The sequence below is a fragment of the Coregonus clupeaformis genome, chromosome 23 (genome assembly GCF_020615455.1).
Source record: "Coregonus clupeaformis isolate EN_2021a chromosome 23, ASM2061545v1, whole genome shotgun sequence".
Classification (NCBI taxonomy): Eukaryota; Metazoa; Chordata; class Actinopteri; order Salmoniformes; family Salmonidae; genus Coregonus; species Coregonus clupeaformis.
Genome location: NC_059214.1, coordinates 26,201,644 through 26,490,001, shown reverse-complemented (window position 1 = coordinate 26,490,001; position 288,358 = coordinate 26,201,644). Strand labels below are relative to the sequence as shown.

Here is a 288,358-nt window from a genome sequence, read left to right as displayed (position 1 = left end):
ATTTGAGTCCCTGGCGGCGTAGTGTGTTACTGATGGTAGGCTTTGTTACTTTGGTCCCAGCTCTCTGCAGGTCATTCACTAGGTCCCCCCCGTGTGGTTCTGGGATTTTTGCTCACCGTTCTTGTGATCATTTTGACCCCACGGGGTGAGATCTTGCGTGGAGCCCCAGATCGAGGGAGATTATCAGTGGTCTTGTATGTCTTCCATTTCCTAATAATTGCTCCCACAGTTGATTTCTTCAAACCAAGCTGCTTACCTATTGCAGTTTCAGTCTTCCCAGCCTGGTGCAGGTCTACAATTTTGTTTCTGGTGTCCTTTGACAGCTCTTTGGTCTTGGCCATAGTGGAGTTTGGAGTGTGACTGTTTGAGGTTGTGGACAGGTATCTTTTATACTGATAACAAGTTCAAACAGTTGCCATTAATACAGGTAACGAGTGGAGGACAGAGGAGCCTCTTAAAGAAGAAGTTACAGGTCTGTGAGAGCCAGAAATCTTGCTTGTTTGTAGGTGACCAAATACTTATTTTCCACCATAATTTGCAAATAAATTCATTAAAAATCCTACAATGTGATTTTCTGGATGTTTCTTTCTCAATTTGTCTGTCATAGTTGACGTGTACCTATGATGAAAATGACAGGCCTCTCTCATCTTTTTAAGTGGGAGAACTTGCACAATTGGTGGCTGACTAAATACTTTTTATCCCCACTGTATATATATATATACAGTACCAGTCAAAAGTTTGGACACACCTACTCATTCAAGGGTTTTTTAAATGTTGAATAATCGTGAAGACATCAAAATGATAATAATATGCCATTTTGCAGACGCTTTTATCCAAAGCGACTTACAGTCATGCGTGCATACATTTTTGTGTATGGGTGGTCCCGGGGATCGAACCCACTACCTTGGCGTTACAAGCGCCGTGCTCTACCAGCTGAGCTACAGAGGACCACACATATGGACTCATGTAGTCCCCTGTAGCTCAGTTTGTAGAGCATGGCGCTTGCAACGCCAGGGTTGTGGGTTAATTTCCCACGGGGGGCCAGTATGAAAATGTATGTACTCACTAACTGTAAGTCGCTCTGGATAAGAGTGTCTGCTAAATGACAAAAATGTAGTAACCAAAAAAGTGTGAAACAAATATAGCCACCCTTTGCCTTGATGACAGCTTTGCACACTTGGCATTCTCTCAACCAGCTTCATGAGGTAGCCACCTGGAATGCATTTCAATTAACAGGTGTGCTATCTTAAAAGTTAATTTGTGGAATTTCTTTCCTTCTTAATGCGTTTGAGCCAATCAGTTGTGTTGTGACAAGGTAGGGGGGTATACAGAAGATAGCCCTATTTTGTAAAAGACCAAGTCCATATTATGGCAAGAACAGCTCAAATAAGCAAAGAGAAACGACAGTCCTTCATTACTTTAAGACATGAAGGTCAGTCAATATGGAACATTTCAAGAACTTTGAAAGTTTCTTCAAGTGCAGTCGCAAAAACCATCAAGCGCTATGATGAAACTGGCTCTCATGAGAACCGCCAGAGGATAAATTCATTAGAGTTACCAGCCTCAGAAATTGCAGCCCAAATAAATGCTTCACAGAGGTCATGTAACAGACACATCTCAACATCAACTGTTCAGAGGGGAATGTGTGAATCAGGCATTCATGGTCGAATTGCTGCAAAGAAACCACTACTAAAGGACACCAATAAGAAGAAGAGACCTGCTTGGGCCAAGAAACACGAGCAATGGACATTAGACCAGTGGAAATGTGTCCTTTGGTCTGGAGTCCAAATTTGAGATTTTTGGTTCAAACTGCCTCTTTCTAGAGCTCCGACCTGAAGATCACTAACGTCATGATTCAACCTTGTTTTTTTCAGAGTTCCCAGTTGTCTTGAAAGCACCATAAATCCAGAGAATGCCAGACTTTGATGACAAAGTTTGATGATAAAATATGCCCACGAAGGACCGCCACGCCATCTTCCTGTTCAAGTGAGCACAGCACAACAAGGTGAGTCCAAAAATGTATTGTAAGCTGCTGCATAAATTATGTAATATGCCAGGGAGATATGTATACTGTAGCTAAGAAAGTAATACTAAGTGTATGTTGTGTAGTAAGCTGTTAGTAGCCCATGTGCCTCACCCTAATAATTTGGTCCCTTTTCCACTCATAATTTAGCCTACTGTTCTGACTTGGTGGTGTACATTTAGCCTGTTTTAGAGAAATGTCATCATTGAATATTGTAAGAGCTTTCAACTGTTCTGCCTGCGGCTAGGGAACCCTGACCTATTCACTGGACGTGTTACCTTGTCCCAGGTCTGCTGTTTTCGACTCTCTCTCTCTCTACCGCACCTGCTGTCTCGACCTCTGAATGCTCGGCTATGAAAAGCCAACTGACATTTACTCCTGAGGTACTGACCTGTTGCACCCTCTACAACCACTGTGATTATTATTTGACCCTGCTGGTCATCTATGAACATTTGATCATCTTGAAGAACAATCTGGCCTTAAATGTCCATGTACTCTTATAATCTCCACCCGGCACAGCCAGAAGAGGACTGGCCACCCCTCAGAGCCTGGGTCCACTCTAGGTTTCTTCCTAGGTTCCTGCCTTTCTAGGGAGTTTTTCCAAGCCACCGTGCTTCTACATCTGCATTGCTTGCTGTTTGGGGTTTTAGGCTGGGTTTCTGTATAGCACTTTGTGACATCTTCCCTAGTCATAGACTGTTCTCTCTTCTACCGCACGGCAAGCGGTACCGGAGCGCCAAGTCTAGGTCTAAAAGGTTTCTTAACAGCTTCTACCCCCAAGCCATAAAACTCCTGAACAGCTAATCATGGCTACCCGGACTATTTGCATTGCCCCCACACCCCCACCCCCCACCCCCTCTTTTACTCTGTTTATGATTTATGCATAGTCACTTTAACTCTACATACATGTACATATTACCTCAATTACCTCGACTAAACGGTGCCCGCCATATATAGCCTCCCTACTGTTATTTTATTTTACTGCTGCTCTTTAATTATTTGCTATTTTTTACTTATCAATTTTTTTCTTTAAAATGGCATTGGTAGTTAAGTAAGCATTTCACTGTTTTTGTTAAAAATTTTATTTCACCTTTATTTAACCAGGTAGGCCAGTTGAGAACAAGTTCTCATTTACAACTGCGACCTGGCCAAGATAAAGCAAAGCAGTGCGATAAAAACAACAACAACACTGAGTTACAGTGGGGGGAAAAAGTATTTAGTCAGCCACCAATTGTGCAAGTTCTCCCACTTAAAAAGATGAGAGAGGCCTGTAATTTTCATCATAGGTACACGTCAACTATGACAGACAAATTGAGGAAAAAAAATCCAGAACATCACATTGTAGGATTTTTAATGAATTTATTTGCAAATTATGGTGGAAAATAAGTATTTGGTCACCTACAAACAACAAGATTTCTGGCTCTCACAGACCTGTAACTTCTTCTTTAAGAGGCTCCTCTGTCCTCCACTCGTTACCTGTATTAATGGCACCTGTTTGAACTTGTTATCAGTATAAAAGACACCTGTCCACAACCTCAAACAGTCACACTCCAAACTCCACTATGGCCAAGACCAAAGAGCTGTCAAAGGACACCAGAAACAAAATTGTAGACCTGCACCAGGCTGTGAAGACTGAATCTGCAATAGGTAAGCAGCTTGGTTTGAAGAAATCAACTGTGGGAGCAATTATTAGGAAATGGAAGACATACAAGACCACTGATAATCTCCCTCGATCTGGGGATCCACGCAAGATCTCACCCCGTGGGGTCAAAATGATCACAAGAACAGTGAGCAAAAATCCCAGAACCACACGGGGGGACCTAGTGAATGACCTGCAGAGAGCTGGGACCAAAGTAACAAAGCCTACCATCAGTAACACACTACGCCGCCAGGGACTCAAATCCTGCAGTGCCAGACGTGTCCTCCTGCTTAAGCCAGTACATGTCCAGGCCCGTCTGAAGTTTGCTAGAGTGCATTTGGATGATCCAGAAGAGGATTGGGAGAATGACATATGGTCAGATGAAACCAAAATAGAACTTTTTGGTAAAAACTCAACTCGTCGTGTTTGGAGGACAAAGAATGCTGAGTTGCATCCAAAGAACACCATACCTACTGTGAAGCATGGGGGTGGAAACATCATGCTTTGGGGCTGTTTTTCTGCAAAGGGACCAGGACGACTGATCCGTGTAAAGGAAAGAATGAATGGGGCCATGTATCGTGAGATTTTGAGTGAAAACCTCCTTCCATCAGCAAGGGCATTGAAGATGAAACGTGGCTGGGTCTTTCAGCATGACAATGATCCCAAACACACTGCCCGGGCAACGAAGGAGTGGCTTCGTAAGAAGCATTTCAAGGTCCTGGAGTGGCCTAGCCAGTCTCCAGATCTCAACCCCATAGAAAATCTTTGGAGGGGGTTGAAAGTCCGTGTTGCCCAGCGACAGCCCCAAAACATCACTGCTCTAGAGGAGATCTGCATGGAGGAATGGGCCAAAATACCAGCAACAGTGTGTGAAAACCTTGTGAAGACTTACAGAAAACATTTGACCTGTGTCATTGCCAACAAAGGGTATATAACAAAGTATTGAGAAACTTTTGTTATTGACCAAATACTTATTTTCCACCATAATTTGCAAATAAATTCATTAAAAATCCTACAATGTGATTTTCTGGATTTTTTTTTCTCATTTTGTCTATCATAGTTGATGTGTACCTATGATGAAAATTACAGGCCTCTCTCATCTTTTGGGAGTGGGAGAACTTGCACAATTGGTGGCTGACTAAATACTTTTTTTCCCCACTGTACATATGGGATAAACAAAAACGTACAGTCAATAACACAATAGAAAAATAGAAAATCTATATACAGTGTGTGCAAATGTAGTACATTATGGAGGTAAGGCAATAAATAGGCCATAGTGCAAAATAATTACAATTTAGTATTAACACTGGAGTGATAGATGTGCAGAAGATGATGTGCAAATAGAGATACTGGGGTGCAAATGATCAAAATAAATAACAATATGGGGATGAGGTAGTTGGGTGGGCAAATTACAGATGGGCTGTGTACAGGTGCAGTGATCGGTAAGCTGCTCTGACAACTGATGCTTAAAGTTAGTGAGGGAGATAAGAGTCTCCAACTTCAGAGATTTTAGCAGTTCGTTCCAGTCATTGGCATTAGAGAACTGGAAGGAATGGCGGCCAAAGGAGGTGTTGGCTTTGGGGATGACCAGTGAGATACAGTGGGGAAAAAAAGTATTTAGTCAGCCACCAATTGTGCAAGTTCTCCCACTTAAAAAGATGAGAGAGGCCTGTAATTTTCATCATAGGTACACGTCAACTATGACAGACAAAATGAGAAAAAAAAATCCAGAAAATCACATTGTAGGATTTTTTATGAATTTATTTGCAAATTATGGTGGAAAATAAGTATTTGGTCAATAACAAAAGTTTCTCAATACTTTGTTATATACCCTTTGTTGGCAATGACACAGGTCAAACGTTTTCTGTAAGTCTTCACAAGGTTTTCACACACTGTTGCTGGTATTTTGGCCCATTCCTCCATGCAGATCTCCTCTAGAGCAGTGATGTTTTGGGGCTGTCGCTGGGCAACACGGACTTTCAACTCCCTCCAAAGATTTTCTATGGGGTTGAGATCTGGAGACTGGCTAGGCCACTCCAGGACCTTGAAATGCTTCTTACGAAGCCACTCCTTCGTTGCCCGGGCGGTGTGTTTGGGATCATTGTCATGCTGAAAGACCCAGCCATGTTTCATCTTCAATGCCCTTGCTGATGGAAGGAGGTTTTCACTCAAAATCTCACGATACATGGCCCCATTCATTCTTTCCTTTACACGGATCAGTCGTCCTGGTCCCTTTGCAGAAAAACAGCCCCAAAGCATGATGTTTCCACCCCCATGCTTCACAGTAGGTATGGTGTTCTTTGGATGCAACTCAGCATTCTTTGTCCTCCAAACACGACGAGTTGAGTTTTTACCAAAAAGTTATATTTTGGTTTCATCTGACCATATGACATTCTCCCAATCCTCTTCTGGATCACCCAAATGCACTCTAGCAAACTTCAGACGGGCCTGGACATGTACTGGCTGGCACTGCAGGATTTGAGTCCCTGGCGGCGTAGTGTGTTACTGATAGTAGGCTTTGTTACTTTGGTCCCAGCTCTCTGCAGGTCATTTACTAGGTCCCCCCCGTGTGGTTCTCTGATTTTTGCTCACCGTTCTTGTGATCATTTTGACCCCACGGGGTGAGATCTTGCGTGGAGCCCCAGATCGAGGGAGATTATCAGTGGTCTTGTGTGTCTTCCATTTCCTAATAATTGCTCCCAGAGTTGATTTCTTCAAACCAAGCTGCTTACCTATTGCAGATTCAGTCTTCCCAGCCTGGTGCAGGTCTACAATTTTGTTTCTGGTGTCCTTTGACAGCTCTTTGGTCTTGGCCATAGTGGAGTTTGGAGTGTGACTGTTTGAGGTTGTGGACAGGTGTCTTTTTATACTGATAACAAGTTCAAACAGGTGCCATTAATACAGGTAACGAGTGGAGGACAGAGGAGCCTCTTAAAGAAGAAGTTACAGGTCTGTGAGAGCCAGAAATCTTGCTTGTTTGTAGGTGACCAAATACTTATTTTCCACCATAATTTGCAAATAAATTCATTAAAAATCCTACAATGTGATTTTCTGGATTTTTTTTCCTCAATTTGTCTGTCATAGTTGACGTGTACCTATGATGCAAATTACAGGCCTCTCTCATCTTTTTAAGTGGGAGAACTTGCACAATTGGTTGCTGACTAAATACTTTTTTTCCCCACTGTATACCTGCTGGAGCGCATACTACGGGTGGGTGTTGCTATGGTGACCAATGAGCTAAGATAAGGCGGGGATTTGCCTAGCAGTGATTTATAGATGACCTGGAGCCAGTGGGTTTGGCGACGAATATGTAGTGAGGGCCAGCCAACGAGAGTGTACAGGTCACAATGGTGGGTAGTATATGGGGCTTTGGTGACAAAACAGATGGCACTGTGATAGACTACATCCAATTTGCTGAGTAGAGTGTTGGAGGCTATTTTGTAAATGACATCGCCGAAGTCAAGGATCGGTAGGATAGTCAGTTTTACGAGGGCATGTTTGGCAGCATGAGTGAAGGAGGCTTTGATGCGAAATAAGAAGGCGATTCTAGATTAAATGTAACTTTGGATTGGAGATGCGTAATGTGAGTCTGGAAGGAGAGTTTACGGTGTAACCAGACACCTAGGTATTTGTAGTTGTCCACATATTCTAAGTCAGACCCGCCGAGAGTAGTGATTCTAGTCGGGCGGGCGGGTGCAAGCAGCGTTCGATTGAAGAGCATGCATTTAGTTTTACTAGCGTTTAAGAGCAATTGGAGGCTACGGAAGGAGTGTTGTATGGCATTGTAAGGTCTACAACTGTTGTACTCGGCGCATGTGGCAAATATAATTTGATTTGATTTGATCTGCTGATGTAAAAAGGGCTTTATAAATACATTTGATTGATTGATGATTGATTGTCTGCTTATATGCCCCCTTTATTTATCCTACGGTACTGACTTGTTGTAGAGGTAGAATACTGTAAGAATGGCCCATGTTCTGAATTCGGTCGCTGTACATTTCAAAAGTGCTGAACAAATAGTTATATTGACTATGTCCGTCCTAGCTCGCTCATTCATGTCTTAATCGAAATTACGGATTGCCTCTTATTTGCTCGTCTTCCCCTTATGCCATAGTTTGTACATCTCAATTGTCAGTAGAAACCACATTTGTTTAAGCAAGTCAGCCATATCAGCTATGTTTTTTTAAAAGGCAGTAAATTAGGCTGAATGAACTGTTTCGCTGCCAGACAAGGCTCCACTGATAGCCAGGTGTAACAGTGGTAAGGTGTTGGGACTGCTGTTGGGACTCTGCTGTTGGGACAGCTTTATGTAGGCCCTAACAGTTTGTGGGCACCGTTTGTCACTGTTATAGTCCAATTAATGTATTGTTTAGTGTTGTGTTGTGTTGAGTAGTGGCTTTGCTGGCATGCACCTAAACAACATTTTTTTAGTTTGCCTCACCAAGATTTACATGCTAAAATCGCCACTGCGCTACACTACAGAAAGTCGACACTGAGCAATAACAGACCAACTGAGTAATAACAAACCAAAGACTCCTATATTGGTCATTTCATCATAGTTCAAACAGCTCAAACAACTTCACATCAAATCCCTCACCAATTTATCCACTGTGTGGAGAGCGCTGCTTTCCAATGGTATATTGGTTGGTACTATCTTTAACACATAACCTAGTTGTGATCAGTGGTTTTGACAGGCTCCTATTAAAATGCACATGCCGTGGGGAAACATCATGATAATCACATGGGCAATTAGATACAGTGGGGAAAAAAAGTATTTAGTCAGTCACCAATTGTGCAAGTTCTCCCACTTAAAAAGATGAGAGAGGCCTGTAATTTTCATCATAGGTACACGTCAACTATGACAGACAAAATGAGAAAAAAATTCCAGAAAATCACATTGTAGGATTTTTTATGAATTTATTTACAAAATATGGTGGAAAATAAGTATTTGGTCAATAACAAAAGTTTCTCAATACTTTGTTATATACCCTTTGTTGGCAATGACACAGGTCAAATGTTTTCTGTAAGTCTTCACAAGGTTTTCACACACTGTTGCTGGTATTTTGGCCCATTCCTCCATGCAGATCTCCTCTAGAGCAGTGATGTTTTGGGGCTGTCGCTGGGCAACACGGACTTTCAACTCCCTCCAAAGATTTTCTATGAGGTTGAGATCTGGAGACTGGCTAGGCCACTCCAGGACCTTGAAATGCTTCTTACGAAGCCACTCCTTCGTTGCCCGGGCGGTGTGTTTGGGATCATTGTCATGCTGAAAGACCCAGCCACGTTTCATCTTCAATGCCCTTGCTGATGGAAGGAGGTTTTCACTCAAAATCTCACGATACATGGCCCCATTCATTCTTTCCTTTACACGGATCAGTCGTCCTGGTCCCTTTGCAGAAAAACAGCCCCAAAGCATGATGTTTCCACCCCCATGCTTCACAGTAGGTATGGTGTTCTTTGGATGCAACTCAGCATTCTTTGTCCTCCAAACACGACGAGTTGAGTTTTTACCAAAAAGTTCTATTTTGGTTTCATCTGACCATATGACATTCTCCCAATCCTCTTCTGGATCATCCAAATGCACTCTAGCAAACTTCAGACGGGCCTGGACATGTACTGGCTTAAGCAGGGGGACATGTCTGGCACTGCAGGATTTGAGTCCCTGGCGGCGTAGTGTGTTACTGATGGTAGGCTTTGTTACTTTGGTCCCAGCTCTCTGCATGTCATTCACTAGGTCCCCCCCGTGTGGTTCTGGGATTTTTGCTCACCGTTCTTGTGATCATTTTGACCCCACAGGGTGAGATCTTGCATGGAGCCCCAGATCGAGGGAGATTATCAGTGGTCTTGTATGTCTTCCATTTCCTAATAATTGCTCCCACAGTTGATTTCTTCAAACCAAGCTGCTTACCTATTGCAGATTCAGTCTTCCCAGCCTGGTGCAGGTCTACAATTTTGTTTCTGGTGTCCTTTGACAGCTCTTTGGTGTTGGCCATAGTGGAGTTTGGAGTGTGACTGTTTGAGGTTGTGGACAGGTGTCTTTTATACTGATAACAAGTTCAAACAGGTGCCATTAATACAGGTAACGAGTGGAGGACAGAGGAGCCTCTTAAAGAAGAAGTTACAGGTCTGTGAGAGCCAGAAATCTTGCTTGTTTGTAGGTGACCAAATACTTATTTTCCACCATATTTTGCAAATAAATTCATTAAAAATCCTACAATGTGATTTTCTGGATTTTTTTTTCTCAATTTGTCTGTCATAGTTGACGTATACCTATGATGAAAATTACAGGCCTCTCTCATCTTTTTAAGTGGGAGAACTTGCACAATTGGTGGCTGACTAAATACTTTTTTTCCCCACTTTAAGTGGCAGGTGATTGTAGGAGAGGCGTGATTTTACTGTACTTGGTCCAATGGACAATTTAAGTGCAGTACATTTGACAAAGTGCATGTGTGGGTTACTAAAGTTCCAGCCTTATCTCTGAAATACAACAGTTTACTGTAGAATACTACAGTACTTACTGTGTAATTCTACAGTAAACTGTAGTATACTGTAGAATGATATTCTACACACTGTATCCCTCGATCATGTGTAGTACTTACTGTAGAATGTTGTAGTAAATAATACAGTATTATATGAGAAAAATAAACATTGTAGTAAATACTACAGTAATGTTCGCAAAAACACTACAGTCCGCAAAACACTACACTTGTTTAACTATATTAAATACTACAATATTTCATTCGCATATACCCTGCCCATTTCGCAATTTGTGCCACCCATAAGTCAGAGACCTACATGACAAGTATAGATCATATATTGTGTTCCTGTCACGGATCCCCCTGGAACTGCTGCTCATTCCGTTCACCAGCTCCGGAGGTCTACGTCGCCTTCTAGGCGTTACTGATCTGGTTCATTACCAACAACCCCAGACTGTCTTGTCTCATTACGCACACCTGGTTCCCATTCCCCCTGATTAGTGTATATATGTGCCCTCTGTTCCCCATTGTCAATTATTGTCCCATGGTCACGTGAGTACCGTGTACTTGTTGTTTACATTTAAGTCATTTAGCAGACGCTCTTATCCAGAGCAACTTACAGTTAGTGAGTGCATACATTTTTCATACTGGCCCCCCGTGGGAAACGAACCCACAACCCTGGTGTTGCAAGTGCCATGCTCTACCAACTGAGCTACGGGGGACTAAACATTCACATGTGTTTACGGGTCTCGTCCCGTGTATTGTGTGGAGGTTTCACCTCGCTCTTTTGTGTATATATACGTGTTTGTTTTGGGCTTCGTCCCCTTCATTTTCCATGACGTTCAGTGTGTTGGGTGGAGTAAATAAAACCCCTAATACATATTCCTGCGCCTGTCTTCTAATCATTATACAACGTGACAGTTCCCTACAGGTTATGGAAAGGAGCACAAGCTGAACTATCTGTTCAGACCCCAGTCCTACCTACCTACATGTACAAGTTATGGAAAATGTGCTATTTTAGTATTTCTCTAGTAGGTTTACTGAAGGAGAAAGCCTCCACTTCTATGTCAATATTTAATAAAACAAAATAACTACAGTGAGTACTACAGTAAAGTACGCAAAAACACTACAGTGAATACTATAGTATTTATACCATAGTATACTATGGTATTTTTTCATGTGGGTAACCACAGAACTAGAATGAGACTAGAACCACAACTATTTATATGGCTGTAACCACTGGAATGTAGGAAGAACTGTTTTGATAGATCACAGTTATTATGGTGCTGCCGGGTATGTCTTTCATAACTGAAAAGGTGTCAAATGTATTTGCATTCCTTGTAGAGATACTCTCCCTGTTGACTGTTCGCTTGTGATTGACTGGGTGTGGCATCAACCCTGAGTGTGTGACTTGAGTGCTACAGTGTCTTTGATTTGCATACAATCAAATCAGGATTTGCTCCAAAAAATTGATTTTACAGTATCAATACTTTGACATGCTTGATAAGTGCAGTTTAGACTGAATTACTGAATTGTAGCCATCCCTAGTGTCAGTTTATATTTATAAGTCATTATAAAATGTGCTAGGAACTCAGTCTTGACAAGCTGCAAGCTCTAGCTGAGATATGGATCTCCTATACGTCAGTCAGAGAGGTACCGGCTCTACTTTCACCTCCCTCAGCCTCCCACCCCCGCCTACAGATGTAGGATCTTAGTTTGAGCCAGTTTGCTACATCAGGAAAATAATCCTGCAGCAACAGGAAATGTGAATTATTATGTGGATTATAATTCATGTACATTTTTGTAGGGGTTGATACATTTTCTGTAAGGGAAAATCAAGTCTGACATTTCAAAGTGGAAATTACAAACTTCAGAAGCCTTTTTAAACATAAAAACACTGCAAATGTTAAATTGGGGGATCAAATTAAGATCCTACATCTGTAAGCCCCTGGGTCTATCTTTAGAGAGCAATGATTCAGGAAATGATAACTAAATACACAGGTCTGAACATGGTGTTCCAGCACAGTGTGCCACAGAAGAGCACTATCTGTGTCCCAAATGCCCCCCTATTTCCTATATAGTACACTACTTTTGACCAGGGCTCTGGTCAAAAGTAGTGCCCCCTGGTCAAAAGTAGTGCACTATATAGGGAATAGGGTGCCATTTGGGATGCACAGCAGTCTTCAGCTATCAGCTTCTGCCACTGTCAACCAGACACACACAGCTAAGCTTCTTATCATCAAGAGCTGACGGAAAGACACAATAGAGATCTGTGAATCCCATCTGGAGGGTAGCTCACACCTGGAAACAAAATGTTGACACTTATTGTAAAAAATTATTCTACACTGTGTGTCACCTTGGAATCCCTTTATGTGTTTCATAATCTTCTGGTCCCTTAACGCAGTGGTTCCCAACCTTTTTCTGTTACTGAACCACTGCCTTAAAGGACAAACTTTAACACCAATGTTTCAGCACCCTGTTTGTCTCATCTAAGTTCACACCAATGAAATTACAACGAATATAAAGAATACGTGATTGTCAGTTTGTTATTTTCTTGAGCACTGACTTGGATGCTGAGGGAACTAGCGATCAGCCGTGCTGCAATTTGTCTGCCAAGAGGATGTCAAGAAGATGCAGAAAAAAATTGCTGACAAAAAAGTGGGATGGGAGACTTCAAAGGAAGTCTGTATGGAGGAAAGTTGAACTGCTTTGTGAGAAACAGACCTGTTAGGAAAAGTAGAGGCTGAACAAGAAAACGGTTTTTACACTGCCTCAAGATAAATAAGGTTTTTCACCGACAAACATGAAACACACACAAACACCTTACAAAAAAAACATACAGTGGGGAGAACAAGTATTTGATACACTGCCGATTTTGCAGGTTTTCCTACTTACAAAGCATGTAGAGGTCTGTAATTTTTATCATAGGTACACTTCAACTGTGAGAGACGGAATCTAAAACAAAAATCCAGAAAATCACATTGTATGATTTTTAAGTAATTAATTTGCATTTTATTGCATGACATAAGTATTTGATCACCTACCAACCAGTAAGAATTCCGGCTCTCACAGACCTGTTAGTTTTTCTTTAACATTTACATTTACGTCATTTAGCAGACGCTCTTATCCAGAGCGACTTACAAGTTGGTGCATTCACCCTATAGCCAGTGGGATAACCACTTTACAATTATTTATTTTTTTATTTTTTTTAGGGGGTAGAAGGATTACTTTATCCTATCCCAGGTATTCCTTAAAGAGGTGGGGTTTCAAATGTCTCCGGAAGGTGGTGAGTGACTCCGCTGTCCTGGCGTCGTGAGGGAGCTTGTTCCACCATTGGGGTGCCAGAGCAGCGAACAGTTTTGACTGGGCTGAGCGGGAACTATGCTTCCGCAGAGGAAGGGGAGCCAGCAGGCCAGAGGTGGATGAACGCAATGCCCTCGTTTGGGTGTAGGGACTGATCAGAGCCTGAAGGTACAGAGGTGCCGTTCCCCTCACAGCTCCATAGGCAAGCACCATGGTCTTGTAACAGATGCGAGCTTCAACTGGAAGCCAGTGGAGTGTGCGGAGGAGCGGGGTGACGTGAGAGAACTTGGGAAGGTTGAACACCAGACGGGCTGCGGCATTCTGGATGAGTTGTAGGGGTTTAATGGCACAGGCAGGGAGCCCAGCCAACAGCGAGTTGCAGTAATCCAGACGGGAGATGACAATTGCCTGGATTAAGACCTGTGCCGCTTCCTGTGTAAGGCAGGGTCGTACTCTCCGAATGTTGTAGAGCATGAACCTGCAGGATCGGGTCACCGCCTTGATGTTAGCGGAGAACGACAGGGTGGTGTCCAGGGTCACGCCAAGGCTCTTCGCACTCTGGGAGGAGGACACAACGGAGTTGTCAACCGTGATGGCGAGATCATGGAACGGGCAGTCCTTCCCCGGGAGGAAGAGCAGCTCCGTCTTGCCAAGGTTCAGCTTGAGGTGGTGATCCGTCATCCATACTGATATGTCTGCCAGACATGCAGAGATGCGATTCGCCACCTGGTTATCAGAAGGGGGAAAGGAGAAGATTAGTTGTGTATTGTCAGCGTAGCAATGATAGGAGAGGCCATGTGAGGATATGACAGAGCCAAGTGACTTGGTGTATAGGGAGAATAGGAGAGGGCCTAGAACTGAGCCCTGGGGGACACCAGTGGTGAGAGCACGTGGTGCGGAGACAGCTTCTCGCCACGCCACTTGGTAGGAGCGACCGGTCAGGTAGGACGCAATCCAGGAGTGAGCCGCGCCGGAGATGCCCAGCTCGGAGAGGGTGGAGAGGAGGATCTGATGGTTCACAGTATCAAAGGCAGCAGACAGGTCTAGAAGGACAAGAGCAGAGGAGAGAGAGTTAGCTTTAGCAGTGCGGAGAGCCTCCGTGACACAGAGAAGAGCAGTCTCAGTTGAATGACCAGTCCTGAAACCTGACTGGTTTGGATTAAGAAGGTCATTCTGAGAGAGATAGCAAGAGAGTTGGCTAAAGACGGCACGCTCAATAGTTTTGGAAAGAAAAGAAAGAAGGGATACTGGTCTGTAGTTGTTGACATCAGTGGGATCGAGTGTTGGTTTTTTGAGAAGGGGTGCAACTCTCGCTCTCTTAAAGACGGAAGGGACATAGCCAGCGGTCAAGGATGAGTTGATCAGCGAGGTGAGGTAGGGGAGAAGGTCACCGGAGATGGTCTGGAGAAGAGAGGAGGGGATGGGGTCAAGTGGGCAGGTTGTTGGGCGGCCTGCAGTCACAAGTCGCAAGATTTTATCTGGAGAGAGAGGGGAGAAAGAAGTCAAAGCATAGGGTAGGGCAGTGTGAGCAGGACCAGCAGTGTCATTAGACTTAACAAACGAAAATCGGATGTCGTCAACCTTCTTTTCAAAGTGGTTGACGAAGTCATCCACAGAGAGAGGAGGGGGGGGGATTCAGCAGGGAGGAGAAGAAGCCCTCCTGTTCTCCAATCATTACCTGTATTAACTGCACCTGTTTGAACTCGTTACCTGTATAAAAGACACCTGTCCACACACTCAATCAAACAGACTCCAACCTCTCCACAATGGCCAAGACCAGAGAGCTGTGTAAGGACATCAGTGATAAAATTGTAGACCTGCACAAGGCTGGGATGGGCTACAGGACAATAGGCAAGCAGCTTGGTGAGATGGTAACAACTGTTGGCGCAATTATTAGAAAATGGAAGAAGTTCAAGATGACGGTCAATCACCCTCGGTCTGGGGCTCCATGCAAGATCTCACCTCGTGGGGCATCAATGATCATGAGGAAGGTGAGGGATCAGCCCAGAACTACACAGCAGGACCTGGTCAATGACCTGAAGAGAGCTGGCACCACAGTCTCAAAGAAAACCATTAGTAACACACTACGCCGTCATGGATTAAAATCCTGCAGCGCACGCAAGGTCCCCCTGCTCAAGCCAGCGCATGTCCAGGCCCGTCTGAAGTTTGCCAATGACCATCTGGATGATCCAGAGGAGGAATGGGAGAAGGTCATGTGGTCTGATGAGACAAAAATAGAGCTTTTTGGTCTAAACTCCACTCGCCGTGTTTGGAGGAAGAAGAAGGATGAGTACAACCCCAAGAACACCATCCCAACCGTGAAGCATGGAGGTGGAAACATCATTCTTTGGGGATGCTTTTCTGCAAAGGGGACAGGACGACTGCACCGTATTGAGGGGAGGATGGATGGGGCCATGTATTGCGAGATCTTGGCCAACAACCTCCTTCCCTCAGTAAGAGCATTGAAGATGGGTCGTGGCTGGGTCTTCCAGCATGACAACGACCCGAAACACACAGCCAGGGCAACTAAGGAGTGGCTCCGTAAGAAGCATCTCAAGGTCCTGGAGTGGCCTAGCCAGTCTCCAGACCTGAACCCAATAGAGAATCTTTGGAGGGAGCTGAAAGTCTGTATTGCCCAGCGACAACCCCCGAAACCTGAAGGATCTGGAGAAGGTCTGCATGGAGGAGTGGGCCAAAATCCCTGCTGCAGTGTGTGCAAACCTGGTCAAGACCTACAGGAAACGTATGATCTCTGTAATTGCAAACAAAGGTTTCTGTACCAAATATTAAGTTCTGCTTTTTTATGTATCAAATACTTATGTCATGCAATAAAATGCAAATTAATTACTTAAAAATCATACAATGTGATTTTCTGGATTTTTGTTTTAGATTCCGTCTCTCACAGTTGAAGTGTACCTATGATACAAATTACAGACCTCTACATACTTTGTAAGTAGGAAAACCTGCAAAATCGGCAGTGTATCAAATACTTGTTCTCCCCACTGTATGTCAAAATTACATTTGTGCTTGTGAAATAGCTGTTTTCACATGATGAGCATACATTTCACACATGAAACCACATTTTTAGGGGTCACATGCTAACACCACCTTTTCATGTGAGGAGAGTAACACCTTTTCAACACACATGTGAATTGCAGTTTCACGTGACATTTGCGGTTTCACATGCTAAAAACTTTCACATGTGAAAATTGGATATGCAGTTTCACATTTGAAAATCTCACTTTCAAATGTGGAATTATACTCCTGAGTGGCGCAGTGGTCTAAGGCACTGCATCGCAGTGCTAACTGTGCCACTAGAGATCCTGGTTCGAATCCAGGCTCTGTCGCAGCCGGCCGCGACCGGGAGACTCATGGGCGGCGCACAATTGGTCCAGGGTAGGGGAGGGAATGGCCGGCAGGTATGTAGCTCAGTTGATAGAGCATGGTGTTTGCAACGCCAGGGTTGTGGGTTCGATTCCCACGGGGGGCCAGTATAAAAAAAAATATATATATGTATTCACTAACTGTAAGTCGCTCTGGATAAGAGTGTCTGCTAAATGACGTAAATGTAAATGAATTGCAAATTCACAAGTATGTAAAAATCACATTTGCAGTTTCTATGTGCAAAACGTCCACATGTGAATTTGCAATTCCACATGTGAAAGTGAAAATCGAATTTACAGTCTCACATGTAAGAAAACTCCATAATGTGAAAATATGGTGTTAACATGTTGCAGTAGCAATACTTCCACTGGTGAAATTAGGTTGGCCACATCTAAAAAGCCCAAATGCGGGACAAGGGAACAATTTTGCGGGACATTTGCGGAACAGTGGACAAAATACATCTTTGGGGGGCCGGTTAATGGATCACGTTTAAATGGCGACATAGTTCTGCTGTATGAAGGTCACTGGGAAATTCTTAGTTGCAACATCAATTTTTGGACTTATAAATGAATGATACAGTGCATTCGGAAAGTATTCAGACCCCTTGACTTTTTCCACATTTTGTTATGTTACAGCCTTATTCTAAAATGTATTAAATTAATGTTTTTCCTCATTAATCTACGCACAATATCCTATAATTGTGCGCTCCCTAAAACACTTTAGCGAGCAGGCCTTCCTAATTGACCTGGCCCAGGTATCCTGGATGGATATCGATCTGATTCCGTCAGTAGAGGATGCCTGGTTGTTCTTTAAAAGTAATTTCCTCTCAATCTTAAATAAACATGCCCCATTCAAAAAATACAGAACTAAGAACAGATATAGCCCCTGGTTCTCCTCAGACTTGACTGCCCTTGACCAGCACAAAAACATCCTGTGGCGTACTGCATTAGCATCGAATAGCCCACGCGATATGCAACTTTTCAGGGAAGTTAGGAACCAATATACACAAGCAGTTAGGAAAGCAAAGGCTAGCTTTTTCAAACAGAAATGTGCATCCTGTAGCACTAACTCCAAAAAGTTTTCGAACACTGTAAAGTCCATGGAGAATAAGAGCACCTCCTCCCAGCTGCCCACTGCACTGAGGCTAGGAAACACTATCACCACGATAAATCTACAATGATCGAGAATTTCAACAAGCATTTTGCTACTGCTGGCCATGCTTTCCACCTGGCTACCACTACCCCGGCCACCAGCTCTGCACCCTCCGCTGCAACTTGCCCATGCCCCCCGCTTCTCCTTCACACAAATTCAGACAGCTGATGTTCTGAAAGAGCTGCAAAATCTGGATCCCTACAAATCATCTGGGCTAGACAATCTGGACCCTTTCTTTCTAAAACTAGCCGCCGAAATTGTCGCAACCCCTATTACTAGCCTGTTCAACCTCTCTTTCGTAACGTCTGAGATCCCCAGAGATTGGAAAGCTGCCGCGGTCATCCCCCTCTTCAAAAGGGGGTGACACTCTAGATCCAAACTGTTACAGACCTATATCCATCAAAGTTTTGAAAGCCAAGTTAACAAACAGATCACCGACCATTTCGAATCCCACCGTACCATGCAATCCAGTTTCCGAGCTGGTCATGGGTGCACCTCAGCCACGCTCAAGGTCCGAAACGATATTATAACCGCGATCGATAATAGACAGTACTGTGCAGCCATCTTCATCGACCTGGCCAAGGCTTTCGACTCTGTCAACCACCGCATTCTTATTGGCAGACTAAATAGCCTTGGTTTCTCAAATGACTGCCTCGCCTGGTTCACCAACTACTTCTCAGATAGAGTTCAATGTGTCAAATCGGAGGGCCTGTTGTCTGGACCTATGGCAGTCTCTATAGGGGTGACACAGGGTTCAATTCTTGGGCCGACTCTTTTCTCTGTGTATATCAATGATGTCACTCTTGCTGCTGGTGACTCTCAGATCCACCTCTACGCAGACGACACCATTTTGTATACATCTGGCACTTCATTGGACACTGTGTTAACAAACCTCCAAACGAGCTTCAATGCCATATAACACTCCTTCAGTAGCCTCCAACTGCTCTTAAACACTAGTAAAACTAAATGCATGCTCTTCAATCGAACGCTGCTGGCACCCACCCACCCGACTAGAATCACTACTCTCGACGGGTCTGACCTAGAGTATGTGGACAACTACAAATACCTAGGTGTCTGGTTAGACTGTAAACTCTCCTTCCAGACTCACATTAAGCATCTCCAATCCAAAGTTAAATCTAGAATCGGCTTCTTATTTCGCAACAAAGCCTCCTTCACTCATGCTGCCAAACATGCCCTCGTAAAACTGACTATCCTACCGATCCTTGACTTCGGCGATGCCATTTACAAAATAGCCTCCAACACTCTACTCAGCAAATTGGATGTAGTCTATCACAGTGCCATCCGTATACTACCCACCACTGTGACCTGTACTCTCTTGTTGGCTGGTCCTCACTACATATTCGTGGCCAAACCCACTGGATCCAGGCCATCTATAAATCACTGCTAGGCAAATCCCCGCCTTATCTTAGCTCATTGGTCACCATAGCAACACCCACCCGTAGTATGCGCTCCAGCAGGTATATCTCACTGGTCATCCCCAAAGCCAACACCTCCTTTGGCCGCCATTCCTTCCAGTTCTCTGCTGCCAATGACTGGAACAAATTGCAAAAATCTCTGAAGTTGGAGACCCTTATCTCCCTCACTAACTTTAAGCATCAGTTGTCAGAGCACCTTACCGATCACTGCACCTGTACACAGCCCATCTGAAATTATCCCACCCAACTACCTCATCCCCATATTGTTATTTATTTTGCACATTTGCACCCCAGTATCTCTATTTGCACATCATCTCTTGCACATCTATCATTCCAGTGTTAATACTAATTGTAATTATTTTGCACTATGGCCTATTTATTGCCTTACCTCCATAACTTGCTACATTTGAACACACTGTATATATATTTTATATTTTCTGTTGTATTTTTGACTTTATGTTTTGTTTTACCCCATATGTAACTCTGTGTTGTTGTTTTTATCGCACTGCTTTGCTTTATCTTGGCCAGGTCGCAGTTGTAAATGAGAACTTGTTCTCAACTGGCTCACCTGGTTAAATAAAGGTGAAATAAAAAAAAATAAAAAATAATAATAATGACAAAGTGAAAACAGGTTTTTAGAGATTTTTGCCAAAAAATAATAAATAATAAACAAAAATACCTCCGAGACAAGATTGTGTCGAGGCACAGATCTGGGGAAGGGTACCAAAACATTTCTGCAGCATCGAAGGTCCCCAAGAACACAGTGGCCATTCTTAAATGGAAGAAGTTTGGAACCACCAAGACTCTTCCTAGAACTGGTAGCCCGGCCAAACTGAGCAATCGAGAGAGAAGGGCCTTGGTCAGGGAGGTGACCAAGAACCTGATGGTCACTCTGACAGAGCTCCAGAGTTCCTCTGTGTAGATGGGAGAACCTTCCAGAAGGACAACCATCTCTGCAGCACTCCACCAATCAGGCCTTTATGGTAGAGTGGCCAGTCGGAAGCCACTCCTCAGTAAAAGGCACATGACAGCTTGCTTGGTGTTTGCCAAAAGACACCTAAAGGACTCTCAGACCATGAGAAACAAGATTCTCTGGTCTGATAAAACCAAGATTGAACTATTTGGTCTGAATGCCAAGCGTCAAGTCTGGAGGAAACCTGGCACCATACCAACGGTGAAGCATGGTGGTGGCAGCATCATGCTGTAGGGATATTTTTCAACGGCAGGGACTGAGGGAAAGATGAACGGAGCAGAGTACAGAGAGATCCTTGATGAAAACCTGCTCCAGAGCGCTCAGGACCAGAGAGCTGGGGCAAAGGTTCACCTTCCAACAGAACAATGACCCTAAGCACACAGCCAAGACAACGCAGGGGTGGCTTCGGGACAAGTCTCTGAATGTCCTTGAGTGGCCCAGCCAGAGCCCGGACTTGAACCCGTTCGAACATCTCTGGAGAGACCTGAAAATAGCTGTGCAGCGACTCTCCCCATCCAACCTGACAGAGCTTGAGAGGATCTGCAGAGAAGAATGTGCCCTTGAGCAAGGCACTTAACTCTAATTGCTCCTGTAAGTCGCTCTGGATAAGAGCGTCTGCTAAATGACTAAAATGTAATGTAAAATGTAAGAATGGGAGAAACTCCCCAAATACAGGTGTGCCAATCTTGTAGTGTCATACCCAAGAAGACTTGAGGCTGTAATCGCTGCCAAATGTGCTTCAACAAAGTACTGAGTAAAGGGTCTGAATACTTATGTAAATGCACTGTATATACCCATTGATTTTTGAAGAAAATAACGTATAAATTCCTCAAGAGCTTAGTTCAGCTGTCGAACCCCATCAGAACCCAAAACATTTTACTCCAATATGTGTGAGCAAATTAAGTGTAAACAACCACTATATAGCCTAAAAACATGGTTAAAACCATAATTTTGATTTCATGGATGGTCAGTCCTTGCATCTATAGCATAGTCAAATCAAATCAAGTTGTATTTGTCACATGCGCCGAATGCAACAGGTGAAATACTTACAGTGAAATGCTTACTTACAAGCCCTTAACCAACAATGCAATTTTAAGAAAGAATACCAAAAAAATACCAAAAAAACATTACATTAAATAAAGTATAAGAAATAAAAGTAACAAATAATTAAAGAGCAGCAGTAAAATAACAATAGCGAGGCTATATACAGGGGGTACCGGTACCGAGTCAATGTGCGGGGGCACTGGTTAGTCGAGGTAATTGAGGTAATATGTACATGTAGGTAGAGTTATTAAAGTGACTGTGCATAGATAATAAACAGAGAGTAGCAGCAGCGTAAAAGGGGGGGGTCAATGCAAATAGTCTGGGTAGCCATTTGATTAGATGTTCAGGAGTCATATGGCTTGGGGGTAGAAGCTGTTTAGAAGCCTATTGGAACCACTTGCCGTGCGGTAGCAGAGAGAACAGTCTATGACTAGGGTGGCTGGGGTTTTTGACAATTTTGAGGGCCTTCCTCTGACACCGCCTGGTATAGAGGTCCTGGATGGCAGGAAGCTTGGCCCCAGTGATGTACTGGGCCATATGCACTACCCTCTGTAGTGCCTTGCGGTCGGAGGCTGAGCAGTTGCCATACCAGGCAGTGATGCAACCAGTCAGGATGCTCTCGATGGTGCAGCTGTAGAACCTTTTGAGGATCTGAGGACCCATGCCAAATCTTTTCAGTCTCCATAGGGGGAATAGGTTTTGTCGTGCCCTCTTCACGACTGTCTTGGTGTGCTTGGACCATGTTATTTATTGGTGATGTGGACACCAAGGAACTTGAAGCTCTCAACCTGCTCCACTACAGCCCCGTCGATGAGAAAGGGGGTGTGCTCGGTCCTCTTCTTTTTCCTGTAGTCCACAATCATCTCCTTTGTCTTGATCACGTTGAGGGAGAGGTTGTTGTCCTGGCACCACACGGCCAGGTCTCTGACCTCCTCCCTATATGCTGTCTTGTCGGTGATCAGGCCTACCACTGTTGTGTCATCGGCAAACTTAATGATGGTGTTGGTGTCATGCCTGGCCATGCAGTCATGAGTGAACAGGGAGTACAGGAGGGGACTGAACATGCACCCCTGAGGGGCCCCCGTGTTGAGGATCAGCGTGGCGGATGTGTTGTTACTTACCCTTACCACCTAGGGGCGGCCTGTCAGGAAGTCCGAGATCCAGTTGCAGAAGGAGGTGTTTAGTCCCAGGGTTCTTAGCTTAGTGATGAGCTTTGAGGGCACTATGGTGTTGAACGCTGAGCTGTAGTCAATGAATAGCATTCTCACATATGTGTTCCTTTTGTCCAGGTGTGAAAGGGCAGTGTGGAGCGCAATAGAGATTGCATTATCTGTGGATCTGTTGGGACGGTATGCAAATTGGAGTGGGTCTAGGGTTTCTGGGATAATGGTGTTGATGTGAGCCATGACCAGCCTTTCAAAGCACTTCATGGCTACCGACGTGAGTGCTACGGGTCGGTAGTCATTTAGGCAGGTTACTTTAGTGTTCTTGTGCACAGGGACTATGGTGGTCTGCTTGAAACATTTTGGTATTACAGACTCAGACAGGGAGAGGTTGAAAATGTCAGTGAAGACGCTTGCCAGTTGGTCAGCGCATGCTCGGAGTACACGTCCTGGTAATCCGTCTGGCCCTGCGGCCTTGTGAATGTTGACCTGTTTAAAGGTCTTACTCACATCGGCTACGGAGAGCGTGATCACACAGTCGTCTGGAACAGCTGATGCTCTCATGCATGTTTCAGTGTTACTTGCCTCAAAGCAAGCATAGAAGTAATTTTGCTTGTCTGGTCGGCTTGTGTCACTGGACAGCTCGCGGCTGTGCGTCCCTTTGTAGTCTGTAATAGTTTGCAAGCCCTGCCACATCCGACGAGCGTCGGAGCTGGTGTAGTACGATTCAATCTTAGTCCTGTATTGACGCTTTTCCTGTTTGATGGTTTGTCGGAGTGCATAGCGGTATTTCTTCTAAGCTTCCGGGTTAGAGTCCCACTCCTTGAAAGTGGCAGCTCTACCCTTTAGCTCAGTGTGGATGTTGCCTGTAATCCATGGCTTCTGGTTGGGGTATGTACGTACAGTCACTGTGGGGACGACGTCATCGATGCACTTATTGATGAAGCCAGTGACTGATGTGGTGTACTCCTCAATGCCATAGGAAGAATCCCGTAACATATTCCAGTCTGTGCTTGCAAAACAGTCCTGTAGCTTAGCATCTGCTTCATCTGACCACTTTTGTATTGACCCGAGTCACTGGTTCTTCCTGCTTTAGTTTTTGCTTGTAAGCAGGAATCAGGAGGACAGAAGTATGGTCAGATTTGCCAAATGGAGGGCGAGGGAGAGCTTTGTACGCGTCTCTGTGTGTGGAGTAAAGGTGGTCTAGAGTTTTTTTCCCCCTCTGGTTTCACATTTAACATGCTGGTAGAAATTAGGTAAAACAGATTTAAGTTTCCCTGCATTAAAGTCCCCGGCCACTAGGAGCGCCGCCTCTGGATGAGCGTTTTCCTGTTTGCTTTTGGCCGTATACAGTTCATTAAGAGCGGTCTTAGTGCCAGCATCGGTTTGTGATGGTAAATAGACACCTTTGAAGAATATAGATGAAAACTCTCTTGGTAGATAGTGTGGTCTACAGCTTATCATGAAATACTCTACCTCAGGCGAGCAAAACCTCGAGACTTCCTTAGATATCATGCACCAGCTGTTGTTTACAAATATACATGGACCGCCACCCCTTGTCTTACCAGAGGCTGCTGTTCTATCCTGCCGATACAGTGTATAACCGGCCAGCTGTATGTTATTGATGTCGTCGTTCAGCCACGACTCGGTGAAACATAAGATATTATGTTACAGTCTATGGATTTGAGAGTGGTTGCATTTCTCCAGACCCATCCCTCAGCTGCTACTGAAACTGTGGCGGGGAGAACGCTTTGTTAATGTTTTAATTAAGGATTGCTGCTTTAAATGCCTTAAACAACTTTAATAGAGTAATAATGTTATTATATAGTGCAATCCTCTAGTGAGTGAGTTAAGTTAGTGCCATTAATATCAAGCAAAACCTCTGAAGTCGAGGACAACATTCTTAGTATTGCAAACAAAAATAATGATATTGAAGCAAAACATAAACCCCAAAGTACTGATAGCAAAACAAAATATTGCAAGGAAATGCAAAACATTTTTATTCGGTGATTTATTTTTATGTTTATGATAACACGGTTCAATAAAATGCCTTCCTCTTTCCTGCAATTTTCCCTACCTTTGGTTATGTTACCCTGGCTTTGCTTGTGCTGCCTTTTTTCCAGTTGCAAGTTTTAGCCCAATTCATTCCAGTGATATAGCACCCTGCATCCCACTGCTGGTTTGCCTCTGAAGCTAAGTGTGGTCGTCCTAGTCGGTTCCTGGAAGGGAGACCAGATGTAGCTGGAAGTGGTGAACCTGTGGGGGAAAGATTTTCACGTGGGGATTTTTTTTTTCACATGTGGGAAAAACACGGGAATATTTTGCATATGAAACGTTCGAATGTGAAGATTACTTTTTTCACGTGACATTTTTCACGTGATTTGTTCACACGTGTTCACATGTTTCCGAAAACCCTGTGTTTTCTTCACATATGATTTTTTCATGTGTTTTTTTTGTAAGGGCACACACACATGCACCAGCATACATACTCACGTGCATGCGCACACACACGCACGCACACCCACCTTGCCGAAGTCTCTCAAATCCTCCAATTTGTGAAACAGCTTCCTGAAGTTATCGGAATCCCTGGTAAGGTAAAAGGCTCAGCTGGTAGAGCACGGCGCTTGTAACGCCAAGGTAGTGGGTTCGATCCCCGGGACCACCCATACACAAAAATGTATGCACGCATGACTGTAAGTCGCTTTGGATAAAAGCGTCTGTTAAATGGCATATTATTATTAAAACATTTCCACTCCAGGTGGAATCTCCAGGTGCTCTCTCCCACTTTAATGGAATTGCATTAATGTAAGTAGGATGCATCCCTCAACGAAAGAGCTATCCTTATTTTGGAGTCATCCTGGGTCTGTGGTGTAAAAGCTCTCACCAACCATAACTTTCATGGGATTGCACTGACGTAAGGCACAGCCCTCATAGTCAACAGAGTCCCTTCAATTCAGAGTCTCTCATCACATGGTTTTACCACCTAAGGAGACCCAGCCACTGTTGAGTGACTTTTAACCCCCTAAAGTCGATGTCCACGCCCCCATGGAAATCGAATTAGCATTTTTTTAAAATCCACAAAAGAACCTGTCAGTTAAAGCTAGAGATATTGTCACGATCGTCAAAAGGAGTGGACCAATGCGCAGCGTGGAATGCGAACCTATTGCACTTCTGCATCTGCGGTGAAAGGTGACAGAGCTAGAGTGGTGTTTGTCAAACCATGAGACATCCCGAAAATCGGTCTTCTCACAAAATCGTCTCTAGCGTCCGGATGGTTTGGCCTACCAACTATTATGACCCCTCTATGTTCTCTGTTTTGCACTACGACCCCAACAAACGTCTTGGGACTCGTCTGAAGTCGATACAGCAGATCTGCCAACTTCTGTCTGTAGCGTCCGAACAGTTTTGGCTACACACTAATATGACCACTGGGACTCTCACATACATGTTGGTTGTTTTGCTCTAGGACGCCCACAGGCTTCACAAGACTCGTCTGAAGGTCCCCCGGTACCAGTTGAAAAAATGAATGGAAGTATACAGTATATGGAGACTGTTTAGTGCCAAAAATAAGGGATTGAATACATGTAAAAAATATATATGTTTCCTGATCTTTCTTATATCTCTAAGATTGTCAGAATGCGACGGTGAAATGCGGTAGGCGAAGTCAAACGCAGGACACAGAGCTTACTGGAAACGTACTTTACTCTAAAGTAACCAGAGTAGAAAAAACAATCTCCACATAAGGAGGAATAAACAACCCGCACACGAACACTGCCGATGACGAAATACAATAACACACAACACACAATGAACGACAGAGGGTTAAATAGGGAATACAATACAACATAATGGGGAACAGGTGTAGACAATCAGGACAAAACAAGTCAAACACCGAAACATAGATCGGTGGCAGCTAGTACTCCGGGGACGACGAACGCCGAAGCCTGCCCGAGCAAGGAGGAGGAGCAGCCTCGGCTGATTCCGTGACAGTACCCCCCCCTTGACGCGCGGCTCCAGCCGTGCGCCGACCCCGGCCTCGGGGACGGCCAGGAGGAAGCGGAGCAGGGCGAGTCGGATGACTCCGGTGGAAGTCCCTCAACATGGAGGGATCTAGAATGTCCCTCCTGGGGACCCAGCACCGTTCCTCCGGACCGTACCCCTCCCACTCCACGAGATACTGCAGGCCCCCCGTCCGACGCCTAGAATCCAAGATGGATTCCGGAGATGGAACGCCGGAGCCCCCTCGATGTCCAACGGGGGCGGAGGAGCCTCTCGTACCTCACTCTCCTGGAGTGGACCAGCCACCACCGGCCTGAGGAGAGACACATGGAACGAGGGGTTAATGCGGTAATTAACGGGCAGTTGTAACCTATAACATACCTCGTTCAATCTCCTCAGGACTTTAAAGGGCCCCACAAACCGCCGACCCAGCTTCCGGCAGGGCAGGCGAAGGGGCAGGTTTCGGGTCGAGAGCCAGACCCGGTCTCCCGGTGCATACACCGGAGCCTCACTGCGGTGGCGATCGGCGCTCGCCTTTTGCCGCCTGATGGCCCGCTGCAGATGGACATGCGCAGCGTTCCAAGTTTCTTCCGAGCGCCGAAACCACTCGTCCACCGCAGGGGCTTCGGTCTGGCTCTGATGCCAAGGTGCCAGAACCGGCTGATAACCTAACACACACTGGAAAGGCGTAAGGTTAGTGGACGAATGGCGGAGGGAGTTTTGGGCTATCTCTGCCCAGGGAATATATCCCGACCACTCCTCTTGCTTGTCCTGGCAATATGACCTCAGAAACCTACCCACATCCTGGTTAACTCTCTCCACCTGCCCATTACTCTCGGGGTGAAAACCTGAGGTAAGGCTAATCGAGACCCCCAGACGTTCCATAAATGCCCTCCAGACTCTAGAGGTGAACTGGGGACCCCGATCAGACACTATATCCTCAGGCACCCCATAGTGCCGGAAGACGTGTGTAAACAGGGCCTCAGCAGTTTGTAGGGCAGTAGGGAGACCTGGCAGGGGAATGAGACAGCAGGCTTTAGAAAACCGATCCACAACGACCAAGATCGTAGTGTTCCCCTGGGAGGGAGGAAGGTCCGTGACAAAATCCACCGATAGGTGAGACCACGGCCGTTGTGGAACGGGTAGGGGTTGTAACTTCCCCCTGGGCAGGTGTCTAGGTGCCTTACACTGGGCGCACACCGAGCAGGAGGAAACATAAACCCTCACATCCTTAGCTAAGGTTGGCCACCAGTACTTCTCACTAAGGCAGTGCACTGTCCGACCAATACCCGGATGACCAGAGGAGGGTGACGTGTGAGCCCAGTATATCAAACGGTCGCAAACCTCGAGCGGCACGTAACTCCGACCCTCCGGACACTGTGGAGGAGTAGGGTCGGAACGTAACGCCCGCTCGATTTCCGCATCCACCTCCCACACCACCGGTGCCACTAAGCAAGACTCCGGGAGTATGGGAGTGGGCTCAATGGACCTCTCCTCTGTGTCATATAGTCGGGACAGGGCGTCTGCCTTAGCGTTCTGGGACCCTGGTCTATAGGTGAGCTTAAATACAAAGCGGGAAAGAAACATTCACCACCTTGCCTGGCGAGGATTCAGCCTCCTCGCTGCCCGGATGTACTCCAGGTTACGATGGTCAGTCAGAATGAGAAAAGGGTGTTTAGCCCCCTCAAGCCAATATCTCCACACCTTCAGGGCTTGAACCACAGCCAGCAGCTCCCTATCCCCCACGTCATAATTGCGCTCCGCCGGACTGAGCTTCTTAGAATAGAAAGCACAGGGGCGGAGTTTAGGTGGCGTACCCGAGCGCTGAGACAGCACAGCGCCGATCCCACCCTCGGAAGCGTCCACCTCCACCTGAAATGCCAAAGAGGGATCCGGATGCGCCAGCACCGGAGCCGAGGTAAACAAGTCCTTCAGACGTTTAAACGCCCTGTCCGCCTCAGCTGACCACTGCAGGCGCACCGGACCCCCCTTTAGCAGAGAGGTAATGGGAGCTGCTACCTGTCCAAAGCCCTGGATAAACCTCCGGTAGTAATTGGCAAAACCCAAGAAGCGCTGCACCTCCTTTACCGTGGTGGGAGTCTGCCAATTACGCACGGCAGAAACGCGGTCAATCTCCATCTCTACCCCTGACGCGGACAACCGATGTCCCAGGAAGGAGATGGACTCCTGAAAGAACAGACATTTCTCCGCCTTCGCATACAGGTCATGCTCCAACAGTCTACCAAGCACTCGACGCACCAGGGACACATGCTCGGCTAGTGTAGCGGAGTATATTAGAATGTCATCAATATATACCACAACACCCTGTCCATGCAAGTCCCGGAAAATCTCGTCCACAAATGATTGGAAGACTGAAGGAGCATTCATTAACCCGTATGGCATGACGAGGTACTCATAGTGACCGAGGTGGTACTGAATGCTGTCTTCCACTCATCTCCCTCCCTAATGCGCACCAGGTTGTACGCGCTCCTGAGATCCAATTTTGTGAAGAATCGCGCCCCGTGTAATGACTCCGTCATACTAGCAATCAGAGGGAGAGGATAGCTGTATTTGATGGTGATCTGATTTTGACCACGGTAATCAATACACGGGCGTAAACCCCCATCCTTCTTCTTCACAAAAAAGAAACTCGAGGACGCAGGGGAAGTAGACGGCCGTATGTACCCCTGTCTCAAAGATTCGGTGACGTAGGTCTCCATAGAGGCTGTCTCGTCCTGAGACAGAGGATACACGTGACTACATGGAAGCGCAGCGCCTACCTGGAGGTCTATCGCACAATCCCCCTGTCGATGAGGTGGTAATTGAGTCGCCTTTATCTTACTGAAGGCGAGAGCCAAATCGGCATACTCAGTTGGAATGTGCAAGGTGGGAACTTGGTTCGGGCTTTCCACCGTCGTTGCCCCTACGGAAACGCCTACACACCGCCCAGTACACTGATCAGACCATCCCTGGAGAGTTCTCTGCTGCCATGAAATGTTGGGGTCATGAGCTGTTAACCAGGGAATCCCCAACACCACCGGAAACGCAGGAGAATCAATCAAATACAAACGTACTATCTCCTCATGACCCTCCTGCGTTTTCATCAGGAGAGGCACCGTGACCTCCCTAATCAATCCTGACCCCAACGGGCGGCTATCTAGGGCATGAATGGGGAAGGGCACATCAACAGGTACGATAGGAATCCCTAACTTATAGGTGAACTGGCGATCGATAAAATTCCCAGCTGCGCCTGAATCTACTAGCGCCTTATGCTGGGAGTGAGGAGAAACCTCGGGAAACACCACTTTAATACACATATGATCAGCAGAGAGCTCTGGGTGAGTTGGGTGCCTACTCACCTGGAATGACTCATCAGTGCGTCGCCCACTGCCTCGATTCCTAGGAGACCCTCCCCAGCACCGACCAGCAGTGTGTCCTCTGCGGCCACAGTTGGTGCAGGGGACGGCCTCCCTCCTGGTCTCCCTCCTGGTCTCCCTAGCACCAGAACCCCCGAGCTCCATAGGGGTCGGCTCGGAAGTGCTGGGGCATGGAATGGACGGCCCCGAATCCGTACGTCCGCGGATAGCCAACAGGGTATCCAGGCGAATCGACATGTCCACCAGTTGATCAAAGCTAAGGTAATTCCTGACGCACGTCCTCCCTCAGGCTGCATCTGTAGTGGTCGATGAGGGCCCTCTCATTCCATCCCGTGTTGGCAGCTAGTGTCCGGAAGTCCAGTGCGAACTCCTGCGCGCTCCTCCTCCCCTGTCTAAGGTGGAATAGACGCTCACCCGCCGCTTTACCCTCTGGGGGATGATCGAATACTGCCCGGAAGCGGCAGGTGAACTCCGCATAGCTGACCGTAGCGGCGTCTATCCCACCCCATTCGGCGTTGGCCCACTCCAGCGCCTTGTCGGACAGACAGGAGATGAGGGCGGACACACTCTCGTATCCCGAGGGCGCCGGGTGAATGGTTGCTAGGTAGAGTTCAACCTGGAGTAGGAAACCCTGACACCCGGCCGCGGTGCCATCATAAACCCTCGGGAGCGAGAGCCGAATCCCACTGGACTCCGGAGATGGAACGATGGGTATGGCTAATGGTGGTGGTATCGTAGGAGAAGGTGTGGGCAAACCTCCACTCTCCCATCGCCTCAAGGTGTCCATCACCCCTTGCATGGTAGTGCCCAGGTGCTGGATCATGGCCTCTTGGTGGATTACGCGCTCCTCCAGTGATCCACCTGGCACCGCCGATCCTGCTGACTCCATGAAGGTGTGTTATTCTGTCAGAATGCGACGGTGAAATGCGGTAGGCGAAGTCAAACGCAGGACACAGAGCTTACTGGAAACATACTTTACTCGAAAGTAAACAGAGTAGAAAAAAAAATCTCCACATAAGGAGGAATAAACAACCCTGCCGAACACTGCCGATGACGAAATACAACACACAACACACAATGAACGACAGAGGGTTAAATAGGGAATACAATACAACATATTGGGGAACAGGTGTACACAATCAGGACAAAACAAGTCAAACACCGAAACATAGATCGGTGGCAGCTAGTACTCCGGGGACGATGAACGCCGAAGCCTGCCCGAGCAAGGAGGAGGAGCAGCCTCGGCTGATTCCGTGACAAAGATATAGGACAGACACTTCAGAACAAACTTCCTAAAATTATTATTATTATATAATTTTCCTTGTTTCAGGTCAACATCATAAACAAATTGTAACATATGTGACTCGTTTCAGGAAACTAGGCGTATGTCGCGCGTCACTACTTCACAGGAGAGGCATTCGAACGTAAACTTTAAAAAAAAAATCTAAATGAGTTATTGGGCAGAAATGCCTTCTGGAACATGTGAAATTTCATGTGCCTTAATAACAAACTTGTATGCCATCTGTAAATACAAATACAATTGTTAAATTACGAGCCTAGTTGGTTTAGCCACAGAAAAAGACAGTAACCTTTCCGCTAGCCATGATTGGCTGAGATAATGAGTGGGCTGAACATGCCGAGAGATCGAGTTTTGAAATCAATGGAATTAGAGTATGATAGCTAAGGAGATGGAGAAAACACCTGTCTCCAACACCTGTCTCTTACATCTTCAAACTAAGGGCAATCATGGCATCCGTGACAGAGAAGGAGAAGCATCCATCCATGGATACAGGTAAGATAGTCTAGCTAGCTACATTTTCAGATATTACACGTTTCTAATTTTGTCAGAAAGTCGTTTTCATTTAAAGTTAACTGGCTGGCTCGCTAGCTAACGTTACATGTATGATCTGTGTAATCTCAGAGCCATTTGCTTTGCTAGTTATAGCCACAAATAAGAGGTTAAATACATGTCCAAATAATAACAAATGTTTACTGATCTTTCTTATACCTCTCAGAGATAGGACATTTCAGAACAAACTTCCTTTAAAAAAATGTTGGGGACTATCTGTTGTTCCATGTAGTGAATCTGTTATTCAATATGTTTGTATGGGCAAATAGCAGTAAGGCCAAATAAAATGTTTTATTAAATCGTTTTTTGAATGTTTGTTTTTGACATTTCAAGGGGTCTTAAAATTCAAAATGGAATAGCAAAGTGATCCTTGTTATGACGCTGCATGCGCGCTCTCTATGGAATTCTGTATAATGACTACTGTAGACGGTAGCATGTAGATGTACTATATTGAACACAGCAGTAGAGTCATGTCTTCTTTGTGGTTTTGCATCTGAATGAAGTATCGGGCATCCATTTAACCCGATGTACTAAGATATTATATCACACTTTAATTTGTTTGTTTTCATGTGAAACAGCCTACAGTTTACAATAGTCCAGCCTGGTCTCATAGACTAGACATAACATAGTAAATGTAAAATCAGTACACACAAATTAGTATGTGTTGTGTTTGGTATGGTTAGATAAGACAGAAGGTTACTTAAGGCTAAAACTACACTGCTCAAAAAAATTAAGGGAACACTGAAATAACACATCCTAGATCTGAATGAATGAAATAATCTTATTAAATACTTTTTTCTTTACATAGTTGAATGTGCTGACAACAAAATCACACAAAAATTATCAATTGGATTTGGAGTCACACTCAAAATTACAGTGGAAAACCACACTACAGGCTGATCCAACTTTGATGTAATGTCCTTAAAACAAGTCAAAATGAGGCTCATTAGTGTGTGTGGCCTCCACGTGCCTGTATGACCTCCCTACAACGCCTGGGCATGCTCCTGATGAGGTGGTGGATGGTCTCCTGAGGGATCTCCTCCCAGACCTGGACTAAAGCATCCGCCAACTCCTGGACAGTCTGTGGTGCAACGTGGCGTTGGTGGATGGAGCGAGACATGATGTCCCAGATGTGCTCAATTTGATTCAGGTCTGGGGAACAGGCGGGCCAGTCCATAGCATCAATGCCTTCCTCTTGCAGGAACTGCTGACACACTCCAGACACATGAGGTCTAGCATTGTCTTGCATTAGGAGGAACCCAGGGCCAACCGCACCAGCTTTTGGTCTCACAAGGGGTCTGAGGATCTCGCCTAGGTACCTAATGGCAGTCAGGCTACCTCTGGCAAGCACATGGAGGGCTGTGCGGACCCCCAAAGAAATGCCACCCCACACCATGACTGACCCACCGCCAAACCGGTCATGCTGGAGGATGTTGCAGGCAGCAGAACGTTCTCCACGGCGTCTCCAGACTCTGTCACGTCTGTCACATGTGCTCAGTGTGAACCTGCTTTCATCTGTGAAGAGCACAGGGCGCAAGTGGCGAATTTGCCAATCTTGGTGTTCTCTGGCAAATGCCAAACGTCCTGCACGGTGTTGGCCTGTAAGCACAACCCCCACCTGTGGACATCGGGCCCTCATACCACCCTCATGGAGTCTGTTTCTGACCGTTTGAGCAGACACATGCACATTTGTGGCCTGCTGGAGGTCATTTTGCAGGGCTCTGGCAGTGCTCCTCCTGCTCCTCCTTGCACAAAGGCGGAGGTAGCGGTCCTGCTGCTGGGTTGTTTCCCTCCTACGGCCTCCTCCACATCTCCTGATGTACTGGCCTGTCTCCTGGTAGCGCCTCCATGCTCTGGACACTACGCTGACAGACACAGCAAATCTTCTTGCCACAGCTCGCATTGATGTGCCATCCTGGATGAGCTGCACTACCTGAGCCACTTGTGTGGGTTGTAGACTCCGTCTCATGCTACCACTAGAATGAAAGCACCGCAAGCATTCAAAAGTGACCAAAACATCAACCAGGAAGCATAGGAACTGAGAAGTGGTCTGTGGTCACCACCTGCAGAACCACTTCTTTATTGGGGGTGTCTTGCTAATTGCCTATAATTTCCACCTGTTGTCTATTCCATTTGCACAACAGCATGTGAAATTTATTGTCAGTGTTGCTTCCTAAGTGGACAGTTTGATTTCACAGAAGTGTGATTGACATGGAGTTACATTGTGTTGTTTAAGTGTTCCCTTTATTTTTTTGAGCAGTGTAAATATGGGTGTTTGGTCGGGGTGGATGGGTAGGCGTATAATGCGAACGTCTAGCAACCCAAAGGTTGCGTGTTTGAATCTCATCACGGACAACTTTAGCATTTTAACTAATTAGCAACTTTTCACCTGCTTACTACTTTTTAGCTACTTTGCAACTACTTAGCATGGAAGCTAACCCTTTCCCTAACCCTAACCTTAACCCTTTTAGCTAACCATTCCCCTAACCCTAACCCTATAACCTAACTCCTAACCTTAACCCTAACCTTAGCCCCTAACCCAAACCCCTAGCATTAGCCACCTAGCTAACATTAGCAAAAAAAAAATCGTAACATATCATACATTTTGCAAATTCATAACATATTGTAAGTTTTGCAAATTCATAACATATCATACACATTTTTGTTCTTAAAATATAATACGAAATGGATGTTGTAAAACCACAAATGAATACATTCCATAGGAAACGTAACATATGGAGTGTCTAGGATTTACTTACAAAATAATACGAAATACTCTATGGTGTCTTAGTTAGCTAGCTGAATAAAGTGGGTTGAGTCTATTCCTTTAAACATTGAACCGCTGTGGTTCACAACAATTCTGATTTCTAAAGGTGGAAGTTGGTAGAGTTTTTGTTCGGGTGGTTCAGTGAAACAATTATAGTTGTTAGAAGTAGAAGTTTTTGGTGAGGGAGGCCCTGCTCTCTACTGTCCCAGATGTTTAGTTCATTTCATTCCGATCTCCTCTGCATTATTGTAGCCATTTGCTACAGCCTGTCAACTATGCCTCTGCCTATCCCTGTTCTCTCCTCTCTGCACAGGCTACACAAACGCCCCACACCGCGTGGCTGCTGCCTCTCTAACCTGGTGGTCCCTGCACGCACCCCACACCTGGAGTTCCAGGTCTCAGGCAGCCTCTGGAACTGCCGTTCTGCTGCCAACAAAGCTGACTTCATCCCAGCCTATGCTAATCTCCAGTCCCTCGACTTCCTGGCGCTGACGGAAACATGGATTACCACTGAAAACACTGCTACTCCTACTGCTCTCTCCTCGTCTGACCATGTGTTCTCGCATACCCCGAGAGCATCTGGTCAGAGGGGTGGTGGCACAGGAATCCTCATCTCTCCCAAGTGGACATTCTCAATTTTTCCCCTAACCCATCTGTCTATCTCCTCATTTGAATTCCATGCTGTCACAGTCACTAGCCCATTTAAGCTTAATATCCTTGTCATCTATCGCCCTCCAGGTTCCCTTGGAGAGTTCATCAATGAGCTTGACGCCTTGATAAGTTCCTTTCCTGAGGATGGCTCACCCCTCACAGTTTTGGGGGATTTCAACCTCCCTATGTCCACATTTGACTCATTTCTCTCTGCCTCCTTCTTTCCACTTCTCTCCTCTTTTGACCTCACCCTCTCACCGTCCCCCCTACTCACAAGGCAGGCAATACGCTTGACCTCATCTTTACTAGATGCTGCTCCTCTACTAATCTCACTGCAACTCCCCTCCATGTCTCCGACCACTACTTTGTTTCCTTTTCTCTCTCGCTCTCCTCCCACACTACTCACTCTGCCCCTACACAGATGGTAATGCGCCGCCGCAACCTTCGCTCTCTCTCTCCCACTACTCTCTCCTCTTCCATCCTATCATCTCTTCCCTCTGCTCAATCCTTCTCCCTCCAATCTCCTGATTCTGCCTCCTCAACCCTCCTCTCCTCCCTTTCTGCATCCTTTGACTCTCTGTGTCCCCTATCCTCCCGGCCGGCTCGGTCCTCCTCTCCAGCTCCGTGGCTTGATGACTCATTGCGAGCTCACAGAACAGAGCTCCGGGCAGCGGAGCGGAAATGGAAGAAAACTAAACTCCCTGCCGACCTGGCATCTTTTCACTCCCTCCTCTCTACATTTTCTTCATCTGTTTCTGCTGCTAAGGCCACTTTCTACCACTCTAAATTCCAAGCATCTGCCTCTAACCCTAGGAAGCTCTTTGCCACATTTTCCTCCCTCCTGAATCCTCCCCCCCCGCCCCCTCCTCTCTCTCTGTGGATGACTTCGTCAACCACTTTGAAAAGAAGGTTGACGACATTCGATCCTCGTTTGTTAAGTCTAATGACACTGCTGGTCCTACTCACACTGCCCTACCCTATGCTTTGACTTCTTTCTCCCCTCTCTCTCCAGATAAAATCCTGCGACTTGTGACTGCAGGCCGCCCAACAACCTGCCCGCTTGACCCCATCCCCTCCTCTCTTCTCCAGACCATCTCCGGTGACCTTCTCCCCTACCTCACCTCGCTGATCAACTCATCCTTGACCGCTGGCCATGTCCCTTCCGTCTTCAAGAGAGCGAGAGTTGCTCCCCTTCTCAAGAAACCAACACTCGATCCCACTGATGTCAACAACTACAGACCAGTATCCCTTCTTTCTTTTCTTTCCAAAACTATTGAGCGTGCCGTCTTTAGCCAACTCTCTTGCTATCTCTCTCAGAATGACCTTCTTGATCCAAACCAGTCAGGTTTCAGGACTGGTCATTCAACTGAGACTGCTCTTCTCTGTGTCACGGAGGCTCTCCGCACTGCTAAAGCTAACTCTCTCTCCTCTGCTCTTGTCCTTCTAGACCTGTCTGCTGCCTTTGATACTGTGAACCATCAGATCCTCCTCTCCACCCTCTCCGAGCTGGGCATCTCCGGCGCGGCTCACTCCTGGATTGCGTCCTACCTGACCGGTCGCTCCTACCAAGTGGCGTGGCGAGAAGCTGTCTCCGCACCACGTGCTCTCACCACTGGTGTCCCCCAGGGCTCAGTTCTAGGCCCTCTCCTTTTCTCCCTATACACCAAGTCACTTGGCTCTGTCATATCCTCACATGGCCTCTCCTATCATTGCTACGCTGACGATACACAACTAATCTTCTCCTTTCCCCCTTCTGATAACCAGGTGGCGAATCGCATCTCTGCATGTCTGGCAGACATATCAGTATGGATGACGGATCACCACCTCAAGCTGAACCCTGGCAAGACGGAGCTGCTCTTCCTCCCGGGGAAGGACTGCCCGTTCCATGATCTCGCCATCACGGTTGACAACTCCGCTGTGTCCTCCTCCCAGAGTGCGAAGAGCCTAGGCGTGACCCTGGACAACACCCTGTCGTTCTCCGCCAACATCAAGGCGGTGACCCGCTCCTGCAGGTTCATGCTCTACAACATTCGGAGAGTACGACCCTGCCTTACACAGGAAGCGGCACAGGTCCTAATCCAGGCACTTGTCATCTCCCGTCTGGACTACTGCAACTCGCTGTTGGCTGGCCTCCCTGCCTGTGCCATTAAACCCCTACAACTCATCCAGAATGCCGCAGCCCGTCTGGTGTTCAACCTTCCCAAGTTCTCTCACGTCACCCCCTCCTCCGCACACTCCACTGGCTTCCAGTTGAAGCTCGCATCCGCTACAAGACCATGGTGCTTGCCTATGGAGCAGTGAGGGGAACGGCACCTCTGTACCTTCGGGCTCTGATCAGTCCCTACACCCAAACGAGGGCATTGCGTTCATCCACCTCTGGCCTGCTGGCTCCCCTTCCTCTGCGGAAGCATAGTTCCCGCTCAGCCCAGTCAAAACTGTTCGCTGCTCTGGCACCCCAATGGTGGAACAAGCTCCCTCACGACGCCAGGACAGCGGAGTCACTCACCACCTTCCGGAGACATTTGAAACCCCACCTCTTTAAGGAATACCTGGGATAGGATAAAGTAATCCTTCTACCCCCCCCAAAAAAATTGTAAAGTGGTTATCCCACTGGCTATAGGGTGAACGCACCAATTGGTGAGTCGCTCTGGATAAGAGCGTCTGCTAAATGACGTAAATGTGCCCTTGAGCAAGGCACTTTACCCTAATTGCTCCTGTAAGTCGCTCTGGATAAGAGCGTCTGCTAAATGACTAAAATGTAAATGTATACTCTGAGACCAGATTTAATAGTCTAGTACATCCTGTGCAACTGTAATCATAATGTTTGTGAGTATTTGCTTGCACAATCTATCAGGTGTTTAATTATATTCTAGTATGTGCTCTCTCTCTCTCTCTGTCTCTCTCTCTCTCTCTCTCTCTCGCTCTCTCTCTCTCTTACAGTGCCTTCAAAAAGTATTCACACCCCTTGACTTTTTCCACATTTAGTTGTGTTACATCTTTGAATTCAAAATTGATTAAATTGTGATTTTTTTTTTGTCACTGGCCTACACACAATACTCCATAATGTCAAAGGGGAATTATGTTTTTCGTAATGTTTACAAATTAATAAAAACTGAAAAGCTGAAATGTCTTGAGTCAATAAGCATTCAACCCCTTTGTTATGGCAAGCTTAAATAAGATCAGGAGATTTTAAAAAAATTGAACAGTGAGAGACAGAATAACAACAAAAAAATCCAGAAAAACGCATGTCAAAAATATTATAAATTGATTTGCATTTTAATGAGGGAAATAAGTATTTGACCCCTCTGCAAAACATAACTTAGTACTTGGTGGCAAAACCCTTGATGGCAATCACAGAGGTCAGACATTTCTTGTAGTTGGCCACCAGGTTTGCACACATGTCAGTAGGGATTTTGTTCCACTCCTCTTTGCAGATCTTCTCCAAGTCATTAAGGTTTCTAGGCTGACGTTTGGCAACTCGAACCTTCAGCTCCCTCCACAGATTTTCTATGGGATTAAGGTCTGGAGACTGGCTAGGCCACTCCAGGACCTTAATGTGCTTCTTCTTGAGCCACACCTTTGTTGCCTTGGCTGTGTGTTTTGGGTCATTGTCATGCTGGAATACCCATCCAGGACCCATTTTCAATGCCCTGGCTGAGGGAAGTAGGTTCTCACCCAAGATTTGACGGTACATTGTCCCGTCCATCGTCCCTTTGATGCGGTGAAGTTGTTCTGTCCCCTTAGCAGAAAAACACCCCCAAAGCATAATGTTTCCACCTCCATGTTTGATGGTGGGGATGGTGTTTTGGGGGTCATAGGCAGCATTCCTCCTCCTCCAAACACGGCGAGTTGAGTTGATGCCAAAGAGCTCGATTTTGGTCTCATCTGACCACAACACATTCACCCAGTTCTCCTTTGAATCATTCAGATGTTCATTGGCAAACTTTAGACGGCCCTGTATATGTGCTTTCTTGAGCAGGGGGACCTTGCGGGCGTTGCAGGATTTCAGTCCTTCACGGCGTAGTGTGTTACCAATTGTTTTCTTGGTGACTATGGTCCCAGCTGCCTTGAGATCATTGGCAAGATCCTCCCGTGTAGTTCTGGGCTGATTCCTCACCATTCTTATGATCATTGCAACTCCATGAGGTGAGATCTTGCATGGAGCCCCAGGCTGAGGGAGATTGACAGTTATTTTGTGTTTCTTCCATTTGCGAATAATTGCACCAACTGTTGTCACCTTCTCACCAAGCTGCTTGGCGATGGTCTTGTAGCACATTCCAGCCTTGTGTAGGTCTACAATCTTGTCCCTGACATCCTTGGAGAGCTCTTTGGTCTTGGCCATGGTGGAGAGTTTGGAATCTGATTGATTGATTGCTTCTGTGGACAGGTGTCTTTTATACAGGTAACAAGTTGAGATCAGGAGCACTCCCTTTAAGAGTGTGCTCCTAATCTCAGCTCGTTACCTGTATAAAAGACACCTGGGAGCCAGAAATCTTTCTGATTGAGAGGGGGTCAAATACTTATTTCCCTCATTAAAATGCAAATCAATTTATAACATTTTTGACATGCGTTTTTCTGGATTTTTTTGTTGTTATTCTGTCTCTCACTGTTCAAATAAACCTACCATTAAAATTATAGACTGATAATTTCTTTGTCAGTGGGCAAACGTACAAAATCAGCAGGGGATCAAATACTTTTTTCCCTCACTGTACATTGGGAGATGAATTCCATAACCTAAAACACAAGGTCAAATCTACACTGGAGTTGCTTACCAAGAAGAAAGTTAATGTTCCTGAGTGGCCAAGTTACAGATTTGACTTAAATCTACTTGAAAATCTATGGCAAGACCTGAAAATGGTTGTCTTGTAATGATCAACAACCAATTTGACAGAACTTGACGGATTTTGAAAAGAATAATGGGCAAATGTTGCACAATCCAGGTGTGGAAAGCTCTTAGAGGCTTACCCAGAAAGACACAGCTGTAATCTGCCGACGAAATCGTCTGATGTGGTTACGACGTTAACCACGAAGATTCCATCCATCGGCTAGCCCTGGCCCGCTAGCACACGCTATCCGTGGCCTCTTACTCACTAAACTGAACTAGCTACTGAACTAGCTACTTGCTATTAGCCACAGCTAGCGGTGTTTCACCCAGAATTTTAGATTTTTTTCCGCGGGATTAATTTTAATCATTGGACATTGATCACCGGATATTCGGCCAGTCTGCACAGTGCGTTATCGACCCAGATCATATCAGTTTTTCCGCCGGAATCACTGAATCACTGGACCTTTAACTCCGGATTCATCGCTACCAGCTGGCTACAACAAAACGGACGCTGTGGTCTGGCTAATCATCCTGAGCTAGGCCCATCTCCCGGCTATCTACCTCTCTGTCAACCGGACGGGACCACCTAGTGTTGACACCGAAGCCCCGCCGATCCTACACGACTGGTCTGCCGACGAAATCGTCTGATGTGGTTACGACGTTAACCACGAAGATTCCATCCATCTGCTAGCCCTGGCCCCCTAGCACACGCTATCCGTGGCCTCTTACTCACAAGTGCTTCACCACCGGACCTTATGATAACTCAGCTATACAGCTGATATCTGCTGGACTGTTCCTTTTTACGGTACTACATCCTGTTTATGTTTAGCCTCAGCCCAAACATGGTTAGTTTATTGTTGTTTCGGTTATTTCTAATTGTACTATATCACTGTAGACCCCCAGCCTAGCTAAACCTGCCTTAGATAGCTCCTTTGTCCCTCCCCCATACACTCAGAGACCGACTCAATTGATGCCTCTAGAGATACTATCTCTTTCATTGTTACCCAACGCTTAGGTTTACCTCCACTTTACTCATATCCTTCCATATCCTTGTCTGTACATAATGCCCTGAATCTTTTCTATAACACCCGGAAATCTGCCCCCTTTATTCTATGTACCCAACGCACTAGAAGACCAGTTCTTAAAGCCTTTAGCCGTATCCTTATTCTAGTCCTCCTCTGTTCCTCTGGTGATGTAGAGGCTAACCCAGGCCCTCCAGCCCTCAGTATCACTCCTACTCCCCAGGCGCTATCATTTGATGACTTCTGTAATCGCAAAAGTCTTGGTTTCTTGCACATAAATATCAGAAGTCTACTTCCTAAGTTTGAGTTATTCACTGCGTTAGCACACTCTGCCAACCCTGATGTTCTAGCAGTGTCTGAATCCTGGCTCAGGAAGGCCACCAAAAATTCTGAAATTTCCATCCCCAACTATAACATTTTCCGTCTAGATAGAACTGCCAAAGGGGGTGGAGTTGCAATCTACTGTAGAGATAGCCTGCAGAGCTCCATCATACTATCCAGGTCTGTGCCCAAACAGTTTGAGCTTCTACTAAAAATCCACCTTTCCAGAAATAAGTCTCTCACTGTTGCCGCTTGCTACAGACCCCCCTCAGCCCCCAGCTGTGCCCTGGACACCATATGTGAATTGATTGCCCCCCATTTATCCTCAGAGTTTGTACTGCTTGGTGACCTAAATTGGGATATGCTTAATACCCCAGCCATCCTACAATCCAAGCTAGATGCCCTCAACCTCACGCAAATTATCAACGAACCTACCAGGTACAACCCTAAATCCGTAAACATGGGTACCCTCATAGATATCATCCTGACTAACATACCCTCTAAATACACCTCAGCTGTCTTCAACCAGGATCTCAGCGATCACTGCCTTATTGCCTGCGTCCGTAACGGGTCCGCGGTCAAACGACCACCCCTCATCACTGTCAAACGCTCCCTAAAACACTTTAGCGAGGAGGCCTTCCTAATTGACCTGGCCCAGGTATCCTGGATGGATATAGATCTCATTCCGTCAGTAGAGGATGCCTGGTTGTTCCTTAAAAGTAATTTCCTCTCAATCTTAAATAAACATGCCCCATTCAAAAAATACAGAACTAAGAACCGATATAGCCCCTGGTTCTCCTCAGACTTGACTGCCCTTGACCAGCACAAAAACATCCTGTGGCGTACAGCATTAGCATCAAATAGCCCCCGCGATATGCAACTTTTCAGGGAAGTTAGGAACCAATATACACAAGCAGTCAGGAAAGCAAAGGCTAACTTTTTCAAACAGAAATTTGCATCCTGTAGCACTAACTCCAAAAAGTTTTGGGACACTGTAAAGTCCATGGAGAATAAGAGCACTTCCTCCCAGCTGCCCACTGCACTGAGGCTAGGAAACACTATCACCACCGATAAATCTACAATAATCGAGAATTTCAACAAGCATTTTGCTACAGCTGGCCATGCTTTCCATCTGGCTACCACTAACCCGGCCACCAACTCTGCACCCTCTGCTGCAACTTGCCCATGCCCCCCCGCTTCTCCTTCACACAAATTCAGACAGCTGATGTTTTGAAAGCGCTGCAAAATCTGGACCCCTACAAATCAGCTGGGCTAGACAATCTGGACCCTTTCTTTCTAAAACTAGCCGCGAAATTGTCGCAACCCCTATTACTAGTCTGTTCAACCTCTCTTTCATAACGTCTGAGATCCCCAGAGATTGGAAAGCTGCCGCGGTCATCCCCCTCTTCAAAGGGGGTGACACTCCTAGATCCAAACTGCTACAGACCTATATCCATCCTGCCCTGCCTTTCGAAAGTATTCGAAAGCCAAGTTAACAAACAGATCATCGACCATTTCGAATACCACCGTACCTTCTCCGCTATGCAATCCGGTTTCGAGCTGGTCACGGGTGCACTTCAGCCACGCTCAAGGTCCTAAACGATATTATAACCGCGATTGATAATAGACAGTACTGTGCAGCCGTCTTCATCGACCTGGCCAAGGCTTTCGACTCTGTCAACCACCGCATTCTTATTGGCAGACTAAATAGCCTTGGTTTCTCAAATGACTGCCTCGCCTGGTTCACCAACTACTTCTCAGATAGAGTTCAGTGTGTCAAATCGGAGGGCCTGTTGTCTGGACCTATGGCAGTCTCTATGGGGGTGCCACAGGGTTCAATTCTTGGGCCGACACTTTTCTCTGTGTATATCAATGATGTCACTCTTGCTGCTGGTGACTCTCAGATCCACCTCTACGCAGACGACACCATTTTGTATACATCTGGCCCTTCATTGGACACTGTGTTAACAAACCTCCAAACGAGCTTCAATGCCATACAACAATCCTTCAGTAGCCTTCAACTGCTCTTAAACACTAGTAAAACTAAATGCATGCTTTTCAATCGAACGCTGCTAGCACCCGCCCACCCGACTAGAATCACCCCTCTCGACGGGTCTGACCTAGAGTATGTGGACAACTACAAATATCTAGGTGTCTGGTTAGACTGTAAACTCAACTTCCAGACTCACATAAAGAATCTCCAATCCAAAGTTAAATCTAGAATCGGCTTCCTATTTCGCAACAAAGCCTCCTTCACTCATGCTGCCAAACATGCCCTCGTAAAACTGACTATCCTACCGATCCTTGACTTCGGCGATGTCATTTACAAAATAGCCTCCAACACTCTACTCAGCAAATTGGATGTAGTCTATCACAGTGCCATCCGTTTTGTCTCCAAAGCCCCATACACTACCCACCACTGTGACCTGTACGCTCTTGTTGGCTGGTCCTCACTACATGTTCGTCGTCAAACCCACTGGCTCCAGGCCATCTATAAATCACTGCTAGGCAAATCCCCGCCTTATCTTAGCTCATTGGTCACCATAGCAGCACCCACCCGTAGTCTGCGCTCCAGCAGGTATATCTCTCTGGTCATTCCCAAAGCCAACACCTCCTTTGGCCGCCATTCCTTCCAGTTCTCTGCTGCCAATGACTGGAACGAATTGCAAAAATCTCTGAAGCTGGAGACTCTTATCTCCCTCAATAACTTTAAGCATCAGTTGTCAGAGCACCTTACCGATCACTGCACCTGTACACAGCCCATCTGAAATTAGCCCACCCAACTACCTCATCCCTATATTGTTATTTATTTTGCTCTTTTGCACCCCAGTATCTCTATTTGCACATAATCTCTTGCACATCTAGCATTCCAGTGTTAATACTATTGTAATTATTCTGCACTATAGCCTATTTATTGCCTTACCTCCATAACTTGCTACATTTGCACACACTGTATATATATTTTCTGTTGTATTTCTGACTTTATGTTTTTTTTTTTACCCCATATGTAACTCTGTGTTGTTTTTATTGCACTACTTTGCTTTATCTTGGCCAGGTCGCAGTTGTAAATGAGAACCTGTTCTCAACTGGCTTACCTGGTTAAATAAAGGTGAAATAAAAAAAAATAAAAAAAATCGCTGCCAAAGGTGATTCTAACATGTATTGACTCAGGGAGTTGAATACTTATCTAATCAAGATATTTTAGTGTTTTGTTTTTCATAAATGTTTTACAAATGTAATAATTTTTCTTCCACTTTGACATTACAGAGTATTTTGTGTAGCTCGTTGACAAAAAATGACAATTAAATCCATTTTAATCCCACATTGTATCAACAAAATGTTTAAAACAAAATGGTTCCATCTCTGTGTTCTCTCCTCCCCCCCTGAGCTGTACAGACACAGGGGGCAACTCATGGCATTCCTACCCCCCCATATAGCATGCCAGTGATACATACCCTTCCAGCAATTAGGGCTGAAAGGATGCAGATGGATATAAAAAGGGGAGGGAGCAGATACACAAATCACATGGAGAACAAGGTGATTGTGTGAGAAAACAAAGAAGCCACAGTACATATCCGGCAGTAAATGTTTAATTTAAGTGCTCTAAATGTGAATCATAGTCCTTCGGGGATAATTTCTTACCAATATACATTTTATGGCTTTGTCAAGTATACAGGAGGTATGACAGTAGACAACCAGTTTATGTAATTAAGTGATTTGCACACAGTCCAATATATTTTTAATGACAAAATGTTTTCCTTTGGGTAATAACTTGTATGAGTCAGATATTCCAGGTGTTTTATTCAAGAGTTTCGGAAGGTTAGTAAGTCCATAGACTGACGTCAGAAAAAGGGAATGGAATGGCCAGATTTGCGCAGTCAAAAGTGACACACTCATTCTGTTTGACTCTTAAAGTACTGTGCACTGTCTCCAACTTTAATCATTAAGTGGTATATGCTAAACTTTGAACAAAGTTTTAATGGGTGTTTGCTTTACTGGTTTTTAACCGTATGGCAAGAATCATTGGTTTCCATGAGAACACTGTATCAACATTGTGTGATGATGTGTTTGTTGTGAAGTCGAGTCACACCGTCGAATCTGCGGTTTGGGTTTTAATGTAATGCAAAACAGCAATTAAGCCAGAACAATGATGCTGTTCACAATCTGAATGTATTCTGGCTTTGTGTGAATAATTGGGTCTTGGGAGATACACTGCCTATCAGATAAGTATTCAACCCCATTGGACTCTTTCACAATTTGTTGCGTTACAAATTGTGATTGAAATGGATTTAACTGTAAAAGAAAATTGTCACTGATCTACACAAAACACTCCATAATGTCAATGTAAAAACAACGTTTTAATTTTTTTAACAAATTAATAAGAAATAAGTAACTAAAATGTCTTGGTTGCATAAGTATTCACCCCTTTGTTATGGCAAGTTCAGGAGTAAACGTTAGCTTAGTCCATGCAACTTATAATGTGACTAACTCTGTGTGCAATGAAGATCGTCCTAAAAGCAAACATTTCGGTAATGAGACAACTATCTCTGTAATGCTAAGTAAGTTAATACCACAATATTTAAAAATATCAATATTATTATGACTTTATTACACGTCACATCATATGAATGGTTTTCTAATCAAATAAAGAAGGCCGATATGGGAACTACACTACCGGTCAAAAGTTTTAGAACACCTACTCATTCAAGGGTTTTTCTTTAGTTTTACAATTTTCTACATTGTAGAATAATAGTGAAGACATCAAAACTATGAAATAGCACATATGGAATCATGTAGTAACCAAAAAAGTGTTAAACAATTCAAAATATATTTTATATATATACTTCAAATAGCCACCCTTTGCCTTTATGACAGCTTTGCACACTCTTGGCATTCTCTCAACAAGCTTCACCTGGAATGCTTTTCCAACAGTCTTGAAGGAGTTCCCACATATGCTGAGCAATTGTTGGCTACTTTTCCTTGACTCTACGGTCCGACTCATCCCAAACCATCTCAATTTGGTTGAGGTCAGGGGATTGTGGAGGCCAGGTCATCTGATGCAGCACTCCTTCTTGGTAAAATAGCCCTTACACAGCCTGGAGGTGTGTTTTGAGTCATTGTCCTGTTGAAAAACAAATGATAGTCCCACTAAGCACAAACCAGATGGAATGGCGTATCGCTGCAGAATGTTGTGGTAGCCATGCTGGTTAAGTGTGCCTTGAATTCTAAAGAAATCACAGACAGTGTCACCAGCAAAGCACCCCCACACCATAACACCTCCTCCTCCATGTTTTATGGTGGGAAATACACATGCAGAGATCATCCGTTCACCCACACCGTGTCTCACAAAGACACGGCGGTTGGAAGCAAAAATCTCTAATTTGGACTGCAGACCAAAGGACACATTTCCACCAGTCTAATGTCCATTGTGTCACGGTTTACTTAGCCAGAACCCAGAAGCAGACCAGGACAAGGTACGTTGAGACAAAGGTGAGTGTTTATTAATAGATTCCGAGTGAGGCTGAATAATCCAGGGAACAGAGCGGGTGGCGTGGATGGGTTGTTGAGGGTGCAGTGGTTGGTCCGGTACTGGCTCGGCAGCCGCCGACCATCAGGCAGAGGTTGGGTGAAGGTTCCGGGTGAGAGACTGCAGACAGAACAAAACGGAGGTCAGTACACAGCAAGTCAAAAAGGTGCAAAACAACAAAACTAACACTAATGGCTCAGAGACTGATACGCTGACAAACATACTGTTCATGGCTAACGATCCGGCAGGAACTGGATGTTGGGCCAGAGCCTAAGAAGGGTGATGATCAGGACCAGGTGTGCAGATTGCTGATGGGATGCAGGTGCGGGAAAACAAGAGCGCTCCCCGGAGCGTTCCCGAACCCTCGGGAAACTGGAGATTACGAACAGGAACACTAGTCACCAGACAGGACCCGACTCAGACAGCCGGGATCGTTACAGTACCCCCTCCGACGAACGCCACCGGGCGGACTCCCGGAGCGCCAGGATGGAGGCGGTAGAAGTCACTGATGAGGTCCGCATCTAGGACCTGTCGCCGCGGAATCCAACTCCTCTCCTCAGGGCCATACCCTCCCAGTCCACGAGATACTGGAAACCCCGGCCCCGCCGTCTGGAATCCATGATGCGACGCACCGTGTAGGCAGGACCACCTCCGATCATCCGAGGAGGAGGAGGAGGAGGCGGAGGAGGCAACAGAGGACTGAGGAAGACAGGCTTGAGGCAGGAGACATGAAAGGTGGGATGGACTCTGAGCGTCCTCGGTAGTTTGAGTCGAACTGCCACTGGATTGATCACCTTCTCCACCACAAACGGACCAATGAACTTCGGTAACAACTTCCTAGACTCAGTCCGTAACGGAAGATCCCGTGTGGCCAACCAAACCCTATCTCCGATGGTATAGGTGGGAGCGGGGATCCGGCGACGATTCGCCTGGAGCTGATACCGGTCCGAAACTCTAAGGAGTGCCTTTCTGGCCCGATGCCAGGTCCGGTGGCAACGACGAATATGGGCCTGAACAGAAGGCACTGAGAGCTCCTTCTCCTGAGAAGGAAACAGGGGAGGTTGGTAGCCATACAGGCACTGGAAGGGAGACATCCCAGTGGCAGATGTAGGAAGAGTATTGTGGGCATACTCAACCCAAGGCAACTGAGAGACCCAGGAGGTGGGGTTGGAAGAGACCAGACAGCGTAGCGTGGATTCCATCTTCTGGTTGGCTCTCTCCGCCTGACCATTGGATTGGGGGGTGAAAACCAGATGTGAGACTGACTGTAGCTCCAATGGCCAAACAGAAGGACTTCCAGACAGCAGAGGTAAACTGAGGGCCACGGTCAGAAACGATATCACTGGGCAAACCGTGGACCCTGAAAACCTCCCCTAACCAGGATCTCGGACGTCTCCGAGGCAGAGGGAAGCTTGGCAATAGGCACAAAGTGGGCGAACTTGCTGAATCTGTCCACGATAGTCAGAACGACCGTGTTCCCCTCAGAAGCGGGCAACCCAGTGACGAAGTCCAGGGCCAGATGCGACCATGGTCGGCGGGGAATAGGAAGGGGGGTGAAGTAGTCCAGAGCTGGGCCGATTGGTACTCTTATTCTGCGCACACACTGGACAGGCAGCAACAAAACCCCGAGTATCCTCGGCCATGGCAGGCCACCAAAAACGTCTGCGAAGAAACGCCATTGTCCGAGCCACGCCAGGGTGACAAGCCATCTTGCTGGCGTGGGACCATTTGAGGACAGCAGGACGAACCGACTCAGGCACAAACAACCGACCGGGTGGACCGTTACCGGGACCGGGCTGAGTCCGAAGGGCCGCCAGCACCTCCTCCTCAATCTTCCACATAACTGCTCCCACGACGCAGTTCCGGGGGAGGATTGTCTCGGTCTTGGACCCACTCTCCTCCGTCTTGGAGAACATCCGGGACAAGGCATCCGCCTTGCCGTTCTTAGATCCAGGTCGGAACGTCAGGGCAAACTTGAATCGTCCGAAAACAACGCCCACCTGGCCTGACGGGAGTTGAGACGTTTAGCCGATTGCACGTAAGCAAGATTCTTGTGGTCAGTCCAGACAATAAACGGTTGCTCCGCCCCCTCCAACCAGTGGCGACACTCCTCCAAGGCAAGTTTCACCGCGAGAAGCTCCCGGTTACCCACATCGTAATTCCTCTCCGCAGGCGAAAGGCGACGAGAGTAGTAGGCGCAGGGATGGAGTTTACTGTCCGTGGAGCATCGCTGCGACAGGATGGCGCCAACTCCCACATCAGACGCGTCCACTTCAACGACCGAACTGACGGGCCGTGTCCGGTTGAGAGAGAATCGGTGCGTTGGTGAATCGCCTCTTCAAATCCAGAAACGCTCGATCCGCCTCCGGATTCCACTTGAAGGTCCTGATACTGGAAGTCAAGGCAGTTAACGGAGCGGCCACACGGCTGTAATCCCGGATGAATCTGCGGTAGAAATTCGCAAACCCCAAAAATCTCTGGAGTTGCAATCTCGTACCGGGCTGGGCCCATTCCAGAACCGCTCTAACCTTCTCCTGGTCCATCCTAATCTCTCCCCTGGAGATGATGTACCCGAGAAAGGATGTCGTGTGGGCGTGAAACTCGCACTTCTCGGCCTTCACGAACAGGCGATTCTCCAACAATCGCTGCAGAACCTGCCGGACATGCTGGACGTGGTCGGAAGGTTCCTTCGAGAAGATCAGAATGTCATCCAGGTAAACAAACACAAAGAGACCGATCATATCTCTCAGGACGTCGTTCACCATACTCTGGAATACCGCTGGAGCATTGGTCAGTCCAAACGGCATCACCTGATACTCGAAGTGACCCATCGGTGTATTGAAACCCGTCAACCACTCGTCCCCCTCTCTGATCCGGACCAGGTGATACGCATTGCGTAGGTCTAGCTTGGTGAACACCGTAGCACCCTGTAAGGAGTCGAAGGCAGAACTCATCAAGGGCAGGGGATACTTGTTCTTGACCGTGATGTCATTCAACCCCCGATAATCAATACACGGTCGAAGAGAGCCATCCTTCTTCCCCACAAAGAAGAATCCTGCCCCCAGGGGTGATGACGAGGGACGAACGAGACCAGCAGCTAGGGACTCCTTGATGTAGGTCTCCAACGCCTCACGTTCAGGTCGGGAGATACTGTATAACCTTCCCTTGGGGTAGACAGCTCCAGGGACCAGGTTGATGGCACAATCATATGGTCGGTGGGGAGGGAGTGACAGAGCCTTCTGCTTACTGAAAACTTCCCCAAATCGTGATATGTCTCGGGAACCAGGGACAAATCTAGGGGTTTAGCCTCAATCACCTGACTGGGAACCGAATGGGGGCAGGCAGTCTTGAGACAGTTAGCATGACAATCAAGGCTCCAACTCGTTACCTTGCCCGTCACCCAATCGAACGTGGGATTGTGTTCCTTCAGCCAGGGGTATCCAAGGACCAGAGGAACATGGGAAGACGGCAGAATGAAGAATGAAATCATCTCAGAATGATTCCCCGACAACCGCATCTTAACCGGTTCAGTCCTCATCGTGATACGTGCCAGACTACTGCCGTTCAGAGTGGTCGCTTCAATGGCTTCCGGCAATTGCTCCTTGGAAAGCCCCAGCTGTTCCACCAACTCGGCATCAAGAAAGCTTCCATCGGCACCTGAATCGATAAAAGCGTTAAGCGCTAAGCTCTGATTCCTGTTCACAAGGGTAGCCGGGAAACGGGGTCTGACAGAGGTACTGAGAGGTTGAAACTGGCTCGCTAAAAGTCCTCCCAACTTTAGCGAGCCGGGCAGTTTGACGACCGCCGGGAACAAGTGGAGATGTAATGTCCCGAGCTACCACAGTAGAGGCAGCAGTTGGTCTTACGTCTATGTTGACGCTCCTCCTTGGTTAACCCGTGCCGCCCCACTTGCATGGGTTCAGAATCGGGATAGAGGACCTCTCCACTAATCCATTGTGGTGGAGAATGATCGACGTGTTCTGGTCCACCACCCGACCCGACTGGGAACTGAGAAGCTGATCGATTGGACGGACCCCATTGCTTCTCCCTCCTTCGCTCTCGGACTCGATTATCCACCCGAATAGACAAAGCTACCAAGCTGTCCAGGTCACTAGGCTCGGATAGGAGATCAACTCATCCTTGAGCTGCTCCGACAGACCCTGGTAAAAGGCCGCTTGCAGAGACTCCTCGTTCCACCCACTCTCCACAGCCAACGTCTTGAACTCGATCACGAAGTCGGCCACGCTGCGAGTTCCTTGGCGAAGCGAAAACAGGCGCCTAGCTGCGTCCCTCCCTCGGACGGAATGGTCGAAGAGCTTCCTCATCTCGGCCGTGAACCCCTGGTATGAAGCCATGCAGGGATCCTGTCGTTCCCAAACGGCTGAAGCCCACTCCAGCGCTCGACCACGCAGCAACTCAATCACAAAGGCTATCCTAGCCTTGTCTGTGGCATAAGAGTAGGGCTGTAGATCGAACACTAGTCCACACTGCATAAGGAAGGAACGGCATCTTCCCAGCTCCCCCTCATATTTATCCGGCGTCGGAACCTTGGGCTCACGGATGGACACAGCTTCAGAAGCGGCAGGCGAGATGGGTGAAACCGGTAGTGGATCCTCCACCGGACACTTGCGTTGGTTCTGGACCTCTGTCAGACCGGTAGAAAGGTTCCGAACTGACAACGCGATCTCCTGTAGTACCATGCTATGATGGCCCAACATCTTCTCCTGCTGGGTAATAGCATGGCGAACAGAGTCCAGGTCCGCTGGGTTCATTACTGGCCGGATCGTTCTGTCACGGTTTACTTAGCCAGAACCCAGAAGCAGACCAGGACAAGGTACGTTGAGACAAAGGTGAGTGTTTATTAATAGATTCCGAGTGAGGCTGAATAATCCAGGGAACAGAGCGGGTGGCGTGGATGGGTTGTTGAGGGTGCAGTGGTTGGTCCGGTACTGGCTCGGCAGCCGCCGACCATCAGGCAGAGGTTGGGTGAAGGTTCCGGGTGAGAGACTGCAGACAGAACAAAACGGAGGTCAGTACACAGCAAGTCAAAAAGGTGCAAAACAACAAAACTAACACTAATGGCTCAGAGACTGATACGCTGACAAACATACTGTTCATGGCTAACGATCCGGCAGGAACTGGATGTTGGGCCAGAGCCTAAGAAGGGTGATGATCAGGACCAGGTGTGCAGATTGCTGATGGGATGCAGGTGCGGAAAACAAGAGCGCTCCCCGGAGCGTTCCCGAACCCTCGGGAAACTGGAGATTACGAACAGGAACACTAGTCACCAGACAGGACCCGACTCAGACAGCCGGGATCGTTACACATTGCTTGTGTTTCTTGGCCCAAGCAAGTCTCTTCTTCTTATTGGTGTCCTTTAGTAGTGGTATTTTTGCAGCAATTCGACCATGAAGGCCAGATTCACACAGTCTCCTCTGAACAGTTGATGTTGAGATGTGTCTGTTACTTGAACTCTGTGAAGCATTTATTTGGGCTGCAATTTCAGAGGCTGGTAACTCTAATGAATTTATCCTCTGCAGTAGAGGTAACTCTGGGTCTTCCATTCCTGTGGCGGTCCTCATGGCGGTAGAGTTACCTCTACTGCAGAGGATAAATTCATTAGAGTTACCAGCCTCTGAAATTGCAGCCCAAATAAATGCTTCACAGAGTTCAAGTAACAGACACATCTCAACATCAACTGTTCAGAGGAGACTGTGTGAATCTGGCCTTCATGGTCGAATTGCTGCAAAAATACCACTACTAAAGGACACCAATAAGAAGAAGAGACTTGCTTGGGCCAAGAAACACAAGCAATGGACATTAGACTGGTGGAAATGTGTCCTTTGGTCTGCAGTCCAAATTAGAGATTTTTGCTTCCAACCGCCGTGTCTTTGTGAGACACGGTGTGGGTGAACGGATGATCTCTGCATGTGTATTTCCCACCATAAAACATGGAGGAGGAGGTGTTATGGTGTGGGGGTGCTTTGCTGGTGACACTGTCTGTGATTTCTTTAGAATTCAAGGCACACTTAACCAGCATGGCTACCACAACATTCTGCAGCGATACGCCATCCCATCTGGTTTGTGCTTAGTGGGACTATCATTTGTTTTTCAACAGGACAATGACTCAAAACACACCTCCAGGCTGTGTAAGGGCTATTTTACCAAGAAGGAGTGCTGCATCAGATGACCTGGCCTCCACAATCCCCTGACCTCAACCAAATTGAGATGGTTTGGGATGAGTCGGACCGCAGAGTCAAGGAAAAGTAGCCAACAATTGCTCAGCATATGTGGGAACTCCTTCAAGACTGTTGGAAAAGCATTCCAGGTGAAGCTTGTTGAGAGAATGCCAAGAGTGTGCAAAGCTGTCATAAAGGCAAAGGGTGGCTATTTGAAGTATATATATATATATAAAATATATATCGTCTCCTGAGTGGCGCAGTGGTCTAAGGCAATGCATCGCAGTGCTAACTGTGCCACTAGATCCTGGTTCGAATCCAGGCTCTGTCGCAGCCGGCCGTGACCGGGAGACTCATAGGCGGCGCACAATTGGCCCAGGGTAGGGGAGGGAATGGCCGGCAGGGATGTAGCTTAGTTGATAGAGCATGGCGTTTGCAACGCCAGGGTTGTGGGTTCGATTCCCACAGGGGCCAGTATAAAAAAAATATGTATTCACTAACTGTAAGTCGCTCTGGATAAGAGCGTATGCTAAATGACTAAAATGTCATGAAAACCAGTTTCATCATAGCGCTTGATGGTTTTTGTGACTGCACTTGAAGAAACTTTCAAAGTTCTTGAAATGTTCCGTATTGATTGACCTTCATGTCTTAAAGTAACGATGGACTGTCGTTTCTCTTTGCTTATTTGAGCTGTTCTTGCCATAATATGGACTTAATCTTTTACCAAATAGGGCTATCTTCTGTATACCCCCCGTACCTTGTCACAACACAACTGATTGGCTCAAACGCATTAAGAAGGAAAGACATTCCACAAATTAACTTTTAAGAAGGCACACCTGTTAATTGAAAAGCATTCCAGGTGACTACCTCATGAACCTGGTTGAGAGAATGCCAAGAGTGTGCAAAGCTGTCATCAAGTCAAAGGGTGGCTATTTGAAGAATCTCAAATATAAAATATATTTTGATTTGTTTAACACTTCTTTTGGTTACTACTTGATTCCATATGTGTTATTTCATAGTTTTGATGTCTTCACTGTTATTATACAATGTAAAAAATAGTAAAAAAATAAAGAAAACCCCTTTAATGAGTAGGTGTTCTAAAACTTTTGACCGGTAGTGTATATGCAGAGCAAAATTTGGTGAAAATGTTTTGCCTTCATGGGTGCAGTTCTCATCAGTATATCCAAAACTAACAGCTAAATCCTCACGGTAGTAGTTATACTATCCTTTCTGATATTCCAAAGAAATTAGGTATCAAGGTACCAAGGCATCATTCTGTGACTTCTGACTGTTCTCTAGTGGAGCATACAACTTGATTGCATACAGTAATCAAGTTTACATACAGTAATCCCCTGACCTCAACCCAATTGAGATGGTTTGGGATGAGTTGGACTGCAGAGTGAAGGAAAAGCAGCCAACAAGTGCTCAGCATATGTGGGACCTCCTTCAAGACTGTTGGAAAAGCATTCCTTATGAAGCTGGTTGAGAGAATGCCAAGAGTGTGCAAAGCTGTCATCAAGGCAATGGGTGGCTACTTTGAAGAATCTCAAATATTAAATATATATTGATTTGTTTAACACTTTTTTGGTTACTACATGATTCCATATGTGTTATTTCATAGTGTTGATGTCTTAACTATTATTCTACAATGTAGAAAATAGTAAAAAATTAAGAAATACCCTGGAATGAGTTGTTGTGTCCAAACTTTTGACTGATACTGAAGTACAATGAGCTGTGTGTCTTATGCACTGACCAGGCTGCTTCAAGCAAACTATGTGCTGGCCTATGCTCCCACCTAGTGTTTAGAAGTTGGAAACACAAAACATATTTGTATTAACCACCCTAACCCCAACTCTGGGTTTCCCAAACTCGGTCCTCAGGACCCAAGGGGTGCAAGTTTTGGTTTTTGCCCTAGCACTACACAGCTGACTCAAATAATCAACTAATCGTCAAGCTTTGATAATTTGAATCAGCTGTGTAGTGTTAGGGAAAAAAACTAAAAAAGTGCACCCCTTGGGGTCCCGAGCAGAGTTTGGGAAAAGCTGCCCTAACCCTAGCTTCATGTCCACACCCTAGTCCAATATTTAAGTTGCATTTTTACAGTGTAGCCCTAACCCTAACCCTTACAAGTATGGGTAACTGCATACTTGGAATGAGAATGAAATTGGGCGTTGCGAAAGTGTTTGGTTCAGCAGCGGTGGTTGTAACATCAGTGGGGGGATCAACAGCGATGGGTGTAACATCAGCGCTCCGTTATTGGTTAGACCAGCCATAGCCCAGTGCACCATGGGTCAGCTTAATGTTTACATAGTAGGTTAGGAAAACTAATATAGCAGGTTATGCAGCCCATTCAACCACATAAAACAGTATTGAGTGGCAACAAATCTGCCCAATTAGCTGATTCGCTTTCCATACACACACTTCTGTTGATCCACCCTCTTCTTCCGCCACTTTCAGACACACTCCACGTATGGAGTTACCATGACTCAACCCTTACCCTAAGCCTAACCCTAGCTTCGTGTCCACTTCCCAGTTTAACCCTAACCCTATCCTCAATCACAACCCTAAGGCTGACCAACTGGTGGCCTGGTGCAGTCGCAACAACCTGGAACTAAACACAGTCAAAACCGTGGAGATAGTGGTTGACTTCAGAAAACATCCCCCACCATCTCTCCCGTTAGCATGGCTGAATCATTCAAATTCCTGGGGATCATCATCTCCCACAACCTCAAGTGGGAGGACAACATCACAGCAGTCACATAGAAAGAACAGTAGTGGATGTACTCCACTGGGCACACACTGGTTGAATCAGCATTGTTTCCACATCATTTCAATGAAATTATGTTGAACCAACGTGGAATAGACATTGAATTGACATCTGTGTGCAGTGGGACTTCTTGTGCCAGCTGAAAAAACTCAACTTCTCCCAGTCAATCCTAGAGTCTATCCTCTATCATAGAGTCCATCCTCACCTATTCCATTACCGTCTGGTTCGAAATGCATCTGCCCGCTCCAAGGTTAATTTGCAACGCATTTTCTGGTCTGCAGAGAGGGTCATCAGCTGTCACCTGCCCTCCATCGAGGACCTGTATGATTCCCGGGCAAGGAAGTGTGCAGGAAAAACACTCCCTTTCCCTAAAACTCTGCTCTGGCAAACGGTTCAGGTCAATCATGACAAAACCACCCGCCACCTGAACAGTTTCTTTCACCGTGCTGTGGCCCTCACCAACTGGTCATCTGGACCATACACATTAAGATACTGTGCACTCTATGCTGCACACTGCATGAAGCCATCTTGAACTGCACATGCACTGAGTATACAAAACATTAAGAACAACTGCTCTTTCCATGACATAGACTGACCAGGTGAATCCAGGTAAAAACTATGATCCCTTATTGATGTCACTTGTTAAATCCACTTCAATCAGTGTAGATGAAGGGGAGGAGACAGGTTAAAGAAGGATTTTTAAGCCTAGAGACAATTGAGACATGGATTGTGTATGTGTGCCATTCAGAGGGTGAATGGGCAAAACAAAAGATTGAAGTGCCTTTGAACGGGATATGGTAGTAGGTGCCAGACGCACCGGTTTGTGTCAAGAACTGCAACGCTGCTGGGTTTTTCACGCTCAACATTATCAAGAATGGTCCACCACCCAAAGGACACCCAGCCAACTTGGCACAACTGTGAGAAGCATTGGAATCAACATGGCCAGCATCCCTGTGGAACGCTTTCGTCACCTTGTAGAGTCCATGCCCCAACGCATGCCCCAACGAATTGAGGCTGTTCTGAGGGTAAAGGCGTGGGGGGGGGGAGCACCCCTACCTCTGCATATACACTCACCCAGTTCACGAAAATGGTTCACTCCTACAGACAGTGAGTCACGTGGCTGTGGCTTGCTGTATATATTAGACAATGTTAGAATGGGAAAAACAAGTGACCTAAATCTCAGAAACGTCCGCATTCCCGGGCTTTTCACACACGACAGTGTCTATGGTTTACCGAGAATGGTGCGACAAACAAAAAACATCCAGTCAGCGGTAGTCTTCTGGGCAAAAACAGTTCGTTGATGAGTGAGGTTGAAAGAGAATGTCAAGAATCGTACAAGCTAACAAGCTGGCTACAAACAGAGAAATAACTGCACAGTACAACAGTATTGTGCAGAACGGCATATCGGAATGGACAACTCGTCGATGCTTGTCACGGATGGGCTATTGCAGTAGACGACCAGAACAGGTTCCACTCCTATCAGCTAAAAACAAGAAGAACAGTGGGCCCGCGATCACCAACACTGGACAATTGAGGAGTGGAAAAACTTTGCCTGGAACATGGCACAGCGAGTTCAGTATACTTGAGTGGCCTGCACAGTCCCCAGACCTCAACCCAAAAGACCATCTTTGGGATGAAATGGAACGGGCTGTTCGCAGCATGAATGTACTGCAGCAACTGCGTGATGTCATCACGTCAGCATGGACCAACATCCCTGTGGAACGTTTCCAACACCTTGTAGAATGCCCTGTAGAATTCAGGCTGTTCTGGAGCCAACAAGATGTAGTGTACCTAATAAACTGGCCGGCGAGTGTGGATATTGATATATTTATACTGTACATTTGTATATCAACTGTACATTTGTTCATTCTCTTACAGCTCTATGTTCACTATGTATTTTGTATATAATCTACTGTATATCCCTTTGTCTGTATTCTGTCTATCACTAGCAGCACCATATATCACCAAGTAAAATTCTGAGTATGTGTAAATGTACTTGGTGAATAAAGCTGATTCTGATTCCTAACCCTAACTTCATGTCCAGACCCCGCTTCAACCCTAAGCCTAGCCATGACCCTAACACCACCCTAGCTTCATGTCAGAGGAGGCTGGTGGAAGGAGCTATAGGATGGGCTCATTATAAAGACTGGAATGAAATAATGGAACGATATCAAACACATCAGACATATGGAAACCCCGTTTTAACGCTGTTCCATATTTTCCATTCGAGCCATTACAATAAGCCTTTCCTCCTATAGCTCCTCCCACCAGCCTCCTCTGCTTCATGTCCACAACCTGGTTCAACCCTTACCCTCAACCCCAACCCTAGCCCTAGCTTCACGTCCACACCCTGGTTCAACTCTAACCCAAGCCTCAACCCTAACCCTAGCTTCATGTCCACACCCAGGCTCAACCCTAACTCTAGACATAACTTAAATTTGAGCCATAACCTTAACCCTAACCTCAACACCAAAGACTGTATAGGTCAACACCCATCAAGGTTGTACAGAGCATGGGATGAGGCAACAATGTGAAATTCTACTACAGAAAAAGGTTACAAAGTGGAATTGTCAGGAGAAGCTACACTACAAAGAAACTGTGTGTACAGATGTCTTACTTTGATGGACTTGACCGTTGCCAGAAACATAAGGTTAAAAGAAAAAAGAAAATCTACAAAAGCTCCTCTTAAAAGACTTGCAGCCCAATAATTGTATCAGCATGTCTCTGCTGTCTGCTGTGTGGTTGACAATGGAAGTACAGGCAGCACAAAATCATCTGCACTATATCATGACCTCATTGACCGGAGTCTTCTCACTTGTCCATGGGGAGAAGAATTTGAATTATTATTAGACCCCAGGTAATGCTTTAGCTTTTTCTAACACCAGCGAGAATTTCCATATTTGTTTTGTATTATTTAATTATTTGTATATATTTTTTGTATGATTTAATTTGTATTATTGTATTATCTAATTAAAATTATGCAAAGGTGGAAAGAAAGGAGTGACTCAACATTTTAAATGAATGAACAGGATAAAACTTTATTTTTCAATCAAATGTTTCTTCTGTGACAAAGAGGTCCACATAGTCATATATACTGTATGTGTCCTACATAAATATACATAGTGTTTACATAATCTGTAATACCATTGAAATATCTACAATCAGACACATAATTCTATTCTCAAACTGTTCACAGGCGTATTTTGCATTAAGATGTGTCTAGAAGAGTGTGTGTTTGAGTGTGTGTGTGTCTTAGAAAAGCTGAAAAGCATGTTACTTTTAAAGTTTAGGGTTTGTGTCAGTCCATGCAAAGCTAAGCAGTGGAAAGGGCTAGTATTGCTATAATATATCTTCAGGAAATTATTAGTAGAAGGCATCACTATGGTTGCACACGTTGTCTGTGAGACTGTGCTTTTGTGTTTGTGTCCGCTTCCCTACCTTACCAGTGTGTTTCTATGTATACCTGTGTCTGTCTTATTAGTGCTTATGAAGTCAAACACATGGGCCAATTCATTCAAAGAGCATTGCTGCCATTTACATCCTTAAACACATATCTAGAAATTATTTAACAGCTTTGAATCGGGAATTACTGTAACAGAGATGATTAGCAAGAATTCAGCTTTACGAGACATCATCTGGCGACATTTTGGAGAAAACACATCCATACAGTAAAGTAATTACAAAATCAATATTGCTCCTATAGCATCAGTTAATCTATCACATCTACAGTATATTCACCTTACAATATACACAGCACAACTCAGTTGTATGACATCATACACTGGAATTAATTCACTGACTGGCATGAGAGTATATGTACCGTTTTGATTTCCATGGAAAATGACAACAGTGTCATCTTTTTCACCATTTCTAAATTCAGCTGCTGAGGCAGTTTGTCAGTGTTTTTGTGACTGTTATCCTACTCTTCTAAGCAGTGAACACGGACAACATTTTACAATGTAAGACTAGGAATGATAGTAGTATTATGACACATTACCAGAGCACACTCTAGCAAGTATACAATTTCTTTGTCTATTACAAATACTCCTAAACACCTATTTATGTGCTTCTTTGGATGGAATTTAACGATCTAAACTCTGTGCTTCTGTCATTTTGAGTCATTAAAGACTTATGCGATTGTCATCTTTGTGGTGGAAGGGACCATACAAATGCCTGTGCTGTTGGTGAGTTGAAAAGATGAGCTGTGAACAGATCACACCCTCAATCCTTGATATAGATATAACAAAGAAAACTCTAATTTTACAAGTTTACAGTGTATCAACTCAAAGCGGAGCAGAACTTACAGTGTAAATATAATCTAATAATAATATATCATTTAGAAAAAAACAAATAGCACTTGAACAATTCATCTGTCAAGTCTGGCTATTCCTATTGGTTTGCTACAGCTAGAAGCCTCTATTTAAACAGTGTATTAAACATTTGTACACATTTCATGTTTTGTATTTACAGTCATTTACGTACAGTATACACAAACCGTGCTGGCATTACTACTATGAGGTTTAAGCGAAGGTAAACAGTAAGAGAAAGGACATTGCCTTTAATGATGATCCAATATGCTGTGAAGCAGATCACTGATGTGTATAGGGATCTATGGCTTCACATAATATTGAATCTCTATGTTGGTTATTGTCCATACTGTCAGGACAGATAGATTAAGTGGGATGTGTACATTTTTGCCATAGAACTCAAATGTATCCCCATATAAATTAGTGTAATTGTAAACATGGCACATAATCACATATATTGGCTACTACATGACATGTTAAGAATTCTAATTTTGCTGAAAAAATTCTGAGTAACATTGTGCAATACAGTGTTCAGTACATACGTACACTACACTACCTGAACCAGTTACTTTTGTCTTACAAATAAGAGAAACACCTTGCCCTCAGTCTTTCTCTCACTTTCTACCGACATAGATACATATCTGTAATTGTAAACATAAATATGGCATGCCAAGCAAATAAGCTGGCTAATAATGTTGTCTTAGTTTAGGAATCTGAGCATGTATGGCACTGAAACATATGACTATCAATTATATAGTCATGGTGGTGGAGGGATATAGTCATTATTATGACAAGATTGAACACTGTTAGAACAAAACAGTGTGGTAAGCCTATCTGGGGCAAGAGTTCACTGTAGCTACCTAACCTTTCTCTAGTTTAGTTCACAGTGGAACAATAATTAGTGCTCCCATCTGGATAGGCTCCTACATGTCGGTCAAGGAGAAAGGTAGTGTGTCTGTACTTCTAGTGATTGATAAACATGTGCACTTTGTTTTCAGCTTTTCAGTGTGACATTGTAATGTCATGTATTTGTACTGATACTGTACCAACAGTTTGCTTTTTGCCCTCAACCCTGAAGTCAATGTTGATTGTGAACTAGTCACACCTTTGCTTGTCGGTCAAGGTCTGGTCTTTATTTTATTAATTTTTATTTAACCTTTATTTAACTAGGCAAGTCAGTTAAGAACAAATTCTCATTTACAATGACGGCCTACACCGGCCAAACCCAGACGACGCTGGGCCAATTGTGCGCCGCCCTATGGGACTCCCAATCACGGCCGGTTGTGAGCCAGGGGGTCTGTAGTGACGCCTCAAGCACTGAGATGCAGTGTCTTAGACCGCTGCGCCACTCGGGAGCCCAGGATGATGGTCTGCTCTGGTGTGCTTTGCTTTGTGCATGTATAGTACAGTACTCTCTATCTTACCACTGCTCTATGGGCAGCCACACTCTTCCAGATACTGGCCCTGCTGTTTGGGCCTCTCTCTCTTGTGTTTCTCTCTCAAGCCAGAGAGTTGAGGACTGCAGTGGACTGACTGGACATCGTCCTCTACCATAGGGATAGATACATGTTTGATTTATCTCTGTGCCCTCCACTCCCACTTGGGTTGTGTAAGTGGAGAAGCCAGGAGAAGCACTGCAGAGGGCACATTCATTTATAATATATGACTCCAGCTGTGTGACCTGCTCACAGACCTACCTAGACTCCCTCTCTGTATATCTCTCTTTATGTACTATAGCTACATAGCTTCTAATCTCAAAGAGCAATGGAGACTCACACACAGAACCAGAGAGGTCAGTGAAAACAGACAGGGGCAGAAAGTAGCGGCATGATTCCACTCCAACCCACACTCTGCACCTGCAGTGAGTCACCCAGACCCCATCATTAATTATTCAGATTCTAACAACGCGTAGGGATTTTAAAAGTCACAGAAGATTATGTGGATGGTTTACAACAGGCTTTTTCCTGTGAAATAGTTAGAGGGGGGTGGTTAGGTGGGAAAAGCTTGATTGAGAGGTTGGCTAAGATGCTAACAACATCATAATGTCTTTCACTATTTTGCCCTCTGAGTCTCTCCAGGCTAGGGACTGTGTGTGTGTGTGTGTGTGTGTGTGTGTGTGTGTGAGAGAGAGAGAGAGAGAGAGAGAGAGAGAGAGAGAGAGAGAGAGAGAGAGAGAGAGAGAGAGAGAGAGAGAGAGAGAGAGAGAGAGAGAGAGAGAGAGAGAGAGAGAGAGAGAGAGAGAGAGAGAGAGAGAGAGAGAGAGAGAGAAGGGGTAGGGGAGGGTGTGGGGGGTGCAGCCGGTGTAACCCTTGTCCTCGGAGCGTTCACTCAAAGCGTTCGTAGTTCCTGGTCTGTCTCACGCGGGGTACCATGTCCAGCAGCAGTCTGGAGGGAGAGAAGAGAGACACATTGTGGGATACAAGAACAGACAAGATGGGTCATAAGACATTAAATTATTGAATGTGTATAATGTAAGATAAGATAATTACTTTATTATCCCCATGGGGGAATGTGTGCGCATATGTGCATGTGTCAATATGTGTTCCTATTTATGGCTGATGGGTATGTATGTGTGTCTGTGCATAATATGAATGTGTGTGTAGGTGTGTCGTGACTGTCTGACGTGATTGTCTGTTTACATATGTGAGCGTGTCTGTGTGTCTGTTTGCATTTGTATGTGTGTGTTCGTAGGCTGCATGTCTCTTACTTGACCCCGTATGCGAGGATGATGAGTCCAATGATGACGCCGATGGATCCGTCCAGGTACCAAATGTCAGGGTGGTGTCTGAACACCTCAGCACTGATGAGGATGGAGAAACCCATGATGCCCCCCACCATGGAGTTAAACGCTACAGCCACATCAATAACCACAAGAGGTGAAACAGAACATGTTGATTAGGCCAAATAAAGGAGATGTGCTATAATAAATAAGAACATCTACCTTTTCATGTCTGATAAAACAGTCACAAACCAGGTTTGTTCTCATTCAGCGCTCTGAGTTTATGTGCATGTGCATTTACCTGACTATCATACAAATTTGTACAATGACGTTCCTTTTTCTTTCACTCTTTTAAAACTATATATTTGAAGCTCCTGTATTCTGAATATCTGGCATCCAGAGCCAGTCAGAGTCAAACCTCTTTGATTATTCCAATGCCTGTGGTAACAGTGCAGGTCAGCTCCCCTGCACCCCAGAAACAGAGTGATCGACAGAGACCCTTCTATCTAGCACCTGCCTCCATGTGTGTCTAGTGGGAGATAAGTGGAGGGTCTGAGAGCAGAACAGCAATATCAGGTTTATTGGTTTGTTGCTGTGTGCGATGTGAAGCCTGCAGGAGAGACGGGTGGGGAGCGGGAGAAAGGGACAGAGACAAAAAACAACAAAGACAGAGAGAAAGAGAGGAAGGGGTCTAGAGGGGGAGGGGAATGGAGGGAAGGGGTGGAGCGTCTACAGCTGAACCACGTACACCAGTCGCCCTCCAGCTCTTATTTATTACCATCATTTGTTTTTCTGCCTCTCTTCCATTTTTCTCACCTCTCTGGCACAAGGCCTTATAGCTCTGCTTTAATTGGCTTGAGTTCAATAAGGCATGCTGTGCAAGCCCATGGTATTAGTGAGTGTAAGTGTATGCACAGTGTGTATGTGTGTGTGCACAGTGTGTGTGTGTGTGTGTGTGTGCACAGTGTGAGTGTGTGTGCCTGTGAGTGTGCATGTGCGTGTTTATGTGCGTGTGTGTGCATGTGTGTGTGTATGTATGTGTGTGTATATGTGTGTGTGGGTATATGTGTGTGTATGTATGTGTGTGTGTGTGTATATGTGTGTGTGTGTATATGTGTGTGTGTGTGTGTGTGTGTGTGTGTGTATATGTTTGGAATTTGGACATGTGAGTCAGTCTTTCCAAGCCTACCGTCAGTGATGAGGGCTCTACTGGTCAGCACTCTCCCCAGCAGGAACTTGAACACAGCCAGGATGATACATACAATCCCACTGACAATAGACACACTGAAGAGGAAGTCATCCTGAGAGAGAGAAAGAGAGAGAGGTGAGAGAGAGGGGAGAGAGAGAGGGGAGAGAGAGGGGAGAGAGAGAGGGGAGAGAATAGAAAGGGGAAAAAATAGTAAATATATTGTGATGAGTCAAAGGGTTACAGAGTGCTCTTGTCCTCAGCAGTATCATTAATATTGCACAGCCAGGATTGCAGGCATGATCAGGTGCCTCTCCTCTCCACAAGGTCATGAAATTTGTGAGGAGCCTGGTAATAACACACTGCTTTACAAACACATGATACCTCCCCTATCCAGTATTAGTAAAACAAAGAGGTGACAATCAGCTTAGTGTAGACACGTTGTCTTGATACAATATGCCACATATCATGTTACTGTTAATAGGATGATCAATTTCAGTGCCGTGTACATGGAGTAGGATTTCTCTTTTATTAGATATAAATGTTTATTCTCTGTAAACCTCAATAGCCTCAATCTTGTTTTTTAGATTCTCATTTTGTTAAAGTGTCATTCTTTACATCACAAGCCTTTACAGTATAAGGTCAAACTGCAGTCTGGCATAAAAAATTATCACTGCTTTTTGTTCCTCCATCTAATATGGAGATTTCTTGTCTTCCCTTGATGTGTTCAGACTTACAGTTTTTCTCAATTGCTAAAACACTAAACCCTATTGTCTGAACCAAATGCTCAGTTGCCTGAACCCACTGATTGAATCAATCACTCTTTTGGCAAAACCATAAGCACTTTTCACCTGTTTAGACATAACTTGCCAACACATTTTCATTGTGATGCACCCGTGCTGCATAATGGTGAGCACAGGTGACAAAAGTCAAACACAATTAGAGCACAGGTGTCACCACTTGAACACAACAACTCAAAATTGATCACACTTGTGGCTAATGATGTGAGGGAACATATACAGTAAGCCAGTTCAGAGAGCACTGGTTTGTGAGGCCCTACAATGGATAGAAATCTGAGAGGAAGAGTTCGTATGAGACGAGGTCGAGGTGGTCGAGGTGGTCGAGGTGGTCAGCGAAGACAAAGAACAGTAATATCTGATGAAATCAGAGCTACTGTGATTGACCATGTTCTTGTCCATGGTATGAGCATGAGGGAGGCTGGACAAAGGGTACAACCAAACATCAGTAGATTCACTGTGTCCACCATAATCCGAAGATTTAGAGAAGAGAACAGGTAATTACCTTTTTTTGACATTATAGTACAGTATGTAAATGTTGACAGCAATTACTGTATGACATACTATATACTGTACCACAGTATACTGTAAGTAAATATATGTTTCAGTACATTACTGTACCAATGTACTGTAGTATTGTAATGGAGGGTTGGTCTAACTGTTTGTAGGCCTAATATTCCATGTATATTTTTTGTAACTCCATGTTCTCTTTTTGTAGAATTGAAAGACTGCCACATGGGGGTGGGAGGACAAGTATGTTCTCCCCACAGCAAGAGACCCTAATTGTTGATATGGTCCGTGAGAACAATGCCATTAAACTGAGCGAAATTCAGCAGAAGATCATTGAGGACCATTTAAATTTTGAGGGAATCAACAGTGTCAGCCTCTCTACTGTTGATCGTGTCCTCAAGCGCAACAGACTGCGCATGAAACAGCTATACAGAGTGCCCTTTGATCGCAACTCAGACAGAGTCAAAGAGCAAAGATTCCAGTATGTACAGGTTGGCATATATCCAGACACATTCAATGTTGATTACTCTAAGTAGTGATTTACTGTAGTGGCCTAAATCACTTTTTCCGTATCACTTACAAAACTATATCTATTTCTACAGAGGGTTTTTCAACTGGATGCAATGGAAAGACCCCATCAATACATCTACATGGATGAAGCTGGGTTTAATCTCACCAAAAGGAGAAGGAGAGGCCGTAATGTGATTGGCCATCGGGCCATTGTTGGTGTTCCTGGGCAGCGTGGTGGCAATGTCACATTATGTGCTGCCATCAGCAATCATGGGGTTGTCCACCATCATGCCAACCTGGGGCCCTGCAACACTCACCAGCTCCTCATTTTCCTCAATCACATGCGAGATGCTTTGTTAGGGCAGCAGGATGAGCATCCCATCTATGTTGTTGTTTGGGACAATGTGAGTTTTCACAGAGCCCTCCAGGTTAGAGAGTGGTACAATATGAACCAATGTTTTATCAATCTTTGCCTTCCACCGTACTCCCCTTTCCTAAACCCCATTGAGGAATTCTTCTCCTCATGGCAGTGGAAGGTATATGAACGCCAACCTTACACCAGGGTAAATCTCCTGCAAGCCATGGGACTTGCCTGTGGTGACATAGGTGTGGAGGCATGCCAAGCCTGGATACGGCATGCCAGGGTTTTTTTCCCCCATTGCCTGGCCAGACAAAATGTGGCCTGTGATGTGGATGAAGTCCTGTGGCCTGACCCAGTACGGAGACATGATGCTGTAGCTGAGTAATGCACTTATTTGTATATTTTTGTACTTTATTTTTACATGGGCTTACTGTACACAAGTGGCAAACGCATAAGATTTCTGTTTGTTTTTACAAGTGCTACATGTAAATGCACAAGATTTCTGTTTTGTCTTTTTGTACAAGTGCTAAATGCACAGTTTTTTTTTGTTTTGCAACATGCATTTAGCCTACAGTGAACAATAAACATTTATTTCTCCAGCTTCATGTCCTGAGCATTGTGTTTTCTATTTTTCTACGTAGTGTTTAGTGACTGTTCAGTAGTGTTTTTTATTTTGATTGACTCGGGGCACGATTTGACAACATAGTTCAGTTTTGAGCACAGATTGAACTGTTTTGAGGTGAAAGTTTGGTTTTGCAAGAAGAGTCTGAGGTTTTGTGAATGTAGCTTGAAAATTGGGTTTTGTGTTCACAGTTAAGAGAAAAGGAGAGCAGCTTTCAAGAAATGTGTCTTAGCAATCGAGAAAAACTGTTAACACCTTCTGGCTGTGAGACTGTGTGTGTGTGTGTGTGTGTGTGTGTGTGTGTGTGTGTGTGTGTGTGTGTGTGTGTGTGTGTGTGTGTGTGTGTGTGTGTGAGAGCGAGAGAGAGAGAGAGAGAGAGAGAGAGCGAGAGAGAGAGAGAGAGAGAGAGAGAGAGAGAGAGAGAGAAAATACAGAAGGTGTTTTTTGTTCTTTCTTTCTTTCTGTCATTTTCCCCTGGTTCAAATTAAAGGTCCTCTCCCACACAGCAGCTGGTAAACCAATATCCCTACTCCATTTTTAATGAGGCTTCAAACTCACTGGGCACTCTGAGGGAGCGGTAGGGTGGACATAATAGGAATCACATCCATACACTGCTACACACACACACACACACACACACACACACACACACACACACACACACACACACACACACACACACACACACACACACACACACACACACACACACACACACACACACACACACACACGCACACACACACACCAAATGAAGCCATTTGCCTGATCCCTCTCTCCCTCCCAGTCCTCCCCAGTCTGAATTGGGAGCAATGACCCCTATCCACCATATACTGTGTCTAACTAGGACCCAGGCCAGTTAATCCTGTCCGGTTGATGGATCACCTCTCACATACATTTCTTACAAAATTCTGGCGTACATGGAGATTGTAGGATTTGCATGTGCCAAATTATTAGGATTTATCAAACTGTCACACGCAACATATAGGCATGTTTTCATTGATAAGTCAGAGCCATGTTACAACCCTGCCTGGAAAACACCATCCATTCACCTTTTATGGTAATAAAAACTCCCTCATTTGCTGTATGATCTGGAAATGTTGGAACTGGGCCATGTCCATTTCTAATAGAAGCAGAATATCAGATTTGATCACATTTCTGTAGAGTTGTGGGCAGAATGTTTTAATCTTTTGCAGTGACTTTTTCTAACAAAAGATGCATGCCGCCTATAGTGAGTACCAAACACTACAAGATTGATTGTCTATTGAACAATTGCTGCCTGCAGCCCACACTTCTATGCAAAAGACGAATTGTTGCTCAATATTTTGTTTATCAATACATGATTGTGTTTCTATCTCCTGCCTTGGTATAGGCACTGAGATTAAATAGGCTATGATGTCACACTCTTATCGCACATCACTACTGTAGCTTACCCATACTGCCGTAGGCTACCGGTCTATTTACTTTCAAGCCTGGTTGGCTATTGAATGAGCAATGGATAAATGGTAGCCTAATATTTATTGTGTAGCAGGAATAAACCTGTCATGTCTGAAAAGGAGAGATATGCCCTGCAATATGATCATGATTTAGGCCTATATAATACAAGTAAAATAAATATATTAGGCAACATGCTCCTACGTGATCTTCTTACCAACGGCTAATGTATCTGTTTTATCATTAGGCCTACATGTTAATGTATCTGTTTTATCATTAGGCCTACGTTTTAATGTATCTGTTTTATCATTAGGCCTACGTTTTAATGTATCTGTTTTATCATTAGGCCTACGTTTTAATGTATCTGTTTTATCATTAGGCCTACGTTTTAATGTATCTGTTTTATCATTAGGCCTACGTTTTAATGTATCTGTTTTATCATCAGGCCTTCGTTTTAATGTATCTGTTTTATCATTAGGCCTACGTTTTAATGTATCTGTTTTATCATTAGGCCTACGTTTTAATGTATCTGTTTTATCATTAGGTCTACGTTTTAATGTATCTGTTTTATCATTAGGCCTACGTTTTAATGTATGTTTTATCATTAGGCCTATGTTTAAATGTTCTGTTTTATCATTAGGTCTACGTTTTAATGTATCTGTTTTATCATTAGGCCTACGTTTTAATGTATCTGTTTTATCATTAGGCCTACGTTTTAATGTATCTGTTTTATTATTAGGCCTACGTTTTAATGTATCTGTTTTATCATTAGGCCTACGTTTTAATGTATCTGTTTTATCATTAGGCCTACGTTTTAATGTATCTGTTTTATCATTAGGCCTACGTTTTAATGTATCTGTTTTATCATTAGGCCTACGTTTTAATGTATCTGTTTTATCATTAGGCCTACGTTTTAATGTATCTGTTTTATCATTAGGCCTACGTTTTAATGTATCTGTTTTATCATTAGGCCTACGTTTTAATGTATCTGTTTTATTATTAGGCCTACGTTTTAATGTATCTGTTTTATCATTAGGCCTACGTTTTAATGTTTTTTATTAGCCTCCCATTATTATAATTCCTGTGCATCAAACACCTCCATTTCCCCCAAAATAACAATATTTGCTTGCAATATTTGCTAGATCAACCACTAGAAGTTGAGTGTACGCATGGTCGGAGAGAGAGAGAGAGAGAGATATATTTGTTACCTGTTGCCACAAGAAAAGGGCAACCAGTGAAGAAAAAACACCATTGTACAGTGAGGGAAAAAAGTATTTGATCCCCTGCTGATTTTGTACATTTGCCCACTGACAAAGAAATGATCAGTCTATAATTTTAATGGTAGGTTTATTTGAACAGTGAGAGACAGAATAACAACAACAAAAATCCAGAATAACGCATGTCAAAAATTTTATGAATTGATTTGCATTTTAATGAGGGAAATAAGTATTTGACCCCCTCTCAATCAGAAAGATTTCTTGCTCCCAGGTGTCTTTTATACAGATAACGAGCTGAGATTAGGAGCACACTCTTAAAGGGAGTGCTCCTAATCTCAGTTTGTTACCTGTATAAAAGACACCTGTCCACAGAAGCAATCAGTCAATCAGATTCCAAACTCTCCACCATGGCCAAGACCAAAGAGCTCTCCAAGGATGTCAGGGACAATATTGTAGACCTACACAAGGCTGGAATGGGCTACAAGACCATCGCCAAGCAGCTTGGTGAGAAGGTGACAACGGTTGGTGTGATTATTCGCAAATGGAAGAAACACAAAAGAACTGTCAATCTCCCTCGGCCTGGGGCTCCATGCAAGATCTCACCTTGTGGAGTTGCAATGATCATGAGAATGGTGAGGAATCAGCCCAGAACTACACGGGAGGATCTTGTCAATGATCCCAAGGCAGCTGGGACCATAGTCACCAAGAAAACAATTGGTAACACACTACGCCATGAAGGACTGAAATCCTGCAGCGCCCGCAAGGTCCCCCTGCTCAAGAAAGCACTTATACAGGCCCGTCTGAAGTTTGCCAATGAAATGAACATCTGAATGATTCAGAGGAGAACTGGGTGAAAGTGTTGTGGTCAGACTAGACCAAAATCGAGCTCTTTGGCATCAACTCAACTCGCCGTGTTTGAAGGAGGAGGAATGCTGCCTATGACCCCAAGAACACCATCCCCACCGTCAAACATGGAGGTGGAAACATTATGCTTTGGGGGTGTTTTTCTGCTAAGGGGACAGAACAACTTCACCGCATCAAAGGGACGATGGACGGGGCCATGTACCGTCAAATCTTGGGTGAGAACCTCCTTCCCTCAGCCAGGGCATTGAACATGGGTTGTGGATGGGTATTCCAGCATGACAATGACCCAAAACACACAGCCAAGGCAACAAAGGAGTGGCTCAAGAAGAAGCACATTAAGGTCCTGGAGTGGCCTAGCCAGTCTCCAGACCTTAATCCCATAGAAAATCTGTGGAGGGAGCTGAAGGTTCGAGTTGCGAAACGTCAGCCTCGAAACCTTAATGACTTGGAGAAGATCTGCAAAGAGGAGTGCGACAAAATCCCTCCTGAGATGTATGCAAACCTGGTGGCCAACTACAAGAAACGTCTGACCTCTGTGATTGCCAACAAGGGTTTTGCCACCAAGTACTAAGTCATGTTTTGCAGAGGGGTCAAATACTTATTTCCCTAATTAAAATGCAAATCAATTTATAACATTTTTGACATGCGTTTTTCTGGATTTTTATTTATTTATTCTGTCTCTCACTGTTCAAATAAACCTACCATTAAAATTATAGACTGATCATGTCTTTGTCAGTGGGCAAACGTACAAAATCAGCAGGGGATCAAATACTTTTTTCCCTCACTGTAAATACAACCCATATTTATTTTCCCATTTGTACTTCAACTATTTGCACATCGTTACAACACTGTATATAGACATAATATGACATTTGAAATGTCTCTATTCCTTTGGAACTTTTGTGTCACGAGTTACAAAGCCAGAACCCAGAAGCAGACCAGGACAAGGTAAGTTGAAACGAAGGTGAGTGTTTATTTACAAAGTCAAGAGTGATGCTGAATAATCCAGGGAACAGAGCGGGCGGCGTTGATTAGTTGTTGGGGGTGCAGTGGTTGATCCAATCATGGCTCGGCAGCCGCCGACCACCAGGCAGAGGTTGGATGAAGGTTCCGGACGAGTGACTGCAGATGGAACAAAACGGAGGTAAGTAAACAACAAACCAACAAGGTGCAAAACAACAAAACTAACGCTAGACGCTCTAAGACTGATACTCTGGTAAACCTACTGTTCATGGCTAACGATCCGGCAGGGAATGGATGTTAGGCCAGAGCCTAAGAAGGGTGATGATCAGGACCAGGTGTGCAGATTGCTGATGGGATGCAGGTGCGGAAATCAAGAGAGCTCCCCGGAGCGTTCCAGAACCCTCGGGAAACTGGAGATCACGAGCAGAAAAACTAGTCCACAGACAGGACCCGACTCAGACTGCCGGGATCGTTACATTTTGTGAGTCTAATGTTTACTGTTAATTATTTATTGTTTATTTCACTTTTGTTTATTATCTATTTCACTTGCTTTGGCAATGTAAACATGTTTCCCATGCCAATAAAGCCCTTAAATTGAATTGAATTGAATTAAAAGAGAGAGAGAGAGAGCAGGAGATGGAGAGGGAGAGAGAGAGAGAGAGAGAGGGAGAGGGAGAGGGAGAGGGAGAGGGAGAGGGAGAGGGAGAGAGAGAGAGAGAGGGGGGGGGGTGAGAACTGAAATGGAAGACAGAGAGAGAGAGAACCAAAATACTGCAGATATTTTTAGATAGTGCTTGCATGCGCCAGAAGAAGAGCCAGTGTTAATGGGCCCTCCCCGGACTGACATATCCTCCTGAGCACAAGACTCACTGCCTTGATTAACATAGCAGGGCTGCTGGTTCAAACAGATATCCCCTCACCCGCACTCATCTCAATCTATCACTCCTCCCCTCGCTCTGATTCTGTCTCTCTCTACCTCTCATTTTCTCTCTCCATCTCACACTCTCTCTACCTACCTTCCTCACCCAATTTCCTCTATTCCCCAATTCACCCTCCCTCCCTCTATTCCTATCAACTCACTCTCTCTCGGCCCGTTTCCCTCTCTCCATCTCTGTTCTTACAACACGGATCAAGGCTGGACTCTGGGCTAGGCTGGGCTGTCGGTCTGTACTTCCTGCCGTGGTAATGTGCAGCTAATTGGTCGTTTTCAGACCAGTGGGTACATCGCACAGCAGCTGTTGCCGCTTCGTTGCCATGGAGCAGACTTAAAAGACTTAACAGCCCTTCTGCTCCACTGATTACAGGTGTCGGCTCCAAATCAGAGAGAGAAACCACTAATTTACAAACCGATACAGCAAATAAGGAAAGGAGAGCGAGAGAGAGAGCGAGGAGAGAGAGAGAGAGAGAGAGAGAGAGAGAGAGAGAGAGAGAGAGAGAGAGACTGTGAGGGTGGAAGTGTATTTTAATTCATTCAAACATTGTAGTATCACATTGGATATGTGCAGATTGTGGATTTAATATATAAAGAAAGAAATTGTAAGAAATGGTAAGGGCTAAGTCTGAAAAAGTGCTAATTCTGCTCTCATAGCTGCCAGTGCATACTTTATCTAGTTGTCTACCTAGAATGTTAATCTCTGAACAATTGTTTTGATTCTGCAACTTTTTTCCTGTTGATGTTTTTGATGTTTACCGCAGCATCAATCTACAGAGGTGTAGGAAAGGTTGCATTGCCTGGCAACAGCGAGATGAGACTATTCCGGGATTAGTGTCATAAACCTAGTCAGTCTTTTCTCTGCTTCCTTTTCCTCGCCTTAACCTCAGCAGCTCTTGCACTCCATCACATGGGCAGGTGAAACAGAGAGAGGAAGAGGCACAGAGTTCTTTGACGTCACAGGCACAAACTGGGGCTATAAAAAGACACCTGCCAGTACATACAGTATAAAACATGGTAAAGACTTTGAGAAAAGCTTCTGAAAATACCGGTTATATATTGCCGTATGAGTCTGTGTGTGTGTGTTAGTGTGTGTGTGTGAATGCGTGCACATGTGTGTGTGTGAGGGGGGTCACTCACCACTTCTGGAAGCAGCTTGGTGGCCAGGTCATGGATTGCTTTTCCCAGAATACACAGGGAGGACAAGATGAAGACCACCCCAAGGACCACGCACGCTCTGTGGACAGACGGAAACCAAGTCTTAGGGCTTCTTCCATTGTCATCCTCCAGTAAAATCGGAAGCAAAAATCGGAAGCAAAAACATATTTTTAAGTTAACAAATTGCCTTGCAGTTTTGTTTAGCTGCATCTCCCCATGGTACACTTAAATATATATATTGGTTCTCCAGGGAACCATAACTGTTTGTGAATGCTATTTTAACACAGGTGTAATCAGGCATAGAGAGGCAGGGGAGATCTGTTCCAATGAAATAAAAGTGAAAAGCGTTTGTTCTTTGGGATCCTGGCTACGGTTCCAGCAGCAGCTTCACAGTTCAGCACTTTGGCACCAGAGAAAGATGTTTGTGTCCTCCGCCATTACTTCTCCATTTATCTCTCGTTTGACACTTCCGCAAAATGTCTTTATCCATCCATCCATCCCTCCCTCCACCTCCATCCCCTCTACAGCAGGCAGGCATAAGATGGATGGTAGATGGGCGGTGTTGTCCTTTATCATTGTAGCACCTGCAGTGCTGAGGAAGTAGCTGTGACAAGCCAGAACAAGGCCGTCAACCAGGAACAAGATGTAAACTAGGACGAACCCCTGTATTACTGTGGAAGATATACCATATCATTGTACACTGGGAGAGATATACTGTACCTGGATGTGGCTGCCTGGGTTAAAAATACATTTAATATGTCTCAACAGCTCAATACTGTAATGTATGAGACACACTGATATAGATTCAAGGCAAAGGGAATTTATAAGGCAGGTTTCTGAAGATAATAACCCAGTAGGCTACTAGGGGAGAGAGAACTGTTGTTATGGTGGTATACAGGGAATGTTCTAATTGGGAACACCATGCAACCTGTATGTTCAATGAGATGAATATTAATTTTGTGGCAGTTTTACTCACATGTACTCCCTATGGGCAGAGTGGACAGCTGCGGCATTGCTATAGCGCCACAGCACGATAATTGAAGATAGCACGTCCAACGTGGCGTCAAACTGTAAAGGCAGACAATCTGCTATTAAGTCTCCAGTGGGGATACATCAAATAACAAAGTATGTAGTACAATACATTCAGGAAAACACTCAACTCTAGTCCCACCTCCCATTCCCCCCTATATAAACTCCATATACTCTACTAACAGACTAGGCTGGTTATTGAACAGTAAGGATAAACATCCCCATTAAAATCTGTAAGGTTTAAGCTAGAGATATCTGTTGTTTTTTGCATTGGATGCGTCTCAAATAACCGCATCTGCTGATGTCGCACTTACGCATCTGCAGTGAAAAGTAACAGAGCTAGAGCGGTGTTTGTCAGGCCATGAGACATCCCGAAAATCGGTCTTCTCACAAAATTGTCTGGAGTGTCCGAACGGTTTGGCCTACAAACTATTATTGCCTTAACAGCTCGTCATTGGTTAATTAACATCCATGTCTAATATGCTGACTCTCTCTAGTAACCTGTCCTCCTTTAGCTGACATGGTATGCTAGTGCTTTTATAGCATTCTAGAGCTTCCCACAGTATCTGTGGGGATATTTCTGTTATCACACAGTGTTCTGATGTGCTCTCATGCTTCCCTGGCTGTTACCAAGGAAACAATGGCAGACAACTTGTGTCTGATCCCAACCAGAGTTAATAAATTAACACCGTGACTTTATGACTAATTAATAAGTATAAATGGAACTCACTGCAAATCCAAAGGCTGATGCGCTATGTCTCATGAATGAAACAGCTAGAGAGAAGAAAGAGAGAGAGAGTGAGAGAGAGAGAGAGAGACACAGAGAGAAAGAGAGAGAGAGAGAGAGAGAGAGAGAGAGAGAGAGAGAGAGAGAGAGAGAGAGAGAGAGAGATAATACATTAATGTAAAAGTAAAGGATTCTGTCAGCAAAAGTAATGATAACAGCAACATCCAGGTAAATATTGCTCTCTCAAACACACACACACACACACACACACACACACACACACACACACACACACACACACACACAAATCATTTTTATTATGTAATAGTTTATGGTTTTTCAGGTTCAAAGATCAAAACACTGATAACCTATTCTGTTTGTACATAATTCATATTATCAGCACACCTTAAAGAGTAGCTTGAATTGGAGCAGAATTATTCAGAGATTAGCACTATACTGTATTAATCTCTGAGCAAAAATGGTTTGTATTTAAACAGCTATAATCCTACACAGGGAAGGTTTGAAAGGCATAGAGGATAAAGATCTGTTAACACATTCCATTTGATTTCTCCTCAATACGGGATTGTTAGAGTTGAGAATGTAATAGAAGATTATCCATCAAAGCATCTTATACATTAGTAGCATTTGACTCATCAGGCACTTAATGGTTATAATAACAAGCTTTATTAATCTGATTCTGGCCCACATTCTCCATATTCTCTCCATCCGTTTCTGTTCCTTCTGTCCTTGTGAAGCTAGGGGCTTTTACGTTTCCTCTGTGATGCGTTCGTTTTCAGGGTGGTAACAGTCCCATGGGGCGCCCGTCGCTAGGCAGATCACCATGGAGACGGGCAATCTGAGGGCGAGCTGAGCTGGAGGAGAGTTTCAACAGGGCTTTTATCTCAGTCTCTCTATCTTTGATCCACCACTCAATGGCTGCCATGGAGGCTATGATGTGACCTCTCTGGTCTAGGTCTTAAAAGGATTAAAAAGGGTCTGTGGCGTAGGGTACCATGGTGACAGACAGACCCATAATGCATGATGGTAAGACGCTCTGGCAGACTGGCACCACATTAGAACTACCAACTACCTCTTATCTCCTCAGTCAACACTGTAGACCGGGTCGATGCAAATAACACAAACAAACAAAAAGGGATCTGCAGGACAGTCTGACAGTCCAACAGTCGAGTGAGAGAGAGGAACAAACAGGCCCACTCCTGGTGACAGCTGGTCTGCTAGCTACGGCAGCGGTACAGCGTGAAGCAGGATGAGTGGATCTGCTAGCTGTACTGTCAGCATCCAGTCCTCTACAGGGAGCCCTTAGGTTGTTCTCTTCCCAGGCTGTCTGGAGGCTGGATCAAGGCATCAGGACGTCAGCCAACACAGCCTGCCAAGGCCTGCCAAAGCTCCGCACTCTCTTCTCCCAGACCAGGGATGCATCCCAAATGGCACCCTATTCCCTATATAGGGCCCATAATATTAGTCTGCCCTGCAAGCACAGCACCCACACTAGCAGACAGACTCACTACCATTGGCACTGAACCATGCTGCCACATACATAAAGGCACTCACTCACTGCAGATACAGAACCCAGAGCAAGGCGAGCAATATAGCAGGTCACTACAGGGATTCTTATCATTAGCCTTGCCACTGACTACTGAATTTCTGACCAGCACAGCAGTTAGCCTATAACAACAGCAATTGTATATTTGTTTCAGCACAAAGTGGGATCATTAATCCATGCATTCATTTCCACAGAGAACACACTGTGTGGGGTAATGAGGAGGGGCAATAGGGATACAGCGACAGGAGAGGCTTCCATGATGGTGAAATGGGTCAGGGACCAGGGTAAGCCTGTAAATGTGACTGTCTACATTCCAGAGCAATGACCATGGGTGAGGGGAGAGGAGGAGAGGGAGGGGTGGGGCTAGTGTGGTGGTTGATGGGGCGAAAAGGTATTGAATCCTTTTATCCAGCCAAGGAGACAAAGAAACATCCCTCAGTATTTACCGGAGGTATAAATGAAAACGTCAGTCTCGCTTGACAGACTCATGAAAACATAAGAGATCTCTATTCTCTGTTGTTGGTATTAATGCTAGTGATTAGTTTACCCAGCTTTGCTTTCAGAGGCGGTCGGCGTGTCAGAAAATAAACCCGTTCCGTGTTTAAACAGAGAGCGATGGCAGCGCTACAAAGCTTTGGTGTAGAAGATCTCTTTGTGATTTATGATAGGAGATGCATGGAGGAGCACTCAGCACTCGGCTGACACCACACATTTATCAGGGAGCCAACCATGCCTGACAAGCAGCCCTTTAGCTGGGGAGAACACAGATTGTATACAGATACAGATTAAGATGTTTTTATAGAAGATATAGGATGCTTCTGTTGTTGGCATGATAATCAACATATTCACATCTGATTAACTACTCCTACACACAATGTATACAGTGCATTCGGAAAGTATTCAGACCCCTTCACTTTTTCCACATTTTGTTACGTTACAGCCTTATTCTAAAATGGATTAAATAAATAAAAATTACTCATCAATCTACACACAGTACCCCATAATGACAAAGGAAAACAGGTTTTTAGAAAGTTTTGCAAATGTATTAAAAATAAAAAAACTGAAATACCTTATTTACATAAGTATTCAGACCCTTTGCTATGAGACTCGAAATTGAGCTCAGGTGTATCCTGTTTCCATTGATCATCCTTGAGATGTTTCTACAACTTGATTGGAGTCCACCTGTGGTAAATTCAATTGATTGGACATGATTTGGAAAGGCACACACCTGTCTATATAAGGTCCCACAATTATCAGTGCACGTCAGAGCAAAAACCAAGCCATGAGGTCAAAGGAATTCTCCGTAGAGCACCGAGACAGGATTGTGTCGAGGCACAGATCTGGGGAAGGGCACCAAAAATTTTTGGCAGCATTGAAGGTCCCCAAGAACACATTGGCCTCCATAATTCTTAAATGGAAGAACTTTGGAACTACCAAGACTCTTCCTAGAGCTGGCTGCCCGGCCAAACTGAGCAATCGAGGGAGAAGGGCCTTGGTCAGGGAGGTGGCCAAGAACCCGATGGTCACTCGGAAAGAGCTCCAGAGTTCCTCTGTGAAGATGGGAGAACCTTCCAGAAGGACAACCATCTCTGCAGCACTCCACCAATCAGGCCTTTATGGTAGAGTGTCCAGACAGAAGCCACTCCTCAGTAAAAGGCACATGACAGCCCGCTTGAAGTTTGCCAAAAAGGCACCTAAAGGACTCTCAGACAATGAGAAACAAAATTCTCTGGTCTGATGAAACCAAGATTGAACTCTTTGGCCTGAATGCCAAGCGTCACGTCTGGGGGAAACCTGGCACCATCCCTACAATGAACCATTGGTGGTGGCAGCATCATGCTGTGGGGATGTTTTTCAGCGGCAGGGAATGGGAGACTAGTCAGGATCGAGGGAAAGATGAACGCAGAGTACAGAGAGATCCTTGATGAAAACCTGCTCCAGAGCTCTCAGGACCTTAGATTGGGGCGAAGGTTCACCTTCCAACAGGACAACGACCCTAATCACACAGCCAAAACAACTCAGGAATGGCTTTGGGACAAGTCTCTGAATGTCCTTGAGTGGCCCAGCCAGAGCCCGGACTTGAACCCGATCGAACATCTCTGGAGAGACCTGACAATAGCCGTGCAGCGACGCTACCCATCCAACCTGACAGAGCTTAAGAGGATCTGCAGAGAAGAATGGGAGAAACACCCCAAATACAGGGCTTGTAGCGTCATACCCAAGAAGACTTGAGGCTGTAATCGCTGACAAAGGTGCTTCAACAAAGTACTGAGTAAAGGGTCTGAATACTTATGTAAATGTGATATTTCAGTTTTTCTTTAATTTTTTATGTCTAAAAACTTGTTTTTGCTTTGTCATCATGGGGTATTGTGTGTAGATTGATTAGGGGAAAAAACAATTTAATAATTTTTTGAATAAGGCTGTAACGTAACAAAATGTGGAAAAAGTCAAGGGGTCTGAATACTTTCCGAATGCACTATATATCATTTTGTGTGGAAAACAGAAGATGATGTACGGTATACAAGGTTCTGCATTTCATTTGCTCATTTGTTTTGTTCTCATTTTGTAGAATATTGTACCAACAGTATTTTCACAGGCCTAAGTTTAATTGGACTGTGACTCCTCACCTTTAATGTCCCTTTCTTCTCCATCTCCTCAGGATCAACTGTCCCCTCTCTAACTCACAGACAGCCTCTCTCTCTATCTTCAACACTGATCAGAAAAGTGAGACTGGGTATTTCCATAAGTAAGACAAATAGCAGCTGAGCTCTCAGCGGCAACTAAACACATCTAATTTTTCTGCTTAATTTCTCAACATGTCAGACACACATACAGTAATGTGCCATACCTAGAAATCTGGTGATATACTGCACACACACACACACACACACACACACACACACACACACACACACACACACACACACACACACACACACACACACACACACACACACACACACACACACACACACACACACACACACACAGACACACAGACACACAGACACACAGACACACTGACCGACAGACACACACACACACACACACACACACACAGAGCATACTCAAGAATCAGTCAGCTTTTTCAGATATATTACTGTATATTGAGTCTCATTTTAGTACTGTAATGACTACCTTTGCTAAGAAATTGATTTGGGACCCTAAACACCTGCAAAGATAACTACAGCAGTAATGTTCTAATTATGAGCCTGTTATGTAAGGACTGGGTGGACGCCAAACCAAAGCAGGGTCGTTTAGTTGGCAGGAGTGGCACTGCTGAGCCCAGGGTCGCAAGATGCTACACTACACTACAGCAACTGATCTCACATCAGTTCCCACTGCTTACTTCAAGACATTAAAGCACGGAGAGGACCTGTAAAACTGAGAGGAAGTGGCATGGTGGAAAGATACTGTGATGAAGGCAGCTTGCTGTCGAATGTATTGTATCTGAGCAACATAGTGTATAGCTACCCTCTTTCTTTCTTGGTGGAAAGATAACCATGCTCCTCCTATTAGACAGTGCTCTCCTTTCTAGAGAGTGCTTCTGGTTTGGAACCCAGTCCTAGTACTTTGAATTAACCCCAGGGTCTGGATAAATCCCTTCAGGGGATCAATACAAAATCTACTAGAACAAAATAAATTGCTGTCAGCCTTGTCACAGACCCCCCAGGGGACCAGCATTACGCCTCGCCATGAACTGTGATTCACGCCCCTTTAAACCCCAACTCCACTCCTCTTCATTCAAAACCCATCATTCACCCTGCTATGACAAATAGCTCTGACGGAGACGCAGGAATCATTTGCGGCTAATGAGAAATGTAATTACGTTCCCTCTTCCCTCTTCCCAGGGGCGAGACCCAGATTCCGGGGTGTGAAATTGAGTTCCGGGGCGGCGTGATGACAATAAGGAGGGGAGTAGAGGGGTGGGGCAGGGGTGATGACAATAAGGAGGGGAGTAGAGGGGGGGGCAGGGGTGATGACAATAAGGAGGGGAGTAGAGAGGAGGGGCAGGGGTGATGACAATAAAGTAGGGGAGTAGAGGGGAGGGGCAAGGGTGATGACAATAAGGAGGGGAGTAGAGGGGAGGGGCAGGGGTGATGACAGTAAGGAGGGGAGTAGAGGGGAGGGGCAGGGGTGATGACAATAAGGAGGGGAGTAGAGGGGAGGGGCAAGGGTGATGACAATAAGGAGGGGAGTAGAGGGGAGGGGCAGGGGTGATGACAATAAGGAGGGGAGTAGAGGGGAGGGGCAGGGGTGATGACAATAAGTAGGGGAGTAGAGGGGAGGGGCAGGGGTGATGACAATAAGGAGGGGAGTAGAGGGGAGGGGCAGGGGGTGATGACAATAAGTAGGGGAGTAGAGGGGAGGGGCAAGGGTGATGACAATAAGGAGGGGAGTAGAGGGAGGGGCAGGGGTGATGACAATAAGGAGGGGGAGTAGAGGGGAGGGGCAGGGGCAGGGGTGATGACAATAAGGAGGGGAGTAGAGGGGAGGGGCAAGGGTGATGACAATAAGGAGGGGAGTCGAGGGGAGGGGCAGGGGTGATGACAATAAGGAGGGGAGTAGAGGGGAGGGGGCAGGGGTGATGACAATAAGTAGGGGAGTAGAGGGGAGGGGCAGGGGGTGATGACAATAAGGAGGGGAGTAGAGGGGAGGGGCAGGGGTGATGACAATAAGTAGGGGGAGTAGAGGGGAGGGGCAGGGGTGATGACAATAAGGAGGGGAGTAGAGGGGAGGGGCAAGGGTGATGACAATAAGGAGGGGAGTAGAGGGGAGGGGCAAGGGTGATGACAATAAGGAGGGGAGTAGAGGGGAGGGGCAGGGGTGATGACAATAAGGAGGGGAGTAGAGGGGAGGGGCAGGGGTGATGACAATAAGGAGGGGAGTAGAGGGGAGGGGCAAGGGTGATGACAATAAGGAGGGGAGTAGAGGGGAGGGGCAGGGGTGATGACAATAAGGAGGGGAGTACAGGGGAGGGGCAGGGGTGATGACAATAAGTAGGGGAGTAGAGGGGGAGGGGCAGGGGTGATGACAATAAGGAGGGGAGTAGAGGGGAGGGGCAGGGGTGATGACAATAAGGAGGGGAGTAGAGGGGAGGGGTAAGGGTGATGACAATAAGGATGGGAGTAGAGGGGAGGGGCAGGGGTGATGACAATAAGGAGGGGAGTAGAGGGGAGGGGCAGGGGTGATGACAATAAGAAGGGGAGTAGAGGGGAGGGGCAGGGGTGATGACAATAAGGAGGGGAGTAGTGGGGAGGGGCAAGGGTGATCCACAAAGCCCTCCTGTAATGCCAGTCAATGATCTTGGGAGAGTCCAACTTAATTGAGGAGGGTAATCTGAAATCATATAGCATCTCTTTTCTAGGCAGTGTTGTCAGATACCAATACATAAACCCCTTCTGAGGGCAGAGAGAGAGGCTGAGCTTGAGAATACAGCAGTAATATGTTTTGTGAGGTGACTTTCAATGGCTATCAATTAATATGTGAAATAAAATAATCTGCTTGGCAAAAGACTCCATGAATTCATCCAATTTGCCATGCAGAGACTGTTAGCTAGCATGGTTGTTCCATCAGTCAGACTAATGAGGATGCTCTGAGGCTGATTACTATAGCATAGGCTTATTACACTGTATCTCACTGATGACATCCTACATCATTTTAATCTAGTTTAAATGGTCCACAGGTTGCAATTGATTAACTATGGAAATTCAAGGAATTTGAAGCCAGTCCTCTTGGCGGTTAAGAGAAAACGTTCAAAAGAGACTGGATATTAGAGTAATGCCACTCAGAATGTAACAAGCTTCACCACAGTGAGTGCCATTCTGATTCCAGGAAAACTCAGTGTGTTACCTGTCCTTTGAAATAATAAGGGAAACAGACGATCATCTTCCGCAGAGGCAGACTTTCAAACTTTCGTGGAAATGGGATGCTCTAGAAATCACTGGCAGTCAACTCCAAACAATGAATATTCAGATCCCTGCGGTGTGTGTGTGTGCATGCATGCTTCTGTCTGTACTAGTGCATGTCTGCATGTACTGTATATAAGAGGGAGGTTGAGAACAGTGTTGTTGAGAGAGGTTAGCTATGGTTTAGTCCTTTATCTTAGTTCGTTGGCTAATTGTCTCATGGTGCAGCAGTAGCTGGTTTAAACAAAGCCCTTGGCTCCCGGATCTTTTATTCTTAATTAACAGGCCCTTATAAGACCTCTGAGCCTCCCACTGCAAGACCATTCAGACCTCTCCCGTTTCTCCCAAATCACCCCCCTATGTCCTCCCCTTCCCCCCAAAACATCCCCCTCTGTCCTGCCCTTCACAGAACCTCAGAGCAGCAGCCCAGTTGAAAAGTAGGCACATCCAACATGGCTTTCCCCCGCTGCTCAACTGCAATATGTTGTGTTTAATAATTCAGGACCTACAGCACTGGGCCGCTTCGCTCTGGCTGAGAGGACCGCTCCAGTCCTGCAGAACCAGGAGAGGAACGCACCTCCCTCTCTCCCCCTGCCTCCCCCTCCCTCTCCCTCCTTCTGCCCTGCCTCCCTCTGCCCTTCTCTCACTCCCCCTGCTTCTCTCTCCCCATTTATCCTCTCTTCCTCCCTCTCCCTCCCTCTCGCTCCAGTCCACACTGGCTCCCCCAGCCTCCCCTTCGTCTACAGCACCTCTCAGGCCCTCCCACATCGATTTCAATGCAAACGATTGATTCCTTCAGTAAGGGAAGTGCCACCTGGGATTCGGCTGCCTGCCTGCCACTGAGGCTTCTGTTGTTATGATGAGTGTTTGTGTCAAGAAAAGTGGGGTGCAGGCACCTGGACTAAAGCATGGCACAAATAGACATTACAGGAGACAGTCCTTGGTGGTATCAAAATTGACCCACAACCACAAAACAGACATGGAAAGTGTTAACATTTTTATATTTAGAGGGAAAACGGTCTCCAGTGTGTCAGTATCCTCATTCTCTTCACAGCTCTGAGAGCCATCATGCTGTGTGTTGCTGAAGGACATCTCAGCACATTCTCTCACGAAACACCAGCTGAGTGAGCTGAGTGTGAAAACACAGCATAGCAGCACCAAACAACAGCATCACTTTTCAAGGTCCACCAGGCTGTTTTGTTCACTAATTGTCTGCAAAGGCTTACTGCACCAAAATTACAATAAATACAAACCCACTCACCGTTGATTGTAGTACTAATTAAATCCTGTGAGAATGCATCTGCCTACTGTAGTCTGCATACATTTTACAGTATTAGCTTTAGTTTTGGCTAACTGAAAATAACTGCTTTGTTTTCTCTTATTGCAAATCCATGGAGTAAGCTGGCAAATTATGGTTATTTCCCTTTGAAAAGCATATTTGCACTACTGAAGACTTGCTGGTGAAGAACTGAGGCCACTCTACAGAATCTGACTGATATGATTTACATTGAGCCGTGGGAGGGCGCAGCGAGACGCCAACAGAGGAACAGCTTAATTGGGAGAATTCAGGACAAATATGATGGAGATAAATAATTTATGTGTGTTTTCTCAGACTGGTTTTAACAGGGTTGGCGTGTTATGCTCGACCCATGCATTTTCCACCACAAAACACCAGAAAATGTCCCAAAATAGTAGAACCAGCTCACCTGCTATGATTTCACTATTTCACTATATATATATATGTTTTGGAAACATTGCACATCTAATAGTGAAATCATAGCAGGTGAGCTGGTTCTACTGGATTTTACATTATATATATATATATATATATATATATATATATATATATATATATATATATATATATATATACAGTACCAGTCAAAAGTTTGGACACACCTACTCATTCAAGGGTTTTTCTTAATTTTTACCATTTTCTACATTGTAGAATAATAGTGAAGACATCAAAACTATGAAATAACACATATGGAATCATGTAGTAACCAAAAAAGTGTTATACAAATCAAAATATATTTTATATTTGAGATTCTTCAAATAGCCACCCTTTTCTTTGATGACAGCTTTGCACACTCTTAGCATTCTCTCAACCAGCTTCACCTGGAATGCTTTTCCAACAGTCTTGAAGGAGTTCCCACATATGCTGAGCACTTGTTGGCTGCTTTTCCTTCACTCTGCGATCCGACTCATCCCAAACCATCTCAATTGGGTTGAGGTTGGAGAATTGTGGAGGCCAGGTCATCTGATGCAGCACTCCATCACTCTCCTTCTTGGTAAAATAGCCCTTACACAGCCTGGAGGTGTGTTGGGTCATTGTCCTGTTGAAAAGCAAACGATAGTCCCACTAAGCCCAAACCAGATTGGATGGCGTATCGCTGCAGAATGCTGTGGTAGCCATGCTGGTTAAGTGTGCCTTGAATTCTAAATAAATCACAGACAGTGTCACCAGCAAAGCACCCCCACACCATAACACCTCATCCTCCATGCTATACAGTGGGTAATACACATGCGGAGATAATCCGTTCACCCACAACGCGTCTCACAAAGCCACGGCGGTTGGAACCAAAAATCTCAAATTTGGACTCCAGACCAAAGGACACATTTCCACAGGTCTAATCTCCATTGCTCGTGTTTCTTGGCCCAAGCAAATCTCTTCTACTTATTAGTGTACTTTAGTAGTGGTTTCTTTGCAGCAATTCGACCATGAAGGCCTGATTCACACAGTCTCCTCTGAACAGTTGATGTTCGGCAGGTAGCTTAGTGGTTAAGAGCGTTGTGCCAGTAACTGAAAGGTTGCTGGTTCTAATCCCCGAGCCGACTAGGTGAAAAATCTGTCGATGTGCCCTTGAGCAAGGCACTTAACCCTAATTGCTCCTGTAAGTCGCTCTGGATAAGAGCGTCTGCTAAATGACTAAAATGTAAATGTAAAATGAGATGTGTCTGTTACTTGAACTCTGTGAAGCATTTATTTGGGCTGCAATTTCTGAGGCTGGTAACTCTAATGAACTTATCCTCTGCAGCAGAGGTAACACTGGGTCTTCCTTTCCTGTGGCGGTCCTCATAAGAGCCAGTTTCATTTTTGCAAGTGCACTTGAAGAAACTTTCAAAGTTCTTGAAATGTTCCGGATTGACTGACCTTCATGTCTTAAAGTAATGACGGACTGTTGTTATTTGAGCTGTTCTATAATATGGACTTGGTCTTTTACCAAATAGGGCTATCTTCTGTATACCCCCCGTACCTTGTCACAACACAACTGATTGGCTCAAACGCATTAAGAAGGAAAGAAATTCCACAAATTAACTTTTAAGAAGGAACACCTGTTAATTGAAATGGATTCCAGGTGACTAACTCACGAAGCTGGTTGAGATAATGCCAAGAGTGTGCAAAGCTGTCATCAAGGCAAAGAGTGGCTATTTGAAGAATCTCAAATATAAAATATATTTTGATTTGTTTAACACTTTTTTGGTTACTACATGATTCCATATGTGTTATTTCATAGTTTTGATGTATTCACTATTAGTCTACAATGTAAAAATTTTTACAAATAAAGAAAAACCCTGGAATGAGTAGGTGTGTCCAAACTTTTGACTGGTAGTGTATATATTTAAAGGAATAGTTTCACCATATTCAAATGAAGCAACGTCAATAACTGTTCGTCGGGAGCTTCAGGAAATGGGTTTCTGTGTCCGAGCAGCCGCACACAAGCCTAAGATCACCATGCGCAATGCCAAGCGTTGACTGGAGTGGTATAAAGTTTGCCGCCATTGGACTCTGGAGCAGTGGAAACACGTTCTCTGGAGTGATGAATCACGCTTCTCCATCTGGCAGTCCGACGGACAAATCTGGGTTTGGCGGATGCCAGGAGAACGCTACCTGCCCCAATTCATACAGCCAACTGTAAAGTTTGGTGGTGGAGGAATAATGGTATGGGGCTGTTTTTCATGGTTTGGTCTAGGCCCCTTAATTCCAGTGAAGGGAAATATTAACGCTACAGCGTTCAATGACATTCTAGACGATTCTGTGCTTCCAACTCTTTGGCAACAGTTTGGGGAAGGCCCTTTCCTTTTCAGCATGACAATGCCCCCGTGCACAAAGCGAGGTCCATACAGAAATGTTCTGTCGAGATCGGTAGTGGAAGAAGCCCTGACCTCAACCCCATCGAACACCTTTGAGATGAATTGGAACGCCGACTGCGAGCCAGGCCTACTTGCCCAACATCATTGCCCAACCTCACTAATGCTCTTGTGGCTGAATCGCAGCAATGTTCCAACATTTTATGGAAAGCCTTCCCAGAAGAGTGGAGGCTGTTATAGCAGCAAAGGGGGGACCAACTCCATATTAATGCACATGATTTTGGAATGAGATGATCGACGAGCAGGTGTCCATATACCTTTGGTCATCTAGTGTATTTGTGCCCAAAGCATAAATTGGATGAAAAAAAACACTTCAAACACCCCACCTCAAACTTTGATCTCAAATAGAAAATGTTTGCCATTTCCTCATAGAGGATGAGCTGGCCAATCAGTCTACTCACGTGAATATGTTTAATGACCGGTATACGCCCACACCATTCTGTTGTTGGGGTAACCCATGCCATTCCAACAGAAAAGCTGCTTTTTAACATAAGGAAAACTATTTCACTAATTCCGTAATTAATTATAGCTCATATTTCATACAAATCTTGAAACACTGCACAGTTACTTTAAAATATCAAAGGGGGCAAAATGCACTAATTTTGTGGAAGACCCAGTTGTTAAAGTGTTTTTTTAGAGGCTTACAGGGCCACAGAAAGTCTGTGACGTTGCTCTGCTGTTACTATATTAATCCCCCATGTGGAATTACTCACACACACACACACACACACACACACAAACACACACACACACACACACACACACACACACACACACACACACACACACACACACAAAGAAACACACCCACACAAAGAAACACATTCCCTTTGGGCTAACTCAACTTACCCACCAACATATTAAAGGCCAAACAACATTACAACAGTGTTTACTAAACCAATGTATTATTATCTTTCAAATCCTTAAGGACTCTTATTCGCCAATAGCAAGAACTGACACTGCCGCAGCCTGATATCAAACAGCTTATGATTCATTATTCTGGATAACTGTAGGGTAATTAAACATTCTGGAGATAGATAGAGAAAAGCATGAGTGATGTACACCTCTGAAGACTAGACAGTGTGAGAACAGGCTATATCTGTTTGGTTCCTATGTTAAGGCCATTGAGTGCAGAGCTGAGTCTGACAGCTGCCTGGTGCATGCCTTGTTGTGGCTGATGTGAAAAGGTACGCTTTGTATCCAGTGCTACCTTGGCATGTCTAATCTGGGTTGATCTATTGAGGTCACTACAGCAGCCTAGTGTCGTCTACTCCCAGCTCCATGTAGGTTCCATGGTTCCACAGTGCCTCTTGAGACCAGGCTAACTAACTGACCGGCTATAGATTCACCTGAACTTTTTCATGAACAACATGATTCATCTAGGCTCTGATTACACACCAGGGCCAGCAGTGGTCCTCCACACTGCACCTGCTCCATCCTAACCCTCCCTTTACAGCCACACAAACAAACACACACACACACAGTCACACACACACACACAAACGCACACACACAGTCATACGCACACACACACACACACACACACACAAATGCAAACACAAACCCACACATCTTTCCCTCTCAGCTCAGCTTCAGATTCATTAGGGCTACTAGCTAACTGACAATTGGTTGTTTATTTAATCAGGTAATGAGTCTGATGGAAAAGGATATGTTTGTAGCCAGTATCATTCCGCGCCTTTCTCTCCACAGGGTTTTTCAGACTGTCAGTAGGCACAAATGTGTCTTTCACCTTCTGCTGGGTTTGACTCCTCTCTGTCACTCACCCACTGAAGGGTCAATAGCAGCGTCTGGTTACCGGCTGGCTGACCGCCGCTGGCAGATACACGGAGTGCAGCGGCCCTTGAAGACGTTTAGACAGTTACTGTCTGCCAGCTCTCTGCAGTAATGCTCCCCTTCACACAGACACAGAGACTCTGGTGAGTTTGTTATTTTTATAACAACACATGTAGGTTGTGGAACATCTCACAGAGAGAGCCCAGTGTGTGCTGTGCAATCTCTCTCTCTCTCTCTCTCGCTCCCTTCTCTCACTTTCTCTCTGTTTCTCTTTCTCTCCCTCTCTTTGTCTCGCTCTCTCCTGCACAGAGAGCCCAGTCTGTGCCTTCTCTCTCTATCTACTGCACCCACAGACACATTGACTGCCTGTGTGTTCCAGCTCATTTGGCTTAACAAGAGTGAGTTGAACTGAGCAATGATTGTACTGATAAACAATAGAGGTGTTACGGAACCCTGTAGTGGCCAGCATGACCCATGGAGTAGTAGTGCGTAACATGCAGAAACCATGTGAGCTTTTCACATGGTCGTACAGAGGATTATAGTAGTTCACTGCATTCCTGGAAGGTTCATTGTGACTCTTGTTCATTCCCAGTGTAGCCTACATGTTGACCAGGAACATATCAGCTGAGTACAGCTGTATGAGTGACTCCAGTGGTCTGATGACCAGGGCTGTGCACACCTGTCTTTTTATCTGACCCTGGTTGATTTGACTGGGTCTTTGTGTGAGCAGGGATCAAAGGATGTGTCAGATACATACAGTGCCTTCAGAAAGTATTCAGACCCTTTGACTTTTTCCACATTTTGTTACGTTACAGCCTTATTCTAAAATGGATTAAATACTTTTTTTTTCTCAGCAATCTACACACAGTACCCCATAATGACAAAGCGAAAACAGGCTTTTAGAAATGTTCAGGTCTCTCCAGAGATGTTAGATCGGATTCAAGTCCGGGCTCTGGCTGGGCCACTCAAGGACATTCAGAGACTTGTCCCGAAGCCACTCCTGCGTTGTCTTGGCTCTGTGTTTAGGGTCATAGTCCTGTTGGAAGGTGAACCTTTGACCCAGTCTGAGGTCTTGAGCGCCCTTGCCCGATTGCTCAGTTTGGCCAGGCGGCCAGCTCTAGGAAGAGTCTTCGTGGTTCCAAACTTCTTCCATTTAAGAATGATGGAGGCCACTGTGTTTTTGGGGACCTTCAATGCTGCAGAAATGTTTTGGTACCCTTCCCCAGATCTGTGCCTCGACACAATACTATCTCGGATCTCTACGGACAATTCCTTCGACCTCATGGCTTGGTTTTTGCTCTGACATGCACTGTCAACTGTGGGACCTTATATAGACAGGTGTGTGCCAAATCATGTCCAAACAATTGAATTTACCACAGGTGGATTCCAATCAAGTTGTAGAAACATCTCAAGGATGATCAGTGGAAACAGGATGCACCTGAGCTCAATTTCGAGTCTCATCGCAAAGGGTCTGAATACTTATGTAAATAAGGTATTTCTGTTTTTTCGCTTTGTCATTATGGGGTATTGTGTGTAAATTGATGAGTGGAAAAAAATATTTAATCTATTTTAGAATAAGGCTGTAATGTAACAAAATGTGTCAAGGGGTCTGAAAACTTTTCGAATGCACTGTATGTGTGTTACATGCATGTTACGTCAGAGGCTTAGTGTTAATGAAGTTCAGGGAATTCTTTTGTTTAGAGATTAATGTAATTTCACAGTTGTTGTACAGTCAATACCACATCACCTGACACATACACGCATGTATGTGCTTAATGCACACACACCCTTCCCTCTAATTTATTTGTCTGTTATTACAAATCAATTGATGCTGCTTATACTAATTCATCTCCTCTATTTGCAGTGCTCCAGATGGCAAATTAGTGAAATAAAAAGACTATCTAAATCAGCACCAAGCAGCAGTACTTGTTCAGTACTGAATTGATAGAGATGCATCCTGCAAGCCAGGCTATCAACAAGATTTCTATAGCCTCGTCCAGCTCACTACATTCCGCACAGTGTTTATTGACACAGTGAATTCTCTGTCCAAGTCCCTAGAAAGTAGGGCGCGCCAATGGTGCTTCGCGATCCATCACCCTGGACCACTGAAAAGCAGAAAGCTGTTTACATTGTCTTTCCTTAGGACGATTAGGGAGATAAGAGCAGTCAGTCCAACCCGTTGGGGATAGGAGGGGTGGGGGAAGAGGGTTGTCTTTGATTTGCTGAAGAAAAGTATATTTTTGACAGGACACAGTCAGACTGACTGGTCCATGGTGGGAAGAGTAGATGCCCAAAGTGACTGTGTACTGATCAAACTTAGGTTCTAAAGTGATAGTTCACTCCAAGATCAAGGATTGGCAGATATTGGCAGACATTTTCGTTTTTAAAAAGAAGATAACTATTGGTCATCCTGAATAGTCCCCAGACAATGTAGTGGATCTCTCAGCAGAAACAATGTTTCGGTCAATAGAACTTTATCAGCATGCCAGTGTCGTGCCAGCCCCGGGAGCAGACAGTGCAGAGCCTCTCCTGAGAAGGGCTGTGTTTGGGTTGGCTCAGAAGAGGAGGAAGGCTGGGCTGGTCTAAACCTGCTGGTCTACATCATCCTTATATTTTTAGACTGAGGGGAGCTTTGGGGCCCGCTGCTGCTCTGGCTTTTAGTGGCAAGAAGCAGCGTTGGAATACATTAACTTGGTCAGTCACTGTGTTTCCATAGCAGCTAACCCAGCAGTGTTTCGCTACTGACGTGCATCAGGGCCTCGTTCTAAGATGTATCCTAAAATGGCCGCCGACATGTCGCTGTTACCCCACGACCAACGTTTTGAGGGAATATTGACGTAACATAGCTAAATCAACAGTATTTGATTTATTGAGATGTCATTCAATCAAAAGAGAGACACATGTCTAAGGGTGATAAAAGTAAACTGTATTAGGAGGCATGATTCTAAACTGTATTAGGATTGATTGATTGTTTGATTGATTGATTAATCGATATTAGGATGGTCTCTAATGGGGCAGAAGGGCAGGTAACTCTGTGGACAGCACTGGACAGCCCTGCTCAGGTTATTCTCTGGGCAGGCTGGTCTGTTGATGGGTAATGAAAAAAGCCAAGGTGCATATCTGCTGGGGCCATAAACAGTCATCCACCCAACCTATAAGCCTCATACAATTGTGAAAATACTGTGACTGGATGTCACAATTCTCACACAAAGGCAGAATCCATAGCACACATTATCTTTCTACAACCACCATCAAACCTCATTAATATCACATGTAGCAAAGTATGGTAAATGGACATCCTTGGTGGACATGTCTTAATGTAACCACACAAAAGGAGGCTTCTTGAATGGTGGGGTACATACAACCCACTGGGCACACACTGGTTGAATCAACGTTGTTTCCACATCATTTCAATGAAATGATGTGGAACCAACGTGGAATAGACGTTGAATTGGCGTCTGTGCCCAGTGGAAAGAGAGCTCTGTGTGTCTCTCATAGAATGATTGGAATGATACAAAGTGGGGGCCTCGTTGTTGTTGTCTTGCATTCTGATTGAGTCTGGCCGACCTTGTAGAGATACTGATTCAGAGTTACACTGGGTAATACATGGGATTAATTTCATGTGCAAATCGAAGATGGAGGTCTGCATTTTGTTTTGGGTTTCACTTTAAATCAATTCACACACACACATAACACACACACACCTCAGAGAGGCTGTATTTATCAGCTTTTAAGCAATGTGCAATTTTGACAACAAATTAGGTTTGAGTCAGACTAATGCACAATGAAATCGAAACACAGAGTCTAGTTGGGGAGATACGTAGAATATATTTCAGGCAACTTTTTCAAGGACATAAACCTATGTTTTTTAAGCAGTAATTAATTGTGAACATTTATTGAGGTAAATATACACTAAGTATACCAACACCTTCCTAACACTGAAGAGTTTTTACAACACACACTCCCTAGTCTCTACTTGAATAGAGGTACTAATATTCAGCATTGCTATTTATATCATCAACAAAATACAGTGACCTTCCCCATGGCTTTACGAGTATGATGTTGGCTGAATCTGCTCTTTTGAACCAGTTCATATCAACCAAACACAGGAGGGTGAGCATATCAGGAAGCCTTGATGAGCATATCAGGTGCTGCCATTTGAGTAGGCCTACCTCACAACATTACAACAAGTCAGGCTTCATTTTTATCAATATCATACAAATCATTTGGCCTACATGTAGTAAAAGCAAATTGCGACTGAAATGTGGGTATAATATACAGCTGCGGAGGAAATTAAGAGACCACTGCAAAATTTTCAGTTTCTCTGGTTTTACTATTTATAGGTACAGTGGGGAAAAAAATATTTAGTCAGCCACCAATTGTGCAAGTTCTCCCACTTATAAAGATGAGAGAGGCCTGTAATTTTCATCATAGGTACACGTCAACTATGACAGACAAAATGAGAAAAAAAAATCCAGAAAATCACATTGTAGGATTTTTTATGAATTTATTTGCAAATAATGTTGGAAAATAAGTATTTGTTCAATAACAAAAGTTTCTCAATACTTACTGTTTTGTACTGTTATATACCCTTTGTTGGCAATGACACAGGTCAAACGTTTTCTGTAAGTCTTCATAAGGTTTTCACACACTGTTGCTGGTATTTTGGCCCATTCCTCCATGCAGATCTCCTCTAGAGCAGTGATGTTTTTGGGCTGTCGCTGGGCAACACAGACTTTCAACTCCCTCCAAAGATGATCTATGGGGTTGAGATCTGGAGACTGGCTAGGCCACTCCAGGACCTTGAAATGCTTCTTACGAAGCCACTCCTTCGTTGCCCGGGCGGTGTGTTTGGGATCATTGTCATGTTGAAAGACCCAGCCACATTTAATCTTCAATGCCCTTGCTGATGGAAGGAGGTTTTCACTCAAAATCTCACGATACATGGCCCCATTCATTCTTTCCTTTACAGGGATCAGTCGTCCTGGTCCCTTTGCAGAAAAACAGCCCCAAAGCATGATGTTTCCACCCCCATGCTTCACAGTAGGTATGGTGTTCTTTGGATGCAACTCAGCATTATTTGTCCTCCAAACACGACGAGTTGAGTTTTTACCAAAAAGTTATATTTTGGTTTCATCTGACCATATGACATTCTCCCAATCCTCTTCTGGATCATCCAAATGCACTCTAGCAAACTTCAGACGGGCCTGGACATGTACTGGCTTAAGCAGGGGGACACGTCTGGCACTGCAGGATTTGAGTCCCTGGCGGCGTAGTGTGTTACTGATGGTAGGATTTTTTACTTTGGTCCCAGCTCTCTGCAGGTCATTCACTAGGTCCCCCCGTGTGGTTCTGGGATTTTTGCTCACCGTTCTTGTGATCATTTTTACCCCACGGGGTGAGATCTTGCGTGGAGCCCCAGATCGAGGGAGATTATCAGTGGTCTTGTATGTCTTCCATTTCCTAATAATTGCTCCCACAGTTGATTTCTTCAAACCAAGCTGCTTACCTATTGCAGATTCAGTCTTCCCAGCCTGGTGCAGGTCTACAATTTTGTTTCTGGGGTCCTTTGACAGCTCTTTGGTCTTGGCCATAGTGGAGTTTGGAGTGTGACTGTTTGAGGTTGTGGACAGGTGTCTTTTATACTGATAACAAGTTCAAACAGGTGCCATTAATACAGGTAACGAGTGGAGGACAGAGGAGCCTCTTAAAGAAGAAGTTACAGGTCTGTGAGAGCCAGAAATCTTGCTTGTTTGTAGGTGACCAAATACTTATTTTCCACCATAATTTGCAAATAAATTCATAAAAAATCCTACAATGTGATTTTCTGGAGAAAAAAAATCTCAATTTGTCTGTCATAGTTGACGTGTACCTATGATGAAAATTACAGGCCTCTCTCATCTTTTTAAGTGGGAGAACTTGCACAATTGGTGGCTGACTAAATACTTTTTTTCCCCACTCAATGTGTTTGGGTAAAAATATCATTTTTGTTTTATTCTATAAACTACTGACAACATTTCTCCCAAATTCCAAATAAAAATATTGTCATTTAGAGCATTTATTTGCAGAAAATGACAACTGGTCAAAATAACAAAAAAGATGTAGTGTTGTCAGACCTCGAATAATGAAAAGAAAATAAGTTCATGTTCATTTTTAAACAACACAATAGTAATGTTTTAACTTAGGAAGAGTTCAGAAATCAATATTTGGTGGAATAACCCTGATTTTCAATCACAGCTTTCATGCGTCTTGGCATGCTCTCCACCAGTCTTTCACATTGATGTTGGGTGACTTTATGCCACTCCTGGCGCAAAAATTCAAGCAGCTCGGCTTTGTTTGATGGCTTGTGACCATGGGGTTTTCAATGGGGTTCAGGTCTGGAGATTGGGCTGGCCATGACAGGGTCTTGATCTGGTGATCCCTCATCCACACATTGATTGACCTGGCTGTGTGGCATGGCACATTGTCCTGCTGGAAAAACCAATCCTCAGAGTTGGGGAACAATGTCAGAGCAAAAGGAAGCAAGTTTTCTTCCAGGACAACCTTGTACGTGGCTTGATTCATGCGTCCTTCACAAAGACAAATCTGCCCGATTCCAGCCTTGCTGAACCACCCCCAGATCATCACCGATCCTCCACCAAATTTCACAGTGGGTGCAAGACACTGTGGCTTGTAGGCCTCTCCAGGTCCCCGTCTAACCATTAGATGACCAGGTGTTGGGTAAAGCTGAAAATTGGACTCATCAGAGAAGATGACCTTACTCCAGTCCTCTACGGTCCAATCCTTATGGTCTTTTCAAAACCTCAGCCTGGCTCTTCTTTGCTTCTCATTGATGAAGGGCTTTTCTCTAGCTTTGCACGACTTCAGCCCTGCCCCTAGGAGCCTGTTTCGAACCGTCCTCGCCGTGCACTTCATCCCAGCTGCCGTTTGCCATTCTTTTTGTAGGTCACCTGATGTCATCCTACGGTTGTTGAGTGACATTCGAATGAGTTGGCGGTCATCCCGGTCAGTAGAGCTCAGACCCCTCCTGTACTAAATGAATATGCTGTTATGAAATACTTTTCAGTATCTTTAAATCAACTGACGAACGCTGAGGACTGGCTATGAAAATGCTAATATGCAAATGATAAGCGATGTTTCGTTGTTTCCGAAGTGAGCTCTGTCATTGAACATATCATATAGCCTGTCAAGAGAGTTACATTGAGTCCAAAATGTCTTCTCATATAGTTCTAGCTGTAAATATCAGATCTGCAATACATCATATGTGATCCAGTCATGTCAGAGAGCATAAAAGTGTCTGATATCCTAAACGGCTGAGTTTGAATTTGTCATTTTTCTGCTGCCAAAAAAACTGGGCTGAAGTGGTGAAAGTGAAAGATTACTGCAGTGGAGGATGGAGGATGGGACTGCCATTTTGATACCAGAGCCACACCTATCCTGTCAGCCCAGGGCAGTTTCATTACCTCCCTAGGCAACAGCAAAAAGTAGTGGCCCCCACTCCACACTGACTGGCTTTTCAACTCAATCACAGGTGTAAAGCAGCCATTCAGTCACTTCGGCAAATTTAAGAAATGTTTTCATCACAAACCCTTGTGATGAACAAACCTTAAGTTGCACATTCATCACTGAAAAATGCATGATGTCTAACTCATCATACCAATATCTATTTTTATTCTATTTTCACTTTTCAGTACTCTACCCTTCATTGGGGGTGGGTTGAAAACTGAGAGACAGAGGAAATGAAAGTAGCCTTTGCCATTTCTCGTCTTGTCTCTGCTGTCTAGCAGTCTCTGTCTCATCTCAGATCTGAACAAGGCCCAGATGAGGGAGGGATGAGAGTGAGAGTCAGAGAGAAAGAGAAGAAAGGGTCAGAGAAGTAAAAGCAATAACAAATCAATATTGTCAAATATCATCAACACAAGCCCTGCATTTCAAAGAATCTCAGTCAACCGCATGTGGTGAGCCATGGAGTAATCAGTAAGTATGGTCATTTAAAATTAACTGTACCACAGGGCAGATAAATCACACCACAACAATGTCCTCATAACAACAGACAGCCACATGATCATCTGCCTAGTCATCGTCTAACGTTGATCTGAAATCCATCTGATCATGGGCTTGTCATGATCAACATGCGTCACTAAAAAGATAGAGCTCCACTAATGCCATTTTCTGGAAAGGCTCTCTATGTAACATGCAAACCCAGTGGTTGACCCCATATGCCCACGATGAGAGTCAATAAAGCATATACAGTGCCTTCAGAAAGTATTGATACCCCTTGACTTATTAAACAGTTTGTTGTGTTACAGCCTGAATTGAAAATGGATTAAATATTATTTTTTTTACCCATCTACATAATGACAACATTACTTGTTTAAAAAAATTATACAAAATAAATAACGGAAAAGTGGTGCATGCATATGTATTCACCCCCTTTGCTATGAAGCCCCTAAATAAGATCTGGTGCAACCAATTACCTTCAGAGTCACATAATTAGTTAAATAAAGTCCACCTGTGTGCAATCTAAGTGCCACATGATCTCAGTATATATACACCTGTTCTGAAAGGCCCCAGAGTCTGCAACACAACTAAGCAAGGGGCACCACCAAGCAAGCAGCACCATGAAGACCAAGGAGCTCTCCAAACAGGTCAGGGACAACGTTGTGGAGAAGTACAGGTCAGGGTTGGGATCTAAAAAAATATCCGAAACTTTGAACATCCCACGGAGCACCATTAAATCCATTATTAAAAAATTTAAAGAATATGGCACCACAACAAATCTGCCAAGAGAGGGCCGCCCACCAAAAGTCACGGACCAGGCAAGGAGGGCATTAATCAGAGAGGCAACAAAGAGACCAAAGATAACCCTGAAGGAGCTGCAAAGCTCCACAGCGGAGATTGCAGGATCTGTCCATAGGACCACTTTAAGCCGTACACTCCACAGAGCTGGGCTTTACGGAAGAGTGGCCAGAAAAAAGACATTGCTTAAAGAAAAAAATAAGCAAACACGTTTGGTGTTCGCCAAAAGCCATGTGGGAGACTCCCCAAACATATGGAAGAAGGTACTCTGGTCAGATGAGACTAAAATTGAGCTTTTTGGCCATCAAGGAAAACGCTATGTCAGGCGCAAACCCAACACATTTACATTTACATTTTAGTCATTTAGCAGACGCTCTTATCCAGAGCGACTTACAGGAGCAATTAGGGTTAAGTGCCTTGCTTAAGGGCACAGCGACAGATTTTTCACCTAGTCGGCTCGGGGATTAGAACCAGCGACCTTTCGGTTACTGGCACAACGCTCTTACCCACTAAGCTACCTGCCGCCCCAACACCTCTCACCCCGAGAACACCATCCCCACAGTGAAGCATGGTGGTGGCAGCATCATGCTGTGGGGATGTTTTTCATCGGCAGGGACTGGGAAACTGGTCAGAATTGAAGGAATGATGGATGGCGCTAAATACAGGGAAATTCTTGAGGGAAACCTGTTTCAGTCTTCCAGAGAATTGAGACTGGGACGGAGGTTCACCTTCCAGCAGGACAATGACCCTAAGCATACTGCTAAAGCAACACTCAAGTGGTTTAAGGGGAAACATTTAAATGTCTTGGAATGGCCTAGTCAAAGCCCAGACCTCAATCCAATTGAGAATCTGTGGTATGACTTAAAGATTGCTGTACACCAGCGGAACCCATCCAACTTGAAGGAGCTAGAGAAGTTTTGCCTTGAAGAATGGGCAAAAATCCCAGTGGCTAGATGTGCCAAGCTTATAGAGACATACCCCAAGAGACTTGCAGCTGTAATTGCTGCAAAAGGTGGCTCTACAAAGTATTGACTTTGGGGGGTGTGAATAGTTATGCACGCTCAAGTTTTCTGTTATTTTTTGTCTTATTTCTTGTTTGTTTCACAAGAATACATATTTTACATCTTCAAAGTGGTAGGCATGTTGTGTAAATCAAATGATACAAACCCCCAAAAAATCAATTTTAATTCCAGGTTGTAAGGCAACAAAATAGGAAATATGCCAAGGTGGGTGAATTATTTCGCAAGCCACTGTATGTGTGTAAAGAAAAGAGGACATTTATTATTGAAAAGTGTGACATAGTGTGTCTGTGTAAAGGTGTTTCAGTGAGCTATATTTGTCCTCTGGATTTGATGGAGTAGGACATGCTTGTCTCGTGCTGATAGCATGATGCATGAGGTGGCTGCTCACTGAACGACAGCAGCACGGATGAACTTGACAGGTTTGGAGTGGGAGAGGTGAGAGGGTCACAGCCCTAGCTCAGTAATCGGGCCATCTAAAGTGGGTGTGAAATTCTGCACCTCCTCTTCGGGTACGTGGGTCATCACAACCATGCTTAAAGGCCTCACTAGCCCCACTTCCCATCCCCATCCTCCTCACGCCCTACCATTCCCTATGCCATATCTCTTTCCTCACACCATGAAGTCTCACTTTCTCCTTTCAGACAGCAGAGGGGTGGTATATTGTATATATAGACTGTGAAAGATAGGAGGAAACGATGCTTCGTTGATCCTATAATGTGTCAGACACATTATAACACTATTTATTATTACCTCCATTAGATGCACTGCCAAAAACATGGCAAAACTAGACTTTCCATCACCCATTAAATTGGTCTCGGAAGGTATAGGTCTTATGGTGGTCTCTATAGAACAGGGTTCCCCAACTGTCGGCCCGTGGGCCAAATCTGGCAATATGATTTGCCCCCCCAAAGCCCCCAAATTAATTATGAATATTTTTTATTTCTTTTATTTTATTTAAAAAAATGTTTTGTTGCAAAAAGTCCCAAATGCAATGTCCTAAGAAGGAAGTTGCCCCACCTAAATAATGCATAATAACTGCAGGAGACAGTCAACTAATAAAGCAGGCAGTGGACCATTTTGTGGTGCTGAAAAGTAAAGTTGCAACTGCAGCACAATCAATAGGAGGTGAACAGCACCTGGTGCTGAAAATATAACTAACTGTTTACGCAAGTGGCACACAGTAACAGATGGAGAAAAACTACACCAGTGGAGTAATTCATTTCAACAATAATCTCCATTTTAATTTGACTTTACAAACAACAAGAGGGCTTAATTGGAGTCTATTTCTTCCAAGCCTTTATAAAATAACTTAACTGGCTGAGAAAATATATGTGTCCTAATAGAAGTGGGATTTTTTAATTAGGCCTACTTACAGTGACAACTGACCAAAAATGTTGCATCCTACATAAAACAATAATTGAAAGAAAAATGCCGATGTCTGTAAATGTCTGTGTCTGAATGTCTGTACCGGTTCCTGTCGTGAGTCTTGATTGCGTTCATAGAGGAAAAGGGGAACTTGCAGGTGTAAGTCGATCCAAACATTGTTAGCACATAAAATGCAAGTTTCTTTATTGTGTTGTATTCAGTGCTTGACTTGGGCATGAGCTCACAGGAGCTGAGTACAGGCGCCTCACATTTCTACTACTTGAGCTCCTGTTCCTCTTATAGAATATTAGCTCAAAAGTATTGTGGAGCTCCTGCACCTAAATATAAACAGTACCCAACATGAGCACCAGCACCTATTTCAGTCCAAGTCAAGCATTGGCTGTATTCCTCTGAGCATGCCACCCAAAGCGCACACAGGGACTCGGCACTCCTGAATGCATCGCTGATTTGGCTCGATGTCTGGAATTCATTCAGCTCAGTTTGAATTGCAGCCTCATCCAGCGAGGGTATTGTTTTCTTAGCAAGGGAGGAGAATTCTCCACCTGGGTGGATTGTGAGAGGATCACGTACAAATGCTATGATATCCTTGGGCATGCTGTAGTCTTCAAATCTGGTGGAGAAGATGTCCCTCAGCTGCTTGATGAAACCTTCCATCACCTCTGTGACAATTTCCCAGAATACGAAGCTGGTCAATTGCTGCCGTCATTTAGCTTTTTCTGAGAAAATCCACAACCTGGTCATGCAGCTCACAGAACCACTCCAGCGTTTTCCTTTAGTCAGCCAACACACATTGTTGTGAAGCAGGAGATCATTGTGGGTTGCCTCCTCTGATTCTGTCACAAGCTTATGAAAAAGACGGTGTTGGGTGCTTGATGTCCCCCTGACTGATTATGCACATTACTTTATCCATCACATCTTTTAGCTCACTGTTTAGTCTGGCACACAGCACACTCTGATGGATGAGACAATGCAAGCCATTCATTTGGGGGGCGATTTCCTTCAACCTGCTGACCAGGTCCCTGTGTCGGCCCACCATAGCAGGTGCCCCGTCGGTGACATTTTACATTTTAGTCATTTAGCAGACGCTCTTCCGCTCTTCCAGTTTTATTTTTTCATACTGGCCCCCCGTGGTGACCACAAAGTTGACTTTTTTTAATGACAGGCCATGCTGCGTAAACAATTCTTCCAGCTTTGTGAATAAGATGTCTCACGGTCGTGTGTCATTCGAAGAGAATCAGTGGCAGTAGCTCTTCTTTAAATTAATTTCCATCAAAATAACGGACATATACACACAACTGTGCTACAGCGGTGTTGTCAGTACTCTCATCAATAGCCAGGGGGAAATGCTCAGCCTGATTGAGCCCTTCCAGAACAATCCTATGCACATCATACCCCAGTGCATGGATGCGGCCGCCGGCTGTTGACGCAGACAGGGGCACATGTTTGACAGACGCAATTATGCTGTCCATAGACTTGCCGGTAGCCAATTCCTCCAAAACTGTCACCATGCACTTTAAATACCTCCACATCTGTGAAGGGCATGTTTTGTTTGGTCAGAACCCAGGACGCTTTTAGGGAGGCACTTGTTACCTTCTGTTGTTGAGTCAGGCCACGAAGGATGATTCTGCTGCCGTTTGTAGCTTGCAGTTAATGTAAAAATTATTCTGCGTCGGGCCTCTGTCTGGGGCGGGAAGGCCACTTTGAAAGTACCATGCTTAGATTCATAATGACGTCTGCGATTGAATTATTTGAGAAAAAAAAACATTTTCATTGCAAATAAGACACACTGACATGGCATTGGAGAAAGACGGTAAGATTAATGCATGTCTCTCTGTCCATTCTTCCCTGAAACTTCGATTTTCATTATCCACCTTTCTTTTGATAATTTTTGAGAGCGACATTTTCTAGCAAACTGATTGTTCTGAATGAATGTTGACATAGAAAAAAGTAGTGTAGCCCACAGTAGGCTACGTAGGTAGACCTTTTATCCCCACCAATCAACGCACAGAGAAATAGACAAAAATAATAATTAAATAGAGACTTTGGTGATTTTATGAGTGTAATCAGATCGAAATTATTATTTATTGTCATTTAATTTATTATGCACTAATCAGATGTGTTAAAAATATTGTTGAATTTGAAGTGTAGGCCTATTAATTGTGCTATTATGCTAATTATGTTCTGGCCCGCCCAGAGGCCAAACCTAGTTGACCAACCCTGCTATAGAAGAGGGAACTCCTTCACTAAACAGGGAACTCCATAAGTGACAGTGACTGATGCTGCTGTTGTAAGAGTACTGCTCTTTCTGTTGATGGGAGCATTACCAGGGCCTAGCGGGATCGCAGAGCGCGCCACTCATAAAACCTAATTGGGCGGAACAAACAACATGCCAGATCAGAGGTAAATCTGGTGTAATGCTCAAACAGCTTCCATCCACTCAGACAGGAGAGAGACAAGGCCAATTCCTGATGCTGAGGGATAGATAGCCTATCATCTCCTTGACAACTCCCTTTAAACCCTGACTGCCCCTGGAGCTGCTATTAGAACAGGATGACCAGAGTACTCATCGATCGAGAGAGAGAGAGAGAGAGAGAGAGAGAGAGAGAGAGAGAGAGAGAGAGAGAGAGAGAGAGAGAGAGAGAGAGAGAGAGTATATCAGGATGGCCAGAATCCTGGACCAACTCACCTCACAGCAGCTGCCTGTAACTGTGATGTAAGAGGGGTTGGTCAACAACATGTACACCTGTGCCTTTGACTAAATGTACAGAACACAGTCTCTCTCATGCTCCAAGTGGTTGTACACAGATGAACTGGCATTAGCACACCAGTGAATATACCTTGTGTATGAACTACTGACTACACGGCACGCACAGACAGTCACATGTTGTAGGCCTATCTGAGGGAAATTCTAGTGAACATTTGTGCACTGATAATGACTGTCGTTTTGACAAGCCGAGAGAGAATACATCTATTTGTATCTGCTTTAAGCTCTGAATAAAACATATTATCAAGGAGTTATTTTTAGTGCCATGGGGAGATTATAATTATTTGGCAGGTTGGGAGGTCATAAAGAGGCACATTTTTGTTCTTTTAGAGGCCTTTTAGCTGGCTGGGTCGGACACTGGGCCAGTATGGATGTTTTCCCTTGGCATAACAGTCTGGCTGGATTAGTCCGATTTGTGGTGGAATTTTACACATAATCCCATGAGAAGTGTCTGTGATCAGGGTGTGGCAGTGAGCATTATGTGACCTTAATCTCTCTCTTGTGTGTCCATTACAGAGTCTCAGTGCCATTGAGGGATGTTTACAGTGGACTTGGAAACATTTGCGCAAGCTATACACACTATGGTGCAACACATCAGCGTTTGTATCTAACCACAGCGCAATAAGAATGTGACATACACTACCGGTCAAAAGTTTTAGAACACCTACTCATTCAAGGGATTTTTCTTATTTTTACTATTTTCTACAGTGTAGAATAATAGTGAAGACATCAAAACTATGAAATAACACATATGGAATCATGTAGTAACCGAAAAAGTGTTAAACAAATCAAAATATATTTTATATTTGAGATTCTTCAAATAGCCCCCTTTGCCTTGATGACAGCTTTGCACACTCTTGGTGTTCTCTCAACCAGCTTCACCTGGAATGCTTTTCCAACAGTCTTGAAGGAGTTCCCACATATGCTGAGCACTTGTTGGCTGCTTTTCCTTCACTCTGCGGTCCGACTCATCCCAAACCATCTCAATTTGGTTGAGGTCGGGGGATTGTGGAGGCCAGGTCATCTGATGCAGCACTCCATCACTCTCCTTATTGGTAGAATAGCCCTTACACAGCCTGGAGGTGTGTTGGGTCATTGTCCTGTTGAAAAACAAATGATAGTCCCACTAAGCCCAAACCAGATGGGATGGCGTACCGCTGCAGAATGCTGTGGTAGCCATGCTGGTTAAGTGTGCCTTGAATTCTAAATAAATCACAGACAGTATCACCAGCAAAGCACCCCCACACCATAACACCTCCTCCTCCATGCTTTACGGTGGGAAATACACATGCGGAGATCATCCGTTCACCCACACCACGTCTCACAAAGACACGGCGGTTGGAACCAAAAATCTCCAATTTGGACTCCAGACCAAAGGACACATTTCCACCGGTCTTATGTACATTGCTCGTGTTTCTTTGCCCAAGCAAGTCTCTTCTTATTATTGGTGTCCTTTAGTGGTGGTTTCTTTGCAGCAATTCGACCATGAAGGCCTAATTCACACAGTCTCCTCTGAACAGCTGATGTTGAGATATGTCTGTTACTTGAACACTGAGAAACATTTATTGGGCTGCATATTCTGAGGCTGGTAACTCTAATGAACTTATCCTCTGCAGCAGAGGTAACTCTGGGTCTTCCATTCCTGTGGCGGTCCTCATGAGAGCCAGTTTCATCATAGTGCTTGATTGTTTTTGCGACTCCACTTGAAGAAACCTTCAAAGTTCTTGACATTTTCCGGATTGACTGACCTTCATGTCTTAAAGTAATGATGGACTGTTGTTTCTCTTTGCTTATTTGAGCTGTTCTTGCCATAATATGGGCTTGGTCTTTTACCAAATAGGGCTATCTTCTGTATACCCCCACTACCTTGTCACAACACAACTGATTGGCTCAAACGTATTAAGAAGGAAATTAACTTTTTTAAGAAGGCACACTTGTTAACTGAAATGCATTCCAGGTGACTACCTCATGAAGCTGGTTGAGAGAATGTCAAGAGTGTGCAAAGCTGTCATCAAGGCAATGGGTGGCTATTTGAAGAATCTCAAATTGTTTAACACTTTTTTGGTTACTACATGATACATATGTGTTATTTCATAGTTTTGATGTCTTCACTATTATTCTACAATGTAGAAAATAGTACAAAATAAAGAAAAACCCTTGAATGAGTAGGTGTTCTAAAACTTTTGACCGTAGTGTATAGTATACTGGTTATTTATATACAGTATGTTGTATATTAATGCACAGTGTGAATAGGGTCTTTTAGACTCAGTGGTCAGACTGGTAAACAGAAACTCCCCCTTTCATTCTTTACATCCCTTTGGACTGGGATCAGTGAAGCACATATTGAAGCACACATCCCCTTTACATCCCCTCTGTATCCATAAACAGCTAAATCCCTCAAGCCCATAAACAAACTGCTGTATCTAGCCAGCACACTCAGTCCACTCAGTTGCCATGAGTGACCTTCGACTGCAGCGCAACATAAATACTTCAGTAGGCAGAGAGGGTCAAATGATGAGTTATATGACTTACAGAAACTAAAGGATTTATACAGATTCACCTGACCTGAACTTTACAGTCTTATAGATTGAATCTAGATCCCATTAGTTAGCCAACTGTCTCTATGAGCTGGTACCTAATAATTCCATGTTGCACTACAGTGAGCAGATGCTCTGTGTTGTATGTATGACATCAGTAATGTCTATGTCCTGATGTGATCCTATGAAGGAAACTGGGGTTGTGCCCTAGGGACAGGACCAATAATTGGAAGTGTTGTTTTGTATTTACTCACTGTAACTTTCTCTGAATATGGCTCTAATCATTTGCAAGGGATATATTCTAACACTGCTTTCTATTCAATAAAACTGCATACTGTATAAAAAAAACACATTTCTGCTGAAAACAATATATTTGAGTCTGGGTTTGACATAAATCGAAGCTCATTGAACAAAGTCTAACTGTGAACTATTGCAGCAGAATGACTGTGAATTTTAAAGGTAAAATGCTTTATTATCCAAATGTTGAAAGTGCGTGGGGGATGGAGAGAAACAAAATGGTGCCGTTTGAGGGCATGTGGCGGAGAGTGATGCGGGTGCTGGAGATGGGGGTGTGAGCAGGTGGGTCTAGGCAGGGGTGATGTTGTCGTTTAGTATGTGTATGTTTTGTATTGTAAAAATATATATACAAATAATAATAATAATGACTGAATTTTAAACAGATCATTAATAACCACAGCTAAAGCAAAATTGTCATAACCTCTAGCAGGATGCATAAAGAAAGCATTTAATAAACACATCATATGATAGGAACAAACACATAATAAGTGAGTTAAGGCAATATTTATCAAAGTAAAAAATGTAAAAGGGGAGAATGCCTCTCTGTGTTTGTGTTATCTAGAATCAGAAGGAGAGAGTCACAAGTCCACCACAGCCCAAGAAGCATGGAGAAGATAGTTCCCGTTATTTGATGATGACTAACAATGTTGTTTCAAGGTCTAAGGCCCCACCAGATCGATCACACTCATTGGTCAAACACTGTCACTTCAATCACCACCACAAATAATCTGCAGTGTGAGGATGACTAGACTTCTTGTAAACATTGTATCATTTGGCGTGAAGAGAGGAAAGGGGGAACTGTGAAATGTTACATCTGGCATGTGACCTCCTAAGAACTTCCTGTTGAGGGCTCAGTCACTGCTGTCTAATGATGACCAGCTGAGAGGGAGTCTGTCTGTCTAATAATGATACAGCATTCTCCTATAGCCTGGTTAAACCAGACTGCTCATTAATGATATAGCATACCCCAAGAATCAGTCCTGGATTGTTGAGCTACTAACAAGATTTTCATACCATACCTTGTTTGATTAACAGAGTTTAGCTATAGGTTTACTTAATTCAAACTTACTTACTACTTACTTACAAACCATTGTTGAGCTATTTTACCTATTAGGTTGCACTTTATCACTTTATTTTTATGGTAATGTTTCCATTGGTATTTACTAGGAAATGTTGTGGTATCAATGGGTACTTTCTGTTAGTTACTTCAACTAATTCAACATAATTGGGTTACCATCCCTGATGATTAACAGATCGACTCCCTATGGGTTTACTTACAACGGGCATTGTAAACGTTTACAATGCAGGCCTAATGGGAGCAAATATACATGCCAATGAATGTATCAGGAGACAGGGCCTGTTGTGTCATTAATTCCCTGATGATTGAAAAAGCTGTATTTCAGCATTGTTGGATGAACCTCACGGCACACTGTAGATTCCCAATTCAATGTAAATCTCAGCAATGTACATACCACCCCTCACATGAGATACTGTGCTTGTGTACTAAGTCATGCAGAAGCCAGAATCCAAGGCATTCAACACACCATAACCATTACATCCATGGCGAAAAACAGCTCCAGTCATCTGCCCATAGCACAGTCATCTACACACGTAACAAAGATTTATTCATACCACCAGACCTCAGGAGACAGCGGAGATGCACATTGCTACTTTTATTACAAAATTATTCTCTACCCTGTGGCAAGCGGCGGCCCAGATAATAAACAAGACAAATGTTCATTGATACATCCCGACATACACACATCCCACACAAAACACACACACTATTGCTGCCACCATCGTGCCTGTGATACAAAGGTATTGTCCTAACAGATAATAAAGTATCTATTATAACACACAAACACTTCCCTGTGAGGTCTTTCAGTCCACCACCCCAGACCAGACCCTAGCCATGGTTCAGGGACCAAAGATCCCAAGGCGGTGAGCCAAGAGACAGTCAGTGTAGTGTTCCAACTTTCTATTGAGCTGGCTGGGGGAGAGACATTAGCACAATCTTCGATCAGGGCTCACACTGTATCTGTGTCTCTCTCTCTTCCTGACTGCCTGCCGCAGTAAAGAGAGACTCAGAGAGATGCAGTCCACTCCAATGACTCCAAGACAAGAGATGGGTCAAATCCCTTAGCTCTAAGGTCAGGCAGCGTTTATGTCTCACATCCAGGGTCAACAAAGTGAAGTGGTTGTGACCATGTAGTCACGTGGGAAGCCTTTGTGGAAAAAAAACAGTGTTATAACACAATAATATAAAAGCTGTGTAGCCTTGAACTCACTGGTCCCTGCTTTTCCAGTAACACATTATTATTTTCCTAAAGCAATGCATTCCATAGATCACTGCTTTACTAAGTGTTTTAATCAATGTACTGTACCTGACAGTATATTGCCTTCACGTGAAGGAAGAAAACACAATTACAGAGAAGGAAAAAATGGTCAATTTCCCACTGTAAATGGGTCTTTCTATAAACTAGGGTACCAGTGAGCATTTATTGTAGTGGACAACTGTTTGGAGCTGTTAGAAAGTCATTAATAATAATGGACCTTTTTTTTTACGTGAATACATTAAGATATAAAGGGGGAAGGAACATAGATACATTCAATATAATTAATGAGTTGAATCAAAACCTAATGCTTAAACCCTTTCTCATGCTTGGAGTCTTCACAGATTTGGCAAAAATCATGTGACAAACAGTAAAACACTCCCTTTCTTTCCTTACATTTATGATGCTGCTGTTTGTCCTTGTCACATATTAATGACACAATGAGCTTGATCCTGTAAAATTCCTGGATATTGCTGTCCAGTAGCGGTGCGTGGGTAAAATCACTGGGGAAGCCAGCAAAACATTGCCATATTACAACATACTGTATGTGTTGTGATAATTGTATTATTTGCGCTTTAACCTGTTAGTTCATATGCCTTGCCACCGTGATATATAGGCCTAAGGCCGAGAGAATAAGAAGACAGTGGCAGAATAAATTCAACCACACCTGTGTTTCATCACAAAACCGGAGAGCAACATCTGTCTAGTGAAGTCCACAAAGCATAGTGCACGTAACAAACAGTTACATGACCTACAGCATGGTCAAGCAAGTTAATGTTTCCAACATATCCGAACTACTAAACAACTAACGTTATTGATTTAAAACCACGGAGAGTTAGGCTACCTAACGCAAGTCGCAAAGAAAACCGAAGCTGCCTCCACTATTCCAGCACCATTTCAACTTTAACATTTCAACATCATCAAATCACCTATGCTTAGCACTGGAGACCTCCGCTACCAGTGTCTCCGACCTAACTACCTCCCTGGAGGCTGACGTGAAACGCCTGGCTGCGGATCTGAAAAAGGTACAGGAGAGCTGTGTGAGTTTAGAGGGATTTTCTTGCCGCAATAACCTGAGACTGGTATCCATCCCAGTCAGCGGAAATGCCTCGCGCCACGGATTTCGTCTCTGGGCTGCTGAAGGATGTTTTTGCCATGGATGAGAAGCCCCTGATTGGTCGTGCCCACCGGTCTCTGCACCCAAAGCCCCGGGACAGTGAGAGGCCCCGAGACATCATTCTCCGACGAGCCCGCAATACCACTGAGCTTTCAAGGGCAGAGCTTCTTTATCTACCAGGACTACTCCCCCACTGTGTCCAGGCAGCACACAGTTTTTGGGCAGGCCAAACGATTACTATGGGACCATCCAGGTGTGAAGTACGGTCTGCGATTCCAGGCACGTCTATGGCTTTCTCAGGATGGTAAAGACTGCACCTTTGATTCTCCGCAGGAGGCTATGGCTCACATTCAACGCCACATTAAGAAGTCTTGAACTTGCTCATAGATCAGCAACTGTTGCTTGCAAACTGTGGATAGTAAGTAAGTAGCCCACCTGTGGTATAACTATGTTTAGTTATAACGTTAACTGTAGTATTCCTGTATAGTTCCCGAGTTGGCGAACCCACTCAGGGTTATTTGATGTGATCGAATGTTTTGATAATGCTCCTGAGTGGCGCAGTGGTCTAAGGCACTGCATCGCAGTGCTAACTGTGCTACTAGAGATCCTGGTTCGAATCCAGGCTCTGTCGCAGCCGGCCGCGACCGGGAGACTCATGGGCGGCGCACAATTGGCCCAGCGTCGTCCAGGGTAGGGGAGGGAATGGCCGGCAGGGATGTAGCTCAGTTGATAGAGCATGGCGTTTGCAACGCCAGGGTTGTGGGTTCGTTTCCCATGGGGGGCCAGTATAAAAAAAAAAAAAAAAAAAAAAAATGTATTCACTAACTGTAAGTCGCTCTGGATAAGAGCGTCTGCTAAATGACTAAAATGTAAATGTAAATGTAAATAATCTAGTGTGCTTGCCTTAAAAGCATTCAGTCATTTTAATTTCATTTTATTAAGGGTTCACATAATTCCTTTGTTTCCATGATGTCTCATTCACTTATTGAGTTTGTTTACATAGTGTCTCATTGACCCAAAACATTTTTGGTTATTTGTTTACCGCGTCCATTTGTCTCGACCCAGTAAACAGTAAATGTTCCGAGGCTACAAGTTTTTGGGGGTCTTCACTTCATTGTTAAAGGTTTTGAACGTAATTTATACCCAGCAAACTTTCAACATTGCACAGACGTAGTTTTGTGGTCTTGGCTGTACGTCCAACTAGACGATTGTTATGGATGTATGTATATATGTGTATGTATCTGTATGTATGTGTATATATATATGTATTTATTTTTGTCATCTTACTACGATTTGCTTACTTCAAATTAGAGTTTTTTTCTGAGAGCCTTGATACATTTTATTTATTTTCTTTCTCAATACCTGTTATAAGACTGGGAATATAATTATATACATCTACAAGTGGTGCTTTTCTAATTTCGATTGCACATGGGATTCACTTTAAATTTGTTCTCTATTTTTGCTGCTTGATCCACTAACACAAAACGCTACTTTAACAGTGGGTTTGGGTTTAATACCGCACTCTCACAGACATACTGTGCGAAGAGAACATGTTCTATTTAGGCTTGTACATCGTTTGGGAAGGTATTGTCTGGGATGGGAGGAGGTGGATGGGGGGAGGAAGGAGGTTGAATTGTTCAGTTCTAATGTTGTCGTTCTGTCTTCTTTTTAGTTTATTTTTCTGTACGTTTTCTTACACCGTACATTATTACTGTACAAGTTATCCTGGGGTTTTTGGGTATTCATTGCTTTTCCACTCTATGCTCTAATGACAGGGTTGTATAACAGGAGTGCTCAGGGTGGCCAAAATACTACCATCAAGTACATTTCGTGGAACATCAATGGGGCTAACAACCCTGTGAAACGTAAGAGGGTGCTGACACACTTAAAGGGTTTGAATGCAAATTTTGCATTTCTACAAGAGACTCACTTGAGGACTGGTGAGCACTTTAGGATGCGTAGGGACTGGGTTGGTCAACTGGTCCACTCTAACTTTCATAGTAAATCAAGAGGTGCTGCCATTTTGGTTGATAAATCTACTCCCTTTGTAGCTTTCTAAATGTGCCCTACCTATTCAATCTTTTCTTCAGAAATATGCTCTGTGTGAGGCCTGGCGTTTCCTACACCCTACAGATAGACAGTATTCCTTTTTTTCTCATGTTCTCATGACTACTTCTTTTTGGACAAACAACTTTTGCCTATCCTTCGGGGGTGTACTTATGAGAGTATTGTTATTTCTGACCATTCACCATTAGTGCTTGAGCTAGAGTTTCCCCAGCAACCTCCTATGTGTTATCAATGGCGTCTTAACTCCATTTTACTCTCAGATAATGAGTCTGTCTATTTCATTTCCTCTGAAATCACCTTATTCCTAGAAATTAACTCAACGCCAGGTATGTCCCTCAAAGCATACCTGCGTGGCCAAATTATTTCTTATACAGCCAACAAAAACAAAGCTCGCTCTCAGCGGCTTCGAGACCCGAACAAAGCCATAGCTTCATTGGATGAAAAGTATGCTACAGTTCCTTCCTCTGATCTATATAAAGAACGCCAGCTACTCCAATCTGAATTTGATGTGCTCTCTACCAGACAAGCTGAACAATTACTTTTACGAGCTCGATACAGAGTGTATGAACAACGGGACAAGCCAGTAAACCTCTTGCACATCAGATCCGTAAATCTGAGGCCTCACGTTTAATCCCACGAATAAGGACCCTGTCTGGTGCTACCACAGTTATACACCTCTGAATCAAGACCCTTTGCTGATTGATTCCTTCTTCGATGCTCTGAATATGCCTTCAATTGATACAGACTTCCATGACTGTTTAGAAGAAGAATGTACACCTGAGGAGATTGCAACAGCAGTGTCCGCAATGAAAAGTGGTAAATCACCGGGTCCGGAAGGTTTTCCAATTGAATTTTACAGGATGTTTTCCGGTCTGCTTATCCTAATTCCTGTCTCGATTGTTTGCAGAGTGCCTTAATACATCAAAGCTACCGCCTAGTCTTTCTCAGGCTTCAATTTCATTACTATTAAAGAAAAACTGATATGCAATATACTGTACTCCCCAGCGTTGGGGGACCCGAAGGTAGTGGTCTCGCTCAATGCGGAAAAAGCTTTTGACCGCGTTGAGTGGGACTACCTAACATCCGCCTTTTATAGATTTGGCTTTGGTCCCAAATTCAATTTGGCTTTGGTCCCAAACCCTGCATGGATAAAGATTCTTTATTTTTCTCCCATGGCTTCGGTACGAACTAACAACTTGTCCTCTGACTATTTTCTCTTGCACCGCGGATCCAGACAGGGTTGTCCACTCTCCCCCTTGTTGTTTGCTTTGGCAATCGAGCTCCTCACCGTTGCACTGCGCTCTAATTATGCTATTCAAGGTATAATCAGGACGGGCTTAGAGCAGAAAGTCTCGCTATATGCTGATGACCTCCTTTTGTTTATCTCCAACCCTGATACCTCATTACCACATGCCTTATCTATTCTTAAACAGTTTGGATCAATATCAGGGTACAAGCTGAATCTAGGCTAGAGTGAGCTTTTCCTGTAAATAAGGCTGCTTTAAAGTGCTCTTTTAAAAGCTTTCAGTTTAGGATTGTCCGGGATCAATTCACCTACTTGGAAGTTAAAGTGACAAGGAAATATTCAAATTTGTTTAAGGAAAACATTGTTGCTCTAGCAGACAGTTTGAAACAATATTTTACTTTTTGGAAGTCTCTACCTCTCTCTCTTATTGGAAGGGTTACTGTCATTAAAATGAATGTGTTGCCCAAATTTCTACATTTCAATGTTTACCCATTTTTATTCCAAAATCTTTTTTTTATTCACCGGATCAAACATTCAAGTATTTTATTTGGGATGGCAAGGTACCACGGATTGGTAGAAAACATTTACAGAAGCCTAAGGCATTGGGTGGTTTAGACCTATAACATTTTCAGACATACTATTGGGCTGCAAATTTCAGAGCCCTTTTGTACTGGCTATAGACTGATCCTACTGGCCCAAGACCACTCTGGGTCCAGATGGAGTCTGAATCATGTAAACCTGCTGCACTTTCCTCTGTGTTGTGCTCGTCTCTCCCAGTGTCCCTAGGCAAAAGGTGTGTCAACCCAATTGTAAAGCAGTCTCTTAAAATTTGGAATCAGTTCCATTTAGCCTTTAGCCTCCGAGACTTTTCTTTATCAGGCCCAATCAATCAGAAAATTGTATTTCCTCCATCTTTAAATGATGGGACTTTGGGCATCTGGCACTCACTGGGCCTCTCCTCACTATCCCAATTATTCTTTGATGATACATTTGCCTCTTTTGCTCAGCTACAGGAAAAGTTCAACCTTCTCCAATCCCATTCCGCTATCTCCAGGCTAGGAACTTTGTCAGAGCTAAAACACCTGAATTTCCCAATAGGCCTGCGAGTACAGCTATAGAGAGCATCTTTGAGCTAAACAAGCTTCATAAGGGTGCAATTTCAAATGTATATGCAATCATGAATGACTTACAGAACCCTTCTTTGCTGCCTTTAAAGACTTGATGGGAAAATGATTTTTGGGAGGAACTTGGGGAAGACACCTGGGAATCTGTGCTGTACAGGGTGCACTCGTCCTCTTTTAGCACTAGACACAGCCTCATTCAATTCAAGGTGGTTCACCGTATCCACTTGTCCGGGGCCAAACTCTGAAGAATATTCTCTGATTTTGATCCTACTTGTGTCTGATATAAAACGGAACCAGCCACAATGTTTCATATGTTTTGGAGCTGTCACAAATTGTCTGGTTTCTGGGAATTAATATTTAAATGTTTCTCTGATATATATGACACTGTTATAGATCCATCTCCCCTTACAGCCCTTTTTGGAGTACTGCCCATAGGTACCCCCTGTCAAGAATTCAGTCGAACACTGTTGCTTATACAACTCTCTTAGCTAGACGGTTAATACTCCAGAACTGGAAGATGGCAGTTCCCCCATCTTATAAATATTGGGTGGAAGATGTGTTGTGCTCTCTGAAATTAGAACAAATTCAATTCAATACACGTGGGAACTCCAAACTGTTACGATGCTTGGGCTCCATTCTGGTCTTACTTTGAACAGTCCACCTTCTGATGGCATTCTTCTTAAAACAAAAATAAGTCTGTTTTCGACGCCCCTGTGACTTACGGGTTGGAGGAGCATTTCTTTGTGGGTTTTTTTGGGGGGGACATTGAGATTGATGATGTGCCTATTGATTCTTATTGAATTTGACTTGCGGATGACTTATTCCTCTTGCCCTGTCAGAGACTAAGATGTGAGCTTGTTTTGCCCTGTTTTTTATTGTGTTTACACTTACATAATATTTAAAAATGCATTGTAAACTTAAATTTTGGTCCAGTGGATGGTCGGTCTGTGGCCATGACTGTCTATGAATGTGAGTGGTTGCATTTCTCCACCCCTATCCCTTGTCTGTTCACAGGAACAATGGCGAGGTGACCGCTCTGTCCCTGTATTAACTACAGATTGCCCTTTAACCTTTGTACCCTTCTGCCCAGTGTGTTTAACTTGTCTAAAGTACGGTATCTTTATAGCTATTATTTGATTTGATTTATTTAAATGTTATAGTTGAGTATATTATTTATATTGTTTTGTGTTGTCTTATGTGTGTAAAACTGAATAAACAGAGTTTTCAAAGGAGAGTTGTGGGGTCCAGAAGCAACCCATAGCCCATACCCCTAGACACTTGTGGAGAACTGAGAGGATTGGAGAGGTGTAAGCAATACCGCCAAAATTCCACCAAGCCTCTCAGAGGGTAAGGTGGAGCTCTCACCATGTCACCACCCATCAATCCCTCTGAGATCTCCACAAGTGTCTAGACTCTGGGCAGTAAGGTCTAGGGGTTGTTTCTGGACAGGCCATGGGTATTATGGTAGTGCAGTCAGTAAGTCAGTCTGGCACTGTCTAAAAATGTTAAAGGGGCAGTGCAGTTAAAAACTTGATTTACTGGTATCTTCCCGGCCCTACTATGAGGTCGAAATAACACTCTGAAGTTGTGAAAATGATGATAATGACCCTTTTGTGTAAGAACTGTTGTTTTTTTTATCGTGGAATTTCAGCCTGTTTCATAACACCCACACGATCAAACTGAGCATTTCAAGTGCCAAAGGAGGCTCAGGGAATTATTTTGGAGGGATTTATTAGACATACAGTGATGATTTTAAAATAAAATTACAAAGACTGCATGGGGGCTTTAATAGCTGTCAAATACTTACTTCCACTGTCCTTGGGATAATTTTGTATTATATTTCCTTGATCCTCTCTCCTCGTCTCCTTCTCAAAACCCATTGGATGAGAATGTCAGAGGTCCTTCCCCTTTCACCTTCTTATCCAATGGGTTTTGAGAAGGAGGCGAGGAGAGAGAATGTGAGGCAGCAAGGAAATGCAATTGAGATTCTCCCCTTTTTTCACCATTCCTCTCCTCCCTCTCAAAGCACTTTGGGGGAGAGGAGTGAAGGTCCTTCTCCTCAGGCTACAATGCACTTTCAAGGAGAGGCAAGGAATGGAGGAAGGACAGAGGAAGCAAGAATTTGACGGCTAGTTTTCAGACAGACTCACACTCACACAATGCTTGAAGAGTTAATTTATTATAATGATTTCATTATTGGTTATTATTGTTAATGATTTTGTTGACAGAACCCGTTGAATTATATTATTGTATTATATTACATTATTATATCAACTATTAAAACATATAGAAATGCTGTTATTTATATTTTTCATTCTTCAGGAATGTTTAGCATGGCTATAAATTATAGAGAAGTTGACTAAAGCACAAAAAGACCTGGCAACTAGGCATGACAAAGAAACATCCAGTGTCCATGTTTCTTGTGACATTTTGAATGACATGTAGATGTTTTGTTGTTGCTAGGTGGATTTATGGTCTCATTGTGCCTACCTATAATTGTATTCATGTAACTACACATGTGAAGTTGCAAGAAAATCATATTTAAATGTATATAAACCATTTTGACATTTTGACCCTGATGTCACATATTAGCCCCTCTATTTATAGACACAAATGGATTCCATTTTTATTCACCATGCCTTGTTGTCCATCACTCCCTGTTGTTTTGACATTTACCAACACAAATATGTTACAGGAAAGAAAAACTAATGAATAAATAATCATGTTTTCCACCCAGCAAAAGGTGACAAGATGAATGGCTGAGCAGGTGAGAATGTTTTCCTTTGCTGGGTGTTTTCAGAGCTAGAAATGATTTATTGTATTCCCTCCAGACTCCTGTCCATCTGTCTGTCTCTCAAAATAAATGGAGAGTGTGTCCCAATAGGGATTATATTCCCTATATAGTGCACTACTTTTGACCAGAGCAATATGGGAAAAGGGTGCCATTTGGGACACAGATATTCACCAACAGTTTAGGAGAGCTTTCAGACGGAATGGGGGTGGACTGCACTCTGTTGTAGTGTGGCTTTTCCACCAATCTGTCATGTTCAGCTGCCCAGCAACTATAGTGAGTAATGACCTCAGGTACATTTATGTTCTAACAAGGTGCCAGACGTGTCCCCCTGCTTAAGCCAGTACATGTCCAGGCCCGTCTGAAGTTTGCTAGAGTGCATTTGGATGATCCAGAAGAGGATTGGGAGAATGTCATATGGTCAGATGAAACCAAAATAGAACTTTTTGGTAAAAACTCAACTCGTCGTGTTTGGAGGACAAAGAATGCTGAGTTGCATCCAAAGAACACCATACCTACTGTGAAGCATGGGGGGTGGAAACATCATGCTTTGGGGCTGTTTTTCTGCAAAGGGACCAGGACGACTGATCCGTGTAAAGGAAAGAATGAATGGGGCCATGTATCGTGAGATTTTGAGTGAAAACCTCCTTCCATCAGCAAGGGCATTGAAGATGAAACGTGGCTGGGTCTTTCAGCATGACAATGATCCCAAACACACCGCCAGGGCAACGAAGGAGTGGCTTCGTAAGAAGCATTTCAAGGTCCTGGAGTGGCCTAGCCAGTCTCCAGATCTCAACCCCATAGAAAATCTTTGGAGGGGAGTTGAAAGTCCATGTTGCCCAGCGACAGCCCCAAAACATCACTGCTCTAGAGGAGATCTGCATGGAGGAATGGGCCAAAATACCAGCAACAGTGTGTGAAAACCTTGTGAAGACTTACAGAAAACGTTTGACCTGTGTCATTGCCAACAAAGGGTATATAACAAAGTATTGAGAAACTTTTGTTATTGACCAAATACTTATTTTCCACCATAATTTGCAAATAAATTCAAAAAAAAATCCTACAATGTGATTTTCTGGATTTTTTTTTCTCATTTTGTCTGTCATAGTTGACGTTTACTTATGATGAAAATTACAGGCATCTCTCATCTTTTTAAGTGGGAGAACTTGCACAATTGGTGGCTGACTAAATACTTTTTTTCCCCACTGTATGTATAAGCTGGAAGTAGAGGCCTAAGCATTGTTGTTTACTAGTTTACTCCAAATAGGGGAGGGGTGGTGGGGTATGTAAATATATGTATGTGCATGTATTTATATGTATGTATGTGTATTTGTATATATTTATATGTGTATGTATGTATGTATGTATGTATGTATGTAGGTGTATGTATGTATATGTCTATATATACACTACCAGTCAAAAGTTTGGACACACCTACTCATTCAAGGGTTTTTCTAAATTGTTAAAATTTTTTACATTGTTGAATAATAGTGAAGACATCAAAACTATGAAATAACACATATGGAATAATGTAGTAACAAAAAAATGTTGATCAAATCAAAATTGTTCTAGAAGCTTCTGATAGGCTAATTGACATCATTTGAGTCAATTGGAAGTGTACCTGTGGATGTATTTCAAGGCCTACCTTCAAACTCAGTGCCACTTTGCTTGACATCATGGGAAAATCAAAAGACCTCAGAATAAAAATTGTAGACCTTCACAAGTCTGGTTCATCCTTGGGAGCAATTTCCAAACACCTGAAGGTACCACGTTCATCTGTACAAACAATAGTACGCAAGTATAAACACCATGTGACCACGCAGCCATCATACCGCTCAGGAAGGAGACGCGTTCTGTCTCCTATGGATGAACATACTTTAGTGCGAAAAGTGCAAATCAATCCCAGAACAACAGCAAAGGACCTTGTGAAGATGCTGGAGGAAACAGGTACAAAAGTATCTATATCCACAGTAAAACAAGTCCTATATCAACATAACCTGAAAGGCAAGGAAGAACGCTCAGCAAGGAAGAAGCCACTGCTCCAAAACCGCCATAAAAAAAGCCAGACAACGGTTTGCAACTGCACATGGGGACAAAGATCGTACTTTTTGGAGAAATGTCCTCTGGTCTGATGAAACAAAAATAGAACTGTTTGGCCATAATGTCCATCGTTATGTTTGGAGGAAAAAGGGGGCGGCTTGCAAGCCGAAGAACCCCATCCCAACCGTGAACCACGGGGTGGCAGCATCATGCTGTGGGGGTGCTTTGCTGCAGGAGGGACTGGTGCACTTCACAAAATAGATGGCATCATGAGGAAGGAAAATTATGTGGATATATTGAAGCAACATCTCAAGACATCAGTCAGGAAGTTAAAGCTTGGTCGCAAATGGGTCTTCCAAAGTTCTGGCAAAATGGCTTAAGGACAACAAAGTCAAGGTATTGGAGTGGCCATCACAAAGCCCTTACCTCCATCCTATAGAAAATGTGTGGGAAGAACTGAAAAAGCGTGTGCGAGCAAGGAGGCCTACAAACCTGACTCAGTTACACCAGCTCTGTCAGGAGGAATGGGCCAAAATTCACCCAACTTATTGTCGGAAGATTGTGGAAGGCTACCCGAAACGTTTGACCCAAGTTAAACAATTTAAAGGCAATGCTACCAAATACTAATTGAGTGTATGTAAACTTCTGACCCACTGGGAATGTAATGAAATAAATAAAAGCTGAAATAAATCATTCTCTCTACTATTATTCTGACATTTCACATTCTTAAAATAAAGTGGTGATCCTAACTGACCTAAGACAGGGAATTTTTACTAGGATTAAATGTCAGGAATTGTGAAAAACTGAGTTTAAATGTATTTGGCTAAGGTGTATGTAAACTTCCGACTTCAACTGTAGAATTATCTGTAAGGTCCCTCAGTCGAGCAGTGAATTTCAAACACAGGTTCAATCACAAAGACCAGTGAGGTTTTCCAATGCCTCGCAAAGAAGGGCACCTATTGGTAGATGGGTAAAAAAATTCAAGCAGACATTGAATATCTCTTTGAGCATGGTGAAGTTAATAATTAAACTTTGGATGGTGTATCAATACACCCAGTCAATATAAAGATACAGGCGTCCTTCCTAACTCAGTTTTCGGACAGCAAGGACACCACACAGGGATTTCACCATGAGGCCAATGTTGACCTTAAAACAGTTACAGAGTTTAATGGCTGTAATAAGAGACAACTGATGGTGGATCAACAATATTGTAGATACTCCACAATAATAACCTAATTGACAGATTGAAAAGAAGGACGCCTGTACAGAATAAAAATATTCCAAAACATGCACTAAAGCAATTAACTTTTTGTTCTGAATACAAAGTGTTATGTTTGGGGCAAATCCAATACAACACATTACTGAGTACCACTCTCCATATTTTCAAGCATAGTGGTGGCTGCATCATGTCATGGGTATGCTTGTAATCGTCAAGGACTGGGGATAAAAAAGAAACGGAATGGAGCTAAGCACAGGCTAAATCCTAGAGGAAAACCTGGTTCAGTCTGCTTTTCACCAGACACTGGGAGATGAATTCACCTTTCATCAGGACAATAACCTAAAACACAAGGCCAAATCTACACTTGAGTTGCTTACCAAGAAGACATTGAATGTTCCTGAGTGGCCAATTTACAGTTTTGACTTAAACTTCTGCTTGAAAATCTATGGCAAGACCTGAAAATGGTTGACTAGCAATGATCAACAACCAATTTGACAGACCTTGAAGATTTTTGAAAATAATAATGGGCAAATGTTGAACAATCCAGGTGCGGAAAGCTCTTAGAGACTTACCCAGAAAGACTCACAGCTGTAATCGCTGCAAAAGGTGATTCTAACATGTATTGACTCAGGGGGTTAAATACTTATCTAATCAAGATATATGACTTTTATTTACAGTGGGGAGAACAAGTATTTGATACACTGCCGATTTTGCAGGTTTTCCTACTAACAAAGTATGTAGAGGTCTGTAATTTTTATCATAGGTACACTTCAACTGTGAGAGACGGAATCTAAAACAAAAATCCCGAAAATCACATTGTATGATTTTTAAGTAATTAATTTGCATTTTATTGCATGACATAAGAATTTGATCACCTACCAACCAGTAAGAATTCCAGCTCTCACAGACCTGTTAGTTTTTCTTTAAGAAGCCCTCCTGTTCTCCACTCATTACCTGTATTAACTGCACCTGTTTGAACTCGTTACCTGTACAAAAAACACCTGTCCACACACTCAATCAAACAGACTCCAACCTCTCCACAATGGCCAAGACCAGAGAGCTGTGTAAGGACATCAGGGATAAAATTGTAGACCTGCACAAGGCTGGGATGGGCTACAGGACAATAGGCAAGCAGCTTGGTGAGAAGGCAACAACTGTTGGCGCTTTATTAGAAAATGGAAGAAGTTCAAGATGACGGTCAATCACCCTCGGTCTGGGGCTCCATGCAAGATCTCACCTCGTGCGGCATCAATGATCATGAGGAAGGTGAGGAATCAGCCCAGAACTACACGGCAGGACCTGGTCAATGACCTGAAGAGAGGTGGGACCACAGTCTCAAAGAAAACCATTAGTAACACACTACGCCGTCATGGATTAAAATCCTGCACCGCACGCAAGGTCCCCCTGCTCAAGCCAGCGCATGTCCAGGCCCGTCTGAAGTTTGCCAATGACCATCTGGATGATCCAGAGGAGGAATGGGAGAAGGTCATGTGGTCTGATGAGACAAAAATATAGCTTTTTGGTCTAAACTCCACTCGCCGTGTTTGGAGGAAGAAGAAGGATGAGTACAACCCCAATAACACCATCCCAACCGTGAAGCATGGAGGTGGAAACATCATTCTTTGGGGATGCTTTTCTGCAAAGGGGACAGGACGACTGCACCGTATTGAGGGGAGGATGGATGGGGCCATGTATCGCGAGATCTTGGCCAACAACCTCCTTCCCTCAGTAAGAGCATTGAAGATGGGTCGTGGCTGGGTCTTCCAGCATGACAACGACCCGAAACACACAGCCAGGGCAACTAAGGAGTGGCTTCGTAAGAAGCATTTCAAGGTCCTGGAGTGGCCTAGCCAGTCTCCAGACCTGAACCCAATTGTAAATCTTTGGAGGGAGCTGAAAGTCCATATTGCCCAGCGACAGCCCCGAAACCTGAAGGATCTGGAGAAGGTCTGTATGGGGGAGTGGCCCAAAATCCCTGCTGCAGTGTGTGCAAACCTGGTCAAGACCTACAGGAAACGTATGTTCTCTGTAATTGCAAACAAAGGTTTCTGTACCAAATATTAAGTTCTGCTTTTCTGATGTATCAAATACTTATGTCATGCAATAAAATGCAAATTAATTACTTAAAAATCATACAATGTGATTTTCTGGATTTTTGTTTTAGATTCCGTCTCTCACAGTTGAAGTGTACCTATGATAAATATTACAGACCTCTACATGCTTTGTAATTAGGAAAACCTGCAAAATCAGCAGTGTATCAAATACTTGTTCTCCCCACTGTATATTACATATTTTTTAATAGAAATGTTAGAATTTTTGTGTAGATTTTGTGTAGATCGTTCACAAAGAAATGACAACTAAATCCATTTAATCCCACTTTGTAACACAACTAAATGTGAAAAAGTCAAGGGGTGTGAATACATTATGAAGGCACTGTATGCCTTATCCACTTCAAATAACAGAATATTATATGACAATATCATTTTATACGAATGGAATATGAACAGTATATTCTAAAGACGTGAAGGCATGTATTACCTTACATTCCTGTGCTCTAAAAGCACTTTTGATGCTGCACTTTGGCTGAAGTGATTGATTAGATTTGAAGTTGATTAGAAAACAGAGGGAACGGAGAACGAGGAGGCGAAGTGCACTAAGCTGTGGTTTGTGAAAGCCAGCTAATGTTTTATTTAAAACCAAGGGGAAAGCTGGAGGTCTAGGAGCAACATAGGAAACACAACACCAAGTTGAAGGCCAGTTAAAGGGGTACCTCTACGAGTAAGTGGTTTCAAATAAGATAATTAATTAATTATTTAGATCATCCATCACTTATGGATATTTTTTCTCTGATGTCCAATACACAATATATAGATTCCTGTGAACATTTGCCTGCACTAGCTACCACATTTAACTGTTTTAGTAAGTGCGAGAGAATGTCCCTTCTGTGCACAAAGTTATCTTAAAGATATGCTCTGGTATTTGGCAACTACTAAGTATTTTTTTAACCGCTTTGGTGTGGATGTGTCAATGTGTAGTTCATACATGCATAATCTATGAGCAGAATTACTGTCTTACCTCAATTAGCCATGACATCCCTAGTTTGAGAGCTGACTAGCACAATCAGTGTAGTCAGCTCAGCTATCCCCATTGAGACCGTGTCTGTGCCTCGATCTAGGTTGCGCAAAACTAAACATGGCGGTGTTCGCCTTAGCAATCTCACTGGAATAAAGACCTCCTCCATTCCTGTCATTATTGAATGAGATTGTGATATCTCGCATCTCAAAATAGGGCTACTTAATGTTAGATCCCTCACTTCCAAGGCAGTTATGGTAAATTAACTAATCACTGATCATAATCTTGATGTGATTGGCCTGACTGAAACATGGCTTAAGCCTGATGAATTTACTGTGTTAAATGAGGCCTCTCCTCCTGGTTACACTAGTGACCATATACCCCACGCATCCCGCAAAGGCGGAGGTGTTGCTAACATTTACGATAGCAAATGTCAATTTACCCCCCCCCCCCCACCCCTCCTAAATGTCGCCGTTTTCATCTTTTGAGCTTCTAGTCATGAAATCTATGCAGCCTACTCAATCACTTTTTATAGCTACTGTTTACAGCCTCCTGGGCCATATACAGAGTTCCTCACTGAATTCCTATCGGACCTTGTAGTCATGGCATATAATATTCAAATTTTTGGTGACTTTAATATTCACATGGAAAAGCCCACAGACCCACTCCAAAAGGCTTTCGGAGCCATCATCAACTCAATGGATTTTGTCCAACATGTCTACGGACCTACTCATTGCCACAGTCATTCCCTGGATCTAGTTTTGTCCCGTGGTATAAATACTGTGGATCTAAATTATTTTCCTCATAACCCTGGACTATCGGACCACCATTTTATTACGTTTGCAATCGCAACAAATAATCTGCTCAGACCCCAACCAAGGACCATCAAAAGCTGTGCTATGAATTCTCTGACAACCCAAAGATTCCTAGAGGCCCTTCCAGACTCCCTCAACCTACTCAAGGACGTCGGAGTACAAAAATCAGTTAACGACCTAATGAGGATCTAAATGTAACATTGCGTAATACCCTAGATGCAGTCGCACCCCTAAAAACAAAAAAACATTTGTCACAAGAAACTAGCTCCCTGGTATACAGAAAATACCCGAGCCCTGAAGCAAGCCTCCAGAAAATTGTAACGGAAATGGCACTCCACCAAACTGGAAGTCTTCCTACTAGCTTGGAAAGAAAGTACAGTGCAATATCGAAGAGCCCTCACTGCTGCTCGATCATCCTATTTTTCCAACCTAATTGAAGAGAATAAGAACAATCCAAAATTTCTATTTGATACTGTTGCAAAGCAAACTAAAAAGCAGCATTCCCCAAGAGAGAATGCCTTTCACTTCAGCAGTGATGAATTCATGAACTTCTTCGACTAAAAGATCATGATCATTAGAAAGCAAATTACAGACTCCTCATTGAATCTGCGTATTTCTCCAAAGCTCAGCTGTCCTGAGTCTGCATAAAACTGCCAGAACCTAGGATCAACGGAGACACTCAAGTTTTTTAATCCTATATCTCTTGACACATTCCTGAAAATAGTCATGGCCTCTAAACCTTCAAGCTGCATACTAGACCCTATTCCAATTAAACTACTGAAAGAGCTTCTTCCTAAGCTTGGCCCTCGTATGTTGAACATAATAAATGGCTCCCTATCCACTGGATGTGTACCAAACTCACTAAAAGTGGCAGTAATAAAGCCTCTCTTGAAAAAGCCAAACCTTGACCTAGAAAATGTAAAAATCTATCGGCCTATTTCGAATCTCCCATTCCTCTCAAAAATTTTAGAAAAAGCTGTTGTGCAGCAACTCACTGCCTTCCTGAAGACAAAAAACGCATACGAAATGCTTCAGTCTAGTTTTAGACCCCATCATAGCACTGAGACCGCACTCAGTAAATTACCTTTTAATGGCGTCAGACCAAGGCTCTGTATCTGTTCTCGTGCTCCTAGACCTTAGTGCTGCTTTTGACACCATCGATCACCACATTATTTTGGAGAGATTGGAAACCTTAATTGGTCTACACGGACAAGTTCTTGCCTGGTTTAGATCTTATCTGTCGGAAAGATATCAGTTCGTCTCTGTGGATGGTTTGTCCTCTGACAAATCAATTGTACGTTTCGGTGTTCCTCAAGGTTCCGTTTTAGGACCACTATTGTTTTCACTATATATTTTACCTCTTGGTGATGTCATTCGGAAACACAATGTTAACTTTCATTGCTATGCGGACGACACACAGCTTTACATTTCGATGAAACATGGTGAAGCCTCAAAATTGCCTACCCTGGAAGCATGTGTTTCAGACATGTGGATGGCGGCAAATGTTTTACTTTTAAACTCTGACAAAACAGAGATGCTAGTTCTAGGTCCCAAGAAAGAAAGAGATCTTCTGTTGGATCTGACAATTAATCTTGATGGTTGTACAGTCGTCTCAAAAAAACTGCGAAGGACCTCGACGTTACTCTGGACCCTGATCTCTCTTTTGACTAAAATATCAAGAATATTTCAAGGACAGCTTTTTTCCATCTTCGTAAAATTACAGGGCTCTGAGGGGTGGCCATGTACTGTTATAATCTCCACCCGGCACAGCCGGAAGGGGACTGGCCACCCCTCAGAGCCTGGTTCCTCTCTAGGTTTCTTCCTAGGTTTCTGCCTTTCTAGGGAGTTTTTCCAAGCCACCGTGCTTCTACATCTGCATTGCTTGCTGTTTGAAGTTTTATGCTGGGTTTCTGTATAGCAGTTTGTGACATCTGCTGATGTAAAAAGGGCTTTATAAATACATTTGATTGATTGATTGATTGATTTAACTGTTTTCTGGAAGCTGTGCTGCACCTTTTTCCCTACATTTCCCCCACATGGGCCAGCCCCCTAGCAATTAAAGTTCCAGCCAAGAATCACACACGACCGAGTGAGAGAGAGAGCAATGGCATGGTGCACATATCTGCACATATGTGATGTAGTACGCAATTTTAGGGGACCACTGTTGGCTTGTGGGTGCTACTTTCAGAACTACTGGCTAAAACGTATACAAAAGTACTGGAGAATCCATTTAATGTGAACTGGATAGACAATTTTATTTTACCCTTATTTTACCAGGTAAGTTGACTGAGAACACATTCTCATTTACAGCAACGACCTGGGGAATAGTTACAGGGGAGAGGAGAGGGGATGAATGAGACAGTTGGAAGCTGGGGATGATTAGGTGGCCATGATGGTATGAGGGCCAGATTGGGAATTTAGCCAGGACACCGGGGTTATTTTTTTAGACCAGAGGAAAGTGTGCTTCCTACTAGCTCTCCAACACCACTTCCAGCAGTATCTGGTTTCCCATCCAGGGGTGACCAGGACCATCCTTGCTTAGCTTCAGAGGAACGCCAGCAGTGGGATGCAGGGTGGTATGCTGCTGGCCCGATTCAATAACCAATCATTGAGTGTTAATTTTCAACTTGTATGCTTATTTTTAACTTGTGTTCAGACTTTAACTGGGTTAAAACCCAGCCAATTACTGCCGTGAGAGATGGTTAAGAGGAGAGAGCGACTGTTTTCTCAGCCAAATGAGCTCTCACAACATTCAGACGGGAATAATTTGGACCACCCATAACATCAGTCAAAATGAGATTGCACTGATGTGCATTATTCATCCTCCTCTCTCTCTCCCTCTCTCTCCAGCTTTCTCTCTCTATCTGTCTCGCCCTCTCTCTCAGTCTCTCCCTCTCTATCCATCTCTATATCCTTCTCTCTATCCCTCTTTCTATCTCACTCTCTATCCCAATCTCTCTCCTTCTCATCTACCCCTCCCTGCTTCTACCCTCTCTCTCTCCTTCCCTCCCTCTACCCCTCCCTCTCTCTCTCCCTCCCTCCTCACATAGCATCAAATGGAACCGGACAGAGGGACAGATTAATCGAGCAGCACACCATTTGTCAAAACCCGGAATCAACAGACAATCCCTAACATGGCTGTAGGCTATCTTAAATCAGCTTGTTGTGAAGAAACGCCTCTTTGAATGTTAAGCAGCTTTGCTATTATACGGTGCTCTCTCAACAGGCAGGCAGAACAGTAACACACCATATCTAACTTCGAAGGCATAGACTACTGTAGATAGAGCAAGCACAAGAATTAAAACACTTTCAATCATCATCAGGCATCACACACTCCCACAGATATATGATTATATATGCTGAACAAAAAAATCTATGCAACTAGTAAAGTGTTGGTCCCATGTTTCATGAGCTGAAATAAAAGATCACTTATTTCTCTAAAATGTTGTGCACAAATTTGTTTACATCCCTGTTACTGAGCATTTCTCATTTGCCAAGATAATCCATCCACCTGACAGGTGTGGCATATCAAGAAGCTGATTAAACAGCATGATCATTACACAGGTGCACCTTGTTCTGGGGACAATAAAAGGCCACTCTAAAATGTGCAGTTTTGTCACACAACAAAATGCCACAGATGTCTCAAGTTTTGAGGGAGAGTGCAATTGGAATGCTGACTGCAGGAATGTCCACCAGAGCTGTTGCCAGAGAATGTAATGTTCATTTCTCTACCATAAGCCACCTCCAACGTCGTTTTAGAGAATTTGGCAGTACGTCCAACTGGCCTCACAACCGCAGACCACGTGTATGGCATTGTGTGGGCAAGCAGTTTGCTTATGTCAATGTTCATTGGCAGAACTCTATGAGTTTCCACCTCTCTCAGATAGAGAGTACCAGAGGGCGTGGTCTCACTGGGACTTTGGTTTATTGTTCAAATGCACCTACGCTCCATATCTGCCCTGTGAATCTTAGAACAGGATGCTTTTCCTCTAACCACATTTCCTGTCAAATGTGTTATCTGTGTGAGAGAAGACATGATAGCGTCAAAGTGTTCAGTGGATTTAATTTCTCAGTCCAGGAAGACGATCACATTAACACCTGGGTGTTTTCTCCAAACCTGCACTGGCGCCGACAGTGAAGATGGCGCCGACAGACATGGCAGCTCTGCTTCTAGCTCCTAAGCAACTTTGCAGTATTTTGTTTTTGTGTGTGTTATTTCTTACATTATTAGCCCAGAACGTTTTTTGTGTTACTACATACAGCCGGAAATAACTTTTGGATATCAAAGCGGTGGTAACTCACCAGCATTACTACCAGGAATACGACTTTCCCGACTTGGATCCTTTGTTCATAACCCCCAGGGCAATTGAACTTATCCCAGAGGCTGCTCCAAGACGCCACCGGTGGAGAAGAGGTATTCGGAGTGGACTTCTAGTCCGACTCAGGAGGCGTGCACACCATCCACCGCTTCTGAGTATATTACTCACTAATGTTCAGTCTCTGGGCAATAAAGTAGACAAGCTCAGGGCGAGGATCTCCTTCCAAAGAGACATCAGGGACTGTAACATCCTCTGTTTCACGGAATCATGGCTCTCTCCGGATATACTGTCCCCGTCCATACAGCCAGCTGGGTTCTCAGTACACCGCGCAGACAGGAATAAAGAACTCTCCGGGAAGAAGAAAGGCGGTGATGTATGTTTCATGATTAACCACTCATGGTGTGAATGTGGTAACGTAAAGAAACTCAAGTCCTTTTGTTCACCCGACCTAGAATACCTCACAATAAAATGCTGACCGTATTACCTCCCAAGAGAATTCTCTTTGGTTATAGTCACAGCCGTGTATATTCCCCCTCAAGCCGATACCACAACAGCCCTCAAGAAACTACACTGGACTTTATGCAAACTGGAAACCACATATCCTGAGGGCGCATTTATTGTAGCTGGGGATTTTAACAAAGCAAATTTGAGGAAAACGCTACCGAAGTTCTATCAACACATTGACTATAGTACTCATGCTGGAAAAACACTCGACCACTGCTACTCCCCCTTCCGGGATGCCTACAAGGCCCTCCCCCGCCCTCCCTTCGGCAAATCAGATCACGACTCCATTTTGCTCCTCTCTTCCTATAGGTAGAAACTCAAACAGGAATTATCCTTGCTAAGGTATATTCAACGCTGGTCTGACCAATCGAAATCCATGCTTCAAGATTGTTTTGATCACGCGGACTGGGATATGTTCCAGGTAGCCTCTGAGAGTAACATTGACGTATACACGGACACGGTGACTGAGTTCATCAGGAAGTGTATAAGGGATGTTGTTCCCACTGTGACTATTAAAATCTACCCAAACCAGAAACCGTGGATAGATGGCAGCATTCGCGCAAAACTGAAAGTGCGAACCACTGCATTTAACCATGGCAAGGTCACTGGGAATATGGTTGAATACAAACAGTGTAGTTATTCCCTCCATAAGGAAATCAAACAGGCAAAACGTCAGTACAGAGACAAAGTGGAGTCACAATTCAACGGCTCAGACGCGAGACGTATGTGGCAGGGTCTACAGACAATCACGGATTACAAAGGGAAAACCAACCACGTCGCGGACACCGACGTATTGCTCCCGGACAAGCTAAACACCTTCTTCACCCACTTTGAGGATAACACAGTGCCACCGACGTGGCCCGCTCCCAAGGACTGTGGGCTCTCCTTCTCCATGGCCGACATGTGTAAGACATTTAACCCTCACAAGGCTGACCAGACGGCATCCCTAGCCGCATCCTCAGAGCATGCGCAGACCAGCTGGCTGGAGTGTTTACGGATATATTCAATCTCTCCCTATCCCAGTCTGCTGTCCCCACTTGCTTCAAGATGTCCATCATTGTTCCTGTACACAAGAAAGCAAAAGTAACTGAACTAAATGACTATCGCCCCGTAGCACTCACTTCTGTCATCATGAAGTGCTTTGAGAGGCTAGTTAAGGATCATATCACCTCTACCTTACCTGCCACCCTAGACCCACTTCAATTTGCTTACCGCCCCAATAGATCCACAGACTATGCAATCGCCATCGCACTGCACACTGGCTTATCCCATCTGGACAACAGGAATACCTATGTAAGAATGCTGTTCATTGAATATAGCTCAGCCTTCAACACCATAGTACCCTCCAAGCTCATCATTAAGCTTGGGGCCCTGGGTCTGAACCCCGCCCTGTGCAACTGGGTCCTGGACTTCCTGACGGGCCGCCCCCCCCAGGTGGTGAAGGTAGAAAACAACACCTCCACTTCGCTGATCCTCAACACAAGGGCCCCACAAGGGTGCGTGCTCAGCCCCCTCCTGTACTCCCTGTTCACCCATGAGTGCGTGGCCACGCACGCCTCCAACTCAATCCTCAAGTTTGCAGACGACACAACAGTAGTAGGCCTGATTACCAACAATGACGAGACAGCCTACAGGGAGGAGGAGACACTCCTGGTGGAGTGGTGCCAGGAAAATAACCTCTCCCTCAACGTCAAGAAAACGAAGGAGCTGATCGTGGACTTCAGGAAACAGCAGAGGGAGCACGCCCCTATCCACATCGACGGGACCGCAGTGGAGAAGGTGAAAAGCTTAATGTTCCTCTGCGTACACATCACTGACAATCTGAAATGGTCCACCCACACAGACAGTGTGGTGAAGAAGGTGCAAAAGCGCCTCTTCAACCTCAGGAGGCTGAAGGAATTAGGCTTGGCCCCTATGACCCTCACAAACATTTACAGATGCACAATTGAGAGCATTCTGTCGGGCTGTATCACCGCCTGGTACGGCAACTGCACTGCCCGCAACCGCAGGGCTCTCCAGAGGGCGGTGCGGTCTGCCCAACGCATCACCGGGGGCACAACTGTAATATAAAACACTTGAGATGAGAGACACACCTGAAAAGAGGACAAAAGACATCGTCCTAGGATTAAGCTTAAAAAGGTTACATGATGACACCGCTGCCTTTCACAGAGCCATTTAAAAGTAAATCCTGCCAAGTGAATGCACCACACCACAAAGACAACCCTGGCCCTTTTCATGGTGTCGAAGGTCACAGGAAGTTCAAGGGCCCTAGAGTGACTTATAACAGGAAGTTAGAATGGAATGCCCTAGTGTGCTTTGAACCTGAAGAGACTCTCTCTCTCTCTCTTCACTCTCTCTCCTTCTCCCTCTCCAACTCTCTCCCTCTTCCCTCCCTCTCTCTCTTTCTTCTCTCCCTCTCTCAGTTGGCAGAAGTGAGGAGTCCTCCCTTCACTTATTCATGGACTTATCCAGCCTCTCTCCTCCTGGGGCTCCAGGCCTACGGCAGCCATCACAGACAGAGGAAAACACTTCCTCACTCTCTCTCTTTCACTCACAAAACACACACACATAATGAGCCACTACAGAGGAAATGGGGTAAACTCGATATGGAAGTCAGCTTTTGGGGAAATGAACTCTACGAGTTGAGTTTGAGGACGTTCTTACAGCAGATGGCTTAGAGCAATTTAGGACATCAGAAGGTGGATTTGAACATTTACATTCAAGGAAAGGTCCCTGAAAACAAACTCTCTATCTCCATCTCCCAGATGGTGAACACAGACATCCCATAAACTCCCAGAATGCACAACAATTTTGCCTTGGCTTACCTGTCTATTCCCTGTTCCCTAGACTGGTGTGTAGCGAGGACAGAATAACAATTGTGCTGGTCGATAACAAACTAACAATGTGAATCACAAAGTGGTTCAAACTTACTACAGCCAGTCTGCCAGTCTACAGTCAAGCATCTATCAGTCTACAGTCTATAGTGTTTCAGTGAAAATAAATAGTTTTTCTACCCAAAGTTTTTCTCTTGAATCTAAACTCCAAAATACACCAAGGGGAATGAGTCATCGTGAAGTGAACTTTAAAAAATGACACAACTAGCAATGAATGGCAGCACTGCAAGAGTATTTTCACAAATTGTAGTTTAAATGCCTGCTTTCTTTTTTCACAGTGCATTGTGAAGGCTTCAAAATAACTATGTTTTACAATATTTATGAACAGGAGTTAGATTTGGTCTTCTGTTCTGTCTGATAGCAAAGTTCTCTTTCTGTTGTTTTGTACAGTAGCGCCAATCAGCCAGAAATTTAGCGGCAGGTTGGTTTTGTTACAAATGCTTCAAAAGACTGTCCAAGTTTTTTCCCCTCTCATTCTTTCTTTTGATCTTTTTATTGTTGGACTGAGTTATAATTGAGTGTAACAAACATACTGACAATTAAATATTACAGTATAGCCTAATTTTGGAGAAAAAAAACGATTTTCACTTTGCAATAAAAATATTCTGTTACACTTCACCATGAGCACAAAGTTAAAAACCTAATAGCAATGCTCATCAAGAAACATCCGGAACCACAGTCACTCAGTGACATACACTTAACAATATAAGACTGTTGAAGGACACCAGGGTACACTAAACAATACAGCACCATTGAAGGACACCATTGAATGGTATGTACTCACTGAAGGCTGCCACTGCCAGGATGAGTGTCACCACGATGGAGATCCAAGACACCCACAATGCCTTCTTCCTGTAGTTTTGAGCCTCGTGGGGCTTTAGTCGCATGCTGCTCTCCAGCAGGCCTGTAGAGAGGTGAGGAACTGGTGGTTAATGGCAGCACCCATGCATGTCTAACCAAGGCAGGAGAAGAATGCACTACAACAAGGGCTAATTAACACTGCTTCAAACCACAATGGAGTAGTTCTCCCTCTCCTCCTTTCCCAGCTAGCCAAGAAAGAACTGGGCCAGTGAAGATTTCATTTGCTGGGTGTTGTAGGGAGGTAAAGGTTGCATGACTCACTGAGAGCAAGGTACAACACAGCTACAGTTAATTAGCTTGACTAAATAGTTTCTCAGGACACGGCAGGGTTCACTAATTTGTTGTTCTCTCTGATAAAGAAGGTACAGTAAGTGCTGACAAGTGGTGGTGTGATCATGGACCCATGAAGACAGACTCCTGAGAAGAAAATGCACAGAGAGAGAGAGAGAGAGAGAGAGAGAGAGAGAGAGAGAGAGAGAGAGAGAGAGAGAGAGGGAGAGAGAGAGAGAGAGAGATAGAGAGAGCGAGAGAGCGAGAGAGAGAGAGACTTACTAGATATTCGGATTGTGAATCTGGCATGGCTTCCTTCTCCATTGCCATGTGGCTTCGTGTGAATGAGCACTGAGACTTAACATTTTATATACATTGACTGACAGGAGATTGCAAAGTTGTGTAGTGACATCATAAGGGTAGAAAACTACATGGGAACCCCTCTCATTTTATTCTCATCCTCACCTCTCTGAAGACCAATTGAGATGTTTGTGTCACAGTCCCATGCTAGAGGACAAGGGAGCTCTCTCTGAGAAATTGCCTGGGAGGACAATAGTGGTAGAATATTCACAGCTCTTCTCCCAGTCCCTTCACTCATTGATTTGTGTTCAGTGGGAGGCAGGAATGTCATCAGGATCCAACAGATCTGATCAGTTGTTGAGCACTGACCTGCAATCAGCTGTGTGTGTGTGTGTGCGTGTGTGTGTGTGCGTGCGTGCGTGCGTGTGTGTGTGTGTGTGTGTGTTTAGCAGAAGTGAGGGAGAGAGCAGCAGGGAAGGATGCAGCCTCGTTCAACTCAATATCTAAGATCAGCAGTGGAAGCATGTGCCCAACAACCCCCCTCTGCAGACACACACACACACACACACACACACACACACACACACACACCCACACTACATTTGCTGTCATGATGATAAACTGCATACATTGGATGATTCACACTTTCCCTTTCCCAGAACTACGGAAGGTAAAGATCACTGTATAGGTAGTGGTCCTCTGTAGCTCAATTGGTAGAGCATGGCGCTTGTAACGCCAGGGTAGTGGGTTCGATCCCCGGGACCACCCATTCGTAAAAATTAGGGGTGTAACGATCCATCTACTACATCGATGTATCGATTTATATTCCTATGATCCAACTACATCGATCTGTGCTCGGCGAGTTGGCCTTTTGGACAACATATATCAATCTAACATCGTTTTAAAATGTAATAAATCGATTGTATCGATACTAGGAAATAACCCATTGGATTTAAGCACGTCAGACTTTATATGGATGTTTTTTCTTAGCACTTTTAATGATAAAGGCTTTAAACATTACTCGATTCAGTCTGCCTATCCGTGACGTCATCGCCCGCGCCAGCAGCAGCGCAAAGGCGCAAAGACAACAAAACATAGCATGGCGGACGACAGAGGAGAAGCCGACGAGCGAGAAATTATCAAGCCACCATTGCGGTCCTTACAAGAAACAGGAATCTAGGAAACTTCACCTGCACTGTCCAGTATCCAGGTATTTATTTCAGTCACACTGGTTGAATTTTTGGCTAAAAGGTTACTGAATCGATTTCAAGTCACTGAATCGTTTCGGATCGTATCGTTCTAAATGAACCAATATCGTCCTTGAATCGAATCGACAACCACGAATCGTGATACAAATCGAATCGTTGTTAAAACGAATCGTTACACCCCTAGTAAAAATGTATGCACACATGACTGTAAGTCGCTTTGGATAAAAGCGTCTGCTAAATGGCATTATATATTATAGTGGCTGGTGTTTAATTAATCCCATAGAAATATATAGATTTTCAATCCATGTTGGTTTTGTGGGTTAACTAGATCCAGAATGTTCAACATCCTCATATTGGCAGTAATTCCAATTTTCTCCCTCTAATGAATAGGTGATTAGATTCCCATGGCACTCTAGGCAATGATTATAATCTATATCTGAATAAAACCCATGGAACCCTCCCTTTTAAAAGGTAGATCCAACAGAATGTCAATTCACTCTGACATTCCACTCCTCCCCACAGTCTCCCATATTGCCAGCTGTCAATTAAAAACAACGCACTGAATTGATTGGGGTGATTCCAGTTAACACATGGTATTACAGATGGGGGTCTGAAGGCTCAGCTTAAATCTATGAGGGGCAGAAAGGCACAGTTGTAGACACACAGACACAGACATGTTACATCTAACATGTATATCTGCAGTGAACAACAAGGACAGCTCTAACAATCTGTGCCATCAAGCTATAGTCTCCTGTCTAGCCCTACTTTGGAAACTATGCATTCAGCCTTCACAGGCATATTCAAATGACTGCAGGGATTCTGAAAGGCAGCAAGGCTACTGTTTGATGTAAATGTGGGAGAGATGGAGGCAGCTATGTGGAGGGAGGGAGTGGTGGTGGGGGGGGGTGGGGGGTGGGGGGGGATATGGGGCTCTACTGTTTTAATGCAAACCATTCAAAACCATTTCCTCCTTGATGTCCCTCTCTCTCATCTCTTTCCAGCCGGTATGGCTCAGACTCATCCATTGGGAAGCTCACCAAAGTCACTTATAGATGATTAGAACATGATGCGCGAAAAATGCTAATATCGGTCCCATGCCACAAATGCTAAAATGATAGCATTTGGAAACGGTGCCAGCCACTGCCAGGGAACTAAACCAAAGCATGGATTGCTGTCATACCTTGTACATAGACTGCTAAGGAAACCAATGTGTAATTTTCTAATTTGGGTGAACTATGCCTTTAAGGCTCTCTAATGCATTGACTGGGCCTCATTAGAGACCTGGGCTGGGTTTCCCAAAAGCATCCTAGCACTAAGATCATCTTTCATCCATTGAGTTTAAATGGAATTAAGATTATCTTAGTGCTGCGACGCTTTCTGGAAACCCAGCCCTGGCTAGCCAGAGCTTCAGCACCTACAGTACTGTTATCTCTATATGGAGTCTCTTTAGGTCTTTTTCAAATACTGGTTTCGGCGTATCACAATAGGGTTCGCTAAGGACCGCCTACTCTCAGAAGTACCTATCAAAAGTGTCTGTCGGAGACAGACAGGTAGAGTGGTAAATGAGGTGAGACCCTCACTTCCTTAAAGAGCGACTGCCCCTAAAAAGCAGCTTCTCATTTTGAAAATAGGCTATGCAGCATCGATATGAGTCAAAAACATTTATTCTAGTGTCAAAATGGTGCACAATATTAAGCACATTGCTTCGCTTAACAACAGGAGTATAGCCTACCTGGCTGGCATGAAAATTAACCATGGGAAAAGCGTCCTCCATTCGCTATTTAAGTGCATAGATGACATGTATTTTGTCCCATGCCCCTGCTCCGAGACAGGTGCATGATAATGGTCCATTATAAATCAAAACTAATTTCACACATATATTATTTAGTGTATGTAAAGACAAGATTAAATTAAGAATCGTCTGATGGGTGACAATATTAGCCTATCACTTGTGAATGAAGCCCAGCGTGTGCAGTATGGCAAGAAACAGCGCATGCCTTTTATTTGCGACTTTTTCAAATCATAGTTGCACACCTCATGTAGCCTAGCCCATAGGCCTATATGTTTTAATAAGGTTTGTATCACAACTAAAGTGGCCAAATAACTTCTTAAAATGAAGCACATGAATCCGCTTTACAACCGGTGTAGAGCATAACTGGCATACATAGACGGCGCGTGGGTTCCAAGTTTGGGGAAGATCATTTTCACCATAAAAATACACCTTTATAATAAAGCATTACATGCATAATCGCATTTGTTTTCCCGCTAATTGATTGCATTTTGGAACATTAGCGCTTATAGCCTACTGCCGTGTGCGCATTGCTGCGCTTATAATGTGAAGAAATAGCAATATAGTTGATCAACATTTTAAGCTAAACGTTCTGATCTGTTGCACAATTGGCCAGCATCGTCCAGGTTAGGGGAGGGTTTGGCCGGGGGGGGCTTTACTTGGCTCATCGTGCTCTAGCAACTCCTTGTGGTGAGCCGGGAGCCTGCAGGCTGACCTCGGTCGTCAGGTGAACAGTGTTTTGCCGACACATTGGTGCGGCTGGCTTCCGGGTTAAGCGGGCAGGTGTTAAGAAGCGTGGTTTGGCGGGTCATGTTTCGGAGGACGCATGACTCCACCTTCGCCTCCAAAGCCAGTTGGGGAGTTGCAGCGATGAGACAAGATTGAAATTGGATAGAAAATGGGTGTAAAAAAATCATCGTTTTTTTGATGCGGGTGGTTGTATTAATTTGGGATCTATCGCATCCCACAACTGTCCCAGAGTATGTTTGAAATATTGATTTATTGCACAGAAGGACAAGTTGACCAATAGAATAGGTCAACTTTTGTACTATGGGGTATAATAGATTGACATAGGCTAGTGCTTTTGCTGTTCGTTAGGCCTACTCATCTTGTTGGCTGACGAAAGGTAAATGGGGACAGTTCTTCTAACATCTTCAATATGCGCCTCGGAATTCGAATAAGAGGGACGCGCGCAGTTGCATCTCCAATGTGTCTTCACTTGTAGCTTACTTCAGAGCTGAGATGCCTGTGAGAAGGGCCCGATCACGTGATGGGCATTGGCTAATAAGAATTGAGATATCTGAGAGAGCCATGTGAGTGAGAGGTGCTTCGGAGCATTGCGATTGGCAGCCGGGAGAAGGGAATAATTATTATTAAATTCAGCCCAAGGGCACAACGGCCACTTTGGCTGCAAAAGGCATGGATTTTTTAGGGGGCATTACGGCCACACAAGGGGGATGCCACCGGGAAATTCGAGGCCTGGTGAGAATATTATCAAGTGCTTGTCAAATTGTGAATGAGAGACTGATGAGGTGTGTGTAGCCTGCACAAGAAACAAAGCTCATGCCTTTCATGCAACTTTTTTCAAATCATCATTAAAGTCACATCATGCAGCCTTAGAATGTATTAAAAATCCAAACATATAGCCCAATGTTTGTATCACAACTAAAGTTGCATAAATAACTCTAAATTAAGTATATAGGAAGACCTGTTTCTTTGTTAACCGCTCAAAATAGAATAACCGCATGTGAGCACTCCCTTGGAAATCATTTAGAGAAAATAGTCTTTCTATTTAATTCACTTATGTTCATGACTACATTTTCTTCATATCATGCTTCTTTAGACCTGTATAAAATAAATAATGGATTTATTGTGATGGTGTAGGCTATATTAAATAGATTTATTAGACTTTATAAAATGTAGATGTTCCAAAGGTCTGCATCACTGGCTTGTAGGCTATGCGTGGAAGCCAGGTGATGCTAAATGTGTTTATGTTAATTAATGGTCAATTACCGTGAGACCGCCAGTTATTTGCTTGACAATCACCGGCTGACAAAATGTCATGCCTGCCACAGCCCTAGTTGCGTTATTTTAATCCTGCCCACGTGCACACAGCTGGCAGCACCCAAGTAATCTTCAATTTGGAGCACCCAATGCCCATGGTAAATTTGGTTTGACATTTGATATCCCTATGGGGCTAGTTAGGGAGCATCAGTAAATTACACAATGTACATGGGACAATATTTTAAAAGGTCAATAGCTCCAAATTTCAATGACTCAAAAACCTCAAACCAACTATAAATTTTAGTAATTCATATACAAATATTGAAAGCATTTAATGAGACAACTAAAAGATGTGCAACATGAAAATATTGTCCCATTTACATTGCGTAATTTCTTGACAGTCCCTAACTATCACCAGAGATTGGCTCTCCAAAATCAAACCAACTTTGCCACGGTAGCACACCAGCCACCTGAAGCTAATTGCCGAAATAATTTGTCTAACTCTTCCCACCTGCGAACACACACAATAGACACCCACATCAAACCACACCCGAAACCAACTCACGCTTGACCGCTAGCATTTCTTAATGAACCAAATCAAAAACGAGGCCAAATCAGGAAGTGCATTCACCCTTTAAAAGGAGCCACTCTCCTGCCCTCTGGTTATTGTTGCTTATCTTCCTCACGAAGAGTGTCACCACTCTAGCGCTCCTCATATCAACTGGATAGCTGCTTAACTGCTCACAAGTGAACCGTGAAGGATATCGCTGACGAGTGTAGGTTATCACACCTTGTTGAGAGGTTGAGCACTAACCGGAAGGTTTTTGCTTTGTGTAGAAACCGAGTCTGGACAAGTAAATGTCAGTCACCATCAAGCACTGTCCCCACTCCGTGCCTACAGCACTTTACCTCCAGAAATACACTGAACAGAAATATGAATGCAACAATTTCAAAGATTTTACTGAGTTGAAGTTCATATAAGGAAATCAGTCAATTGAAATACATTAATTAGGCTGTAATCTATGGATTTCACATGACTGGGACTACAGATATGCATCTGTTGGTCACAGATACCTTTAAAAAGGGTAGGGAAGTGGATCAGAACAGTCAGTATCTGGAGTGACCAGCATTTCAGATCCACCTCATGCAGTGGAACACATCTCCTTCGCATATAGTTGATCAGGCTGTTGAATGTTGTCCCACTCCTCTTCAATGGCTGTGTGAAATTGCTGGATATTGGAGGGAACTGGAACACGCTGTCGTACATTTCGATCCAGAGCATCCCAAATATGCTCAATGGGTGACATGTCTGGTGAGTATGCAGGCCATGGAAAAACTGGGAAGAACTGGGCCAATTTCAGCTTCCAGGAATTGTATACAGATTCTTCCGACATGGGGCTGTGCATTATCACGCTGAAACATGAGGTGATGGCGGCGGATGAATGGCACGACAATGAGCCTCAGGATCTCGTCACGGTATCTCTGTGCATTCAAAATGCCATCGATAAAATGCAATTGTGTTCGTTTTCGTAGCTTCTGCCAGCCCGTAGCTATGCAATCCGGTTTCCGAGCTGGTCATGGGTGCACTTCAGCCACGCTCAAGGTCCTAAACGATATTATAACCGCGATCGATAATAGACAGTACTGTGCAGCCGTCTTCATCGACCTGGTCAAGGCTTTCGACTCTGTCAACCACCACATTCTTATTGGCAGACTAAATAGCCTTGGTTTCTCAAATGACTGCCTCGCCTGGTTCACCAACTACTTCTCAGATAGAGTTCAATGTGTGAAATCGGAGGGCCTGTTGTCTGGACCTATGGCAGTCTCTATGGGGGTGCCACAGGGTTAAATTCTTGGGCCGACTCTTTTCTCCGTGTATATCAATGATGTCGCTCTTGCTGCTGGTGACTCTCAGATCCACCTCTACGCAGACGACACCATTTTGTATACATCTGGCCCTTCATTGGACACTGTGTTAACAAACCTCCAAACAAGCTTCAATGCCATACAACACTCCTTCAGTAGCCTCCAACTGCTCTTAAACACTAGTAAAACTAAATGCATGCTCTTCAATCGAACGCTGCTGGCACCCGCCCACCCGACTAGAATCACCACTCTCGACGGGTCTGACCTAGAGTATGTGGACAACTACAAATACCTAGGTGTCTGGTTAGACTGTAAACTCTCCTTCCAGACTCACATTAAGAATCTCCAATCCAAAGTTAAATCTAGAATCGGCTTCCTATTTCGCAACAAAGCCTCCTTCACTCATGCTGCCAAACATGCCCTCGTAAAACGGACTATCCTACCGATCCTTGACTTCGGCGATGTCATTTACAAAATAGCCTCCAACACTCTACTCAGCTAATTGGATGTAGTCTATCACAGTGCCATCCGTTTTGTCTCCAAAGCCCCATACACTACCCACCACTGTGACCTGTACGCTCTTGTTGGCTGGTCCTCACTACATGTTCGTCGTCAAACCCACTGGCTCCAGGCCATCTATAAATCACTGCTAGGCAAATCCCCGCCTTATCTTAGCTCATTGGTCACCATAGCAGCACCCACCCGTAGTCTGCGCTCCAGCAGGTATATCTCACTGGTCATTCCCAAAGCCAACACCTCCTTTGGCCGCCATTCCTTCCAGTTCTCTGCTGCCAATGACTGGAACGAATTGCAAAAATCTCTGAAGCTGGAGACTCTTATCTCCCTCACTAACTTTAAGCATCAGTTGTCAGAGCACCTTACCGATCACTGCACATGTACACAGCCCATCTGAAATTAGCCCACCCAACTACCTCATCCCTATATTGTTATTTATTTTGCTCTTTTGCACCCCAGTATCTCTATTTGCACATAATCTCTTGCACATCTAGCATTCCAGTGTTAATACTAATTGTAATTATTTTGCACTATAGCCTATTTATTGCCTTACCTCCATAACTTGCTACATTTGCACACACTGTATACAGTGGGGGAAAAAAGTATTTAGTCAGCCACAAATTGTGCAAGTTCTCCCACTTAAAAAGATGAGAGAGGCCTGTAATTTTCATCATAGGTACACGTCAACTATGACAGACAAATTGAGGGAAAAAAATCTAGAAAATCACATTGTAGGATTTTTAATTAATTAATTTGCAAATTATGGTGGAAAATAAGTATTTGGTCACCTACAAACAAGCAAGATTTCTGGCTCTCACAGACCTGTAACTTCTTCTTTAAGAGGCTCCTCTGTCCTCCACTCGTTACCTGTATTAATGGCACCTGTTTGAACTTGTTATCAGTATAAAAGACACCTGTCCACAACCTCAAACAGTCACACTCCAAACTCCACTATGGCCAAGACCAAAGAGCTGTCAAAGGACACCAGAAACAAAATTGTAGACCTGCACCAGGCTGGGAAGACTGAATCTGCAATAGGTAAGCAGCTTGGTTTGAAGAAATCAACTGTGGGAGCAATTATTAGGAAATGGAAGACATACAAGACCACTGATAATCTCCCTCGATCTGGGGCTCCACGCAAGATCTCACCCCGTGGGGTCAAAATGATCACAAGAACGGTGAGCAAAAATCCAAGAACCACACGGGGGGACCTAGTGAATGACCTGCAGAGAGCTGGGACCAAAGTAACAAAGCCTACCATCAGTAACACACTACGCCGCCAGGGACTCAAATCCTGCAGTGCGAGACGTGTCTCCCTGCTTAAGCCAGTACATGTCCAGGCCCGTCTGAAGTTTGCTAGAGTGCATTTGGATGATCCAGAAGAGGATTGGGAGAATGTCATATGGTCAGATGAAACCAAAATATAACTTTTTGGTAAAAACTCAACTCGTCGTGTTTGGAGGACAAAGAATGCTGAGTTGCATCCAAAGAACACCATACCTACTGTGAAGCATGGGGGTGGAAACATCATGCTTTGGGGCTGTTTTTCTGCAAAGGGACCAGGACGACTGATCCGTGTAAAGGAAAAAATGAATGGGGCCATGTATCGTGAGATTTTGAGTGAAAACCTCCTTCCATCAGCAAGGGCATTGAAGATGAAACGTGGCTGGGTCTTTCAGCATGACAATGATCCCAAACACACCGCCCGGGCAACGAAGGAGTGGCTTCGTAAGAAGCATTTCAAGGTCCTGGAGTGGCCTAGCCAGTCTCCAGATCTCAACCCCATAGAAAATCTTTGGAGGGAGTTGAAAGTCCGTGTTGCCCAGCGACAGCCCCAAAACATCACTGCTCTAGAGGAGATCTGCATGGAGGAATCTGCCAAAATACCAGCAACAGTGTGTGAAAACCTTGTGAAGACTTACAGAAAATGTTTGACCTGTGTCATTGCCAACAAAGGGTATATAACAAAGTATTGAGAAACTTTTGTTATTGACCAAATACTTATTTTCCACCATAATTTGCAAATAAATTCATAAAAAATCCTACAATGTGATTTTCTGGATTTTTTTTCCTCATTTTGTCTGTCATCGTTGACGTGTACCTATGATGAAAATTACAGGCCTCTCTCATCTTTTTAAGTGGGAGAACTTGCACAATTGGTGGCTGACTAAATACTTTTTTTCCCCACTGTATATTTTATCTGTTGTATTTTTATTTTATTTTATTTTATTATTTTTTTTATTTTTTTATTATTTTTTTTATTTTTGTATTTTATGACCTTACGTTTTTTTTACCCCATATGTAACTCTGTGTTGTTGTTTTTATCGCACTGCTTTGCTTTATCTTGGCCAGGTCGCAGTTGTAAATGAGAACTTGTTCTCAACTGGCTTACCTGGTTAAATAAAGGTGAAATAAATAAAAATAAAAAATAAAAACATAACCCCCCGCCACTGTGGGGCACTGTGTTCACAATGTTGACATCAGCAAACCGCTCACCCACACGACGCAATACACGCAGTCTGCCATCTGCCCGGTGTCAGGTGGATAGATTATCTTGGCAAAGGAGAAATGCTCACTAACAGGGATGTAATCAAATTTGTGTACATAATTAGAGAGAAATAAGCTTTTGTGCGTATGGAAAATTCCTGGGATCTTTTATTTAAGCTCATGAAACATGGGACCAACACTTTACATGTTGCGTTTGTATTTTTGTTCAGTGCACAGTACCAGTCAAAATTTTGGACACACCTACTCATTCAAGGGGTTTTCTTAATTTTTACTATTTTCTACATTGCAGAATAATAGTGAAGACATCAAAACTATAAAGTAACCAAAAGAGTGATATATATATATATTTTATATTTGAGATTCTTCAAATAGCCACCCTTTGCCTTGATGACAGCTTTGCACACTCTTGGCATTCTCTCAACCAGCTTCATGAGGTAGTCACCTGGAATGCATTTCAATTAACAAGTGTGCCTTCTTAAAAGTTAATTTGTGGAATTTCTTTCCTTCTTAATGTGTTTGAGCCAATCAGTTGTTTTGTGACAAGGTACAGAAGATAGCCCTATTTCGTAAAAGACCAAGTCCATATTATGGCAAGAACAGCTCAAATAAGCAAAGAGAAACAACAGTCCATCATTACTTTAAGACATGAAGGTCAGTCAATACGGAACATTTCAAGACCTTTGAAAGTTTCTTCAAGTGCAGTCACAAAAACCATCCAGCGCTATGATGAAACTGGCACTCATGAGGACCGCCACAGGAAAGGAAGACCCAGAGTTACCTCTGCTGCAGAGGATAAGTTAATTAGAGTTACCAGCCTCAGAAATTGCAGCCCAAATAAATGCTTCACAGAGATCAAGTAACGGACACATCTCAACATCAACTGTTCAGAGGAGACTGTGTGAATCAGGCCTTCATGGTCGAATTGCTGCAAAGAAACCACTACTAAAGGACACCAATAAGAACAAGAGACTTGCTTGTGCAAAGAAACACGAGCAATGGACATTAGACCGGTGGAAATGTGTCCTTTGGTCTAGAGTCCAAATTTGAGATTTTTGGTTCCAACCGCCGTGTCTTTGTGAGACGCGGTGTGGGTGAACGCATTATCTCTGCATGTGTATTTCCCACCGTATAGCATGGAGGAGGAGGTGTTATGGTGTGGGGGTGCTTTGCTGGTGACACTGTCTGTGATTTATTTAGAATTCAAGGCACACTTAACCAGCATGGCTACCACAGCATTCTGCAGCGATACGCCATCACATCTGGTTTGGGCTTAGTGGGACTATCATTTGTTTTTCAACAGGACAATGACCCAACACATCTCCAGGCTGTGTAAGGGCTATTTTACCAAGAGGGAGAGTGATGGAGTGCTACATCAGATGACTTGGCCTCCACAATCCCCCGACCTCAACCCAATTGAGATGGTTTGGGATGAGTCGGACCACAGAGTGAAGGAAAAGCAGCCAACAAGTGCTCAGCGTATGTGGGAACTCTTTCAAGACTGTTGGAAAAGCATTCCAGGTGAAGCTGGTTGAAAGAATGCCAAGAGTGTGCAAAGCTGTCATCAATCTCAAATATAAAATATATTTTGATTTGTTTAACACTTTATTGTTTACTACATGATTCCATATGTGTTATTTCATAGTTTTGATGTCTTCACTATTATTCTACAATGTAGAAAATAGTAAAAATAAAGAAAAACCATTAAATTAGTAGGTGTTCTAAAACTTTTGACTGGTAGTGTTTACTGTATTTTTTTTGTTTTATGTATTATGCCCCTACCCCCCTCTCCCCTGGTTGGAGGACTAAGTGGAAAACATAAAAATGATATAGAACGTTTATTTCCTAATTGCACTGGACTCCAAGCACATCTGCCAATCAACCAATCACTCCAATCTTAATTCCAACCCTCAGATGTCCACAGACTAACCCATCTTTCCCATAACACTACCATTTAAAAAAAAAATTTGCAATGCATCCTCCTATTTTACTGTGATGTCTTATGAGGGTCTTGAACCTCTGTATTTGTAACATTTCTACCGAGATTGCCCTAAAAATAAATACTTTACTTATTCATTTTTAGGGTAAATATGTTATATTACCTTATGACCATCTCATTACAATGGCTCTGGTCATCCTATGACCCAATCGGTAATAGATTTCCATTAAACTTAAATAGAAATATTACAGCATAAAGCAACAAAAAAAGTGTTAATCATTTGGCATGGAAAGGGTCACGATGTGTAATCCCACACTATTACAAATTGGTTAGCTAAACTAGAAAGTATTTTTGTTTGGTTACCAATGCAACTACTGTCGCTATCTAGTAAACTTGCTAGCTACTTCAATGGATGTTGAAAACATTTCTACCTGCAAATGAATTATAGCCATGGTATAAAATGGATAATCAACTCGGGGCTCTATGTGTTCTCTGGAAAATAATGCAACTCCGTGGAAGGTGAGTTACACTCCGCTAGCGCGTTGTGGAACACACCTTCAAGTCATTCATTATTTTCAGAAAACACATAGCCCCTCATTGGTAGGTTATCCCTTACAACCCATGATAGTTGTTGCATAATTAAATTCCCCCTCTTTCTACATTCCTAACGGATATTTCCATCTCTGTCCATGAAACCGCTTGCATGTGCGGTGCACATTTTAGAAAGGCGTTTTCCCGCAAATTGCATTTTGGAACATTTAAGCGAAGGCCTACCGCCGTGCTGTGCCTAAAGGGTGAAGAAATAATAGTTTATTAACATTTTAAGCTAAACATTCTGATCTGTTCCATCAGCCTTAATAATTGAAACAGCTTATACCTCCACTACACTACTTTGGTACGTATCAGTAGGGATTAAGAAGTGAGTATACGCAATGCCCACTGAAAAATAAGTGGGTATACCTGCGTATACCCTCCACTACACCACTGGATGATTCGGACAGCAACATGTACACGATATTCTTATGGAGGCGTAGTGATCATTTTCAGATGGAACTGTTAGCAGGCATAGGTGTGTCTGTGACCACCAATACAGCACGGCTTGGAACGCTGCTTGTCCATTCAGCATCCAGGATCCAAACAACCAGTTTTATAAGAGTATATAACATAGGTTATGTATAGCACTTATGACAGTTATTGAGTTCAGAAGCTGAGTAGTATGATAAGCTATAGTAATCCTGTATGATTATGTTGCATGTGACCATAAAGTAAAGATTAATGATGCCCTCACCACCTTTCTGAGCACAATAGCACATTTTTTGGTTGTGAATACAATTATTTCAAACAGGGACTTAAAACAAGAGTATGTGCTAACCTGTGTGTGTGTCTGTGTGTCTGTGTGTGTGAGTGTGTGAGTGAGAGAGAGAGAGAGAGAGAGAGAGAGAGAGAGAGAGAGAGAGAGAGAGAGAGAGAGAGAGAGAGAGAGAGAGACACAACTTCTGAATATTGAGGGCATTTTCATAACGCTACATCTCCAAAGACTCTCTACTCTCTTGCAAGAGTGTTTTGTAAGCTGTATCTTATTATCTCTCTTAAATATATATATCTATCTATCTATCTATCTATCTATCTATCTATCTATCTATCTATCTATCTATCTATCTATCTATATATATATATATCTTACAGACTGAGTTAGGGCTCAGAATGTACATTAATTATTGTATTGTTTGATAACCTCCACAAATTCACATAAGGGTTTTTGTGATTCATCCGGGAAAAAAATAGATGCCAGACGCAATTAACACCTTCATAAATATAATGACAAGAAGAAGGGCTCTATAGAGACAGCGATGTTCGACTAATATTTGTCTCCCAAAGAAATGTGTGACATTTTGCCATGTATTTGATAGGCTATTATGCACGTTGTAAATTATTAGAACACATTAATAATTTACCAAATTCCTAATTTATAAAACCACTTTCTAGATGCTAGGCCTATAACTAAAGTTCAGAAGTGCTAATCAATCACATCGAAGTGGGGATTTACTTTTACAAAAATAAAGTTTGTAATCCCTGCATTACTTACTACCTTGTCCCTCAACACTGTCCGTGATTCTCATCTCTTGGTCCCGGTCCATACTGAAAGGATCGCCCTGACTCGGTCTTTTGGATAGGTTCGCCTCCGGAGCGCATCCGCCGTTTCTTACAGCTGAAGGATCCACGATTGTGGGATCCGGGACGGGGAAGGAATCTTGTGTCGTTGGGTCAGTCATGGTTAATTTATAGGTCAAAAGTCCTCAGGAAAATAATCTCACAAAAGAGTGCCAAGTGCAGCCATCTAGGTCGCGAATGCCGCCGGTGTTGACAAGCACGAAGTGGAGGCGGGGATGACTAGAAGAAAGATAAACGCAATATCTACACAACAGCATCAGCAGCAACAGACCCCACACCCCTCCCTCTCTACTGACGACAATAATTCTTAAGAAAGAAGGAACTGCAGTGAGCAGATTCCCACACTAAGGTTATTTTGTTTCACTTGTGTAGGAGAGATCTGATTATCAGCACATGCACTTGCTAGACATAAGACTGCCATGTGATGCTCAATTGTCGATTTGAGACGCAGCAACTTTTCCACCCCTCCCTCCAAATCCTTGCACGCAACCATGCGCAAAATGTAAGAACCCCGCTCAAAAAAACAACTGTCGATATTCAGTATCACTGGATTTCGATTCCATAAGCTATTTCTCTCATTTCTTTCTGGAAAATAATAGTCTTGAGTGTGATATTGATAGGCTACCTGGGCCAACTTGATTGACAATATTTACTTAAGCTATTGGTTTGTCAATATATTTTCTAGTTTGCTTATTAATTATTTTAATAGGTTACTTTTCAAGGTTGCCAACAGTTTATCTGGTTTTGCAAGTAATAGATTTAACTTCAGTAATGGATTGAATGGAATGAGTGAATGCAACTCAATCGATAGTGGGGGTTTTCAGCAACTTGAATGTATGAGTCCACAAGGTGGCGCAAAATGCACAGAGCAGAAAACATAAAACGTCTGATGCACAGTGTGTTGTTTTATTATAATAAACACAGTTATAAACATCAAATATGTGTGTATTATAGCTTAATCTCTGGTTCACATGACCAACCAAAACATCGTTTTCGATTTTGCAACATACACAATATATACAAATGTATGTGGACACCCATTCAAATTAGTGGATTCGACTATTTCAGCCACACCGGTTGCTGACAGGTGTATAAAATCGAGCACACAGCCATGAAATTTCCATAGACAAACATTGGCAGTAGAATGGCCTTACTGAAGAGCTCAGTGACTTTCAAAGTGGCACCGTCATAGGATGCCACCTTTCCAACAAGTCAGTTTGTCAAATTTCTGCCCTGCTAGAGCTGCCTTGGTCAACTGTAAGTGATTTTATTGTGAAGTGGAAACATCTAAGAGCAACAATAGCTCAGCTGTGAAGCTCACAGAACTGGACCGCAGAGTGCTGAAGTGCATAGGAACACTCACTACTGAGTTCCAAACTGCCTCTGGAAGCAACTTTAGCACAAGAACTGTTCATCGGGAGCTTAATGAAATGGGTTTCCATGGCTGAGCAGCCGCACAGAAGCCTAAAATCACCATGCACAATGCCAAGCGTCGGCTGGAGTGGTGTAAAGCTCGCCGCCATTGGACTCTGGAGCAGTGGAAACGTGTTCTCTGGAGTGATGAATCATGCTTCACCATCTGGGTGGACGAATCTGGGTTTGGTGGATGCCAGGAGAGCGCTACCTGCCCGAATGCATATTGCCAACTGTAAAGTTTGGTGGAGGAGGAATATTGGACTGGGGCTATTTTTCATGGTTCGGGCTAGTCCCCTTAGTTCCAGTGAAGTGAAATCTTAATGCTACAGCATACAATGACATTATAGACGATTCTGTGCTTCCAACTTCGTGGCAACAGTTTGGGGAAGGTCCTTTCCTGTTTCAGCATGATAATGCCCCTGTGCACAAAGCGAGGTTCATACAGAAATGGTTTGTCGAGATCGTTGTGGAAGAACTTGACTGGCCTGCACAGAGCCCTGACCTTAACCCCAATGAACACCTTTGGGATGAATTGGAACGCCAAATGCAAGCCAGGCCTAATCGCCCAACATCAGTGCCCGACCTCACTAATGCTCTTGGGGCTGAATGGAAGCAAGTCCCTGCAGCAATGTTCCAACATCTAGTGGAAAGCCTTCCCAGAAGAGTGGAGGCAGTTATAGCAGCAACGGGGGACCATTTCCATATCAATGCCCATGATTTTGGAATGAAATGTTCGACGAGCAGGTGTCCACATACTTTTGGTATTGTAGTATACAGTTGAAGTCGGAAGTTTACATACACCTTAGCCAAATACATTTAAACTCAGTTTTTCACAATTCCTGACATTTAATCCTAGTAAAAATTCCCTGTCTTAGGTCAGATAGGATCACCACTTTATTTTAAGAATGTGAAATGTCAGAATAATAGTAGAGAGAATGACTTATTTCAGCTTTTATTTCTTTCATTACATTCCCAGTGGGTCAGAAGTTTACATACACTCAATTAGTATTTGGTATCATTGCCAACTTGGGTCAAACGTTTCGGGTAGCCTTCCACAAGCTTCCCACAATAAGTTGGGTGAATTTTGGCCCATTCCTCCTGACAGAGCTGGTGTAACTGAATCAGGTTTGTAGACCTCCTTGCTCGCACACGCTTTTTCAGTTCTGCCCAAAAATGTTCTATAGGATTGAGGTCAGGGCTTTGTGATGGCCACTCCAATACCTTGACTTTGTCGTCCTTAAGCCATTTTGACAACTTTGGAAGTATGCTTGGGGTCATTGTCCATTTGGAAGACCCATTTGCGACCAAGCTTTAACTTCCTGACTGATGTCTTGAGATGTTGCTTCAATATATCCACATAATTTTCCTTCCTCATGATGCCATCTATTTTGTGAAGTGCACCAGTCCCTCCTGCAGCAAAGCACCCCCACAGCATGATGCTGCCACCCCCGTGCTTCACAGTTGGGATGGTGTTCTTCGGCTTGCAAGGTACCCCCTTTTTCCTCCAAACATAACGATGGTCATTATGGCCAAACAGTTCTATTTTTGTTTCATCAGACCAGAGGACATTTCTACAAAAAGTACGATCTTTGTCCCCATGTGCAGTTGCAAACCGTAGTCTGGCTTTTTTATGGCAGTTTTGGAGCAGTGGCTTCTTCCTTGCTGAGCGGCCTTTCAGGTTATGTCGATATAGGACTTGTTTTACTGTGGATATAGATAGTTTTGTACCTGTTTCCTCCAGCATCTTCACAAGGTCCTTTGCTGTTGTTCTTGTATTGATTTGCACTTTTCGCACCAAAGTACATTCATCTCTAAGAGACAGAACACGTCTCCTTCCTGAGCGGTATAACGGCTGCGTGGTCCCATGGTGTTAATACTTGCGTACTATTGTTTGTACAGATGAACGTGGTACCTTCAGGTGTTTGGAAATTGCTCCCAAGGATGAACCAGACTTCTGGAGGTCTACAATCTTTTTTCTGAGGTCTTGGCTGATTTCTTTTGATTTTCCAATGATGTCAAGCAAAGAGGCACTGAGTTTGAAGGAAGGCCTTGAAATACATCCACAGGTACACCTCCAATTGACTCAAATGATGTCAATTAGCCTATCAGAAGCTTCTAAAGCCATGACATCATTTTCTGGAATTTTCCTAGCTGTTTAAAGGCACAGTCAACTTCGTGTATGTAAACCTCTGACCCACTGGAATTGTGATACAGTGAATTATAAGTGAAATAGTCTGTCTGTAAACAATTGTTGGAAAAATTACTTGTGTCATGCACAAAGTAGATGTCCTAACCAACTTGCCAAAACTATAGTTTGTTAACAATACATTTGTGGAGTGGTTGAAAAACAAGTTTTAATGACTCCAACCTAAGTGTATGTAAACTTCCGACTTCAACTGTACATTCAATACCCTAACTCATCTGCTTCTTTTTTTTCTCTAACCAAGTTATGCCAAACCACGCCCCGCAGTTGCGATGAACTAGTACAGAAACTTCACTGAAATTAGTCGCGCCTGTAATGTAATATCTGTGACCATTACAGAATTTTTTTGGGCATGATGTCTCCCACTTCAGTTATTAGAATCATATACAACCACCGACTTTTTGCTTGTTTCTGTTTCTCAAAGATGGCAACTGATGACATGACATAGGCCTAGGTCTCTAAATACTTAATCTACAGATGGTGTGTCGACCAATACAATTTCGCAGATAATAACGTCACGTGCGTTGCAAAATAAATGTACACATACACGTTATTCAATCATTGTACCCACACTGCTCGCGCACGTCAACGAGCGTCTGCGTAGCCAGGCGCTAAAAGAGGAAGAAGCCTGAAGGAGGAGAGATTACTAGAAACAAACTCGATTTACCCTTTTATCTGTGGATTAATTGTCGAAGTAGAGGACCTTGTGAATTGCAGGTATAATAACAACCCAATGTTTATATCCCAGGACAAATTAGCTAGCAACAGCAAGCTAGCCAGCTAAATTGCAATAAATATGTAATGCTTTTCGACCTGTCGCCAATTTAATATAGTTGGTTCAGAGTTCGTTTTGATATTTCAACCTGCGTGTCCTGATCGCGTCTGGTGTGGGTAGACAAAATCAACATGCGCGCGATGGCGGACGCATTTGCGCGCGATGGCGGACGCATTTGCGCGTGCGGTCTGGTACTTTATTGACTTGGCACATTTTCTGAGTCATGGGTATGTGCATACGTGGAGTGTCTCTGAAAGTGAACGTTTCAACAGAAGTGGGCGGATCAACCGAAGTGGACGTATTTCAAGCGAATCAGCTAATTGGGCAGATTTGTTGGCACTCAAGACCGTTTTGCGTGGCTGCTTGTTATGCTGTGTTTCAAACTTTCAATGAGTCTTCGTCATGGTCTTGGTTAGCAGAGATGACGGTAAGGAGTTTCAGTTAGGCAAAACATTTTGCTATTCACTGTGAGCTATGTCTTTGGTGTATGTATACTAGCTTTATATTGTTGTCTAACATTAACATGGCAATAATCTACCAAGCTAACGTTAGCGAACCTAGCCTGTTAAAGTAACTTTTGTATTTGTATTTATTATGGATCCCCATTAGCTACTACCTTGGCTACTCTTCCTGGGGTCCAGCAAAATTAAGACAGTTATACATTTTTAAAAACATTACAATACATTCACAACAGATTTCACAACATATTAAGTGTGTGCCCTCAGGCCCCTACTCTACTACCACATATCTACAACCAGTGATGTAAAGTACTTAAGTAAAAATACTTTAAACTACTACTTAAGTAGTTTTTTGGGGGTCTCTGTACTTTTTTATATTATACTATTTATATTTTTGACAACTTTTACTTTTACTTCACTACATTCCTAATGAAAATAATGTACTTTTTACGCCATACATTTTACCTGACACCCAAAAGTACTTGTTACATTTTGAATGCTTAGCAGGACAGGAAAATGGTCCAATTCACACACTTATCAGGACAACACATGGTCATCCCTTCTGCCTCTGATCTGGCCAACAAACTAAACACAAATGCATCTTTTGTAAATGATGTCTGAGTGTTGGAGTGTGCCCCTGGCTATCCATACATTTTCAAAACAAGAAAATGGTGCCACCTGCTTTGCTTAATAGAAGGAATTTGAAATGATTTATACTTTAACTTTTGATACTTAAGTATATTTTAGCAATTACATTTACTTTTGATACTTACGTATATTTAGAACCAAATACTTTTAGACTTTTACTCAAGTAGTATTTTACTGGGTGACTTTTACTTGAGTAACTTTCTATTAAGGTAACTATACTTTTACCCAAGTATGACAATTGGGTACTTTTTCCACCACTGTCTTCAACACAAAATCCATGTGTACGTGTGTGTGTATAGTGCGTATGTTATCGTGTGTTGTATGCATGTGTCTGTGCCTATGTTTGTGTCGCTTCACAGTCCCATCTGTTCCATAAGGTGTATTTTTAAATCTAATTTTACTGCTTGCATGAGTTACTTGGTGTAGAATAGAGTTCCATGTAGTCATGGCTCTGTGTAGTACTGTGCACCTCCCATAGTCAGTCCTTGACTTGGGGCCTTGTGGGGTATGCATGGGTGTCTGACAATTCAACAATTTTTTTAAAAATTTAACCGGTCAAGTCATTTAAGAACAAATTCTTATTTACAATGACAGCCTGGCAAAAGGCCTCCAGCGAGGACGGGGGCTGGGATAAAAAAATAATATATACATATAGGACAAAACACACATCACAACAAGAGAGACCTAAGACAACAACGTAGCATGGCAGCAACACATGACAACACAGCATGGTAGCAACACAACATGGCAGCAGCACAACATGGTAGCAGCATAACATGGTACAAACATGATTGAGCACAGACAACAGCACAAAGGGCAAGAAGGGCAAAATGTCAATACCTCTCACAAATACAAGTAGTGATGAAGTCAATCTCTCCTCCACTTTAATGTTAGCACTCTGTTTAGGCGAACAGGACTCTGTAGAGGAGAACATGGTGAGGATTCAGAGGCAGAATCTAGTGAATGCTTTCAGCCTCCCCAGTGAGAGGAAGACCTCACACATAGATGATATCCCTCATGGAGCTCTAGACATCTGGCTGTTTAAAGACCGTCCGACTGAGACTTTTCTCACTGTTCTTTTTAATATCTTTATCTTTTAATGTCCTTTATGTTTGGATGGAATGTTTTCCCATTTGTGGAACAAAACATACACTCACACAACAATGGCCATCTTTTAGAGCAGTTGTATAAAACATTTTTTTATGTGGGAATAAAGTTTGTGACAAACCAGAAAAATAATATGGAAAAAGTCATGAATACTTTAAAATCATGAATATGGATTTCAGCAAGCTAAGAAAGGCACGCAACTACAGAGGATAAACATGGGTACAAGGGAGGCATTTCATGATTTAAATGTTTTGAAGTATTGACCTTGGGAAAATCGATGTAGTCAGACCTAGATTCAACAAAGGCTGGTTTCTGCTCCGCTTTGTTGGTGAAGGTCATCATAAACGTGGAGTTTTAGTCCGCTACAGTAATGGATGCTTCAAACACGGTAACGTTACTGTGAGGTAAGACAATTTTCCTAATCTTTTAGCTAATCTCTATAATATAATAGTTAGTTGGCTATTTTAGCTTGTTATTATGCATTCAAAATGTTCTGATTGGTGTTAGATTGCATTCTATTAATGTTTGACATAAGTGTTAATATTATGGAGAAGTGGAAGTGGAAATCATCTAGTGTAGTCAGTGACACTCATAGAGAATGATAGAGGCCTCTAGTGGCCAAAATCCTGTTTTAGCATGGGCAGCACCATTGAGAACTTTCACCATTTTGAAGTAGTCAACTGGGTGGGACTTCCTATGGGTTAAGGAAGGATCACATGATTCCACTTGGGTCATCAGGAGGGATCAGTGAATGAATTATACTCGTGAGCAAACATTCCAAAGCTGCAGGTGGCAGTAAATTACCAACCTTGGCTTTATACCTGTTCAAATAACAAACTACAGGTGGCAGTATGCAACCTTTTAGATTGTTTGCCAACTCATAGAAGTAGTAGAAGAAAATTCACTACTTCAAAATGGAGATGGCCTCAATGACACTGCCGCTGGATTGGAAGATGGCAGGCCGGCTGTCCACATGTCGCGGTTGCATGGAAGAGGCTTAGCCACAAAATGAAAAGCAAAAACATTTAATAGCCTGGACACAGGGGATGTAGAAAGGCAAGGGACACAGCTAAGAGACTGAGAGAGTTTTATGGTGTGGAGACTGATTGAGAGGAAGAGTTGAATTCCGAGGGAGACGGTAGGGTGAGTGGCGTCAAGTTCAAACGGGGTGAGCAGTACTCCAGTAGTTCTGGAGGTGAATTGGATGAAGCGGATGGTTCTGGTTCAGTAGGGGGGACATTTTTGGAGAAAGTGGACCCCTGCCTTTTGGCCGATCCATATGTGGTTTCAAGGTGTTTGAGAAAGGAGTTGGGTGCAGTTGAATCAGTGAAGGTAACCCATAGTGGACTTGTGTTATTTGTTTTGTGATGTCACGAGAGGCTGTGTCCTGGAGGGACGTTACATCCCCCTGAGGTGGCTGCAAACCCAGACAGCTATGGCTCCATCTGCTGGTATGGTCGGGAACTCCACCCCTCTATGGCCAATCTTCCCACGCAGCTGAAACAAATGAGGAGCTGATGAGCTGAAGGTTTGGGAAGGGAAGAGACACAGTCTCCAACCTGGGCTCTCTGGAGGACAAGAGTGCTGCACGTCCACTTCCATGAGGAATATAAGGATTTGGAGATACTTACCTTTGGGAAATACTCACCTTTGGATATATGCACCTGTGGAAATACGTGAGAGACATTTGGAAGGACTTTTTGCTGGGTTGGCCACTAGCTGCAACGTGGACTACAGTAAGGCTGGGGAAAAGTTATCTGAGCGAGTGAGAATTATGACTTTGGATGTGGAAGAGACATCCCTGAACTGTTAACCCTTAAAGAGCCACAAGAGAACAGAATTTTGTTATATTTTCGTTAATTTCCCAAGACCTATAATAAAATCCTTGTTTTGTTTGAACCTTGTCTCCTTGCACTACTTGAGCAATCCCGCTGAAAGCTGTGTAGCCTCTCGTGACGTCACAGATGGTGGAGAATACGGGCACGCTCAAGCGTTAATAGTGCATGTCAGAGGAGGATACCGAAGGTTTGATCACCCAGTTTTCCAAGTTGGCCGTAGGCTCCCCGCCGACTGAAATGGAGGACATATTGAAAGCCCTTGTTGCTGGCCAGCAAGCCCAGATGCAAGCAAACGTGGCTCTCTTGGAGGAGCAAAAGAAAGCCAACCTTCTGAAGGCAGAGGAATTGCAGTTGCAGAGACAGAGGGTGGTCCAAAATACCCGCCCAATAAAGGCAAGTGACTTTATATCTAAGATGGGAGCTACCGATGACATTGAGGCATACCTGCATGCATTTGAGGCCACGGCCACTAGGGAAGCCTGGCCCAAGCAACAGTGGGTTGGTCTGTTAGCCCCCTTTCTAACCGGGGAATCGCTGAATGCTGTCCGGGACCTGGGCCCTGACCAGGTTACTGACTATGATGCCCTGAAGTCTGAGATCCTCAGCAGATATGGACTCACAAAGTTTGGTATGGCCCAGCGCTTTCACAGCTGGACCTTCCAACCAGACCAACCTCCTCGGGCGCAGATGCATGAACTTGTCCGAATCGCAAGGAAATGGCTGGATCCGCAGAGGAATACAGCAGCGGCGGTGGTGGAGGCCGTTGTGGTGGATCGTTACCCTACGCGCCCTGCCTTATGAGGCAAAACGGTTCATCAGTCAACAGGCCTTGACCACGGCTGATCTGACCGTGGAAGCTGTGGAAAAGTACCAGGCCACAGCGGAGATGCTGAATGCTTCCCGAAAAAGACCCCAGGAGTGCGGCCCCACCACAAATGGGAAGAACCCGTCCAAAGGACCCCCAAGGTCTCGAACCCAGCCACGTCAGGACTTATCCCGGCTCCAGGGGGAGCCAGAAACCAGGCGGGTCCAAGAAGAGTACACCAGGAGGGGGAAACTCGACAGTGTTACCGGTGTGGGGAGATGGGACATATCTCCTGGCAGTGTGGGAAACCAGCCGATGAACCTATGCCCACTGCGGAGTCCTCCAGCTCAGCACCCACACACCGTTTTGCCTCGCTCTTGGGAGTCGTAGATGGCGGCCCAGATCGACCCCCCCACCTGCCCGGTAACTGTGAATCACCATGATGTGGAGGCCTTACTGGATTCTGGTAGCCGGGCCACCCTGGTGCGTAAGGATTTGGTGGGCCCAACGTGTCTGACCCCGGGGAAAGTCCTCCCAGTTTCCTGTGTCCATGGGGACACCAGAGAATACCCCATTACTGAACTTACAATGACCAGCACACGGGGAACCATACACACGACGGCGGGGGTGGTTGATTCCCTCCCCGTCCCTGTCCTAATTGGACGAGACTGCCCAGCCTTTTACCCACTCTGGAGAGAGTCTCAGGAGAGGATAACCCGAGTACCTCGGAAACGGAGAGGCAAGACTCATCCTGGGAAGGCTCCGGTGCAATCCTCCGAGTTACTCACTCCCGCCCGGGCTCTGATAGGGATGGCAGGTGCCCAGACCGACACAGAGACGGAGCTACAGAATCTGGACAAAGAACTGTCTGGTCTGAAGGGGACCGCTGAGAGGTATCGTTTGTTAAAGCAACAGTTAGACATGAAGACAGAAGAGTTAGATATCCTCCAGGCTAAACTCCAACAGAGCTCCTTCCATAAGCAACAGGAGGAGCTGGAGAGGCTGCGCAGGACCATCGAGGAGTGTGAGGAGACCCTGCGCAGTAGTAAGGAGGTCCAGAAGAAGGCAGAGGAGAAGTACAAGGTGTTGGAGAACAAGATGAAGAATGCGGAGGCAGAGAGAGAGAAGGAACTGAAAGCTGCTCAACAGAAGCTAAACTCTGCTAAAACCAAGGCTGATGCGTTCAGTAAGAAACTCAAGGAGAGACAACAGGAGGCTGAGTCCCTGGTCCTAGAGTTGGAGGAGTTGAAGAGAGAGCAGTCTGGCAAGCACCACGGCAATGCGGACGCCCTCTCCCGGCGTGATGCCTTCTTCGCTGCCTTTACCCCGACGAGGACGTCGGTCCCGAGGAGGGGGATGTGTGATGTCACGAGAGGCTGTGTCCTGGAGGGACGTTACATCCCCTGAGGTGGCTGCAAACCCAGACAGCTATGGCTCCATCTGCTGGTATGGTCGGGAACTCCACCCCTCTATGGCCAATCTTCCCACGCAGCTGAAACAAATGAGGAGCTGATGAGCTGAAGGTTTGGGAAGGGAAGAGACACAGTCTCCAACCTGGGCTCTCTGGAGGACAAGAGTGCTGCACGTCCACTTCCATGAGGAATATAAGGATTTGGAGATACTTACCTTTGGGAAATACTCACCTTTGGATATATGCACCTGTGGAAATACGTGAGAGACATTTGGAAGGACTTTTTGCTGGGTTGGCCACTAGCTGCAACGTGGACTACAGTAAGGCTGGGGAAAAGTTATCTGAGCGAGTGAGAATTATGACTTTGGATGTGGAAGAGACATCCCTGAACTGTTAACCCTTAAAGAGCCACAAGAGAACAGAATTTTGTTATATTTTCGTTAATTTCCCAAGACCTATAATAAAATCCTTGTTTTGTTTGAACCTTGTCTCCTTGCACTACTTGAGCAATCCCGCTGAAAGCTGTGTAGCCTCTCGTGACGTCACAGTTTGTATTTCTTCCGCCCAGAGGGTGCAGGCGCTCTGTGTCACGCAACTCGGGTCAAGTTCTGTTTCTTGCTTTGCTCTTAGGAACAGGGCACCATTGAAAGGAGTGATTTTTGGGGTAGCGTTAAATGTGGAGTTGGAGCAATTGAAGTTGGATATTCCCGGCGTTTGTGACCCTTGCCGTTTGGTGCGACGCAGACCCGGGGGTGAGCGTGGTGAAACAGAAGAATAATTGTGTCTGTTCTTTTTTAGTTTTGATGTTGAGTCTTTACCCGACAAAGTCATGTTATGATATTTCAGTTAACCCGTATGAGCTTTTGTGCCTAACCCATTAGTGTTTCAGGTGCCAAACTTATGGGCACCTGGCAACAGTATGTAGGAGGGAGGTTCCTAGTTGTGAGAATTGTGCAGAAGGGCATGAGACAAAGGAATGTGTAGAATCGGTGAAAGAAGCGGTATGTGTTAATTGTAGGGGTGCTCATGGTGCTGGGGATCAGAAGTGTCCAGTGCGAGAGAGGCAGGTTGAGGTTGCCAGGGTTAGTTGTGCTGAAGATGTAATATGCTGAGGCAGTGAAGAAAGTAGAGGAAGATGGGTCAAGTGGGAGGGATCTTGAGCCAAAACAGCAAAACAGTCCTGTAGCGTAGTATCCGTGTCATCTGACCACTTCCGTATTGAGCGAGTCACTGGTACTTCCTGCTTTAGTTTTTTTCTTGTAAGCCAAATGGAGGGCGAGGGAGAGCTTTGTATGCAGGGATGTAGCTCAGTTGGTAGAGCATGGCGTTTGCAACGCCAGGGTTGTGGGTTCGATTCCCACGGGGGGGCCAGTAAAAAATAATGTATGTACTCACTAACTGTAAGTCGCTCTGGATAAGAGCGTCTGCTAAATGACTAAAATGTAAATGTATGCGTCTTTGTGTGTGGAGTAGGTCAAATGGATTTAAGTTTGCCTGCTGTAGCTTAGTTGGTAGAGCATGGCGCTTGCAACGCCAGGGTTGTGGGTTCGATTCCCACGGGGGGCAGTATGAAAAATGTATGAACTCACTAACTGTAAGTCCACTTCTGGATGAGCATTTTCTTGTTTGCTTATGGCCTTATACAGCTAGTTGAGTCCGGTCTTAGTGCCAGCATCGGTTTGTGGTGGTAAATAGACTGCTACGAAAAATATAGATGACAATTATTGGTAGATAGTGTGGTCTACAGCTTATCATAAGGTACTCTATCTCAGGCGAGCAATACCTCGAGACTTCCTTAATATTAGACATCGTACACCAGCTGTTATTGACAAATAGACACACACCACCACCCCTCGTCTTACCGGACGTAGCTGTTCTGTCCTGCCGATGCATTGAAAACCCAGCCAACTGTATATTATCCGTGTTGTCGTTCAGCCACGACTCTGTGAAACATAAGATATGACAGTTTTTAATGTCCCGTTGGTAGGATAGTCTTGAACGGAGCTCATCCAGTTTATTCTCCAATGATTGCACTTTGGCCAATAGAACAGATGGTAGAGGCGGGTTACCCACTCCCCGACTAATTCTCACAAGGCACCCCGATCTCCGCCCCCTGTACCTCCGTCTTTTCTTCACGCGAATGATGGGGATTTGGGCCTGGTCTCGGAGAAACAGGATATCCTTCGCGTCGGACTCATTAAAGAAATGCAACATATTGGATGACAACCGCCATAAAACCTCATTGAAGAAAAATAACAAAGGCGCTGCTTGTGCGCTCACATACTTTTTCTATCATTCTCTATTGTGACACTTCCCTTGTGGCCCCATGTTCCCCACTGCATCCACACCACACATTGAAATAAGAGATATGCCTCAGGTAACATGGATGGCAAAACTGTAGTTTCCTCAAGACTGGATCCCCCTTTTCAATAAAGAGGTCTGATAAGCACAGACCACAGTAAGGATGACCAAGTTTGCTCAGTGTGTTCCACCTACCTACTCAAAGATGTGTGGAGATTGTGGAACAAATCATGTATATTCTAAATGATGTGATTGTCTAAATGATGTGATTGTTTATTCTCTGTTTTTCTTCCATGTGAATACCAGGCTGCTGTGGTGTAGGCCTATGGGTGTCTTTCTATCAACTTCCAGCAACACCAGATATGCGAGCCAAGCTTCTAAAAATCACATCAGGAGGTAAGACAGACATGTTTTCATGTTAACATTGTGCCATTGAGACGTCTGCTAATCAAATATAAGATAATCAATCATAACCAGTATGTTGCCTTCTTTTTAAACACTATTAAAGATCCATTCCACTGGAATTCCTAAAATCACTGCAGTAAGTACAACTCCAGTCAGTCAGTAAACGGTGACAAACAAACAAGGGGAACATCCTAATAGTCTAATTGGCTACGCGTCCTTGTCCTTCTCTTAATCAGGATAGTGTCGACAGCTAAATGCTAAATATGTACATGCAATCTGCACTAATAACTGGACAAGTAAAAGCATCATCTAAGAAAACATTCAGTGTAGATGGAGTCAGTCTACTGTACTTATTTATGCTAACAATATCTTGAATATGACTTTGTTTACTTTACAGACGACGCAGCGGATTCAAATAATCAAAGCTTGATGATGAGTTGGATATTTGAATCAGCTGTGTAGTGCTAGGACAAAAAACAAAACATGCACCCACGGGGACCCCAGGACCGAGTTTGGGAAACCCTGCCCGAGTGCATGACCCCATCGCCCTCAAGCCACTTATTGATGTGATCGGAAAGGTATGCAGTGATTTGTGTCTCATTTCTAAGTGGCAATGTAGTTACAGTAGATTCACTGATCTAGAAAAATACATTTCTCATTACTAGCTAAGTAGATTAAAAGTCTTGAAAGTTTGAAGTTAGTATGGCAGAGTTTACATGTGTGTATATTATTGTACCTATTGGCTCAGTTATTATTATTTTATCCCATAGGATAAGGTGATGTTAGGAACAGACTATTCATTCCCACTGGGTGAGCTGCAGCCCGAATCATAAAAGAGACCATGAAGGAGTTTGATGGTGGGAATAGATAAATTACCGATCGAGGAGACATTCAAAAACAGTCCACAGGTAATCTCAAACTATGCTATGTAGCCTGCTAGCTAAAGTACTGTAGCTCCCTCTCTTGTCTTGTCTTTGTGGCGTGCAAGAGCGCAGCGAATGCTAGCCAGCCCTGTTAACTCGCTCGAGCAAGCATCAAATAAAGAGCTGTCAAATGACTCAAAAGGTGATAGCTGGCTTCTTCAAATCAAATGTGTCTGTTCCCCAGGCAAACTGGCGTGCCTGCTTCATGATATTTGGCCAGCTGTCAATGGTAGTAGCTATTTTTGCATTATCGGCCTTTGCACCACCTGATAAAAGTAACGCAAGCTAAGGAATGGTTTTCTATTGAGACAATGGCACACATCACACCCTTTTATTGTTGATGATATTGAACACATAAATTAGTCGGTCAAGTGTAGTCCCCTGTAGCTCAGTTGGTAAAGCATGGCGCTTGCAACGCCAGGGTTGTGGGTTCGTTTCCCACGGGGGGCCAGTATGAAAATGTATGCACTCTGGATAAGAGTGTCTGCTAAATGACTAAAATGTAATGTAAATGTAAATGTCTAAAGGTAACCCACACGTGCTTGCTTTCCCTTGCAAACATTGTCTGTAGTAAAATAATAAGGAGGTCCTGGTTTAGGAATGTTCAGTTGTTTGCTTTTCCTTTTCAGGACAAACTGCTTGCATGGAATACACTGGACTTTTTAGGGCTTAAAAGAGAACAATTTGAATGACTTAAAGCATGAAGATCTTGTCAAAACAAAAGGGACAACAACATTTGAATTTCAAATTACTCTTAGTATTGGTACACGTGTTACAGATACAACCTATTGCGTGACTCAAACGTACCTATTTAATTATGAAGATACTTTTAATCTATTTAGCTAATTTCTCATTTTTGTTTACACTGTTGAAAGTCATCTGTGGTCAACACTATTTTTGCTGTTTATCGACTAATTAAAATGTAATGTTCATTTCAAAGAGAGCATTATTTACTCAATGGAAATATAAACTAGAGTAGGTTCAGAAATGGTGTGTGCTTGCTTCAGTTTATAGGCTAGTTGTTGTAGATAGTTCTATAGTTATAAAGCCTTTATAACTTAACAATGTATTTATATTATTTATAACAAAAAGTACTGGTTAATTCCTTTCTGTTCCTTTTTTAACCTGTGAAATCAACAGTTTTTTACATTTAGCTCATTAAATTACTTAAACAATCAGATGTGGATAGAGCAGGCAAGCTAGTTGTTTACATGCGTGATGGACAGACAAAGTATAGCCTATGGCTCAAGATGCAACTGACATTTTGCGGGTGGGGTGAGAGCTAGAGAGGGTTGAGGAGGAGGCTTGACGCACTGGGCATCTTGTTATGACATGCATTATCTAGCTAATTAAAAATCTATTTCATCTGAATCAAGCTTGTAAAGTCAGTACAGTAGCCTATGATTCGAAGGGGGGAGGGGCAGGTAGCATAAACACGCACAGGCAAAGATTTTCAGCTTTCAGGCAGACACTGGAATACGTTTCTGAGGGACAGAGTGAGGGCTTTGCATAGGCGTTTTGTTGTGGGACTAGAAAAAAATGCCTGGAACATAAAATAACGTTATTAATTGGTTCCCATGCATTTAAAATAACGGGTCTGTTCCGGAACAGTATGGATCACTTTTGTTCCAGGTTCTGTTTCTGTTCCTTGACAAATGTTATTTTTAGGTTCTGGAAAATTAGGTTAAGGTTAGGAAAAGGGTTAGCTCAAATGCTCTCTAAACCTGCTGGCTGTACGTCTAGTCACAACCATGAACTGCCATTGCTGGGCCTCCATCAGCAGAGATGGAAGAGGAAGCGAGACATATACATTCAATGAATTAAGCAGACCAGACCCAGTTGCTAATGCATTGGTGCCTATGGGAGAGCCACCCCTTAAGCAGACCGGGACTGTTAACAATTTTTGTTTTTGTTTTTAAATCTTCATTTATCCACTATCTTTGTCCATCAGGACACGTAGGTAGAGGGATCATTGGGCGTTGCTACCCCATATTGCCAAGATTCGCCTCTTCCTCTCTGATATTGCTTTTAGCAGGCTGTAACCGAATTAAGCCTACTAATACACATGTATGCACTGAGCTACACATTAAAACAGAATCGCTGCATTCTGTGAAGTTTACACTCCAGGACGAATGGTGGCGATAATGCACTACTAGTTGGTTTGGCAGTGTCAAAAAAAGCTATCGAAGAAAACAAACGATTGTGGTTTCCGGTACATGCCGCGCATGCGTCCATTCGGTCCTTGGTGTCCTGTGCGAATGCTGGAGAGCTATGGCGGCGTGCCGGGGATCCTCTTCGAAATGGTTTTTCAACCGGGAGCAGCTCGAAACCACGCCGTCCCGCCGTTCGGGAGTTGATCCGGACAGGGAGCTATCTTACCGACAGCAGGCGGCTAACCTCATTCAAGATATGGGCCAGAGACTCAACGTGTATCCTTTATAAACACGCTTGCAGTCATCAGACATGTCGAAGAAAGGAGGATAACGTTAGATATAGCGCTCTTTGTAGGCCCGTTTCCCCGGGTGGTGGGGCACGCGCTAGAGGCAGGATATGTTAATTATTTTGTCATAGTAGAAGATTTCAAATGTGCCAGTGTGGTGTGTCAGTGTTGTGTAGCAATGATACAACCAAGTTTAACTAGCAAACATCACCCACCAACATTCAACATGAAGAAGGGCATTTCTCTGGCGCTAGTTAGCGAGCTAGCCATGTTAGTAGCTAACGCACTACTTGTCAGTTACATAACTGAAATGTTAGCTAGCTAATGTAGATGTGTTTTGTTTTATGATGAATCATAGTTCCTTCGCTTAGCCAAGTGATAGCTCCCCAGCACGCCAACCCTAGCCAGCTAGCATTGAACTGTCCTGTCAAGACAGCTAGTTCGTTGTGACTAAGTTGCTTAGCTAGCTATCTCTAGTTAGCGCGAGCAAGTTCCATCATGTAAAGCAGAACGTGCATTGTTGTATTTGTCATTTTCATTTGCACGGTTGCCATGTTTGTATTTTTTGCTTACTGGATAAAATGTAAGATTGTATCTAGCTACTGTACCTTAACTAGGTAACTAGTACCTAGCCGGCATTGACAACCCAACGTGGATCAAATGATTAGGAGTTGCTACGTTTGTCACCCGTGTGTCGTGTCAATCTCATTCACTTGATTTAATCAAGTAGCTAATGGCTTAAACATGGTAATTGTGATCGTTTTTCTCACTGATTTATCTTTTGACCAAAAAATATCCGTTTTGGGCTGACTGTAAACACAGCTAATGTGATCTGTGGACTAAAATACGTTTTAGCTAATTGATGAAACAGCTTACATTGAAATATACATGAATTCCTTAACCCATTTTCTCCAGCTCACAACTTACAATAAATACAGCAATTGTTTATATGCATAGATTTTATATGTTCCACTCTTTCACCAAATTCCACAGAAATGTAAGTATTTACTTTTATTCATTATATATAGTCAGCCTGACTGACTGTTTCCTTTATACAGACAATTTGCAACATGTTTACATGTTAATATATTAAAATCAATTTATTTTGTTACAGATAATTTCTCCAACCACCTTATTCCTAGCTGCGAAAGTTGAAGAGCAACCTCGGAAACTTGAGCATGTTATTAAAGTTGCACATGCTTGTCTAAACCCTCAAGAGACCCCGCTTGATACAAAGAGTAATGTAAGTCTGAGTAGTATGGGTATTGTAGGTTTTGTTATTTTCCTTTCCCACCTCCCTGCTTGTCCCATTTTGTCAATGGCTTGGACACTTGCTTTTGTGTAATTGTATTGAGGTTTGAGTGTAAAGGTTTATGCAAAGTGTTAGTATACACTGAGTATACAAAACATTAAGAACATCTGCTTGTTCCATGACAGACTGACCAGGTGAATCTAGGTGAAAGGTATGGTCCCTTACTGATGTCACTTGTTAAGCCTTGAGACAATTGAGACATGGATTGTGTATGTGTGCCATTCAGAGGGTGAATGGGCAAGACAAGATTTAAGTGCCTTTGAACAGCGTATCATATTAGGTACCAGGCACACTGGTTGTGTCAAGAACTACAACACTCCTGGGTTTTTCACACTCAACAGTTTCCTGTGTGTATCAAGAATGGTCCACCACCCAAAGGACATCCAGCCAACATGGGAGGCAACATGGGCCCACATCCCTGTGGAACGCTTTCGACGCCTTGTAGAGTCCATGCCCGACGAATTGAGGCTGTTCTGAGCTCGGGGGGTGCACAACTCAATATTAGGAAGGTGTTTCTAATGTTTGGTATACTCAGTGTATGTTCTCCATTGTGTCACCAGAGGGTGTGTCGAGATTGACAATATTCAGGCTTTGTCAGACTTATGTCTCAGTCCAGTCTCAGCAAGATCTTAGTGCTGATATTATTCCTAGTAGCAAGACTCTGAATTGAAACCACTGACACAGAGAAAAAAAACATACTGTTACAGTTTGGAAATGGGCTTTGAAATAGGGGAATGGATAGACACATTACAAATGTCATGTAATGATTGTCTATTGAACTTCAGGCATACCTCCAGCAAGCTCAAGAGCTGGTGATACTTGAAACCATAGTGCTGCAGACTTTAGGTAAGTAAAGTCTGAGTGAGCGTATAGTGAGAGCATGATCTAGTCTACAAAGTATGTTTGAATATTCTGTTGGCTCATTGCTGCCAGGCTGTGGTGGATTGCCATTTTTCCGACTGTTTAAATGAGGTATGTTATGGTAACATGTTGCTCATTCTTCACTGCCATCATTCTATTGCACCCGCACAGGTCAAAATGTTCTTCTGTTATGATGAATCTCAGATCTTGGCAAACAGCAGTCCCATCCATGTTCCAATCTGTGGTCTCTATGACTATGAAATACTCTAATTATGTGGCCACCATCTGTGGCCATTTTGGTTATACAACACCAATATACTCACCCTTATTTGGATGGAAAGAAATTAGAACTCCCTTTCATAGTCCACATGTAATCCTGACTGTGCTCTTGTGATAAAGAATAGAGGGGAAGAACCATAGAACATTGCTTTAATGCAAACAATGACTGACTGTGTTACTGTTGAAACTCACCTGTCATATATTTTGTTCCAGGATTTGAAATAACTATTGAACATCCACACACTGATGTGGTGAAATGTTCCCAGCTAGTGAGAGGTAGAGGCTTCTTTCTTTGCTCTTTCATGTCCTCTATTCCACTCAACCTCTAATGTGGGTGGGAGGGAGGATAATGCTGACATAATGATTATGCAACAAATCATTGTTGACCTTAGAGTTCACAAAACATTATGTGAAATTTGTGAACTGCTAATGATAACCCTTATAATCAGAGCTCACTGGTCGGCCAAAACGTAACCCTCTTTTTCTTTCACTTGCAGCAAGCAAGGATCTGGCACAGACTTCCTATTTCATGGCTACCAACAGGTTGTTATCCTGACCCTCCTTTGTTGCACTGTGACTACTGCACACTATAGCTTCCTTTAATGCAGGGTACCCTTTCAGTGTCCAACGGCCCTCAATGCGCCGGTGGCTACTGGGACGCCTGCCCCCTCCTTGCCCCCCCGGGTTGGGGGCGTTTGGCGGTACCGGCCCCGGTTGCGGTGCGGTGTATTGTACAAGGGACCAGAGTTGGCACAGTGGGGTTGAATGCACAATGTGAAGTGTAGTGGTGCGCTAGAACCTCACGTTTGCTCGGTTACAAAAGTGCATATGTCTAAAAAGACACTTTGGTAGCCTGAATAGCAGCTAAAGATTACACAGATGTAAACATAACGTAGAAGTCATCCCGGTAAGTACCGCTAACCTCTTTTGTTTTTATTTATTTGTATTTTTCAAATTTCGCCAAATAGTTTTATTTAAGTATTTTCTTAAGTTTAACATTTTATCACATTAACATTTAATGTTCATGGAATTATATCATATGCAGTGCATTCAGAAAGTATTCAGACCCCTTGACTTTTTCCACATTTTGTTACGTTACAGCCTTATTCTAAAATTGATAAAATTGGTTTTTCCCTCATCAATCTACACACAATACCCCATAATGATGAAGACAAAACTGGTTTTTAGACATTTTTGCAAATGTACAGTGAGGGAAAAAAGTATTTGATCCCCTGCTGATTTTGTACATATGACCACTGACAAAGAAATGATCAGTCTATAATTTTAATTGTAGGTTTATTTGAACAGTTAGAGACAGAATAACAACAACAAAATCCAGAAAAACGCATGTTAAAAATGTTATAAATTGATTTGCATTTTAATGAAGGAAATAAGTATTTGACCCCCTCTCAATCAGAAAGATTTCTGGCTCCCAGGTGTCTTTTATACAGGTAACGAGCTGAGATTAGGAGCACACTCTTAAATGGAGTGCTCCTAATCTCAGTTTGTTACCTGTATAAAAGACACCTGTCCACAGAAGCAATCAATCAATCAGATTCCAAACTCTCCACCATGGCCAAGACCAAAGAGCTCTCCAAGGATGTCAGGGACAAGATTGTAGACCTACACAAGGCTGGAATGGGCTACAAGACCATCGCCAAGCAGCTTGGGGAGAAGGTGACAACAGTTGGTGCGATTATTCGCAAATGGAAGAAACACAAAATAACTGTCAATCTCCCTCAGCATGGGGCTCCATGCAAGATCTCATCTCGCGGAGTTGCAATGATCATGGGAACGGTGAGGAATCAGCCCAGAACTACATAGTCACCAAGAAATAGTCACCAAGAAAACAATTGGTAACACACTACGCCGTGAAGGACTGAAATCCTGCAGCGCCCGCAAGGTCCCCCTGCTCAAGAAAGCACATATACAGGGCCGTCTGAAGTTTGCCAATGAACATCTGAATGATTCAGAGGAGAACTGGGTGAAAGTGTTGTGGTCAGATGAGACCAAAATCGAGCTCTTTGGCATCAACTCAACTCGCCGTGTTTGGAGGAGGAGGAATGCTGCATATGACCCCAATAACACCATCCCCAACATCAAACATGGGTGTGGAAACATTATGCTTTGGGAGTATTTTTCTGCTAAGGGGACAGGACAACTTCACCGCATCAAAGGGACGATGGATGGGGCCATGTACCGTCAAATCTTGGGTGAGAACCTCCTTCCCTCAGCCAGGGCATTGAAAATGGGTCATGGATGGGTATTCCAGCATGACAATAACCCAAAACACACAGCCAAGGCAACAAAGGAGTGACTCAAGAAGAAGCACATTTAGGTCCTGGAGTGGCCTAGCCAGTCTCCAGACCTTAATCCCATTGAAAATCTGTGGAGGGAGCTGAAGGTTTGAGTTGCTAAACGTCAGCCTCGAAACCTTAATGACTTGGAGAAGATCTGCAAAGAGGAGTGGGACAAAATCCCTCCTGAGATGTGTGCAAACCTGGTGGCCAACTACAAGAAACGTCTGACCTCTGTGATTGCCAACAAGGGTTTTGCCACCAAGTACTAAGTAATGTTTTGCAGAGGGGTCATACTTATTTCCCTCATTAAAATGCAAATCAATTTATAACATTTTTGACATACGTTTTTCTTGATTTTTTTGTTATTCTGTCTCTCACTGTTCAAATAAACCTACCATTAAAATTATAGACTGATAATGTCTTTGTCAGTGGTCAAACGTACAAAATCAGCAGGGGATCAAATACTTTTTTCCACACTGTATTAAAAATAAAAAATGGAAATATGACATTTACATAAGTATTCAGACCCTTTACTCAGGACTTTTTTGAAGCACCTTTGGCAGCGATTACAGCCTCGTCTTCTTGAGTATGACGCTACAAGCTTGGCACACCTGTATTTGGGGAGTTTCTCCCATTCTTTTCTGCAGATCCTCTCAAGCGCTGTCAGGTTGGATGGGGAGCATCGCTGCTCATCTATTTTCAGGTCTCTCCAGAGATGTTCGATCGGGTTCAAGTCCGGGCTATGGCTGGTCCACTCAAGGACATTCAGAGACTTGTCACGAAGCCTCTCCTGTGTTGTCTTGGTTGCGTGCTTAGGGTCGTTGTCCTGTTGGAAGGTGAACCTTTGCCCCAGTCTGAAGTCCTGAGCGCTCTGGAGCAGGTTTTCATCAAGGATCTCTCTGTACTTTGCGCCGTTCATTTTTCCCTCGATCCTGACAAGTCTCCCAGTCCCTGCCGCTGAAAAACATCCCCCCATCATACTGCCACTACCATGCTTCGCCGTAGGGATGGTGCCAGGTTTCCTCCAGATGTGACGTTTTACATTCAGGCCAATGAGTTCAATCTTGGTTTCATCAGACCAGAGAATGTTGTTTCTCATGGTCTGAGAGTCTTTAGGTGCCTTTTGGCAAACTCCAAGTGGGCTGCCATGTGCCTTTTTACTGAGGAGTGGCTTCTGTCTGGCCACTCTACCATAAAGGCCTGATTGGTGGAGTGCTGCAGAGATGGTTGTCCTTCTGGAAGGTTCTCCCATCTCCACAGAGGAACTCTAGAGCTCTGTCAGAGTGACCATCAGGTTCTTGGTCACCTCCCTGACCAAGGCCCTTCTCCTCCGATTGCTCAGTTTGGCCAGGAGGCCAGCTCTAGGAATAGTCTTGGTGGTTCCAAACTTCTTCCATTTAAAAATGGAGGAGGCCACTCTGTTCTTGGGGACCTTCAATGCTGCAGACATTTTTTGGGAACCCTTCCCCAGATCTGTGCCTCGACACAATCCTGTCTAGGAGCTCTACGGACAATTCCTTTGACCTCATGGCTGTAGGACCTTTATATAGACAGGTGTGTGTCTTTCGAAATCATGTCCAATCTATCGAATTTACCACAGGTGGACTCCAATAAAGTTTTATAGAAACATCTCAAGGATGATCAATGGAAACAGGAAGCACCTGAGCTCAATTTCGAGTCTCATAGCAAAGGGTCTGAATACTTATGTAAATGTGTCTAAAAACCTGTTTTCGCTTTGTCACTATGTGGTATTGTGTCGATTTGATGAGGTAAAAAAAATGATTTAATACATTTTAGAATAAGGCTGTAATGTAACAAAATGTGTGAAAGGTCTGAATACTTTCTGAATGCACTGTATTTGTATATAGAACAGAAATGGAAGTGCTAATTTACATTTCTGATGTTAACCCATTAAGGACCTACTCAAATGGCAAGTTTTATTTAGATTTGAAGAGAAGAATTCATGTTTCAATACACCATTTCATTGTATTGTAAAATATTGATTTGGTGCCACATCTGCCTATTATCATACGTATTATTCTTGCTTTCTGGCTTTTCACGTACAAACAACCTTTCACAGTTCATGTTCTGCAAATTCTCGAGGAACTAGGTCCTTAAAGGGTTACTTTTAACATGACGTGTTGGGTTGATTTAAATATAGCCTTTTTGTTTCCAACTGTCAAATGCCCTCAAAACAAACTACAGTGTCTGGACGCAGATCTTGATAGTTGCTTTTCTGTTAGGCCTAGTCATAATTAAGGTGCCGTAATCCAGCAATCGTATGGAATTGTGTGTATTTAATTTGTTTATAGAAACAAATATCAAAGCGCCAAAGACATTGTCTTCCAAAAGCGGCCTGTTCGGCTGCATTTGACCCGTTAGAACTGGAGAGGCTTATAGATAACACTGAACAAGGAGAATAAGAGGTTGACGCTGTGCCGGAGACATCGCTGTAATTAGAGGATGAATGGCCTCTTAATGCCTGATCTGAACCCAATGACCAGCCACAGCAAGTAGGATCATAGAAATATAATTCACCATGGTTACTGACCATAACCTGTAGACAAAAAAATATAATTGACTTGAATGGGAATGCCTGTTTTAGTATTTCTAGGGTTTGGAGTCTATTAAGGTTAGTCACCATGGTAAATTCAGGAACTTCTAATCTATGTTTTTTTTCAGGATTGTGTGCGCACTAGTCTCAGGCAGCGCAGTCATACAGGAGATGGATAACATTTTCTCCATAATATGCGTTATGTCCAGCGTCCAGGCATTGTACTTGTTGTGACACAAGGTTACCATCCAGATTTTACCATGGTCTTTCAAATGGTAGGCTATCTAGCTCTCTGGCCTTTAAAATGTTGTAAGGTTCAGTATTGTAGCTCGATCTAGTTCCCCATTACTCTGGTTCTTTAGAACTCAAACAAACTTGGACTAGAGTTGACTAGAAGAAGGCATTTCTGTGCATGTCTCGCCATAACCAGTTAGTCATGAGTGAAGAATTCAGAGTCTGAATGAGCGTCTGTTTGAATTTACTTTGCCAGCAGATTTCCACATTACCATAAAATGTTGACCACGTGTGTTATTTATTGGTGGTTGATGTTTTAATAAAAGGTGAAATTCGGTCATTTTCCCCACAAAAAAACGTGCTAGTCATCTTTTTTATTTGAATTGAAGTTATTGCTATATCTGTCGCTCCTTGTGGTAAACACTAGGATGGTAGCCACAATGTGAAACTGACTCATGATCTATTCTGCATCTCAGTCATTGTTTGTTATTTTGATAAGTGTGCAACTGTGTCAATCTGGGTGTAACATTTCTGTTGCAATGATTCTTATTCTTCTCTGTTGTCCTCAATACTGTGTATACTATGTTTTACCTCAGCCCTAAGCACCTGTAACTAACGTTGTCGTCGTTCCCCCCCCTTTGTTTTCTCTTCCCTCTGGTCCATGTGACCCGTTGTGCTCCGGCCTCTCCTCACACAGCCTCCACCTCACCACCTTCTGCCTGCAACACAAGCCCACAGTAATCGCCTGCGTCTGCATCCACCTGGCCTGTAAATGGTCCAACTGGGAGATCCCGGTTTCCACTGACGGGAAACACTGGTGGGAGTACGTGGACAACTCTGTCACACTGGAGCTGCTCGATGGTGAGGCTTTGATTTTGGTTCATGCTCATAGTTTGAAAAGAAGGCACAGTTAAAATGTGGTTTAGTTTAGAATAATAGTTTGTTTTCGTCAATGAGAAATGTTTGCAATATGTCATTGCAATTAATTAGGTGTTAAAACCAAGTATGATCTTTCCTTGCCTTCAGAACTGACGCATGAGTTCCTTCAGATTCTGGAGAAGACACCGAGCAGGTTGAAGAGGATACGAAATTGGAGGGTAAGCTTCAGTTTTTCACCAGTTAATCATCATTAAGACCTCTTAATCATGTTAAACACTGTAGAGCGTCCTGTGTCTGCTGATTTGAATTCAGTGTAGTTTTATTGCTGTACAGTTTTATATAATGCCCTTCACAAAATCCCTCCTCACGCCATCATTCTCTCTTCTCCCCCTTGCCAGGCCACGCAAGCTGCCAAGAAGACCAAGGGAGATGGCTCTCAGGCAAATGACCCCTACCCAGGACCCTCCCTTGTCCACGAACATACCCTGGGAGATGCCATCCCTGGGGTCTCCAACTCAGCCTTTTCCAAAGCCGCCTCCTCGTTCCCTGTCCCTCTGCCGGGGCACGCCAGTGGACCCCTCTCCCTGGACTCTATCGCGTCCATGCAGGGCAGCTCCTACACCTTCACGGCCCCCAGCGACTGGCCCCAGGATACGGGGGGTCGCTTGGAGGGAGGAAGCTATTCCCTCAAAACAGATGCACTTGGCCTCCAACAGGGTGCTCCACTGAACCCACACAGACCAGATAAGACAGAGTTCAACCCTACTAAACATGAACACAAGGTCGGGGTAGGAGGGGGTGGGGGGAAGCAACAGCAGCCAGTTTTCCCTCCACCTCCCCCACCGGCTCAGAAAATGTCCCTGGACAAGTATAGAGAGAAGCACGCTGCTGAGCTGGTGGTGCAGCATAAACGCAGGGCAGAGCAGCAGAGTGTGGAGCCTGAGGGCAGGGACTCATATATACCCTCCTCTGTCCAATCAGACCACAGGAAACACATGCAGCCCCATCCTAACCCTGGGGGCAGCAGCAGCACCACTGCCTCCCCTCTTAAAATGAAGCTGGCCATGCCAGGCCAGGACAAGGTCCCCTCTGACAAACGGGACAAGGGGGGCTCACTCAAACTCCGCCTTCCAGTTCCTTCTCAGGGGGGTGTGGCCAGCAAAGAGGAGCTGAAGATGAAAATCAAGGTGTCCTCTGAGCGCCACAGCTCTTCTGACGAGGGCGGGGCCAAGAGCAAACATTCCAGCCCGCTAGTGAGCAAGGAGAAGCACCGGGAACACTCTACCCACCGCCACCACCACAAGCAGCACGGCCACTCTCACCTCCATGCAGCACAGCACAGTGGCAACGGCCGGGGGGGCCCCGAGGGGCCAGCAGGGGCCGGGCCAGCCCTCCTCCGGAGCCCCCTAGGGCTGGGGGGTGTTGAGGGGGTGGCGGGCACGGCCCTCGGTTCTGGTTCCAGCTCCTCCCGCAAGAGGGGGCACCCACACGTCGCCAGCCACAACCACCACTCCTCCTCCAAAACGAGCAAAAGCTCCAAGGGCGGCGCAGGTAGTTCCTCCTCCTCTCATTGTTCCTCTGTTCAGCTGCAGTCACAGTGTGTGTCGTCTCAGTCACAGCTCTGGTTTTAACCTTCCCTTCCCCCTCCTCCCCCTGTCACCAGGTGGGCTACGGACATCTCAGCACCCTAGTGAAACTGGACAAGAAGCCAGTGGAGAGCCGCAGTCTTGAGGGCGCCGGCCGGGCGTTTGCTGCCAACGGGCAGACTACACACACTTTTACATGCTTGATTCCCTCTTAAGTGCCCAAGGAATTAACTCATGAACCCTTTATAGCAAAGCATAGGAAGGTAAAGCAAAAAATATAAAGGAAAGTGTAGGACATCTCAAGTGTTGAGGCAAAAAGAGAGAAATGAATGCTTCCTGATCATCTGATCTCTTGGCAGCGCTGGTATAGTCCTGCCCTTTCAGTGTGTAATTGCTGCTTTGTCCTCCATATTCTCAGGATGGGTCTTGGAATGCGGACGTGTGTGAGTGTTAGGGGGGGTCACCTGAGTTTAAATCTCCATATTGGGAGAAAAAAATAAGTATTATAAATACTGAAAAGGCATGAAAGGTGCAATTTCTAATAGTTTATTTTAAATAATAATTTAAACTCCATTTCCACAACTGTTATCCATTCTGGTGAGAAAACAAGTCGAGCAGGCCACTGTTGTGGCAGGAGGGGGCTTAGCTCAGACAGAAGTAGAGGAGGTAGGCCAAACATGGCTGCCAATGGAAGCTGGATTTTTAGTTTATTTCTCTTGAATTAGTTTCTCATTTTTTATACTGAATACTGTATGTAGGATCTGCATGCAATCATCAAAGGGATAACACAGAATGCTGACCGCTGTTTACAGAAAGTGGAGATAAATGTACATGCATTTTTGGATGTTTAAAAAGCTATACCATAAATACTCAGGTTTGGAGCTGCTTGTAAGTATAACAAGATGTATATTGGGGAAAAATACTATTGTAACTTGATGTAGCAGTCCTATCATCAGTGATTCTGACTGCCACGTTCCTGTGTTGTGCTTAGAGCCTGTACTACACATGGCTGCCAGGAGATGGCACTTGACCTTCGACCTTTCCAACTTAGCCAATCCAGACCCTACAAACAGTACCAACCACCTGGCATGTTGTCAGAGGCCATGCAATTTGTACACTTTTTTTTATTTTGACCTCCAAGATGAACTTAAGCTGGATGCCAAAGGCTGTGCCTCACAAAAAACTAAAGATATACATGAGAATAGGGCAATAATAATAGTGCTATAAAGTTTACATGCCTAACCTTTGCTGTGAAGTGCATTTACACAAAATTATTACTTGGCTTGACGCTGTAGCCCATAGATACAAAGCTGTACGTCAGTACTGGTAAATAATGTATTCTTTATGACTGGTGAAAGAAAACAGCAGAAAAGTAGCCTGGGTGCCAGTCTTTCTGCTCTCTTGCCAACTCCTTATGTAATTGACATGGCTTGACAATGGAGTAGGCAAGAGCACAAACAGATCTGGGACCAGGCTAGCAGAAAAGGCTGTAGGGCTTAACGTTCCATCAGTGTTGTTGATACATTACGGTGGCTCGTATGCTGTTTGCTCTCTTAACGGGTCAGTTTCCTACTATATATGGAATATATCGTTCTCAATTCTGGACACAAACTAGTAACTGTTCTTTGACTGGTTAGTCCTTTATTTCAGTGTGCAGACAGAGTTCGTATTGAGGCCAAGATGGTATGTTTCCCCAGTACTGATAGTGATTATGCTCTTGGGCACACATTACAGTGGTTTGTTCTCAACAAGAAGGCAAATGCTAGTCTTGACATCCATTTTTGTTTTTTTGTTCTACAAATAAATCTTAAGGTTACCACTACCTTAAAACATGACCTATGTTGTATGATTGGTATTTACTGTGTGCTAAATGAAAAGTATGGAAACTAAATGTTTGACAAAAGTGCTTTGTATCCTCTGCAAAATCAAAGGTGCCCCAAATATTCAAGGAATTATTTGTGTAATAGCAGAGGAAAGAAGTGCAAAAGTTTCAAGCAATACATTTGACATTTATATTAATTCTTGATAGGTGTTCCTGATTGGCACTTCTTGAGCTATTTCCTAACAGCTTGGGAATGAAAGGGTGGTCCAATAGTTGTTCTGCAGATGGGCGCTGTTTCTGGTCACTGCAAAGAGGACAGAATAATGTTATTCAACTTGGATGCCCTTTATTATCATGATTTACTGACTTGATGAGTTGTCACATTTATCTTTGTTTGACTTAGTGATCGTTAATCTAATTAAGTTACTGAAATGTTAATCCACACTTGGGTTTGTTTTACTTTAGTCTTTGTAGCTTTCTATACAAACCCACAGTGTAGATCCCAATCTACTTATTCGGAGACCACATTCAAGGTAAGGAAACATCAGTCATTTGGTTGAACTATCCCTTTAAAATTATTATATGTAACATTTTGCTTGTAAGTACAGAATTGTAGATCAACTCACTTGGTCAGACAGACTTGAACAAAATCCCTGGCGTCCTCTGAGAACCCGTCAGGCAGTGAGGGCATCAGGCCTCTCCTCGCCCCGATGTAGAACAGCGCCGCCATCTTGTCCATGTGTGACAGCGGCGGCTTCCCTGTGGCCATTTCAAACACTGTGCACCCCACGCTCCAGATGTCCGACTTCCTGCCGTGACCCGTCTCGTTGATGACCTCCGGCGCCATCCAGTAGGGCGTGCCGTGCACCGATTTCAGGAGGTCACTACGACTGTGTGTGTGAGTGAGGCAACTCAAACGCCGGGCGCAGCCGAAGTCTATCAGCTTGACTACTCCTGTAGGCATCAACATCACGTTGTTCCCCTTCAGGTCCCTGTGGATGACCCTGTTGAGGTGCAGGTAGGACACCCCCTCCAGGATCTGATGGGTGTACAGGGCCAGGACGCGCTCCGGAAGGGGGCCAAAGCGGTGGAGCACGCTGGCGATGGATCCTCCGGGGACATACTCCATGAAGATGCTGACCATGTGGTCCCGCAGAGAGGTGCCCAGGAATCCCACAATGTTGCTGTGATGGAGGTTCTTTAGGAGGTCTACTTCCTCCTGTAGGCGGTTGTACTCCTTGTCTGCGGTGTCGAGGTCTGAGGCGTCCAGGGCCACCTGTTTTACGGCTATCAACTGGCCTTGGCTGGTCAGTCCACAGAACACCTAAAAACAGCAAAAATATTAAGCTTTATGATTTAAAGCCAAAACATACTTTAAATTCCTATTATAGACAGGCACAGGTACTCATTTGATACCCAAGAGCTTAGCTAAACTGTTTCAGTTGAATGTCTGAGATGAAGGTAGCCTTGTTTTGATATGGGATTGTACAGCTATAGCAAGGTTTGTGTGTTGGCATGATTGGTTCTCTTTACTGTGATGTAACTTTTCCTCTTTTCCAAGGCAACAGAGAAGCTGACGTACTCACAGTTCCATAAGCTCCTCTGCCCAGCACTTCTCCTTTCCTCCAGGTGATGGCATCATCCACTACCAACCTAGACCCACTGAGCACTTCTCCAGGTGATGTAATATCCTAGTGGACAAACGCACAGGGTAAGAAGTTACACATTTGTGATTTATATATATGATTAGCTGTAATTGGTGTAGGTAATTCTTTAGTGCTAGCTTACCCCCAGTAACTTCTCACATCTCGGCTCAGAATCGTTTCTGAATTCCCTCTGGTCTGAGTCACAGTTGTTTTCTGGACATGGAGATACACCATCTCTCTCATCCAGTGATATCAGCTCTTCTGCCAGACAACGGAGCAGGTCATCGGTCAGTGGTCCCTCCCCCACATCATCCAGAAACTGCTGGAACACAGGGGACAAGGTCCTGCTGTCACAGCTACCTGAGGTCCAGGTGTTGATCTTAGGCTGCACTGGGCAATAGGATGGAGTGGATGAATGGTCTAGGTGATTTGCCTTGCTATTGTTATTGTCATTTTCTGATATGTTGTTCCCGATGGGTCCCCTATTGTTCTGCACATGGAGGCGATCATCGTCTGGGTCAGAATGAGATGTGAGTTTAGTCTTTGTCTGACTGGGAGAGGTTTTGTCTCTCGGCCAGTGGTGAGATATTAGTGGATTTGACGCATGGCTGGACATTGACAGCACTTCATCTATCACTGAGAGTGACAACGTATGGTCCCCCTCCTGAACCTCTGGTGTGTTGGGAGAGACTGTCTCTTCTCCATCTTTACTGAGGAGCAGCTCATTCTTCGTCTGGATGTGCCAGTCGAGCCCAGAAATTACCACCACGTCGTCTTTGTCATCCGTGATGGCGATAGGCGTTAGATGCGACTTTCCCCTGGAAATAGGCCTAATAGCCCTATTCTTCCTCTGCTTGCCCTTGTCCACTGGGCTTCGCCTCAGTCTACTGCTCTCCAGTGGTTTAGGGCATTTGTGTTTGGTCCTGTGGGTTTGGGTCTTCCTAGATGGGGCAGACTGGACCTGCCTGGTCCTCTCACATGAACTGGAAACTCTAATGTTGTCAAACACCGGGCCTGCAAACATCTCATAGATGACTGGTCCTTCCTCATCCCCGGTGTTGATTTCCTGGAACATATCACTGTAGGTGATGTAGTCCACAGCTGACTTGGCCCTCAGGGTCCCCAGTTGTGACCCAGTCTTGGGTTGTCTGGCACTTTTCGGCTCCCTCTGCTGAATAGGTTTCTGACAAGGGGCTTTTATTTTAGTAAGTGCCTTTTTGTCATTGTTCAACCTTTTGCAGCTTGGACGTAAGGGCTCTGTAACCCTCGTTCTGACAGAGGTTGAGTCTGTGCTTTTCTGACCAGTCTTGGTAGAGATTATCCTTGATTTCACTGTGGCCTCCCCACTGATGATGAGATCAGGAGGTTTTCTGACTTTGCCTTTGACTTGTGAAGGAATGGGTGAAGTCCTCAGGTTGCTTTTGGACTTGCTGTTCCCCCGAATGTGATCTTTGTGTGCCAAGACGTTGAAAGACTGATTGGTTTTGGTTTGGACACTAGTGCTGCCTCTTCTCTCTTTGTTCTTGACAGGCTTGATAGGTTTGATCTTTTTCTCTGTAGGAGGGTTTAATTCAGGTAATGTGATATTCACAGTAGAAGGAAGACATTGATACTTGGTGTCATCCACAACACCAGTCTTTGCATTATTGTCATCAACTTGAATCTCTTTCTTTCCACTTCTTTTAGATACAAAGGGGTATGTGGTAGTTGGCTCAGTTCTTGTGGTCTCTTTTGAGAGACCCCCTGAGCACATCACCTTTGTCCGTTCCACTGCCACAACCTTATCCTCACAATCCCCCTCAAAGCATGAAGTGCTCTTAACATCTTTGAAATGTGTCAAATCGGGGTTAAGTTGGTGCCTCATTTCAATTATTGCTTTGTACCCTCTCCCTTCAGGGTCAGATTTGATAGATACTCCTTCCTTGATATCCCTAGTACAGGCCCCCTGATGTCTTGTCGACTCCCTATTCCAATGGGCTGCATTATCCTCAGTGTAATCTCCAACATTAAACTTTCCAGATGAGTCTAGATCCAAGTGCAACCTTCCCTCAAAAGTCTCTCCAGCATGTTGTTTTGCTGTAGTCTCTCTTAAGTCTCTCTTATTCTCATCCTCCTCTTCCTCCAGGTCGATGGAGGACTGGCTACTGGAGCTGCTCTCCTCGCTTCCCCCCCTGGTGCCTAGGGACCCTCTGGGGCTCACCCTGGTCCTGGCCAGCCTCTCCCTCCTCAGCCTGGAGGTCATGGAGGTCAGGGGCACCAGGCTGATGGGCTTTAGGGGAGAAGGGTGCTTCAGGCCGGGCAGTACTCCTCCGTCTCTATGCCTCCCCTCCAGAGGCGCTAACAGCTTGGGGGTCCTAATGGGGCCTGGAAGCAGGGCAGGGAAGGAGCCCTGGACAGAGATGATTGGAAATGTGAATAAATATCAAATTACAGTTGGTTTTTCAAACTAAGGAAGCTGTATGAAAATGTGATGTACAAATAAAACATTATTCATTCGAGTTGACCTACCTTTCGACCATTACTTGTTTTCTCAGTTTCACCACACCCAAGCCCTGCAAGACAAGAACATGCCAAGCTTTACAAACATAAGATAATTTCCTCAACAAAGAGTACTTCTCGAAACCCATTCATGAGTATGACCTTTACCTAAACAAATTAATCAACAACATGGCAACCTTATATTGTCCTCTAAGCCTGTAGCAGACATTATATGATTATTATATTGCTAACTGTTCTGGATGTGGGCTCGGGCCTGGCCCAGAGAGCTCGAGTCCAGGAGAGGCTCCAATAGACCGGGGGCAGATTGGCTCAGCTGGGCTGGGTGAGGGGACACCAGGCTGGGGGCCACAGCCTCACATCTGCCCCTGAGCCTGGGGGGAACAGGCAGGCAGGAGGAGCTTCCCGTGGTCTTCAATAGCCCCAGTGTAGGATCCAGTTTGTGTAAGTGTCTGGCTCTGAACCACAGACTGGGTAGAGATGAACCTCGACTGAAGAGAGAACAAATTAGATTTGAGAATAAATCCTTAGTATGAGTTCATATACCTCACAGGCAATCTTGAACAATCTTGGTAAAATAATTTGGTTCCTTCAAATCATTTAAGATTCACAAAATTTACAAGGCTTGATATTATATATTTGATCTTGAACCTGGAGCTGAGACGTAGGGTAATCTGATATCATTTCCTAATAATGAACACTGTCCCTCCTCTTCAATTGCACTTTCTCCGTTCTGTGTGGACACAGGACAGAGGGCACAGCAGAGGGACGCTGGCCAGGGAAGCTGATGCTGTAAAGTGAGAGAACTTTTCAAAGGGGTTTATTCTCCCAGGATCCCTTTGGACCTCTTTCAGCAGTAAGAGCCCTACAGACAATGATCTGTTTCAGAGAGCAAAGTAGACTCTCCTTCTGTTCCTCCCTCTCTCCCTCTGTTTCTCTCTGTCTCCCTCTGTTCTCTGTTCGGGGAGATTGGCATGCCCTTGACATGATGACTGCTGGCCTGACCGTGTAACTGGACACTTCTTATTCTGTATTTATGTAAAAGTGAGAGGGAGGTGTGGAAGGGGGATTGGGGGGTGAAGTACACACAAGGAGGAGGGACTAGTGTATGGTGGATTTGTTTGTTCATGTGTGCGAGAGTGCTTGTTGATTGCAAGGATGTGTGCATAAGTTTTTGTGTGTGTCTGTGTGAACAGGTGTTGGTGTTTGGGTGGGTTCCTGACTGTCAATTTGCTCGGTGGTTACGGTATTGTTATATTAATTTATAGCCGTTCTAATTAACATGGAGCGTGTGTGTGTGCGTGCCCACCTGCTACCCTTCCCCAGATCTTGGTAGGCTTGCCTCATGTCCCTCAGGGTATCCATGGCGCTCTGGAAGGAGAGGGAGAGCCCCTTATCTACAGGACACATCCAACACAGCCTGAGGTCAGTAGGGGTTGATGTACCTTTCACACACGGAAGGGACATTACTGCTACTGTGTGTCAACAGCAAAAGTCGCAGGCCAACAGTGAATGGTTCCTCTGTCACATGTCGGATAGCATTCAGTATCACAACAGTCCAGTGACAAATCAGATGCTCCACCATGATACTGTTTATGATAAACTCAGTAGAATTTCACCAAGATCAAAATTAACCAATAATACAACTTATAAACACTGTATAATGCCAAACATTTTACACTATTTACTCTTGTTGTTTTTACACACAACTGTTCCTACACACAGCCTATGTGCAGAAAACTACAAATGACATTTAGCATTTACAGTACTTTCCAAACAGAGTGGTCGGAGAACAACATAAGAAACAATAGACGTTACCTGTTTCAGAGCCAGTTAGTACAGTCTACCATCATCTCAGCCTACTCAGATTATATGACAGAATGAGATTGAGAGGGGCTGTACACCTCTCTCTCTCTCTCTCTCTCTCTCTCTCTCTCGCTCACTCTCGTTTTCGCTCTCTGAGCTACTCTGTTCTGTTGTGTGTGTCTGTAGTGTGTCTGACAGGAGTCAGGAAGGTTTCCAGCTGGAAGTCTGTATTGTGTCTCCCTGAGGGGAGTGATTTAGCACACTGAGCCAATCAGCTTGGGCCATGGCAGGGCTGGCCTTTGTGGCTGTCTCTTTGTGGGATAGGCCCAGTGTGTGAGGAGAGGGGAAGGGTGTGTTTGGGAGGAGGGGGGGGGGGTCTTCTGTAGAGCCTACAGGGCACACAGACCAGAGGCACAATGAGTCACTGTCAGTGCACAATAGGGAAATACATCCTACCTTGGCTGATGGCTTTATGATGGTCGGATAAAGGAACACACTCTGGAGACTCCAGAACATCCTACAAGGGAAAAACATGGGCAAATAAGAATGATCATAGTAGCCTAAATTCCTGTGGCATTTGACATGAATCCACAAAAACATCTATGATATCATTGACCTAAGTGTAGGTAGGAGGACGATGGTGATAGTGGTTGTTGTTTACACCTGACATTTGTCTCAGAGCCTATAACAAATTAGATTGTTAAACATCTGATTAACAACTCCACCCCATTTAATTTCCCTGGGGGTGGCCTAAAATATTGAAATGGTGTCCTTCTCTATAGCTTCACATTAGCTCCCAGTCTGCTGTGTTTGTGTGCTCCTGGGGTAGCCTCTGTCAACCATCTGCTCTTCCTCTATTCAATAAGTGGGCCGGGTCATTAGACATCAGACAGTAGCCAGCTGCGCTCCCTGCCTCAGTCTCACCTGTGAAGTCCACTTCAAAGCAAAGTCAGGATGTAGCTAAGAGTCAGCCAGTCAGAACACAGACTCCCCACCAGCCAATTACACTGATCTAACTCAGGCCTCTGGTGAATTGGGCCCCATTGCTTTAGCGGAAGAGCTACCATGGATTAAGCCTTTTGATTGATTAGGGATATTTGGGCATTGTTTGGTTAAGTAATAAATAATGCAATTGAGACAAAAGCTATGGTGTAGTAAACAGTGTTTTGATGCAATACAACTAACTTGTCTTGTAATGAACTTGTCTTGTATTAATATATTTGATGAGCTTAAAATGTACTTTAAGTGAAAATATCTTGACAGATAACAGATAGTGAACAAAATCACATTATGAAGCATGTCTCCACAAAATTACAGACTTGTACACTTCTTACATAACTGTACAACATGACGTTCACTTACCTCTGTGCTGGTAACAGTCTGAATTAGGACATTTTGGATCAGATAGGGAGAGGAGCTTGGGGAGTTTGTTGCTCTCAGCTCATCGGTCAGAGAGGGAGAGGGGCTGGGGGAGTTTGTTGCTCTCAGCTCATCAAGGTGGAAGCACTGCAGGTCCAGGGGCATGGGCGCTGTTTGTTGGCCAGGGCAGAATGAGACGGAAATGTGGAGTCAGTGAGCACAAGAAGGAAACAAGGCCCTCTCTCACACACTCAGCCCCTCAGGAATTCACCAGGATTTCCCATATGAGTGCTGGCTTTGACCACGCCTCCAAGCACAGGAAAACATTTGATTACGCAAGTACACACCGCACAGATCGACTAAATGGTTTATTAATCAATACTATTCACCACAGGAGGTTGGTGGCACCTTAATTGGGGAGAAGGGGCTCGTGGTAATGGCTGGAGCAGAATAAGTGGAATGGTATTCCATTTGCGCCATTCCGGCCATTATTATGAGCCGTTCTCCCCTCAGCAGCCTCCTTTGCTATTCAGTAACATAATAGATCAGTCAAATCTGTATTGCATTTCTGTCAGGATAGATTTGTAAAATCAACTTTAGAGGAAAACTTTAAAGGCATCATGTTGTACATGACCTGAGTACTGTGATGTCACAAGAACGAACTGCCACAAACATAAGCAGATTTGGTGTGGTACTAGTATGCGTATAACAAGTAATCCTCAAAGCAGATCACATGGTTTGTACTTGGATATAAAAGTATTTCCCTGCAATATCCTCAACAGTAAACAGAGAATATATCAAACCATACCAAAAATCTCTGTTGTGTTATGTTGGATTTGTCTGAAGATCACTGTTGAAAGTCATGTCACGTAATTCCACAGTAATAACTGTAGTAACAACATTGTCTGACCATCTTGGTTGAAAGTCATGTTATACCTGGCTGTCTGAGGGAGACAACCATCATCTGGATGAGTTGGTCTTTCAGGGGGCTCTCTATCTGAGCAGCATAGTGAAGAGCAGAACAGCCGTGGACATCACGCACCCCCAGGTTACTGTTTGGACAGAGGGAGAATAATTAACATAATTTATAGAGATAGACCAATAAAAATGCAGGGGCAATGTGAAATAGTATTTGTTCAGTGCTGTTATGGAACAAGGAAATTGTTAGCTTGGGAGGTGGAATATATTATTATGTTGTCAGGTTATAATAAGATTGTATTGCTGTAATAAGGTCATTTTGCAATAAGGCTGTTGTAATAATGTTTTAGGCTGTTGTAATAACAAAACAAAACCAAAGCGTTATTGTCATTGCTGCAGGTTTCCTTACGCTGAGAGAGCCAGCAGTTCCCTGACCACCTCCACAGGTCTGTATTCCCATGGCAACCGGACGTCCAGCCCCTCAAACAGGTCGACGTCCCTCACAGCCAGCATCAGAGGGGTCAGCCCGTCGCGGTTCTGAGTGTTCACATCCACTAGGTCAGTCTGGGCCTGTAACACACCAGACATAGAGATATAGGGTCAGCACTGGTGCCTGAGTTCCACAAATGTCCTTCACTTTGAAAGAGCATTACGAATAAAGATAGGTCAAATGAGAAATGTCCTGGAGATGATTAGAGTTGGAATGCTCATAGCCGCTTCGGCTGCATCCACTCAATGCTGTCCTTTGTGCTAATCTAAACTCTAGCTTACCCCGTTGTTAGACAAGCACCTGATGTTGTGTATCACATTTCCAGTTACACAATGTGAAGGGCGTTGGGAGTGATATCAGTGGCAGTGACTGTGTGTGCACTCCTGGTGCGTGCTTGTGCGTGTGTGTGTGTGTTCTATGGTGAGGCGTTGTAAAGGAGGTTTGGGGGGAGGGGGACTTACCAGGAGGTGCTGCAGGGAGTCGAGGTCTCCCTGCCAGGCAGCCTGGAGGAGCTGGGTCTGGTGGGACAGAGGCCTGAACATGGCTGATAACAGCACCTCCTGGAGGACAGGAAGACTCACATGCAGTGGTGTCTGGTTTCTATGGTTGCACAGAGTCACATCGGCTCCTCTTTTCAGAAGGAAGTGTACAACCTGATAACAAAATCGACATTTAAATACCCCCCCATGTTGTATGGGCAGGGAAGGGTTAATGACATGCTTTGGTCACCTATTTCAAAATGGCAAAGGTCAAGTAAATGATAGCCAGCATAATAGTATGGGGTTTATTGTACGTTTTCTTCAGAGTACAAAGTACAATGCCATGTTTTGCTTTAGTAACAGTGAAATATGTTCAATCATACAGAGTCAAAACAAAAGCTGGAAAGACCCAACTCCTGAGACACATGCAAGCAGTTCTTTCCCCTGTGGCCTTAGACAATACTAACAGAAAGTAATGTGGTTGTTTTGATAGTTTATCTCCAGAGAATGATCATGGGTTGTATAATAATGAGGTCTTCATCTGTCTTACCAATCCCCCCGTGTAACATGTATGACACCGTGTTATTGTTATTGGGAGGAAAAATACAACTGAAGAGTAATGTTACTTTAACGCTCAGAGGAAAACATTTCTGTTTTACAACACCTGTGTTTAAATGGATTGTTCACATCCTCACAGTATATTCAACTGTTTCTGATTTAAATATTCCTTCCATTCATTCACACAGTGATGCTTATGTTGAATGTAGATTATAATGTGTAAGACTAATAAACATGCAACCTCATAAACAGAACAAAGTCTGTATAAAGCATATCAGCCATGCTGTTTCCATTTATATATATATATATATATGCTTATTCACTAACAATAAGAATACTAATCATATCTTATCAGGTCAGTTCCATTCAGTTCAATCAAAGGGTCTCTGAAGCAGACTAACATACCAGACAGACCTCCCCCTGAACCGAATGAAGGATCCCCCTCCCCCGATGGTGCTTACCTCAGTCAAGCCCCTCTGGCAGGCAGTGATAAGGGGAGTACAGCCCCCCTCCATGCGGGGAACATCCACCTCCTCCCAGGGACAATATCCCAGCTCCTCCAGCCCCAGGCCCACCTCCTCCAGCTCTCCCCTCAGCGCCTCAACACCAGCCCCCAGACCCCTTCTCTCACTCCTCTCCATCATCCACAAGGGTCCTGCTGCCAAGTTGGCGTGAATAGAAGCCAGAAGGATGAGTGGAAGAGATAACAGTGAGGGTTGTTTTGTTGCTCTGTAGCTTGCTGCCGTTCAGCTTGGTTTGTTTGCTGTGGACACTTGGTACGTGGTTACTCTCCTCTTTCAAGATCTGGTCTGGTCCCTCCACGTGTGGTGTGGGACTTTAGCATGTTTGTGTTGAGTGTTGACGCAAGCCTCTAGGGCTCTCCAACCCTGTTCCTTTAGAGCTACCGTCCTGTAGGTTTTCACCAACCCTAATCTAGTGTGCCTGATTATAATAATTACTATAATATAATAAGTCCCAGTAGGAGAGGGACAGTGGAGGGGAGGACATTTCCTCTCATTACTGTATAATGTGTATCAGAGAATGACTGTGTGAAGGCCGGTATATTCCTGCTCTTTGGTTACATCTGCTGGCCAGGAGAGAGGATGGCCCGGAAGGGTAAGAGCCTAATTACACACACCCAAATATAATTAATTTGGAGGTTGGGTGGTGGCTGTTTTAACCTGGCTTTGGCCGGATCAGCTTTTTGGTCTGAAACAGCAAGAGCTGACATGCAGGGCCCTCCAACACTGGGAGGGATATCGAATCCAACTGGACCGGAACCTACAGGACGTTACTTGGCCGTAGACCTGGACCCAGTAAGGACAAGCCTGTTGGATTTCTGTTTTATTTTGTTGGATACGCTGGTAAACAGCATAGCTGTCCGGTAGCAGAGAGGGACCGGAAGACCTGTGTAGAAAGGCTCAAAGACGAGCTAGGTTTTGGTTTGGTTTTATTGTTACCCAGCGCTGTGGCACATATTTCCCTGAATAAAAGTCCTGGGTCGTTTCCCTCGAGAAATGTTGGTCTACGCTTGTGTTACTTGACACTCGTTAGTTGTTGGCCAGCCTGGCCCCCCCTGACCGCTACACACCCTATATCCCCTATACCAGGAGTATTAAACGCTTACCCTATGAGGTCTGGAGCCTGCTGGTTTACTGTTCTACCTGATAATTAATAGCACACACCTGGTGTCCCCTCTAAATTAGGGGGGGACAATGAAAAAAGCTGTGGAACTGGCTTTGATGTCCAGAGTTGTGTTTGAGGGCCCTATACAGTGTACTACTTTTGATGCTGGGCCCCTGGTCAAAAGTACTGCACTACAGTGCCTTTAGTGCCTACACACAATACCCCATAGTGTCAAAGTGGAATTACAGTGCCTTCGGAAAGTATTCAGACTCCTTGACTTTCTCCACATTTTGTTAGGTTACAGCCTTATTCTAAAATAAATACAATTGTAAGGTATTTCTGTTTTCAATACATTTGCAAACATTTCAAAAAATCTGTTTTCGCTTTGTCATTATGGGGTATTGTGTGTAGATTGCTGAGGAAATTGTTTTATTTAATCAATTTTATAATAATGCTGTAACGTAACAAAATGTTGAAAACGTCAAGGGGACTGAATACTTTCCCAAGGCACTGTATGTTTTTAGACTTTTTTACAAAATAAATAATAAATAAATAAAAGCTGAAATGTCTTGAGTTAATAAGTATTAAACTCCTTTGTTACGGCAAGCCTAAGTAAGTTCAGGAGTAAAAATGTGCTTAACAAGTCACATAATAAGTTGCATGGACTCACTCTTTGTGCAATAATGCTGTTTAACATCTTTTTTTTATGACTACCTCATCTCTGTACCCGGCACATACAATTATCTGCCTCACAAAGAAGGGCAACTATTGATAGATGGGTAAAAATAAAATAAAAAGCAATCATTGAATATCTGTCTGAGCATGGTGAAGTTATTAATTACACTTTGGATGATGTATTAATACACCCAGTCACTACATAGATAAAGGCATCCTTCCTAACTCAGTTGCCGGAGAGGAAGGAAACCATTCGGGGATTACACCATGAGGCCAATGGTGACTTTAAAACAGTTACAGAGTTTAATGGCTGTGATTAGAGAAAACTGAGGATGGATCAACATTGTAGTTACTCCACAATACTAACCTAAATGACAGAGTGAAAAGAAGGAAGCCTGTACAGAATATATATATATTCCAAAACATGCATCTTGTTTGCAATAAGCCACTAAAGTAAAACTACAAAACATGTGGCAAAGAAATTAACTTTATGTCCTGAATACAAAGTGTTATGTTTGGGTCAAATCCAAAACAACACATTACTGATTACCACTCTACATATTTTCAAGTGGTGGCTGCATCATGTTATGGGTATGTGTGTAATCGTTAAGGACTGGATAAAAAAACAAATGGAATAGAGCTAAGCACAGACAAAATCCTAGAGAAAAACCTGGTTCAGTCTGCTTTCCACCAGATACCTTTCAGCAGGACAATAACTTAAAACACAAGGCCAAATCTACACTGGAGTTGCTTACAAAGAAGACAGTGAATGTTCCTGCGTGGCCGAGTTACAGTTTTGACTTAAATCTGCTTGAAAACCTTAGGCAAGACCTGAACATTTTTGTCTAGCAATGATCAACAACCAATTTGATGGACAAATGTTGCCCAATCCAGATGTGCAAAGCTCTTGCCTTGTTCACACTACAGGCCTTAATGCTCAAATCAGTTTTGTTTTTCAAATCTGTTTTGGAATAGTGACTGTCCAAACAGCAAGTTACAAGTGACCAAATTGGATTTGTGTGTTTTCAGAGTTCAGACCATAGTTATTTGGTGACATGGCTATGCTAGTTGTCATAGTAACGACAGGTGTGTGCAAAGTGGTGTAGGCTGATTGATGGTGGTGCTCGTGCTTCCTGTCACTCATAAGTTATGTAGCAAGCTAAGGTGAATGTTCAAAATCATAGTGTAAGAACTCTTTTAAAGCCTCAAATGACAAGATGATCCAACTTTCAAAACGAGTCCTTTTTGGCTAGCCACAGCAGTCAACTAGCTAGTTTGGTAGCTGTTTAGCTTTTTTGCACATTCACTAATTTGCTTGTAAACAATTAACAAGCTAGTTAGCTACCTCATGTTCTTGTCAAACTGTCAACAGAGTAGCTAGCAAGCAAAAATATATGCCAAATAACCGTCTTTAAACCAAGTGAGGGCAAATAAATCAGATTTGACACAAATCGCATGGCCAGGAATCAGATTTGTATCTGACTTAAAACCACCTACGAAGGTGGTTTGAAATGTGGCTTGAAATATCAGATTCCATGTGCTTTTTGGCTGTTCAGACTGCAGGAAAAAGAACAGATTTGAATCGGATATGCATTTTTTTTTTACTTGAGTCACTTCAACCTGCCAATGTGAACAAGGCTTTATAATATAAAATAATATAAAATAATATGCCATTTAGCAGACGCTTTTATCCAAAGCGACTTACAGTCATGCGTGCATACATTTTTGTGTATGGGTGGTCCCGGGGATCGAACCCACTACCTTGGCGTTACAAGCGCCGTGCTCTACCAGCTGAGCTACAGAGACTTACCCAGAAAGACTCACAGCTGTAATCATTACCAAAGGTGTTTCTAACATGTATTGGCTCAAGGGTGTGAATACTTATGTAAATCAGATATTTTTGTATTTCATTTTCAATAAATTTGAAAACATTTCTAAAAACATGTTTTCACTTTGTCATTATTGGGTATTGTGTGTAAATGGGTGAGAAGAAACATCTATTTAATCCATTTTGAATTCAGGCTATAACACAACAAAATGTGGATTAAGTCAAGGGGTATGAATACTTTCTGAAGGCACTGTATATAGTACCCTCAACAGTACACATTTTTGTTGTAGCCCAGGACAAGCACACCTGCTTCAACTTGTCAACTAATCATCAAGGCCTCAATGAGTTGAATTAGGTGAGTTTGTCCGGGGCAACGACAAAAATGTGTGCTGTTGGGAGTCCTCGAGGAGTTGGGAAACACTGATATAGGGAATAGGGTGCCATTAGGGACACAGCCAATGACTCATGATGTGAATTAGACAATGACAATGAGTTAATGAGAGAGTACTAGAACTAATTCAAACCACAGGACTGACTGGCATCATAATAACAACAGCTATTCATCTCTGGAACATTAACCAGCATCCTAGTGGATTAATGACACATAGCTCCATAAAACAACAACTAGTCATTTAAACCATTTTGGGAAAGAGTTATTTCCAGATTAGCATTCTAGAACCAATTAATGAAATAGTACTAAAAGTGTCAGTCAGAATGGACATACAGTGAGGGAAAAAAGTATTTGATCCCCTGCTGATTTTGTACGTTTGCCCACTGACAAAGAAATGATCAGTCTATAATTTTAATGGTAGGTTTATTTGAGCAGTGAGAGACAGAATAACAACAAAAAAATCCAGAAAAACGCATGTCAAAAATGTTATAAATTGATTTGCATTTTAATGAGGGAAATAAGTATTTGACCCCCTCTCAATCAGAAAGATTTCTGGCTCCCAGGTGTCTTTTATACATGTAACGAGCTGAGATTAGGAGCACACTCTTAAAGGGAGTGCTCCTAATCTCAGTTTGTTACCTGTATAAAAGACACCTGTCCACAGAAGCAATCAATCAATCAGAATCCAAACTCTCCACCATGGCCAAGACCAAAGAGCTCTCCAAGGATGTCAGGGACAAGATTGTAGACCTACACAAGGCTGGAATGGGCTACAAGACCATCGCCAAGCAGCTTGGTGAGAAGGTGACAACAGTTGGTGCGATTATTCGCAAATGGAAGAAACACAAAAGAACTGTCAATCTCCCTCGGCCTGGGGCTCCATGCAAGATCTCACCTTGTGGAGTTGCAATGATCATGAGAACGGTGAGGAATCAGCCCAGAACTACACGGGAGGATCTTGTCAATGATCCCAAGGCAGCTGGGACCATAGTCACCAAGAAAACAATTGGTAACACACTACGCCGTGAAGGACTGAAATCCTGCAGCGCCCGCAAGGTCCCCCTGCTCAAGAAAGCACATATTCATGCCCGTCTGAAGTTTGCCAATGAACATCTGAATGATTCAGAGGAGAACTGGGTGAAAGTGTTGTGGTCAGATGAGACCAAAATTGAGCTCTTTGGCATCAACTCAACTTGCCGTGTTTGGAGGAGGAGGAATGCTGCCTATGACCCCAAGAACACCATCCCCACCATCAAACATGGAGGTGGAAACATTATGCTTTGGGGGTGTTTTTCTGCTAAGGGGACCGGACAACTTCACTGCATCAAAGGGACGATGGACGGGGCCATGTACCGTCAAATCTTGGGTGAGAACCTCCTTCCCTCAGCCAGGGCATTGAAAATGAGTCGTGGATGGGTATTCCAGCATGACAATAACCCAAAACACATGGCCAAGGCAACAAAGGAGTGGCTCAAGAAGAAGCACATTAAGGTCGTGGAGTGGCCTAGCCAGTCTCCAGACCTTAATCCCATAGAAAATCTGTGGAGGGAGCTGAAGGTTTGAGTTGCCAAACATCAGCCTCGAAACCTTAATGACTTGGAGAAGATCTGCAAAGAGGAGTGGGACAAAATCCCTCCTGAGATTTGTGCAAACCTGGTGGCCAACTACAAGAAACGTCTGACCTCTGTGATTGCCAACAAGGGTTTTGCCACCAAGTACTAAGTCATGTTTTGCAGAGGGGTCAAATACTTATTTCCCTCATTAAAATGCAAATCAATTTCTAACATTTTTGACATGTGTTTTTCTGGATTTTTTTGTTGTTATTCTGTCTCTCACTGTTTGAAATAAATCTACCATTAAAATTATAGACTGATCATTTCTTTGTCAGTGGGCAAACGTACAAAATCAGCAGGGGATCAAATACTTTTTTCCCTCACTGTAGTTAAAGCAAGAAGTCTCGAAAAAGAAAAGCAGTAGTTGAGTGAAATTAAAAACTTTACTCACCTTCAGTATTCTTGGTCTCCGACTTGAAATATCTTCAACCCTTTGCCCAATTTTCATGCTTCACATTTACTCCAATGTTCTTCAAATATAGTGTTCTGCATTTCTATAGCAGCTGTTTTACAAGTAAACTTCCTTCTTGTTTAAACAGCTTCTTCATTGTATGTCTGCTCTCCTCCCCTGTGTAGTGTGCACACCTCCCCTCCTAACTAGCTCTACTGTTTACATTCTGTTACCAAGGAGATAGCCTGCCAGCCAGGCAGGCCAACAGTAGATTAAATGCCAGTCTGAATGGGCCTCTAAAACAAAGAAAGGCAATACTGTGTGCATGCCTACAATTAGCAGTGAGATCTGTAAAATGTTAATTTTTCCTATATGAATTAGTAATAATAAATGACACCAAAAATGTGTTGGTTCTCTGTCACAACAAGCTGTCTTGACGCTCACCTCTGTAGTTAATCAGTATTTAATCAGTATTAGGCTCATATTTCACATGTCACATGTATGGGATATTGCTTTGTCTTCAAAATAAAGCCTGTTATGCAGAGCACCTCTTTGACATGCTTTGGTCCATATGCCTGTCAGCTTTTAAGTAAATTTTAATCTATTGCTTTATGTTCCCCTTCAACTTAGAGAGCTGAGGCTTTATACAAATCATATTTATTGTTTCCAAAAAGACACAACAGCGATGGAACTTTGAGTTTCCCCCATAGTAGTTTGAAAACTGGTTTTACACACAAAAAAAGATTTTATTTTGCAATATAGAATCAAATGTCTGTAATGGAAAATGCAGTATATTGTACAAAATATACAGTACTTTCAAGCTTACATGGAAACACAAACCTGTTTCATTTATGAATATAGAGTCAGTGTATAACTAACAAAGTGCAGAAAGCTCCTATATGGAAGCATACAGTTTAGTTGAGCTATTACCTACCATAGCCATAGTCCATATTTTGTGAAAAATGCCATCACATGCATACATTATGTACAATGACTGTTAACACTTTTCTAGACCACTCTGTCATAAGCCCAACACTGTCATAACAATAGTATCATGAAGGCTTTATAAACGGAAGGTTCAAGCCGAAATCCAATCCAATGTTTTCTGTGATGATTAGTAGAAAGTTTAAGAAACATCCTAGTTCATCTTTTTGAAGGCCATGTCAGGTCAGAGTTCACAGGGCTTGGATGTGATGTCACACAATGTCCTCTTATCCTATCTGAGAAGTTACCGGTAAAACCTGAAGATTGTGGGGAATATCTTCTTATGAAGGTATTGTACCCGTTCCTCTTGTGTTCTCAACTTCTCAAATTCAAAGTAAGGGATCTGGTGGGGAACATACAGACAAAGAACAATGTCAGATGGAGTATTTTTTTTAAATGAAGACAAATGTAACTCAGTCACAGAATTACACAGAAAATGACACATTACATTGATTATAGAGATGAATTCAAAGCACATACAGTACTAACACACATTCCACACACCTCACATTGTGTGTCTATTCTATCCTGCAACCAGGAGCGGAGTTTCCGTACCTGAACCACTTCGTAGCCTATTCTGCAGAGGTGGCGTCTCTTTGTGGCCTCCTTCCCCAGGAGGTGATGGGTGTTTCTGCAGAAGCGGTCCTGAGCATCCAGGCACAAGGCAATCCTACATAGAGGAAAATGTAGTCATGAAATGCAACAATTATCATTCTCTGTGTCCGAGAGTCTGTGTCCAGGAGGATCTGCCTGAACAAGGTGCTGTGAAGATTTGCTCATTGCAATAAATGGTTGTATTTTAATTGAATTGAATATTTGGAAGTAAGGATCACATATTGGGCACTTTGGAAAACAAGGTGATTTGTAGATCAGTGAATGAGTCTGTGCAGCGCCCTGTCAGACTGATCCTCTCTAACACATTTCCAATGGCTCTTACCTCCTATGAGTGTGGTCCCACTGTGAGAGAGGCAGGACAAACCCCTCCTCATCCAGACAGATCTCCACGTCTATGGTGTATCCAGGCTGTGTGAAGACCTTGGTAGAGTAGTAGGTCTTTCCCCCTAGCAGCTTGTTAAGAGGGCCCTTCACCTGGTTGTACAGGTAGCCCTCTATAGGGCTCTCAAAGGAGTGGTCGATGGAGGAAAACTTCCTCACATGGAGGTGGTAAGGTAATCTGGGGCCCTGTACGGAATACAATATAATATACAGTATATACATCAGAATGAACTTACTGTTCAATCCAACTACTTTAAAATAATATTTTTCATTCGGTGTGACACGTAAAAGCCCATTGTAACTATTCCCCCTCAGGAGACTGAAAATATTTGGCATGGGTCCTCAGATCCTCAAAAAGTTATACAGCTGCACCATCGAGAGCATCCTGACTGGTTGCATCACTGCCTGGTATGGCAACTGCTCGGCCTCCGACCGCAAGGCGCTACAGAGGGTAATGCGTACGGCTCAGTACATCACTGGGGCCAAGCTTCCTGAACATCCAGCACCTCTATACCAGGCAGTGTCAGAGGAAGGCCCTAAAAATTGCCAGACTCCAGCCACCCTAGTCATAGACTGTTCTCTCTGCTACCGCACGGCAAGCGGTACCGGAGCACCAAGTCTAGGTCCAAAATGCTTCTTAACAGCTTCTACCCCCAAGCCATAAGACTGCTGAAAAGCTAATCAAATGGCTACCCGGACTATTTGCATTAACCCCCCCCCACCCCCCCACCAACACACCCCTTTTCTTTACGCTGCTGCTACTCGCTGTTCATTATCTATTATCTATGTACATATTACCTCAATTACCTCGACTACCCTGTATCCCCGCACATTGACTTAGTACCGGTACCCCCTGTATATAGCTTCGTTATTGTTATTTTATTGTTGCTCTTTTATTTTTTACTTTAGTTTATTTAGTAAATATTTTTCTTAACTCTTATTTTTCTTAACTGCATTGTTGGTTAAGGGCTTGTAAGTAAGCATTTCACGGTAAGGTCTACACCTGTTGTATTCGGCAGATGTGACAAATACAATTTGATTTGATTTGATTTTGAACAGAGTCAGAGGGTTTTAATTTTACAGATAATTTTGCATAATTATTGTGTGATTTATTTGTATATTTACAATGTTCATAGAGAGGGACTTACCCGGTAGTAGGTGCACTCTAGTGAGGTAGAGAGGTTGAGTTGGGTTAGCTGGCCTAAGGCATGCTTGTCCAGGGGCTCCCCTTGTGCTGTGAAAGAACAGAAACACATACATAACATGACTCTGGCTAGCTCAGCTGTGAACAGTTGCAACTGAATGGAAAGGACAAAGCTGACCCTGTTACCTAGATATACACACACGACATGAAATTGTGCACCCACATACTCACATGTAGCCCGTTTACTTTCGCTCACTCACTTTTTACACACACACACACACACACACACACACACACACACACACACACACACACACACACACACACACACACACACACACACACACACACACACACACACACACACACACACAGATTGACTAGCCTACCTTGCAACCTCTGTAGGAAGTAGGGGCTGAAGACTTTGGACACAAAGTTGAGTGGAAACCTCTCCAGGTGAATACAGGAGTGGAGCACCTCAATCAGAGCCCTGGGCTCGAACTGGGAGAAGCGAGAGGACAGGACACTCTCCAGCATCTTAAACATCTGACTGGAGCACTGGGGCAGGTAGTTCAGTCTCCCCATGGCAATGATCTGCTGGGCTATCTGGGGTGTGGTATACTTCTCTGAGTTGCAAATAAAGCTCTCAGCCACAGCTTCGAATATGGGCTCTGAGCGACACCTCATCTGAAGGCAAAACTCCATCACCACGCTTGTGAGTTCAGGGTCTGCGTCCAGTATTTTGCCTGGCAGGTGCTTTTCCATGGCTGTTATGAACTCTTCATCATGCTGACCGAAATGCATTAAGGCACCTAGAACTTTGATGAGCTCTTCATCTTGGAAAGACTTGAATACTCTAGAGGCCCGTCTGCTCAGCTTTAGAATCAGCACAATAGCCTGCCTCTGTTGTAATGCTATCAGGGAGTGGAGGATGTCACTGATGTTGCTGGCTCGTAGTCTGTGTATCAGTTTCTCTGTGTGTCTGTGCAGTCTTGACATGAGATCTTGGCAACGGTGTGGGTCCTCGAGTAGTGCAAGGAAGGAGTACACACGAGCGGTTTCATTTTGGGTGAGAGCCTCAGCCTCATCAATGCTGATGCTCACGGAGTCGAGAACCTGATCGACAATCTCTGACCTCTTCCCCTCCAGGTTATAGGCCACTTCTCCAAGATGGCACAGGTGCATGACCCCAATGTCTGTTTTGGAGAGGTGTGTCCTCCACTGCTCTTTCAATCTGGAGGCAATTGAACTTTGATAGTCCACACCAAGCTCAACACATACTCCCAGTAAGGTTGCCAGACCCTCAATTTTCTCATTGCTGGGAGCTTCTTTCAAACGTGTTAACAACTCCGGTAGAACCTCAACCTCAAAAAGGGATTTGACAGAGAGTGGCTCCACTTTTAGGGGGCCTAGCTTTGTTGGTGAAAAACTGGTTCCTAATTGGGTGTCAATGGATGGCTGTCCAGCTGTTTTAGGCAAAAGGCCTTTCTCCAGGTGAACCATTAATTCGTAGTCTTTCTCTTCTGCAAATGACAGGTTACTTAACTGTTGCGCCACCGCCCCCATCTCACGTGTGTTATGGAAGCAGCCTAAACTACTTTTCACACACGGTTGTGCCATTCTGGCTTTACAAGAAACGTCCGATTTCAATATTCTTCCAAGTGAATTTGAGTGACATTGTATTAACCTCCGACTACTAGTCATGAAATAGTTGGGCGAATACTGACACACAGCCCTAACAGAGGAAGAAATGCTGACAACTGACTTCATGATGGAAATGATGTAATCTCCCTCTTAATCACAGTGGAACCTAGAATAATAAGAACATGAAATTGTGTTATTATGCATGCAGACACATTATTATACTTCATTAATTGCATTGCAGTCCAGTTTGTTACAGTACCTTCTTTAGCAGCAACGTCCATGCACCAAAAACACATGGCACTCTTTCACTTTTGGTAAAATACCAAACTGAAATTCCAGTAAAAGACATTGCCTACCTTACATAAGCATTAGCTTTTGAGCACAATTAATATATTTTTCTTTAAGTGTGTAGATTGCTTACCTCCTCGGTTCGAATAAATTGGAAGAACTGATGAGCCACGGGGACTTATGGAACTGGCATTGTGTGTTCGGTAATTCCTTGTGTAATGTCACATGTGTCACTATTTGCTGCCATCTGCTGGCAACATGAGTGTCCATGAAGGCATTTCATGTCTCCAATTGTCTTATGAAATGAAGGCCTATATGGCTTATTATTATGTCATCATATTGCCTTTAGTAACAAATATATTACAACATGTATCAAAGCAATAATTGTATCTGAGTGTTTGACAATATGCAGACTGATATTAATTCCAAGAGTAAGTTGTAAAAGTAAGATCTATTTGCTACTACTATTACTACTAGATGAACAAATTCAACTGCATTAATGAAAGGAATTTAAAACAAAGGATTTGAATGAAGGTAAATTGTCAATTGTCATTAGGAGTGCTTCAAAGCACGAGCCTTGTGTCAAAATCTATTTCTTGGTGTAAAAAGTATCAAATTCGGTGACGTCATTGCTTAATTGCGGAAGAGACTCCGTCAATCCCATAATGCAACGGACAGCAAAAATTATAAACAGGAATTCATGATGGCGGCTGACAGTGACGTGAGTACGGTACTGGTGTACAGTTTATAGAGTAAACATTGCATCATATTAACAATGTTCAGAAAATATTGGATGTTAACGTTAAATTATTTCCTTTCTGTTACAGCCCGAGTCAGAGGTCTTCGAGATCACGGATTTTACCACCGCGTCAGAGTGGGAGAGGTAGGTGGAGACTGTAGATCTCTGGCTAGCTAAATTAGCTCTAGCTAACAGTAGTTGTGAATCATCATCAGACTAGATAGAATAATTGGTTTAGAAACTATTCATGGCTGGCCGAATATAGTTCGCCTCTTCCATATAGCTAGCATAATATGCTGAGTATATGGCAGACAACTTGCTTGTCTCCTCTTGTGCTGTCAATCACATTGCTCAATTGGCTAGCTATGCTGGTTTGCATTGCATTCCCTCACGAAAGAAGATTGCAGTACAACTGCAGTTACAGTGCAGGACACTGCAGTTATTCTGCAATTACTGCGGCCAAAACTGCAGTTACTTCACTTTTACTGCAGTTTCAAAACGGCAATCTTTTTTTGTTCTGTTAGTGGCTTATCCATAGGGTAGCTAGCTGTCCTGTCACATCAGGATTGCGAAAGATAGCAACTGTTCTTACCAATGTTGACAGCTCAGCAGAGCCCTACATACACTACATGGTATGTGGACACACTTGAAATGAGTGTAATCTGCTATTTCAGCCACACCCCTTGCTGACAGGTGTATAACATCGAGCACACAGCCATGCAATCTCCATAGACAAACATTGGCAGTCGAATGGCCCGTACTGAAGAGCTCAGTGACTTTCAACGTGGCCCGTCATAGGATGCCACCTTTCCAACAAGTCAGTTTGTCAAATTTCTGACCTGCTAGAGCTGCCCCGGACATCTGTAAGTGCTGTTATTGTGAAGTGGAAACGTCTAGGAGCAATAACGGCTCAGCCGCGAAGTGGTAGGCCACACAATCTCACAGAATGGGACCGCCGAGTGCTGAAGCACGTAGCGCGTAAAAATCATCTGTCCTCGGTTGCAACACTCACTACTGAGTTCCAAACTGCCTCTGGAAGCAACATCAGCACAATAACTGTTCGTCAGGAGTTTAATGAAATGAGTTTCCATGGCTGAGCAGCTGCACACAAGCCTAAGATCACCATGCGCAATGCCAAGCGTAGGCTGGATTGATGTAAAGCTCGCTGCCATTAGACTCTGGAGCAGTGGAAACACGTTCTCTGGAGTGATGAATCACGCTTCACCATCTGGCAATCTGACGGAAGAATCTGGGTTTGGCGAATGCCAGGAGAACGCTACCTACCCCAATGCATAGTGCCAACTGTAAAGTTTGGTGGAGGAGGAATATTGTTCTGGGGCTGTTTTTCCAGTTTCTGCATGACAATGCCTCCATGCATAAAGCGAGGTCCATACAGAAATGGTTTGTCGAGATCGGTGTGGAAGAACTTGACTGGCCTGCACAGAGCCCTGACCTCAACCCTATCGAACACCTTTGGGATGAATTGGAACGCAGACTGCGAGCCAGGCATAATCGCCCAACATCAGTGCCCGACCTCACTAATGCTCTTGTGGCTGAATGGAAGCAAGTTCATGCAGCAATGCTCCAACATCTAGTTGGAAATCCTTCCCAGAAGAGTGGAGGCTGTTATAGCAGCAAAGAGGGACCAACTCCATATTAATGCCCATGATTTTGGAATGAGATGTTCAATGAGCAGGTGTCCACATACTTTTGGATTGTAGTGTAGCTTGTCCTTATCAACAATATTTCCCAGAGCCATTTATTTTGAGATTGTGTGGGTGTGTGCGTGCTTGCACACCTGCTTGTGTGAACACTGGTCTCTGACTTCTCATGGTACATGTTATGATCCCGACGTCGTTTGCTAGGTTTGTGTCCAGAGTAGAAGAGGTTCTGAATGACTGGAAGCTGATTGGGAACAATTCAAGCAAACCACCAGAGAAGGTAACAATAAACAGTAATTCAATCAGACCTTACTGTTATGTAACAAGCACCATGCATTAATAAGCAGCGATCTGGTAAGCTTGTTGTATATCATGGATGCCCTGATTGTCCTCTTGATCCAGGGTGAATACACCAGTGGTACCTGGGAGGAGAAGACCCAGGATATCAATTTTGCTGATTTTAAATTCTCCATAACGCACCACTGCCTGAAGCAGGACTCTGAGGAGGGCGAGGGGAAGGAGGAACCTGAGGAGGGTATTGTGCTGCTGCGGCTTTTATTTATAATCCCTGTTATCATATGTCTCATAGGAATTGTCACTCAGTGTTTCCCCTAGGATTTCTTTCAGCAGTGGTAGCAAAGTTAGTGTAGGGAGGGGGTAGTGGGTTTGGCCAATGGCACGGTCTCCAACCCAACATTTTATAGGCCCCCTTCTTGGCTGCAGATAATTTCACTTTTAAAAGTTAATATTCTGTTAACTCATACCCAAATAATGTTGTTGACTCATCCTATACTTGTATTTGTGGCCAAAGCATAAATTAGAAAAAACACTTCAAAAACCCCACCTCAAACTTGTATCTCAAACAAACCGTTTCAAAAAGACTTGCTATTTCCTCAGAGTATGACATCATACTCTGAGGAGGATGAGCTGGCCAATCAGCGACTACTCATGTTCATATTTTGAATGACCGGTATACGCCCACACCATTCTGTTGGTGGGGTATGCCACACCATTCCAACACAGAAAAGCAGCTTTTTAACATACTTAATTACACATTTTGGGAAGGAAAGTTATTTCACTCGTATTGTAAGTAATTATAGTTCATATTTCATAGGAATCTGGAAACACTGTAGAGTTACTTTAAAGTAGATTTCCTGCAATTCTACACAATTTGCCATGAAATTCTACACAATTTGCCATGACTAATTCTGTGTTCTTATGCTATCTGAGTGACTCAAACATTATAACAAATTTTTTATTTTATTTTTTATTCTGGTGGTTGTTAGTTCTCAAAGATGAGTTTATTAAAAAATATATATAGTGCCATATATCTGGTTTTAGTCTTAAGTTTAGACCGAAAACATTTTACCGTCCCAAATTATTATTATACATACAGTACCAGTCAAAAGTTTGGACACACCTACTCATTCAAGGGTTTTTCTTTATTTTTACTATTTTTTTACATTGTAGAATAATAGTGAATACATCAAACCAGATGGGATGGTGTATCGCTGCAGAATGCTGTGGTAGCCATGCTGGTTAAGTGTACCTTGAATTCTAAATAAATCACAGACAATGTCACCAGCAAAGCACCCCCACACCATAACACCACCTCCTCTATGCTTTACGGTGGGAAATACACATGCAGAGATCATCCGTTCACCCACACCGTGTCTCACAAAGACACAGCGGTTTGAACCAAAAATCTCAAATTTGGACTCCAGACCAAAGGACACATTTCCACCGGTCTAATGTCCATTGCTCGTGTTTCTTGGCCCAAGCAGGTCTCTTCTTCTTATTGGTGTCCTTTAGTAGTGGTTTGTTGGCAGCAATTCGACCATGAAGGCCTGATTCACACAGTCCCCTCTAAACAGTTGATGTTGAGATGTGTCTGTTACTTGAATTCTGTGAAGCATTTATTTGGGCTGCAATTTCTGAGGCTGGTCACAGCTTTACCTCTGCAGCAGAGGTAACTCTAGGTCTTCCTTTCCTGTGGCGGTCCTCATGATAGCCAGTTTCATCATAGCGCTTGATGGTTTTTGCGACTGCACTTGAAGAAACTTTCAAAGTTCTTGAAATGTTCCATATTGACTGACCTTCATGTCTTAAAGTAAAGATGGACTGTCATTTCTCTTTGCTTATTTGAGCTGTTCTTGCCATAATATGGACTTGGTCTTTTACCCCCCCCCCCCCACCTTGTCACAACACACCTGACTGGCTCAATGCATTAAGAAGGAAATACATTCCACAAATTAACTTTTTAAGAAGGCACACCTGTTAATTGAAATGCATTCCAGGTGACTACCTCATGAAGCTGGTTGAGAGAATGCCAAGAGTGTGCAAAGCTGTCATCAAGGCAAAGGGTGGCTATTTGAAGAATCTGAAATATTAAATATATTTTGATTTGTTTAACATGTTTTTGGTTACATGATTCCATATGTGTTATTTCATAGTTTTAATGTCTTCACTATTATTCTACAATGTAAACATAAAGAAAAACCCTTGAATGAGTAGGTGTGTCCAAACTTTTGACTGGTAGTGTATATACATTTTTTTACATCATATTTTTGGGACTGGTGGCCACAATTTCCACCGCTGCTAAATTAATATAGAGGAAACACTCACTACATGATGAGACTAAATGGATGAACTCTACAGTTTTGTCTTGCCCACTGCTCTGCTCTCTAGCAACAGAGAGAATCTTAGTGGATATTAGAGAATATAAGTGAAGTTTCCACTCTGCTCTCTCCCCAGATGCCTTCCCCACAGCCATGCAGGACCTGCTCTGTATGAACAATGACTTCCCTCCCAGGGCCCACTGCCTCGTCAGATGGTGAGTACAGTACTCCAGGTCTCCTAACCTCCAACCCCTAACCTCTAAAATGTACCTCTTACCTTTATGTTAAGATGGGAATTAAAATGACTGAACATAGACATTCACAACTGCTATTGATATTCGTTAACACCAAATCCAGCTGATGTCTGATCCTTTTGAGAATATATTATAGAGTTTTTTTGTTTTAATAAGACTCAACTCCCAACTTGATAGATGGTAGCTGTTTGCTCTCATTAAAGTGTTCCGTCTTTGTTTGCAGGTATGGCATGCGTGAGTTTGTGGTCATCTCCCCCGGGGCCAACTGTGAGGCGGTCATCAGTGAGTCCAAGTGCAACCTGCTACTCAGCTCCATCTCCATCTCTCTGGCCAACACAGGCTGGTAGGTGACAGTAACTCAGAGCAACAGTGAATACTATATTAACTAATACTCTTTGGGAACAGTTTAATTGTTATAATTCACAGTTACATGGGTATGCCACAACACTTTATGTTCTTATGGAAAATAAAGTTAATATTGGTAACAGAATTTGCTTTGACAAATAAAAGAGCCTATACTGCCAATGTGTTCTATTCATATTCATGAATCTACACTATGGGAAAACAATGTTAGTTCTTACACATTCACACATCTAGTGGCAACATGCCCTTTGTATGTGTTTCTGTATGATGTCACAATCCATGTTTTAAAATAGCAACACTGTGGGTGGTGAGTACAGCTCTCCGTGGCATCGTATTGCGGTAGGTCAGCTGGTATCCATGGCAACGCCGGGCTAGATGGGAGATGGTAGCATTGTAGCTGCTCCGAGTGCTGTGGCTCTGCAGCTCTGCTTTGTGGTAGCAGCAAGGTCACCTGGCCTCCCACTGTGTCTCTGGGAGTTTACTGTGAGGCAGAATAACACTAATAACACACGGTTAGAATAGGAGGAAGCATGTAGCAGACCATCAGAACATATAGCTTCAAGTTAATTTCTTACATGAGCACTTGTTCTATTACTAATGCATATTGCATTTACTGCAACTGTTTTTTTTACCACAATCTTGTGACTTCAAAATTTAAAAAAGGATGACCGACTGTTGAATAGAATAATATTCAACAGATATTAGAAGGCTTATTATTCAATTCCATACTTGTTCAATCCGCTAGGTGGCATATGTTTTGTCTGTAATTTCTCTATTGTGCACCAGGTGCTGCTGTGTAGCTGTGGTAGAACAGGGATGCTGAGGTAATTACAGGATTTCAGTGTGTGGCTGCTCTTCTACATTGATACCAGAGATGCCTGGGATGTCTCTAAAGAGATCACTTCAAAATCAAAGTTTTTCAAACATCATGATTCGTCTGTTGTGCAGCTCCAAATGTATGCCTCAATACCAAACGAATTGGAAAGCTGAACAAAATCTAAAATGATTAAACTAGATGGTGCTTATCTTTCTCATTAATTTGGAGGTGATGCATATAGCTAGATCTTCACAACGGATTGCATGGGACATTAACTCATCTTGACACAAAAACAAGTGTAGTTACAGTAGCAACAGGATATCAATGTGTGTCTGCCTTCCCACAAAACATCTGAATGAATTAGAGTTTGAAATGACCTATCCCTTTAAAGTCCTCTATCTCCTCTGTCCCTGTGGATGTCATGCAGCCAGGTACCCATGTTTGTGCAGATCCAGCAGAAGTGGAGGAGGATGTACCATGGGGAGTGCCAGGGCCTGGGGGTGCGTACTGACTTTGAGATGGTCCATCTCCGCAAGGTGCCCAGCCAATACAACCATCTCTCAGGCCTGCTGGACATCTTCAAGTCCAAAATAGTGAGTATGGAAGGACCAGGGTTTATGACTAATTGCCTTACATGGACTATTATGAGTAGTGCCTTTCACATGGGTCACCCATAAATAATTGTAAGACTGGTTTCCCGGAATGAGAGTAAGCATAGTGAACTAGGATGTACTTTCAAAGGTGAATCTCCATTGAGCATGCTTTTTCAGCCATGACTAGGCTTAATCTGGGTCCGGGCACCCAGCCCCTACAATTAAATTATGTGATGCATATGATGGATAGCACAAGATATTACATAATGTTGTCTCTATTTCTGTCTCTACCCTTCTCCCTTTTTCTCTTCTCTTTCCTGTTGTTCTCCAGGGTTGTCCCCTGACTCCTCTGCCTCCCATCAACATTGCTATCCGCTTCACGTATGTCCTGCAGGACTGGCAGCAGTACTCCTGGCCTCAGCAGCCCCCTGGTAAGCACCACCAACAACACAACCACACAGCCCATTAACTGGAAGAAATGTGTCTAGTTATTAGAGCCGCTGACCCCGGCACATATATATACAGTGGGGAAAAAAAGTATTTAGTCAGCCACCAATTGTGCAAGTTCTCCCACTTAAAAAGATGAGAGGCCTGTAGTTTTCATCATAGGTACACGTCAACTATGACAGACAAATTGAGAAAAAAAAATCCTAAAAATCACATTGTAGGATTTTTAATGAATTTATTTGCAAATTATGGTGGAAAATAAGTATTTGGTCACCTACAAACAAGCAAGATTTCTGGCTCTCACAGACCTGTTACTTCTTCTTTAAGAGGCTCCTCTGTCCTCCACTCATTGCCTGTATTAATGGCACCTGTTTGAACTTGTTATCAGTATAAAAGACACCTGTCCACAACCTCAGTCACACTCCAAACTCCACTATGGCCAAGACCAAAGAGCTGTCAAAGGACACCAGAAACAAAATTGTAGACCTGCACCAGGCTGGGAAGACTGAATCTGCAATAGGTAAGCAGCTTGGTTTGAAGAAATCAACTGTGGGAGCAGTTATTAGGAAATGGAAGACATACAAGACCACTGATAATCTCCCTCGATCTGGGGCTCCACGCAAGATCTCACCCCGTGGGGTCAAAATGATCACAAGAACGGTGAGCAAAAATCCCAGAACCACACGGGGGGACCTAGTGAATGACCTGCAGAGAGCTGGGACCAAAGTAACAAAGCCTACCATCAGTAACACACTACGCCGCCAGGGACTCAAATCCTGCAGTGCCAGACGTGTCCCCCTGCTTAAGCCAGTACATGTCCAGGCCCGTCTGAAGTTTGCTAGAGTGCATTTGGATGATCCAGAAGAGGATTGGGAGAATGTCATATGGTCAGATGAAACAAAAATAGAACTTTTTGGTAAAAACTCAACTCGTCGTGTTTGGAGGACAAAGAATGCTGAGTTGCATCCAAAGAACACCATACCTACTGTGAAGCATGGGGGTGGAAACATCATGCTTTGGGGCTGTTTTTCTGCAAAGGGACCAGGATGACTGATCCGTGTAAAGGAAAGAATGAATGGGGCCATGTATCGTGAGATTACAGGGAACAATAGTATTGCACTTTGCTGATCCCAAACACATCGCCCGGGCAACGAAGGAGTGGCTTCGTAAGAAGCATTTCAAGGTCCTGGAGTGGCCTAGCCAGTCTCCAGATCTCAACCCCATAGAAAATCTTTGGAGGGAGTTGAAAGTCCGTGTTGCCCAGCGACAGCCCCAAAACATCACTGCTCTAGAGGAGATCTGCATGGAGGAATGGGCCAAAATACCAGCAACAGTGTGCGAAAACCTTGTGAAGACTTACAGAAAACGTTTGACCTGTGTCATTGCCAACAAGGGGTATATAACAAAGTATTGAGAAACTTTTGTTATTGACCAAATACTTATTTTCCACCATAATTTGCAAATAAATTCATTAAAAATCCTACAATGTGATTTTTTGGATTTTTTTTTCTCATTTTGTCTGTCATAGTTGACGTGTACCTATGATGAAAATTACAGGCCTCGCTCATCTTTTTAAGTGGGAGAACATGCACAATTGGTGGCTGACTAAATAATTTTTTCCCCCACTGTATACCAGAGTCGATGTGGGTTCGAATGCAGCCCACTGCCCGTCTAACTCCTCCTACCTTACCTGTCTGCTCTTATAAAACCACATCCTATCTGTTCAGTAAAACCACAAAATATGAAACGTGAAGGAGCTACAGTGCCTTCAGAAAGTATTCACACCCCTTGACTTTTTCCACATTTTGTTGTGTTAGAAGGTGGGATTAAAATGGATTTAATTGTCATTTTTTTGTCAACGATCTACACAAGATAATCAGTCTCTAAGAGCATTGCACACCTGGATGGTACAATATTTGTTTGTCAAGTTGGTTGTTGATCATAGCTAGACAGCCATTTTCAAGTCTTGACATATATTTTCAAGCCAATTTAAGTCAAGGCTGTATCTAGGCCACTCAGGAACATTCAATGTCGTCTTGGTAAGCAACTCCAAAGTATATGTGGCCTTGTGTTTTAGGTTATTGTCCTGCTGAAAGGTGAATTTGTCTCCCAGTGTCTGTTGGAAAGCAGGCTGAACCAGGTTTTCCTCTAGGATTTTGACAATGTTTAGCTCTATTCCATTCCCATAACGTGACGCAGCCACCACCATGATTGAAAATATGAAGAGTAGTACTCAGTGATCTGTTGTGTTGGATTTGCCCCAAACATAACACTTTCTATTCAGGACATAAAGTTAATTTCTTAGCCAATTTTTTTGCTGTTTTACTTTAGTGCCTTATTGCAAATAGGATGCATGTTTTGGAATATGTTTTTTCTGTACAGGCTTCCTTCTTTTCACTCTGTCATTTTAGGTTAGTATTGTGGAGTAACTACAATGTTGTTGATCCATTCTCAGGTTTCTCCTATTATAGCCATTAAACTCTGTAACTGTTTTAAAACCACCATTGACCTCATGGTGAAATCCCTGAGCGGTTTCCTTCCTCTCTGGCAACTGAGTTAGGAAGGACGCCTGTGTCTTTGTAGTGAGTGGGTGTATTGATACACCATCCAAAAAGTGTAATTAATAACTTCACCATGCTCAAAGGGATATTCAATGTCTGCTTTTTATTTATTTATACCCATCTACCAATAGTTGCTCTTCTTTGCGAGGCATTGGAAAACCTCACTGGTCTTTGTGGTTGAATCTATGTTTGAAATCACTGCCCGATTGAGGAACCTTACAGATGATAATTGTATGTGTGGGGTACAGAGATGAGGTATTCATTCAAAAATCATGTTCAACACTATTTTTGCACACAGTGAGTCCATGCAACTTATTATGTGACTTATTATATCTTTACTCCTGAACTTAAAAATGGTGCTTGGCCTGTATAGGTTAGCCCATAGTGTATTGGAAGCGGTCTTTCAATGCCTCCACGCGCGTTACCAACTTTTTTAGGAAACTGATATAATCCACTCGATCTCTCTTTGCTCCAAATTCAATAGTGGATGATTCTTTCCACGGTCATGTTAAGTGCTGCTCTCCGGGGTACATTTTAGTGCTGCAAAGAGATGCTCAACTCTTTGAGTGGTGCAGGGAAGGCGGTAAAAAGTAAGAGCTTGGAGAGCTTTTTAAACGGCTTACAAACAGACACTATTTCTGCTCCTCTTGAATGGGACCAGAGAGTTCTAATTAGAGAGACCAGAATATATTTGGACCTTTAGTTTTTATGGGATGAATTTGCCTGCCTTCAAGGCATTGAAGATGATAAAGCATAAAAAGTGTTTACAGTGTTGGTTCTTCTGAAAGTATTGTGTGCTGAATCAAAGTCATGTTTGAACAATTAAGGTAAAAGTGTGATTTTTTTTTTTTTTTTTTTTTTGTCTTCTCCAGACTTCGACGCTCTCCTCGGAGGTGAGGTGGGAGGGGTGGAGTTCGGGAAGCTTCCGTTTGGAGCGTGTGAGGATCCAATCAGGTAGGACCGATGGTACTGTAGCCATGACGACAAAACAATTCATGCTTGATTTAGAGATTTACATCATTGGTCATGTGTAGTATTTGTGTCTTTAGTATGAGCCTTTAATTAATTAATTAAATGTTTTATGTAATTAGTTAATCTCATAATGTGAAGTTGATTACGAAAAACAAACATACCTGTATTTTATTTAATTGTTGTCTCAGTGAGCTTCACCTAGCCACCACCTGGCCCCACCTGACAGAAGGCATTGTGGTGGATAACGATGTGTACTCGTAAGTATCCACCCCCACCCTCCCTCTCCCCTCTGCCCTTCTGGTTGACACACACTGAAAAAACATATCAACAACCTGAGCTACGATCTATCAAGAACATTGTTTGTCCCCCACAGAATGACAGGTATTTAGACAGGGAAGATGGAGGTGTCGTCTTCAATAAATAGAACCAGTAGCCAGGTTAAACTCATCAAGTAAGTGAGCATTGAGATAGATGGAGAGAGGGAACCGCCAGGTAGGTGATGTCAACGGTGAAAGAAGTTCCCTTTGAAAAACTGTGAAAGGTTGTTGTCCATATTAATTTCCTGTGTGCCAGACAGTGTAGGTGTTGAGGGCGGATGTGGAGGAGTTGTGTGGGAGTGGATATAACAAGTACTGTGCCCCAGCTACACCACTCGCTCGTTCAACTGCATTAAAGCTGAATGATTTTATGCTTTTCAGTTTAGTGATGAAGTGGTGCTCAGTGAGCCATCACTTCTTATTAACAGTGTTTGTTTTTCTTCGAGTCCCTTCATCCTACATTTTCATGACATTCACTGTATAAAGACGTAGAGCCTAATGTCAGCCCTCTGAAAATCGAAGACAGAGATTAGCCCAGCCTAAGATGGTCCTCCTCCAAAGATGTTTTGGGGTTTATTTTGATGGTTGTATTTATTGTTGAATTCCCTTAGGGCATTCTGGGATAGAAATGTTAGACATTATATTTTGGGATTTAAAAAAAGATATGACTTGCCTCGTGTCAACTTGAAATTGAAATTCTACCTTCCCTGACTGACTGGGTAATATACACAGTGTACAAAACATTAAGAACACTTTCCTTTTGCCACCAGAATTGCGTCAATTCGTAGGGGCATGGACTCTGCAAGGTGTCAAAAGCGTTCCACAGGGATGCTGGCCCATGTTGATTCCATTGCTTCCCACAGTTGTATGAAGTTGGCTGGATGTCCTTTGGGTGGTGGACCAGTCTTGATACACACAGGAAACTGTTGACTGTGAAAAACCCAGCAGCGTTGCAGTTCTTGACCAAGCCGGTGCGCTTGGCACCTACTACCATACCCCTTCAAAGGCACTTACATATTTTGTCTTGCCCATTCACCCTCTGAATGGCACACATACACAATCCATGTCTCGAGGATTAAAAATCCTTATTTAACCTGTCTCCTCCCCTTCATCTACACTGATTTGAGGTGGATTTAACAAGTGTCATCATAGCTTTCACCTGGTCAGTCTGTCATGGAAAGACCAGGTGTTCTTAATGTTTTGTACACTCAGTGTAGATTATATAGCAACTGATACCTAGTGGTTCTTATTTCAAGGATCCCAAATAATCCAATAAGTTAATAGATAATTATAATGTAATTACTCTTTCCACTATATAATCCCTATATTAACACCAGGAAATACCAGACCGTAAACTAAACCACACTAACAATGAACCTTTCCTCCTTTCAGAGCACCATGTTTTAATAGCCGTTGTTCAGTCCTAACCTAACCTTGACTATAATGGTAAACGTGAACCGCTTATATGATCCAGGGCCAGTTTTACCTTCCTCCCCTGTGTTAACTGACTGTCCTTTCTGTGTGACCTCAGTGACCTGGACCCGCTCCAGGCCCCTCATTGGTCAGTCCGAGTAAGGAAAGCAGACAGCCCCACGTGTTTGCTCGGTAAGACCCTCACAAAAATACTTACTGACCTTACAGAAACATTATAGAATCCAATTGATACCCATGTACTGTAATGTGCATGTCCATTGTCCTTCATCTACCAGATATGTGTATAGTGGGATTAGGGGGATCTACATCCCAAGACGTCTTTTCTAAGATTTGTTGGACAATAAAGTAGGGTTGGGTTGATGGTGACTAAATCATGATGTGACCGACAATGGTTTAGCCTATTTGAACTTGACTGGTGCCGTGCAGTAAAAAACGGGAGTATCGCAGCGCACAGCAGGGCAGCACACAAGTGACATTCTGAGTAATTTGCCTATTCCTATTTGTTATGGCCTATTTCGATAAATATGTTATATAGCCTACATAACACAGAAGAGGAATATAGGCCAGACAGCGGAAAACTCCACCAAAGCAGCGCAAAATGTCCAGTCAGAAAATATTGTTTCTCTGTCGGATGCATGGGCATTAGGCTATATAGCCTTAACCTATTTTTGTATTTTTTATATCGGACACTGATGAACTATCTTGTGTCTTGCTGTTTAAAAAAACTTGGCCTATATTCCCTTCACTCTCCATTCGATAGGGTATGAATATGACTGAAGGCTACGCTTCATCGTTTTATTCATGGTTTTCTCCCGATTTAAACAATGAATGTAACAGATTTCCATCTCAAAAAATGATTTGAATAGCCTAAAAACTTAAGGTAGCCAGAGTACTAATAATTAGAGAGAACAAACAATATTAATAGCCAATAGAAAAATCGAATGGCAAGTTTAATCAAGTTTAAGCTTATTAACCTCTACGGGATCGGTGTCCCGTATACGGGACGGTTGAGCTAACGTGTGCTAATGTGATTAGCATGACTGTTTGTAAAGAACAGCAAACTTTCCAGTACATAGACATGTCTTATTTGGGCAAAAAGGTTAAATTCTTGTTAATCTAACTGCACTGTCCAATTTACAGTAGCTATTACAGTGAAAAAATACCATGCTATTGTTTGAGGAGACTGCACAACAACAAAAAACGTATCACGGCAACTGCTTTGATACATTCTCCTCTGAAGGTAAATAATATACTTACATTCAGTAATCTTTCTCTGATTTGTCATCCAAAGGGTCCCAGAGATAAAATGTAGCATAGTTTTGTTTTGCTTTAAGACGGCCTCCCGAGTGGCACAGCGGTCTAAGGCACTGCATCGCAGCGCTTGAGGCGTCACTACAGACCCGGGTTCGATCCCAGGCTGTGTCACAACCGTCCGGGAGTCCCATAGGGCGGGCACAATTGGCCCAGCGTCGTCCGGGTTAGGGGAGGGTTTGGCCAGGGGGGCTTTACTTGGCTTATCACACTCAAGCGACTCCTTGTGGCGGGCTGGGCGCCTGCAGGCTGACTTCAGTCGTCAGTTGAATGGTATTTCCTCCGACACATTGGTGCAGCTGGCTTCCGGTTTAAGTGGGCGGGTGTTAAGAAGCGCGGTTTGGCGCCCAGCCCGCCATGACTTGACCTTCGCCTCTCCCGAGCCCGTTGGGGAGTTGCAGCGATGAGACGATCGCAATTGGATATCACGAAATTGGGGAGAAAAAGGGGTTACATTTTTTTATATATACATGCATACATACATGCATGCATGCATGCATGCATGCATACACACATACAGTTGAAGTCGGAAGTTTACATACACTTAGTTTGGAGTCATTAAAACTCGTTTTTCAAACAATAGTTGCCATGGTGTTTATACTTGCGTACTATTGTTTGTACAGATGAACGTGGTACCTTCAGGTGTTTGGAAATTGCTCCCAATGATGAACCAGACTTGTGGAGGTCTACAATTTTTCTTCTGAGGTCTTGGCTGATTTCTTTTGATTTTCCCATGATGTCAAGCAAAGAGGCACTGAGTTTGAAGGAAGGCCTTGAAATACATCCACAGGTACACCTCCAATTGACTCAAATGATGTCAATTACCCTATCAGAAGCTTCTAAAGCCATGACATCATTTTCTGGAATTTTCCAAGCTGTTTAAAGGCACAGTCAACTTAGTGTATGTAAACTTCTGACCCACTGGAATAGTGATACAGTGAATTATAAGTGAAATAATCTGTCTGTAAACAATTGTTGGAAACATTACTTGTGTCATGCACAAAGTAGATGTCCTAACCGACTTGCCAAAACTGTAGTTTGTTAACAAGACATTTGTGGAGTGGTTGAAAAACAAGTTTTAATGACTCCAACCTAAGTGTATGTAAACTTCCGACTTCAACTGTGTGTGTATATACAGTGGGGAGAACAAGTATTTGATACACTGCCGATTTTGCAGGTTTTCCTACTTACAAAGCATGTAGAGGTCTGTAATTTTTATCATAGGTACACTTCAACTGTGAGAGACAAAAATCCAGAAAATCACATTGTATGATTTTTAAGTAATTTGCATTTTATTGCATGACATAAGTATTTGATATATCAGAAAAGCAGAACTTAATATTTGGTACAGAAACCTTTGTTTGCAATTACAGAGATCATACGTTTCCTGTAGGTCTTGACCAGGTTTGCACACACTGCAGCAGGGATTTTGGCCCACTCCTCCATACAGACCTTCTCCAGATCCTTCAGGTTTCGGGGCTGTCGCTGGGCAATACGGACTTTCAGCTCCCTCCAAAGATTTTCTATTGGGTTCAGGACTGGAGACTGGCTAGGCCACTCCAGGACCTTGAGATGCTTCTTACGGAGCCACTCCATAGTTGCCCTGGCTGTGTGTTTCGGGTCGTTGTCATGCTGGAAGACCCAGCCACGACCCATCTTCAATGCTCTTACTGAGGGAAGGAGGTTGTTGGCCAAGATCTCGCGATACATGGCCCCATCCATCCTCCCCTCAATATGGTGCAGTCGTCCTGTCCCCTTTGCAGAAAAGCATCCCCAAAGAATGATGTTTCCACCTCCATGCTTCACGGTTGGGATGGTTTTCTTGGGGTTGTACTCATCCTTCTTCCTCCAAACACGGCGAGTGGAGTTTAGACCAAAAAGCTCTATTTTTGTCTCATCAGACCACATGACCTTCTCCCATTCCTCCTCTGGATCATCCAGATGGTCATTGGCAAACTTCAGACGGGCCTGGACATGCGCTGGCTTGAGCAGGGGGACCTTGCGTGCGCTGCAGGATTTTAATCCATGACGGCGTAGTGTGTTACTAATGGTTTTCTTTGAGACTGTGGTTCCAGCTCTCTTCAGGTCATTGACCAGGTCCTGCCGTGTAGTTCTGGGCTGATCCCTCACCTTCCTCATGATCATTGATGCCCCACGAGGTGAGATCTTGCATGGAGCCCCAGACCGAGGGTGATTGACTGTCATCTTGAACTTCTTCCATTTTCTAATAATTGCGCCAACAGTTGTTGCCTTCTCACCAAGCTGTTGCCTTGTCCTGTAGCCCATCCCAGCCTTGTGCAGGTCTACAATTTTATCCCTGATGTCTTTACACAGCTCTCTGGTCTTGGCCATTGTGGAGAGGTTGGAGTCTGTTTGATTGAGTGTGTGGACAGGTGTCTCTTATACAGGTAACGAGTTCAAACAGGTGCAGTTAATACAGGTAATGAGTGGAGAACAGGAGGGCTTCTTAAAGAAAAACTAACAGGTCTGTGTGAGCCGGAATTCTTACTGGTTGGTAGGTGATCAAATACTTATGTCATGCAATAACATGCAAATTAATTACTTAAAAATCATACAATGTGATTTTCTGGATTTTTGTTTTAGATTCCGTCTCTCACAGTTGAAGTGTACATATGATAAAAATTACAGACCTCTACATGCTTTGTAAGTAAGAAAACCTGCAAAATCGGCAGTGTATCAAATACTTGTTCTCCCCACTGTGTGTGTGTATGTATGTATGTATGTATGTATGTATGTATGTATATATATATATATATATATATATATATATATATATATATATATATATATATATATATATATATATATATATACACACACACACAGCACCAGACAAAAGTTTGGACACCTACTCATTCAAGTTTTTTTTTTTTTTTTACTATTTTCTACATCATAAAATAACAGTGAAAATATCAAAACTATGAAATAACACATGGAATCATGTAGTAACCAAAAAAGTGTTAAACAAATCATTTTTTGGGGGGGATTTTAGATTCTTCAAAGTAGCCACCCTTTGCCTTGATGACAGCTTTGCACACTTCTCTCAACCAGCTTCATGAGGAATGCTTTTCTAACAGTCTTGAAGGAGTTCCCACATATGCTGAGCTCTTGTTGGCTGCTTTTCCTTCACTCTGTGGTCCTACTCATCCCAAACCATCTCAATTGGGTTGAGGTCGGGTGATTGTGGAGGCCAGGTCATTTGATGCAGCACTCCATCACTCTCCTTCTTGGTCAAATAGCCCTTACACAGCCTGGAGGTGTGTTGGGTCATTGTCCTATTGAAAAACAAATGATAGTCCCATTAAGCGCAAACCAGATGGGATGGCGTATCGCTGCAGAATGCTGTGGTAGCCGTGCTGGTTAAGTGTGCCTTGAATTCTAAATAGATCACCGACAGTGTCACCAGCAAAGCACCATCACACCACCTCCTCCATGCTTCACGGTGGGAACTACACATGCGGAGATCATCCGTTCACCTTCTCTGCGTCTCACAAAGACACGTTTGGAACCAAAAATCTCAAATTTGCACTCCAGACCAAAGGACAGATTTCCACCGGTGTAATGTCAATTGCTCGTGTTTCTTGGCCCAAGCAAGTCTCTTCTTCATATTGGTGTCCTTTAGTAGTCGTTTCTTTGCAGCAATTCGACCATGAATAGATCACCGCAGTCTCCTCTGAACAGTTGATGTTGAGATGTGTCTGTTACATTTATTTGGGCTGCAATTTCTGAGGCTGGTAACTCTAATGAACTTATCCTCTGCAGCAGAGGTAACTCTGGGTCTTCCTTTCCTCTGGCGGTCCTCATGATAGCCAGTTTCATCATAGCGCTTGATGGTTTTTGCGACTGCACTTGAAGAAACCTTCAAAGTTCTTAATGTTCCGTATTGACTGACCTTCATGTCTTAAAGTAATGATGGACTGTCGTTTCTCTTTGCTTATTTTAGCTGTTCTTGCCATAATATGGACTTGGTCTTTTACCAAATAGGGCTATCTTCTGTATACCACCCCTACCTTGTCACAACACAACTGATTGGCTCAAACGCATTAAGAAGGGAAGAAATTCCACCAATAAACTTTTAACAAGGCACACCTGTTAATTTAAATGCATTCCAGGTGACTGCCTCAAGAAGCTGGCTGAGAGAATGCCAAGAGTGTGCAAAGCTGTCATCAAGGCAAAGGGTGGCTACTTTGAAGAATCTCAAATATATAATATATTTTTTTAACACTTTTTTTGTTACAACATGATTCTATATGTGTTATTTCATAGTTTTGGTGTCTTCACTATTATTCTGCAATGTGGAAAATAGTAAAAATAAAGAAAAACCCTGGAATGAGTAGGTGTGTCCAAACTTTTGTCTGGTACTGTATGTATGTGTGTATATGTGTATATATATATATATATTTTTTTTTAAGCTTTACCACAAGTTAAAGTTATGAAAAGTAGCTTATTTCCCAAATATTGTAGCCTAAGAAGGTGTTGTTGTGGCTTTCAAAAATAACAATAATGAAAGTCTATGTCCTTAGCCTAGGCTTAGGCTATTCTCAATCACAGCTTAATGAGAACGGGAGAACAAACAATATTATTTTATGATGCAAATAAAGCGATTTATTATCCAGTTCTGAAGACGGTAGACTGCTTCTATCCAGCCAATGATGTAGGCCAGTAACCTAGCTTATGACAGTAAGACAGCCCGTTCCTCATCAGACAGTCACTGCAACATCAAGAACGCGGAAGGAATATTAGAAAATATTTGCCATTGCCTGCACCTGGCCTCTGACCAGGCTTTCAACAACAACATATTTTGTCAGGATTCTTCCAGTTGCATTCGATTTTGCGCTATAGCCCATCTGTCGTTTTACCTGATTGTATTTTTTGGTGGCCAATAGCGAGATCATCATATATCACAATGTTTTAGGGGTACCTAATCACGATAAGACAAAGGTTGCCATCGCCCAACCCTACAATAAAGACTTTGAATTGAATGGAATAAAACCTAATGTTCCCCATCCCAGGTGACTTCCTGACAGAGTTCTTCAAGATGTGCTCTAAGAAGGAGACAACAGAGGAGATCCTGGGACGGGGTCCAGTTGAGGAGGAAGGCAAAGGTAATAGGACTTCCTCTATTAGTGTGTGCTATGGCTACTGGGGTGTTTCTCAATAGTCTAACATCACTCCCTCTCATTCTCCAATATGTTGTAAACCCAAAGGGGATTTGTGCAGAGCTCAGTGCTGATGGAGGAAAAGAAGAGTAGAACATGAAGCCACTTTGGACTATTGAGACCCTTGGCTTGTGTCTTTTAGTTTTTGTTTGTTTCCTGGTGCATGTGAAGGGAGCATATGCTGTCTCTGTCAGAGCCCACCCTCATTCCCTCCCTGTGTATAATTTATATCTCTCTCTCTTCCCCCCTTCCCTCCCCTGTTGTTACAGATGACATCAGCCATGCCCTGTCTAAGTTGACAGAGCCCACGGCCGTGCCCATCCCCAAGCTTTCTGTCTCTAACATGGTGCACAGCGCCCGCAAACGCATCCGCCGCCACCGCCGCGGCGCCGAATCACCGCTCAGCAACGATGTGCTCAACTCCATACTGCTGGTGAGAGCGGCAACGCTTAGACATGCGCGCGCGCACACACGCACATTGAAACCCCAAATAAACCATGCATCAGCTCTGATGGGTTCACTAGGCTATGTGTTTGGCCTGCTCAGACGTCTACTGCAGCCCTCTGAAGGCTTATGGGGATTTAGTCTGGCTGACATACTACACAAGTGGCTCTGCCTCAGTGGCTGTGAGAGAGAGAGAGAGCTCCAGCCTTTCTCTGAGAGGAGAGAAAGGGAGCTGAGTCTGCAGCCAGGCTCCACTGTTACTGGCACTGCTGTGTGGAACAGTTTCTTAATCAGCCGTGAAGACACTTTGCGTCCCAATTGGCAAGTCCCAAAGGGCCTCTATGGGCCCTGGTCAAAAGTAGTTGACTATATAGGGAATAGGGTGCCATTTGGGATAAACACACTGCCATTGGCCTAGAGGCTCAGTGGTGAGTCAGTTGGTGAATAAAACATTTAAAGCAGACTCTGTTAGTAGCAGAATTGTAATTGAGGTATTTTTTTGTCTAAAGGGTAAGATGGAATGGATGTTCCCTATGTAAGAGAATGGTTAAGCTCATATTTGTGTGTGTCTCAGTATCTCTTCCCAGATGCTGCCATAGACAAGTCATCATCAGAGAACAGCGAGATCAAGGCTTCTCAATTGAATACTGATGGGAAACCAGAAGAGAAGGATTCTGACGACTATGTATGTCTGCCCTCTATCTCAATTTTACTATCATTCTCACAGACAGACGTTGTACACCAGGGGTGTGTTCAGTAGGAATGACATTCGAGAAACAATTTGAAATACCTGAACTTGTCTGATAAAAGCACTCGTCTTTTTTCAGTGTGAACGAGATTGTTCCTAACTGAATGAAACTCACAAATACAATTTTCAGTTGTCAAACTTACACATTCAGTAAATCCATCATTGATTAGTGAAATTTTCTGCAGTACTGCATCCTGATTGTAGTCTCTTTGTCAACCCTCCCCCCTCCATCCAGAACCTGTACAACCAGCTCAAGTCTGCTCCTAGTGACAGTCTGACGTACCGCCTGGCTCTGTGTGTGTGTCTGGTTAACTTCTACCATGGAGGGGTTAGGGCCGTGGCTCACCTCTGGCAGGAGTTTGTCCTGGAGATGAGATACCGCTGGGAGAACAACTACCTCGTCTATGGGTGAGAGCATGATCGTATTTATTACGCAACAAACGATATATTAATTATATAATATAACTATATTATAATATATTTTTTAAAGGGAGAGTGCTTTTAAAGGGACAGTGTGACATTTTGGCAACTAAGCCATTTTTCTACTTATCCAGAGTCCGATTAACTCATGGATACCATTTTTATGTCTCTGCATGCAGTTTGAAGGAAGTTGCTAACTAGCGTTAGCACAATGACTAGAAGTCTATCTGCATGCTAGCTGTTCCCCTAGACTTCCAGTCATTGTGCTAGCACTAGTGAAACTACCTTCAACTTAATTCAAACTGCACGCAGAGACATACAAATGGTAATTGCCAAAATCTCACACTATCCCTATAAGATTAGAGAAACAAGTTAAAACCTATATTTATAGCAAACAGAGCGAGCAGTGGCACGATTGAGAGCCACGAGCGCACAGCCAACGCTTGCTCCTCATCTCCCTACAGTGCAGTGGCTCCCATCAGTTATATTTCAGATGGTGTCAACATCATTTAATTTTCATGCATTTTGGAGTCAAATGTTTTTTTTTTAAGTCACCTTCTCGCAGTCGTTCTACAAAAAAATCTCTCAGGGGCATGCTCCCGGACCCCCGCAGCAAAGAGCCCCCTCCTCCCGCTACCGTTCCCACCGCTGTTGATCCTAGGGGAAACACTGCACTTGATTCCAGAGGGAATAAAAATAGAAATTGGATTGAACCCTCATCAAATTGCATTGAACCCGAACCGGAATTCCATCAATGATGATGTTGAGGGTATACACTGTGACTGTATACTGAATCATCCCCTTCCTGTCTTTTTTCTTTCAGACTGGCCAGTGGTCCTCCAGACCTTCGCTGCTGTCTCCTCCACCAGAAACTCCAGGTGACTAGCACGGTCTATCAACTGTACACATACAGACCTCGCTATGATTATTACTAAGACTGTTTACTCAGTCCTAATAGGCTTTGTCAGAGCTTTCCCTCTTTAAGGCCTGCAACAACAACAAAGCTCTCTGTAAAGTCTTTGAGAAAGACCACTATAAGCCCCATTAATAAGCCTACAGACATGGATTGTGTATTTGTGCCATTCAGAGGGTGAATGGGCAAGACAAAATATTTAAGTGCCTTTGAACGGGGTATGGTAGTAGGTGTCAAGCGCACCGGTTTGGTCAAGAACTGCAACGCTGCTGGGTTTTTCACACTCAAGCATTCATCCAGCACAAATCAATCAGTCTGCAGAAATTAATTGTTTAGGAATGATGGATTAAGATGGATTAAGATGGTGGTAACAGCAGCAACTTGTACACCAGGATCTCTCTCTCTCTGTGTGTTTTTGGTTTGCATATTAGTCTGGTAGAGTGAGAGAGTGAGTAGACAGTGTAGGAGAGAGAGAGTGAGTAGACAGGTAGGAGAGTGAGAGAGTGAGTAGACAGGTAGGAGAGTGAGTGAGAGAGTGAGTAGACAGGTAGGAGAGAGATATTGAGTAGACAGGTAGAAGAGTGAGAGAGTGAGTAGACAGGTAGGGGAGAGAGTGAGTAGACAGGTAGGGGAGAGAGTGAGAAAGTGAGTAGACGGGTAGGAGAGAGAGTGAGTAGACAGGTAGGTGAGAGAGTGAGTAGACAGGTAGGAGAGAGAGTGAGAGAGTGAGTAGACAGGTAGGAGTGAGATATTGAGTAGACAGGTAGGAGAGTGAGAGTGAGTAGACAGGTAGGAGAGTGAGAGAGTGAGTAGACAGGTAGGAGAGTGAGAGAGTGAATAGACAGGTAGGAGAGTGAGAGAGTGAGTAGACAGGTAGGAGAGTGAGAGAGTGAGTAGATAGGTAGGAGAGTGAGAGAGTGAGTAGACAGGTAGGAGAGTGAGAGGGTGAGTAGACCGGTAGGAGAGTGAGAGGGTGAGTAGACCGGTAGGAGAGAGTGAGTAGACCGGTAGGAGAGAGAGATTGAGTAGACAGGTAGGAGAGAGAGTGAGTAGACAGGTAGGAGAGAGTGAGTAGACAAGTAGGAGAGCGAGTGAGTAGACAGGTAGGATAGGGAGTGAGAGAGTGAGTAGACAGGTAGAAGAGTGAGTGAGAGAGTGAGTAGACAGGTAGGAGAGATATATTGAGTAGACAGGTAGAAGAGTGAGAGAGTGAGTAGACAGGTAGGGGAGAGAGTGAGTAGACAGGTAGGGGGGAGAGTGAGAAAGTGAGTAGACGGGTAGGAGAGAGAGTGAGTAGACAGGTAGGTGAGAGAGTGAGTAGACAGGTAGGAGAGAGAGTGAGAGAGTGAGTAGACAGGTAGGAGTGAGATATTGAGTAGACAGGTAGGAGAGTGAGAGTGAGTAGACAGGTAGGAGAGTGAGAGAGTGAGTAGACAGGTAGGAGAGTGAGAGAGTGAGTAGACAGGTAGGAGAGTGAGAGAGTGAGTAGACAGGTAGGAGAGTGAGAGAGTGAGTAGACAGGTAGGAGAGTGAGAGAGTGAGTAGACAGGTAGGAGAGTGAGAGAGTGAGTAGACAGGTAGGAGAGTGAGAGAGTGAGTAGACAGGTAGGAGAGTGAGAGAGTGAGTAGACAGGTAGGAGAGTGAGTAGACAGGTAGGAGAGTGAGAGAGTGAGTAGACAGGTAGGAGAGTGAGAGAGTGAGTAGACAGGTAGGAGAGTGAGAGAGTGAGTAGACGGGTAGGAGAGAGTGAGAGAGTGAGTAGACAGGTAGGAGAGAGTGAGAGAGTGAGTAGACAGGTAGGAGAGAGAGATTGAGTGGACAGGTAGGAGAGTGAGAGAGTGAGTAGACAGGTGTGAGAGTGAGTCGACAGGTAGGAGAGAGAGTGAGAGAGTGAGTAGACCGATAGGAAAGAGTGAGTAGACCGGTAGGATAGAGTGAGTAGACCGGTAGGAGAGAGTGAGTAGACCGGTAGGAGAGAGTGAGTAGACCGGTAGGAGAGAGTGAGTAGACCGGTAGGAGAGAGTGAGTAGACTGGTAGGAGAAAGAGTGAGTAGACCGGTAGGAGAGAGTGAGTAGACCGGTAGGAGAGAGTGAGTAGACCGGTAGGAGAGAGTGAGTAGACCGGTAGGAGAGAGAGTGAGTGAGTAGACCGGTAGGAGAGAGAGTGAGTGAGTAGACAGGTAGGAGAGAGAGTGAGAGAGTGAGTAGACAGGTAGGAGAGAGAGTGTGAGAGTGAGTAGACAGGTAGGAGAGAGAGTGAGAGAGTGAGTAGACGGGTAGGAGAGAGAGTGTGAGAGTGAGTAGACAGGTAGGAGAGAGAGTGTGAGAGTGAGTAGACAGGTAGGAGAGAGAGTGAGTAGACAGGTAGGAGAGAGAGTGAGTAGACAGGTAGGAGAGAGAGTGAGAAAGTGAGTAGACAGGTAGGAGAGAGAGTGAGTAGACAGGTAGGTGAGAGAGTGAGTAGATAGGTAGGAGAGAGAGTGAGAGAGTGAGTAGACAGGTAGGAGAGAGAGTGAGTAGACGGGTAGGAGAGAGAGTGAGTAGACAGGTAGGTGAGAGAGTGAGTAGATAGGTAGGAGAGAGAGTGAGAAGGTGAGTCGACAGGTAGGAGAGAGAGTGAGAAGGTGAGTAGACAGGTAGGAGAGTGAGTGAGTCGACAGGTAGGAGAGAGAGTGAGTGAGTCGACAGGTAGGAGAGATAGTGAGAAGGTGAGTCGACAGGTAGGAGAGAGAGTGAGAAGGTGAGTCGACAGGTAGGAGAGAGAGTGAGAAGGTGAGTCGACAGGTAGGAGAGTGAGTGAGTGAGTCGACAGGTAGGAGAGAGTGAGTGAATCGACAGTTATGAGAGTGAGTGAGTCGACAGGTAGGAGAGAGAGTGAGAAGGTGAGTCGACAGGTAGGAGAGAGAGTGAGAAGGTGAGTCGACAGGTAGGAGTGAGAGAGTAGACAGGAGAGTGAGAGAGTGAGTCGACAGGTGTGAGAGTGAGTCGACAGGTAGAAGAGAGAGAGTGAGTCGACAGGTAGGCGAGAGAGTGAGAAGGTGAGTCGACAGGTAGGAGAGAGAGTGAGAAGGTGAGTCGACAGGTAGGAGAGAGGGTGAGAAGGTGAGTAGACGGGTAGGAGTGAGAGTGAGTCGACAGGTAGGAGAGAGGGTGAGTGAGTCGACAGGTAGGAGAGAGGGTGAGTGAGTCGACAGGTAGGAGAGAGGCTGAGTGAGTCGATAGGTAGGAGAGAGGGTGAGTGAGTCGACGACAGGTAGGAGAGAGAGTGAGTAGACAGGTAGGAAAGTGAGAGAGTGAGTAGACAGGTGTGAGAGTGAATCGACAGGTAGGAGAGAGAGTGAGTAGACAGGTAGGAGAGGGGGTGAGAGAGTGAGTAGACAGGTAGGAGAGAGAGTGAGAAAGTGAGTAGACAGGTAGGAGAGAGAGTGAGTAGACAGGTAGGTGAGAGAGTGAGTAGACAGGTAGGTGAGAGAGTGAGTAGACAGGTAGGTGAGAGTGAGAGAGTGAGTAGACAGGTAGGAGAAAGAGTGAGAGAGTGAGTAGACGGATAGGAGAGAGAGTGAGTAGACGGGTAGGAGAGAGAGAGAGAGAAGGTGAGTAGACAGGTAGGAGAGAGAGTGAGAGAGTGAGTAGACAGGTAGGATAGAGAGTGAGAGAGTGAGTAGACGGGTAGGAGAGAGAGTGAGAAGATGAGTCGACAGGTAGGAGAGAGAGTGAGAAGGTGAGTAGACAGGTAGGAGAGTGAGTGAGTCAACAGGTAGGAGAGTGAGTGAGTGAGTCGACAGGTAGGAGAGAGAGTGAGTGAGTTGACAGGTAGGAGAGAGTGAGTGAATCGACAGGTATGAGAGAGAGTGAGTGAGTCGACAGGTAGGAGAGAGTGAGTGAGTCGACAGGTAGGAGAGAGAGAGAGAGTCGACAGGTAGGAGAGAGAGTGAGAAGGTGAGTCGACAGGTAGGAGAGAGGGTGAGTAGACGGATAGGAGTGAGAGTGAGTCAACAGGTAGGAGAGAGGGTGAGTGAGTCGACAGGTAGGAGAGAGGGTGAGTGAGTCGACAGGTAGGAGAGAGGGTGAGTGAGTCGACAGGTAGGAGAGAGGGTGAGTGAGTCGACAGGTAGGAGAGAGAGTGAGTGAGTCGACAGGTAGGAGAGAGAGTGAGTGAGTCGACAGGTAGGAGCGAGAGTGAGTGAGTCGACAGGTAGGAGAGAGAGTGAGTGAGTCGACAGGTAGGAGAGAGAGTGAGTGAGTCGACAGGTAGGAGAGAGAGTGAGTGAGTCGACAGGTAGGAGAGTGAGTGAGTCGACAGGTAGGAGAGAGAGTGAGTGAGTCGACAGGTAGGAGAGAGAGTGAGTGAGTCGACAGGTAGGAGAGAGTGAGAAGGTGAGTCGACAGGTAGGAGTGAGAGTGAGTAGACCGGTAGGAGAGAGTGAGAAGGTGAGTCGACAGGTAGGTGATTGAGTGAGTAGACAGGTAGGAGAGAGTGAGTAGACCGGTAGGAGAGAGTGAGTAGACCGGTAGGAGAGAGTGAGTAGACCGGTAGGAGAGAGAGTGAGTGAGTCGACAGGTAGGGGAGAGAGTGAGTAGACAGGTAGGAGTGAGAGAGTAGACTGGTAGGAGAGAGTGAGTAGACTGGTAGGAGAGAGTGAGTAGACTGGTAGGAGAGAGTGAGTAGACTGGTAGGAGAGAGTGAGTAGACTGGTAGGAGAGAGTGAGTAGACTGGTAGGAGAGAGTGAGTAGACTGGTAGGAGAGAGTGAGTAGACTGGTAGGAGAGAGTGAGTAGACCGGTAGGAGAGAGAGTGAGTGAGTCGACAGGTAGGAGGAGTGAGTGAGTCGACAGGTAGGAGAGAGGGTGAGTGAGTGAGTCGACAGGTAGGAGAGAGAGAGAGTGAGTGAGTGAGTGAGTCGACGGGTAGGAGAGAGGGTGAGTGAGTCGACGGGTGAGTGAGTCGACAGGTAGGAGAGAGGGTGAGTGAGTCGACAGGTAGAAGAGTGAGTGTGTCAACAGGTAGGAGAGAGAGTGAGAGAGTGAGTAGACAGGTAGGAGAGAGAGTGAGAGAGTGAGTCGACAGGTAGGAGAGAGGGTGAGTGAGTCGACAGGTAGGAGAGAGAGTGAGAGAGTGAGTAGACAGGTAGGAGAGAGAGTGAGTGAGTGAGTCGACAGGTAGGAGAGAGGGTGAGTGAGTCGACAGGTAGGAGAGAGAGTGAGTGAGTCGACAGGTAGGAGAGAGAGTGAGTGAGTCGACAGGTAGGAGCGAGAGTGAGTGAGTCGACAGGTAGGAGTGAGAGTGAGTGAGTCGACAGGTAGGAGAGAGGGTGAGTGAGTCGACAGGTAGGAGAGTGAGTGTGTTTTAGACACACATTTTCTCCTCTCCTCCGCTCCTGACTGCATGTGCAGCCATAGAAATAGAATGAATGGAACAGGAGTCCCCCCCAAAAAATCTGTTAACATCATTTGAAAGAACATTCTACATTACTATGGAAATTATTGCAATACCAGGCAGCGGTTCCAAGCCTGTTGTATTAATTAAATTTCTATGTGTCCTGCTGCTGCATTGTGGTCATCCAGTCAGCTTTTTGTCTGCAGTGGCCCCAGACAACCAAACCTAGACCCATAAACACTGTTGTTATTCAGCCACCCACGCCTCACCTGGGGAAGAGAGGGAGGGATTGTGGAATGAGAGAGGAAGCGATAAAAGGAAGGGAGAGAGGTGGTAATAAAGATGTCCAGAGAGAGTGGGAGAGAGTGAGCGAGGATGAGAGGGAAGGAAGGCGAGGTAATATCTTTCTGGAAAGGCGGAGAGAGCCACTTTATCTGCAATCACTTTAAAAAGAGGAAGAGGTGCCCAGGCGGCACTGGGCAAAGAGCTCCTGACTCATAAACTGAGTCTGTCTCTGTATCTCTCCCTCTACCAACCTACCTCTACCTCTCTGCTCTCTCCCCCTTCTCTCTACCTCTGCGCTTCTCTCTCTCTCTCTCTCTCTCTCTCTCTCTCTCTCTCTCTCTCTCTCTCTGCTCCCTTCTCTCTCCCTGCTCCCCCCCTCTCTCCCTCTCTCTGCTCCCTACTCACCTAGGCTAGGCATGCATCAGTATTAGAGCAGAAAGTGACTCTATTCACGGCGCTGCAGCCTGCCCGAGGTAGACATTTGGAGCTCAGTGTAGGAGGAGAAGAAGACTTTAGTGTGGGCACAAAGGGACATGATGATGAGAAATGGCTCGGTAAGGGCCAAAGGGATGAGATGGGTTTATACTGGCTAGAATTACACACACACACACCTACCTCCCAAAACCTTGCCATCTGCTGCTGTTTCCCTGACTCCCTGCACTCATCACTCTTTGTCCGTCTCTGCCCCCCAGATGCTCAACTGCTGCATCGAGAGGAAGAGGGCGAGGGATGACGGGAGGAAGACTATTGAGGGAGGGAAGGCGAGAGAGAGAGAGAGGGAGAGGAAGGTGGCAGGGTCGACCGGGACTGAGAACGGGCGCTTGGGGCCGGAGAGTGCAGCGACGGCAGAGGGGGGCAGAGAGGTGTCTCCTGGGAAGTCGTGGGACTCGTGGAGTGACAGCGAGGGCGAGGACGAGTTCTTTGAGTGCCTGAGCGACACGGAGGAGATGAAGGATGGTGCGGCCACAGACGGAGAGAAGGGCGGGGCCAAGGTGGCCAAGCCAGAGGGTCGGCTCCACCCCCACGGGAAGTTGACCCTGCTCAACTCCCAGGAACCCCTGTACATCCCTGTTACTCAGGTCAGACACACAAACGCACACAGCCATTTCATTTTTCATGTGATTGACTAGTGGCTTCAAGCACCCTTTAATTGTTTCATTGTTTTAAGTAAGAGGAAGGAGTTGAGCACATTCTTTCTCTTTACCTCAGACAAGGAGGCAGCCATGGTAGATGTACTGTACGATATGCACCACTCTAACTCACTGACCTATTCATTACTATACAAAACATTAAGAACACATGCTCATTCCATGAGACTGACCAGGTGAATCCAGGTGAAAGCTATGATCCCTTATTGATGTCACTTGTTAAATCCACTTCAATCAGTGTAGATAAAGGGGAGGAGACGGGTTAAGTAAGGTTTTTTTAAGCCTAGAGACAATTGAAACATGGATTGTGTATGTGTGCCATTCAGAGGGTGAATGGGCAAGACAAAATATGTAAGTGCCTTTGAACGGGGTATGGTGTTAGGTGCCAAGGGCTACAACGCTGCTGGGTTTTTCACGCTCAACAGTTTTCTGTGTGTATCAAGAATGGTCCACCACCCAAAGGACATCCATCCAACTTGACACAACTGTGGGAAGCATTGAAGTCAACATGGGCCAGCATCCCTGTGGAACGCTTTCGACACCTTGTAGAGCCCATGCCCCGACGAATTGAGGCTGTTCTGAGGGCAAAAGGGGTGTTCCTAATGTTTGGTATACTCAGTGATTCCTAGGACCAATATTTCCACATACAGACCATGTCATTAACAATGCCACAGGTCAGACAAACAGACAGCCATGGCAAATGTACTGTACAATATGCACCAGTAACTCATTTACCTATTCATTAATAGATTGTAATGATACTGTAACTCGTTGTTACTATGGTACCATAAATCACTAGAACACAGTAGCCTTGACAAATACAGTGTATGCACACAGTGCCTAATTCATTATCACGGACTTGTAATAAATCATTGTTGTAACATAAAACCCATAATTAGCTTTAAATGTCTACGGGTTAATCTTAATAAGTATGGTAAAGCCAAGAACAGCATGATGTGAAACTTAGCCTGACAGAATCAACTCAACAAAGGCTGTGCTCGGCCTCTTATTGTAGAAGGCATTTGGGGGCAGGTAGATACTATAATACATCTTATTATAATTGGCTATATCCTCTTCCATTTGGTGGCCACCTCTGATCAGCCTCTATGCCAGTGGTGTCAGGTTTTTCCTTTCAATTAAGCCCTAGACAACCAGGTGAGGTTAGTGACCTTAATTCATCAATCAAGTACAAGGGAGGAGTGAAAACCCGCAGACACTCTGCCCTCCATGGAACAAGTTTGGCACATGTGCTCTATGCTATGAGTCTCTCTGATAGTGCTAACTCCCTCCCTCTCCATTCCCTGCTATGTGTGTGAGCCCAGAGCTAGCATGGAGAGATTTGTAGCTCCTCTCCCCCTCATCAGTTATAGACCGGGATGAATAGTAGAGCTAATTAATGCACAGGGCTGAGGCTGACCCTTTTCAATGATTAACACTAGGAGGTGAGATGCAGGAAGGGAGATGGTGGCCCGGGCTGTCTGAAGCTGATATCTATCCACAAATGCATAACACGCACACAAAGACGACACACAGACCCAGCACACAGATACACACACAGCACACAGTGCAGATGGTGGACGAGGACGGACGCCTTGCCGAGTTAAGAGAGCGGAACGACCGTGTGCTGCGTGGAGGGAGAGATGGATGGAGTGTATGAGTGTAAAAGAAACGAGTGTCAGCACTTCTAGACGGGCCCGACGACTTCACACAGATTGCGTCTGCTGTGTGCAATCTCCATCTAACACACGCGCACACACACAGTCTCAGGCCGTGTCTACACTTCACACTTACATTCGACTTCTGCTATCAGAATACGAAGATCAGGTCTAGACGCACTAAAGTTGCGATGTGGTCTGATTGTGTTCAGATCTGGCTGACCACCTTATCGAGCCATTTTTCCTCAGGAGGTTTGTGCAGATTTCTCCTCAGTCTGGACTCAATCAGGCTACCGAAAGTGGCGGTCCACGGGCCATATGGTTTTATTTGCCCCCACAAGGTTTCTGAGGCAAAAATTGAATTTCTTTGTTGTTGTAAAAAACACCAGGAAATCTGCTCCAAGTGAAGAAATCTGTTCCCAAGTATTCCCACGCCTAATAGAGAGACGTGATCGTATGCAAATGTACGCAAGGTTTGAAATGATTATGTTTTAGTTAAACATTATATCTGTTTGGGCTTCTTGCGGACAAATTATTTGTAATTATGTTCCGGCCCTCCGACCAGCCGCTCAAGAAAAAATCGTCCCGCTGCTGAATCTAGTTGACGATCCCTGGTGTGTACAGTCTCCAGAAAATGTGTGTTTTGGGAAAGAGAGGCACCTTTTCGTTATAACATTTGAGGAAATACATTCCTAGTGTGTGAGGGACGTGTTTGCTGGCCTCATGAATGCTAGCCAGCGAGCTACTATTTCTAAAAATGTTTTAGTTTTTTGGCTAGAATTATGCTAACCTGTTTGCAATCCCTCTAGCATTGCTTTCTAGCTTGCTGGCTAGTTAGCTACAGTAGTTAGCTACTGCCATCAAGTTGTTGTGTTATCATATTTTGCCTATTCCACCGTTTGCAGAATACATACTGGCATTTGAATATAGCGTGAAAAAAACAGAATCAAGACAAAAATGTGGACCAATTTGCTTTGCACCCCCTCCCCTTGTGCTTCTCTGCCTGTCTGTGCACCATTGCAGTGACTTCTGTTGCACAGACAGCTTCTCCCACTCTCGTTTGCGGCAGAATTGAGTGGGAAAAGTCGCAAAATGCAATCAAAACCATAGAAATCCTCGGTGTCAAAACTCCCCAAAAGCAGCCTGAAAAGTAGCTGAATTTGGCGCTAGCCTCTTTTACCAATAAAAGTCACTGGAGGCTGTCTGAAAACTTGCTAAATATATCGAGAAAGCTGCTAAATTGGCAACACTGACTGTGTACATGGTGGATACATTTAACTGTAGTTGTAGACGCATGATGTGTCCGTAATTCCATGATCAGAACTCCATGATCAGAAAACATAAACTGCATTCATTAACTGTCAAGTCTAGACACTGCCTCAGTCTCCCGCTCTCTCGGTGTATCATGCAGGGATTTTTGCACTTGTCTTTTCTCTGTCTGCCCTTTTCTATCTCTCGCCCTCTTTATCCACACAACATTCTCCAAACCTTTGTCTCTCTGTCTCTCATATATCACTCCCACTACCCTTCAGTCCTTTTCCATTTCCTCTCTCTTTTCTCTTTCTCTCGCTGTGTCCTCTCAATGACATGTTCTCTCTTTCTCTTCCTACATCCATCGATTATCTGTACGTCTGTTTGCTCATCTGTGCTGCTCTGTCTCTGTCTGGATCTGTTGTCTCCATCTCCGCTCGCCTGTCTGTTTTTTCTATTTTTTTTCTATTACCTTTCAGACATTTCCTCTCTGACACCCCTGTCAGTCTCTCTCTCTCGCGCACGCTCTCTCTCTCTCTCTCGCGCTCTGTCTCGCGTGCTCTCTTTCTCTCGCGCTCTCCCACACTCCATCACTTCTCCTCCTCCCTCTCTGTCGGAATTTTAAACAGCAGGGGCAGGGGTAGGAGGGGGGACAGGGGTAGGCAGAGATGGGTGTTTTAGATTCATGGCATTGCCACTTTATTTGTAATGAGGTGGATGCCTCTTCACACATACTCGTACGCTCTGCTCTGCATTCTCACCTTCCCTAGTTTTAATTAGTCTGGGTAAAGTGTTGTTTGGTTGCCGCTCCTCTCTGCCCTGTTTATATTCCCCACACTCTGTCTGCATCCTAAATAGCATACTATACTGTATATGGTGCACTACTTTTGACAAGGGGCAAGGCCTATAGGGCTCTGGTCAAATGTAATGCACTATATTGGGAATGGGGTGCAATTTGGGACGCAGATCTCTCAAGAGCCGCAGCTAATGGCCCCCTCTGACTCAGGTCATTCTTTATTTCATTAGAAACTTGCTCAGGAGGGGACAGGCTTTTGGTTTTTTCTTTCTCCCAGACCCGACTGTGCATTAGTCAGTCTGAGCCCACTGGGTAGAATGCATTAGAGGCTGTGATGGTAATGAAAGAAAGGCACAGTTGGGTTCTGCCCCCCGTTTTCCATTCATGATTGCATGGTGTGTGGCCTTTTGCATTTAGAGGTATGCGGTCGTTGTTTGAAAAGGTAGGTACAGCAGCCTCACGTTGGGCTAGTTCCGCTCAGAAATCCATTGGGTGATGTATTGAGCCCATTGTTATACAAGCCTGCTTTGTGCTGGAAAAAAGTTGCATAATGGCAGCAATGAAATAGGAAGGAATGGCTAATTTTAAAGCAGTTATAAAATGTATAAGTAATGGCTATTAGAGTTATTACAGGCCAGGGAGCAGAATCAGGATTCTATGAAATGAGGGACTTTTGCAGGTTTATCTGAACTATAGTGAATATTTTGTACATAACAAACCTACTGGGTATTGAAACCGGGTTATCTGTGTGACAATGTTAGCCCTCTGAGCTAAAGCCCTGGCTAACTCAAGTTGCCGAGTCTCAAGCAAGGTTACTCACCAAGCAAGCAAAGTTTGGCAAACCACCACCTCTACATGCAGTCAGTCTTTTTTGCTCATTCAAATAACCATTTTAGTTATGCACCTGATTGGCCGGTGATCATGACTTACATTGCCAGTGGTGGAACCGAATCAGACCTTAACGAACATTATGCGGTGTTCAGTTGCCCTTCAGCAACATGGACACTAGACAGGCCTGTGGACATTGCTCTACAAGACACCCAGTGTTCATTAGCCGGGGCTGATGGGAGATTGGCAGGGCATTGTGGGTGTTTTGGCATGGGGTTGGAGGTGCCCCAAGTGTTCCACAGGTCCCTAATGAACATGACGAGCTGTTAGTCTCCTCTGTTCTGCTCAGAGTGAATGACTGGGCCAAACCTTGTGTCACTGCTGCATGTCTCTCAGACACTAATAAGTACTGTAACATACAGAACTTATGGGTAAACCTTTAGGGGTCCGTTTCTGACTTCCGTGTGTGTCGGAAACCAACCCACACACACACGCTACTTCATACACACACTAAAACCCCTAAAACACAGAAACCCTGAATGTCCTCCTTCCCACTCCCCAGGAGCCAGCGCCCATGACAGAAGACCTTCTAGAGGAGCAGTCGGAGGTATTGGCCAAACTGGGCACGTCAGCCGAGGGTGCCCACCTCCGCGCCCGCATGCAGAGTGCCTGTCTGCTCTCAGACATGGAGTCTTTTAAGGTGAGGACACACACTGACACCGACATACACACACACACACACCCTGAAATTAACGCTGGCACACACACAAACACAGAGGCACACGCACACACTCACTCTCACTGCCACCCAGACTGGGTGAGTGGCACAGGAGCCTATTAGTGGTCTCCGTCCTCTGTCAGTCAATGTGTCAGACTGGGGGGCGTTTGACTTGATTCTGACAGTCTCCTTTAGTCTCCCTCGTCTCACACGGTGGCACAGTGGAGGGCATGCTAATTGTGTTATAAATGTCAATGAAAGGCTTCTTTCCTATTAGAAAATGTGAGGGGTGTGCATTTGGACATTTGGACGAGGTTTTAGAGAGCTGATATACTGTACAGATTTCTGTTTAAGTGCTTCAAATACTTTCCATTTTGAAAATAAGCCTCCATAGTGTTGAATTATTGAATACTAGTGGTTGATGTAATGCCAGTAAAAGTATTAGTTAATAGAAGATTGATCACAAATGCTTTTGATGATTAAAGTACATTTCCTTCATCATGCAGACAAATATACATAACCGCTCTTACAATCCCGCTATGTGTCTCGAATTAATTTAGTCAAGTTACATTTAATAGTTGTCCCTTTAAAAATGTTTTAGACACAGGCTAAAGAAAGCTCTCTATGGTAACCTTATTGTGCAATGAATACAGTGAAACATACCCCATTTTTCTGCTGAGTAGAATGCAGCCACACCTGCTAACTCCAAGCTGTTGGATTCTAAAGGTTCAGAACATCAGGTCACCATCTTTAAACTTCTCTGATGGGACTTCAGGCTCCACCCCTTTGTTCCCAACAGTAACAAACGTTGACAAATAGTGTTCCGTCAGGGGGCACAGTTGCAACTTTTTGTCGCATTACCCCAGTCTGTTTTTAACTGGCCCACTAAATGCTCTACTTTGGAGGTAGTTGTATGTTCTCTTCTCGATCTCTTCTTCTTTTGTTCTTTCTGAGCGCCGACAATAGCTGACGTGAGAGGGAGGGAGATGGGTTATAAACTAGAGGTAGAAGAATGTTGTGTACTCAGGCAGAGCGGTAAATGGGGCCCTTGAGTTAGAATGGCCTCTACATTTCTCAGGGCCAGGGCCGACCTGCTCTGTATGTAATTGTGCTTAGCCAAGCATAATCTGGCATTTTAGCTTTAATTATCCCGGTCCCTGCAGGCGCAAAGCAAAGGATGGACCACTGATGAATGGTGGGGACTTAGGAATATGACAGCCAAGCACCACGTACCAGCCCCCTCCTCAACTGAATATGTCTCACGCACGAATGCAGGCATGCACACATACACGTCACGCACGAAAGCATGCACACATACACGTCACGCACGAAAGCATACACACATACACGTCACGCACGAAAGCATACACACACATACACACACTTCTTCCTTAGGGGGACAGCAGCAGAGGAGAAGCCTCCTGTCTGTCCTGCCCTGGGCCCACATGCTACGGAGGAGCTCCTGTCTGTCCTGCCCTGGGCCCACAGGCTACGGAGGAGCTCCTGTCTGTCCTACCCTGGGCCCACAGGCTACGGAGGAGCTCCTGTCTGTCCTGCCCTGGGCCCACAGGCTACGGAGGAGCTCCTGTCTGTCATGCCCTGGGCCCACAGGCTACGGAGGAGCTCCTGTCTCAGTTATTCACACTTTATCCTCCTCCTCATCAATCCATCTACTGCTGCTGCACTGAAATGGAGCTGTCTCCTCGCTACGAAACTTAGATCATTTCCTCTATTTCTTTCTGTGGTAAGGCAGGCTTCTAATTAATTATGGAGTGTGAATGAAGGAGAGAAAGTACTGTGTGAGAACACACTAACACACCAGCAAAAGGTCACACAAAAGTTATACTTGTTCAATTGGTCAGTCGGTTGGTTTCCAGAGGAAGCATGGAGACTGACATTGATTTATTTCACAGCAGTAGGTACTCTGATTCAGACTCATTCCCTCTGAGAGCCATTAACACACTGATGCTGTCTGCTACATCTGACTAACCTGAATCATCACCTGTCTCTGAGTCATGAGCTCACAGACAGTGGGCACTGCTCTGGAGTGGAGCTGAAACACTAGAATGTCATTGCACACACTGGAGGTGGAGATGACATCAGCCAAATGTATGCGTGTTTTCTGCTACTATCGCCAGGGTTTTCTAGAAGACTTTGACTTCTCTGTGTGTGTATATATGCTCTGGAAGAATAGAATATAGTTGAAACTCTTGAACATCTGTGGGGGTTGAGAACATGACTTGGTAGTGACAGTAACAAGCCTGTCTGTCCATGTACATATTAGGCAGCGAACCCTGGCTGTACCCTGGAGAACTTTGTACAATGTCTATATTTATGTATAGACTGTAGAACTCTGGAACATAATGACTAGCATTGACGTGCCTGTCTGTGTGTGTCTCTGTGTCAGGCGGCGAACCCTGGTTGTACCCTGGAGGACTTTGTGAGGTGGTACTCTCCCAGGGACTACGTTGAGGAGGAGGTGGTGGACGAGATCGGAGACACGGTGGTCAGGGGCGACCTGAGTGCCAGGATGAAGATCCCGGGAAACATGTGGATGGAGGCGTGGGCCACTGCCAAGACTACCCCCGCTCGCAGACAGAGACGCCTGTTTGACGACACCAAGGAGGCTGAGAAGGTACTGAGCTTGGAGCTTTTCGAATAATATTTGGCCGCCGGAAAACGTGTGGCGAGGCGGCATTTTCCCCAGCACTTTTCAATCAGGTGGGACAGCGGCCCACTGCTTTTGATTTAGTTTCATAAAAAATATTGATGCAAAAACGTTTTATTTTTACCTGATTTGCCACACGCACAACTTCTCTGTCCTTCACATTGGAGTGCTGCTGCAGGCTCTGTGTGTTTCTTGACCAATCAGGTTCACGGAAATCAACGCACAACGCTCAAGGCGCCCCATCCACTTTCCTCCGGTAGGCTATTTATTTAGCAAACGTTATATCACTCCCGACAGACACAAGCAAAACCTCTTTACATAAATGTTGTAGCAGCCTACACCTAAACATTAGTGATCTTCTGTATTGCATGGAAACAAGATTATAATTTTTTGTCTGATCAACTGTAGGAGACTAACAGCTGCATACAGTCTACTACGCCCTGTCCCTCTGGCCAGGGTAAACGAAGACGTAATGTTGTGTATTTAAAGCCCATTTTTTGGTTTATATTCATACTTTGGGTGACTAGGCTACCTAGACCTTTTCAATCCAACATTATTAACTGGAATGAATCAATAAACGCAGTATCTGACATAGACGGTGAGTTCTTGTTTAATTAGGCCTACAGTTGCATAGGGCAGGACTAAACAATGCAGACCTGCATAAAGCAAGCTCAGCCTTTTGAGTTCTATTGTCCAATCATGTTGATGTGTAGATGAAACCCCCCGTTTTAGTCTAGCTTTAAAATATAATGAATATGAGCAAGTAGAAGGTTGCTGCAGTTTGACAGGGTTTTCATCCTCCCCAAGGCCAGGAGTTTTTCCAGGAGTTTTTAAAACCATGTGACCCGATTTTAGAAAAACTCTGGTCCCATAATAGCCCATATTAAACCTTTTTACAACTGATTAACCATGTCATATCGTGTAAGATCCAGAGTTTTAGGTTACCCAGGAAAAACTAAAAGGGGGGGTAAGCTCAGTTTGGGGTTTTCCCCCTTAAGGTTAGGATTTGGGGAGGATAAGTTGTGCCTAAGTGCAACTTTTACCCAGAGGCATTGTGTTTCCCTGACTGATTTAATATGACTAAGTGAAAAAGGCCTCTGACTGCAACAGGTTAATACGTTTCCCTTTTGAACTGCTAGACTGAGAATCTGTGAATGACACCTCCACCTGTCCTGCAGCTCATTGCTGCCAGCCCAAATAACTAAACTCTGCCAGATTAACTACACACTCTGCCTCTCTCTGTTTGTCCCTGTTTCAGCCAATCACCATGCAGCGCTGCTAGAAATAGGAAGTAGGTCAGAACACAAAGTGTCCCTGCACACACACACACACACACACACACACACACACACACACACACACACACACACACACACACAAGGTGTCCCTCCCCTCCCTGCCATGGTCCCCTCCCTGAGAGTTTAAACTGAGTTTAGGGGAACCTTGCTGGGCCTTGAAGGTCGGTCATCTAGCCTATAGCGCTGCGACCTTCATCCGTATGTCTGCCACCAGCCAGCCGGCTCTTTTGGGGAAATTCCAGGTGCACGATTTAGTTTGGCATTAATTTCCTGCTGATTTATATATTTTTTCATTTTTTCTTGCTGCTCCAGTAAGTTGTCCTCTTAAAGTAGGTAGATGACAGGAGTGCTTCTATATTCCACAGTCCTCTGATTGCAGTCAAAATCATCGCCACAAGGTCACTCTGCGACAACTTAAGAGCGCTGCACTGTGCCGTACGTTCTATCCCTGTTCTCTCCATGTGCACGAGAGCCTGAAGGGTTGTGTGTTATTAGGGAATACCAAATCAGATTGAGCTCCTGGAATCTCATCTCCGACTCACTCAACATAACGAATGACCCTGTGTTGTATAAAAAGGAGGGTCATTAAAATGCAGCGCTGCCTCTCGCCAACACAATTGCGTTTATGCGGCAGGCAGCCTCCATAAGTCAAAAGAAGCCGATGAACCAGTTATATAAAAGAACAATGCCTTCTGAAATGTCAAGTACCTTGCCGGGTCCTGACAACCTCTGGAATCATAATTGCTGTAAGAGAGAGATGGAGAGCGAGAGTTTGGTTTTGATATTCTTCCCCTCCCCCAGGTGCTGCACTACTTGGCGGTACAGAAGCCAGCAGACCTGTCCCGCCATCTCCTGCCCTGCATCCTCCACGCTGCCATCCTCAAGGAGAAGGAGGAGGGTTAGTGGCAGCTGCTGAAAATCTCTCTTCTTCCACCTCTCTCTCTCTCTCTCTCTCTCTCTCTTTATCTATCCCTCTCTCATATCTCACCAACTTCCTCTCTTCTCTCTCATACAGAGTCAGTAGAGGACATCCTATCTGCTAGAAAGGCCATCCAGCAGGCCACCTCTCATGCCAGCAAGGTGCTGCGCCACCCAAGCCCAGACTACAAGAAACTGGAGGTGACTGGAAACAACTTTTTTTTCCTTTAGCCTTTATTTAACTAGGATAAATCCTGTTTTTCAAGGGAGACCTGGCAAGATTGACGATCTCTCCCCACCAGTCTCTAACCCCTAACCTCTACCTCTAACCCATTGGTTGGACTGCAAGGTAGCCACAGTATAGTTTTTTCTACCCCCAACTCATCCACCCTATTGCTCAGTGTCTTTGTCTGTCTCCTCCAACAGGACGTGATTACCCAGCTGATAGCGGTGGAGACGGTCATTGCCCGCTCCCGCTCTCTGAAGTCCAAGTTTGGCATCGGGAAGGCAGAGCAGAGTGACGACGCAGAGGATCTGGAGAGGTACATCAGGACAAAGTAGCACGCCCTGAAATAATAATAATAATAATAATAATAATAATAATAATAATAATATATGCCATTTAGCAGACACTTTTATCCAAAGCGACTTAGGCATGCATACATTCCTGGCATTGCAAGCACCCTGCGCTACCAGAGCTAATTTCATGTTAACCAGTAGGGCCAGATAGATCTGCAGAGATACAAAAATACCTATGGAGTTAAATGAAATCAATCCAACTGCTTCAAACCTATCTATTTCTATGCAGCTTAGCCCTATTGAGATAAAATCTATTTTGCGAGTGAGACCAATCGAAAACATGAATAGCTTAAGTGTTATCGATTATGTTTTCAGACAGTGCTCTTAAGGTATTGATAAGATAACTTCCCTGGAGATTCTCTCCAGCCCTACTCCTGATAGAACCAGCAGGCACATTTTAACCAACCCTCCATGCCACTACTCCTCCTTCCCTTCTGTTGTTCTTTTGTCCTCTCAAATCAAATGTTATTCATCACCTGCTTCGTAAACAACAATGCAGAGAGAAAGAAAATAGAAAAGTAATAACACGAGGTACAGTAATTGAGGTAGATATGTACATATACAGTGCATTCGGAAAGTATTCAGACCGCTTGCTTCCCTTTTTCCACATTTTGTTACGTTACAGCCTTATTCTAAAATGGGTTAAATATACAATGCCAGTCAAAAGTTTGGACACACCCACTCATTCAAGGTTTTTTCTTTATTTTTTACTATTTTCTACATTGTAGAATAATAGTGAAGACATCAAAACTATGAAATAACACATATGGAATAATGTAGTAACCAAAAAAGTGTTAAACAAATCAAAATATATTTTATATTTGAGATTCTTCAAATAGCCACCCTTTGCCTTGATGACAGCTTTTCACACTCTTGGCATTCTCTCAACCAGCTTCACCTGGAATGCTTTTCCAACAGTCTTGAAGGAGTTCCCACATATGCTGAGCACTTGTTAGCTGCTTTTCCTTCACTCTGCCGTCCGACTCATCCCAAACCATCTCAATTGGGTTGAGGTCGGGGGATTGTGGAGGCCAGGTCAACTGATGCAGCACTCCATTACTCTCCTTCTTGGTATAATAGCCCTTACACAGCCTGGAGGTGTGTTGGGTCATTTCCGTGTTGAAAAACAAATGTTAGTCCCACTAAGCCCAAACCAGATGAGATGGCCTATCGCTGCAGAATGCTGTGGTAGCCATGCTGGTTAAGTGTGCCTTGAATTCTAAAGAAATCACAGACAGTGTCACCAGCAATGCACCCCCACACCATAACACCTCCTCCTCCATGCTTTACGGTGGGAACTACACATGCGGAGATCATCCATTCACCCACACCGCGTCTCACAAAGACACGGCGGTTGGATCCCAAAATCTCCAATTTGGACTCCAGACCAAAGGACACATTTCCACCGGTCTAATGTCCATTGCTCGTGTTTCTTGGCCCAAGCAGGTCTCTTCTTCTTATTGGTGTCCTTTAGTAGTGGTTTCTTTGCAGCAATTTGACCATGAAGGCCTGATTCACACAGTCCCCTCTGAACAGTTGATGTTGAGATGTGTCTGTGACTTGAACTCTGTGAAGCGTTTATTTGGGCTGCAATGTCTGAGGCTGGTAACTCTAATGAACTTATCCTCTGCAGCAGAGGTAACTCTGGGTCTTCCATTCCTGTGGCGGTCCTCATAAGTGCCAGTTTCAGCATAGCACTTGATGGTTTTTGCGACTGCACTTGAATAAACTTTCAAAGGTCTTGAAATGTTCCGTATTGACTGACCTTCATGTCTTAAAGTAATGATGGACTGTTGTTTCTCTTTGCTTATTTGAGCTGTTCTTGCCATAATATGGACTTGGTCTTTTACCAAATAGATGTATCTTCTGTATACCCCCCATTCCAGGTGACAACCTCATGAAGCTGGTTGAGAGAATGCCAAGAGTGTGCAAAGCTGTCATCAAGGCAACTGGTGGCTATTTGAAGAATCTCAAATATACAAAATATTTTGATTTGTTTAACACTTTTTTGGTTACTACCTGATTCAATATGTGTTATTTCATAGTTTTGATCTCTTCACTATTATTCTACAATGTAGAAAATTGTACAAATAAAGACAAATCCTTGAATGAGTAGGTGTGTCCAAACTTTTGACTGGTAGTGTATATCTTTTTTTTAGCAATCTACACACAATACTCCATAATGACAAAGCGAAAACAGGTTTTTAGATTTTTTTGCAAATTAATAAAACATTCAAAACAGAAATACCACATTTTGATACGTTACCGCTGTATTCTCAAATGGAATAAATCGTTTTTTCCCCTCATCAATCTACACACAATATTACATTTATGTAAGTATTCAGACCCTTTACTCAGTACTTTGTTGAAGCACCTTTGGCAGCGATTACAGCCTTGAGTCTTCTTGGGTATGACGCTAGAAGCTTGGCACACCTGTATTTGGGGAGTTTCTCCCATTCTTCTCTGCAGATCCTTTCAAGTGCTGTCAGTTTGGATGGGGAGCGTCGCTGCACAGCTATTTTCAGGTCTCTCCAGAGATGTTCGTTTCTTAGTTCAAGTCCGGAATCTGGCTGGGCCACTCAAGGACATTCAGAGACTTGTCCTGAAGCCACTCCTGCATTGTCTTGGCTATGTGTTTAGGGTCATTGTCCTGTTGGAAGGCGAACCTTCACTCAGTCTGAGGTCCTGAGTGTGTTTTCATCAAGGATCTCTCTGTACTTTGCTCCGTTCATCTTTCCCTCGATCCTGACTAGTCTTCCAGTTCCTGCAGCTGAAAAACATCCCCACAGCATGATGCTGCCACCACCATGCTTCACCATAGGGATGGTGCCAGGTTTCCTCCAGACGTGACGCTTGGCATTCTGGCCAAAGAGTTCAATCTTGGTTGCATCAGACCAGAGAAACTTGTTTCTCATGGTCTGAGAGTCCTTTAGGTGCCTTTTTGGCAAACTCCAAGCGGGCTGTCATGTGCCATTTTACATTTACATTTTAGTCATTTAGCAGACGCTCTTATCCAGAGCGACTTACAGTTAGTGAGTGCATACATTTTCACACTGGCCCCCCGTGGGAAACGAACCCACAACCCTGGCATTGCAAGCGCCATTCTCTACCAACTGAGCTACATGGGACTGAGGAGTGGCTTCCTTCTGGCCACTCTACCATAAAGGCCTGATTGGTGGAGTGCTGCAGAGATGGTTGTCCTTCTGGAAGGTTCTCCCATCTCCACAGAGGAACTCTAGAGCTCTGTCAGAGTGACCATCGGGTTGTTGGTCACCTCCCTGACCAAGGCCCTTCTCCTCCGATTTCTCAGTTTGGCCAGGCGGTTGTTCCAAACTTCTTCCATTTAAGAATGATGGAGACCACTGTGTTCTTGGGGACCTTCAATGCTGCAGAAATATTTTGGTACCCTTCCTCAGATCTGTGCCTCGACACAATCCTGTCTCGAAGCTCTACGGACAATTCCTTCGACCTCATGGCTTGGTTTTTGACCTGACATACACTGTCAACTGTGGGACCTTATATATACAGGTGTGTGCCTTTCCAAATCATGTCCAATCAATTTAATTTACCACAGGTAGACACTAATCAAGTTGTAGAAACATCTCAAGGATGATCAATGGAAACAGGATGCACCTGAGCTCAATTTCGAGTCTCATAGCAAAGGGTCTGAATACTTATGTAAATAAGGTATTTCTGTTTTTTGTTTTTAATACATTTGCAAAAAAGTCTAAAAACCTGTTTTCACTTTGTCATTATGGGGTATTGTGTGTAGATTGCTGAGGATAAAAAATACAAAAATGTTTTAGAATAAGACTAACGTAACAAAATGTCAAAGTCAAGGGGTCTGAATACTTTCCAAAGACACTGTAGCCTTTATATACAGTGGGGAGAACAAGTATTTGATACACTGCCAATTTTGCAGGGTTTCCTACTTACAAAGCATGTAGAGGTCTGTCATTTTTATCATAGGTACACTTCAACTGTGAGAGACGGAATCTAAAACAAAAATCCAGAAAATCACATTGTATGATTTTTAAGTAATTAATTTGCATTTTATTGCATGACATAATTATTTGATACATCAGAAAAGCAGAACTTAATATTAACCAGAAACCTTTGTTTGCAATTACAGAGATCATACGTTTCCTGTACGTCTTGACCAGGTTTGCACACACTGCAGCAGGGATTTTGGCCCACTCCTCCATACAGATCTTCTCCAGATCCTTCAGGTTTCGGGGCTGTCGCTGGGCAATACGGACTTTCAGCTCCCTCCAAAGATTTTCTATTGGGTTCAGGTCTGGAGACTGGCTAGGCCACTCCAGGACCTTGAGATGCTTCTTACGGAGCCACTCCTTAGTTGCCCTGGCTGTGTGTTTCGGGTCGTTGTCATGCTGGAAGACCCAGCCACGACCCATCTTCAATGCTCTTACTGAGGGAAGGAGGTTGTTGGCCAAGATCTCGCGATACATGGCCCCATCCATCCTCCCCTCAATACGGTGCAGTCGTCCTGTCCCCTTTGCAGAAAAGCATCCCCAAAGAATGATGTTTCCACCTCCATGCTTCACAGTTGGGATGGTGTTCTTGGGGTTGTACTCATCCTTCTTCTTCCTCCAAACACGGCGAGTGGAGTTTAGACCAAAAAGCTCAATTTTTGTCTCATCAGACCACATGACCTTTTCCCATTCCTCCTCTGGATCATCCAGATGGTCATTGGCAAACTTCAGACGGGCCTGGACATGCGCTGGCTTGAGCAGGGGGACCGTGCGTGCGCTGCAGGATTTTAATCCATGACGGCGTAGTGTGTTACTAATGGTTTTCTTTGAGACTGTGGTCCCAGCTCTCTTCAGGTCATTGACCAGGTCCTGTTGTGTAGTTCTGGGCTGATCCCTCACTTTCCTCATGATCATTGATGCCCCACGAGGTGAGATCTTGCATGGAGCCCCAGACCGAGGGTGATTGACTGTCATCTTGAACTTCTTCCATTTTCTAATAATTGCGCCAACAGTTGTTGCCTTCTCACCAAGCTGCTTGCCTATTGTCCTGTAGCCCATCCCAGCCTTGTGCAGGTCTACAATTTTATCCCTGATGTCCTTACACAGCTCTCTGGTCTTGGCCATTGTGGAGAGGTTGGAGTCTCAAATCAAATCAAATCAAATTTTATTGGTCACATGCGCCGAATACAACAGGTGCAGACATTACAGTGAAATGCTTACTTACAGCCCTTAACCAACAGTGCATTTATTTTAAACAAAAAAAGTAAGAATAAAACAACAACAAAAAAAGTGTTGAGAAAAAAAGAGCAGAAGTAAAATAAAGTGACAGTAGGGAGGCTATATATACAGGGGGGTACCGTTGCAGATTCAATGTGCGGGGGCACCGGCTAGTTGAGGTAGTTGAGGTAATATGTCATACAATGTGATTTTCTGGATTTTTGTTTTAGATTCCGTCTCTCACAGTTGAAGTGTACATATGATAAAAATTACAGACCTCTACATGCTTTGTAAGTAGGAAAACCTGCAAAATCGGCAGTGTATCAAATACTTGTTCTCCCCACTGTATATAGCCTAGGCTATTTTCCTATTGTCCCAATCCCACTGAAATCCAAAATCCAGACACGTGTCTCGCATGAAAATTCCTAACCTTATTCTGTAATCCATAGGTTACATTATCAAGGCATTTCTCGCCTATGCATGTCAAAATACCGCTATAACATTTCCCCCGCTTCTCTGCGCTGTCTCGTATTGCTGCCAATATGAAGGCTTCGATAGAGAATGTGTGATCAACAAACTGTATGAGAGTAGATATGGATACCTTGATATTTAAACAATTTCCTCTCTTAATCTCTCTGTTATTCATGAGCTGATCTGCTATCTGTATAATAATCAACTTGATTTTGCCAAATAGGAGATATTCTGTCATTCGTTGGAGGGTATCTAGCAAGCTTTCAACTTTGGTCATTTGACTTTTGTTTGACTGCCATTACAATGTTTATATGATTCGACAACGCTATAGCCTACTCGGGGTGCGCTCTGTGCATCCTGAGCGCCGTCTGTGTCAAGACACTGTAGCCTAGGCCTACTGCTGAAATGCGCTGAATTAATTGAGGAAGATGATAACGCTCTGAATTTATGTACGGCCTGTTTCGCAATTCACAACAATTTAATTGCCGATCAAATTACTAAATATCAGTTTCACTTGCTGTGAAATCTTTACATAGTGGCGCTGACAAGGTGGCTCGTTTGCGGAGAACCCTGGCATAGTGACCAAATCTTGGTTTTAAACGCTTTAAATGGGCATTTCTGATTTTTGCGGTATTTCCCGGGACTCTCTGGATAAATATGAATTATTCCCAGTATTGAAACTCGGTAGATTTCCGAGAAAATATTAATCCCCATTCCCTACCCTCACCACCTGGGGGGCGGCCCGTCTGGATGTCCAGGATCCAGTTGCAGAGGGAGGTGTTCAGTCCCAGGGTCCTTAGCTTAGTGATGAGCTTGGAGGGCACTATAGTGTTAAACGATGAGCTGTCGTCGATGAACAGCATTCTCACATAGGTGTTCCTCTTGTCCAGGTGGGAGAGGGCAGTGTGGAGTGCAGTAGAGATTGTGTCATCTGTGGCTCTGTTGGGGCGGTATGTGAATTGGAGTGGGTACCTCTTGTGTACCTTCCATCCCACCCTTCTCGCTTTATTAATATCACAAGCCTGCTCTTATTTCATCATACACCCTGCTCGGGGAGGCATGAGTAGGAATGCTAATAAATGTTGGGCAAACACACACACGTACTGTGTTGTGTGCTATATTAAAACTCCACCACCTCCATCCTCTCCCCAGGCATACTCTCTGCTCAGATTGTAATAAGGGAGCATAGTATAGTGGGTGTGTTTGTGCACGTGTGCCTTTCTTGGGAGTGAATAAGTGAGTGTGTGTCTGTGTCTGGAGTATGTAGGTCCATCTGTGTGTATCTGTACAGGTGTTTGTGTATGGTGACGGAGGGTCAGGTGCATTGAGGGATAGACATGGATACAGACAGACGGGGGTTATATTAGGGAGGCCCCCAGTGTTCATATGTCCCAGGGGCCTCTGATTGCCCAGCCAGTCAGGCAGTAGAGCCAGGCAGAGCCAGACTCATTAAGAGGACACCCAGAGCTGGCCTGGAACACCATGCAGCCACTAGCCTGTCCTTTTTCTCTCTAACAATGAACGGCCTGTCCTGTCTTGTATCCAATATGCTGTGTCAGGGGAGAGGGATGTGTTCCAAAAGGCTGTAGTTTTCACATTTTGTGTACTCTACTGTGCAGCTAGTTTTACAACCCCTTCTCGTTATTCCGTTGGTAAATGTATAATTGCATGTCTTAAATATAATGTTATCTGTATTTACCTGCGTGTGTTTTCTGACTATGCTCCCCTGATATGAACCTTTTCCCCAATCTCTTCTTCGGCTCCCTCTCCACTCCTCCTCTCTCTCGCTCTCAGGTTTGTGAACTCTCTGCTAGAGGAGCCTGAGGTGTATGTGATCGGAGCAGGACGCGGCCCAGCCGGCAGCATCATCCACAAGCTGTTTGTCAGCGCTCAGAGGGTAAAGCACACCGTCTCACAATGTCACCACCACCCAGGACACACACACTCTCATACAAACATACACACCGTCTCCCACGGGGGGCCTTTCCTAAACGCTGGCATCACAGGATATCCCGCCACCACTATCAGCTCACCTGCTGTCTTTCCAACGGCCCAGGCAGGAGATGTTATGTTCCCGCTGACTGATCCCCACCCTTCTTCCAGGCCCTGAGGGGCTCCTGGGCATGCTGCCTGAGTAACAAAAAGCATGCTGCTGCTGGACTGTGTTCTAATGTGTTCACTTATCACTACTTTCTTCTTGCTGCTAACTTCTAAAAGTAAAAGGGTTTTAGTCAAGTCACTCTTTTTGCATATCACATAATGCAAAATGTCTGTCAAAAAATGTCTTTGTGCAGTCTGACAGACAAAGATCCAGACTCTGTAGTTCTCTCTGTTATGATAAGCGGAAGCACAATGAAACAGATGTCTTGTTTTATTCAGTCTGATATGATATGACAGGGAAGGAGAGAGACACCTGGACCAAATGACTGTCTATTCTGTGCTGCATGTCACTTCTGACTATACTGCGACTGAATAGTCTGAGATGATCAGTTAAAAGGCACTTGCAATGATAGATTACCCCTTGCATTGTGCTGTACAGTTGCACCTGTATTGGTTATGAAAGTAAGTGTATGCTTGGCTGTAACACATTGAAATACAATGCCTGGTTTGGTCTTGGCACATCCAACAACGCATACATTTGTTTGTTCAACGTGTAAGTTAATGAAAGCCAATAAATGTGTCTTCTTCCGGAGACTAGAGCTGAGAGTTTATCAACAGATTTAGTCCCTGGCCCCAGACCCAGATCTGTTCCTTAGAATAATTGCTAGCAAAATGCAAACAGGGAATGAATGCTTGTATTGGCTATCTTCCCTGTGCCTTGTGTTGGAGGAAGAAACAGTGTGAAAAATAGTTAGATTTAAGCAAACTCTCACTCCCTCCTTCAAGCACTTTTTTTTTTTTTATCCGGCAAGATGTCTGAGTGTTAAATTATAGCCTGTGTTTTGCCAAGCTCTCAATAGAAAGCTAGTAATTATCCCAAGCACATGTAAATCAGATGAAATCATCAGCCAATCAAATGAGGTGAGTTTCTTGAGAAAGAGGGAAAGAGAGACAGAGAAGAATAGAAGGGAGGAGAGATGTCCTGCCCCTCATCTGTTGAATGATCTGACCCTTGTTACCAGTACAAGACTAGAGTACTAGTTTGATTGTTGTCTGATTGCTATGCCGCTTGCTCTAGCTTGAGTGTGATGCATTCGGTGGAATGAATGTCATGTCTCCTCAAGCAGAACCTAATCCTCTTTTTAATCGCCTGACTGTTGTTTTGTTGTTTGTTCTTCTGTTTGTTTGTTCTCTCCATCGTATTGTGTTTTTTTTCTTTTTGTCTCCTAACGCTGCTTGCCTGTCACCCATGTCAAGCTCGCTGACTACAGCAGTGATGAGGTAACCACTAGCAACACTCCCTATCCCCCCTTTACACCCCTAGTTCATCCCTCCACCCCAGCTGCCTCCACCCCCCAGTCCATCCATCCAACCACCCCCTCCACGTTGTCTTCACCCTCTTTCTACCTGCCAAGCAGTGCTGCCACTGAGGTTCAGGCTAGCTGAGGCAGCCAGGGAGGGATACAGACAAAGATTACAGTCATTTCTCTGGTAATGGTTTGGAAGAGTGAACCGCTGCAATTTCCAGACCTCCATAACCCAAAGGAGAAGATGCCACTTACCGTGTTTTTAACCTCCCCCAGACCTTTTTACCAACCACCTTCCCCCTCTTCTTCTCCTCCTCCACCCATCCATCTATTCTTCTAACCACCTACCTGTTAGTCTAGCGCTAATCATTTTTTTTGTTTGTTTGTCCATTTGCTCTCATTCTCTGACGATGGGTCTGCGTTGATAAACAAGTGTTTTCTGGTGGATGTGGAGGTTGGTTTATGATAGACTAGTTTTAGCCTGCTGGTTTAGTATGTATACTAAGGAGTGGTAGGTCTGTATACACTGAGTGCACTAAACATTAGGAGCACCTGCTCTTTCCATGACAGACTGACCAGGGGAATCCAGCTCAAAGCTATGATGTCACTTGTTAAATCCACTTCAATCAGTGTAGATGAAGGGGAGGAGACGGGTTAAAGAAGGATTTTTAAGCCTAGAGACAATTGAGACATGGATTGTGTATGTGTGCCATTCAGAGGGTGAATGGGCAAGACAGAATATTTAAGTGCCTTTGAACGGGGTATGATAGTAGTTGCCAGGCACACCGGTTTGTGTCAAGAATTGCAAAGCTGCTGGGTTTTTCACGTTCAACAGTTTCCCGTGTGTGTATCAAGAATCCTAATTATTCTTCAGATATGCTACATATTCTATCCACATAATGTCCATAATGTCTATACATCCCATCACATACATACACTACCGTTCAAAAGTTTGGGGTCACTTAGAAATGTCCTTGTTTTCCATGAAAACATGCATGAAATGAGTTTGAATAGGAAATATAGCAAAATGAATAGGAAATGTAGTCATTGACAAGGTTAGAAATAATGATTTTTAATTGAAATAATAATTGTGTCCTTCAAACTTTGCTTTCGTCAAAGAATCCTCCATTTGCAGCAATTACAGCCTTGCAGATTTTTGGCATTCTAGTTATCAATTTGTTGAGGTAATCTGAAGAGATTTCACCCAATACTTCCTGAAGCACCTCCCACAAGTTGGATTGGCTTGATGGGTACTTCTTAAGTACCATACAGTCAAGCTGCTCCCACAACAGCTCAATAGGGTTGAGATCCGGTGACTGTGCTGGCCACTCCATTATAGACAGAATACCAGCTGACTGCTTCTTCCCTAAATAGTTCTTGCATAGTTTGGAGCTGTGCTTTGGGTCATTGTCCTTTTGTAGGAGGAAATTGGCTCCAATCAAGCGCCGTCCACAGGGTATGGCATGGCGTTGCAAAATGGAGTGATAGCCTTCCTTCTTCAAGATCCCTTTTACCCTGTACAAATCTCCCACTTTACCACCACCAAAGCACCCTCTTCTCATCCGACTCCTCCATCACATTGCCTCCACAATGCTTGACAGATGGCATCAAGCACTCCTCCAGCATCTTTTCATTTGGTCTGCGTCTCACAAATGTTCTTCTTTGTGATCCGAACACCTCAAACTTCGATTCGTCTGTCCATCTGTTCACTGTTGACGTTGAGACTGGTGTTTTGCGGGTACTATTTAATGAAGCTGCCAGTTGAGGACCTGTGAGGCGTCTGTTTCTCAAACTAGACACTAATGTATTTGTCCTCTTGCTCAGTTGTGCACCGGGGCCTCCCACTCCTCTTTCTGTTCTGGTTAGAGCCAGTTTGTGCTGTTCTGTGAAGGGAGTAATACACAGCGTTGTACGAGATCTTCAGTGTCTTGGCAATTTCTCACATGGAATAGCCTTCATTTCTCAGAACAAGAATAGACTGACGAGTTTCAGAAGAAAGTTCTTTGTTCTTTTAAGCCTGTAATCGAACCCACAATTGCTGATGCTCCAGATACTCAACTAGTCTCGAAAGCCAGTTTTTTTTATTGCTTCTTTAATCAGCACAACAGTTTTCAGCTGTGCTAACATAATTGCAAAAGGGTTTTCTAATGATCAATTAGCCTTTTTAAAAGGATAAACTTGGATTAGCAAACACAACGTGCCATTGGAACACAGGACTGATGGTTGCTGATAATGGGCCTCTGTACGCCTATGTAGATATTCCATAAAAAATCTGCCGTTTCCAGCTACAGTAGCCAATTACAACATTAACAATGTCTACACTGTATTTCTGATCAATTTGATGTTATTTTAATGGACAAAAAAAATGATTTTCTTTCGAAAACAATGACATTTTTAAGTGACCCCAAACTTTTGAATGGTAGTGTATATAATTATACTCCGGACTCCGACATTGCTCGTCCTAATATTTATATATTTCTTAATTCCATTATTTTACTTTTAGATTTGTGTGTATTGTTAGATATTACTGCGCTGTTGGAGCTAGGAACACAAGTACTTCGCTACACCCACAATAACATCTACTAAATATGTTTGATTGGATTTGATTTTGAATGGTCCACCACCCAAAGGACATCCAGCCAACTTGCCACAACTGGGGGAAGCATTGGAGTCAACATGGGCCAGCATCTCTGTGGAACGCTTTCGACACCTTGTAGTCCATGCCCCAACGAATTGAGGCTGTTCCGAGGGCAAAATGTGGTGCAACTCAATAATTTCCTAATGTTTTGTACACTCAATGTATACATTACAGTAGGTTAGTGGTATCCTGCTGTTTAGTATGTACACTCAGGAGTGGTAGGTTGCTGTGTTCTGGCTGGTTTGGTAAATACTAGTTTTAGCCTACTGGTTTACTATGTAAGTATTGGTAGGTTGCTGTGGTGTGTTTGATCCCTTTTGGCTTTAGATCTTAGCGTCGCGTAGCTTTCTTGTGTTGCCATCCCTCCAGGGCTCTGCTGTGCCCCACCGAAAACAAATGCATACATTGATCTGGAAGCACACACCAAATCGCTCCAATCCACTAAATGCGTCTCCTTTCCTCGCCTTACACAATGTTTTGGGAGATGTGGGAAGGCATTTGTTAATTTGTAATCAGCTTTCTAATTTATGTAATTTGTTCCTGCTCAGTAAGAATAGATTGTGTTAATATGCTGCTGTCGTTTTCCATTCCTGCCGCTTTCACTTGCGCCAGGTCTGATCACTGTCAAGGTTGTTTCATTCCCCCACGATTTAGAATATGGAGCGATAGAATGAGTTGTATGTTTTTCTCAGTCTCAGGTGTCATACTCTCTTATACTCACATTGTAAAAGTGTTGTATGTGTTAAGGTCATGCTTAGACTGCCCAAAAATATATTGTGGTCCAGTTTCCACATTTTATTGGGCTTTTATAGAAAGTGTACTGTGTGTTGGGCTCAGCGTTCTCCATTTTGTGCCAACATGAATGTTAGCCACTCTCCATTTTGTGCCAAACTGAATGTTAGCCACTTTGGCTGCATTTAGACAGGCAGCCTAATTCTTGTATTTTTTCCACTAATTGGTCTTTTGACCAATCACATCAGATCTTTCCACATCAGATAATTTTCAGAGCTGATCTGATAGGTCAAAAGACCAATTAGTGAAAAAAAGATCAGAATTGGGCTGTCTGTCTAAACGCAGCCGTTGACTCCTCCCATCTATTTGCCTCGCCCCCCACAGGCTGCCCTATTGGCTCCATTGGATGAAGACACGGGACGTGGGGGTGGAGCTGATGACAAAAAGCCAATGGGAGGTGCCAGTGTGCCAGACTTCCCTCCCCCTGCAGGGCGTGAGATCCTGCTACGTACGTGTGTCCCGCGGCCCGCGCCCTACTCCAAGGCCCTCCCCCAACGTCTCTTCTGTGTCCTGATGAGAGAAGACTTCAGGCTGGCTGGGGCCTTCTCATCCGACTCCTCCTTCTTCTGAGAGAGAGGGAGAGCGAGAAAGAGAGAGAGAGAGAAAGAAGGAAATAGAGAGAGAGAGAGAGGGGCTAGTCTGGAAGATGAACCAGGGAGTGTTGGTGGGAGGTTAGGATGGCATTTGGGATCTCTGGTCAGTGACTCAAGCAAGGCTGTGTGTGCTGCATCCCATTATGGGTGGAGCTATGGGCGAATCTATGGTTGTTCCAAAGCCACATGACGGAAAGCTCCACCCATCTCGGGCTCTGGCACCATCTCAAGTGTCTCCTGGGAGGATCAGAGAAACAGAACGGTGGGCTGGCTGGCAGCCCTTTCTTATGACATCATCACACTGTGCGATGACTCATATCAGACTGTTCGTTGGTTCCCGAAGGGCTACTGTCTATGCTGGTTTAAGTCTATCCCCCCCATTGAGGTAATTGTAGTTCAGTCAGTTTGGGCCTGATCGTCTGATATCTGTGTTGTGAAAATTTTAACTTATTTGGAATCTCTTTAATTGTTTACTTTCCTTAATGTCCTGATTTAGTTATTGTTAATTTCATTGTTGATTTGGACTATTTGTTGATTTTGACTTTTCAGTTATTTGGGGTTTAAATGCAAAATAGACTGTACTCAACTGGGAACTGAGCTTACTATGACTGTTGTGTAGTAAAATAGATCTCATGTTTTTTGTTGCGTAGCTCTGACAAAAAATATACTAGGGGAAAATAAATGTACCCTCATGTGAAAAAAAAAAAAAATGTGGGGGGGTAAGAATATTCACCTTGCCCCATCTCCCTGAGTGGTAATATATTAGGATGCTAACTTGCATATCATTCCCTGCCACTTGATTGTGATCGTTTGTGGCTTTCCAGTGTTGCCCAATCAGTCATTGGTTGAAAGCTATCATCTCTTAGGTGCTCACAATGCTCTGTCTGTTCTGTAGCCCCAGACACTCTCACGCTGCCCATTGCGCTCGTACTGTATGCAGTAATTAGTCACCACCTCTTAAAGCATTTCTCACTATAATAATGCTTATTGATATACATGCAATCACCGTAGGTTTTCCCTTGTCACCAAAATGTATTGAATCCTGGTTGAAAGTGCAATTACATATTGTAAAGACGTAGCCTTAAATATAGCAGCAGAGAGACAGGTGTCCTAGTTAATGTTGTTAGTGCTGTTTCAATGAAGAAGGATGTTAAGTGCTGTTAATTGTTAAATTGCTGAGAAATTTTACTTAAGTCAATGCAGACAACTTTTCTACATTGTCAGTATTTGACTGAGGGGGTGGATTCAAACTGTCGAGCTAGCCAAAGTCTGTACATGTCAAGTGAGTGTTGGTTGTAAATGTCTCCTCGTTTAGTCCTCTTACATTGGTAAAAAAATAAACATTTTAATTCGACACTAAAATGTATAATATTGGTATGTGTTATTGGTATGTTATAACTACTTAACATTTAAGTGCACTTATTTTCTTTAATTGCGATTAATCACATTGTCTGAAAGCGTTCAAAATACACTGAAAACATCCAAAATACATAATCTACTGTATACAGCTAAAAACAACAATGAGATGTCAAAACAAGTTGACATTGAAGGTAAAGAAAGTGTTCTTTATCAATTTACCAAATTTACTTTGGGCAAAATCAAGACGTCAATATTCTTGTAATTATTTTTGTATAAAAATTCTTAAAGGGTAGGTAGCATAAACGTAACATACTGTATGGAATTGCATTAGTATACACATCAAAAGTCCCAATGCAAAGTTACACCTCACTTTTCTAAAGTTTTTATTACATCAGCATTCCGAAGAATGACGAAAGTCATGTCGGAAAATGTTTTTCCGGGTTGTGGTGTAATATGGAGGACCCGGCAAGTCAGCCTATTCCCTATAATGTAAACTCCAACAGAAATTACTTCAAATGTATAACTTAAAATTAAACCAAATCATTTGCACACATGACTACTGGTTTCAATGAAATGTTCAGCCAACTTACAAGCAAATACTTTATGAATTTGTTACAAATCGACTTGCAATGTTGCTAGCCAACTAGCCTGCTAACATTAGCCCTACTAGCCTGCTAACATTAGCCCTACTAGCCTGCTAACATTAGCCCTACCAGCCTAGTAACATTACGTTAGCACTGAATCAGTCAGCCAGTTGCTATCAACACCTAGCTTACAGCTACATTAAAGTAAACCAATGTTTTGGAAATGCATAATGCCATCTAACCAGTTATCAAAGAATGTTCGCTATATGCAGTTATCTTAGCCAGCCAGCTAATGTTAGGTATTTAGCCAACTAGCTATTAGCCTAGCCAACCACCAAGGTTATGGTCGGCAAGCTAGAGCCCAACTGCTGGAGACCAGCTAGAAAACAACTAACACAACTAAAACATAACCGCAGCTCAAAGCAAAGAGCGAGCAGAGACTTACAGATTGATGGCAGGGGCCCATCCGATGGTAGAGTGCAGGCCCATCCTTTTAAAAGAGTGCAGGCTGAGAGCTACCAAATCGAGGGGGAGGCGGGCGCTTCACCGGACCAAGGGAGAGTCAGGGAAATCCAATAGCTATATAGCGAGAAAAATCCAAAATAGATTGATTCCACACATCAGTCAGCTAGCGTGTTAGCACTAAGCCAAGGTGGAAAAAGTTTGAAAACTCCCGTAGCCTACTTCACAGTGAACATGCCGAAATGTTGACAAAACAAAAAGCAAAACAGACGAGGTACTACACAATTAGAGCAAGCAGGTAGGATTTTCTCTTTCGTTTTGAGCCCACGGCAAGAAGGCACCATAGCCTGCCATGCTAACGGGTTCCCATTAGATAACACAGCCACAAAGTCCTTGAAGAGCATGAGCTTGAGCTAGCATACAAACTTGGTAGATCCTCCATATGACGTTGAGCAATAGCGCATTGTGGGTAGTTTAGAAGATATCTGAAAAAAAGTTAATAAATATAACTATGTTTGTACTTCTAGGTAGCCAGATCGTGAATACAACTAAGTCTTTGACCACACTGTGTTGTTACATTGGTGAGTAAATACTCATGCTTCCTACCCTTTAAATTACAGCTCAATATGAGCAAATTCTGAATTTGCGATTAATCACAGCAAATCCTGTGATTAACTCCATTACATTTTTGAAGTCTTTTGGCAGCTTGAGTTCTCTTTCAGTCAGTACTCTCTGTACAACGCATCATTATGGGAAGCTGAACTGAAGAACTTAAATCACGCCTGACAAGGCCAATGAAAACCATGCCAAGCTGGAACCCCCGCCTTCCACAGGTGATAACACTGAGGCTCGGATTCATTACTTCAATTATTTAGCTCTTCACTGAGCTGAGCAGAACATAATGATTCATGCTACTATCTTAAAGGTCCCGAACAGTCATTCTGATTCCCATGTAAAATAGCCTTTTGAGTGACTAAAATATCACCCATAATATTTTTGGGGAGATAGAAATGCTTAAAATTTGAGAAAGTACTTTTTCTCTCAAGGCTAACTACTAGGAAGTTTGAAAAGACAGGCCGAGTTGGTGGGGAGCTTATATTCATAAAACGCCTATGTCTAGAAACTTGGATGCAGTGTTGCATCAAATTTGGTGATACACAAAGCAACTCAAACAACATTGAAATTGCATCAATGATGTACATTTTCTGTATACATCTCCCATTTGACATGTCTCTTGTGATGCGATTCACAGCAGTACTGATGGATGTGTTGACATGACAACTGCATCAGAGTATTGAATGACCCTCCCCCCTTTTGTTCCATGCTTGCTGAAGACCTAGCTAGCCAGTAACTAGCTAACACCAGACAGATGAAGACCTAGCTAGCCAGTAACTAGCTAACACCAGACAGATGAAGACCTAGCTAGCCAGTAACTAGCTAACACCAGACAGATGAAGACCTAGCTAGCCAGTAACTAGCTAACACCAGACAGATGAAGACCTAGCTAGCCAGTAACTAGCTAACACCAGACAGATGAAGACCTAGCTAGCCAGTAACTAGCTAACACCAGACAGATGAAGACCTAGCTAGCCAGTAACTAGCTAACACCAGACACAGATGAAGACCTAGCTAGCCAGTAACTAGCTAACACCAGACAGATGAAGACCTAGCTAGCCAGTAACTAGCTAACACCAGACAGATGAAAGGGGAGACATATAAGTATCTTTGCCATAGAATAGTGTAAACATTTAATTATTTGCTGACACCCTACACATTTTTGGTTAACACCTGACGCCCAGTGTAAAACATGTTATGACACAGTCATAACCATGTCATAATATGACATAACAGCTGATAGAACTTGTCATAATCTGTCATAATATGGTCATAAGACTGTCATAACCCATATATTTACACCTGTTGTGACATATTGCATTATTTTATGGCTGGTTATGACACCTACTGTACATACGTGTCAAAACCCACATTTATTCAAATATTTTTTTTCTGCTACGTTTCCTTTTGTTTGAAAGTTTGTTTCTTAAATCCTTAGCTGTAATGAATTCTTTACAGTTATGTTTTTATTTTAAATATACTTTATGACAGTCATGAAGCATTATGACCATCCTGTGTCACTTTACTTGGACTAAGAAAATACACTGACACTGTCGAGAAGCATCATAATCATATAAGCCAGATATGCCTGTCACTTACAGGCCCTTATATCAGTCATCAGTCAAAAAGAGGGTGTCTTGTCCTGCTCCTGAAATCTGCTCCTGCATTCATCGCAGTCATCATCAACAGAGCATTGGGGTAGGTGCATGTCTAATAACAATGTGTGCGCAATTACAATGATCATTTATATGGTCAATTAAAAAAATAAATATATAACATGTCAACAGCATGTTTATGGTGTAATGGAATGTTTTGCCTCGTGGTAGGTTTTATGGGTTTTGACACTCGTATGTAGGTGTCATAACCAGCCATAAAATAACGCAATATGTCACAACAGGTCTATATATATGTGTCATGACAGTGTTATGACCATATAACAGGTTATGACAAGTTATGTCAGCTGTTATGAAATGAAATGGTTATGACCATGTCATAACGTGTTATGACGCTGGGTGTGAAGTGTTTTTTTGGCACCAGTAGATTAGTTTTCGGAAAGTATTCAGACCCCTTGACTTTTTCCACATTTTGTTTCGTTACAGCCTTATTCTAAAATTGATTAAATAGTTTTTTCCCTCATCAATCTACACACAATACCCCATAATGACAAAGAAAATACAGGTTTTTAGAAATGTTTGCAAATGTATAAAAACAAAAAATGGAAATATCACATTTACACAAGTATTCAGACCCTTTACTCAGTACTTTGTTGAAGCACCTTTGGCAGCGATTACAGCCTCAAGTCTTCTTGGGTATGCTGCTACAAGCTTGGCACACCTGTATTTGGGGAGTTTCTCCCATTCTTCTCTGCAGATCCTCTCAAGCTCTGTCAGGTTGGATGGGGAGCGTCGCTGCACAGCTATTTTCAGATCGGGTTCAAGTCCGGTCTCTGGCTGGGCCACTCAAGGACATTCAGAGACTTGTCCCAAAGCCACTCCTGCGTTGTCTTGGCTGTCTGCTTAGGGTCATTGTCCTGTTGGAAGGTGAACCTTCACTCAGTCTGAGGTCCTGAGCGTGTTTTCATCAAGGATCTCTGTACTTTGCTCCGTTCATCTTTCCCTCGATCCTGACTAGTCTTCCAGTCCCTGCCGCTGAAAAACATCCCCACAGCATGATGCTACCACCACCATGCTTCACCATAGGGATGGTGCCAGGTTTCCTCCAGACGTGACGCTTGGCATTCTGGCCAAAGAGTTCAATCTTGGTTTCATCAGACCAGAGAAACTTGTTTCTCATGGTCTGAGAGTCCTTTAGGTGCCTTTTTGGCAAACTCCAAGTGGGCTGTCATGTGCCTTTTACTGAGGAGTGGCTTCCTTCTGGCCACTCCACCATAAAGGCCTGACTGGTGGAGTGCTGCAGAGATGGAATAACCTTACAGAAGGACAACCATCTCCACAGAGGATCTGGAGCTCTGTAAGGGTGATTATCGGGTTCTTGGTCACCTCCCTGGCCAAGGCCCTTCTCCCCCGATTGCTCAGTTTGGCTGGGCAGCCAGCTCTAGGACGAGTCTTGGGGGTTCCAAACTTCTTACATTTAAGAATGATGGAGGCCACTGTGTTCTTGGGGACCTTAAATGCTGCAGAAATGTTTTGATACCCTTCCCCAGATCTGTGCCTTGACACAATCCTGTCTCGGAACTCTTCCCGACAATTCCTTCGACCTCATGGCTTGGTTTTTGCTCTGACATGCACTGTCAACTGTGGGACCTTGTATAGAAAGGTATGTGCCTTTCCACATCCTGTCCAATCAATTGAATATACCACAGGTGGACTACAATCAAGTTGTAGAAACATCTCAAGGATGTTCAATGGAAACAGGATGCACCTGCGCTCAATTTCGAGTCTCATAGCAAAGGGTCTGAATACTTATGTAAATAAGGTATTTCTATTTTTTATACATATATACATTTGCAAAAATGTCTAAACCTGTTTTTGCTTTGTCATTATGGGGTGTTATGTGTAGGTTGATGAGGGGAAAAAAATAATTTAATCCTTTTTAGAATATGGCTGTAACATAACAAAATGTGGAAAAAGGGAAGGGGTCTGAATTCTTTCTGAATGCACTGTAGCTATATAAACCACACCCCTCCGCAAACACGCCTTCTCCGATATTGGTTACAAGGCAGTACTTATTAAAATTACGTAAGAGAATATGTTACCGTTGGTGTATTAAAATTAGACGTTAGGGTGATGTCACCTTATCCCCTTAATAATCCCGCCCCCTGCATCCAAGTGTTTGACATTAGGAAGGGACCAGTAACTTTATGATAAAACTTGTATCAATGTAGAAGCAACATACTTTGGTCAGCATACTTTGATCTGTTTTCATCCAAATATCTTCCAATGTCATGAAAAACATGATTTTGACTGTTCTTGACCTTTAAAACAAACATTTGGAATGTGAGACTGTCAAACTTTGCCACAACTAAACTGTCCCATTGTGGTTGAGTGTGCTCCCCCCTTTGTACGTTGTGGGCTAGAGTTTGTATTTTGTTTTCGTAGTTTCCTACCAAAAAAAACAATTTGTTATTCTTCGGGTTTCTTAGCCTGGCAATAGCAATAAATAAGATGGCAAAAAAATTGACCGAGACAACGAAAGCCTGACAAGCCGGGTTTGCGACCATGCCTTCAGTTATGCGGCTATACTAAATGTGAAAAACCCTGTTAACTCCTAATTGATTGATTTCATTCTTACTAATAACCCCATAAATATTTGTTGAGTGGCGTATTTGAAAATCATCTCAGTGATCAATGTCCTACAGTATGTATTAGAGATACCAAACAGCAAAATACTAATCCTTGTTTAATGAAGAAGATACATTTTTAAATGTTTTCTCCTCAAAGGTTTTTACATGGCATGTTCTACTCTGATTTAGCAACTGTCTCCTGTATTCCTGACCTTGAGTTGGCTCTAGAAAATGTATCCGCCATATTTTTTCCTCTGACAGATAAACACGCCCCTTTTAAACAATTCAGAGTCAAAGATAGATCTTAACCCTTGGTTTTCTTCAGAGCTATCTGAGCTCATTCAGATGAGAAATCAGGCCTGGGCCAAAGCAAGGAAAACTGACTCTTTAGTGGACTGGCAATCTTTCAGATAACTGAGAAACAGATGTTCTGTCTCGATTAAGAAAGCTAAATCAAGCTACTTTTTAAACTCTATGTCTGACTCTGCTGGTGATCCTTCAACATTTTGGAAAAGTTCTGTCTGACTCTGGCATCGGATAACTGATGCTTTTAATCAGCATTTTATCTTATAATATAATATATATAATATGCCATTTAGCAGACGCTTTTATCCAAAGCGACTTACAGTCATGCGTGCATACATTTTTGTGTATGGGTGGTCCCTGGGATCGAACCCACTACCTTGGCGTTACAAGCGCCGTGCTCTACCAGCTGAGCTACAGAGGACCACCATCTGGCAGGCTTTTTATTCGAGAGAAATTGTGGGTAATTGACCCTGGTCAGTCAGTGGACTGCTCTTCCCTCTAGCTAACTAGATGGTTAACCTGTCAACTTCTAGTGAATCTTTGTTTTCATTTCAACAATTTACCACCTGTGATGTGTTAGATGCCTTTATTAAGATTGATGTAAAACAAATCCACTGGGGCTGATATGCTTGATCCATTTTTGCTGCAGCTTTCTGCCCCCGATTGTGGAATTGTTAAGACACATTTTTAACATAACAATTATATATGGTACTATTCCCAAGGTTTGGAAGGTGGCCCATGTACTCCCCCTTCACAAACTTAGTGACCATTCTGAACAAAATAATTATCACCCTATTTCTAAACTTTGTTGCCTAGCAAAAGTATTAAAATCCTTGAGTAATTCTCAGCTAAGATCTTTCTTATCTTTGAAATGTATTATAATTGTACATCCGTCAGTTTTAGACCAGGTCATAGCTCATACCTCTGCTGCATGCCTAGTTATAAATTATGTGGTTAACTATATGGATAAAAGGCAACATCGTGCTGCCCTCTTCATTGACCTGTCAAAGGCATTTGATACTGTTGATCGCTCACTGCTAATTCAGAGGCTTTCCTCAATTGGCCTAGACCAGGCTCCATGTAACTGGTTTAAAAATTACTTGACAGATCGAACTCAGTGTATCTACTGATGGTGTTAAATCAGGTTTTCTGGACATAACGAAAGGTGTCCCGCAGGGGTCGATTCTGGGTCCATTACTTTTTACTGTTTGCATTAACAATCTTGACTGTAAAAAATTATAACCTGCACTTGTATGCCGACGATACTATTGTGTATGCTATTGCCCCCACGGTTGACCAGGCTCTATCTGAATTACAGTCTGCCTTCATTGTATTACATAAAACTTTATTGACCTGAAATTACTATTGAATGCAGGTAAAAATAAGTATGTTGAACGCATAAAAATAACTCTGATGATTTAAGCATATGTACTTATGATGGTGCCCATATTGATCATGTCCCTGTTTACAAATATCTGGCCATCCAACGTGGTCTCAGAGCATTTCGTATTATTCTGTATGTAAATCCGAGACACTCCATTCAGTATTATATGTCACGAATTGCAATTCGTACAATATGTTACGAAATGCAAAACGTACAATATGTTACGAATTTCCATTTACTCCATTCCATCCATTATTATGAGCCATTCTCCCCTCAGCCGCCTCCACTGACAGACATATTCCTCAGTTTCATCAGCTGTCCGGGTGGCTGGTATCAGACGATCCTGCAGGTGAAGAAGCCGCACGTGGAGGTCCTGGGCTGGCGTGGTTACACATGGTCTGCGGTTGTGAGGCCGGGTTGGACGTACTGCCAAATTCTCTAAAACGATGTTGGAGGCGGCTTATGGTAGAGAAATGAACATTCAATTCTCTGGCAACAACTCTGGTGGACATTCCTGCAGTTATCATGCCAATTGCACGCTCCCTCAAAACTCTGTGGCATTGTGTGGTGTGACAAAACTGCACATTTTAAAGTGCCCTTTTATTGTCCCCAGCACAAGGTGCACCTGTGTAATGATCATGCTGTTTAATCAGCTTCTTGATATGCCACACCTGTCAGGTGGATAGATTATCTTGGCAAAGGAGAAATGCTCACTAACAGGGATGTGAACAACATTTGAGAGAAATAAGCTTTTTGTGCATATGGAACATTTCTGGGATCTTTTATTTCAGCTCATGAAACATAGGACCAACACTTTACGTGTTGTTTTTATATTTTTGTTACAGTGAGGGAAAAAAGTATTTGATCCCCTGCTGATTTTGTATGTTTGCCCACTGACAAAGACATGATCAGTCTATAATTTTAATGGTAGGTTTATTTGAACAGTGAGAGACAGAATAACAACAAAAAAATCCAGAAAAACGCATGTCAAAAATGTTATAAATTGATTTGCATTTTAATGAGGGAAATAAGTATTTGACCCCTCTGCAAAACATGATTTAGTACTTGGTAGCAAAACCCTTGTTGGCAATCACAGAGGTCAGACATTTCTTGTAGTTGGCCACCAGGTTTGCACACATCTCAGGAGGGATTTTGTTCCACTCCTCTTTGCAGATCTTCTCCAAGTCATTAAGGTTTTGAGGCTGACGTTTGGCAACTCGAACCTTCAGCTCCCTCCACAGATTTTCTATGGGATTAAGGTCTGGAGACTGGCAAGGCCACTCCAGGACCTTAATGTGCTTCTTCTTGAGCCACTCCTTTGTTGCCTTGGCCGTGTGTTTTAGGTCATTGTCATGCTGGAATACCCATCCACGACCCATTTTCAATGCACTGGCTGAGGGAAGGAAGTTCTCACCCAAGATTTGACGGTACATGGCCCCGTCCATCGTCCCTTTGATGCGGTGAAGTTGTCCTGTCCCCTTAGCAGAAAAACACCCCCAAAGCATAATGTTTCCACCTCCATGTTTGAAGGTGGGGATGGTGTTCTTGGGGTCATAGACAGCATTCCTCCTCCTCCAAACACAGCGAGTTGAGTTGATGCCAAAGAGCTCGATTTTGGTCTCATCTGACCACAACACTTTCACCTAGTTCTCCTCTGAATCATTCAGATGTTCATTGGCAAACTTCAGACGGGCCTGTATATGTGCTTTCTTTAGCAGGGGGACCTTGCGGGCGCTGCAGGATTCCAGTCCTTCACGGCGTAGTGTGTTACCAATTGTTTTCTTGGTGACTATGGTCCCAGCTCCCTTGAGATCATTGACAAGATCCTCCCGTGTCGTTCTGGGCTGATTCCTCACCGTTCTCATGATCATTGCAACTCCACGAGGTGAGATCTTGCATGGAGCCCCAGGCCGAGGGAGATTGACAGTTATTTTGTGTTTCTTCCATTTGCAAATAATTGCACCAACTGTTGTCACCTTCTCACCAAGCTGCTTGGCAATGGTCTTGTAGCCCATTCCAGCCTTGTGTAGGTCTACAATCTTGTCCCTGACATCCTTGGAGAGCTCTTTGGTCTTGGCCATGGTGGAGAGTTTGGAATCTGATTGATTGATTGCTTCTGTGGACAGGTGTCTTTTATACAGGTAACAAACTGAGATTAGGAGCACTCCCTTTAAGAGTGTGCTCCTAATCTCAGCTCGTTACCTGTATAAAAGACACCTGGGAGCCAGAAGTCTTTCTGATTGAGAGGGGGTCGAATACTTATTTCCCTCATTAAAATGCAAATCAATTTATAAAATTTTTTACATGCGTTTTTCTGGATTTATTTTTTGTTATTCTGTCTCTCACTATTCAAATAAACATACCATTAAAATTATAGACTGATCATTTCTTTGTCAGTGGGCAAACGTACAAAATCAGCAGGGGATCAAATACTTTTTTCCCTCACTGTAAGTATATATGAAAGTAGCTGCTAATTCATTAAAGCCATTATTAGATGGTTTATCATAGCGCATTGCACTTTATTACAGGCAACAGTTTTAGCACTCCACTGCATTCTCTACCAGAAAGGTGGTTGGCCCTCTTTGATGTCATGTAGGTTAATACATTGCTATGTTTTCATTTATAAATCCCTTTTACAAAAACTCCAACTGTACCTAACATCATTACTGAACTTTAGACATAAGAGTTACCACACCCGGTCTCAGTGATGGCTAACTCTGTAAATTCCTTTGGTCTTTCTACTGAGTTAGGTAAATCAGCTTTTAGTTTTCTTGCACCTTATTACTGATGAATGTGTTTGTTTTTTATGACCATGTTTTCTTTCTGCTTGCATTTTGTATTTATATTTTGATGTGTGTAATTTCTGTAATTCAGGCTCATCTGTAAAATAGACCTTGGTCTCTGTATGACTCCCGGATAAAATAAAGGTTAAATAAAAATATTACATTTTTTGGAGCGATCTTCGACCATTCCTCCATACAGAATCCTTCCAGATCCTTGATATCCTTCGTTGCGTTTATGGACTGCCCTCTTCAATTCAAACCACAGGTTTTCAATGGGTATCAAGTCCAGAGACTGAGATGGCCATGGCAAAATGTTGATTTTGTGGCCAATTAACCATTTATTTGTAGATGTTTATGTGTGCTTGGGGTTATTGTCTTGCTGGAAGATCTACTTGCAGCCAAGCAGTGTTGGGGAAGCTACTATAAAAATATATAGTTTACCAAGCTACTAATTATTTCACACTGGAAGAAGTTAAGTTACACTAAAGCTACACTTATAAAAAATTTAGCTTTTAACTAAAGCTACTTTGTGAAAAATTATCATATCTAAATCTGAAATTTCATTGACTACTAATTGCAAGAACAGAACACTCTGGAGTCAGATGTTAACAAAATGTGTCATTTAGCCTATTAAACACACAAATTAGGTCTGATGCTGAAAAAGAAAGGAGATTATTGCCTACTTCACACATTTTATTTTATTTTTGCCAAACAAGTAGTGTGAAGTTCCAGTAGTTAGCTACATAGCAATAAAATAATTACTGAAAACATTACCAAGATTTGAATGTAATTCAACTACCACCAAGCTACTGCAAAATGTGCTGTAGTTTAATTACTAGTTGAACTACATGTAGTTCACTACTCCCCTACATTGCAGCCACGTTTCAGCCCCCTGGCAATCAGGTTTTTGGCAAAAATGTCCTGGTACTGGGTAAAGTTCATGATGCCGTTCACCTTAACAAGGGCCCCAGGACCAGTGGAAGCAAAATAGCCCCATAACATCAAAGATCCACCACTATATATTACATTCTCATTTCGACGTCAAACCCACAACTGGTGTGCGTGGCCAGAGCTCTATTTTCATGTCATCTGACCAATGCCATTTAGCAAACTGCAAGCATTTACATTTGTTGGATGACATGAAAATAAAGCTATTTGGCCACGCACACCAGTGGTGGGTTTGGCGTCAATGAGAATGAATGAGCAGAAAATAACCCCACACCTGTGTAAAATATATGCAAATATGGTGGTGGATCTTTGATGTTGTGGGGCCATTTTGTTTCCACTGGTCCTGAAGAGGGCAGTCCATAAGCGCAGACGAAGGATATCAAGGATCTGGAAGCATTCTGTATAGCAGAATGGTCTAAGATCCCTACCAATGTGTTCTCCAACATTTTAGAAAAAGGCTCACAAGGTAAGGTATTGAAAACAGGGGTGTCAATAATTTTGACCCTTTTTGAGAAAAAAAGTAATACTTGTTAAACAAAATTCTCTGAGCAATTGTATTAGTATAAAATAATATCATTTCCCCACTTTCTTTGAGCATACAATATAGCTCAGTATTTGAATTATTTATTTTATACAGTCATTTTTGCTCATCTTTATCGAGGGTGTCAATAATTTTGGTCCCCACTGTAGCAGTGCCTCATGGCTAACGTCCTCATGGCTAACTAGCTGTTAAGAGGTTTGAGCCAGTAACCGAAAGGTTGCTGGTTCGAAACCCCAGCCGAGTAGGTGAAATATCTGATGTGCCCTTGAGCAAGGCACTTAACCCCAATTGCTCCTGTAAGTCGCTCTGGATAAGAGTGTCTGCTAAATGACTAAAATGTAAATGTAAAAATGATAACTACTGGCAAACCTGGATGTGGCATACCACCTAAACCAAGTGCTTTAGGTATCCCCTTCATGTCCACGGGCCCTCCGTACAGGGTGCTCCCAAGGGCAGGATTTTATCCCACGGTATGGGTAATATGGGGGATGTGGACAGTTTCACAGAGTACACTCCATATCTTATACCTGGAAACACCTAAGGGTGTTTTCTGGCACTTGAAAAACAAGGCTACCCCTATCATGGCTCGCTCCCTCTTGTTGTGGAGCAGTGCACACTTGCTTGTCCCCAGTACAGATCTTTTGGCTAGGGAAGGCCCTCTACTTCAGGCGTGGTGGCTACATTCCTGGGCTCCAAGGTATGACCCACGTAGATCTAGTCTCACTGCGAGAAAACGCTCATTGTCGTCTTTTCTTCTCTGTTGGGAATGGAGGCGCTGGCACGCCAGTGGCCACAAAATCTTCTTTGCGCATTTACTCCTGTGCGGCTGGTTCAGCCCACTCTGGAGGGAGTTCATCTGGAGGGCTTGTCTTTGATTCTTGTGGCTCCCCGATAGCCCAGGAAACCATGGTTCACCACTCTTGTTGCGCAGGGATTTACTGTCTCAGGCCCACGGGGAGGCAAAGGAGTTATTCCTTTTCAAAGATAGAACATCGTTATCACATCAAAGCACTGCTAGTGCCACATTCAGATGAGGGATGTAGTTACTCTAGCCCCTCTGTAATGGCTTCCGTTCTGTCTCTTTAGTATTCCTAATGTCCTTTATCCAACTAAAGTGTTACCCGATTAATATGTTATTATTCCAGGCAACATGACTTCCTCTACATTAATGACAGCCCATGCTCTATTTTTAGCTGTTACACTGAAAAAATACTTTTACATGAAGGATACTTTCTTGTGGAATTGCGATTAATTTAATAACTTGACTAGATCAATGTCCGCGCCCCTGCGCAAGATATCAGTTTTTTTTCATTGGATGCATCTCAATCCACCTCATCCGTCGATGTCGCACTTCCGCATCTGCGGTGAAAGGTGACAGAGCTAGAGCGGTGTTTGTCAGGCCATGAGACATCCCGAAAGTAGGTCTTCTCACCGTCCGAACAGTGAGGCCCACAAACTATTATGACCCCTCTATGGAAAGATGAGACTCACAAACACGTACAGTACAGTGTTGGTTGTTTTGCTCTAGGACGCCCACAGGCCTCACAAGACTCGTCTGAAGGTCCCCCGGTACAGTTGAAAAAATTAATGGAAGTATATATGGAGACTGTTTTGTTCCAAAAATAAGGCGTTAAATACGTGTTAAAATGGTTCTTTCCTGATCTTTCTTATATCTCTCAGATATAGGACAGACACTTCAGAACAAACTTCCTTCTGATTTTTTTGTGGGACTATCTGTTGTTCCATGTAGTGAATCTGTTATTCAATGTGTTTGTATGGGCTAATAAAAGTAAGGCCAAATAAAATGTTCAATCAAATATTTTTTAAACATATTTTTAGGATACTTCAAGGGGTCTTAAAATTCAAAATGAATAGCAAAATTATCCTTGGTATGACTTCCTTAAAACAATTCCATATAGCTTAGTAGAACCCCTCGCCCAGCTTAGACAGGGCTTAGACTCTTATGGGTTAAAAGATAAGGAATACTATGAGCAACCACAAAGGACATTCCAACTAAGCCATATAATGGTATACAGTTGATTAGTGTTTCAGGGAGTTCAATTTTTCTTAGCATATTCAGGATAATGACATCTCCTTTCTGTGCGCCTTTAGCTTGTCACGTGTTCAAAAGCCTCATCACTGACTGACTGAAAGAAAAGCTACACAACTTTCTTTCTCAGCAGTTTATCAATCAAGTAGCTGCTATTTTTTCCCATTTCTTTGTCTCATTATTGCTTGACTAAATGTGTGAGCATGTGAGACAGCTTGAGATATGGTTCTCCTGGCACAATGTGATCAGTTCAGTGGTAGAGCTGTTCACAGCTTGTTCGATGGCTGCTAGCTGGTCCCGTAGCGTTTCCATAAACAGAAATATGTCTGTAAAGCGCTTTAACACACCAAGTGCGGCTTATCACTCAGCCTCTGTTTCCATGGCGACGAGCAGCACTTTGGTTCCGGCCCCTCCGCCCCCAACCTCGCCTGACTCCTCTTGTATTACAGCCACAAACACAGAAGTACAGTTGGATGGGTTGTTATGTGGGCAGTGATGCACATACACGCACAGGGACGCACACACACACACACACCACATACACTTCTGTCTGTTTGAAACCGCAGCAACATATTTAACACAGGCCGGAGAATTTCGATGCCCCTTTGTTGTGTGTCAATGGCAGCTCAATGAAGCACCTGGTATGAATACTGTATGTTGTGTTGTGAAGTTCACAAGCTCAAATTGCACTGATAAAAGAGTCGGCTGGAGCGCAGAAGAGAAGACAAGGAACTTTTGGGTGTGTTAAAGCGAGGGCTGCTTCCCTTCCCTTCCCTCCACACAAATGTGACAAAGCCTAACAGACAAGATGTTAGGAGAACTTTCTTGTGAAACTTGAAAACACACTGGAATATGCAGCGAGAAGGCATCGCATCTGCCATTTTTCATGAAGTTTTGCACCACTTAAAATAGCTGTGACACTTTTAACTGTACCCTCCTTTCCCACCTGTCTCATTCCCCTCCTTCCCTCGCTCTTTCCTCCTACCACCCCCTCCCCCCAACACCACCCCTCCTCCCCTCTCTCCCCCTTGAGCCAGATAAGCTTGTCATAAATCAAACCTGACATGACTCCGCAGCATAGGCTACAGTTCTGGGAGAACTTAAATACAGGGCGGATAACTGTAGATTACTCCAGTCCACACCCATGATGCAGTACCTTTGGCGAACTTGCTTCTCTTTCTTGATATTACCTCTCTATGGTGGAGGGCATGTTGCTAGAACTGGTATACTGTAGCTACAGCTGCCTAGTGCTCTTGTTTAGATCAACTGTGTTTAAGAGACTGCAGCTTGAGCTTGCTTTCCTGCCGGTTGCGGTGAAAAGCAGACAGCCAGATTAGTGTCTCTGTGCTGTGTGGCTGGCTGATCAGGATTAAAGTGATTCCTGAATGGAGAGAGATAGGACAGAGTGGGTGGTGGATGCTCCTTCTGCACAGGGAAAGCAAGCAATGCAATAGATTTTGCTACAACACCTCCAGCGAAATATGAGTGTGTCTAACTGAGGTGCAAAATACTCCCGTTATACAACTGCTGTAAAAATGAAACTATTATACAACCCCTCTATGAGAGGATGGTGTGTTGGGCTCCTCAAACACTGGTTATTTTTGTCTTGCCAAAGTTTGCTGATCGATCCATCAAAACTGTATCTATGTGAAGAAAATCCTAATGTGTAATATGTGCTCTTGTTTGTTCAACATAAGGCCACTTTAATGGAATCTGATTGTATTTCTCTGTGAAGCTTGCTTGAAATTCTGTGTTAAGTCAATGGGAACATGGATAGCGTTTCTTTATGTACTCACTCAGCCCACATGATTCTTGTTGCCACTCATCTTTGACAAGTGCTGCCCATCCTCTATGTGTTAACTACTTCTGACAATCTTGCAATTGAAATGCTGTCCACCTATCAGAGCGACTATTATCTTCAGTCGTGAGGATAAGGGCTCAGGCCAGGTGCAGAGGATTGTCGGTCTGGTCTGTCTTTGTAATCTCTATTATTTCAGAGAATAAATCAATGCAAGGAGCTTTTGTCTCTCTGTCTGTGCGTACACAAAACTTTTGTGTCCTTAGCTAACCTGTCTCCCTTCTCTCTGTTTGAGGCGACATTCTATTTCAGAGCTGTTGAAGATTAGTGCTGACTGCCTTGATTGTTTATGATGTACTGCAGATGTTGAGAGAGAGAGAGAGAGAGAGAGAGAGAGAGAGAGAGAGAGAGAACAGACTTTACCTAGAGGGCCCTCCAGCCTCTTTAGGCGGAGACACCCACAGGAGGAGTCCGGCCACAGAAATCAATCCTAATTTCAGAGTGTATAATAAGCTTGATCTGGCCTGAGCAGCACTGGAGAACCACCAGAGGACCTTAAAGGAGCTCTTAGTGGGAGTGACAAACCACCTGAAAACACACATGCACAAGCTCACTCAAACACACACTCACTCGTAGCACGTGCGCACACACTTACACACAAACTCCCCCAAAACACACCCCTCTATAGGGAGAAGAGGTCTGAACCTCCACTGTATTGGACTAATCATGTTCGTTGCTGATAGTATTTATTATCCTGGCTATTTCCTCTCTAACACGGCGGAGGTCTAGCCAGCCAAAAAGCCGGCCATTGATTTGTGAGAAGCAGTCTTTGCGGGCTCTTGTGGGAAAATGGCAAACCGTATCAGAGGGCCGTTGGCCTGGGCTGGAGGCCGGCAGCTGGCGCTGAGCTGCGGGGGGGAAATCAATGCCTGTTCCACTGGACCCGGATTCTATTTCCTGTGAGCGTCCCACAGGCATCTGCACATCCCTTAAACACCTACCCTCCCTCACCACCCCTCTCCTCCAACCTCATCTCAACCTCTCTACTCCACCCCCCCCCCACCACCACCATCCCTCCATCGGCATCTTGGCATTGTTGCTCCCTTCCAGGGGGAGGGCATCCCACGCAGCTCCAAATCGTTTATCTTCTCCCGGCACAAAGCCGCAGATCATAGGGGAAGAGAGAGAGAGGCTGTGTTGGTGTTCCATTCTCCCCCCCCCCATGGTACTGTTTGACAGCTTCAGAGACGCCTCTCTCTTTCTCCCGGTGCTTTATGAGGTAGTGGGAGCTGTGGACGGAGAAGCTACAGCAGAACTGAGGGGTTGGAACATGTTCTTTCCCTTTCACCCCAGTGCTTGTAGGGTGTTGTAAAGGCTTTAGTGGAGCTGTAGAAAAGTGTCGTAGCTTAATGTGGTTCACTCTGAACATCAGATATTGCAGAGGAAATATTTATCCCTAGTAGTCTACAATGATTCACACTAGCTGTTCCATAACATCCACAGTATTGGAGTGGTGATGGATATACTGTACTGTTTGAATTAACAGTATTTTAGTCCAGTTAATGGGTTGGTTTGCATAATACTTATGTAAACCTGAGTTTTCATCGGTTGTACAACCAAAAGTTTTGTGCTTTTTTTTTACACTACTTCAGAAGCTCATATATAATTTTTTGTATATTTTGTCAGACAATAGTTTGGATAATGTTAGAGATTCCTGGTAATTTATAACATATATATGAAATATAGCAGACACTTTTATCCAAAGCAACTTACAGTCATGCGTACATTTACTTGGATGCATTAATAGCACAACAGATAAATAATTCAATGCTGTGACTAAACATGATCAATAATAATTACCCAAATCATCATCATTAAAAACAACATGTGGATTTTCAATGATCTTGTGAGCATTTCTAACATTTTGTGTCAATAGAATCATGTTTTCATCATTATCCAATCGAATGGATCTAAAGGAGCCTTTAAGCTTTGCAGAGCAGATCATTGGGACACAGAGACAGACACACACTGCTCTCCTCTCTATCTGAGCACTGCCCCAGGGTTCATGTTCTGTTTGAAGGTTATCCTCTCCTCCACCTCTTTTAAAACCCACACTAACACCACGCTACCCACACTACAGTCCCCTGTAGCTCAGTTGGTAGAGCTTGGTGCTTGCAACGCCAGGGTTGTGGGTTCGTTTCCCACGGGGGGCTAGTATGAAAATGTATGCACTCACTAACTGTAAGTTGCTCTGGATAAGAAAAAAGTATTTGATCCCCTGCTGATTTTGTACGTTTGCCCACTAAGAAATAAATGATCAGTCTATAATTTTAATGGTAGGTTTATTTGAACAGTGAGAGACAGAATAACAACAACAAAATCCAGAAAAACGCATGTCAAAAATGTAATAAATTGATTTGCATTTTAATAAAGGAAATAAGTATTTGACCCCCTCTCAATCAGAAAGATTTCTGGCTCCCAGGTGTCTTTTATACAGGTAACGAGCTGAGATTAGGAGCACACTCTTAAAGGGAGTGCTCCTAATCTCAGCTTGTTACCTGTATAAAAGACACCTGTCCACAGAAGCAATCAATCAATCAGATTCCAAACTCTCCACCATGGCCAAGACCAAAGAGCTCTCCAAGGATGTCAGGGACAAGATTGTAGACCTACACAAGGCTGGAATGGGCTACAAGACCATTGCCAAGCAGCTTGGTGAGAAGGTGATAACAGTTGGTGCGATTATTCGTAAATGGAAGAAACACAAAATAACTGTCAATCTCCTTCGGCCTGGGGCTCCATGCAAGATCTCACCTCGTGGAGTTGCAATGATCATGAGAAAGGTGAGGAATCAGCCCAGAACTACATGGGAGGATCTTGTCAATGATCTCAAGGCAGCTGGGACCATAGTCACCAAGAAAACAATTGGTAACACACTACGCCGTGAAGGACTGAAATCCTGCAGCACCTTCAAGGTCCCCCTGCTCAAGAAAGCACTTATACAGGCCCGTCTGAAGTTTGCCAATGAAATGAACATCTGAATGATTCAGAGGAGAACTGGGTGAAAGTGTTGTGGTCAGATAAGATCGAGCTCTTTGGCATCAACTCAACTCGCCGTGTTTGGAGGAGGAGGAATGCTGCCTATGACCCCAAGAACACCATCCCCACCGTCAAACATGGAGGTGGAAACATTATGCTTTGGGGGTGTTTTTCTGCTAAGGGGACAGGACAACTTCACCGCATCAAAGGGACGATGGACGAGGCCATGTACCATCAAATCTTGGGTGAGAACCTCCTTCCCTCAGCCAGGGCATTGAAAATGGGTTGTGGATGGGTATTCCAGCATGACAATGATCCAAAACACACGGCCAAGGCAACAAAGGAGTGGCTCAAGAAGAAGCACATCAAGGTCCTGGAGTGGCCTAGCCAGTCTCCAGACCTTAATCCCATAGAAAATCTGTGGAGGGAGCTGAAGGTTCGAGTTGCCAAACGTCAGCCTCGAAACCTTAATGACTTGGAGAAGACCTGTAAAGAGGAGTGGAACAAAATCCCTCCTGAGATGTGTGCAAACCTGGTGGCCAACTACAAGAAACATCTGACCTCTGTGATTGCCAACAAGGGTTTTGCCACCAAGTACTAAGTCATGTTTTGCAGAGGGGCCAAATACTTATTTCCCTCATTAAAATGCAAATCAATTCATAACATTTTTGACATGTGTTTTTCTGGATTTTGTTGTTGTTATTCTGTCTCTCACTGTTCAAATAAACCTATCATTACAATTATAGACTGATCATGTCTTTGTCAGTGGGCAAACTTACAAAATCAGCAGGCGATCAAATACTTTTTTCCCTCACTGTAAATGTAAATGCTCCTCCAGCCTAAAAGACCTCATCAAAATTTCACAGAGTTCAGATGTTGATGTTGAAGCCGACATAATGTAGCTTTATCTGCATGACTCTCTCTGCTTTATTTCTCTGTGGAGGGGTGAACATATCCCATGGTGCACCAGTGAGAGTCTGTTCTACCCAGAAGCCCCAGCTGCTCTTCACTGAGACCACCTTCGCTCAACATAAAGCCCACCGCTGTTCCCAAGGCAACGTCCACACCCACCAGCCAATGGGGTTCCAGGTCCACCTGCCTCAGCTCTTAGACAATGGATTAAGTCCCCCCCCCAATAGCCAAACATTCACCCGCTCCTCTTCCAGGAGCCGCCCGACATTCTTTTTGTAGACACCGCCGGGCTCAGCAGAGCAAACAGTCTGTGGGCGATATCTCATCCTCTGCTTTGAGTCCTAACCTCATATCGAGCCCCATCTGAACAGGCCCCTGAGAGAGGGAGCCAGGGGGAGAGGAGGGGGGAATCGCTTCAGCAAACACTGTGATATTGGAGGAGGGAGCGTTGGTTTCACATTTCATTATTATTACAATATATCTCTTCTCTGGTGGTGATATTGGAGGGGGTTGATTTTGTTTTGATTTGACAGCAGAGCCACTATGTGTGCAGATCCCAGATGGGGTCATTGCTCTCTCTTCATCAGGTCTATTCTTAGTTCTCTGCATATTGGTGCCATCTGACCACTACTACTGTCACCATGACCACCGGTGTTTACCTTCCATTATAAAGAGTAGCTTGAGCGCCACAGGATAAAAATGTGGGCTCTGGTATGGTAGGTACTTGGTTTGCTGTCTTCGATGATTGGTCTCTGTAAAGATACTGTATGTTATGTGATTTCTGTTGATCCTCCGTAGATCATGTTATGGCGAGAATACGGTTAGCACATATTGTGCGTTAACATCTCAGATGGTTAGATATTCTCTGTGCTCCACCTCAGTAATAGCTTGGTTAAACCATGGCTAAACCCTTCACTCTGGTGGTTTCACTTCAGTCTTGTTTAACCAGGCTACCTCAGTGACGCCATGTTAAGATCTGTGATGTGATTTGATGCCAAACACAGATAAATCACAGTTACGTCCGTAGACAGACATGCGACACACCTCTACTTTCCTTGATGATAACAGTTAACCTCAGCATACGTTACAGCCCTAGTGATTTCTATTTATGATCTTCCCATGCCGCAGTGACACTGATACGTCAACCCCATCTCCATGTCCCCCACGTTTAGAGAGTCAATATTTTGTTCAACTCCTCTGAGACATGGATCTTGAAGCAAGTGGGTGGACATTGGACATTAGGTGGACTTTACTTAGCAGTGAAGAAGCTCCATTATTCCTCCCTTTCTGTCCTATCCCAACTAGCACATTTGGTTCCTTGGAAGTTGTGGGAATGTAAGTTTTTGGTTTCACATTGGCTGTGGGAACGAAGCCATACATCTGAGAAGTGTGTGTGTGTGTGTGTGTGTGTGGCAAAGAGCAGCGGAGAGCAGTGGAAAGGAGGGATGTAGGAGTGGAGGGGGGGGGTGAAAAGGACCACATGAAAGGTGCATCCCACCCTGACAGGGTTTGGTTCGGTCCGGGTCATAGGAAGAGGTGTGCGTGCATGTGGGCGCATGTGTGTCTGTGCACAGGGACAGTAGCGGGCTGAGGGGTGATCTCTCTGGAGGTTTGCATATGGAGCTGGTTCCTCCACAGAATTCTCACCTTTTAATTGCCATGTTTTCTCCCTCAATGCTGCCGCTAATGGAGTGAAGAAACACTAGTGCCTCATTTTATTGTAATCTACCTGGAAGGCAGTACAATACCTAACAGAAATAGTGTGAAACCAATCATAGGGTTGTCCCAGCTGGCACATAACGTTCTGAGAACCATATGTTTCTTAGAGCTTGGTGAGAGCGTGGTTGTCCTATGGTAATTTTGCATACAACCTTCCCACAAAGTTCTGGGAATGGTGCAGGATAGTTGCTTGGCTTTGAAACATTCTCAGCACATTTAAGGAACTTGACAAAATACAATTATTTTCTTGGTATTTCATTACTTTAACAGAACGTTTCCTAAAAGTGCAGACATGGTTACATGTAATACTTTTTTGGGTAAATGTCCTAGGAACGTTCTCCAACTGCTTTGACATTGGGAATGTTCTCAAATTGTTCAGAGAATGTGAAGAAACAGCGTTCTTCTGTGGGAATTTCAATACTTCAGCATAACGTTTCCTACAGGTTTCCTCATGGTTCTATTTAAAGTCATGTTCTTAGAACATTAAGAAAACTTTCCATAAAAACCACAAGAAAACATTAGTAATGTTCAAAGAATCAAATAAAATGTTATTTTATGCTTACTTATGAGGCTTTTCCCAACAATGCAGAGGTAAAAAGTAAGAAAAATATGCATAAAAGGAAATAGTAAGACAATAAAATACCGGTACCGAGTCAATGATCTAAGAATGTTATTGAAAAACATATACATTCCGTTCTCTCTCTATCCTATATATTGTTAAGTGTGTTCAGGTGTGTTGGCTGCACCTGATCTATCCTTTGAAATGGGATCTGTTTGAATAGACGAAAAATTAACTGCTTTGTATGGGTAAAAAAAAAATGCTATGCTAGCTCCATCCTGGTGGCGTAGTGGACTAATTGCATGCATAGAGAACAGAAGATTGTTAGTTCAAATCTTACTGATGACATGCCACAATAAAAAAACACATGTGATTTGATGATTAATGCCTAACCAAATACATTTCCACCTGCCCTACGAAAGCTAGCAGTGTTACTAAAATCTTACCGGTACCAGGTACAGTTGAAGTCGGAAGTTTACATACACCTTAGCCAAATACATTTAAACTCAGTTTTTCACAATTCCTGACATTTAATCATAGTACAAATTCCCTGTCTTAGGTCAGTTAGGATCACAAGAATGTGAAATGTCAGAATAATATAATTATTTATTATTTCAGCTTTTATTTCTTTCATCACATTCCCAGTGGGTCAGAAGTTTACATACACTCAATTAGTATTTGGGAGCATTGCCTTTAAATTGTTTAACTTGGGTCAAATGTTTCGGGTAGCCTTCAACAAGCTTCCCGCAATAAGTTGGGTGAATTTTGGCCCATTCCTCCTGACAGAGCTGATGTAACTGAGTCAGGTTTGTAGGCCTCCTTGCTCGCACACGCTTTTTTAGGTTCTGCCCACAAATGTTTCGCACCAAAGTACGTTCATCTCTAGGAGACAGAACGCGTCTCCTTCCTGAGCGGTATGACGGCTGCGTGGTCCCATGGTGTTTATACTTGCGTACTATTGTTTGTACAGATTAACGTGGTACCTTCAGGCGTTTGGAAATTGCTCCCAAGGATGAACCAGACTTGTGGAGGTCTACAATCTTTTTTCTGAGGTCTTGGCTGATTTCTTTTGATTTTCCCATGATGTCAAGCAAAGAGGCACTGAGTTTGAAGGTAGGCCTTGAAATACATCCACAGGTACACCTCCAATTGACTCAAATGATGTCAATTAGCCTATCAGAAGCTTCTAAAGCCATGACATCATTTTCTGGAATTTTCCAAACTGTTTAAAGGCACAGTCAACTTAGTGTATGTAAACCTCTGACCCACTGGAATTGTGATACAGTGAATTATAAGTGAAATAATCTGTCTGTAAACAATTGTTCGAAAAATTACTTGTTTCATGCACAAAGTAGATGTCCTAACCGACTTGCCAAAACTATAGTGTTTGAAAAACGAGTTTTAATGACTCCAACCTAAGTGTATGTAAACTCCCGACTGTATCAGTGTAGGTAAACATGAATATAAACTAAACTTATTTGCAGATGATCTCCTGATATACCTGACCAATATTGAAAACTCAATGCCCACTTTGCTAAAAATATTTTCAGAATACTCTAAAATCTCAGGATATAAAATTAACATGGAAACCCCCAAAATAATGACAAAAATAAAATTAATAACTCACGATCTACAGCAATCTTTTAAGTGGACCACAAAAAATATTAGATACTTAATAATTGACAAAAAACTACGAAAACATAAAGATAACTTTATTCCATTACTCAACAATATGAAAGCAGATCTATTTAAATGGAACAATCTTCCCATAAATCTTACAGGTAGAATAAACCTATTCAGAATGGCATAGCTCACAAACTTTTTGTATTTATTTTCGGTAACACCAATTACCCCACCGAAGACATCCTTTAAAAAAGTATACTCGGTCATAACAGACTTTATATGGGCAAATAAAATTCATAGAATAAAAAGGAACGTTTTACATCTTCCTAAGTCTGAGGGTGGTTTTAACCTTCCAGACTTGAAATTGTATCAACTGGCTACCCAAGGCTTTTACTTGCAACATACTGTATAGTTAAATGCACTAAATAGGAACAATGGGTACATATTGAAGATGCACATGCTCATCCCCAGAATATTTTTACGTGTCTATTTTCAAAGGATAATCAATATTACTCCCTAAAAACACAACCCTATAGAACAATCCTTGGATAGCTTTTCAGAATTCACCAATAAATTGGTCCACATGGAAAACTAAAGGCACAGAAACCATAAATGACTTGGTAACAGGAAATACATTTATTTCTATGACAGCATTAAAAAGCAATTTTGGATTGACCAATGTAGATATTTTCAAATACTTGCAACTTAAAAGTTACATATCACGAAATTTCGATTTGAAATCTTTTGGACATTAGAGTAACCATGAGGGAATGTTATTTGAGTTAGAAAAGGATGTTCATATAATAGGTAAAATATACAAAACCTTGCAGAGAGCCTATCCAACTGATAATCTCTTAGAATATTGAAATATTGAAATAGCATGGGCGACCGAGAAACAAATTGGTACAATCTAAAGCCATGTGGCAAACAATAATGCAGGAACTAGGGATGGGGGTGTGAGAATGCAGGTCTGGGCAGATGAGATGTTGTCGTTGTTTTTGTGCATCTGTAAGTTGTTGTTCGTATTTGTATCTGGTGTAAAACTTCTTATTGAAACATTCAGTGAAAGTTTGAAGGAAGTTATTAAAAAAACTCGAAATAACCTATAATTTCCTTTCTCGGAATGTTAATAATCCCAGGAAAACTTTCTGGGAACCTTTCAGGGAACCGTAGTAAAATGTTCTCAGACCCTCCCTGCAACTAAGAATTTACGTTCCCAGAACAGGTGAAAAAAACGTCAGTTTTACCGATCAGGAAACGTATGGATTTGTTCGCAGAACCAATGGGAAACCATAAACGTATGTTCCTACAACTTCCAAAGAACCACATGTGCTAGCTGGGGTGTGACTAAAGATAGCTAAAGTTATCTTTGAGTCTCCTAAACAACTGAAAAGATTGTGAACTTCAGAGGTCTTTCTTACAGTCTTCACTGTTTTATTGTAATGTCCACCGTTATTTCCTGCAGTTGTTTTTGTGTTAAGCCAAAGCTGAAAGAGGTCCGATGTGGAAACTGGAAACCTTTATGTTGCATAACACTTTACAGCCTTGGGTGTAGCTGTGGCCTCTGTCCTCCTTGTGTAAATTGTGACCGCACTCTCTCGCAGCAGCAATCTTTACACACATACACACACACACACAAACACACACACACACACACACACACAAACACACACACAGCACCACTGTGAACTCTTATTCTCCACTTCATATGCACTGAACTGGTGAAGGTCGGACTTCTCTCTCTCTGTGTGTGCTTCAAACACCACAGTGCTTGCCTTCTTGTTCTCTCTCTTTTCTCTCTCTCTCTCTCCGCTATGCACTCCATCCTCTCTCCATCCTCCCACAATGCCTCTACCGGCTCATCCATAGGGATGAAAGCTCTGCTCAGACGCTCCGCTCTCCCCTTCAGCGTGTGGGCGGTCGAGGAGAAAGAGTGAGCCCTCTAATGACACACACACTCCCACACAGAAGACAAAACCAATTCCATCCTGACAGGAATAAAAGCGATTCTCCATTCTATCACTTACAAATGGCCAATCGATGGATGGATGTCACTGACTCACTGGGGTTATCCACCCACCAGGTTTTTACGCTTTAAAAAAATCTTAACTCAAGTCGGTTGCAACTGAAAGAAACAGAGAGAGCAGGCATTTTGACTAGAGACAGGAATCAGGATGATAACGCATGGCAGCTTGTTGGCGATCAATACAGCCAAGTGATGGCATTTGACATGATTGACTGGGGGAACAGGACAGACATTGATACACTTCTCTCTCTCTCTCTTCTCCTTCGCCGGCATAATCTTCCTTTCCATTCAGCAGCCCTAATCTCATTACAGATTTAAACAGATCCCCTCTGAAAACATAAACCCTGACTGAGAGGGAGAGGGGGCTTGAACAATACCTCCAGGTTTTAAATAATCTGACACAGTGTAAATCAGGTCTCCTCTCCTCTGAGTTGAGCCGAGCAGCTTGTTTCAGTTTCAGCTATGTGCTTTAGCTAGACGACAATGTTCCCTCTCCTCTTCTCTTCTATCTGCAGGGCGTCAGATAAGGACAGACTCAGAATCAAATGAAGTTGATTGGATACAAGAGATTGTAAATATATCTTCTTACTGCATCTGTCCATCTTTTCAACAACACACTTGATGATGGTTTTGTGTAGGCGTGTGTTGAGAGAGAGTACGCAACGTGTTTATGTCAGCACCTGTATGTGTATGTGTATGCTCACTGCATGTGTGTGTACTGTAGGTAAACTGGTGATTGCAATGGGTGAGTGAGTTATTGCTTGTGTGCTCATGCCTGTGTGTGTCAGCATGTGTGAGCTCGCACAGACACACATACACACAGACCTCTCCACCATCTCGTTCGTCGCCACCTTGCTATTCTAAAGACATATTCTGTCAGGTTTTCTGCTGGCATAAGAGCCTGTGGCGAATGAGGGAAGGAAGGGTGGCATCAGCAGAATTGCACCGCTATCTGCCACCCGTCTCCTGCCACCCGTTCCCTGTCAACGCGGCAGAGGAAAGTAGTGCTGATGGAATGGGGGTGGTGTTCATTAATGTCTGTCACAGAGCCTCAAAATAATAACGCCAGGAGCTGTGAGAGAAAAGGCCAGCAGGTGACAGAGAAAGCTGTGAAAATCACTCTCTCTAGTTTGGTCATGCTGCTGCTTCCTTCACCCGCCGCCACTGCTGTCTGTCTATATCGCCTATAACTTTCAACCATAAATGTCCATGAGACCGTACTGAGTGAATGTGATTATAACCTGGTTATACAACCCATTGACTCCTGAATAATAGAACGGAGTAGTTTTTGAATGCGGGAAGAAATGTAATGGTTTGTTTTCCAAATTGCGCCCTATTCCTTATAGAGTGAACTACTTTTGACCAAAGCCCTATGGGCCCTGGTCCAAAAGCAGTGCACTACATAGGAAATAGGCATGAAAGGAACAGACACAACGGGCGAGGAACCCTTAGGACAATCAGCACCTTGAGAAAGCAGCCAGCAAGCTGCCATGCCACGTTGGCGTTGCTAGGTTGCTAAAAATGAAAGACGTGTTGCTAACGCTCCTTTTTTCATGGAAAGCATTTTTTGGGTCCCTGGTCGAATGTGTGAACAAGCAAGCGTTTCGCTTGGCACCGAGCATCAGATCCATACAGGTCCAGCATAACTGACTCGCCACTGTGCCCCGAAATTGTACCCCCTGAAATGCCACCGCTGGCGAGCAGAGAATCAGCCAATGAAAACGTAGCATTGGTACTGACAATCTATGAGAATGAAGCACTGGTACAGGAGAGCAGAGAGGCAGCCTATAGGAACACAGCGCCGGCACTGCCTCAGTAATCACACAGCCCCATTAACAGTCATTAAGAGCTGCTCTCTGGGGTCATGGCAACGTCTTTCTCCAGGGAGACGGAGTGGAGGAGGGTGGAAAAATGAAATAAATAAACAAGCCTTTGCCATTTCAATGATCTCTGTTTGATTGCTGGCAGTTTTTTTTATCCTTTCAAGGATCAAAAACATCAAGAAAGAAATCCTTGGACAGGTTTCAGAGGGCATCCAGAGGGAGAGGGGTTGGGGGGGGGTTGATTGGTGTGTTATACTTCTCCTCTCGCTCTCTCTCTTTCTCTCTCTCTCAGCTGTGGGTTGACACCATTGAGGTATAAAAGAACTGGAGACTGCTTCCAAGATGGACGCCCGTTGTCTTCAGAGCCGATAACGCCGCACTAGCACTCAGTGCGCACTGGAGCAAGCGCGAGCAGCGACGACATCATCACGTCATCCAGAAATATGTCAGACATTGGATGAATATTAAATATTAATATCTTTGGCTGTGAGTGATGGAAAAAAATTCTGCCTCGAAAACAATTACTGGAAAAATTTTATGGACATTTTTGGCGCTAAAGTGGTATAGAAAGTGTCTTAGGAATTTTTAAATTTGAATTCTCTATGGGGCCATCAATGGGAATTGTCCTTTTGGGCTCCGCTTTAGCTAAACTGCAGTCCCGAATGTGCCCTCTGAACACAGTGAAAAGAGTGCTTCCAGACCGGAACCCTGGCCCCCTGGTTGACACTGGGTCTTTGATGGTGGTTGGTGTATGGATGAGGCTGACTCGATGGTTCACTGCCAACTCGTTTTCCTCAACCTTCCCTGACCTCAAGCTGCTGTGATGTAGTGAGCAGCATATGGTTCCCATCCCCTCAGCACGGTGTGTAGGAAAAGACTCTGGAGAATCTATTTTTCCTCCTTCATTTGCATCCAATTTTACTTACCATGTAGATGTTGAGTAAATTACTTGCATATGCAATTTAATGCACCACCATTTATTTTGTACTGTATTTTTTACTGTGTTCACTTAGAAATGTGATCATGGTATTGATGAGTAGTTCGATGGATATCTTGGTACCAATTTTAATATATGTACAAATTAATGGAGAATCAAGATTCACCCTCCTCAAATGGAGAATAAGCAGGCGTAATAAATGGGGTCATTTGCGGCCTGTTGCTCCACAGGGAGCAGTAGTAGGGATCAGTGATTAAGGAGTGAAATATGCCTCAGAAGGTGTGATAGTGAATTAAACACTAGCCTGACCATAGCTCGTAGGCCAATCCATAAACCCATCAGGACACCTCTCTGGTCAATGGCATCAAATGATAAAATAAAACAGCTGGCTTCCTGGTTCCAGACCAGTCAGGCGCTGTGTCCTAAATGGCACCCTATTCCCTATATTGTGCACTACTTTTTACCAGGGCCCATAGGCTCTGGTCAAAAGTAATGCACTGTGTAAGGAATAGGGTACCATTTGGGACACATACAGGAACTGATTACATGGATGGAATGCATAAAAATAGATGTATGCTCTGAACATTCTAGATGTCCCATTTTATTAGCAAGTAGTGATTAAACCCTGCAGTAACCTTCAGATGAAATGAAAGAGAAGGGATGGAATAGTCAGGCTACAGATGTAGGATCTTAATTTGAGCCAGTTTGCTACAGCAGGAAAATAATCCTGCAGCAACAGGAAATGTTAATTATTATGTGGATTATAATTAATGGACATTTTTTGTAGGGGTTGATACCTTTTTTGTTCGGGCAAATCAAGTCTGACATTTTAAAGTGGAAATTACAAACTTTAGAAGCCTTTTTAAACCTTGAATACACTACAAGTTTGAAAATCCTCTGTAAATAATGGTCTACAGGGAGAGCGAGATGAGGAATCGGGCGATATCCTTCAGAAGATAAAGATCCAGAGTATAATGGAATATTGATGGTTATCCTCATTGAGGAGTGACAGCAATGTCAGAATTCACCACGGATGGATAAAACATGCCCATAACATAGGTCTATACACAGTTGTGCACATGCACGCTTAATGTAACATATACAGAAAGGCAAACAGACAGTAGATTTGGCCCTTTCACTACATGTAGAATTGAGATAATGACATAACCCAGGTCCCAAAAAATTGAAGTTAAACAATTTATGTGCGAATATGTAGAGTATATAAATCAAAATATATACAGTGGGGAGAACAAGTATTTGATACACTGCCGATTTTGCAGGTTTTCCTACTTACAAAGCATGTAGAGGTCTGTAATTTTTATCATAGGTACACTTCAACTGTGAGAGACGGAATCTAAAACAAAAATCCAGAATATCACATTGTATGATTTTTAAGTAATTCATTTGCATTTTATTGCATGACATAAGTATTTGATCACCTACCAACCAGTAAGAATTCCGGCTCTCACAGACCTGTTAGTTTTTCTTTAAGAAGCCCTCCTGTTCTCCACTCATTACCTGTATTAACTGCACCTGTTTGAACTTGTTACCTGTATAAAAGACACCTGTCCACACACTCAATCAAACAGACTCCAACCACTCCACAATGGCCAAGACCAGAGAGCTGTGTAAGGACATCAGGGATAAAATTGTAGACCTGCACAAGGCTGGGATGGGCTACAGGACAATAGGCAAGCAGCTTGGTGAGAAGGCAACAACTGTTGGCGCAATTATTAGAAAATGGAAGAAGTTCAAGATGACGGTCAATCACCCTCGGTCTGGGGCTCCATACAAGATCTCACCTTGTGGGGCATCAATGATCATGAGGAAGGTGAGGGATCAGCCCAGAACTACACGGCAGGACCTGGTCAATGACCTGAAGAGAGCTGGAACCACAGTCTCAAAGAAAACCATTAGTAACACACTACGCCGTCATGGATTAAAATCCTGCAGCGCACGCAAGGTCCCCCTGCTCAAGCCAGCGCATGTCCAGGCCCGTCTGAAGTTTGCCAATGACCATCTGGATGATCCAAAGGAGGAATGGGAGAAGGTAATGTGGTCTGATGAGACAAAAATAGAGCTTTTTGGTCTAAACTCCACTCGCCGTGTTTGGAGGAAGAAGAAGGATGAGTACAACCCCAAGAACACCATCCCAACCGTGAAGCATGGAGGTGGAAACATTATTCTTTGGGGATGCTTTTCTGCAAAGGGGACAGGACGACTGCACCGTATTGAGGGGAGGATGGATGGGGCCATGTATCGCGAGATTTTGGCCAACAACCTCCTTCCCTCAGTAAGAGCATTGAAGATGGGTTGTGGCTGGGTCTTCCAGCATGACAACGACCCGAAACACACAGCCAGGGCAACTAAGGAGCGGCTCCGTAAGAAGCATCTCAAGGTCCTGGAGTGGCCTAGCCAGTCTCCAGACCTGAACCCAATAGAAAATCTTTGGAGGGAGCTGAAAGTCCGTATTGCCCAGCGACAGCCCCGAAACCTGAAGGATCTGGAGAAGGTCTGTATGGAGGATTGGGCCAAAATCCCTGCTGCAGTGTGTGCAAACCTGATCAAGACCTACAGGAAATGTATGATCTCTGTAATTGCAAACAAAGGTTTTTGTACCAAATATTAAGTTCTGCTTTTCTGATGTATCAAATACTTATGTCATGCAATAAAATGCAAATTAATTACTTAAAAATCATACAATGTGATTTTCTGGATTTTTGTTTTAGATTCCGTCTCTCACAGTTGAAGTGTACTTATGATAAAAATTACAGACCTCTACATGCTTTGTAAGTAGTAAAACCTGCAAAATCGGCAGTGTATCAAATACTTGTTCTCCCCACTGTATATAGCTTTCATGATTTGACAATATAGGCTTTAAGTGGGGACTTCTCATGGTAGGTGTTCCTAGAAAAAGCAGGCCTGCATGACCGACAACGACCCGTGTAATGTGTTATATTGTGATGCGTGTGATAGAAGGAGTCAGGTGCAGGAGAGTAATACGCATCCAAAGAGTTTATTCCGTCGATAAACAGTTGCGCAAGCATGCGACAACAAAACTCAGGCACAGAGGAAAATATCTATCCTGGCAACAACATGGCAAGGGTAGCTCAACCGAGCTACACACAGCTCACTACAAACAATCACCCACACAGACAAGGAAGCAGAGGGAACATTTATACAATGACTAATTGGGGATAAGGACCAGGTGTGTGTGATTAATTAGACACGACAAGTGGAGTGATGATAAATGGATCGGCAGCAGCTAGTAAGCCGGTGACGACGAACGGCAAAACCTGCCCGAACAAGGAGGGGAGGCAGCCTCGGCGGAAGTCGTGACAGTACCCCCCCAGCCCCCCGGCGTGCGGATCCAGCAGCGCGCCGACCCCGTCCTTGGGGACAGCCAGGAGGACGCGGAGCAGGGCGAGCCGGATGGCGACAGTGGAAATCCCGTAACATGGAGAGATCGAGGATATCCCTCACCGGGACCCAGCACCGTTCCTCCGGACCGTACTCCTCCTCTCCACGAGGTACTGAAGGCCCCCCACCCGACGCCTCAAATCCAGGATGGAATGGATCGAGTACGCCGGGGCCCCCTCGATGTCCAGAGGAGGTGGAGGGACCTCCCGCACCTCAGACTCCTGGAGCAGACCAGCTACCACCGGCCTGAGGAGAGACACATGAAACGAGGGGTTAATACGGTAATCAGGGGGAAGTAATAACCTATATGTGACCTCGTTGACTCTCCTCAGGACATTGAACGGCCCCACAAACCGCGGGCTCAGCTTCCGGCAGGGCAGGCGGAGGGGCAGATTTCGGGTTGAGAGCCAGACCCGATCCCCCGGTACAAAGACGGGGGCCTCACTGCGGTGGCGGTCAGCATTGGCCTTCTGACGACGCACGGCGCGTTGGAGGTGAACGTGGGTAGCATCCCACGTCTCCTCTGCGCGCCGAAACCAGTCATCCACCGCAGGAGCCTCGGTCTGGCTCTGGTGCCACAGTGCCAGAACCGGTTGGTAACCCAGAACACACTGGAAAGGCGTTAGGTTAGTGGAGGTGTGGCGGAGAGAGTTCTGGGCATATTCTTCCCATGGCAAGAACACTGACCATTCCCCCGGCCGGTCCTGGCAGTAGGACCACAGGAACCTACCCACATCCTGATTTACCCGTTCCACCTGCCCATTACTCTCGGGGTGGAACCCAGAGGTCAGGCTGACCAAGACCCCCAGACGTTCCATGAATGCCTTCCAGACCTTGGACGTGAACTGGGGACCTCGGTCAGACACTTTATCCTCTGGTACCCCGTAGTGCCGGAAGATGTGAGTAAACAGGGCCTCCGCAGTCTGCAGGGCCGTGGGGAGACCGGGCAGAGGAAGGAGGCGGCAGGACTTCGAAAAGTGGTCCACAACGACCAGGATGGTGGTGTTAACTTGGGAGAGGGGAAGATCAGAAAGAAACTCAATACTTAGAAGAGACAATGGTCGTTGTGGAACTGGTAACGGTTGTAGCTTACCCACTGGGAGGTGCCTAACTCTGGGCGCACACCGAGCAGGAGGAGACGTACACCCTCACGTCCTTAGCCAAGGTAGGTTACCAGTACTTTCCGCTCAGGCAGCGCACTGTACGACCGATACCTGGGTGACCAGAGGAGGGTGACGTGTGTGCCCAGAAGATCAGACGATCACGGATAAGAGCAGGCACGTACTGCAGCCCAGCTGGACACTGCAGTGGAGATGGATCTGTGGGTAATGCCTGCTCTATATCCGCGTCCATCGCCCATACTACCGGCGCCACAATGTGAGAGGCTGGGGGTATGGGGGTGTTTTACATTTACATTTACATTTACGTCATTTAGCAGACGCTCTTATCCAGAGCGACTTACCAATTGGTGCATTCACCTTATAGCCAGTGGGATAACCACTTTACAATATGTTTTTTTTTTGGAGGAGGGTGGGGTAAGGGGGGGGGGGTAGAAGGATTACTTTATCCTATCCCAGGTATTCCTTAAAGAGGTGGGGTTTCAAATGTTGTCTCTGGGCCTCTCCTCTGTGTCATACAGCCGGGACAGTGCGTCTGCCTTTACGTTCTTCGTACCCGGAATGTATGACAATGTAAAATCAAACCGGGTGAAGAAAAGGGCCCACCTGGCCTGGCGAGGATTCAGCCTCCTCGCTGCCCGGATGTACTCCAGGTTACGGTGGTGCGTCCAGACGAGGAAAGGGTGTTTTGCCCCTTCGAGCCAAAGCCTCCACACGGTCAAAGCTCGGACAACAGCCAACAGCTCCCGATCACCAACGTCGGAGTTCTGCTCTGCCGAGCTGAGCTTCTTCGAGAAGAAGGCACAGGGGCGGAGCTTGGGTGGCGTGCCCGAGCGTTGGGATAGGACAGCGCCCATCCTACCTCGGAAGCATCCACCTCCACTACAAACGGTAGTGATGGATCGGGGTGGGCTAGTACCGGAGCTGAGGTGAACAGACCCCGCAGTCTCCTGAAGGCCAGATCCGCCTCAGCAGATCAGCGGAGCCGGGACGGCCCACCCTTCAACAGGGATGTGATGGGAGCTGCGACCTTGCCAAAGCCCCGGATATACCTTTGTGCCACCAGAGTGGCACTGTCGCTGTCCTCCTCCGCTCTCTCGGCCGGCGGCTCTACCCAGCTCCATTGGCTCGAGGTCCGAGTCTTCCGGGGTGGAAACGGGCAGACCCCTACCAGGACGTCCTCTGGCTGCCAGCAGGTTGTCCAACCGAATTGCCATGTCCACCAGTTTATCGAATGACAACATGATGTCCCGGCAGGCTAGCTCCCGTCGGACGTCCTCCCGCAGATGGAACCGGAAATGGTCAATCAGGGCCCGCTCGTTCCACCTGGACCCCGCTGCCAGCGTCCGGAACTCCAACGCGAAGTCCTGCGCGGTCCTCGTCCCCTGCCTCAGGTGGACCAGTCGCTCACCTGCCTCTCGACCCTTGGGTAGGTGGTCGAATACCGCCCGAAAGAGGCGAGTGAACTCCTTCAACACGGCTCCTCCTTCGTTCCACACCGCATTGGCCCAATCCAGGGCTTTCCCACAGAGGCAGGAAACGAGGACAGACACCTTCTCCCACACTGATGGTGCCAGCATGATGCTGGCGAAGTAAAGCTCCAATTGGAGGAGGAATCCCTGGCACAGCGCTGCTGTCCCCTCAAACGCCCGTGGTCGGGATATCTGGATCCCTCCTGGTGCTGGGGTGTAGGTGGCTGGATCCGGTTGGCCAGCTGGTCTCGACAGATCGGGTCTGCTCCTCTCCAGGTGTTGGACGACCTGAAGAACCCGATCCATCGCTTCCCCCAAGCTGGCCAGCATCGTGGAGTGCTCCTGGACCCGTGCCACGACTCCAGGCATGCGCTCTTCTCCCGCTGACTCCATAGCGGATGGGTGATGCTGTGATGCGTGTGATAGAAGGAGTCAGGCGCAGGAGAGTAATACGCATCCAAAGAGTTTATTCTGTCGATAAACAGTTGCGCAAACATGCGACAACAAAACTCAGGCACAGGGGAAAATCTACCCTGGTAACAAACAAGGTAAGGTGTAAGGGATCGGGGGTTGGCTGGGTCTAGACAGAGTCTGACACTTCCCCGATCTACAGAGAGGGGGAGTCATCAGACTCGATCTGGTTCACCTGAGTTCTGAGCACACCTGTCCGTAATTAGGGTAGGATATAAGGTGTGCTCAGAAGTTCAGTCGGTGCGAGGTATTGTTCCATTGTGACTTGCTAAGCGTTTTGTTCCGAGAGAGAGAGAGAGTTTGTTGTTTTTGATTACCCGTGTATCCGACCAGTGCCTTGTTGTTTGACTCCCCGAATTGCTTAACCCTCTGCTTGTCTATCTCAGTGATTACCGTACTCTGACCCTGTGCCTGTGCCCTCGACTACGACTACGCCCGCTCCCTTGGTACCTCTGCCTGTCTATGCCTGGCCCGGTTTTGACCACAGCCCGCCCGACCACGATTAAGCTATTCCCTTGTCTGTACTCTAATAAAGCATCGCAATTCTGCGATTGGATCTTACCACTCTGTCCGAGTATTCTTTACAGAATACCTCGCCCTTACCATGGATCCAGCGGAATTACAGAGGCGATGGGAGATACAGGAGAAACGGATGGATGAACTCCTGCAGCTACTCAACGCTGGTGCGGCTGAGGGCACCACCCCGAGCACGGTCAGTCCTCGTCCTACACCTCCGATTTCTCTACCGACAAGGTACGACGGGGAACCTGGCAAATGTCAGGGGTTTCTACGCCAGACGTCCCTGTATATGTCGTATAATCGTACGATGTTTCCCGATGACCGTAGCAGGGTGGATTTCATGATTGCTCTGCTAACGGGAAGAGCACTGGATTGGGCTACTGCGCTTTGGGCAGCTGAGGTTCCCGAGTTGAATGCGGAAGTTCAGTTCAAGAGACTGTTCCAGGAGGTGTTCGACCACCCAGTATCTGGGCGTAGTGTGGGAGACCAACTATGCGAACTTCAGCAGGGCCGTCGCACCGTAGCCGACTATGCTTTAGAGTTCCGTACTATAGCAGCCGGTAGCGGATGGAGCGAGACGGCTTTGCTCACCGTTTTCCGAAGAGGGCTGCGCAAAGACGTACAGACTGAGTTGGCTTGTCGAGGAGATATCACTGCGCTACATGAGTTTATCAAAATAGCCATCTCTATTGATAATCTGATAGTGCAACACAAGGTATCCACAGTCCGGGAGCCCTCGACCACTGGTCCTCAGCAATCGTCAGAGCGGAGGAGAGAATCTGAGGAGGAACCTATGCAACTGGGACGGTCACCTCTACAAGGGTCGGTGAGACAACAACGTCGGCAAGACGGACTATGCCTGTATTGTGGTCAGTCGGGTCATTGCGTTCGTCAATGTCCGGTACGACCAAACCGTACCCCAGGATATCGCCTCGGAACTGCCAAACCGGTGAGTGAGACTCCAGTTTTGAACATTACATCTAAACAAATGTATGTGCCAGTCACCTTATCTGTCGGAGAGAAAGTGCGCAGGTTGGAAGGACTTATTGATTCCGGAGCGGCTGCCAGCTTTCTGGATATGGGTCTTGCTGAGGAGTTGGGAGTTCAACTTATCCCAATTCAACCTCCCCTGCGAGTCAACGCGCTAGATGGTGAGCCCATGGGCACTGGGTTCATTACGCACCGTACCGAGGAAATCAAATTACAAGTGGGCTCCCTGCACCATGAGAACATCATTCTGTTCGTCATCTCCGCTCCACGGGAGCCGCTAGTCCTCGGCCACCCCTGGCTCGTTACCCATGATCCGGTCATCTCCTGGAAATCTGGCGATATCACGGCCTGGAGTGAGGTATGTAGGGCAGAGTGCCTCATTTTACCTTGCAAAACGTCTACTGTGGAGGATGCGAAGGGTGCGGTGTCTACTGTTGTTCCTACAGAGTACCAGGATTACGCGCAGGTGTTCTCCAAGGAGAGGGCTACCGTGTTACCACCGCATCGGGCCTGGGATTGTGCAATTGATCTGCTATCCGGGGCTACACCTCCTCGCGGACGAATCTACCCTTTGTCACAGCCGGAACGAGAATCAATGAGCAAGTATATTGATGAGGCACTACAGCAAGGGGCCATTCGCCCATCTACGTCTCCCACCGCATCCAGTTTTTTCTTTGTTAAGAAAAAGGATGGCGGACTGCGTCCTTGTATAGACTATCGAGGTTTGAACGATATTACCATTAAAAATCGTTACCCCCTTCCTTTGATTCCAGCAGCCCTCGAGCAGGTGGGGCAGGCCTCATCTACAGTAAACTGGACCTCAGGAGTGCGTACAATCTGGTGCGCATTAGAGAAGGGGATGAATGGAAGACCGCCTTCATCACCCATCGAGGACATTATGAATATTGTGTCATGCCCTATGGACTTACTAACGCGCCCTCTGTGTTCCAGGAGTTCATGAATGACATTTTCAGGGACTTGATTGATCGCTTTGTCATAGTGTACATTGATGACATCCTAATCTACTCTAACTCTCTGAGTGAACATGTGTCCCATGTACGACAGGTTCTGGACCGAATCCGACAACACTCTCTGTTCGTGAAGGCCGAAAAGAGTGAATTCCATGTCACGACGATTTCCTTCCTTGGGGCCATACTCACTCCCGACGGGGTAAAACTGGATGAATCCAAGGTGCAAGCTGTACGAGACTGGCCTCAACCCCAGACGGTGAAAGAGCTCCAGAGATTCTTAGGGTTTGCCAATTACTATAGACGGTTCGTGCGTAATTTCAGCACAACCGCAGCTCCCCTGTCGGCGATGACCAGCTACAAGGGTCGTGGTCTGAAATGGACGGAGGGGGCAGTGCGGGCTTTTGAGACATTGAAACAACGATTTACCACCGCTCCCATTTTATGTCAGCCGGATCCTACCTTGCCGTTCATCGTGGAGGTGGACGCCTCGGAGGTTGGAGTTGGAGCTGTGCTATCCCAGCGCCAAGGTGAGCCGCCCAAATCACGACCCTGTGCTTTTTTTTCTAAGAAGCTGAATCCGGCCGAGCAGAACTACGACGTGGGAAATCGTGAATTACTGGCGGTGAAGTTAGCACTGGAGGAGTGGAGACATTGGCTGGAGGGAGCAGCTCATCCGTTCCAAGTGCTCACGGACCACCGCAATCTGGAGTATCTTCACAGTGCTAAGCGACTGAACTCCCGACAGGCAAGGTGGTCTTTATTCTTCACCCGTTTCCAATTCACTGTCTCTTATATTCCCGGGTCCAAGAATTGTAAGGCGGACGCGCTTTCCCGACGGTTCGAGCGCGCTGAAAGACCGGTGGAACCAGAACCTATCCTCCCCATGAGTTGCCGTGCTGGTCCTGTGAGGTGGGCTATCGATGACACGATTCAGGAGAGCCTACAAGCGGAACCAGCTCCTCCAG

General features: G+C 44.1%; 5 protein-coding genes and 2 long non-coding RNA genes across 12 annotated transcripts; 4 read left to right on the top strand and 3 right to left on the bottom strand.

Moving 5' to 3' along the window:
- Positions 1 to 62,429: 62,429 nt before the first annotated feature.
- On the bottom strand, positions 62,430 to 146,846 carry LOC121536239 (transmembrane protein 163). Of its 2 annotated transcripts, none has more exons than XM_041843507.2 (8): positions 146,322 to 146,846; positions 131,762 to 131,881; positions 75,216 to 75,259; positions 74,433 to 74,524; positions 73,439 to 73,535; positions 64,093 to 64,204; positions 62,892 to 63,033; positions 62,430 to 62,569 (listed from the first exon to the last, which is right to left on the bottom strand). In XM_041843507.2, the coding sequence occupies exons 1-8, from the start codon at positions 146,506 to 146,508 to the stop codon at positions 62,509 to 62,511; spliced, it is 855 nt and encodes a 284-aa protein (XP_041699441.1). In that variant the 5' UTR covers positions 146,509 to 146,846; the 3' UTR covers positions 62,430 to 62,508. The 2 variants fall into 2 exon arrangements, with proteins under 2 accessions (XP_041699441.1, XP_041699442.1); XM_041843508.2 differs by having other exon boundaries at positions 146,325 to 146,846.
- A 4,239-nt stretch (positions 146,847 to 151,085) lies between these two features.
- On the top strand, positions 151,086 to 160,209 carry LOC121536695. 2 transcript variants are annotated; one of them, XR_005994896.1, is made up of 3 exons: positions 151,086 to 151,228; positions 159,676 to 159,765; positions 160,172 to 160,209. It is a non-coding gene; the product is annotated as an uncharacterized LOC121536695 (long non-coding RNA). The 2 variants fall into 2 exon arrangements; XR_005994895.1 differs by lacking the exon at positions 160,172 to 160,209 and adding an exon at positions 159,878 to 160,165.
- Positions 160,210 to 160,262: 53 nt separating this feature from the next.
- On the top strand, positions 160,263 to 162,146 carry LOC121536698. The gene is made up of 3 exons (XR_005994898.2): positions 160,263 to 160,352; positions 160,545 to 160,682; positions 161,327 to 162,146. It is a non-coding gene; the product is annotated as an uncharacterized LOC121536698 (long non-coding RNA).
- Positions 162,147 to 162,192: 46 nt separating this feature from the next.
- On the top strand, positions 162,193 to 174,977 carry LOC121536697 (cyclin-T2). Of its 2 annotated transcripts, XM_041844140.2 has the most exons (10): positions 162,566 to 163,126; positions 164,053 to 164,134; positions 164,252 to 164,380; positions 165,235 to 165,295; positions 165,803 to 165,865; positions 166,087 to 166,132; positions 171,375 to 171,538; positions 171,704 to 171,774; positions 171,955 to 173,107; positions 173,220 to 174,977. In XM_041844140.2, exons 1-10 carry the CDS (start codon positions 162,969 to 162,971, stop codon positions 173,285 to 173,287), a joined length of 1,995 nt encoding a protein of 664 aa, XP_041700074.1. In that variant the 5' UTR covers positions 162,566 to 162,968; the 3' UTR covers positions 173,288 to 174,977. The 2 variants fall into 2 exon arrangements, 1 of the variants encoding a protein (XP_041700074.1); XR_005994897.1 differs by lacking the exons at positions 171,704 to 171,774; positions 171,955 to 173,107; positions 173,220 to 174,977 and having other exon boundaries at positions 162,193 to 163,126; positions 166,087 to 166,496; positions 171,375 to 171,459.
- Positions 174,762 to 191,426, bottom strand: LOC121536696 (mitogen-activated protein kinase kinase kinase 19). Its single transcript, XM_041844138.1, has 14 exons — positions 191,241 to 191,426; positions 185,178 to 185,371; positions 184,141 to 184,332; positions 183,599 to 183,759; positions 183,208 to 183,323; positions 182,275 to 182,441; positions 181,369 to 181,429; positions 180,416 to 180,503; positions 179,341 to 179,597; positions 179,119 to 179,162; positions 176,753 to 178,999; positions 176,551 to 176,655; positions 175,591 to 176,288; positions 174,762 to 175,268 (listed from the first exon to the last, which is right to left on the bottom strand). Exons 2-14 carry the CDS (start codon positions 185,358 to 185,360, stop codon positions 175,133 to 175,135), a joined length of 4,455 nt encoding a protein of 1,484 aa, XP_041700072.1. The 5' UTR covers positions 185,361 to 185,371; positions 191,241 to 191,426; the 3' UTR covers positions 174,762 to 175,132.
- A 489-nt stretch (positions 191,427 to 191,915) lies between these two features.
- On the bottom strand, positions 191,916 to 196,500 carry LOC121536240 (FAST kinase domain-containing protein 3, mitochondrial-like). The gene is made up of 6 exons (XM_041843509.1): positions 196,430 to 196,500; positions 194,754 to 196,174; positions 194,369 to 194,454; positions 193,162 to 193,406; positions 192,780 to 192,894; positions 191,916 to 192,567 (listed from the first exon to the last, which is right to left on the bottom strand). The coding sequence occupies exons 2-6, from the start codon at positions 196,132 to 196,134 to the stop codon at positions 192,469 to 192,471; spliced, it is 1,926 nt and encodes a 641-aa protein (XP_041699443.1). The 5' UTR covers positions 196,135 to 196,174; positions 196,430 to 196,500; the 3' UTR covers positions 191,916 to 192,468.
- Positions 196,501 to 196,969: 469 nt separating this feature from the next.
- rab3gap1 (RAB3 GTPase activating protein subunit 1) lies at positions 196,970 to 250,629 on the top strand. 3 transcript variants are annotated; one of them, XM_041844141.2, is made up of 25 exons: positions 196,970 to 197,017; positions 197,124 to 197,179; positions 198,901 to 198,976; positions 199,099 to 199,231; positions 201,451 to 201,529; positions 201,792 to 201,911; positions 203,176 to 203,341; positions 203,673 to 203,772; positions 207,222 to 207,303; positions 207,510 to 207,578; positions 209,170 to 209,243; positions 215,417 to 215,509; positions 215,833 to 215,996; positions 216,582 to 216,692; positions 216,991 to 217,163; positions 217,999 to 218,053; positions 224,444 to 224,830; positions 229,992 to 230,129; positions 232,555 to 232,782; positions 234,915 to 235,011; positions 235,129 to 235,232; positions 235,458 to 235,573; positions 243,086 to 243,188; positions 244,649 to 244,672; positions 248,453 to 250,629. In XM_041844141.2, exons 1-25 carry the CDS (start codon positions 196,997 to 196,999, stop codon positions 248,696 to 248,698), a joined length of 3,015 nt encoding a protein of 1,004 aa, XP_041700075.1. In that variant the 5' UTR covers positions 196,970 to 196,996; the 3' UTR covers positions 248,699 to 250,629. The 3 variants fall into 3 exon arrangements, with proteins under 3 accessions (XP_041700075.1, XP_041700077.1, XP_041700076.1); XM_041844143.1 differs by lacking the exon at positions 248,453 to 250,629 and adding an exon at positions 245,132 to 245,281; XM_041844142.2 differs by lacking the exon at positions 244,649 to 244,672.
- Positions 250,630 to 288,358: the final 37,729 nt, after the last annotated feature.

Bases quoted from the DNA above. Each gene is read 5' to 3' on its own strand.
- rab3gap1 (XM_041844141.2), top strand. From the start codon at position 196,997: ATGATGGCGGCTGACAGTGAC. The intron at 207,579-209,169 runs GTAAGTATCCAC...GTGTGACCTCAG, and splicing joins GTGGATAACGATGTGTACTC to TGACCTGGACCCGCTCCAGG. The intron at 235,574-243,085 runs GTACATCAGGAC...TCTCGCTCTCAG, and splicing joins GACGCAGAGGATCTGGAGAG to GTTTGTGAACTCTCTGCTAG.
- LOC121536696 (XM_041844138.1), bottom strand. From the start codon at position 185,360: ATGATGGAGAGGAGTGAGAGAAGGGGTCTGGGGGCTGGTGTTGAGGCG. The intron at 183,324-183,598 runs GTAAGGAAACCT...CTGTCCAAACAG, and splicing joins GAACTGCTGGCTCTCTCAGC to TAACCTGGGGGTGCGTGATG. The intron at 176,656-176,752 runs GTAAGCTAGCAC...TTTGTCCACTAG, and splicing joins GATGTGAGAAGTTACTGGGG to GATATTACATCACCTGGAGA.
- LOC121536240 (XM_041843509.1), bottom strand. From the start codon at position 196,134: ATGAAGTCAGTTGTCAGCATTTCTTCCTCTGTTAGGGCTGTGTGTCAG. The intron at 194,455-194,753 runs GTAGGCTAGTCA...GTTCTTTCACAG, and splicing joins CTTCCTACAGAGGTTGCAAG to CACAAGGGGAGCCCCTGGAC. The intron at 193,407-194,368 runs GTAAGTCCCTCT...TATTCCGTACAG, and splicing joins TAGAGTGCACCTACTACCGG to GGCCCCAGATTACCTTACCA.
- LOC121536239 (XM_041843507.2), bottom strand. From the start codon at position 146,508: ATGACTGACCCAACGACACAAGATTCCTTCCCCGTCCCGGATCCCACA. The intron at 74,525-75,215 runs GTGAGTTCCATT...CTGCCTTTACAG, and splicing joins CATCAGCCTTTGGATTTGCA to TTTGACGCCACGTTGGACGT. The intron at 64,205-73,438 runs GTGAGTGACCCC...TCTCTCTCTCAG, and splicing joins CCAAGCTGCTTCCAGAAGTG to GATGACTTCCTCTTCAGTGT.
- LOC121536697 (XM_041844140.2), top strand. From the start codon at position 162,969: ATGGCGGCGTGCCGGGGATCCTCTTCGAAATGGTTTTTCAACCGGGAG. The intron at 165,296-165,802 runs GTAAGTAAAGTC...ATTTTGTTCCAG, and splicing joins CATAGTGCTGCAGACTTTAG to GATTTGAAATAACTATTGAA. The intron at 171,775-171,954 runs GTAAGCTTCAGT...CCCCCTTGCCAG, and splicing joins AGAGGATACGAAATTGGAGG to GCCACGCAAGCTGCCAAGAA.